The sequence below is a fragment of the Drosophila obscura genome, unplaced genomic scaffold (assembly GCF_018151105.1).
Source record: "Drosophila obscura isolate BZ-5 IFL unplaced genomic scaffold, ASM1815110v1 contig_208, whole genome shotgun sequence".
In the NCBI taxonomy this organism is placed as follows: Eukaryota; Metazoa; Arthropoda; class Insecta; order Diptera; family Drosophilidae; genus Drosophila; species Drosophila obscura.
Window position 1 is genome coordinate 2,414,941 of NW_024542799.1, and position 282,596 is coordinate 2,697,536.

Here is a 282,596-nt window from a genome sequence, read left to right on the forward strand (position 1 = left end):
GGCAGTGGCATCAGCGTTCATGTCTTCCCTAATGGCTTGCACATGGCACTTGAACACTCTTTGGCCGAGCCGTATTTATGGCCTGCACTCGACCATTTTAGCCATTTTCCATTTTCCAGCTGCCTTCAGCGCGCTGGCGGCTGTGGGGGCTTATGCAATGTGTGGCTCATCATTTGGGAGTCTGTCCGAATACATGGCTTAACATTTAACCCTCCCCCATCCGAAATGGTGGCTATTCCTGGCCCACGAGGCCTCCAGATATGACCTTCTTCTTCTTCATCTTCTTGTTCATCTTCTCCTTTGAGATGTTTTCAAATTTGTTGCAGCTAATTGAGAGACACGCCCACAGCCACGAACACAAATGATTGCAGTTAATTAAATTTAGGCAAAGGCGAAAAACAAAAAAGAAAAACCCTGCAGGCCAAGCAGGCACCAATAGCAGCAACAATAACAACCACAAGAGCAGAGCGTTACCAATTCATTGCAGTAATAAATTGACCCACTTTCGAATCTGCAACCTGACCCAACTACTCGCACTCGTCGTACATGGCAAAGGAAAAACAAAACCAACACACAACGACAAAACAAAATCCGAAAAAAAACCGAAAAAAAAAACAAGACCCAAAACAAACTTGGCTTTAAAATCGACAAGCGGCGAACGACAACAAACAGCAAACACCACCAGAGCCACGAAAAAACCAACAAGTCAACAAGCAAGTACCAGAAAGGATGTGTAGTCTTGGGAGATACCCTGAAAGCATCTTCAAAACAAAAATTACAACAGCTACATTAAAATACTTTTGAAAGAGTATCACTAGAGAAGCGGTTGGCTATATGATATATTAATATCTTTGTAGCTTGCAAACACCTTGTACAAAAATGCTCATACCCTTTCTGAAGGGTATATGTACAAGCCAAAGCCAAACCAACGAACATCAACACTTTAGTGAAACAGTTTAGTGTCAGGCAAAAATCGAACGACTTAAGAAACGAACGCAAACTGCTGACGACAGTCGGCCCTCGCTCTGCCTCTCTTTGGACTAGTGCCGCTTTATCTCTCTCTCTCTCTCTCTCTCTGTTGGAGCCTGTCTGCACGTGAGCTTACTTGTGCCTCTGTGTGCGTATGTATGTGTGTACTCAAGTAAATTAGTTTAAGTCGGAATTTAAGTGGCGCGCAGTAGCCAAGAGGGCGGACAAACAGACAGAGACAGAGAGAGAGAGAGAGAGAGAGAGAGAGAGAGAGGCAGACAGAGAGTTGTAGTTGCAGTCAGCGCCAATTCAACTTTAAGTAGCAATTGTTTGCCATCACCGTCCACTGAACACCCCCTCTCTTCGCCCTGCCGCATTCTGATACCAATGGATGGGGGAGGGGGAATTGAGTAATTGACTTCATTGGCCGCCACTGCTGCAGCACGAGTGATGTTGTTGTTGTTGTTGTTGTTATTGTCTTTTAGGCAAATTGCAATACTCGTACTCTGCAGCCGACAAATTGGTTAAGGAAACGGTTCGGATTGGATTGGGCAAGTGTTGGGCAGAATTATGTGGGTGTCTGCTTGGAGAAAGGAAAGGAATGGAAGGAATTATCACGGCGGTAGTGGGTGTAATGGGTGCAAGTGTACTATAAACTGGCAACATCCGCTAAGAGAGAGCAACCAATAAAGCTTATCCCATCCATCCCCGATCACACATCTCAATGGAACACCTTGATAAAACACTCACGAAAGTAATACCCTCTTAAGCTCCACCAGCAATATAACACCTTGATACCGGCACCCAATCCCAAGTAATACCCTCAAAGCGTTCCCTAATCTGCTGGCAGTGCAATCAAATGGCGCCTTGAGCGGGCTCTGATTTGATCTAATACTCTTAGATTTTGTTATTATTACAATCTCTTGGCCACCGGCCAGCACTTGTCTAGTCCGAGCTAAGCTCCAGTCAGGTAGTCATTCGGATTTCATGCTCTAGATAATAATAACCTGCAGTTAGTGCGAGTCCAAGTAATTTTGAATGCAAGCGTTTTGGGCTTTGGCTTGGTAACAGGGCGCTCAATAAAAATACATACATACATACATACTCGCAAGAAATAAATTAAAACTTGATATTTTATTGATTAATACTGAACTGGTGGGACGAGGGTAGGGTCAGGCGAGCGGGCTATTACCCGTAGTATGGCATCTACTCGATTTAATTTACCGAGTGGATTTGAAAAGCAATTCCAAATTTTGTACGGGAAAGGGAACCAGTAATCCAAATCCCAATACAGCACCATAAAAAAAACCGACTTCCATTGTCTGCAAGGTGTTAAATATTTGTTATATAATCCGCTCAAAAAAATAAAATAAAAATAAAGCCAGAGTAAACTGTGTTTTTGGAGGGGGAAAAACGACTTAAAAATCGATTAACATCAGCGTAATTATGGACATAATTTCAGCGATCAAGTGTGGCAACAACAAAAACCCCGAAACGAAAGCGGTAAATGTCAAGAAATTAGCACAAATGCAGGTTGTATGTATTTGTGTATGTATGTATATATACTCAAGAAATATATATTCATTTCAGATGTGAAAAATGTTTAAATACCAGTGACCAGAAAACCTTGAACTTGAAATAATTTAGGGATGACTCTTGCAACTGGCGGTAACTTTCACTTTTTCACTCTGAGAGACTCAGTTCTTGTGAAGGGCTCTCCGACGACTATTGGTTGGGGGGGGAGCAAAACCAGCTGAGAGAGTTAACGCCTCAGAGTTGGCGGCCCAGACATGGCCTGAAACGCGATGCGTGTTGGCCCGTCTGACAAGGTCAACACCTTTCCTTTCCTTTTTGGTTTAGTGCAGTTCGCTGCGGTTCGGTTTTCTGTATGGGAACTTGTGGATGTGGAGCACACTCACACAAGACTTTAATTGACGGAGTGCAGCAGGTAAGCGACATTGCGCATACGCCCTGATAGTGGCCACTTGTTAATTAAAATATTTGAAGTAATTATATAAGCAAAGTGTGCTAATTACACGGCCAGGAAGGCGAGAAGGCAACGCAGACATACTCGTGCATGGAGGCTGAAAGACGCCATAAAAGATAATCAGTCATCTACTGGTTAACCATTTGAATAGTGGCTTAGTTGCTAGATTAGTCCGGTAGTCAATAAGTCAGACAACCAATCAATCAATAGTTCATATATCTACACTGATATTCAGTGAGTGCATTCCATTTGATATTCTTTGAGCTTTGAATCAGAAGTCTATTTATGAGTCATTCCATCCGAAAGTCTAGTCAACGAGTTTAAGTGTCTGTCTATCAGTAGTCACTCAATCAGCAAGCCACTCAGCTATTCAGCCAATAAAAACCTTTATTATGTGTGGCTAATAAAGTTTAAAACATTTCTATTAAGATGCTCCTTGATTATCACTCCTGAAACCCATCATTATTAGTTACAATATCTACCAATATCTCAATCCATTAATCAATCTCTTAGCTACGCTATTGAAACCCTGCCATTCAGTTACCTTAAGGTGAGCATCGATTGGAGATCCATTTGTTGTCCATCAATACATTCATTCGGTTTTTAGCAGTGGCTGCTGTGGCAGCTGAGGCTGCTGCCGTTGCGCCTTTAATTAATCCAGTTTTAATGGCTCCTCTTGTTTAAATTAGTTTGACATTTAAGCCAAAAAGAGTTTCACATTGGCCCGGGCCACTTTTTCGCTGGTTTTTGGTGTCGATCCGTAGCTGGTAATAAATTCGTTGTTCGCGCTCATCATAAATTTGCTTTTTAGAGCCAAAAAGAGCCAACGGCAAACGGGCGATGCCTTTGGCATTCAAATGACCAGATCATAGCCGGTCAGAGCCCAGGCCAGGCCAGGCCCAGGCCAGCAGCTGACTTGCCCAAAAGCCCCCCAGACACCATATACATATGTACATCAGCCCAAAGGCAGACATACAGACGAGAGCACAGAGCCGCAACCAGTCTCAGGCTGGCGGACGGACTCCTAATCAGACGCGTTTGATGAACTTGACGGGGAGTTAACAGCATACCCAAAATAAAAAAAAATAAACACAAATTAAAACCGCACTAAAATTTCCCAAAAATATACAGCCAAATACCAAGCAACCAATGAACTAAAAAAAGAGGATTAAATAAAACTAAAAGTTGTTCTTATGCTAATTTTATTTTATACATTTTGTGGTTTGCTTTTGCTCGCCTTTACTTTTTTAATTATGTTAATTGAAAACGAGAAAGGAAGGACAGCGGCTGTGGGTAAAGTCTATGCCTAGAATACACTTTGTTTTGCTTTAATTGAAGCTTTGATCTCTTGCTGAAATATATTTTGTTGTCTATGATTTTAGTCAACATCTTCTCCCTATCTCTTTAGGCAAACTTCTCCCCCTAACAGCCCTACCTTTAGGAAGAGTATTTGGGGTAATAAAAGAGTAGATTCTGCAGAACTGGTAAGTGAATTCTGACGCATTCGAAGTTAGAACAAGTTCATCGCTATTCGCATTTCAATTAGCCATGAACTCAGCATGACTAAGAAGACCTTAAAGGCTGGCTAAAATTTTGAATGAAACTTGTTCGAACTAAAGAATCCCAGTCCCAGTCGCAGGCAGCAAAACTCTACCGAATAGGCAGCACTGCCACTGGCACACAGCAGGAGAGTAGAGCAGGTTGGCAGCACTCAACACAAAAGTGGAGTCTGCGCATGCGCTCAACCTACCTCAATGGCTCTCCTCTCTTTTGGACCAGAGCTCTTTGGGTAGCTCTTTGGCTCTTTGGCAATTGCGAATGCAATGAATCTCTGAATCTCTGGTCTGGTCTGGTCCGCTCCGCTCAGCTTGGGGCATCCGCGTATAAAACCAATTTGAGCGGCGGCCTGCGAACCAGTTGAGCGCTGACTTTGCAAACGTTTTCACGACGATCGATCGTCTCTCCAGTCCCAGTCCCGTTCCGAATCGCAATCGCAGTCGCAGCCGTACCGTAAGCAAACGAGGCCAAAACGTACAGGCAGACACACAAATGCATTGGCCAAAACCCCGTTGAAAGACACCACAAAAATCAACACGGAGATCCAAAAGCAAAAACCAAACACAAAAATTCAAACCATAAGAAACACTTTTCATTTCGCCTCTGTTTTTGTGGCTTTGTTGTGTTTGAATTTTGTGTTTCCTTTTGGCTTTTTGGTTGGTGTTTTTTATTTTGTTTTTTTTTGCGGCCCCTCCGTCAAGTGTTTGGCTTGGCTCTGGCTCGGCAGTCTTTTGGCCGTTTTATTCGTGCGACGTGTGCCCCAGCGAACGGTTGTTGCTTTGTCTTTGGCTTTGTATCTTTGCATTTGACGGATACGCGATACTCCAGACGGTGCGCGTGTATCTCAGCGATTGTCTGCGTGTGTGTGTGTGTGTGCGTGTGAAGAAAGAGCAAAGCAATATTTATATATAAAATTTATTGTTGCCGTTTGCTTGTGGGGTGGTGAAACAGCCATCGTAATAGAAATAGTTTTTCCAGTGCTCGCCTCCAACTAAAAAGTAGAAACAAAATTTATTACATAAATACAAAAAAAAAGAAGCAGCAGCAGCAGCCGAAAAATAATCCCACAAAATAATACAACAAAAATCTTATGCAAATGCGTTTTCAAAAATAATTAAGCGACCGCCTCGAGATTTGGCACGAAAGTCGTTTTATTGCAGTGCCTTAAACATTTGTGGATTTTTTATCTCGGTTTTTGGATTTACCCCGCAGCCTCCTCCAGTGCAATCTCCAAAAAGGTAGGTAGGCCCTCCCACAGCTGCAAGTTGCAGCCTGCAGCAGCATCATCAGCAGCAGCAGCAGAAACTCTTATACAATGCGTGTGCTCCCATTTTGTGGCGCTTACATAATGCCATCGCCACGCACATAATGATGTATCGCTATCGGCGCCATTAGCATAATTCAATGCCCCGGCTCTGCCACACGGTCCAAATTTGTCACAAATCGGAGCAAATTTGCGTAAGCATCTCGCCCAGGGGGGATCTTCAGACGGGCGCTTTAAGGCCGCTGCCATTCAGCAGCCATGATGACAGCACACCAGCAAGTGGACAGCGCCACATAAATATGCAAAAGAACAAGAAAACAAGTTGCCCCCGCGGCTAGCTCTGTAGATGATCCAAGACCAAGACTGCAATCCACTCACGAAGGTTTTTTCTATACACAATTTTCTATAGACAATTGAGAGGGAAAGGAATTTCGCTTTCAAGCTAAACGGTTTTGTGATTTATTAGATTTCTATGATAGAAGAATCTGTAGAATATAAATTTAACATCTACAGAATCTTCATCAAGCAAATATTTAGCTATTTTCGTGGCAATCTATTGGGAAGCTACGAAATAAATACCGCATCTAAGAATATAAATATCAGCATAAATCTTTTGCGAATATTGTCGAATATTTGTTTTATTCATGAATGGATCACTAATTTTATAAAATATTATAAAATTATCGCCATCATTAATATTAATTATTTGTGAGAATATATAGTTTTGTGTGTCGAAATAATCTCCATCAATAAATAAGGTACAAACGAGGCACGCTCATTCCATAAATCTTTCATGTATTCAACATATTTGTGTTTTGTTTTTGTAGTAGTAAAACATAACGAAAATGTTTAAGAAACTAAAATATTTAGGTAGAAACTTCTGCATCTAGTATCTAATATCCAACAAGCAGTATCGAGATGCTATGTTTCGAAAGGTGGCTAAACAGAAAGATGGATTGGAATGTAACGGAAACGTAGGTGTGTAGGAGTTATATATAAAAATAGAGAGGTAGAATGATGAACAAATTGTGTACACCAATGAAAATAACACCAATGAAACTGGTGTGAAAATGTATAGCTTCAAGTATCATGCCATATTTATTCGTTATAGAAACGAGCATTTTTTTTAGAGATTTTTGCTGTCTTGACCTTCCCAGTAAAAGAAACTTGTTTTGGTAGAAAACGAAACCTAATTGATAATTCCATAGAAAGGAATCTCATGCCGTATTAGTGGGGGGATTTCTGTATATAATTTGCAATCAGAGCTATGGCTTAATATATTTTTTCGCTGAACTCACTATATATAGTATTTTTTGACGCAAAACGGATATGGGCTCTTCTAGTAAATTGCAAGAAAAATTTAAAGCCAGCCAAGTTGCTTAGCTCGAAGCTCACTTGCATTTTCTGTTCGTGCCAGACAAAGCCAAAAGCTGAATGCAATCGATGACTTCGACAAAAACAAAACAGAAATGAAAAAAAAAACTTGTTGTTTAGGATTGTGGTTATTTAAGTGTAAGTTAAATGCAGTAACAGCAGCAGTTACAGGCGGCAGCTGAGAGTGGAGTCTGAGAGTCACAGCAGCAGCAGCAGCAGCAGCAGTAGCAGCAGCCACCCGCTTGCCGCATTCTTGGAAAATCTTTGCAGTGTCTGTGTGTATCTTTCAGTGTGTGCATATCCGTGCGAATCTCTGCGTTCAATTGCACATCAGTATTTACAAAGTATCCGCACCCGCAGCACCAGCACCAGCATCGCCAGCAGAAGCCGTAATTTATTTGCATTGTTTAGCGTCTCGTCTGTACCGTTTTCTTCTTTAGCTGCAATAAAACTTAAGCTACACGAAACGAACAAAAAAAAAGGCAACGCGATTTACATAAAATTTATGGCTGCCACATTACCAGTCGGTTAGTTAATGCTGCCTGCTGGCTCTGGCTGCTGTTTAATTGTGTGAAAAGCGTTTGCCCGAACGTATTGCAACGTGTGCACCGACTCAAGTGCCGGCACATTAAGTATACGACACGTGGCGAGCCTTGAACTCGACCAAAAGGGTTTTTCTCAGCACCGCACCGCAAAGCACAGCCAACCGCTGGATTTGCCAACCGGTTCACATTACTCTGCCAATTGAGAAATCAAACCAGAATTTATTTTTATAAGCAACAACCCAACCAACCCAGATAAACGGCCGCTCTGGCGATTTTATTTTGGCAGCTAACAAAATTCAACATTTATTAACAATTCGAACAGATAAATTATTCAATTTTATGTTAAAATAATTCTGGATGCGTGCGTCACTGAAATCGATGGAATTTTGAACAGATTTTAAGATTGTTATGGAAAGATTTGAATTAAAATTTTGAGAAGAAGTATGAAGGCAATCTTCCAGAACAATCACAGCATGTCTGCTACAAAGAGCATTCAAAAATGTATCTCCAAGGCGACGCGAAAGATCTTGGGAATCTTGAAGAGACCTACCTCTCTATCTACACTCTATCAATTCAGCCTTCCTAACCTTAACCAAAAGTTGAGCTCAATATCACACCTTTTTTTCTATAGATATGTACGATACCAACCAACAAGTTGGACAAGTTTGAAGTTTAAAATTTAATACAAGATTGCAAAATAAAATGTATAAATAAAAAATGCCGTTGCCTGTGCGTCCGTCCAATTTTGGTTTCCGTGGCCGCTGCCGCAACAACAAGATGATTGGTTTGGTTTTTGCCAGTATCTTTGTATCTATGGGATGCAGGCCTAATGCCCACTTCAAAGGCGTCTCGTCATCGCCAGCCACTGGCCACAATTTGCACTAGAAATCACATGAGTTGCCATGAGCTCTGGGCTGCCTGCTATTGAGAGGATGGACAGGGATAGGGTTCGGGCTTGGGCTCGGGCTCGGGGCACGGCAGCAAGGCGATCAATCAATAACAACTTCAATGAGATGTTACCTTAGCGAATCTAAAAATACGAGTATCTGCTCACATATGTATGTACACCATGCCATGAGTATCTCTGCCCAGATAACTGAACAATTTCTTCATCATCATCATTATCATCAGATGTTGGCTATGGCTGTGGTGTGTTGCCCTTGTAACGATTGTTATTTCTGCTGAAGCACAAATGCTGATATGTTAATGACGGATGGACACCAGCGTCTTGCCGTCTTGTCTTGGGATATCTGGCGGGTCAGATAGCCCAAGAGCTAGGCAAACCTGCTGCTGCAGACAGACAGACACAGACACTCGGATCGGTAGCTGATCCGTCTTTTGTGATTGTTTCTTGTTGGTTGTTACTGTTGTCAGCATTATTGCCAGAGGTCGGCATGGGCATCTGCTGCTGATGGCATTTAAATCACTGAATTGGCATTGTGTGATCGATCGATCAATGCTTCTCGGGGATATCTCTCTACGCATTTAATGGAATTTTAATTAATTATTCGCTTTGTGTGTTCCCCGCCTTAACTTCCTATACGTTTAACAACAAAGGGTATTATTAAAGTTAATCGAAAAGTAACTGCTACCAAGGACTGTTCTTCTTTTTGGGTGGAGAACCTTGATAATAATTAAATAAATAAAAACTTAGGCCTAATCAAACCCTCCATATAATCGGAAATTCATAGAGACCTGTTCACATCCCCTTGCATTATCTGTAATTGATAGTTTGTCACTTGGATCTGTTAAAATATGGTTATATAAACCATAAATTATGCTGCATTCGGTAAAGCCATCATAAGTAATTGGATTATATTTTCCACAGTGTCAAACAAGTTATTTCTGAACTTTCCGTGACAATTCATTTCCCACATGTGTGGACGATGGTATTTTCACCTTTTATAGATCAATAAATTAATTTTTTATTGCCTTCGTTTAAGCAGATTACATTTCATTTTGTTGAGCTGGTGAGATTTTAATTAAATAACTTGAATAGGGATTACGGTCTGGGCTTATGGGTAGAGCTTGTGTCAAAAGTGTATCTAATAGATAACTTTTGGTAATTGTATTGTTTGTTGAGGTTTTATCACAAAATGTAACATTTTTAGGTATTAATTAGCTTGCCTTTAAATTATTATTTTTTTCGTATATTTATTTATTTTTTAATTTCTTGTGCTTTTTTTTTGTTTATATATATGTATGTTTTTTTTTGTGGGTGCTTTGGCGTAGCTGTTTCGTTTATAAATCTGCTTTAATCGCTTCGTTTAGTGCGGGTCCGAGTCCGAGCCGGTTTTCGGTTTTTCTGATCAGAGCGATCAACTTTTAACTTTTTATTTTCTTTTTAGTTTCTGTTGATTTGCAGCTGGAATATACCCGTATCGGGGTATGCCAGCGTGTGTGCGCTTGTGTTTTTAGCGATATTGATTTTTCGCATTAAGCGCATTTCTGCGTACCGAAATTTTCAAGGCCAAAAATCGGTCGGAGCGGGCGGAAGCCCCCATATGGCATAGCGGTTTGGGTTGAGCGGGATCGGGCTGGTGCCATCCCCCATGCCGGTCGATCTGGTACCCGTAGCCCCCGGCGCAACAAGTTTTCCCATTTCGCTGTTGGCCGGCTGTTCAATTAAACGGAATCCACTTTGCTTTTTGTTTTGGCCTTTTGTTGTGTCAGTTGTTGGCGTTGAAAAATGTGTGTCTGTGCAAAATGTTGTCCAGTTGTCCAGGTGTCAACGCGTTCGGCCTAATCAATTGCTACTTGGGAGTCGGTTGAGATGATTAGGCCATGTTTTTGCCAGCTGCCTATGGGGCTTATGTAAGTCCATCCGATCCCGCGCCGGATCCCCTTTGGGGCGCGGTGGCAATAAGCCGTCTCAGGTGTCGTCATCGTCATCTCCATCTCCATCGCTTGGTCGTTTCAACATATTTCTTTTGCTTTTCTTTTTATCCATTGTTGTTGTTGCTGTTGCTGTGTGGCAGTTCCGCCAATTAGCGGTGCTTCCGCTGCCACACACACAAACGCACACGCATGCACACACATAAAACGGTGAAATAATTGTCTCAGCTTTTCCTTTTTATTTTTGGTTGACTCTTTACTTTGTTGCATTTTGGCGGTGAAGGAAATTTTGAATAAACTTTTTGCGTTTTTGTTTTGATTTTCTCAGACAGAAAGAAGGGATTTTCGAACCTGTGTTCTTGTCTGCTTCCTATAATCAGGAATCGATTGCATCAAGAGACTTTAGCTTAACATTCTTAGCTTGGGGTATTCCAAAGAGTATTTTCAACTTCGACCTCGAACAAAACTCTTTCCTACTCATCTGCCCAGTGTTTTTGTTGTTTTTGCTTCATTAAGAAATAAAATAATTTGAGAAAATTTGCATAAACTTACTGGGGGTGCCCAAAAACCGCTCATAAAACATTGCGCCTTCGGTTACGCGTCAGAAATTAACAAATTAGTGCGATGTTTCGCAAGACAACGCCAACAAACTTCCGAATTAGCCGCAAATCCAATCAACGAAACGCCAAACAACCGACAAAAGCAACAATCAGCTAAAATGGGACTTTCAAAATGGTTTAAAAAATTAATGTCGCACATGCTTGCGGAATGCAGATGTGTCTGTGCGACAAGGCGCAGAATGTGTGGCTGCACTTGCAACGAGGCCCACGGAATGCTGGTGGCACGAAGGAGGTACCCAAACAACAAGAGTCAACCAGCCACAGCAAATTGATAGACGACCATACCCGATGGCGTCTCTAGAGGGTCTCTTCTCGGTACGAGTGTCTCTCTCTCTCTCGTACTTTTAGCAGTCGCTTCGCTTCTCACGCTTGTCAGAAAATGTCAAAAGTGACGATGCGATGTACATTACAGGGGGATATCCCATCAGCTATCATCATGGGGGAAACTCGTTGGACCCCAAGAACGAAGTTTGAATGCTCTTGAAATGCACTTGAGAAATGGAAAGAATGGAAAGGATTTGGGAAATATGCTTTTAAGAGACAGTAGTGGCAGTGATAGTACATAGAACATGGGTTATAAATCTTTATATTCAAGAGAAAGGCGAAAATAAATCCCTTTTTATGGGTTTTCGAACGGATAAAGCCGTCAATTCTATCAACTTAAAAGCACCCATGAAGAACCAAAAAAATCATATTATAATAATCATTTATTTATCAAGAAAGTCATCCCAAACTACTCACTAAAATGATATTAAATAAACCATTAAATCCGCCACTGATAGCGCCTCAAACAATCGTGTCTAAAATCCGTTAAAATCAATTACCTCTTGGCTCAATGACTGCTAAGGATTTTGTAGGCGTCGGTGATGAAGTGAAGCCGCTTGAAGAGTGTTTTCCCATTAGCCAAAATCCCACAAATACACAAAACAAAAAACCCAACTTGAATTACGTTTGAGACCACTTTACGGAAATATTAAAAAAAAAACACATAAAAAGCAAGGGGTGCTGATGCTCCACCAAAGTGGTGGCAGCGAGGGTGCCTCTCTTTTGGCATTTGTCACAGGCGCCATGGTCAGACAGTCCGTCGAAAAGGTGAAAGACAGAGTAATAGCAGATGGACCAACGGGGGCCCTGGGCAGACGGACAGCTGTTGCTGCTGTGTCATCTTGGAGGCGCCTCTTTGTTCATGCCCCTCTCCCACGTCGCCGTCTCCTTGCCAAACGTTCCATAAAATGTTTTCCAGTTTTGCGTGAAGATGACTTTTTGCTTGGCCCGGGCCCGGGCACTGATGACCTTTTACGTCGCCTTAAGACCTGCCTTCACTTCATCACGGACTCGGCTTAAGAGAGGCAAAAATTTGCATATCATTCATTTTTGTGGCAGGGGGGCAGGCTTGCAGGCCAGACATAGCCGGTTGCAGCAGCAGCCACAGCCACAGCCACAGCACACTGCTCCTCCCCTCCTGAAGCCAGGAGTCAGTGCCAGGAAAATTAGTTGCGCGGGAGGCCAAGACAAAAACAATTTACGATTATTTCGTCTGCGATCTTTCGTGGCATGGCCTTTGTGCGGCAATGGCGATGGCAATCGACGTCATCTACGCATCCAGAGGCCATAAATTCCAGTAAAATGTCAAGGATTTACCTTACCTCAGTCGCAGTCGCAGTCCCAGTCCCATGCCTCATGCCCCGAGTGAAAGATCCCAAATGGAGGTACATACTTACAATAAAAGTTAATCAAGGGAATCGCCAATCGCTCAGCTCCCAGTCCCAGACTTAAGCTCCGATTCTCCTCCAGACCAGACCAATTTGACAATTTAATTGAGGCTGCAAGGCCGCGCAGTCGCCTTCTTGGCCTTCTTTCACATCTTTCAACAATAAAACCATAAAAATACCCAAATAAAATATGAATCAATTCCAAAAAGAAAGAAACGGAAAGCAAAACGCTGAAAATTTTTGCATAAATAGAATCTATTTGCTGATTGGATCTGCCATTGACTGATTGTCTTTTAATGGCGTTTAAAGCATTTCAAATGCTTGGCCATAGTCCAACAACCCCCCTCCATCGCCCTCTCTCATTCATTGGTAATTTGACAGTTTTTGATTGATGTGAAATATTATTATGAAACATTTTTGAATATTTGTCGACGATTAGTCAGCAGAAGTCATAGAATTCTGATTGACACCAAAGTGGGTCACCGCACAAAATTAAGTATATCCTGTTGTATTCCGAAGAAAAGGTGTGTATCTGTTACCCATAGCCGTACTCGTTTTTTGAGTGGCTTTCTTATATCGAAACAAAATCAATTAACGAAGAAGCTGATGCATCCGGCTTGATGAGTCAATCTCTGAGCTTGTTTGGGCGTGGGTTCGGCATGTAAATTGTGTCTAAGCTTTAGCCGTCTGTCTGGCTGGCATCATGTCTGGGCTTTGATTTTGTAATAGGCTGTAAGCCAGCCTTCAATGAAATTAAAAAAAAAAGAAAGGCAAGCTGCTCAGTTCTTTCCCTGATTTATAACTGGCAGAATCTGATGACTATTTATTTAATTTATGTATTTATATAAAATCCACGAAGTATTTCATAGCCGCTCGTGGACTCATCTAAGCGTCCATATTTATCTCTAATCTATGATCTACAAATCGTACATAAGCAACACTAGGAATGTTCCCGAACTTCCCGGATATACTATACTTTCTGCTGCAATTATAACTATTTTTTGCTGTCCCAATTTTCAGTGAATTTACTCAAAACCTGAGTGACTTGTTTTGTAAAAATAACAGACTCACAAACAGTTGGACCTACGGCCATAAAAGATCATTAGGAATAAACAAAATTCATAAGCTTGCAAATGCTTTGATTTGATTTGATTTGTTTTGCTTCCTTTTAAAACGTTGCAAACTTCTTTCTATCTATCTGAAATTCATTCAAAAATTAATTCAACATTTTTCTGGTTTTCTCATTTCAGCCATGTGCCTGCCATAAGCCAAAAGCCATAGACATAGACACCGATTCCTAATTGACAACCGAAGAGCCAACTAAATGGACGCGTAGCAAACGGCCCAAGAGAGCGAGAGAGAGTGAGAGCCGAGAGCGTGATTTGGATTTCCATCGTGATATCGAACAGAGCCAGAGGCGAAACACCTCAAACGAGCCAGAGAAACAAAATTCACGCCAAAATGTCCAACGCCACAAAAATGGTTTACAGTTATAGAATTTTATGGCTTTCCGGCGTTTTACTAGGTGAGTACGAGTACGACGAGTACCTGTCCCCAATAGGAGACTACAAGACGGAGACGTTGAAAGACAGACATAGAGACAGTGAGACAGAGACGGAGACACAAATTAAATGCTAAGTGCGTCGATTAAACCATTCACGTTGAGGTTGGTTAACCGAATGGTATTGGGTTTTGTTTTTGGCCCGCTTTGTTATTGTGTGTTGGGCCATGCGTGAGCCAAATAACTTATGGAATTGGCCATGGCCTGTAGATGGAGAGAAGAAAGAGGCAAAGCAGGCAGGCAACACACAGCTGGCAAAGTGCAAGAATTGGAAGGGAGACACACGACAATTAGCAAAATAAAACTCTTCAAGAAACAAGCAAATGTAGAGAATGTTAATGGAAATATTATGGGTCTTGGAATATAATTAAGTGTATTATATATAAAGCAACTTATCAACCAAGCAACCTGTCAATCCAAGCTAAGAACTATTTATCTATACAATGGAGACCGAAACAGCTACCACTACTGTTATCTCTTATCTTTTAATATTGAGTTATCCTACATTTATCCATATATATTTTGTATGCAGCTCCTATCCTGCTGGCCGCCATTGCGGTACAAGGCCAAGAGCCAGCCAGTCCAGTATTTCAAAATCACAAGACGAAGGAATGGACGAATTTAGATAATATAACATTCTCATTCGATTGCAAGAGGCGATCGGTGGGCTTCTATGCCGATATGGAGTACAATTGCCAGGTGAGAAAGAGACAGAGGGAGGGAAAGCTCAAGTCTGGCTTGGCTTTTCTTTTGATGCCTGAAAGTATGCTAACTTTTATCGTGTCTGCTCTGACAGATCTTCCATATGTGCGACGAGGAGGGCAATCGGATTCCACATCTCTGCGCCAACGAGACGAGCTTCAATCAGGAATACAGAATCTGTGATTGGGACTACAATTTCAATTGCACAGAGTCACCCGTAAGTGATACATCTCTGTCCATATATCTAACTATATCTATAACTAATTGCTACATTGGTTTATATCCGATAGAAATGGTTCTATCTGAATGAACTGACTTATGCCACAGATCCGCCGGATGAAGACGATGAGGACTACTAAAACGATTTGCACTTAACTAAATATTTATTGTCTTTCCAAAAGCAACAAACTAATTAAATTAAAATGCCCTGAATGAATAGAATTCTGTAAAAAATTCCATGAAATGAAATGAGGATGAATTGAATTAATTTAAGCGACTTGTTGACAATTTTGTTGAGTTTCGTTGTGTAATTTTTGTATTTTAGTCTAATTGCGTAAAGATAGAGATAGATATAGAGATATAGAGAGAGAGACCGAGGAAGATGAAGAGTAGGAGTCGTGTTGTGTATATAATGTATATAGAGATGGTCCCGTCCCCCAATCCCCCCCTCCCATTACCCGTTACCATTTCCAATTCCATTTGCATTCCCACAAAAACTTCCGGTACAACTGCGGATTGTATAATTTACAAATAATCTTCGTATTTGTAAGCAAACTTCAAACGAAATAAAAACGAAATCAAATTAGCAGCTACCCCAAAATGCTACTCATAATTAATTGACTAATTTATGGCCAAGAAACAAAGTGTTTTGGATGATTATTTTCCATCCTTTTACGTCACGGGAATCCACCGGGCTGAGCTGGGCTTGGCTGAGCTACAATCCACCCACTGGGTAAACAACCTCACCAACCATCACTGGTTGGTTACTGGCACCGAACGTTACCCGGCGCATGAGTCAAGTTCAATGACGAAATGCTGAGTGCCACCAAAAAAAAGGGGCAGTGCAAAACAAAGTTAATTGAGAAAATTGCCATCCAGCATCAGTGCGTGAAATTGTCACCCCTCGGGGTTTATAAATTGGGAAAGTCAGAGCCCAACATAGTTAGTAGGAAATCACAGCTCCATCATACAAAATGTCACACCAATCCAGCTACAGTTGCTGCCTCTCCTGGCTATTGATTGCCTGCCTACTGGCGGTAAGTGTTCTCTGCCCACAAACGGATTTAAAAACGCGACATCTAACGAATATCTAACTTTTATTTTAGCTGACAACTGCCCAGTACTATACACAGTACAATCCGTACTACACGCCCAGTCCAACATTCTCCAGTTTGAATCAATATTACTACCAGACGACGCCGTATCCCTACTACTACAGCACGTATACGACACCGAGTCCTTATGCCAATACAAATATACGCATTTGGCCCTATGTGATCGGCCAGTATCTGTATCCGGTGTACAACAACAACAACTATAACAATCCATATGCCTCGCTGAGCAATCCCAACTGGCAGAGCTATTATGCTAAGGTCTATCAGGCGAATTGGGGTCGAAAGTAAACCGAAATAAAGGAAGGGGGTCTTTTGTGTTGTTCAGTTAATAAAAATAAATCAGAAAAGTAATGCCATACCATCGTTCTGTAATGTAATTGAATCGCCTAAGATAGCAAATTACTTGGGAACAGTTCTTCAAAGAAGCTCTACGGAAACGATTATGATAAAGACCTTCATCAAAATGCAAATTTTATGGCCGTATCCATATTGATAGCCAGAGCATCAGATCAACCGTCAAAAGGTGTGAGAACCGTTAGGAGTAGAGCGTTCCAATGAATGAAACTCTCTGATAGGTTTTTTTTTGGGCATAGGAAAGTCCCATTAAAGCCAGACCCAGAGCAAAGCGAGCTGAACCCCGAATAACCTGAACCTCCACAGACAGACGACACACAACCTACAGTTGAACCCTGAACGTGAACGTGAACCTGAACTCAGCAGAGAGGTACATCCAGAGGTGCGTTTCATGTACTTAACGGTTTTCACACACCATCGCCAGGTTCCAGTTGGGTGGGGTGCCATTATGTAATGATTTGGACAAACTCAAGCTCTGGGTATTACACTGCATCAGACATCAGACAGAGCAACGAACTTGTCTCTCAACTTGGAACTTATGACCGACAGTGGCCGGCCGCCGGTCTCTCTTTATGTTTATTTATGTAACTGACAAAATGTGGCACAATACTCCACGTATTATTTGATGTAATGACAATAAACTGGCATGATCATAAAATGTCAACCAGCTCGAACACAATCTTTATGTTTCGTTTCTGGAGCAACATTCCGATTAAAAGTTTTGGTTAACTTAACTGTAACTTCCTCATGGAACTGTGACAATTATAAGCCACAAATCAAACCATTTGCATCTGATCAGAAAAGGCTATTAAAGTTCTAAAAGTTCTAACCTATTATTATTGATGTAAAGAAATGCTGCGTGCCTTATCATGCAAATCCACTGGGGAGACGCGAGACGAGACGAGATGAGAAGCGAGACAGATGATCTTCAGTGAATGTGAATGGATCGAATGAATGCCCCCTGGGAGTGTGGCATGCGTAAACGAGTGGAGAGAGAGAGAGTGAGAAACCTGCGTAGTGGGGAAATGGGTCAAGACAATCACGAAAGCCGCAGCCAAGTCTGAGAGCGACGGAGATCGTGTAAAGCGTAGCCGGCAAAAATGTTTGCCATCACTTTACCCCCGCCCATACCTACCATACACACTACGGCCAAAAGCACGAAATGAGAAAGCCCAAGGAGATTTATTTTCAAACACCCTCTAAATGCTCTTTTTGTGACTTATATGACTTTAAAATATTATTTATTTCAGCTACAGCATTTCAGCGGGCTTGCTTGACCTGCAGATCTGAATTTTTAGATTTCACCCTTTGAAAATTAGACTTGCACTGCAATGCTATGCTTCTGCATTCGTTAAACCTTCTGCAAGGCTGCACAAAGAGAAGCAGGGTCATAAACAGAACAGAAATTGAAATCGAAGAGCAAGAGAGCAATTCCTATTCCAAGTGATGATTAAAAGCTGCAAACTGCAGCGCGCTGCTTCGTTTAGCCAGTGCTTAAAAGCAGATGTATGCGAAGGAGCAGCAGAGCAGCTGCAGTGGAAGATCAGTGGAAGAGATAAGCCAACAGCAGAGCCGCAGCAGGCAGCGAGGCAGCAGAGGAGCAGGCAGCGGGAAAGGAAGAGTAAATGAGAGCAGCATTGCAGGGCACTGGGACTGGGACTGGGACTGGGTGTGGGTCCGACTGCAACCGCGACTCGCGTGCGAGTACTCTCAGTTATTTGTGACGTCAGCTGTGCGTTTTGTCACGTTCGTTCATGCTCTGTGCCATTGCACGATAGTTCGTAATACAAAGGCATTAAACATGCACAAAACGAGATGGAGATACTGATACAGGAAGAGAGAAATACAGAGAGATATGGACATGGAGCGGCGACATTGACTTTGCAGTTTTTTTTGACTTTTTTATTTTGGTGGCAACCGGACCGACTCGATGTTGGTTGATCTTCTGCTGCTGCCGCTGCCGTTTAGGGGAAATTGTGAAGAAAGTGTTGAAAACGAAATTGTAACTGGAAGAGCGCGCGCCTCTCTGTCTCTATCACTGTCGCCAGCCAACTGGCTCTGGGAGAGCGTGGGGCCAAAGCAAACAAGCCGAAGAAGCGCTGGCCAAAACAGAGACAGAGACCCGTCCAAACGGAGAGCCGATAGTCGAGACGAAGACGCAGACGCGCGGACCTTACCTGTTGGCTGGGGCCAGCGCCAACTGGCAGTCAGCGGGTACATCTCAAGCATTGCAGTCGCCTCTCTAGCCAACCATCTCTTTCGATACGGATTCAATCATCGTCTTAATCTTGGCCAAATACAGAGCACTCCTTGGCCAAAATACACTTCTTCTATTGGCCACGCTACTGCTGTGCTTCGTGTGTGTTTATTTTTTGGCCATCACGTTGCGTGTTTGCCATAGATTGGCGTGAAAGTGGTTCATTGCCCGGCGCTACAATTGCCAATTGAATCAGAAATAACTAAGGATACTCGGTACCAACCACCTGTGCGAGAGTCAGGCACCAATTAGCCACAGATCACAGAGTCTGAGCCATCATTAAAAAATGGTAAGTCTGAAATTGGGGGAATCCCCCTCGAACACGCGCAACCATAGATACATACGTACTCGTCAGCCATTGGCATGTCAGGCACGCGTTCAGTGTCCGCTTTACCCCAATCCCCAGCTCAAAAGGAGCCACACACAAAAGGCCCAAATGAAGGCCAAAAAGCTAGTGTGACAAATGCCAAATGACAAATTCTTGGCCACAATCTTCGTCTGTTTTGTTGTGTACTTGTTTTGTGTTAGCCAAAAACTTTCTTTTGAGGCGTGTTTTCATTCCGTGGCCAGTTTTCAATTGTTGTTCAAATCTTGGCTGTAACTCCACACCATCTGCCATTTATTTGCCCCTCCACCAAAAGTGGAGCCATATGGCCCGTGTCATGAACTGCGACATTTTATATGGACATTAGATAATGGTCAAGTATTAAAAAAAATGTGGCCTGGCCTCAACCACGTGCCACTCAATTGCATAATGGCTGCAAAACAGCCATAAACAAAGAAAGTCGTGCCTCAGATTCATAATTATAATTATCTTAGATAAACTGAGCTGCGTGTGTTGCTTTTTTTATGTAGGTAATAAAATCTGGTAAATAATGTTTGATACACCCATGCGAAAAGAAAGTCTAGGGAATTTATGCCTACCTACGTATACTAATTTAATTCATTTGCCATTAAACCATAAAACAATAAATATTTTATTGGTTGAATTAGGCTAAAATAAACAAAGTATTGTGTGTGCTATATAATGTTTATGGCTTTTAGCTGTAATTTGGTTAATTTAGGGTATTTTCAGACCCAGACAGACAGAACAAAAACGGCGTCAAATTATTGGCAAATTAGTGGAAATAATATGATAAATGGGAGTTAGAGAATAATTGTCATGGTTTTATTGTGGAGATTTTCCTATTAAACGTGGATCTGGATTTCTCTGTGGCAGAGATCTTCTTTCCACATTTAGCAACAATAATAATCGGCAACTTTTTAACGTCAATTCTCTGGAATTCGCAGCGATATCTCGGCCCAGCAGCAAGTGCAAATATTTGAGGCAGCCGCCAGCCTGTTTTTTTTCGGTTAATATTTACATAAAACGCAGCTTAAATCGAATGAAATTTCACCCAAGAGCTGAGTCAGATTGGATAATACTCTTCACAGCGATGATGAAACAGCCCCAGAAGATGCTAATTAATGGAGTGGGATGGGCTTCGTGTGAGTTTGAAACAAATCAGAAGTGAAACTAAGCTGGAAAAACTGCGGTCAGTCTGTCAATCTGAAATGGAAAATTATGCAAATGTCGATCGGTCACATTATTGTCTATAAATGCATTTCTATGACTGTTGCATCACTGCAGAAGAGAAAGACTTTCTTTCTTTGTTTTCTCTCCAGTTGCATTCGCCTTATCGAATTTTAATTAAATTTTGTGCACCGCATCGCTGTAAACTGAATCAAGGCCATGCCAAAATAGATTTCCATTTACAGTTTTCAACCACAACAAATTGAGCACAATAGCGTTTTGGCCTACTAACAGGCGAATGAGGTGAATTTTTGACAAAGAGGCCTCACAATGGGAGACCTAAAATTAAAGTTTTTTATTAGATAATGCAAAGCGACACACAAATTATGTCGAAGCCGAAACATTTCTCCAGTTCAGTTCTCCGTTTCTCAGTTTTGGCATGCAAATTCTTTTCGTTAATTAAAACATGTCCAACGAAACGATGATTTATCTTTCTGGGGAACGAAGCCAACCGTTAGATCCACATAATTTGTTTACTCTTTTGTTAGGGCTTTTGGGCGAATATCTTTTTGCTTAGCTTAGTTGTATTCCCCCAAATTGGTTACTTCAATTTTATTTTTGTGTGTTGTTCTGCAGGTGAATTGGAAATGGAAAGCTCTAACAATCCAATGACTTTCAGTTTTTTTTGTAAGCATTCTGGGAAAGAAATTTCGGGCTAGGTCATATTTAAATTTCACTTTACGGGGAAGCTGTTTAACCAAAACTAAATGTTGTCCAAGACAAAAAGTTTAAAAGTGGGAATGCTAAATGTTTTACAAATTTATAGTTTTAATGGGTGAAATAAAAAAAATTAGTTTGAAAGTGGAAGGGGGAAGAATTAATGGGTTTTCTATGATATTCTTTTAAAAGTTTCTTTCAAGGTTTCCTTTTAAAGTTATGGACTAAGCATTTTTGACTCTATTTTCCTTTGAAAAAGCAGGATACCCATTGCTGTGTATTTTCCAGATCTGTGGACCTAATAACCGGCTTAAATTTCACTTCAGTTATGTCCGGCAAATGCGTCAAATATAAATCAAAGTCAAATCACATTTTTATACAGTATCCGACAGATATGTATTTTTTGGCAACCTTTTTTAAATTTACATATAAATTGCCAGCGGCATTGGCGTCAAAGGCAAAAGAAGAAATACTCGTATATTATGCAACAGTTCAAAATGGGAAATGCTTTCGCACCCATAGTTGTATGGGAGGGGAGGTGTACCCCAATAAAAGGTTTTACGAGTATGTCCCAGACGGTTGGGCTGTACTCGCATATTGGGCTTGGGTTTTGGTTTAAAGTAGATTCTAAAATGCGTTTAACAGGGCAACACAGACAGGTTCGTTTCCCAAGTCTTTTGTTTACGCAATTTCCGCACCTCTTAAGAGCCAAAGCCCAAGCCCGAACCTGAATCCGAATCCGAACTGGAAATGATGAAATGGCTTTTAAGCGTCTCTTTTTGTTTTGTTTTTGTTTTCGCTTCGCTGTCATTCCTAGACAATGAGAGACACACACTCGAGCGTACTGATATAATTTCTCTCTGGTTCCACTTTCAGTTTCTCACAAAGAGTTCAAGTGCGAGGCACTCACTGTTGATGCTGTTGCTGGCCTTCTGCTGCCTGAGCAGTGCTTTTAGCGCCAAGATAACAAAAAAGGTCGAAAAACCCTCGCCGACTGGTGAAAAAGCAGAGACACCTGCAGTAGAGGAGGCAGCCCCAGCAGCCAACGAGGAGGAGGAAGCTGATGAGGCGGAAACCGACGACGACGACGACAACGACGACGAGGATGATGATGAGGAGGCAGACAAAGAGGCAGCAGTAACAACTAGTGGCAGCAAGAACCCCACTGCCGTACAGGCGGCCACAGACCCCACCGATCTCAGTGTCTGGGGCATGGTGCGCACACTCTGGAGCTGGCTGCGCAGCGATCTGGGCGAAAGCCTGTTCGGCGATGACGATGATGAGAAGAAGCCATCAGCCGGCACTGAAACTTCAGCTGTGGGTGAGTCTCTCCCTCTTCCTCTTTAAGAAATCAAAGCATGAAAACATTTACAACAATTAGTGGAACTATTTGTGTAATCGGCTTCAGTGGCGATGCTCGACTTTGTCTACCATTTCAAAGCTGATTACATCTCTGCCTCTTAAATGATTAGCGGCTCTTCTAATCAAGACCCAGCATTTTCAAGCTCTCCCTACTCTCCCATACTCTTGACTCACTTTCGTTTTCAATGAAACCTGACTCAAGCGAGGGCCAGAAGCGGATAAGCAGCAAACACAGAGACAACAGCAACAAAGCGGCCTAGAGACGCTAAAAGGTGTTAACACCAAAGCATTGGGAGGAAGAGAGAAAAAAAAACAGAGCTGTGATATATGTCTGGTCTGTCTCTGGACCTTTTGTAATTTCACTTTCCGCATCAACTTATTTATTAAATAAATAAGGAAAAAAAACGAACTTCGCTCATCTTCAAAATGATGAGAAAATATTTTTGCCCAGGCATATTTTTTGTGGGTTTGTAGGTTTTTGTTTTTGTTTTTTTTGTTTTTGTTTTGTTTTATTGTTTGCGAATTGTTTTTTATTGGACTTTCGCATAGTCCGAGGCGTTCAGCTCTGTTTATTGATGAAATTATAGTAATAATAGTAGATAAACTGCCAACTGGAATGCCGTTTCTTAGACCTACGGAAATTCCTCACCCGAATTAATGAATGAATTATGATTTTCTCTTTCAGAGGGTCGTACATTTGGCAAGATCCGCCGCCTGCAAATGGCACTGATACCCATCATCTTCAAGTTTGGTGTGCTCTCGGCCATGGTTGCCTTCCTGGTGGCCATTGGCATGAAGTCCCTGTTCCTGCTTAAGGTTCTGGTTCTGATGAATGCCGTGGCCATTTTGGGAAAGTTTATAACGCTGAAATCGACCCTCTTTGGACAGTATGAGCACACGGCGCCTACATTCAACTATCCCGGCTGGAATCCACATGCCAAGGAGTCATGGGGCAGCACTGGCTTGAGTGGACCCGGTGGACCAAATGGACATCCGCCTAGCAAGGAGATCCATCTGCACATCCATGGAAATGCCCAGACCCAAGCACAGCTGGCCGGACAGAGCTACAACTATGAGACACAGGGTGGCTGGGCCAGTCGCTCGGATCCCTATGGCGGCTATGCCCCGACGGGACAGTTCGTAGAGAGCCAGCAGCCCGCTGTGGCCCAGCAGGCTGCTGATGCGATGCCAAAGGATACAGATCCCATGGCCCTGCTGCCGACCAAGTATCGGGCGAGACATCTGATCCTTTGAGAGCTGCGCTGCCCCCTTGGGATCAATCGACGACCACCGCTAAGAACGCACACACACACCTACACACACACACACACTTTTAGTCAGCGGACTTTACGAGAGGACGCAGCTTTACGTACACCTAAAACTAGTTAAAAGCCTAATTTGTAATTAAATTATTCGCCCCCCAAAGTAGCCTTAAATAAATAGCATAAATATACAACAAAATGCAGGCGATATGTTCTGTTGGAGTAGCTGAAACAATTACCAAAGAAAGACTACCCCTGCAGTCTCAGAAGTTCGTGATTGATGTCTGCGTCTGTGCCATGAGCCCCACCAGTCAGAGGCAGAGAAGAAAGTCTATTCAGCCACGTTCGTTTCGGCTCAACTTCTTTTTTTGTTTGGGGTCTTGGGTCTTTGATTAATTGGGCATTTGACGTGTGTGCCACCGCGGAGATTTCTTTGGCTTCCATGGGGCGTGTGCGCAGCGGCTGGCTTTGCCTTTTTGCCGTCTAATCATCAACATTATCGTGAACATTGAAATTGTAGTCCGAGCCGAGTCATGACTTGACATTGTTGAACAGTAGCCCGAAGGCTGATCCCAGACAAAAAAAAAACACAACACCAGAAGAGAGGCCCAAAGTGGAAGCAAAATATATCAAATTTTGGTTCAATAATTATGGACGAAATCTTTGGAGGTTTACCCATTATTAGCAACTTTACTTCTCTGAGTTTTCAATTTCAATCAAATATTTGTATAGAGTGAAAGATGAAAGATTGAGTGACTAAACGAGGGCAACAAATTTAAGTAATCGCCTTACCCTCTTTGACACTCGTTTAGCTGATTGAGAGATTTTGGCGTACGAGTAGGGTGCTGATTGATGGATGGCTTAGCGGTGCGACTGTAAATTGTAGATGATTTTGTACAGAGAGTGTGGACAGGTATAGCTACCCAATATGACACTGGCACTGAGGGAGGGCGCTGGAAATGCGAGTGTTTGGGAGTCTGGGAGTGATTAAGCTTGAAAAAGTTTCACACAAGAATATTTAACCTGCTAAATAGATAAAAATCAATTAGATTCAGGGTAAGAAAAAGTTCTTTTAAATAACACATAATTTTAAACGCTAAACTTTAAAACATTAGTTTTACTGCATTAGTTTTAAAAATTAATAAAAAAACGTTTTAGCCATTTAAATATAATATTAACTAGTATCTCGCAAAAGCTCGACGCCATGAAACTACTTCAGGTTCCATTAATTGCCGCCATTTTCAGCGGCGTTAGTTACATTTTAAAACCACAAAAAATGCAGCTGGATGGCGCCACGCAAGTTATTTAAGTTCCAAAAATAGCCACGGTAATGCTATTTGAATTTGGCGTATCATCTTAAAAATATGCAATATATAAATGATTTATTTAAAAAATAAAATAAAATAAAATACGCGATGGATCTCTACAAATAGTTGTTAGGAACAAAACGAAGTTCGTTTCCTAAGTCCTTTGACATTTCACAGTTCGTTTCCTAAGTCTTTTCAATTTTCAAGGTTTGTGTCCTAAGTCTTTTCAATTTTCGAAGTTCGTTTGCCAAGTCCTTTGACTTTTAATACAAATAAATTATCCAAAAATATATCGTTACCCATGGGGCGTATGAGGATTGTCCTCTAGAAAGTGCCGCCAGAAACAATTAAGCAATTTAATGAACAAAACTTATCCGACAAGTGCAACAAATTAACGACGAACGAACAAGATTGAGTCGATTGCAATGTGGGGTGATCGATAAATATTTATCTGAGGCAATTAGAGGCGTTCGGACAGGCGCTCGAGCATGTAATGGACGTTTACTGGTTTTGTCTCTGATACAAATCGGTTCGCCTCCTCCCTGCCACGACGGAGCAGGGTTGGCCTTATGGAATCTTGACTCGTTGACTGATTTATGGGTGGATACACGGGATTTGGACCTGAACTGGCTTGACAGCACTCAACCACAAGCCATTAGCCGTCGGCCATCATAGGTGTGGGCAGGCAGTTGAGTGAATGTTGTGCCGTGCCCGATGTCACTCTGCTGTGATGTCTTTGTCGGCGCTTGACCATAGAAGAGCGTTTCAATTAATTAGTCGCCGTGCCAAAAAACCAAAAAAAGATCACGCATGAAAAGAGTACGTAAGAGACGATAAGGCCAAAATAAAAACCAACCAACAAGAGAGGAAAAGAAACTACTTACGATTATAATGGAAATAGAAGAGCAACAACAAACAAATATAAATCCAAAATCCATAATGAAAATGAATTTCTCTGTTTGTCTGCTTTCTAACGCACAGCAGAGGCAGAGGCAGAGGCAGCAGCAGCGGCAGCAGCAGCCACTGCACTGGCCATTGCGATTATTGAAATACATGCTTCAAAGGTTTTTTTTTTCTTTCCAATTCAATGGATTTTTTTTTTCATTTGGCCAACGACAAATCATGAGGCCAACTGAACCATCGACAGTGGCAGCAGCATGTGCAGTAGCAGCATCCTTTTGCCTTTTTCTATATAAAATGTGGATAATTGCGTCTAACGGACAGCAGCGACGACACTGGGCCTACAAGATTGCAGTTGTATCTTTTGTGTTGCAGCTCTGGAGTTGGTGTGAGGTTGGAGACCTGCTGTCAGTGGATCTGGCTGCTCTCACTCTCTTTCTAACATGATAATTGGACATGGAAGCCCCTGCATGGACATGCCAAATGGACATGGGAATGGGCATCGAGCATCGTGCAACGGACAGCGGGATGTCACAGGCCATCCCTGGCGACATCTCTGGCAGCCCTATGTCTCCTTAATTGCCCGTTACTGTCCGGCTGGCTGGCCTGTTCGAAAGTGAAATTGATTTATGGAATAAAATGTTCGTTCATCACGAATTCTACGCTAATTCCCTCATTCATTTTGTAATGCTAATCAAAATTCGATCAATGTGCGATGTGCCCATCGAGTGCGTTGACCAAATTGGATTGGGGGATTGTGGGTTGGATTTGGTCACACCCACTTCGCTTCCAACTTCGATCTGACAATATAGTAATATTTTGTGCAAACTTTCTTTTTGTTTGCTGTGAGCGACGACAGGTGTGTACCCGTCCCTGTGCCTGTCCCTGCCAATGTTTGAGAGGTTATCAGGCCTAGACAGGGCTAAGCTTATGACCAACAGACACATCTAGCATTAACTTGCGAATTGTCAGAGTCAATTGTCAATTAGGGATTTGCTTTTCATGGGTAAATAGCTAGAAAACTTTCATTTTTCATATCTCGTATTATAAGTGAAAATTAAGTTTGGTTTGCCGCCCCAGAATTTGTGAATGATGCAACACTGTTGCTGCATAAACTAAATGTTAACTTGATCAACAAACAAATGGACTATGCAATAGGCTAAAAAAAAGGTGCTAAGTATGATGAAAGCTGAGCGAAAGGGAAAGGTAAAAGTGGGCCACATTTGGGGCTTGGGTTTAAATATCTTGGCTGTTTTCCATTCAATGGGAAAACTACCTTGTGAACCCTGGACAGGGATTAGCATCTGCCATACCTGGATTTGCATCTTTCTGTCTCTAGTGGCGGCTGCCACGAACGACTTTCCAAATGACATCCATGGGCGCCCAATGGCAGTCGTCTGCATAATGAAACGAAGAGTTCAATTCGTGTGCTGCTCAATGCCTTGCATACGAGTATGTTGATGGATTAGATGGGGTTTTAAGGGGTCAAACAGCAAAGAAATAAAAAAGATTTAATCCATATCGCAAGCCTTGCCATCTCTTGTCTTAAGCGACACAAAAACTCTTTCTTCCAGTCAATGGAATGACACAATATCCACCAAATAGTTTCTTGGCGTGGCTGAAAATGTTAATTAAAACCCTACCAAAGGTCATGTCACAGTTCATTGGTTTACATATAAATATGCGGTGGGGGGGAACTCGTTAGGGAAACGATATGCGCATAGCGGACAGCTTAATTGATCCGCTTGTTCAGTGCATGCCACACATTTGCCAAAATCCAAGCAACCAGCGAACAGCGAACAGCGAACATCTAACAAGTCAATAGCAAGATCCAGCATTTGGCTTCATAGCCTCTATCGGCATTGGCTCTCTTGACCAGACCAGGTTCCGTGGTGAAACTTTCCAAAGAGCGCTTCGCTTTCACATTGCGCTCTCTTAAGCTAGCGCCGTCCCAGCTGGCAACTGGCAGCTGGTGTTTTTGGTATAAAACTTCTTACGTATGCGCGTCATGGCTTAATCTTACCTTGAACTTGGTCGTGTGCAGATCGCCGATCGCAGATCGCAGTAGCAGTGGCACCCACAAAAGCACAGCCCATCCAGCCATCAGGCGCTGTGGGGGAATTCAATTTAAATATCAACTGAAAAACAAGAGAATAATTTCGTTAAATTTCGGTTTTGGATCGGTTCGTTACGGTTTTTTGGATTCTTTTTCTTCATTCGAAAAATATTATATTAAAAATGGAACGAAGCGCCGTTTGTTCTTGTGCGTGTCGATAAAAAAAAAGTGTTCATAAATCAGTGGTTCCTCCGGCCAGTGGCCAGAGCGAGAGTTGACTTTTGTTTCTTCGGAGTTTTTGATTTATTCTAACGGTGCAAGTGTGTGACGTACCCAACAATCCATCTATCCATCCATCAGCATCCATCCAACAATGGACTGGCGGCCGCCTTCTCTCCATGCAGCCTGCTTGGGCCTGCTGCTCTGTCTGCTCCTCCTGACCACAGCGCATGCCTGGAGCTTGCCGGCACTGGCACCGGCATCGGCCTCCCTCTCCGTGTCAGTGCCAATCAGAGCAGTAGCAGCAGCTGCAGCTGCAGCACCTGTTCCCCGACGCTTAAATGGTAAGAAATCTCTTTAGAGATCGGATCAAATGAGTCAGCGGGCTGGCTAACAATCAGGCTGTCCGTCCTCTTTCGGCCCCCGACCCCCCCAAAATTGCTTTTGTCTGTGTGTTTTGAGGTTTTCTTTAATGTAACGAAAAGCCCCCAAACTAAAAACACAAACAAAAAACCTTCAAATGAAATACTTTTATTGCAGTGAAATTTCGGCTCATTAAGTTGAATGTGAGAGCGCTGGGCAAGGCAAAAATTGTTGTTTTGTTTAGCAATTATATAACGCAGCAGCGGACGAAAGTTTGCCAGCAGAATCAGCCATCAAGTGGCAAAAGATTTATGAGCCATTCGAGTGGTCACGGGAGGACAAGACAGCAGCCGTCTGCCAGGCACAAGTCCAGGCACAGAGTCCATCAATTGCGCGATGATGTCAAAACCCCCAACGGGATTTGCTTTAGCCAGGTGACTTTCATGGGCAATGCAGCAGAACAGCAGAAGAGCAGAACAGCACTGTGGCTTGGTGGTGGCACACATGGTACACATGCCACACATGAGGCATGAGGCTGTGCTTCTTTTGACTCTGTTACGTTATGGAGCGGATGACACTTTTTTGCCTTGCTGTTTTTTTGTTTCTCGTACAATTAGCAAGTGGCAGGCAAGTGCAAGAAGGCATTACCATTTACCAGAAAGAAGTACACCTCGTTATCGTTTAGGGCAACGCTCAGCTGTCTGTGTCTTTAAGTGTGTGCCCTGTAATATGGGTCATAACTAACTAAACCAGTACTAAGGCGGCCAACAGGCGGCAGCGCAGCGAAGGGCGTCCACGGCCAACAACGGGGTGGGTGTGTGCGGCAGCAGGTGGGTTGGAGGGGCAGAGTGTCGAGTCATTAAAGAACACGCAGGCTAAAAAAGCAAATATGATTTAACGGTTATTCGGTTTGTGATTAAGCGAATATCGAATACACTTGCAGTACGAGCACGAGCACGAGTACGAGTGCGAGGCATGCCCCAAAGAATTTTTAATGTACAAAATGAAAGTCTCTTTTGGCCCCCCCTTTGGGGCGGGTGTGGTGTGAGGTTTTAATAAAGTAATATTTTAAATTGTAAATTAAAGAGAGTTTGGTTGGTGGGTGGAAGTATGCGTCAGGCAGTTGGATTACTGTGGGGCCATGGCATTTGATTGTAACTGGAATTCATAGGTCAGAATGATTGTAATGTCACGTTAAGAAAAGTAACTGTTTATCCTTAAAGAAAAAAAAACTATAAAAACTCCACATTAGGTTTAAATTGATTCGCAGACAGAATTCTTTGTGCGCAATTCCTTTCCCTATTAAGTATTTTCCAGCACCTATGAGCAGCAATCACATGAATTATTCATGGAACTCTCTTTCCTCCAAGAGTAGCGCATCTGTGGCAGTGGCAGTGGCAGTGGCAATGGCAACAACCAAGACAGACACCAGCAATAGTACAAGGTTTCCTCTGCTACAACAGCGAAACACAAACAGAGGCGGCAACAGGCAGGCATTACCGGCAAGTCCAAACAAGTTGATGTCTTAGTTGTGATAGTATCTGATTCAGTCGCTGACCACACCAACTCAACCCAAAAGCATGGACAGGGGCAGGGGCAGGGGCAGGGCGAGAGAGCCGCCTCCATTTTGGGGAGTTGTACAATACAAATTGCGACGACACCAAAACAGACAAACACACACAAAAAAACTTGAAAAATGCTCAGTAATTGGGTTATAACCGTCATATTTGTATGTGAGAGTGAGTCGTTGCCTCGGCTCGGACACTATTTAAATATGCCTCTGCCTCTGGTCTGGTCGGATCTGGTGTGGTTCCGATCTGGTCTGGTCTGGAAAAACAAAAGCTAAAACAATGCCACTGGAAATGACTGCAAGCCTGCAAGCCGAATGGAATCCCATGGAATCTCACGCCTAAAACGGAGCGCGGCATTGGCGACATTTTTGGTTGAAGCGCAAAAATGAAAAGTGCCTGCCTGTCTGTCTGCCTGCCTGCCTGCTGCTGCTTCACTGGAATTCATGGAAATCTAATTTCATTTTTTAATTGCCGCTTGAGCATCCAGCGGCCTGCTCTGCCTGCAGTCTCAGGTATTGCCATAGTCATTGCCATTGGCATTGGCATTGGCATCTTTTCCTAGTTGGGCAGACTATTCCGTTTGACTTGGCTTAAAAGATGTACAAAACTGGAGCTACTCCATGAAGCTGTCACAAAAGCTGCATCTGCCGACGAGCTGTTTGTCGAGTGGATTTCTGCGTACGCCACTTTAGGAGCGGATTACAGTTTCAGTTGCAGTCGCCATCCATCGATTTGCGTACCCAAAGTGGGTCTCCCCATTAATATACATACATACATATGCACATATATGTTGTATGATGGTGTGGTGGCTCATGTCGCAGTTGTTGTTTGCTTGCTGTTTGTGCTGTTGTCTGTGGTTGACGGCTTCAATTCAAATTCTGCGCCAGATCGAAAAACCAGTGAAAGTTTATTAACGTTTCGAAGCTCAGCTCAGCTCAGCTGAGCAGAAGAGCTCACAGGTTTGTTTTTGTTGCTCGCTGGGGGTACGGGTACTGTTGCTGGCGGTAACGGTTAAGCTGAGCATATATTATATTGTTCCGACTTCTTTGATTTCTTTAATAGCCCATCAAAATTCTTTTGTAATAGACACCCAATTATACCCACTAGTAGATCAAGAGGCAGACAATGCCCCAAGATGGTTGCCCTAAGTTGGGTTTTCTCTATAGAGATTTAATGAATATTCAATAGAAAAGAATCGATTTGGGGATCTATAGTATGGGTGAAGTATAAGAGATTGGAATGATAGAATCTTATGGATTAATACAGCCAGAGAAAAAAAGACTTGAGTTTTAAATATTTACAGATTTCGATTTATTCCGATATTGGAAAATGTAAAAAGAAAGTGCTTCACTTACATTAATCACAACGATATAAAAATATTTGATTTAAATATATCTCATATTTAAATTAAAAGTATTATTATTATTTTGAAGTGTTTTAGATTTATGTTTAAATATGGGCCATACTTTTGATGTTTAAGGTAAAGTTACCTTCCATAAATTGTCGCATGTTTGTGTTTATTAATTTAAATTTATATTTAATATCTTTAATATCTACTCCGTAATAATATCTACTTCCTCCAAAATATCTACTCTCTCTTTCTTAAGGAAAAGGACCGTTTAAGGCTCCTTTCTCCTTTACTTTTCCTTTCCCTTGGGGAATGAGAAACTTTATGTAGCATTATTTAATGGGCATATTGATTTTTATATCTATATGCAAGTTGGAAATCTATCGAATGTTGAAGTATTCCCTTCACAATTTGATAGATCTATTGACCAAATGGTAGCCAAATATTCAGGTTAATTCTAGCTGCCCCATACTTAGCCACTAACTTACAACGATTCACTTTCCTATGCGGCCACAAATCACGCTCAATAACTTCATCTGGCAACCAAAATATGACTTGGAACGGATTCCGTTCATTGATGATTATGCTAATATTTTATGTGCTACTGTTATGGGAAGCCAGCAGGCAAATGCCGGACACAGTTAGCCTACATGGCCAATAGTCCAGCAGCAACAGCAACAGCAGCAGTTTACAGCTGGTGCTGAAGCTGAACGGAGCAGGCAAATGCGTCACCCGTCATCGAGCTCAGGCCAAGCATTGCCGGCCAATGCCTATAACTACTAAGTATACGAGGAGTACTCGTACCCTATAACCAAAAGCAGGGGGGACCACGCATAAATCTAAATTGCAGTGAAAGTTCATTTAATATTGGCCATCAGCTTGGGCCCCAGACATGCTCTGGGTCTAGGTCTCCGGCAGTGGCACTGGCACTGGCACTTGGTTGACGGTTGGCATTAGCATGCGACGCCCTGCCAAATGCATCAGGAAAAATAAGTGAAAAGACACCCAGCCCCCGGGCTTCGCCCATTGCCATCTGAAATTCCCCCACTAACAAAATGGCAAAGGAAATGGAATGGACATGGTCTTCTAAGGAGCTGCCAAAATAATGTGCCACATTTGCTGTGAAAAACAAAGACACCAGAGACACCCCAACCAAAGTTTGGACAGCTATCGAAGATGCTCGCTCGGCTCGCTCGCCAGGGAGTAGCACGATGCAGGCAGCTAGCTTTCTTTGAACTTCCCCAGAGTCGTTGTCGATTTCCCTCGCCTGCTCCCCCTCTCCCGCTCCCTTCTGCGGCATTCTTTGTGGCATTTTGGATGCAGCGTGGGTCGAACTTAACAGGATGTTTATCTCTGTGTGTTGGATGTCACCACGAATTACAAGAGGAGACAATTTTCCACAGGCCTTTTGGCCAGTGGCTGGTGGCATCCTCTGGCTTTCACCTGGCATTGAATTGTGCAAAAATTATTAGCCAGGCCTTGGGTCAAAGTACCCGCCATCGGGTACAATCGTCTGCCATTGAAAGTAAAATGAAGCCAAATACTCGCAGATTGTGACAAAGAAAACGAAACGAACGAGACAAGAGACTTGCTACCAAGAAAAAACATAACAAAAAGCCCACACGAACTGACATTACATTTTCGCCCCATCACGATACTTGGCGCTCCAGTCCGCTCCAATGTGGCAGCAGCAATTACATACGAGTATACGTGGCATGCCACAGCTAGGTCCTAATGAATTTAATCAGTTAATATAATTGCTCAATTTGCACACAAAAAACTTGACGGAAATATGGAAATTGTGTGTCATTAGTTTGTGGATGGGGGGGGACAAGAAAGTGTGAATGCCTCTCCGGCAGACCTCCATTGTGGCAGTCGCTGCTGAAATGCCACACAATAAAAAATTACAAATAACAAATTCAATTATTCGCAATTAAATGGCGGGTCTGGTCTCCGAATTAAAAAGCTACTTATGCTGTCCGGACGAACAGGCAGCAGTAATTTTAATTACTGTCGATCGGTGGACATTTTCACTCCATGTCTGATTGATCTCTAAGCAGCAACGGTACGGCACGTCGTTAATCGTTAAATGAAACATGGAACGTGCCACAAACAAGCCAAGGTCCGGGGGATGCTTGTTAGCACCAGCAGGAGGCCACCACAGAAGGTGTTGAGATGATTGTTGCAGTGGCAGTGGCAGTGGTCAGTGTCTGACTCTGCCTGCTTCCACCCATACTTTCACTCAATATTTGCAGTTGGAAAAGTCACAGTCACAGGTCTGTGAAGACAGCATGTTAACCAGCTAACCAGCCAGTAAGCCAAATTGGACCACAAATCCCACCGCTGGGACGAGCTATCGTCTCTGGTTTGGCCACATACGAGTCTGAAAGTCAGTCAAGCTGTCAACTGTGGACCATTGGTCGGTTCGTTTGCAGTTTTCCATCAAATATTTGCCCCCCCTTCATGGTGTGTGCCTCATATTTACACTGATCTTCAATGTTGTCTACTTTTTTTGCAGAGGTCTCGCCGTATTTGGATTTAGCCTTGTGCCCCTTACGTTCCGAGCCATGGACCTGTGCCCGCCAGCAGTCGGCCAGGATACTGGATTCCTGGGACGGTGAACTGCATGTCCAGTGGCAGAAGTTAAAGGGTAAGTTTAGAAATCATTTTTCCATGCAAATATTACCTCAAAAGTGGAGATTTGGAAAGGCCAAAAGTTGAATCTTCCATTGAGTTTATTTTCAAATTAAATTTAAAAAAAACAAAATACTTTTTTCCCACACATATGTGAGTGCAAAGAAAAGCTCCCAGCCAAAAAAGAACAGGGGAAAGCAAAATGTGGGTGAGGAGCAAAAAAAAAAAAGAAAGAAAACTCCCCTCTGGACACCATGGCGAGCATTTAGTGATCATTGAGTACCGATAATGCCACATCCTCAGGGGGAGTTTTCCAAACCAATTTCCACGCAATTTCTCAGGCAAAACACTCACAGAAAAAGTACCCACAACATTTACATGAAAAAGCAATTAAAAATAAAAACATTCCACTCATTTTTTTGGGTATTTTATTTGTTGGCTTACAGTCGAGGCCGATCGCCAGATGAATGCAACGATTGAGCGACGCGGCTACAGCACCTCGGAGCTGCCCCTGAAAGAGAAGCCATCGACGATACTAAAGAAAATTGAAATCGGCACGAATTATATGAAGAAATATCTAGCCGAAACCATGGACGGGTAAGTGGCTCAAGCCAAGCAGCGAAAAAACAAGTTGAATGCACGTTTTTCGTCGCTTTTTCGCGCAAGCTTTTCATTTCTTCCTGTTTTTCTACCCTCTTCCTTCCCGCCGCGTGGCCAAAACAGCTTCCTTGGCCGCGAATACGAGTATTTGCAGACCTCGAAAGCAACGCCAGATGATAGTGAAAACGACCAGAGTGGGGAAGACGATGATGATGACGATGAGGCGGATGCAGAGACTGCAGCAGACAGCAGCGACACCGCTGAGGAAGCTGACCAGGAGGACGCCGAAGACGCCGAAGACACAGAAACAGAAGGTGACGGTGATGGCGACGCCGACGACGAGGAAGATGCTGATGATGCTGATGATGATGCCTCAGACAACACAGCGGAGCGGGAGCCCGATGGTGGGGAAGATGAGGCGGACGAGGAGGCGGAGCCAGAAAGTGAAAATAAACCCATTTCGAGTGTGATCAGCGTACAGCCAGCAGAGCTGCAGGGAGAAGACCTCAAGAACACGGTCTTCAGCGAGGACAGCACCTCCACGGGTGCGGAGTTCATAGAGCTGCAGGATGGCGAGGAGACGGCCACGGGAGCAGTGAAGAAACCCAGCGGCAGTGGCAAGCGCAAAAAGGACAAAAAGAAGAACAAGAAGCGCAGAAAGAAGGGCCAAAAGGGACACGGACATGGACAGGACCAAGGACAGACACAGCCAGCCACATTGGTGGTGGTGCAGGCAGCGCCCGAACACCACGAAGTGGACTCTGGCCACGGCCATGGCTCGCATATCGCTAGCCACGGCCATGGACATGGCGGTGGCAGTGTGGAGCACGATGATGCCGGTTCCGGTTCCGTTTCCAGGCCTCACAAGCGAAAGCAGAAGAAACGCGTCAAGGGACAGAAGCGCAAGCGCAAGGGACAACACTCGAACAGCGGGACGGCGGTGGAGCACGAGCAGAACGATCTGAGCCTGGGACTGGGCCTTCTCGATGACCTGACCGAAGCCAATGACGAGCTGCTCGGCGGCGGTGGCAAGCGCAAGCACAGGAATCCAATTAGATATGGTAGAAGTAACGGAGGTGTGTGTTGTTTGCTGCGTGTGGTTTTAAATGACTTTTGCGCACCGTTTTTCAAGCACAACTTAAGTGCCCTTTCTATATCTAAGTTATGTTATACCCGGTGGTGGTGGACCAGAAGAGAAGGGATGGTATAGATAGAATATAATAGTAAACTCTAAACATTTAAATTTAGTTTTATGTACATTGATTTTAAATTCAAATTCAAATTTAAACTTTCGCTCACTGTTGAGAGCTGACTGCTATAAGTACACTGCTTCAAGCAGTGTCAAGCAGTGGAGTGACATAGCATTAGGCTACTGTCACTTTGCACATTTGAATTCGAATTTGAATTTAAAAGTTTTAGGGTTAAGTTTTTTGTTTTGTTCATTTTCGATTTATTGCCTGCTTTTGCTTGCCGTTACCGTTTTTTGTTACCGTTAACGCACTTGACGCGCACTGCAGTTCATACTAACAAACACCACCCTCCCAAGCGACAAATATATCGATATTTATTGTTGTTTTTTCCGTTCCGTTTTGTAGCCAAGTAAGTTGGTTGCTGATTCTACCTGGAGCAACAAAATAAAGCTAACAATTCTCCATTCCTTTCGATCTTTAGTTACCCGTGGCAAGAAGAAGAAGAAGAAGAAGGCCCTGGCCAAATTTATGCTGGTCGGCACCTTCCTGAAGGCCAAAATCGAGCTGCTGCTGAAGATCCTTGGCGCCCATCTGCAAGTCAAGTTCTTTGCCATTGCGCTCATTGGCCTACTGATCAACATTGCTCGCTTCTGGATCGATGTGAAACGCGGCAGTCCGCCGTCCAAGGTGAGTGGGGCGGGGCCAATAAGGGGAGCTAAAGCGCAGCTGTGTGGGCGAGTTAATTTAACCACCACCCCAACCGCTAGCAACGGACACACGACGGTTATGAGACCCAATATATGTATATCCTTGTTCTAAATGGATTTTCTGCACTCTTTCAGTTCTTAAGTCTTATGTTGAACAAGTCTTAAGGTTTTTTTATGTGGCAAAAGGTTTTGAAGCGGCCCCCGCCGCGTCTCCCTCTTAACTCATTTAATCTCTGTGTTTCCTACGCCCTTGTTCTCTGTCTCTATCTGTACCCACCCACACACACACACACACACACACCAGATGTATATAAGGATTTGTAAAATGCGTTTTCCTGCCAACACCCACGACCCGCGTTCTAACTATTCTCTAACTCTTTTTGTGGAGCATCACAGCTTTTGGTTTCCAGTTCCAGAATTTCTACAACAACCACCAAATCGAGTTTCAATCGCAAAACACACACCAAAAATGTGCCCGTATTCCATCCAGTATGCTAACAAATTCAGACCTTTTTGGTTTCAGATATGGTGGTAAAAATTGTTGGACAGCATCTTCCCACCCCCCGAAAACAGAACGTTTTCGGAACGTACAAACTCTAAAAAAATATACATAAGAGTTCACACTAATACCAGTACAGTTTAAGACCCAACCAAAACCATTTCTCCATAGAGTTTTCCTACAAACAAAAATGAAAAGAAAAAGAAATGAAACTGAAAATGTTCCCGTGTAAGTATGGGAGATGCCCAAAGGTGATGCTCAAGCATCCCAAGTTTCCATTTGACTTGGGATATTCCTGAAAAATCCCTGCCCTATATAACAACATACATACATACATACATATAAAAAAATCTCTGACACTGACATACACAGATACTTGATACCCAGACACACACACATACACAAACTCTTGGGCTTCTTTGGTACTTCCTCTGGTGTTTCTCACTTCACGCCACACGCGTTTTGCATATTTTCTAACTAGGTTGTATACGTTGAACATGCCCACCATCAGCACCACTATGAGGACCATGGCGAGGACTGGAGCGAGCCGGGCAGCTACTGGAAGCGCTCCCTGCAAACGGATCCATCCGTTGAGGATGTTGACTCATCCACGGACAGCTATCAGATCCGTACGCAGCATCAGCAGCAGCAGCAACAGCAGCCACAGGATTCCCATTATCTGGCCTATCGCAACCAGCAGCACCAATGGCAGTAGATACCCCCAGCACAGCCCAGCCCCTCCCTACCAACGCCTGCACTCCAATGGAGCCCAGCCACCCCAGAGACCCAGCACACACTGCTGCTTGCTGCCTGCTTAATTTATTGCGTCTGCTTATTTGATTTTATTTTGTATTATGATGCTGATTATTAAATAATCCCCCAGTAAGGTCCTAGCTCAAAATTAATCTTAGCACAAAGAAAAAAATGCCAGTAAGCCAATTTTAGTTGTAACCCTAGATGACCCTTAGTGCAATGCCCTAAATGTAAACTAAATTTTAAATTAATTTAAACTTTTTGATAGATGATTCGATTGAAAGAATATAATTAGTCTTAAGTTATTTATGCAAATTATTTATTATATTTATATGTTACATATACTATGATGCATATTAAACAAAAATCAAGAAAACATTGGCTACATCGAGGGTTTATTCTGCACAAATGGGAAAACCCAAAGTAAAAAGTCCATTCAATCATTTCCTGCCCCATTTTGGTGAGGTTCTCTACAATCAGAATGCGGTCAATTCTTGCGCTGAAATTCCAACAGAAATTTCACCTGTTCGTCCGTCGGTCGCCTTCGTGCATTCGATTCTAATTCTGTGGCCCAGTTCTGGAGCTCCCTGGCACCTGCTCCGTTATACCAAATAGGGGGCGACGTGCGCCCAAAATAGACGCGTCTCTGTGCGGCTCGTTAACGTTTTTTATTTTGTCTGGTTTTTTTTTTTTTTGGTTTGTTCTTCTTGTGGGTGTCGCTGAGCAATTTGCGCATGCGCAGATCGTGTGTCGAATGCTAAATGAATTTTTGACTAAAAGTTTTGACGACTCTGATGATTGTAATAAGCAATTAAATTTGTGTTTGACAAAACTCTGACAAGTGCGCTGCAAATTTATGGCTAATAAATTGTAAATATTTGCACTGTACGGCAAATAAACAATAGATTATAAGCAATTGTTAATTGCATTGTCAGAATTTACATATTGTGGAAACAGCCATGAGATTTTGGGAGTCAAAAAGAAAGTCAAGCTACAGCTTTTCCAATTTAACTTATATACAAGTAAAGTATTTCACCTTCACTGGCATTCTGGCACGTTTGATATTGACCTTGTTTTAATGGAGGGAGGCGCAGGCCCAGACCCAGGCTAATTGAAAAGAAAATCTCCTCCAATTAACATGCAACGTGGAGCAAAGCAAATTGACATGCCGCAACATGCGCGTTATCAAAAGCTGACTATCACCGCCCCCGGGCTGCCCCCTTGCCACTAGTATGATGGAGATTCGTGCAAAGAAATTCTTATCATTAGCAAAATTAAAATCAATGAAATTGCCCATAAAAATTCAATCAGACTTGGCCCTAGGCGTGGGAGCCCAGGGAGACCTATCAACCGATTCGAACTGGAACTGGCGGAGGCGGGCATGGTAGGTGTCTACTTCAAACGTGTGCAACATAATTGATCATCAGAGAAACAGAGAGAATGCTTTTTAGTTTAGTTTTCAGCACTTTCTAAACTCCACTTCGGACTGTGGTTAAATGTTTAATGTGGGCGTTGGGAGAGAGGTGTGGCCCCCGGCGATATATCATGCAGATACGATCTGTTCTCGATATGTTGCCAAAAAAAATTAAACACAGAACCGAACCCTCAATAATCAATTGATATTCCTGTTGCGAATATGTTTGCCTGCCCCGTTGGGGTGGGCGAATAACGGTCAACAACGTGCAGGGTTTGCAAAAAAAAATACAAAAAATATCAATGGTTTTTTTTTTGCGAGTTTTGGCAAAAGGAAGTGTTAGCGTCACGGATCGAGAAACGCGTGGGCGGGGCGGTGCGGGGCGTGTGGATCAATTCGAGAGTGTTTGGCGAACATTTCTAAGCGCGTTCCATTCGGTGCTCCGTTTGGTGGCTGCTCCACTAAGTGACAGGCGACGACGTGCCGCTGTCAATTGAACTGTCATTTTGGGCATTTGATGGCTTGATGTGGCCCCGCAATTGTGCTTAACGAAAACTTAATTAATTTAACTGCCACTAGAAAGTGGTGCCAGTGCCAGTGCACATCACGTATACGCACAGCAGACTCGGACTCTGATCCGTAGCAGCAGCAGCAGCTGCAGAAAAGTAGGCGAGTAGGAGTGGCCAATTCCAACGCCCACGTGTCTTCAGTGGCATTTAATTTAATTTTTTTGTGTGTGTTTTTGAAATTGAAAAGTGTTCATGATTTTCCATTGCAGTGCAATTTGCATTTTAGAAAGTTTACATGTGTTTGTGTTTATTTTATTCGCCTGCACTGCACCACAAATTCGAACGAAAGAAAGAGTCAAAATTAAGAAACATTTTCGCCTGCTGCATTTCTTTTCATCGATTTTTAAATAATGCTCAGGCTCAGGCACAGTCCCAGGCCCAGGCCTGGCTCCTGTGTCCGTCTGCTGTCTATTAATAATATGATTTTTCATAATTCCAGTCATGATTCTGCTGTAGAATTTCTGCGTCAGCCTCAACACGTCGCCCTGTTGTCAACGCGATTATCTTTGCCACGATGCGGTCTGGGTCTGGGTCTGAGGCCCCCTGTCCTCTGTCTTGTGTGTCCCGGGCAAACATTTCATGCAGAATGCATTTAAGCAATACTTTGTTGCCAAGTGCGCAAAAATACATTACATTACATACATATATGTATGTACATGAAGGCATGTTAATGATTATGTCTTAAGGGCTTGACTAAAGAGAGAGGCAACCAACAAGAGACCCCAATTCAATATGTCAATAGAGTTTCTGCCATACCATAACTTCCCATATTCCCCCCACAACTTTCAATGAGAACTATAGGCATTGCTCTTACTGGACATAACGAATTTTCCCAAAATATTCCACATTCAGCATTAGAGAGAACTACCCAGAGAACTTCGTTGGGGATTGCGTTTTATTACCAAGAAATTGTTTGTCCATTAGCATTGCTTCCTGCCTCAAGCACTGTCAAAATGGGTGACACAATGATGACTCTGCCTCTACATGGCATGGCAGAGCAGCCGAGCACAGATTACACTCGAAAGATTGCCCCCAGACGACGTGAGATTGCAATTTTATGTGTACCAAGTGGCATCTGCTCTGCTCTGCTCTGCTCTGCCTTACAGGCGACACACTACAGAACCCATCACAGAAATTCGTTAGGGTTCATTGGCACGGCCCTGGGGGGCTAGCGAGGGCTAACCATCCCAGTGGAGAAGGAGGATTATGCAACAAACGAAATATCATCATGCAGTGACTTTCACACAACCAAAACCCTAAAAAAAATACAACAACAAAAAATAACGCCAGTACCAAAACAAGCGAAGCCTATTAAGGCGCATTAGCAATTTAGAATGGGTTTTGCTACCATTTCGCCCCCAAAGCCCCCAAGTCAGAGCCTCCACTCTCAGCCACACGTAGCTGTGTGCGTGTGTGTGTTTGCGGCATATTACGCGACAATTATGAATTTCTAATTTGATGTTTAGTGCTGTCATTGGGTCCCTGGCTGCCCTCCTCCAAGCTTACCTTTGCCATTGCCTTTTGGGTTGTTCTATCAAAATCACGTACAGCGCACAAACAAAAAGCGAAAGCTGCAGAGGGCATTGCCATCGGAAATAGCTATAAAAATTAAAAAAAAAATAATAATTATTATCGTATTGCTTGATTAATTATGTATTATCTGCCCTGGCGCTAGTTAGTCAGTCCCCCCCACAGGCGGCTCTCATCAAAGTCAGACACAAACGTGTCTTTTTTTTGTTTGGTCTATCTTATGTTGTTCATCTTGTAAGTGGATTTGAGAGCTCCTGGCATATTAATGAGGCAGACATTAAGAGGAACTGATAAATTGTAGTTAAAGCTGCAGCTTTGGGCGGTTATTTGTTGGGATTAGAAGAAATTTATGACTATTACAATCTTAAGAGCTTCTACAATAAGATTTCTTGGAAGATTTATTCTTTGAGAGAATGAAATGAAAGTATCGATTTGTAGACTTTCCAAAGAAATTAGTATTTCGATTCATCTGAAAATATGTAGGGGAGGTTTAAGCACGGCAAAGACTATAGGGACCAAACTGTGGATCCCTGATTCGCTCTCGCCTAGCCTCAACTGATCAAACCTTTCGCTCTGTCATGGCCATGGTCATGACCAATCCTCTTTCTACCTTCATTCTTCGACTATGTCTTAGGTTCCACAACGAATGTGTTCCACACACCCACGTACACTCACACAGAGATACGCACAGGCAGTGGCACACACACCCACAGGGGGCCAAGCACTGTCACGTCTGCGCAGAAGAGCCAACAGTGTCGACGACAATAAGCAATTGCCATTGTAATTTGTATGTAATTGTGGACACACATATTCCGTGGGGTTTCATTGTGTGCGCATGCGCACACGCACCTGAACCTGTACCTGTGCCTCCGCTTCTTTGGCTTGTGTGGCTGTGTGCGTGCCTGTTTGGGGGTTTTCTCTGCTGTGCCTTTTTGCATTCTTAATAAATCAAAGCGAAGAATATATAAATTGGGTGTCGCATGCCCTGGACGGTCGCAGTTAGTATTTTCCACCCAACGGTGCCTCACAGGTGTGCAAAGAGCTCCAGCTCCAGCAATAAGACAGCAGCAGCAGCAGCAGCAGCAGGCAGTGCGAGTGCAAGCTTTTGGCCATAAAGAAATACTTAACGCTTGGATATCAATTTTTTGGATTAAACACAAAACACACAAAACACACACAAATATAAATATAAATAAATATATTTAAAACCTCAGCCCCTTTGGAGGATAAAAGTGCAATAATCAGTGTGTTATATATAGTGAGAAACTGAACTGGAAAATCATGCATAATATCATGTGGAAGACTGTGTGTGTGCTTCTCTGCCTAACGGCCACTTGCAGCGCAGGACCGCTGACCGCCTACCAGGTGAGTGTTCCCCCCGCAGACTTGCAGACAGCTCAACTTGACCATCCCACCCAGTCACTTCCGTTCCGTGTGGTGCTGCCAACGGATATGGGGAGGCAGAACTGTTAATGAAATGCCAAACTAAAGAAAACTTTAATGGGACACGGGACAACTGACTTCACTTGACTTGATGACTCCTCGACTCCACAGTGCGTCGTCTGCTGTTCTGCTGTTTTGCATACACGCATCTCCCATTGAGGGCTCGAACAGTTTTGTCTTTTGGCTTCGGCTTCGGCTATGGCTTATTTGGTATGCCAAGCGTTTAGCCAAAGACTTGGCCAGAGCTACACGTATTTATAGCCTGCAGCTGCAGTGGCCTCAAGCCGGTAAAGATTCGTTCTACCCAGAGAAGTTTGTGGTAGGGTTTCTTCTGCGATGAGTCAATCGATCACAACTATCTGGAACTTTCTGGTTATTATAATTGCAATATTACTGGACTGCCCAAAAGACAGGGAAAGTTTTTTTGTTTGGTTTCGAACTCATTAAAATGCAGCGCCCAAAAATAAATACAAATAAAACAAATCAATACGATTATGGCTTAAAATATGATGTGATAATATTCGAGCGATTCCATTCGAAAGTAACTACACTTCGCCCACCCCCCATAAAAGGGAGTCAGGTGGATTCATTCGTTTGGGTGTTTGGGCAGGGGGTGGCCGAGGGGGCGGTGTTAGGGCTTAAATTTTCACTTACGAAGCGGCGCGTAGACCAAAAACTAGAACACAAGTGAAATTTGAGCGGCTGAGCCCAGGGCCCCCTCGTCACGTGCTGGATCGTTCATTGGTTGATTGCTGATGCCAAGCACGTAACCCGTTAGCTGAATGTCTCTCTCTCTCCCTCTCTTTTTCTTTTGCAGAAGAGAAAAAACACAGCAGCGATAATGGCACGCGAGGATCAGGCACCGGCAGAAGTGCAGGAAGTCCAGGAGTTGCCAAGCGAAATGGAGATGGAGTCCGAGTCGGAGTCCGAGCAGGTGGCAGCCCCGGCAACACCTTTGGGCACTTTGACCCTGCCGAGTAATGCCACCTCCATACGGGCGGACATTACCGACAACTTTTCGTGTGCCAACAAGACCTACGGCTACTATGCGGACGTGGAGAACGATTGCCAGATCTTCCATGTGTGTCTGCCGGTGACCTATGCCGATGGCAGGGAGAATACCTTCCGTTGGAGCTTCATCTGTCCGGAGGAAACCATTTTCAGTCAAGTAGGAACAGTGCCAGCAGATCAGCGATCTCTCCCCCCACCCCTCTCTCTGTATTAGAGATTTATGATATTTATTTCGCAGGAATCATTCACGTGCATGCGTCGCGAGGACATGACCATCGAGTGCGAGGATAGCGCCCGCTACTACGAGTTGAATGGAAACTTTGGAGGAGCACCTGTGCAGGAGGAGGAGAAGCAGCAGGAGCAGGCAGCTGAGCCAGAGGAGCAGCAGCAGTCGGAGAAGGATAAGCAGCCTGTGGAGGCCGCACCCGAACCCGCACCGGCACCCGTTGCCCAGCCCTCCAAGCCCGTCAAGGTGCAGTCCAAGCCCAAGCCCAAGCCGAATCGCCGCAAGCCCCAGCCACAGAGAAAGGCGCCCGTCACAGAAGCTGCACCCGTGGCAGCCGAGACTGAGGCTGTAGCCGAGCCCGTGGCAGAGTCCAAGCCCGGCAGCAGTCCGCAGCGTTTCACCATGCGGCCACACAAGCATCAGGCTGTTGTTGCTGCCCCTGCCCCTGCCCCCGTGCGCAACGAACTCTTTGCCGGCATTCGCAAACGGCCAGCGATCTTTAACAAGCCAACGACCACACCAAAGCCCGTGGAGGAACCTGCCGTCACGGAGGCGGCCGTTGTAGAACTTAGCGAGCCAGCGCCAACTGTGCAGCTGCAAACGATGTTCGAGGATGCCGCACCTGTCCAAACCGTAGAAGAAGTCCGAGAGCCGGAGGTGCAGGCCTCAGAACCAGCGGTGGCCATAGCACAGCCGGAAGAAGCCACACCAGAGGGAGCAGCACCCACAAAGATTGAAACTGAAACCAGGCTGGAGGAAGTGAAGCCCATTGAGGCCATCGAAGAGATTCCCGCTGTTATTTTCGAGAGTTTGGAAGCAACAAAGCCACAGGATACGGAGGTGGAGAAGCAAAAGGAAACGGAGGAAGAAGAGACACAGTATACAGAGGAGAAAAAGCCAAAGGATACTGAGGAGAAGAAGCCAAAGGACACGGAGGAGGAGCAGCCAAAGGAAACGGAGGAGGTGAAGCCAGTAGAGGAGCAAACCAAGGAAGTGCCAGCTGTCGAAGAAGAAAAGGAAACGCCAGCTGCCGAAGAAGAGAAGGAAGTGCCAGCCAAGGTTGAGGAAATCCAAGAGGGAAACCGCAACGAGCCCGCCATTATGGAGTCCGACGAGGAAATCCTCAGCAACATTGAAGCCCTGGAGGCAGCCAAGCCATCGGATGCACCCGAGAGCATCCCAGCCACACCAGAGATGCAAGAGCACAGTCCCCTGGTGGAGCAGTTGCTCCTCGACAATAAGGAGACGCAGGAGTCACTCGGTGGCTTTAAGCCAGTCGATCCAGTGATGGCCGCCGAGGCAGAGCAGCTGATCACAGATTTCCTCAATACTCTGAAGAAAAACGAAGAGAAACCCGAGACTGAGCTGGCCACAGCAGCCATGGACATGGCAGAGATTCTAAACGAGAAGTTGGAGGAGCCCCAGGAGACGGACATTAAACAATCGCCAGATGTTTCCATTGAGGAGGCCAAGCTGCCAGAGCCCGAAATCGTTGACAAGAATGCCTCAATTGAGGAGCAGCTGCTGGAGGAGTCAGAGCTGCAGAAGTCACCGGAAAAGATAATGACCGACTCGCCCATTATAAACATAATGCAGTACAACCATCTGCCAATGGACTATCAGATACCCGTGCAGGTAATCCCATTGGAGCAGCAGATGCAGCCACAAATTGAAACCAACGCCCAGCCAGAGGCTTCACAGGAAGTCAAAGAAACAGCAGCCGTACCAGAGGAAGTCAAGGAAGCCGTACCAGAGGCTCAGACAGTCGAGGAAACCTCTCAGATTCAGCTGGAAACAGAGCCAGAGATCAAACCCGATGAGTCGCCCATCCACAATGATGATGTGGATGCGCCCCAGGAGAGCATAGCCACTGCTGCTTACATGCCCTCAATCAGCATCGATGATATTGTGGAGCTCGTGAAGGAGCGCTTGGATCAGACGCCCAAGAACGAACAGATGGCTCCCATGGAGCTGGTCATAACGCCAGGCGCTGCAGCTCCAATGACACTGATACAGAACCCAAAACCCGAAGCTCAGTCTGAGTCGGAGACGAAGTCTGAGTCTGAACAGGAATCGCAACCAGAACAGGAGTTGATTCTGCCCATTTACAAGCGCATTTCGATGGCCGAGCCCAGCATGTCCAAGGTGCAAACGTTGCCAGTGACTGTCAGCAAGGTGGAAACGGAAACGGAAACAGAAAAGGAATCCCAGCCCGAGGTGCGAGAGCCCAAGTCGCAGTCGCGTGACAAGATGGATGCCCGCAAGCGTAGATTTCTGTTCCGCGCCGATGCCAGTTAGGCATGTCTTCTAGCCAAAAGAATCAGCGAACGAACTGGCGGAGGCGCAGCCCCCTGTTCACGTCCTAGTTCCCTCCCCCCCCCCACCCCTCTCATTTGCACTTTTAGGCAAGTCTTAAATTAATTTAATATTCCTTGATTTCCTAGTTTTATATAGTCATTTCGCGGCACGAGAGTTGAAATTTAAGTTTAGAATTGTTGTTGTTCCAACGAGTTAACGAGAAAACAAATTCCAAAAAAAAGGAGAAAATTTGCAACAAAAAAACCTACAAATAAAAATTATAAAAATTAAAAATTTTCATGTCTATTTTTACTGGTGTAAGATTCAGCAATGTTTATGTCAGAGAGCAGTCAACTCTATCGTGCAATGGTTTGAGTGTCCTGTGTCTTGGCGAATCACATTCAACCTTTGAACGGTAGAGACGGACCAGCTAAAAAGCAACCTAAAGAAAGCCAAAAATAGGAATAGAGGGAAATCGAATTGTGGACTGTTTCACGTAGATTCATATCGTATTCGTAGGCACACGATATATATCTTTTAAAGGGTGCAACAGCCGTGTGGAAAGTCTTCGTCATTTGTTTCCCTACATAAATATCTAAAACGAGGAGGAGAACGATTTATGTTTCAGTGATCAAACTAGCATTTTTATTTATTCACTTAGAAGCATTAAAAGTTAATAAATATTTTTCCAAAGGCTGCTGTGAATAATCAATAAAAGAAAATAAATGCAATAAATACATGCAATAAGTACATAAGAATATATGTACTTATGTAGACAATTCAAAGAAATGTTGCACATCAAGGGACAGATATTTGTCGTTCACATTTGTACCAACCAATCACAATGTTTATTATTATTAATATTTATATTTACTATTTATTATAGAAAATCGTTTACAGTTTGGATTAACACTTATGTAAGCTTTGGGCAATTAGCTGCATGAGGAAACTACTTGTACCATGTGGGAGCGGAGTACTGGTACTGGTACTCGCACTCGAACAATTTACAATTACAGTGAACACTGGACAATAAGTAACTATGACATCACAATGGAACCCAACCAACCCCAGCCGCGAACGGCAATCAGGCACTCCTCCGACTACGCCTCCGTTTCCTGGTCCATTTCGCCAGCCTGTATCTCCTCGGGGGTGCGCAGATCGATGGCAAACTTCTGGCGTGCGGGCGTTATGGTATCGATCTGATCATCGCCGGCCGCCTCCCTGACGCGTCGCGAGTAGTCCTGGAAGGCCGCTGCCAGCGCAAAGGTCAGCCTGCGCGCCATGGCGCGACTGTCGCAGACGAAGGCATGCACATCGTACGGATGCGGACTGGAGTCATCCTTGACCACGATCATGGCAAAGACTCGCGTGTAGACCAGATCCTGCACCCCGTACGAGATCGTGTCGATCGGATAGCTCCAGTTGTTGATGCTCGCCTTGGGCGAAATGATCTCCAGCTGTACGCCCGTCACGGACACCTTCAGGTCGCAACTGGGCAGCACTTTGTTGGGCGGCAGATTCTTGGCCACACCCACCATATGGTCGACCGGCCGGCGAGTGTACTTAATGCCCCACAGGCCGCGCGCCACCTCCGAGCCAATGTACTTGACCTATGGATGAGTGCGACAGAGAGAGAGTGTGAGAGAGAGGAAGGGAAAGGAGAGTTGGAGATTATTCATCGGTGGCATTTGCTTCCGCTGCGCATGCGTTGCCCGTTAGTCAGCCGTCTGCGGGCAAAATGTCGCTTCATTTGCATCCGACCCCTGGAGCCATGGCCGGATGTCAGAGCTCTGCAGCCCACAGCCCACGGCCTACAGCCAAGCCAAAATGTTAGATGCTATGCCCCCGAACCAAGGCGCAGCAGACCGTGACGCATGCGTGTCTGGTTATATTTTGGTTACACTCGCAGAAATAACCACAAGCTCTTGGTTTGTCTCTTGCCTTTGGATAGATTATTCTCTGACTCATTTTTCTGAGTGTATTTTTTGTGCGCGGTTCGCGGGTGGCTCATTGCTTGCGCCACACATTTCACAGCATTTAAATATTCGTTTTGGCCAAACGCAAATCCCAAGCATACATACCTTGAAGGTGATGGGCAAATCCTCCACATTGACCTGACTGTCCAAATCGGTGGTGCTGCTGCTATTGGAGGCCATCTCACACTGCTGCTAGCTAACAGATCTCAGCTGCCTTAGCTGTTTGTTCGATATGTGTCAGGGCGGAAATATGTTGGACTGAGGATCAATCGTTGATAGCATTCACAGAACACAGAATGCCAACTGAAATGGCATCAGAAAAGATGTACATACATAATTAAACACCAAAAACAAACACAGCCGATTCGATTCGATCCGATCCAATAGTTGTAGATACACAGAGACATAGTTCACACACGGCATAGGGCGCATCATTCACAGTTGCATTACCAGTTGCTTCTTCAGAGTAATCGCTCTTACATGCCTGCACTTTGTTACGTTTTTATGCATATGCACGGGTTTATTTATTTATCTTTCGACTAATTGCGGTTATTCTCTCTCTCTGTAGGTTTTTTGTTGTTGCTGTTGCCGGCTACCGAACGCGAGTGAGCAGCCAAAGGTGTCGCGGCCAGAGCTTTGGTCTCACAATCATTCACTCGTTCGCTCTCAGCCACCCTCTCTCTCTCTCTCTCTCACGCAGAGTCACTTCCTCTCTCTCAACACACAACACAAAAGGTTCGCACCGTTAGTTGTTGTTTGCTCTCACGATGCGGGGTGTCATACAGTGACTACAACTACAACAACAACAACAATCAGTCATTAGGAGTCAGTGGCGCGGTACAGAGAACTTTAAAGGAGGGGTAAAAGGAGCTTTGCTCATAAATATGATATACCCAAAAGTACTACCAACAACTGTACCTATGGTATAATTATCTATATTATTTCGTTTCATTCGTTTCGTGCCCCCTTTGTGCAGACGCCACTGTCTAGACCCCAGAGCAACAGGTAGTCCACTGAGTCAGGTATTTGCCACGCCAATTGGCGAGCTAAGGGCATTATCACTGCTTAGACATGCGTTATAAATCGAGCAATAAAATAATTTCGGGGCTAAATATAAATTTACACAAAGAGTAATCACATTTCGGCTACTTAATACCCATTGAGTGGCTGGTGTGGTGTGGCTTTTGCTATTTATTAGAAATGCATGGCATTTATTAATATTTCCACACGCAGCCTCACACATGTTGACCACTGTGGCAGCAGCAGCAACAGCACCGGTGCCACACCGGATATATCAACCAGTAATGCTCGGTACGTACAGCTGCAACAATTGCATGTCTGCAAAGTTAATGACCAACAAGAGAGAAATACTAAATTAAAATCAAAATCAAAACTGAAACGAAACGAAACCAAATGATTTTATTGCATTCGTTGTGACGTCACTACATGGTCAGCAATAGTTTTTCTTGTATACCCATTACTCGTAAAGTATATGGGGACAGGTACAGATAATGCTAGGTACTCCTTAGTCGGTACTCTCAACGTTCCCTCTGACAATACTTAATGGCCAATGACCCATGCTGAGAGCAAGTGACAATGACCAGCCCAGACCAGATACATGGACAACCACCAACCAGCTAATTGCAGGTTAGGCCCAGAGCGTTCTCTTCGCGGTTGTGTAACGGTTATTTACGTTTTAAAGAGGTCCCCCCCGCCTGCTCAATGGGAGTGCCTACCCGATGTAAATAAGGTCCATAGCTATAGCCTAGTGTTTTTTCTCGGATTATACTACCAATTTTATAGCCAGCTGGGGGCTGGCTTTGAACGATTAAGGAAATATTTCAATGCCAAAGATTTTTTCCCTTTCGCTTGCTTCTTACTCTTTAACAAGGCGTCACTGTACTTAGTACCGATATTGGTTTTCCTATATGTTATTGGAATGACTTGAATGGCTATTGTTGTGTTGTTTGTCGATGATTCCCCAAAGTGAAATATTTGTTTTTATGTTTTTACTTCACGCTGACGATCGCGCATTGGTTTCGGTGTCGGAATTGGCCGGCAGTGACTGGAGCTGATTGATCGACCAAGTGCATGCTCACACACACGTACACACACACTCATATTCATTCACGATATTCACGAGTAAGGTGGTATCATAATACAATCAACAATAGAAACAACAAATATCAAAAGCAGGCCGTAGGCTCAATTTATATATAATTTCCCGACTGGACAACAGTTCATTTCTTTTTTTTTTTTTAAATTGCTGCCAAAGCCGGAAGCTGCTCATATGAGCATATCTCCTGTGGAATACATACAGACACGCTTTTTTTTATCATAATTTATTTGCGGTCAATGGTTTCTAATTATTGTCATTTGTTGCACGGCTATTAGAGCTTTCATTATAGTCATTCTTACTATCCCATCGTATATGTACATATATGCACCGATTTAGATATCTTTCAAGAATACAAACGTTATCTGCCCTAAGTTAACATGCTTCCCAGATATCTTTAGGTTCATAGGCACTGACAGAGAGAGGCAGAAAGAAGCCTTGTTGCACGTAGGAGGCACACATGTGCATGTGTAACTACACTGCTACCGGATTAAATGACTAACAATTTAGTTTAATGTACTTTTTTGAGCCCCCTGTAACTGCCCCAACTGTTATCACAAAGCGTCACAGTGTTACCCGCATGTCTAATCTTATCACACACTTTACCAAAACACACACACATACACTCTGCTCCATACACTTTGCTGCGTGGAGGTTCAACTTTTTCTTTTATTTCAGCTAAAATTGGCCCACATTTTTAATGTACTTTTATGTCAAATATATATAAAAAAACGAGACGTGTATTTTGGCTGGTGATTCCCTATTATTAGGGGGAGTAACACCTGAAATTACCGATCTTATCGCAGCGCGAGTCGTCCGTTCGGATACAGCTGTTGCCTGACTAACGCGCGACTAAAAAGTGATCTTTTTGTGGCTCTTTTTTTAATGCGGCGCCTCAAATGCAGCCATAACTTAACGCCTAAATGGTGCCAAGTGTACACCAGAACAGACTCGAGTGATCCTGGAACCTGATAGAGTCCTTTGTCTAAATGGTAGTAATTTAAATAATACTATCAGTAAATGAGGTATCAAAATAGCAAAGCAATGCTCAATTTTGCGCTACATAGATGAGTACTTGCCTGCTGCACACTTTTAGGCATGAGATTTTTTACACGCAAACGCGCTCTAGTGTTCAGGCTACTAGTATGGCGGCTACCTAGTATGACATCATGGAGAGCCACTTGCTATAAAAACCAAGTTTCAGGTGTTTTATTGAATTCCAGGTGGCAAAATCTGATTGCTACCAAAATGCCCCTGTAGATGGCGCCAAGTTTTTAACCCATAAAAACAAAAAAAAACGTTTAGCAAAAAAAGCTAAACGTTTTTTTTTTGTTTTTATGGTGTACGTTTTTTTTGCAGTATTTTTTTTCTGTTTTTCAAGTAAATTTTTTTTAATTTTCATATGGTATTTTTTTAACATTTAATAGGGGAAAAAACAACAAAAATTAAAAGCTCTTCTTAAATTTTTACCAGTTAAATATTTAATTAATGCCAGCTAAATTAAAAAAAAAATCAAAACAATTTTAAAATGTAATTTTTACTGTAAAACTGTGGAAAAAAAAGATTTGTTTAAGAAAAAAAAAAAGGAAAAGCTAATATGTCAAAAAGAAGATAACTTTTATTTATTGTTAAAAATTGGGATGCTAGGCATCTTAACTCTTCCCCACTCTCAAAACCACTCGCGATGCCCAAGCTCGAGCCCAAGTCCAGGTACTGGCCCAGACTTCTGTTAAGTGTTGAGTGTGATTAATTAAATGGCCGCCAGCTGGGCAGGACTTTGGCTCACACCTGAGCGGGTTTTTGGGGGGGCGGTGTCGGCGGTTGTTTGGTCTTGTTTTTGGGGTTAAATAGAGTTCAGTTCAGCGGGAAAGTGTGGCTGGTTTTGGTTGATTAATTTCTCTGCATGGCATATAATTAATTTTGTATTTACACACAGACTTGGCCCTGCTTCACTTCGTATCCGCCTCCATGGCTAAGTCATTAGCTAAATTGTTGAAAATTTTTCGGCGACAGGTGCTGTCACAATGTGTGCGGTCCTGGGGGCCAGGGACTTAAGGCATTGCCGCTTGGGGCAGGACCGTCTGTCTGAATGCGGACTGGAGGCTTGTTGGTGGCTGGAAGCTGTTTGGGAGGGGGAATCGCTGACTAGTCAGTCGGCTGGCTGTCCTTCCGCTTCGTTCTCTCTGTTGGAAAACACTTTGTGCCACTTGATGGCGGCCGCCGCAGTGGGTCATTTAAATTCATTACGACAAAAACAAACTTGAGGCTGGCGAACGGCCGTTAATTGACCACAAAAGTGGAGCCGAACATCTCCATTGGAGTGCGGCGGTGGATAAACTTTCATGAATTTTCATTTTCGTCGCTTTTGTGGTCGCCGTGCCTCCCCGGGAAAACTTGATGCGCAGCCCGTGGGTTTAATGTAATGGACCATCCGTCCCAAGTCGCGTCCCACGGCAGGATAACAGCTGCGGTTTGACATTGAAATCCTTTCAGCGCGGTCGCCTCCCAGGAAGGAAGCGGCCAAGGAATCGTTTTTGCCCCAAAGTAGTTAACAATAGTTGCCCCTCCGCCCCCGGTGGTGTTGGGTGGTAGTGGCAGGGAGTGCTGAGTACTTGCGTCAAGTAAATCATGGCCCCCCTTCCACCCACTGTCTTGTGGAAACTATGACCAAACTCAATTCGAATCTGATAAATGCTCCCCGAAACGCGACTCTGTTGGGGGAATTCCGTTGATGAATTTAGTGTTTAATTACCGTGAGCAACCTGGAAAGGATTATACCAAGATAATATGCACTTCGGCTAGGGGAATACATACTCAATAAACAGAGCTGATTAATAAGATCTTATTTATTTGGTATTCAATAGGAAATGTGCAGGCAACATCACTTTTACCCTCTCTCACTCCACTCCACTTCATTTACCCACCATTCTACTCCAACAAACATTCAAGAGGAGAAATACATGCTCGCGAGGAGTAGGAGAGGGCAGAACAAACCGAGCGAAACCCTCAGGAGAATCCGATTCTGTGGTTAAATCGAAAGAAGAAACCGGATTGTACGTAACAGCGTGGGGAAGTGAGGTAATTGTAATGTGAAAAGTGTATCATATATTTTGTTAGTGCTAGAAAAGTCTCCCAGTCCCGTATACGTTTGGCTCTGTTTGTTTGAAATCGTCACGCACTTACGTAGTGTCTCGGTCGCGTTTCTTCGTCTTACGTAAACGCGGAATCGTCGCCTAAGGTATGAGAGCAAAAAAGAGTTGATCTTTGCTGTTTTTTCTTTACTCTTTTGAAACTGCTTTCTTCTTAATCTTAAGAGCACGCTGTTAAGTTTCTTCTCAGTGTAGGGTTTTTGATTATGGGAATCTTGTGTTGTTCTTATCAATAATCTCTTGTATAGCAAATGTTATCAAAAGTGAAACCCAACACTGGCAGAAATTAAAGCCACTGGGCATGCAGAGTGATGCCTTTTGGAGTGCCGTACCCGGAGTACATTATCAAAAGTTGCTCCTCCGCTTTGGGGACAATTTCAATGGAGAGCAACTCCCGATGGCAGGGCCAGTGACAGCCACTGTTTGCGAATTTTATGCGAATTACGCCTAATTAGCATTCCTGCAATCGCACACCGAGCCGCGACCCCAACCGCCCAATCGTCCCAATCGTCCCACTCGTCCCGACCAGGGATCGAGGCGGCGGCTGACTTCCCGATGTCCCAGCTGATTATGTGCACGATTTCATATGCAAAACATAAGTGCCTTCGGGCACTGGCGGCAGGGATCGCTATGGCATGGCATATGGCATCTGGCATATGGTTGGGCCCATCCGTTCGCTGTTTGCAAATGTTGGGGGACTGTTGGAAAAATGCATGCCATGCCCCCACGCCCTCGGCCATATCTCATTAGAATGGAGAGACGCAGCGCAGGGAGCAGGGAGCAGGGAGCAGGGAGCTGGAGCTGCCGCCGCCTCTGTCGCTGCTGAGGGACTGTTGATTCTGTTTGCTGTCATCGAAGTCAACGAAACGCATCTCATTGCACTGCCAGGCAGGCAGACAAGCAGGCAGGCAGGCAGGGGCCAATAAAATTATGCGGAACCGGAATGTGTGCGACCGAGTGAAGTAAATTGTATTTACTACTGCACTTCCACCATCCGGCCATGTGGCAGGGGCTATGTATGTGGCGTAGAGTGGCGCTGTAGTTGCACAGAGGTCGCAGACAGAGGCCCCGACCTCTGTTGACTCTGTGCGCTTGCAGCAGAAGCTAAAAGAAAAGGAAAAATACTGCTTCCTGAAATTATAAATTTGTATTTTCCAGAAAAAGAAACAGAAACATTGTTTCTACGTTGAGATCTTGGAAACGCTAAAAGCTAAATCCATACAGATTTTATAGCCGGAATGTCGTCTCACTTGTTTTTGGAATTCTTTGCATTTCAGCCATTTCCACGACCCATGGGGGATACCATGGGGTACGTGATCTGGTTGTGTTTTTCACTGTTGCTGCTGGGACCAGGCCTGTAATTGTGGGACTGTGCCGCTTGCTAATTGCGGCTGGAGCCAGAGCCAGTGCCAGCCGCGTACGCGGACATATCAAAGGCACTGTTGGGGCAGAGGGCAATTGCAATTTTGGATTCCGTATGGCGAGGAGGGGCCTGCCGTCTGCTTTAGCTTCCACCCAAGCGTGGCTCCTATTAATGATTAATTAAAAAACTGCATTGAGCGAATAAAAAAAGGGAGATAGCGAGTGGGGCTCCTGGGGCTGGAGTTGGAGGCTGTGGGGATGCTTGTGCATATGACATATGTGGCATTTAATTGGGCAAACAAAACGGACGGGCGGTTTTTATCTAGAGGGCGATATAAAAGAAATGCTGTGGGACATGCGGAAAATTCGCGTTCACTCAACTGGGGGGAGCCACTCTTCCAATGTCACACATTCGGTTGTGCCTTCCAGCCGACGCGTCGGCCTCAAAACTAGTTGCGCTTCTCGCGCGCGGCGGAACGTTTGGCAAATGGAACATGCTGCGCTCTCTTACGCGCTCTCTCTTTCGCTTGCGTGCTCTCTTTGGCCACTGGAGGAGCAGTGGGAGCCCATCGGCTCCCAGGCACGAGGATGGGCCACCGACGGCCACGAAGCGAAAACGATGATTGCCGCTGCTGCTGCTGCTGCTGCTGCGGCTACTCCGAGTGCCTGCCTCAGCCACTGCCAGAACGAAGTTTTTGGCCAACTTGCTGGCCAGCGCCGTGTGGCACAGAATCAGTCGTCAGTTTGTCCTAAGCGAATTTGGTCGACACGTGTGTATATGTGTCTGTGTGTATCTGTGTGGGTGAATCTTTCTACAGGAATCTCGTCCTTAAGCAAAATCCAGAGGCAGAGTCAAGCCAAAAGCAAAGCGCCACAAACTGTGTATGAGGCAAGGTCTCTGAGAACTGAGAAGCAAAGTCAAATCCGAACGGGAATGAACATTGGCGCGTGAATTTAACGCTTGGGCTAGGTCACGTATCGCACGTGTGTTTCTGACAGGAGACAGTGCCCTCCCACACTCGCACACACCTCCTCTTGTCCTGTGTGTGTGTGTGTGTGCTTTTGATTAAGTGTTCTACTTGCATGTGTGTGTGTGCGTCTGTGTGCGGTTGACATTCGATTTACTTTCGCCAGAAAAAACGAACGAAGGAAAGAGGAAAGGAACGGAAAGGAAAGGAAAGGAAAGGAAAGAGGAAGGAGAGACGTAGCACACTTTTTGGCAGCTCCAACGAAGGAAGAGCCTCTTCTCCGCTGACTTCCGGTTTGCATATGTGTGTGCGTTTGTGTATGTTGCGGTCGATATTTGCATAAATTAAAAAAAGAGCATAAAAAGCATAGAGAATAGCACAGACTCAACGACTCACAAGACTCCTGCGACGGTTCGCTTAATGAGTTTTTAATACTCAGCCGCGCTTCCACCTCCTCTGTGGTGTGTGTGTGTGTGTGTGAAAAAAAGGACATCACCCATTGCCACAGGATTTGGGGACTCCTGCTAATTTATTGAGCCAGAGCCGAAAAGAGTTTAGAACGTGACTAAAACAGACAAGCAAAACCAAACCAAAGAAGAAAAAAAAACGAGTGAAAAAAGAAAAAAACCTAAGGAAAAAGCCAAAACTAATTTGCACTTTGAAGTGAGTTCTCGCTGCGTGTGAGTTTCTGCGGCGGATTTGTTGCTCTCCCTCTGTCTCATCGCTGCAGCGAAAGTTTTTCCCGGGTAAGTGACACAGTGATCAAAAAGTAGAAGAACTTGCCACCGTGAAGTTTGTTGGCCAAAAGTAGAGCAGCAACAGTTCAGTCAATCGTTAAGGTGAGAGAGAGAGTGTTCTTCGGTAACTCGATTGAAAGGTTAATCAGTCTGTGATTTAGTTTGGGGCGGGAATGGGTGGTTTTCGTGGAAGGAGAAAATTAACTAGGAAATAATTGAGTTTGCGGTAAGATTGAGAGATAATTTGATGGGTAAATTGAATGAAAATATATATGTAATCAATTTACAAAATGAGACTAGACAGAGCATGGATAAATATGAACATATACATATAAGTAGATGATGTATGCATTAAAATCTATTGATTTTAGGATAGATATCTACCAAACAGGAATAGAAGTTTGAAGAAATATAAAGAATTTAAATATCTATAAATTTTCTATTCGAAAATCTTTTCATTAGAAAGAAACACAAATATAAGTATGCTTTAATAAATAAATTTTTCCACTATTTGATTAAAATCTTAATAAATAATGTGGAAAAATCGTTTTCCTTTAGCATTTTCCCCAAACAAATCAAACAATTTCCGTTTTTCCCTTTGAACCCCATCCCCCGAAAATATTTTATGTACTTTGTTGTGGCAGACAGGACACCCAACGGCAATTTGCGCATTGCATTGTCAAATATTTGCCACAAATTTCCGAAAATGAAACGAAATGAAAATTGAGCAAACAAATGTACTTTTTAGCATCGAATTTTTGGCAAACAAGGAAATTTCTGTGAAATTCGAGAATAGACTCCTGACTCGGGTTCGCAGTTCAGTTCAAAGTTCAGATACAAATGGACTTATCGTTAATTAGTGGGTGACAGACAGGAGGCGGCCGCTGGCTTCATGCAATTTGAATTATTGATGGAAATGATTAGTTTGTATTGCAAACTCCAACAGCGGCAGTGGGGAGAGGGGAAAGTATCTGTAAGATACGAGTGTACCTGAAATATGTAAATGAAGCAAATTTGCAGCTCAGATTCGGCAGAGCAGGAGGGCAGGAGGCAGATGGTAGACTGGTTAAAGGTAGAAATATTAATTTACATTTAAATTTGATCTCTCTCTCTCTCTCTCTCTGTCGTACATCGTGCCACATCGAGTGGCAATTAGAGGAGTGAAGCAGCATGAGAGCAGCAGCCTTGCAATGATTATTTTTGTGTGAAATTAGATTCATTTGATGATGTTGTGGCTTAGATGGGGGATATATGTGGGATTGTTGTGCTTTGTGCTTTGGTTTTGGCCCATATCGTATGACCGTACAAATCCCATGTAACTACAAACAAATTCCAATTAATTTTGCATATTTCCACAACAACACAAATATTTATCTAATGCTAAAAACATTTATAGGCATCTGCAAACAAATCTAGTTTCAAATATTAATTAATTTTGTATTAGCCGGTCGCTCTCTCATCAAAATTACCTCAAACCCTCTCCCTCTCTCTCCACTTCCATCGAACAACCAGCCACAAATGACGACCCACTCTTCTCTTTCGTTTTGATCGCAGTGAAGTCGCAGTTGTCTTATCTCTTGATCTGCTGCTCTCTCTGCAATGTTTTCGGTCGTTTTTTCTACGCTCTCTCAGCACCAACAACCACATTAATGCACCCACATTCGACTCAAAGATCACGCACTATGGAAGCTTTGTATCCTTTTCGTCTTAAAAATCATTCTAGATATAAGGTAGTGATTATTTTTTTTACATAAATTGGCAATACAGGGTATTTTTAGGTATAACTTTTATTGTTGGTAATTATGTGAATTATGCGCAATTTTTTTGTCTATTTTATTATTATTTTATTTATTTTAATTTTATTTTAAATGGTATTTTTTAATACATTTTTTTGAATGGTTCCGTTAGCGCCATTTCCTTTATAGAATTTAGAGCCGGTCAAAGTTCTGGTTTACTGTACATAATTTTTGGGTTATTTATGTCAAATGCAATCTACTCGCATATGGCATTTAAGTTAATTTTAATGTTGTTTTGCTTAATGCATTTTTTATGTGCAATCGCAATCTCACTCGCACTCGCACTTTGCACTCTCCTCGCTGCCCCGCTCAAATAAACTTTTCTTCCTGGCCTGACTTTCGCATGACACATTTCCCTGCCGCATACCGTTGCAACGGTTGCTGCATGCACTTGCATTCGTGTAATTAAATATAATTATTCTCAATTTACGTTGACAACAATTTTCAATTTCGAGTTTTTTTTTTAACTTTGGTTTTATATTTCATTCTGTTGCTGCCGCTTTGCCTCGCTCCCTCTCTCTCTCTTTTTTGTTAGCTGGTGGATCAACGTCAATTTATGCTGTATTTTGGCCCTTTTCAGTGGCTTTTCAATTGATTCTTCGAAGCGGATATCGGATGGTGCAGCTGCTGGCAATTGTTGCCTGACACACACTCCTTTCTGTGTGCATCGGCTAAGCAATTAAAAAGCGCCAAAGGGGCATTGATTGAACCGCATGCCACACCGTACCACACCACACTCATTGCCTTTGCTCTCATTCTCCTTCTGTCTCTCTCTCTTTCTGCTGAAGCATATAATACGGTGAATATCACAGGTTGTTGTCAGCAGTTGTTGAATGGCGTTGAAGCCATTTTAGAATTTCTATGGCTAGTGGAAAAGCACTGATAATTCTCCGTCCGGCTGCTGCTGCCTCTGCTCGGAATGAGATGCAAAATTTGTTGTAATTTATTCCCCTCCGAAAAAAACGGAAATTAAAGGAAAAAGAAGGCACTTATAATCAGCAAGGGAGAGCGAATGGAATGCGAAGTGGAGTGAAGTGGAGTACCTTAATGGATCTCTCAAGAGATCAATATCGGAATGGGCAACCCCGTTGCCACTTGGGGCCCAAAACACTTGACCAACTTGATGACCCAGCTAATGGGCTCATTCCTTTTGCTTTTTTGTCACCTGTTGAGAGGGTCAGAAGAGTTCAGGGTTCACTTTTAATTGAGTTTCCCCAAATGGAAACGGAGAAAAATTAATGCCTTCTCGCTTCTGACTTTTGTGACATTTTCATTGCCACAGATGCCACACACTTTTTGCCCCACAGCAGGGAGTTTTTCCCTCCAAAAAATATTCATTGGCTGCCCAAGCAACCCCCCTCAGCCCCCCTACCACACACTTCTATATGCTTATGCAAATCCCATTTTAATAAACTTGCGTCTGCGTCAATTTTCATTTACATTTAGTCCACTGGGGCGTGATGTCCCCCCACTCACTCTTCCACCCCCAATCCTAAGACTTGAATGAGGAAATACCCAAAAAACAATACCCAAAAAACGAAAAAAAAATAAACCTAAAAAATTCTAATTAAATTTGAATTTACTTTAAACATTCTCAGGGGGATTTTGTTTGCTTTTGTTTTTTCTCCAGGAGTCTATTTTCTGTCTGCGCAGAGGAGTCCTAGGAGCCTCAGAGTCCTGCGTGGGGTTCCATTTACGTTTATTATTTTCCGGTTTTTTTTTTCCTTTTTCCTCTCGTTGATTGCTCATTAAAATTTCGAAATTTCATTTTGGTTCTACATAAAACAAAAATAAAGACACAAATTCGGCTACAACAAAAAAAAGGAACAAAAATTCAATTGAATTTAATAACAGTTTTCTAATGGGCCGTGAATGATGTGTTTGTTGCTTCAAAGATGCTTTTGATCAGTCATATGTGTCAGACTGTACGCTGTACGCTGTGGTTGTGGCATGGGGACATGGTGTGTGGCAGCAGGGTAATCCATGGCGAAAAATATTGCGAAATAAATAAAGCGTAAGAGGAGATAAAACGATGGCTAGAAAATCAATGCTAAATGCGTTAAGTGATTTTTAAAGTACATTTTAACAGCAGCAACAGCAGCAGGAGGGACGTGACTGCCACGCCTACACACACACATATTTGTTAAATATTTTCGTGGGGTTTTTCCGCCTTATTTTATTTTGTGTGGAAGCGGAAAAGGAAGCGCAACACAAATATGCATATGTATACGGAATAAAGGGAGAAAAGCAGGCAGAAGAAAAGAGCGGAAGAAATTGGCAGAAGGGAAGAAAGATACAGTGGAGCGCCAGGGGGCGCAGGGTAGAGTGTAAAGGTGGCAGTGCGGCGGTGTGTTGGGGAACGGTACACATGTTTGTAATTTCCCTGTTGATTGTTTTGGCGGCTGCTGCCTGCCTGCCTTTGGGTGTGACGCTTGTTTTCGGGTCTGTTTACGGTTTACCAGCAAAGGTACGCTCCACAGAACTGAGGGAACTGTTTCAAGTGTGCGTAGAGACATCCCTCAATCATGATTCCATGCGAGTAATGCCCCTTCACCGATTACAGTTCAGTGCAGTTAAACGCATTTTCTTGCAGTGTTTTTCCCTTACATCTACTTGCATTTTCCTTTTGACTGTTTAAACAACTGTAACGTCTGACGATAGATTAAGTATCTGACAAATACTTTGATTTCTTAATCAGGCTCCCAGGCTAAATGGAGAAGCGAAACGAGCGCTTAAATGGGCTTTAAATGTGCCCCTGAGTCAGCAGAAAGCACACGACACACACCCACAGAGAAAGGGACACAAAGAGAGGGTGGTAGAGGCAGCAGGCGCTGCAGTTGCAGCTGCAGCTGCAAGTGTTGCAGGCAATGGAAGTGGCAAACTTAATTGAAATTAAAAGCACTTTTGTGTCCTTTTGCGTTCAAAAGGGGATTCCAGAGAGAGAGAGAGAGAGAGACAGAGAGAGAGAGAGGGGGAATGGCACTACGACTTCGAATGGGAGCTGCTGGAATCAGCTGAAACCTCGTACAAGCTCTGACCGTGGCTCCTTTGGGCTGCTGTTGCATGCAACTAATTTGTGCCACTAATGAATTTATTTGCCACTTGTATGCTGAAGCAGCAGCAGCAGCAGCAATGGGCGTGGCATGCGATCTGCAGGGCGCGGAATAAAGCAAAATAAATGAAAGAAAGCTGAGGCGAGGCGAGGCGAGGCAAGGCGACACTTTTGCCCAAGAAATGTGCCTCAGAATGTGGCACGGGGGTGCAGAAATCGGAAGGCGTCGACAAATGAAATCGTTTGAAAATTAATTTTCCATTTCCCAAGGAAAAGTGTAGTATGGCTGCTGCTGCTGCCGCTGCTGCATGTGGCATTGGCAAGCAGAGCTCGCGTCTCGTGTCGTATTACAATTTATTGGCTGCTAAGTGGCTGCCACAAGGCAGGAGGGCGTGGGGCCCTTGACACTTTTCTTATTGGATACCCTTCCATTTCGCGGGATTAAGGATTTTTCTAAGGGGATTTTGGCGGAAATTAAAAAGGAAATCTATAGGATATCCTTCAGGAAACATTTAGCAGAAAAATGCAAAAATTTGTCTTAATTTTCCAAGCGATTTTCCATAGATTTCCTTAGATTCCTTCGTATGAATTATTTTGATGAGGAATAAAGAGAGTTTCTATAGGCAAAAAATGTAATTTTCTGCCTCACATCGATGCCTATTTTATAAGAGCATCTGGAAAACCTTTTTTCCCCATAGTAAAACACATGAAAAGCGGTAAAGTAGCAGCAACAAAGGCAACAAAGTAAAAAGAGTAAAAACGTAAAACTAGAACAAATTGCATTTTGTTTGCTGCTGCTGTAGCTACATGCCACTGCTGCATGCAGCAGAACTGAAAGCAAACAGAAGCTGCTTTAATTTTTAATTAAACATTTGTGGAAGGAGCAGCAGCAGCAGCAGCAGAAGCACCAGAATTTGTGGCTCCCAGGATCCATTTATGAAATGTTGCCATGATTATAGTACCATTCTTTCATTTTTATTTTTGGTGGCATGTGAGGCATGTGTGTGTGTGGCACATTCCATTTAATTGAATGGAGAGGAAGCGGCTAAACATGAGCTCTCTGCAATTAGGCTTCATTTTTCCTCGAGCTTTGCTTTCCCCTGAAATTTGTTGCAAGCGGCAGCAGAAAACGCGCCGCAACAATGGGCTGTAACCTCTGGGATGCACGGGGCACGGGGCACGGGGCGCGGGGCATTGCGCTTTGTTGCAGGCAGTTGCATGTAGACAGAGGAGCACAATAACTTCTTGTTATTATGCTGCAAGAGTCAGCAGGCAGGCAAGTAAGCAAGGGGCATGCAACACGGTCCAGGGCAATTCATATTTGACTGGCACTCGTAGGGGCAGCAACAGCAACAGCAGTAGGCACAGAACGGACTGTACTGTGTTGTGTGGCAGGACTCTCGACCCGTGTTTTTTTGCAATTTTCATGAGTGGCACTCCGTCTAAAATATACTATTTATTTCGCTACTCTCTCGTGTGCCTCTCGTGTGCCCCTCTGCTGCCGTCTGCTGCCCCTCGCCTGCCACCCCAAATGTACCACATTCCCTGGCCAACTTTTGCGTTGAGCCGGCACAGGGCATGTGGCAGCATTGTTGTTGGTGTTGCACGCTGTACAGTACACTTTTTTTTTTGTTGCCCTGTTATGTAGAAAAGCTCTCGTTGAGTGAAAAATGTCGAGTTTTTAAGTATGAGAAGGGTTAGATGATGCAACAGACAGACGGCTACAGAGTTACAGATACAGATGCAGGCCACACACATCATCCCAGAGCTCACCGCACAAGCAGCAGAAGCAGCAGAAGCAGCAGCAGCAGCAGCTGCAGCAGAGGCAGTTGGAGCGCTCCTCGAGTGGCACTCAACGTGTGCCCCGGACAGGTGCAAAACGAAGGCCCAAGCCCCCAAAACTATGACTATTCAGAAGTCTGCCCTGCCTGCTTGCTGCCACACAGCCTCAGCCTCAGCCTGAACCTCAGCAGTCTCGCAATGCTCATGCCACATCCTCACACTCTCTTCTTCTGCTGTTGCTGCTCCTCCATCTTGTTTCTGCATATAGGTTTTGCTTTTCGTATTCGTATTCGTTTTCGTGTCGTCGCTTAGTGCTTTGTGTGTTGTTTTTAGTTTTAATGAAATGTAAATGTTTAGTTATACACACAGATACACACGCACACACAGACACACACACTTGCATGCATTTCTGAGTGGGCGTGGCAGTGGCAGCCGCCTGCTGCCATTAATAGCATGTACTCCGCCGCTGCATAAAGGTGGCTTTTGTGAGGAGGACATTCGCTGAGCAAATATGCAACACACAAAAATTGTACGGATTTTTTTCAACGGTTTTCACGAGTTTTCCCCCGAAGTGTGTTTCCACTGGCAAGGCAGTGGAAGTCGGATGTGGAAAGTAGAGCCACCAATAGAAGCGGAACACTGAAGAGGAAGCCGAAGAATGTCATTTGCTGGGCTCAATGTTCGATCACCAAGTCATGGGATCTTTGGTTTAGGCAGACTTTTTCTTCCTCATCCAGTGGCTACCCGGGGGGAGTGAGGAAAATATATGACAAACGTTAGTGGAAAGAGATCAGTTCTCTGATTAACACACAATATAGGGAAGTATTTTTTTTATTTCAACTTAAATAAACTAATCAGAAAATGCATACCACAAAGAGAATGGCTTGTGTGCTGCAAGAAATCAGTTCCATTAACTAATTGTTGCACAGTGGAAACGCTTGGCAAATACTCGTAACAAATGACAGAATGACGGCAGGCAACGCGCTGAATGTTTTACCAGGATCCCCTAATGAGGCGGCGGTGCTGTTTCTGCCTGCCTGCGTGAGGCAAGGTTTTCCTCTAGTTTTTCCTTGCTAATTGGTCTTTCAAGCCGGGCACTGGGCCACATCCTATATCCTGGCCAGGGGGTGTTGGCTAATGCATGCTGCAGACCACTGTTGCACTCTGTGCTGTGTGAAATTTTTATATCAAAATATATATATATAGACTGTAAATGTATTTGCTACTGAATTTTCCTTATACATTTTTTGGACTGCAATTTCCGTATTTTCAATCAGGCAAAATGCGCTTCTGTGGTCTCTGCAGAGAATGTTAAAAAAAAAATATTAACTAAAACTAAACATTCCATGTGGGCGTGGTACAGAGGGGAGTGGGCGGGGTTGGACTCTCCAGATCTGTTTTGTGGAATATAAATGCATAAATGGAATACGTTTTTGTGGCTCAAACCCAAAACGAAAATAAACAGCCAGTATTTTGGGGCAATTTGTACACATTTGAGTGCGGGGAGTGCGGTGTTCAGTGTAGGAGGGGGTGCTGTTTGTGGTGCGGGGCGGCTGTTGACTTTAACACGCTCTTGTCAAAGTGCCCCAACACCAACAACAGCAACAACAACCGAAACCCAAAACGACCCCGCTGGGTAAAGCGTCGCAGAGCCGCCAGTAGCATTTCCTTTTGACTTTTGTAAGCGACGAGACGGACGCTTGTCGCTTGTTCCGCATTTTCCGCCGGATTTTGTTTACAAGCCGCGCCGCAGAGCACGAAAACAAATTGAAAATGCAACACGCGCGGCAGTCCACCCAAGGGGCTTGGGCGGGGGGGCAGGCATAGCACACACAAATTGGTGACAACTCTGGATTGTTGGATGTTGGCTATTTGGACATTGGACGTTACGTTTGCTGCCATTTGTTTGTATCCTTTGTTGTGTGCAGGCACCACTGTTGTCAAATTTATTAAGTTACTCATACGCCCCCGTGGATCAACAGATGTGGCAGCAGTGGCAGTGGCAGGGTCAGGGGCAGTGGGAGTGCCAGGAACTCTTTTAATAGCTTTGGGGTAGAACAATGCGAGGGATACCCTACCATATGAGTGTCCACTGTTGTCTATGACAGTTAGGGAAAACCCATGAGCAGACGTTTCTTACAGCTCTCCAGAGCCTGAAAACTGATCTAAAAACTGAGAAAATGTGCAGAAAATATACCCAAAAATAGATTCTATACCCTGAAGCAGCATTCAGCAGAAAATTATTGTTGCCAAATATACTCCAAAATTTTCCTCTCACATTTCTGTAGGGTTTTTGTGTGTTGCTGAGCTGCGGCTGGCATTTGGTTGCCACTTATCAGAAGCCAGAGGCAGCCTCATCTCCCATTTTTTTCCTTGTCTGCTGTTGTCTGCTGCTGCCCCATCAATATGCATTTGGCAATTGAAACTTTTTCTAGCCATGTTCCCCCCCACTCACACGTATGTGTACATACATGTGTTGCCACATGAGCTGTGTTCGTATGGGGCCAACATTCGCGTCACTCTCTGGGCAATAAATATCCGCCTAAATATGCTGGTCAGGCCCGAAGCAGCAGCAGCAGCCGCTCAGATCTTCAGATGTTTGCCCTTTAGGCCAAAATCTCTTTGAATGTGTGTGTGTGTGTACTTGAGTGTGTGTGTCTGTGTGAGTTGGGCGTGTGTGTGGTGGGATTTATGTATGTTTTGGGGCCAAAAATGTAAGCGCCAATGTTTTTTATGTTTGAACTTAAAGACATCGTAAGTACTTCTTCGCCCAGTGCCAGCAGCTCCTCCTCCTCCTACTCCTGCTGCTGCTTCCTGTGTGAAGAGTGTCCTGCCTTCGCCCACGCCACATTGTTCTGCCCTGCGGCTGCTTGTGGCAGTCTCTCTTACTCTGCCCCTTAGGACATTCAACTTGCTCCAAAGACGGAGGGCCGGCCGGGCCCATTCTTTGTTGCTGTGTTGTTCTTGGCAACTGTTTTGCTTGTGTTTTATGGTCAAGTTCTAATGTGATGCTGCCTCTCTGTACCAGAGTGTGTGTGTGTGCTCCTTCTGCTCCGCCGCTGTTGTAGTACTTAGTGCTTAATAAACTTTTATAAATACTTCTCTTTGGACACTTTTAGCACGAAATAAAACTGACAAATAAATCTGATTAATCATTGCACTTTGCGGCACTTTATCGTAGTTTATTTGTGTGGCAAAGCAGTCGTGCCTCAAGTGTGTGTGTGTGTGTGGCAAGTACCTTTGTTGATTTAAGAACTGGAGGTTAGGTCAATCCATCAGATACACTAGCAGCAGATACAAACAACGTTTGAGGGGCAAACATTCATTGGAATATTCGTTCCTTTTGTTTTTTGCTTTTGATTGCTTTCAAATTGAATTTCGATTCATTGGCCTGCCCCTTGTGGACGCAGTTTATTGTATTTTGAAGGCATGGCCATGGTTTTTATTACATCGGAGAAGGGGCATCCAATAGATATAGATACATGTACGATATACAGAGAGAGGGAGAGGGTAGGGCTCTGTTTCAATGGCTATTTGCCAAACAGAAATCTCTGTGCAGTTTCTGTGCTGCGTCGCATCGCGTCGCGTCGCGCCGACTGGCAACGCACTCATCAAATCAAATGCAATGGAAAAAAATCCGCCAAGCTGCGAAGGAACCCCAATTTGAAGTTGCATCCGCGTAACCCCATGCCAGATGCCACATAGAGCCCCCCGCGCCCCAGGCCAGTCCCCCATCCCAGCGAACAATTCTAGGCAAATACAATTTTGAACGCATCACAACACGCAAACACAATCACCAATGGGTGGAAGGATGCAGGCTGCAGGGGGCATGTGGCATGGGGCATGGGGCATGGGGCAACAGCAAATGGAGTGTCGGAGCAGCACTTGGCACGAGTGTCCGTCCCTGTCCCTTGGTTGCTGTTTGCTGGCCATTGATATGCGTGGTGGCTGTTGCGTCATACCCTCTCTAGCAGGCACTTCCAATCTAAGGGGTACGACTAGTTTTGGGGGCAGTTTGTGACTGAAAGAACGGGCAGGGTATTTAATAGTTGAATGAAAGCACAGAGGCTTTCTTTCTTGTTTTTCTCTCAATCCTCCTCCCAATTTCCCCCCTCCAACAACACTGTTCAGCAGCCCCGCGAAGAGGTCACACTTAATTTCCGCTCCAAGTTTTCGCATTGCATACTTTTTGGGGCTCGCTGGTCGCTCTGTTGCTGCTGCCGCTGCTGCTACTGTCATTTGTTGATTCAGCCCCTCTGCCTGGTCCTGTCAGTGGCGCTGAACTTTCAACATCCGCTTTTCACTTACACACACACACACACCTAAGAGTGAGAGAGAGAGAGAGAGAAAAAGGAAAAGAGAGAGGTTCAGATATTTGGCCTTTTGCACTGCTGGACATCCTCATGCTGTTGCTGTTGTTGTTTGTGGGGCAACATCTGTTGATTATTTTTGCTGCTTCTTTTGCTTATATTTTTTTTTGTATGCTTCACATTGCAGTGCATACTGTACTTCCCTACAGTCCCCTCTTCTTCCCTCTGTGTGTATGTGGGTGTGTGTGTGAATGCGTGGGGCAACAGGCACAACATGACGCAAAAGGTGGCTAAAAGTTTTTTGTGTGTGTGCCACTCGGTTCTTCTTTTGTATTCCTCTCTTGTTTTTTACTCTCCTTTTTTGTTTGAATTTCCGCTCTTTCGCTCTCTGCCAAAATTGATTATGAAATGATTTATTGGCTTCAAAAACTGCTTCAATATTGATTAAAGTTGCCTCCGTTTCAGTCCCCCTCTCGCGCCCTCTTGCGTTCTTTTCCTCGCTTTTCCTCTTTTCCTTTATCTCACCTATATTTTTTTTTTTAACCAATTTCCATGCAACATGCTGTGGTATGCGTAACGTTTGTCAATAGCATTTTAATAACCCCGCCCCTTAAATGCATTTTTGTGTAGCTAAAAAATGAAACAAAACAAATAGAGCGAGGAATCTGCCATATTTGTGGTTTAGGGAAATATACAGGAAATGCACGCGAGAAAATTCCATAAAATATATTTTGTTACAGCATTTTGTGTGGAGAAAAAGAATTGTGGCGCAGATGAATGGCACAAAATGAAATTTTTAGTCACAAAAATTTATATTCCGAGTTATTTCGATCTTTGTGGGAGATTTGAATTGAAACTTGAATTTAATTCGCATGTGATTCGATTGATTCGGTATGAATGCTGCTATGACAAAAGTCTATGACTGAATCATTCTGAAGAGTATTCATCGATTCGTCCAGCCAGGGCTGACTCATTCTTTTTATTTTTAATTTAGTTTTAGTTGTGCAACATTTTTTCTGTATGCAAAACATTTCATAGACAGCAGCCACACCGGCTGTCTGCCGTTATGCGTCGTGTCCTGTTGTGGAGGGGAGGCCTGTCAGCAGTTGTCAACGCAGAAAGGTGCCACAGACCCAGGCCCAGACCTGGCAGCAGGTGAATGATGAGAGGGGAAACACTGACACTGAATGTGTCAGTTATGTTTTATTTCAACACATTTGTAGCGCGTTAAATCATTCATGTTGATTTAATTATTTTACGTTGTTGATTTAATAATTTTTTCATTTGATTTATTTATTTATTTACACGTTTGAAGCACGGCGGAGCCGAGCACTTTGTTTCGTTGAGCCCCTTTAAGTGACATCATCGATCAATCAATCACACTTATTACACCATCACACACACACAGCGCAACGAAAAAAAGAGAACTCGAATGCCAAATAAAATTTTATGGAAATTAAAATTTTACATTTCACTGAACCTTTGCTTAGGGACACCAAATCCGCCCCGTGAATTATTATGGCATGCGTGGCTGCGGGGCTGAAAAATGAGTTATGGATTAATAATTATGTGTTTGAATGGTTGAGCATGTGGGCAGGCATTATAGAATAAATCCGAAATGTGAGAATTACCCCATGAATGAGTGGTTATTAAATCGAATGAAACGTGAACTAAATATGCAATCGATTGTTTACTTTATTAAAGTTTAAACAGCCGGAAACTAAAACTCGCTTTTATAGTCCTTTCTTTATCCACTCCGCTTCGCTCCTCTTCTCTTTCCGCTAAACGGCACTGCTTCTTTTTTGTTCTGTTCTCTTTTGGATATTCTCCCAGTGAAAAGTTTGGCGATAGCCAGAAATGGAGCGTATAATGCCCCGAAAAATTGTGCCGGCTGATTAAGAGTGCAGGGGCGTGAAATGCAGCAGCGCACAATGCTCTCTCGTAAATTTAAATGATTTTCGCTCAGGCAGAAGACCAAATGGCACTTGCTTGGGCTGCTTCCCATTATTATACACTTTCGGTGGGCGTTTTGGTTTTGCCAAGATGTTTGCTATGCAAAGGTGAGGGTAACATTTCCAAAATCATTAAATACATTCAACAAATAAAAAGTCAAGGGAATTAAATAGTGGTCGCGGCGAAAAGTCAATTTGAAGATGCAATGCAAATAAAGCAACAAAAAAGTCAAAGAATCATGTTGCTTCTTGCAAGCATTTGCTGATCGCAATTGCTGATAAGCATGACCAGAGACCGAGAACATTTCTTGCTGAGAGAGCAACACAATTGAACGACAGAAAGAATTCCGAGAGAGTGGTTTAGGCATGAGAGCGAAGCTCGATCGAGAGAGAGAGAGAGATACCAACAGGTAAATTGCGACTCAGAAAAGTTAGGTGCCGTTGGTTTTCTTTCGTCATTTACTTATTTGCCGGCGCATTGTTGTGGGTGTTTTGTTATTCAAAGCGAGAGTCGCACTATGGGAACCTTCTATACAAAGGCCGCATAAAAATGGATTTCGTAAAAGTCAATGATTCAAAGACAAAATAATAGAAAGGATAGAATAGGTAAGTTACAATTATTAGAGACAAAAGCGTTCAACAGTACCCATAGTGCGTAGCCTCAGCCCCGAGGTGGTGGTGCATGCTGTTGTTATTGCTGAGAGAGCAATGGACTGGATTTTTATTGCAAGACTAGGGAGAGGCGAAGCTCATGCATGTTTCTCTTCGATGCAGTTACTTTTTCCTATAGTTTGCCTAAAAACAATAAGATATTTAAGCTAATCTAAAATATGCCGGCTGCAACCATAGGGTATGTATCCCTTCGACTTTCATAGTCTCTCTCTCTCTCACTTAGTTGTTGTGGGTGCAGCTGCTGCTGCTGATGGGGTTGGGGATGGGCGGGTGCGCGAGCGCCCTTTCGGATTTATTATTATGATTTGAAAGTGCATAAACCACTTGAGGGCGATTCGGATTCGGAGCAGCGCATTTCGTTGCATAATTGGCACAATCAGCCAAAGGCGAGCGCGATAAAATCAGACCACCCCTCTTGCCACACCCTCTCTCTCTCTCTCTTCAGACCATGCCCTACAATGGTAAAGGAGAGGCGGAGATTTCTTTCCTTTTTTTTCTTGTTGATTTTTCAACGTTTTAATTAAGTGACAGGACGAGGGCAAGGAATCATCAGTCAGGCATTCTAGGTTCTGCTTCAGCTCCAGTTCCAGCTCAAGTTCTCAGCGCCATTATAATGATGGTGGGTGGGTATGGGTCATGGGGCATGGGGCATAGGGCATCGAGACTTGAATCCACAAACAAATCGCTGGCAAAACAAACAAACAAACAGACGACCCCAGACTAAGGGACAGCTGCTGCTGCTGCTGCAGGGTATCTTCAGACGGATAAAGTGGCGGCAGTGTGGCAGGGGGTCAGGGCAGACAGTGATTGAAAGAAGTCTGCACACGTGCGCCCAGGTGCGCCCCATCACCAGACGCTCATTAAAATGCAACTGTGTGTGGCGGTAATGGCCAAAAAGGGAAACGTGCAATAAAAGCAAACCAAAGGAGGAGGCCAGGCAGCAGCAGCAGCAGCAGCAGCAGCATAGAAATACATTTCGCTTTATGCAAATGCATAAAAAAATACCAAGTGGAGGCAAATAAACGGAGAGGCAGCACCCATCCGTGCCCCTCCCAAACAAAGACCCACACAAGAGCAAATGGAGCAAATGCGAGAGGAGAGAGTACATCAAAAATCCATGTTAGAGGTAGCTGCAGCAGCCTCTGTTCCACTCTGTGGCATGGAAATTGCATGAGCTGCTGCTGCTGCTGCTGCTGCTTTCTGCCACAATGGCTTTTGCTCGTGTTATTTCAGCGAAAAAGCGCATAAAAACAAAAGGCAACCGAAAATATAACCAGAAAATAAGTTAAGCTTTGACTGGAATCAGCTTTTAATGCCCCAAAATGGTATTTCTTTGAAGGATTACTTTATATCTGTGAAAGATTCCTAAAAATGGAAAATGTGAATTTTTAAAATGATTTAATTTAAATGAAATATTTAAGCACAATTTCTGTATGGATTTTCCTGTGCTTTTGCTGCCTTTTTTAATCCACTCCCCAAAAAAGAGAATCGAAAACCAATTTAAATTTTGAGACTACTTTGACACGCTTTAAGGAAACTTTATACAGATTTTCCCAGCGCCTGTCTTCTCCCTCTCCCCGTTCACACCCTCTCTGTCACTCATTTGTGTGGCACCCTGAGGCGACAAATGCAAAATACATAATCCAAATATCGCGTACAGGCCGCATCGCCGCGTTTTGCTAATTATCGAAAAAGCCCCCGCTTTGACAGGCTTACGATTGAGGTATGTGGCAGGGAGCCGCAGGAACTGAAAAAGCGGAGATTTTTCTTTACGAATTTTACGCTCAAGAACAGCCAAAACAACTGCCAGAAGCCTGAAAACTAAAAGTGCATTCATGCACGGCAAAACAGAAGGAATGGCAAACAAGTTGCTCGACTAAATGTCGAAATGAATAAATGGATGTGCATTCGTTTCAAGTTTTCAATTATGTTTAATTGGAGAGACGCTTAAAGAACCCAAAAGATGGAGAAGTGCTGCTCCTTCTTTGAGTACTGATGGGGCGCTTGAAGATGTGCTCCTCCTTTGAGATGTGCTGGTTGGGTGCTGTGCAGAGGGGAGGGCTAATCAGTAGAGCAGTAGAGCAGCTGCCGCCTTCTACTCTTGGTTGGGGTGGGGTTGGGGGTCAAAACGCTTTGGGTCAGACAAACATCAATAAATTAGAAAATGAATAAATAAATAAGCTTCGAGCCATGGCCCAAACGCACACACACACACACTGACATACACAGGAAGCTGCTGCTGTGGGGCTTCTGGCAAATAAATCACCACAATAAATCTTTGAAAGCGTCTGCCACCAACCCCCCTACCCCTGCTGTACACTCTTTGGCATACATTTTTCCACTATACATATATTTATGCTCATGCATGACATAAGTTTTGCTCCAAAGTGGATGATGCTTCTAGCAGCATCCAAGCAGCATCCCAGCCTTGCAAAAGCTGCTACTGCTGCAAAACTTTAAGGCAACTTCAGCAAGGGTGGGGCAACCACAGTAGCAGCAGTAGCAGCAACACCGCCACTCAATAAACGACAACTGCTACTGGGAGTGCGGAATCCTATTAATTTTCACAAATTTTGACTGGCAAAAGTTTCACAGACGACGGGAATCGGAGAGGAGGAGGCACTTGATGTTAAATGCCATTTAAAGACAAAAGGGATACACTTGAGGCGTGTCCTTAGCACAGCCTTCTCGATAGCAAAAAAGTTTCCATTGGAAAAGAAAGTTTTCCCCGCCTTCAAGTGTGGCGACGATAATCCTGACTTCCATACACACATCAAAATTTTCACATATTTTCGTTGAATTTTTCCCATTTATTTTCCTTTTGCTTTTATATATATTTATATATATGTATTTCAAAGCATTTTTTTTTTGCCAAAGAAAAGTGCATAAATAATTCCTTTACTTTCAGGAAAAATGTGTTGGGCGAAATTTACGAATTTCTTTTTCTAAATTCGTTTGCTGAAAAAATATAAGATTTACGGAAGCATTTTCTTGAAAAATACAAATATCTACGCTTTCTGTTAAATCATGTTCTTTGGTGGGGGCAAAAACCTTGTTGGATTTTCCCTGGCAACACTTTTTGGCAGCCGTCAAGCCGCAGCAGCCATTAGCTTAATTTGTTTAATTAATGAATTTGCTGTGGAAACTTTTACACAGATTTTGTCCTTTCCTTAGCCTTGGATGGCTGGGGCTGGGGCTGGGGTAGGGACAGTGGCTGCCTTTCCTTTTCAGTTTTCCTGTGTGTGCGTGAAGAGGCGTTTAAAGGCGTTGCAGATGCCTTTCGTTTCGGGTGGGATTTCTGTGCCTCATACACAAAATTAAGCAAATTAATCATACGCACTGGAGTGCCCCCAAAAGAGTGCCAAAGAGGGTGGCAGTGAGGCAGTCAGGCAGTCGACTGCACAGAGTAAATTTTGTATATTTTCCCACATTTAGTCTCTCTCTGCCGAATATGCACTCAATTGGAATTTATGTGATTTGTGTGCTTCAAGGACCTGTTTGGGTTATCAACAACACGGCAGGCGGCTCTGACTTTGGACTTTTGGCTTATACGAGTAGATAGAGAGAGAGCTGCCCGACTGGCTGCCACTGCCACTGCCTCTGCTTTTAGGTTCTTTAATTAGCAAACCTTCGAGAGGCAGAGGCAGAGGTAGCAGCCGTGTGGGTCTGTGTGTGTGTGTGGCAAAGTTTTAGGGCATTTTAATATTGTCATCATCATAATAATTGAAATAAAGCAGCAGCAGAACCTCCTCTAGGCATGGCAACGCTTTCTTTCTACGTCTAGGGGGCGTGTACCCCAAAACTCTCTGTCTCTGTCTCTCTCTCACTCTTTCCTTTTTGTTGGTTTCTCGTTTATAAATTTTGTGTGTGCTACTTTGCCACAACTTGTTGGGTGCTTCTACTTTTATTTTTTCTCTCGCTGGGTTTTCCATTTTTATTCTGCGGCACTTTGTGTGTGCTACTTTTTGGCCCCTGCATTTACCTTTTATAAGCGGCTTTGCCCAATTTGCGTAGGTGCAAGGTGGCGTGCGTTGCGGGGGGTTTATGGTTGGTTCAGTGGGAGCATGCCACACGGCATGCGTTGGTGCGATTCTAGCCTTTCGGCGGCCACTCGCCACACTGCTGTTGCCCCCTGTTATCATTTATGGCTTAAACCTTTGGCTAGACCTTACATTCGTTGTTTGCAGTGATGTTGGCTAATTGTGTCCAGGCCCTAAAGCGCTTTACGCTTAAGCCATCAAGTAATTAACAAGAGCCCTGCATTTGAAGCATACAAGCTAATGGGGATGCTAAGGACTGAGCCCGACAAAAGGCAACTCTGAAAATCCCCAGACTTAATTATTTTTCCCTTGTTTAAACCAAGACTTCTGTCTGATTGATATTCTAGTATATTTTGTGTAACAATAAAATTCTTAAGACGAATACCGAATACAGTTGTGCTTCAATCTTTGATTTCCATCGATCAGCAGGCAAGAGAGGGCGTAGAAAACCGTAAAGTCAAAGAGTACTCATGGACTCTTCGGAACGCGTCTTCGTACTTTTGGAGTAACAATCAAATCATGTCGGGTACGAAGAAAAGCTGAAGCTAAAAAACTGTTAAGCATAACTGATCGCATAAGCCAGATCCGCGTCAAAGCCATGCCCTCGATCATCAGCAAAAGGGAGCGAAAGAGAGAAAGAGCAACGGTTAAAAGCTCTCGCATATACAAATCCCATGTCTTGGCTGGTAGCTACCTTTGTTGCTTTTGCTTTTGTTTCGGTTGTTTATTTGGCCATATGCAGACATAAGGGCGTTGGGCAGCGCTACTCACCTTCTCCTCCGCAACGCTGCTGTTCCTTTTGCTCTTCCTCTGCCGCCCTGCCGCTGCCATAACCATAAATCCAAATGCGCGAAATGTAAGCAAAGAAACTTACAAGTAAATTTCGTTGGCTCTACTGTTGACTTGTTGTCTGTGTTTCTATTCTGTTTTCATTTTGCTGCCTCTCTTTCTCTCTATCTCCCTTTGGTTGTGTGTGGGAGTGCTTAGTCCTGATATATCACTTACTGTTACTACCCCTCACCCACTATGGCTGCTGTTGCTGCTCTTCCTTTTTGGGCAATGCTCGCATTAAAAGTTCATTGCTTGCGCATAAAGTACATCAAAAGCTTTGCGTACGTAAATAACCGCAGTTTGAGTTTTGTCGCTTGTCGTTGCAGCCATTAAACTCACACTCAAATATATACATACACACACATTTAAAGCTGTATCTGTGTGTGTGTGTGTGTATTGGTATATTATGCAAATCCCAAGTTTTGTTTTGGTTGAGCGGCTCGTAAAAACTTTTTTTGGGTTGTCCGCACGTTTGTCCGCTCGGTTTGATAGTGTGATTCCTGTTCCTGTTGTTGTTGTTGTTTTTGTCGGGTCAAATCGAAATTTAACATTTTGTTGCTGTGTGGCAACACATTAGCGTATAAATAATGACATCTACTGGCATTTAAATTCTACTGGAAATTGCTTACTCTGCCGTTAGTTTGTATTCGAAAATTACAACCCATACTTGCATACATATGTATGGGAATAGATAGATAGTATCTGTAATAATAAATCTATTTGTCCAACAGAACTGTTTGAATCAGAAAATGAGGAGGCATCGATGGGATAGGAGTACAAGTGGAATTAGAAGAGACTTTGCAGTGGGTTTATTTTAATTGATTTTGCTGGAGAAAGTGATTAGGAAATTAAATTTGTCATTCACAGGGCAGATGCTATAAGAATTATATATTTTAGAATGCATATACTATGACTAAATCATTATTATAGACAGAATTAACAAACAAAATTGTCGCTCACTTGACTTTTACTTTGTTTTACCTTCAGAAAGAAATTTCCTCTGCAGTTTTGAATTTATAGAATTTTTTTGAATTATTTTAAGCAGCCGAAAATGGTGCCCTGTGTTGGTTTTTTTTGTTTGCCTGGAGGCACTGCGTCAGCCACACACCTGACTTTTCGCTCTTGCCACTTAACTGAGGATCCATTATCGAAGAGCAGGCTAAACCACAGCTAATAGCATCCATTAATTCATAGCCACACCCCTCCTACACTTGACTATGTTTCAAGCTAAAAAAAAAAGAACGTGGTCGCTATAATCAGTGTCTCTTCTTTGAGGCTTCTATGCCGCACACACACACACACACACACATGTGGACCATCCTCCATTTGCATCTGCTGCGGCGAGTGCCTAATTAATTGCCACCGCGCTGAAAATATTATTTTTAATTGTGTGTTTATGCACACACAGAGGGGGAGCAGAGATAGAAAAGGAGTAGAGGCTCAGCTATAGAGTAGCATGCAGCATGTAGCATGTAGCACTTTAGAAGCTGGTGGTGGCTGCCAGCCAAAAAGCCATTCCCAGATCTCTCTCGCTCTCTCTCCCTCTCTTTCTCTCTGCCAACTGATGCGACTGCTGGCTCAGAAATCTAAACACAAACAGATATACAAATACATAATCAACACACACAGACAGATATACACACACACACACACACACACGGCTGGCATATTTATGAAAATTATCCTTTCGCTTGTGGCTTTTTAAGATGCTCATAATTTATATTTAAGTTGAGTTTAGGATGTCGCCAGGCAACGCCGGAGCCAACATTTCGCTGTTTTATGATGCCACACGCACAGATACACTCACAAACACACACACACACACACACACAGATACAACCACATCGCATATATGATGGTTCGTGTTCCGTGTTTAATGGCGGAAGCTGTTTAGTGTCATGGCCTGCATCATAAATCTCTGCTGCCACACTGCCTTTTGCCTCCCTGCTCCTGCTACTGCCACTCCTGCTGCTACTGCTGCTGCTGCTTCCTCCTGTCTCTCTGCTTCTACCTTTGAAAGTGTCAAAGGGTGTTCAGGCGGCATCCGACTGTGATGCTGCTTTTAATTGGTTATCAAAGGCGACCAAATAAACCTGAATCATCGCCCCCCGCCCCGCCCAAAGGCTCTCCTGCTGCCTGCTTCGTGCAGCAGCGATCAAATATTTAACCAACGCCCAGCGAAAAGCGGAAAGATTTTTGGCCAAACGACGAAACTGATGATGGCTGACCAGGCCGAGGCTGTGGCCCAAAGTCAACGGCATTGGATGGGGAGTGGGAGTGGGAGTGGCAGTGGCAGTGGCTGGATCCGAGGCCATTAAATAAACGCAACGCAGCGCAGCGTTTCAAGTGGTTTTCCCCAAAGTAATTTCCACTTTGAGCCACCAGAAGGATGGCGAATGGCGTTTGCATCTTTAGAGGCGCCACGCAAAACACAGAGTGAGAGAGTGGGATGGCTATAGGGAGTGTGAACGGAGTGGAGGGGAGATGAGCGCCTCCTGACAGGATATGAGTATTTAAATTTATCGCAGTTGTCGTCGTGGTCGTCGAGTGTTCGATGTTTGTGCGGGGTTGGGTTTTGTGTGTACATAAATTAAGGCTTCCCATTGGAGGAGGCCCCGTCTTGGCACTAGGAACGGCAGTGGCAAGGAGTGCTCCGAGGCTCTGAGGCATGGCTGTTCTTCCTGGCTGTAATTGAGTGCCATGTGGCACCCAGAATTGCAGTCCAATGCTCAAAAGTTGTTTAAATATTCGCTTGATTCGTTTTATTGATGGTTTAACAGTGCTGGGCAGTGGAGAGGGGGAAGGCTTGAGTCACAGTTACAGTTACAGGCTTCAATGGGTTAATTCCATTTCGGACACATCAAACAAACGGCAGCGACCCAAAGAATGGGAAATCGGAATGGGGAATGTAGAATGTTGAATGGGAAAGGTGGGGTGGAATTGCCCCTTTCTCGTGGGTATATTTGTGTGTGCCTTAAATGAAATTCCAGCAATCAACGCTAAGCGGATCAATTCGTGAATAGTTCGAGTGTGAATGTGTGAGTTTTTTTGTATGAATGAATGTGAGTGTATGAGTGTAAGCATTGAGTGCTGCTGCGCTTTTTGCCTGCTGCTGCTGCTCCTCCTCCTCCTCCTTTGGTTGTATTTGCTTTTTGTCTTTTACTTTGCCTGTCTGTCTCTCTGTCTGTCTGTCTTTGTTTCTCTGTCCCTGTCCCTGTTCCTGTCTCTTGCTGTGTCTTTGTCTGTCTCTGTCGGTGTCCCTTTGTTGTCTTTTTGTTGTTGTTCTGTTATACCTTTTGCGAATGAAGGGTATGATGGAATGAAGCTATAATTGGATATTCTCGTTGCATAGTCGCAATATTTCCTCAACTTTTAAAGATACTTTTATATAGACAGGGTTTTATCTTGCAGTTTTTATAACAGTCTCCTGCCTTAGCTAAGTTGCATATTTTAGGGTATTTTATGATTCGTGTCCCCCAAATCAGAGACGTTTCCTTTTCCTTCCCTTCTTTTGTTTTCTTTTTGCTGTAATTTGCATTTGCACAGCAAAACTTTAGCTTAATGAAATAAGTAGAGTAATCGATGCGATTGTTGTTCCTTTTTGCTGCTGTTGCTGTAACTTAAGCTAAGCGCCCCATGGCCCATGGCCCATGCCACTTGGCCCACTGCCACCCCTTTGCTTCCTCCTGCCTCATGGTTTCTCGTACACGTCCTCGTCCTCGTCTGTTGTGTATTTGTTCAAGTGTCGTATCGGTTGCGGCTCTGCGGCTTGGCCTCCACCAGAATGCCTTCGAATGAGACTATCTCTCTGTCTCTCTGTATGTGTGTGTATCTGCGGTTGGAAAAACGGCAATTCAATTAATTTTCGCTGCTGCTTAAAGCCCGTAATGAGCATTTAAATTGCTTTCCGAATGTGGGTGGTTTCTGCGGTGCTGCAGAGCCCAGCAACTGTCCATAAAAGCGAGGCATTGAAATACCATTTTGAGTCGGCTTCCATTAACCAATGAGATGCACACTCACCGCGCCAAAATATACAAAGAACCAACCTAAAACTCAAATTTTTTATGACTAATTTTTGTATTACTTAAACACTTTTTTCTGTGACAAATCCCTCAATCAAAGAGAAACTACATACCCAGTGATAGATGTGGCCGAACACACCCTTGTTGAATGTAATCCCTTTGCCACAAATCAGACAACCAGTTGACCAATCAAGAGGGAGAGGGAGAGCAACCCATAATTGTCAAAGAGGCAAACTGTTGATCAGCATAATCCCCATCCTCCTGCCCCCTCACCGCATCATGTGACACCTGTCAATGGGTGGCAAAAAAGGAGAAAAAAGTTCCTCTATTGGACTCCAAAGATTTATGTGATGTGCCTTCGATGCGAGGGAATCCATTAAGTCAAAGCTGCTGCGGCTGCTTCGACTGGTCGCTAAAGCAGTGGTGGGTGGTGGTGGGGGGTCTGATTGGGTGGGGAGATGGAGTGGACCTCACGCATACATAACCTTTTAACATTTATTGAAGTTTATTTGGGGTCTGCTGGCATTCTCCTTGAATGCCTGTTGTGGCTTTCATTTGGTATGCGTTGAATGAGGCATTTGCCATTACTCAATAGCCGCACAAGCACCACACAGCTACAGCTACAGATACGGGGGATACAGATACAAATGTATCTGCGCGTGTGTGTGTGTGTGTGTGTGTGTGGTGGGATTGTCAACAAATTAATCAATGTTTATTTGCTAAGTAAGTTCGCCCTTAAGGCGTCGGACAAACCAGTTATCCTACAGAGAGGAGCACAAGAGTCGACTCCCCTCCCCTCGCCCCCTCGCGAGCGTCGATGGTTTGTTTCCTTTTGCCATTTCCTACTTCCGGCCCATGCGTGTGCTCTCTCCCGCTCCCGCTCCCGCTCTCGCTCCCTTCTGCCTTCTGTATGCTTTTGTTGCCTTTGTATTTGTGTAACTAATCGCGTTAATAGAGTGGATAATGTGCCGCCAGGTAGTAGCCGAGGCCGCAGCGCCTTGGAGCCAAAGGCCTTTGGTAGAATCGGAGGCGATGCCAATGCATTGAAAGTGTTTTCCTTTTGTGCCCTGCCGCTGCCCTGTCCCTGCCCAAGCACCAGCACCAGCCCCTCTTTGTGTTTGTATTTGTGTTTGTTCGAGTGGCTGAGTGTGTGTGTGTGTGTGTGTTCGGGTCTGATTAGGCGCTGTTTAACGCTTTTGTTGGCCCTATTGCGTCTCTTGTTGCTGTGGGGGCTTTTAAGTGTCATTTGATTGGTTTAATTGGGGCGTATGCGTAATATTCAATTTAGACAAATTACAGAGCAGGTCGTTCCACACTCTTACGGAGGCGCACTCTTTGTGTGTGGGGGCGTGAATATGTACAAATTATTCACCCTTGAATCAAATGAATAATTAATTAAATAGTTCAAGTTTTTCAGGTCTGTGCATGCAACAAAATGGTCATGAAAATACAGAATAAATGTAAATATTCATGTGCAGGAAACTCCGCTAAAACACAGCACTTTTCCAATGCATTTTCCTTGGATTTTCACGCTCTTTTGGTTTCCACTTCAATTCGAATGCTCATTTGGTTAGCCAAAGTTCTTTGTTTGCAAATCTCAGGGCACTGGAAAATGCAAAATCCGTAATACACGGGGGCAATGGCAATCGATGGCGCGTGTTCGAGTGTGTGTCTCTGCCACAAATGGGCATCCAATGATGCAGCAACATTGTCAAAGCAATCGTAACAAATGAAGTCAACAGTCTGGCTTGTTGTGGTTTACTTTTTTTCTGCTGCTGCTGTTGCTGCTGCTGCTGCAACTTGAAATGCAACACTCCATGGCCGCAAAGGAGGATCGTCCAACACACATTACTAATATGACACGGCTTTCCCACACACACACACACACACACACGGGCTGGTGCTGCTGTCACGACAGCAACAGCAAAAGCGACCGCGACATCCCACAGTTGCTGTTTGCAGCTCGAGTTGCTCGAGCTTCAAGTGCCCCCTACGCCGTGGCATGTGTGAATTTATGGCATGGAACACGGAAATACGAGCCGGATGACGATGACGGGCGTCAATTGCAGTGTATGGCATGGGGGGGGGGCGTCATGCAATGGCGCTGATTATGAAATGCGTCTCATTAAAAGGAGAAAACCTCAGTCTGCAACAGACGCCCTGCTACTGTTACCCTTTTGCCTCTCGTATTCCTCCCGCCTCCCGCCTCCTGCCCTGTCTGTCTGACCCAATTCCCGTTTGGGCCAGAGAGCCTCATAAAGTTTTGCCACTCTCCTGTCCCTGGTGCAGGGACAGGGACAGCTGTCACAGTATCTCCATACCCACAAATATTTTGATATGCAGCAACAGCAGTAGCATCAGCAGCTCATCTGCTGGTGGTTTGCTGTTTAGGAAAAATCCCAAGCACAAATTGACAACATACACTTTTGCCACAATATTTTTACATCTGCCATCAAGAGAAGAGAGCAGGGGGGCGCATGTGGACGTAGCAGGGAATGTGTGGCCAAGAGGACACTCCAAATATTTGGTTGGCCCATATAGTAATTGTGGCCCATGTGGTTTATGGCTAATTTTCGAGGGGTTTTTCCATGTCTGTGTGTGTGTGTGTGTGTCATGAGGGGCAGGTTCTCCAGTGAGTTTTCGCAATTAAAATTCATGGATCCACACAGATTTGTTCTGAGGTTTGTTCTGGTTGGACATTCATTTCAACATTCAAAAACATTCATGGACAGAGTCCTCCACACAAAAGAATTGCTAATGAAAAACATTTTTTTAAATAAATGTACATACATACATATGTATGTATGTGTGTAAATATGTATGTAATCCCCGCCGCCTCTTCCCATCAAAAAGCTTTTGACAGCTGTTGCCATGGCTCTGAAACTGGGGACCTTTTATGTTACCGTACCTGGTTACATGTTGAGTTTTAGGGTATGTTTTGAAGTCGGTGTGGGAGTAAATTTAGCAAGTAGCGTTTGGCAATGAGGGTATGTTTTGCTGAGAGGGGCCCTTAATGCAGTATGCGTTTGCCGCCGAGATGAGTTATGGCGGGTGATGAGAAGCAGGTGAAACGAATCGTGCATTCACACCAAGCAAAGTCTGCACCGAAGACATGATCAGACATGTTCATGAAGTCGAAGCAGCACAGAGAGCGAGAGAGCGAGTTCGCCTATAAGCAGCGCAGCGGCAAAGAACAGACGCAGTAGAAACGCAGATCTCTCATAAAAAAAAAAGCAGTACAGTGTTTGCGCTCAGCAGCAATGGCTGCGTCAGCTTCAGCTTCAGCAGCGGATCTACCATCAGTAACAGGGGTAAGGGATAGGTTTATGGGCCTGCAGTATTCTTTTTGCTATAAATTCTCATAAGAAAGTCTCTCTTTTGTCATTATTGCGCTCTTATTTCTTCCAGCAGGGTATCCGTAAAGTCGAAATGTCCCTCTACTTGTGTTGTAACTTGTTTCTTCTGCTGGTTTTTGCCTGCCCCAAAGACTGCTTTGCATGTTAATCTGCGGCAGGGCCCTGGGCCTGGGAGGGCGCTCTCAGGCAATGACCTAATTCTGTCAACAAAATATCAAAAGACACCAGTCAAAGATACATATGAGCTCACCCCCGTACACACACACACCCAGATATAATCATGGTGGCAGTGTGAGTGTGTGTGTGTGTGTGTGTGTGGGCTTACGAGGGATCCAGGAGCAACAGAACAGAACCAGCAACAGAACCAGTGAAAAAACAACAGTCAGCACGGGCTAGGGGCTAAAAGGCTAGTCACCAGGCAGCACCACAGGACTCCGCTTCCCCTGGCCATTTAACACTTTCATATTTCGTAGTCCTCGGTCTCGTCGTCGTCGCCAGGTTGTTTACCGCCTCCGGGGCCCGACTTTTACTTTGCATAGCAGCTAAGCAGCAGAGGGGCGGATCGGATCCCACCAGAATCCGCACGTTTATACACTTTGCCAGGCTGGTGCCTCTGCCTCAGTCGCTGCCATATTTGTGTCTCCCCGGGTGCCCATTCCTGGGAGCCGCCGGTAGGGTAAGCTGTACCCCCTTCCGCATTTTGTTTCGACTTGGAACGTGGCAAACAATTTATCAAACAAAATATGCACTTGAAATGCACGTAGCTCTCTACAGCATTCCTTGCCTCCCCTTTGCCTCCCTCTCCTTGCACTGCAGTGCATTTTTATTCAATTTTTCGGGAACCTTCCTCCCTATTTCACCAACCCTGGAACCAACCATCCTCCCGCATATCGTGAGTTTTTCGGTGATAAAGTGCGCCACTGAAATGAATTCGTAAGTGCCAGGGGACCGGGTACCGGGAACCGGAGACCTCGTTCCCATTTGGGCCAACAAATTTATGGCCAACGATTCTTCCGGCGGAGGCCTCTGGACTCTGACTGAGAACGAGAACTACATGGTTTTTAAAGTGAAAGGATCATGAGAGAGATGTGATGGGATGTTCTTTTTAACTTCAGGGTGCAACCTACCTCCCTATTTGCGTTGCATTCTATTTTTGGGGCGAGACTTTTTGCTGTTTATTTAGCATATAACAAGAACGTGAACTTTCAGTTTCGCTGCCAATTAAAACTTAAACTATTCTATTTAGATTTTGTCAAATGGTTCGTTGACATGCAACCCCGAGCCACGCCTACGGGCCTAGAACGCCGCCAGGGAGAGAAGAGCTTTCTTTTGTTTTCATACTGTTCTCATCCCACCACAACTATTCCCACTAAAACTGTTCCAACTTTAAATGTCCCTCCTGCTAAGCAGTTCCTATTAAAACTGTTCCCACTTAAAGAATATCTATCTTTTTCGCTGTGCAAAATAAGAGTTCGAGGACTCTCCGCAATATTTTACTCTTCTACAAATAAGAGCCCGCTTTAAGCAATCCCTTAACTGTGTTCCACTTATCCCTTGCCTACTTTCAGTGCTCTCCATTAATCCCAGGCCCCCGCACTTTATCGATTTTCTTTGCCCGACTAATGCAAACCGATAAATCTGCTGAATGAGCCGATTTGTAGGTAGACAACGTTTACGTTTGTCTCCTCGCAGCTGGGACCCCACACACACATATAGGATAGCAGAACCTACCACTCCAATCAACTCCATTCGGCTGACAAAATGGGGCCTAATGTCCCTCCCCCAACCCCCCGCGCACATTCAGTCGGAACCGTAATGAACTGTTGCTATTGTTTGTTATTAGTTTTTATGGCTGTTGCTTCTGGCATTGCTATTGCCGCAAGGTTCCACCCATCAGAAGCGCCCCTCCCAGTGGCATATTTTTCGTGGAGGCAGGGGAAATGTAATTTGTCTCCATTTTTATCATTAAAATAACAATTAAAGCTTTTGTGTGGTGCATGGTTGTGGCATGGCCCCATGTCCTCTGCTGTGAATGTGTGCCGCATTTGCGGTCTATATATCATTATGAGTGCTGCACACACACACACACACACACACACACACACAAACAAACATGTGGCATGTAGTAGTTTTATTGCTTGTAAACATTCGTACTTATTGTTAGATGAAAATTACATGCCTATGGGTCCACTTTTCCGCCTGCTACGGATGCGTGGGCATGGACTGGTGGCATGGATGAGTCAATAGTCAATCAATATTAGTTAATATGATTATGGTGGTGGGGGGGCACACTGGACACACACTATTACTAATGTTAATGAAGTTAATCAACTGCGATGACAACATTATGGGGCTTCCATTCAACTTTATGGCTCTCTAGAGATGGTTCCATTTTACACATACAACTGGCCTTAGCAGCCATTAGTTTTGCATGTTCACAATGCATAAACATACAGATACATATGTATATGTGTATGGATATCTATGCAGCTATTGTATCTACCGCATCCAAAGGGGCTGGGGGATGGGAAGGTGTATCAAAGATTGAGGACAGGCTTTTGACCAACATGAAAATGCTTTATGGCAATTAAAAAGGTAATACATCAAATGAAAAATGCACAATGCAACATGCATGCATGTACTACAACGTTTTTCATTTATTTTTTATTGAAAAATCCCATCTAAAAAGACAGAAAAAAGAGTGAGAAACAATTGGAACTGACATGAGCGGTAATTTTTGGTACAACAATCGACCGGACTATCAACATTAAAGTGTTTGAATTGTCAATTTGCAGGTTAAAGGCAATTGGAATGCCGAATGTCAAACACCTGTACACACAATCCACTGCTTTCCACTTCACTCTTCACCACGCTCTCTCTCCCACTCTCTCTTTCTCTCTCGCTTCAATACAAACAAAACAAAAAATAAAGAGAGTGCCGGATTTTTTTGGGGGTCAGATGACATTTAAATGACATACAAATTTGCAATCGTACAAAATATACAAAAGTATTTGTGTAATACATACGATAAGCTCCCACTCATTGATCCACTTGCAACAGTCCCCCTACTTGCCCCCTACTTGCCCCCTCCTTGCCAGCACTTAACCCTTCGTGTGGGAGGTGGGGCCGCTGTCCAGCGCAATTTTGGCAAACTTTCAGCTATCCGACGCCATGTTGGAAAATATACGATTCGATTTCGATGCATAGACGATTGGACACCGTCTAAACAAATGAAACGCGTGTTCAAGTGTGTGTGTGTGTGTGGCTGTGTATGTGTGTGTTGAGAGTGTGTGCTGAATAAATACGAGGCACAGATAGAGAGAGAGAGTGACAGAGGGACAAAGCGAGGACAGTTAGAGACTGTAGACAGACAGAAATGGAAACATAACAGACACAGGAGTACATATATGTACATTGTACATATCTAAGTACATATGTTTGTACATTCTACATAAATATGTGTATGTTAATTTGAATAATTTGAATAGCAATTAGAAGTACAGTCAGCGACTGATTAGACAAGCAGTGGATTAATGAAGCAGTGGATTAATGAAGCAGTGTCTGAAAGAAGCAATCAATACATGAATAAAGCATGTCCTTACGTATTTCAGTGCTTTTTTAACCTATGTAATATTGTACTACAAAGCCAAACATAATTACCTAAGACTCGAATAAAGATCATCGATTTATTCGGATGTTCATTTCATTCCACTTTCCCTAAGCCAAACCAATTAAAATAAAGGAATATTTCTCTTTACAGATTTGCTTGAAAGACAACACCCAAAGTGCGAAGGTAAGCTTACAAAATTTGTTGCTCATCTATGTATCTCTTATTTTTTGGGCTGGGCTCATTTGTTGGGTTTTGGTTACCATTCCGGAATTGAATTCGAATTTGATTGCAATTTGTGCAATATCAATATGCAATATGCTTTGCAATAAATCACATTCAAGTCCAAGCCGCCTTTGTTCAACAATATCTTCTTTATTTTCATTCTGAATGTCTTTTTTTGAATTTGAATTTTGAATTTGAGAATCTGAACGGTGTGTGTGGGTGTTTGTGTTTGCCTGATGAGTGCTCTGCCAGGATTTGTTCTGCTTGTATTTGCAATTGATTTTAAAAATGCCAAACAAATTTAGTAAACAACAAACCAATCCAAACAGAAACCTAAAACCCAAATAAATCAAAGGATTGCCTGAATCGATTGGAAATGCAATATGATAAGAAAATTGTATCATAAAATGTTTTTCTTCGATAAATTTATGTCTGGCAGCTGAATTCCCCGAACAACCTTTTAACCGAAAGGAGAGCAAAGCTCTTAACAGGCAGAGAGGCTGCTGAGTTTCAAAATGTTTGTTAATTAGTCAACTTGATAAGGGAAAAAACAAGTGAGGGGCGGACAGTGTAGAGTCTTCCCATTAGATACACGTGCGGGGGAGGTCGGGTACGGCAAAAAGTACAACTCTTTGTAATGCAAATCGTTACGCAAATGTTTCCCGAGAAAAATATGAAATGAAGTCATCCCTTCTGCACACCCCGCCTCCCCCGCTGCCGCCGTGCCACTCAGCTGTGTATCCCACACACAGAGAATGAAGAGAAAGGGGTTATGCAAAGTCAAGCAACCTGAAAAAGACACATTTGTGATGCAAATTTGACTCCTGCTCATGCCTCCTTCTCATGGCCCCTTTTTTGGATAGCTCCTCCTCCAATCTGCCTTGCCATGGCAACGTGTAAATCAGGCTAAGTACGTGGTCTTTTGGTCTTTTACCTGCCATCGCGATGGCATCGCCTGGGTGCTGGTGCCACCCGAAAAAATATGCAACAATTTTTTTGCCTCTGCTCCAACGCTATGTTTGCCCAACTTTTGCTAGAGGTTTCTCTATAATTTTAATGTGGATATAATGATTATATCAAGCTTTTTGGAACCGAGAAAGAAAAGTTAAAAGAAAAGTTTCACATCAATGAACGAATACAGTTTTTGTGATGAAAGCTCAACCAAAATGTCAGAAACGTTGTATTAATTTTATCGTTTTATGCTTCTGGTATGTATTGATCAATTTCTAATATTTATATAATTTTAATTCAAAGACCAATGATTTTTTAAAATAATTTTATCGAGGTTTTCTTTTTAATTTTCGATGATTTTCTAGTATTTTCTACCAGAGAAACAAAGAACCTGCAAGGGTATCGTAAGATTCGTTGCTCAAAATATCAATTTGTTGGCCAGTTTTTTAATATAAGCTGATGTTGCAGCCATAGGGCGTGGCAGCAGAGTAGGGGCCAGGAGATGTGTGTGTGTGTGTGGGTGCTAGAGTGGCGCTCTCTCTCAAAGCTTGTTTACACGCGACAAACATTTGCCATGCGAATCGTTTTTCCTCTGCTATGAAATAATTGCATATGCATGACAGACCCCCCCATCCGCTCGGGGCCCTACGTCTCAAAGTGTGGGCGTATTCAATCGGTGGCAATATATACATATCTACTATATATGCTGATATCTATAGAGGAGTAAGAGGTTACTGGCTGTAGGCTATGGCTACTGCAAATTGCGTATACGACGTGTGTCTGCCACGCCACGTAATGACCATGCCATTCGGCCAATTGTTGTTTTAAATTAATTAATTTCGTTTTCATTAGTAACAGTAGACACTGGAGCAGCAGGGTGGTGAGGGGGGCTTTTGTTTTTTAATTTTATGTTTTTATTTGCCATTATTTGTGGGTTATTTGGCAATTTTCCACCATCGAAAGCGATTTTCGCGCCACTAATTATTATTTAAATTTAAATTTTGATATGCCACTGCCACACGCCACTGCCACCGGACACCAAATGGGATTATTTGAATAAATAAATTCATGGCGTGAAAAAATAATCAAGAAGTTAGTCCTCACGGCCCATAACGCACAATGCATGTAAAAGTGCAACGCGATTTCATGCCAATTATCCAGAGACCCCAGAACAATATTCACAAAGCGAGTGGAGAGGGAGACCGAAAGCCCCCAATGAAATGCTGTAAAAAATTGTAAAAAATTGTTTAAATAAATATATTGGTAGATGCATTTTCAATATCTTTTCCACTAGAAAACCAAAAGAATTAAGTCATTTACTGATATTATTATTTGAATTAATATAATATATAAAGTAATATAATATATAATAAATAAATGGTTCTACCTGGAGGCACTTTTTACTCTAGTAGAATATTTCAACTCTTCATAAAAGAAAATACACTTTCAGTTGGGCTTCAACTGTCCAAAAATACCCTTTCTGTTGTTGGGTTTCCCATTGAGTTTCCAGCCAATTGCAATTATTTTTTACGAGTATCTCCATCGGATCCGATCTGCCGCCGCTTGTTTATAAACCCATTTCTGTATTGTAATCCGCCGATTTGGCAGGCAGCACAGGCGACTCTTCTCTCTTTCTCCCTCTGCATGCATGCTTACCAAGCAAAATGCCATGCCCCACACACACACACACACACACACACACACCCACCCGCCAGTGCAAGTGCAATGGTCCGGATCCGAGCATTACATTGTAATTACAGCCAAATGCAACTTTGTCTGTGGGCCAAAAGAGCGAAATTTATGGCGCGGGGGCTGTTGTTCCTGCTCCTGCGGCAGCGCTACCTCCTTTTTGTGGGGGGGTGGCAACAACAAAGTGAAATTTTAATGCAAACTAATGCAAAATCTTTCGATATACAGAGGAGAAGGAAAACACCAACAGCAGCAGCAACAGCAGAAGCGGCGGCGGCGGCAGCAAAAACATAAATTGAATAGCAGAATGCAAAGCACATCCTGGATGGGGGCGGTAGAGGCAGGAGCCTCGTCCTTGGCATCGCAGCAAAAGACAAATGAGTCTGCATCAATCTTAATTAATTATTTAAACGCAACGGGCATGGAAATGGCGGCGTCGTCGTAGTCGTCGCCTGCCATTAAAGAAGCAACAGCAGCAAGAGAGATGCCAGAGAACTGCGAAAACTGCGAGCACTGGATGTGCGACCCCGCACTTTACTGACAACTGACGTTTCCTTTTTGGTTTTGGAATTTGCCTTTTGTCTTGCGCGTAATTAAAACGAAAGCCTTTTGATATTTAAATTATTTTTCATAAATTGCATTCACAGCAGCTGCACGGGGCAGCATCAGGGGAACAACTGAAACGACAACAGCAGTAGCAGCAGCAAAAGCCAACGAGCTGCTGAAACAAAAGCCTGAATACAGGTTGAATGTGCCATACCCTAACTCATCAGAAGTTTATTGATGGTTACCTCATTTCTCATCATACTCGTAGAATGGCAATCAGTGGGCATACCAAAGAGCTAATTTAACAAATATTTAAACAGTCTTAACGCAGCTCGCTTGTTTTATCCACCATGGAAAGAATTATAATTTCGGGATATTTATTTACAAATTATTTTAATTATTTTCAAAGAGGTTTTAGACACTATAGATTCTGTTAACTGTTTTCTGTTAATTTCAGTAGTTCCAGTACTTAATCAAAATCTTCTACTAGAATTAAATTGTTCCATCATGGGTAAATTTATATTGCAAATCAACACCTATTGCCTCATAATTATTTCCCTGTCTTGAGGTTAGGGGACTCTCAGAAACCTTGCGGTACTCAGTTTCCCCGTGTACTCTACAAGGCATGCCACATGCCACTTGATGTTGCCTGCCTGCTATTGCCGCTTCCATTTAATGCAAAAACCCAGAGCCGCAGCGCACTGGTATTAGGTTAATTTGCTGTGTGGCTTCGTGTTTAAATTAACTCTCGGCTGCACTCTCGAAGCAAATATCAAGTGCCGCAGGCGGGCTTACACATGAGGCAGGCGTCGCCACAGGCCGCAGCAGCAGCGGCAGCAAGAGCAGCAGCAGCGAAATGTCAATCAGTGCCAGTGGCAGTTCCATGCCATACCACAGACGCCCAGAGAGGAGGAAAAAATGCCATAAAAAAACAAGTCAAGAATCAAAAGCCACTTGCCACAGAAGGCCCCCACTTACCCACACTCTTTGTCCACTGTCTGTCCACATTCTCTCCTCCCTTTTCGCCTCTCTCCATTCTCCCTTCTCCACCCTGTCTCTCTCTTCTATCTCTTTTGGTTGCGTTGTCTAGTAATTATGATTAATCTCATTTAAATTAAATGCCTTAATTGTGGCGCCGCGCGTCTTGTCATTAAATGATTTTTATCATAGATACAAAATATAATTTGCTGACAGCCAAGAGGCGGCACCTGCCACAGCCACTGCTCCTTGCCACCCGTCCCTTGCTCTTTTCCCTTCTTGCTGTCTAATGTATACAGTCCCGCGTGCAACAAAAGCTTGCAATGTCTGCCACAGGGCTTGCCGCTGCTTAAGTTGTGTCTGTGGAATGACATTTATAGAGATTAAATCCTTGCTTTTAGCGTTTAATCCGTCGTTTTATCGGTGAAACGATGGACGGCACTGCCACACCCATCCACCCACAGCACGGGTTTGTATGGTTTTTGGTTTTTCGGTCGACGCTTGGCACAGTGGCTCCTGCGGTCGTGGGAGTCCTGCTGTCCCTATTCTGTCGAGGGACGTATCCTCTCCTATTCTGTCCTGTGGACTCTCTTGTCCTGTGGGATACGGTACTCCTCTTCCATCAGTGTGTTGGTATTATTGTAAGGGATAAAGCCGCACGAAGCGAGTGCCGGCACGGAATGAATCACAGATTTGAAGCGGTAATTGTCCAAAGCTGTTGCTCTAGTTGCAAGGTTGCTGCTGCAGTGCTGCAGAAGCCATTAGCAGGGTAAATATTATTTTATTCAATTAAAATGCAAGCTGCCCTCTCATTTTATCTTTTACTTTTATCTCTGCCACAGATAGGTGTGCCCAAAAAATCGGTTGTTAATAAACCCATTTTTCCCTCATTCATATGTCTGCGTTTTACCTGATTTTGTTGCCCAAAAGTCTGTTTCTTTACTCTTTATTTAGTGTCAATCGCTTTGTCATTGCCAAACAGACGGTGCAAAAAATGGCCATAGATTTACTCTTTGTAGGTGGGGAAAAAAATGCATATCGATTTCCCTTTTAAAGGTTTTTTTCAAGGGAACAAATTCCTATAAAAAACCCGTGTTGTCAATGGCATATTGATGGTTAATTACATTTTTGCAGATTTAAATAATGAATCACTCGGAAAAGTCAAACAAGAACAATGCTTTTGTGTATGTGTGGTGTTCAAATTGATGCAACTTTTTGTGCCAGTCACTCGGAGTGCGTGGCTTATCTGCTGTAGCGAAAGTAAATCCCTCCATTTCATTGAGTATTCTAGACCCCTAAAAGTTCTCTCTTCCTCACCCCACTTACCCACTAAACTTCTATATTTTCCTTTTAGTATATTCAATGACAATCGATGATTTTATAGTAATTTTATATATATATGTCATTAATAATAAAAACAACAATATTATCAATTCCAAACGATACGTTTTTAGAAGGAGTTAGAATATTTTTAATATTTATTCTCGTTATGTATGGAAGCGAATTTCCTCTATAATTTCTATATTTTCCATCAGTATCCCTCCGCATCGATAGCTCAAAGAAAAGTCCGCTTGTGGCGTAACCTTCTGCCTGCCAAACAGTAGTAATATTTCTATTATGATTACACCCTAGAATGCTATTGCTGCTGATGTTCCTGATGTTGTTGTTTTTGTTGCTGTTGTATGGCAAGTGGCAGTAGCAGTATGGGCACTGTGGCAGTGTTGTATTGTTGGTGTTGGCGTCCAGCGATTGCGTCTAGACGCCGCCCGATTGTTGTTGATGATGATGTTGCCTAAGCGCTGGTCAAATGTGTGGGGACATTCCTGTTGGGCAGGGAGGGGGAGGCAAAATTTATGACCCAACGCAGAGAACTGCACAATGCCACCACTTGGGGCACTGGGGGGTGGGCGGCCAGAGTGGATAATACTCGAATATGTTGGATATTTTTGGTCACGTTTGAATTTATTTGATTGCCGGCACTTTTAGCATTGTTGTGCCTGACGTTTTATTTAATGTCACTGCCAGTGGCAGCAGCAGCAGCAGCAACAGCAGAGGCATGGTTGGCAAGTATAGAAGGAGAGGCAGTGGGCAATAGCCAGTAGCCAGCGCATGGAAATTGCTCAGGAAACGTACAATTTATTTCAGTTCATTTCTTTTTGCCGCCGACGCCGTTATTTGGGGCCCTCTCTGCCCACACAGCTGTACTATATGAGTGGGTATGCCACCCACCACCCCTCTATTGATGTTGTTGGTTGCCTACTTTCGATCTTTTTGGCATGTCGCAACGTGAACGTGAGGTGCCACAGCAATTGCTGTTTGTGTCTGGGTCTGGTTCTGTGTTTTTTGTTTGTCCTCACCAAAATCGTCATTTGGCGGTCGTCGTCCTCGTCCGAGTCCTCATTGGCGTCCGCGTCTGGGTGGTATAATTTGAGCGTTTGAAGAGTTGCCAAGTTATCAGCCAGACAGGGGCAGGGCAGTGGCAGTGCCAGTAGCAGCAATAGGGCTACAGTGGCACCTGGAGCGCAGGCATAACAAACCATTTGATGTTTTCATTTCGAGCCCCCAAGAAGCCTTTTGTTTTTGCCAAAACAAAATGAAGAAAAGTTCCAAACAAAAGCAAAAGGCAAGTTGCCCACAAAATGATGGAAAAGTTCAAGCTACAAATGAAGAAAACCTCGAAGATGAAATATCCTTTTCGGCTAAACAAAATTCAGCCTCAACATGCCAAAGGGTATCCACAAATTGTTAATATTTTTCCCAGTGCCACCGCATGTGGTACGACGACTGGTAGTATCTGTGGCATGACAAAAGCATATAAATTTTTGGGGCTGTATTTGCATAAAGAATGCTGTGGGGGAGTACGGTGCCTGTACGGGCCTGCGAGTGCCTGAGTGACAATGAAATTTAAATATTTATGCCATACGCTTAATATTATTAGACTACCATGAAACTTGTGCCTGCCTCTGTACCCCCACCCCGTTTGGTGGCATGGAATGAAACTTATATTAAAACATATTTTCTGCAGATTTCTCCCTTTTTTTTTGAGTGGTTTGAAGCATAAAATAAGCATAAAAATACCCAAAAAATTGAGTCATAATTTGTCTGGGAATTTCTGCTTGTTTTAAACAACATTTTTGGCATCAAGAAAAGGAAAGCGAAAGCACACACACATACACACACACACACAGAGAATGGCACGCAATGGGAGAAGTAGGAGGAGTAGGTCGGTCGGACAATGTGGCACAGTGGCCACAAGAACAAACTTAAATGAATAGAAGTCAAAGAATCAAAGTAATGAATCACTCGCAGAAGACCATGCAACACACTCCACACTCAACTGCCACTAACTCCTGCTGCTGCTGCTCCTTGCTGCTCTCCTCTTTCGAGTTCTGACCCCCACTTGGCCCCTTGCAAACAAATTCAACTTGAAGTGAACTCAACTTCGAGTTGACTTTTGACCGTCAAACGGCGGCGGCAGCAGCAGCAGGCAGCAAGCAGCAAGCAGTGGCGGTTGCAAGCAGCGAAAACTGTGGAAAGTGTGCGAAAAGTGCATGCAAGCGAAAGTTCGAGCGTAAGACACAAAACTGACCCTCCTCACTGCTTCTCCAATCCTCCACTACATACCCTTGTCTGATGACCCTGGCCGACCCTTTGCCATTCTGTTAGTTTAGGGAAAAGTTTTTGGAAAAGTATTTTACACCGTTCGCAGCCAGCGCGTTGCAGGCGAAACTGATAGTTGCCTCTTAATAAATGGCAGAAGGTTTGCCACAAGGAGTGGCAGCCAGATAGAAGGCAGCGGCAGATGGTTTGGGGCGTGTGTGCCACAGTCGAACAAATGCAAACGAAATGGAATCTGTGCGAAATCTTCACTAGGAAGAACGAAGAATGATAAAAGGATGAAAGTGGAAGCAAAAAAAGCGCAGGAGAAAGAATGGTAGTTGGGGAGGCATGATGTGGCAGGAGGAGGCACGATGTGGCAGGAGGCAACCCGATAGCAGGTAGAGTATGATAGTGCACCAACCAACGCTTTTTCAAGAACATGAAACTCTTTGGCAAAGTAAAGGCGGCCAATGCATGAAAGATGTTTACACTCTGATGAATGGAACAGAGAAGATGGAAGATACGAGAACAGAACCCCTCTAGCAACAGATACCAGCTGGATGCAGAATATATTCCTTCTCTCGTTTCTCCTGTTGTCTTGGTATCAATTAATTTGTTCGGCCTTTAATTGGTGCTGCAATTGCCACACAAGGGGACAGAGGAATATGTTTCTGGTGCCAGCATTGAAATTGGCTTTAAGGCAAAAGTGAATGTACTACAACTCCCTTCAGCACAAGGGTCAGAAGTTACAGCAATCAGTCCATTAATTGAATAAACAAATGCATAAATAATAATCCTATGCATACTTTTTATTGGGTTATTTTAATGCAATTTGTTGCTGCTCCGAATAACCACACGAAAATGAACAATATTCAATTAATTTAACAAACAATTATCATCAATTTTCATTAAATTAAATAACGGGGGCCCCCCCCCGCGGGGGCGGCCCCGGGGGCGGGGCGCGCCCCCCCCCCGGGGCCCGGAAAAAACACGCACCCCCCCACACACAGAAAAATAGAAATACAGACAACAACAACAGAGAAAATTCGATAAAAAAATAGTCCCCTGAAATGCACAATGTTATTGTTGCATTTGTCCGATGGCGGCGCCATTTGCAATTAGTTGTTAATAAAACGATTCATTGTCGAGCGGCGGATTTGTGGCACACCATTTTTTATTCTCAGTACTCAAGGGTAGCCAGAGGTATAGCCCTTACTTACCTACTACTCCCAAAAATCCATCAAAATCCATAGGTAAAAGAAATCCTAAGTTGTAGAATTAGGAATATTTCGCTATATACGTACATATAGGTATAAACTGTTTAGAGGGTATCTTAGTGTCGCTACTCATAGCTGGTTCTTCTTTCTATTGCATTCATAATTAACCGTGGAAATAAATAGCCATTAAATTGGTTTTAATAACTGCACAAAAAATGGCAAAAACAAGAGCGCAAATTTTGTGCTTTCTGTGAAAAATATGCAAAGGAAAGCTGCAGGAAAACTCTGAGCACAGTGAGAGAGTGAGGGCAAAGCGGTCTATTCACACTTACACGCACACACACAAAACACAAATGCTAGGAATCATATACACCTACACACACACTCTCCTACATAAAAATGCTTTTAAAATGTCAAAGCGCGTAAACGAAAGCCTCAAAAAACTGAAAGAGCAACAGAGAGAGAAAGAGAGACTAGCGTGCCAGAAAGAGTAGGAGAGAGAGAGAAATGCCAGAGAGAGAAAGAGTGACAGAGAGAGAGAGAGGTAGGGACCAAAGGTGAGTCAAAGGATTGATGTGGCAGGCGCTTGAAATAAGCCAAAGCAGCGGGAGGTGGCTTGCCTGTGGGCGTGTGTTTTTTTTTCCGTGGGGAGGGATCAAAGAATATACACGTACCCCATACCCCTTGCTTTTCCTTTCGCATTGCGTATACTTATACGTGTGCCCCCGTGTGCCAAAGCCCCGCTTAAAAGCCTCGCTTCAGAGCATCGCCTAATCAAAAATGCCGCTTTGCATGTGCCGCATGCCGTTTGTGGCACATACAACCGCTTTGTGCCGCCCATACAAAAATTTCTACGGTACTTTCAACAGACGAGGAGAAGTTTTTATTTGAGTTTTATTTTTTTATTAATGCTAAACGATTTGCAATCCAGGCAGCAGTCAGGAAGTGCCAGGAAGTGTGTGGGAGCAGAATCCTCATCAGGCCTTGAAGTGAGTGCTTGGAGGTGTCTTTGGGCCAACTAGCTGGCTATTTTCCACAAACGGCAAAGGCATTGTGGTGCCTTCCTCGCTCTCTTTTGGTTTCTTGTGGGGGTCCCCAAGCGAACGCAAGTGTTTAACACTTTTCGTCACAATTGTGGCAGGCTCCTCTGCCACTGACAGCCGCAGTCAAAAGGGGAAACAGAATGAAGAGCAGCAGCCAGGATGCAGCAGCATCCAGAAAAAAGGAGGAAAAAAGAAAGAAGAGACGCAAAGAAAATGAAATAAAATAATTCATGCCACCGCTATGACGACGGCCCCTTCTGAACTGGTTCTTACCCGTGAAAACTCTTTACCACCCTACCCCACCCCCCCGACCCTCAACCCATTACCCATCATCGTCGCCGTCGTTCTCATCATCATCATCATGCCACATCGTGAATAATTTGGGTCACTTGGCGGCAGTTAGTCAGTTGCATTGTTGCTGCTACTGCCACAGCCACTCGTCCTCCTGCTGCTGCTGCTGTGGTCGCCGTTTTTCATTGTCGGCATGCGGCAGTCGCATTTTTCAATGCCCCTTTTGCGCCTTACGGGTGGCATCTTAAACGCCTTTAAACTGGAAAGACGACATAATTAATTAAGTAAGGCCCGCTTGACTGATGTCCTGCGATGTTACCCCTGCTGTTGTATGCCTCCTGCCGCCTCCTCGGCTTTGTAATGCGTGCTGCAAAAGGGCCACAAATTTAGTTTGCGGCCAGAGCTTGAGTGACCCCAAAAGCTCTATGTGTATGTGTGTGAGTGTGTGTCTGTGGCCGCTTGTGGCTCATTTGCAGTCTCTGCGGAAACGGAAATTTATGCGACTCCAGAGGCGCACCAAAAACTAGCCAGAAACCAGTGGGCTTCCAGAGAGCTCATAAACCAGCCTCAACTTTCCAGTCTATGAATATGCTACCATCTCTCCTGCTACTGCTTTCTACTTCTTTCTTTCTCTCTCTCTCTCTCTCTTTCGTTATGTATTTTCGCGTAATAATTTAATAAAACGCTCTCTCTAACAGCAAACGCTTGATGTAAATGTAAAAAGTTTTCAAATGTTTGGGCAGCAGCCCAGGCAACGCAACTCTCGACAGAGCGGAAGTGCCTTCCAGCAAAGCGCAGATTGTGCCACTCACCACTCTCCACTCTCCACTCTCCACTTTCCTCTCCTGTTCTAGCTGTAAAGAGGGGTATGTGTGTGTTGTTATGTGTTAATTTTTAAAAACTGCCCAAAAGCAATGCCCAGAAACATACACAAAAAAAGCAGTAGAAGGAACAACTCAAAACTCTGCAATCTGCATTTTGCATTTTGCACTCTGGACTCCAGACACTGCAGCACCGAATTTAAATACAACAGGAAAACCACCATGGCAGTGATTACTTTGGACTGCTACCAGGAAAAGCGGCAATATTCATACACTTTCGAAACGGGTATTTTAGGGCAGAAAATGAAGAAGGTTCTTTGATCCTTATTCTGGATTGGCATGCAACAGAAAAGACCAAAAAAAAAAAACCTTAACAAATGGGTCTTATCAGATAGATGCTGCAACTTAAATATTTGACTGGACATCCCTTCCATTCTGTTGGAAGCTGAAGCCAAAGCCGAGTAAATTATCGTTTTTAACCGAATGAAGATTACTCGCTGCTGCTCTCACTCTGTTTCTTTTTCTGCACCTTTTAGGGTATCAAACTATTTGGCTACCAACATTTTTGCTCTCTTTCTAGTCCTTACAGCTTTTTTTTCTGTGGTTTCAGAGTAGCCGGCGGTCAAACAGAAATAACTTTTTACCCAAAAACTGTTGCACTTTTAATGCGTTTCGTTTCGGCTGCTTAGATTCCATGAACTTTGCTTCCGCTCTGCGCGGCTCCATTTGTAAGGCTTTTTTCGTTGTTGTTGTTATTTTGAGTGAGTGAAAAATCTCTGTAAATTAAAGCTCTATACATTTGTAGGTTGAAGCCTTCTTGAAGGCTGCTGATGTCTGCCTGATGTTTATTTATGCCAATGCATTATTCTCATTATTGGCTGTTGTTCTTCTGTTGCTGTGTTGCGTTTCGTTCCGTTCTTGTGCTGTCAGCAGCAATATTCTGCCAGTTAATGTTGGATACCATCATCCATGGAATGGAGCTGCTGTGCTGTCTGGTCTGGTCAATGCGATTACGCTGCTGCTGCTGTTGCCGCTGTTTGCATTGATTGCAGGACACAATTCAATGACAGCACAGCAACCCTTTGGCAGGCACCGAGTCCTTCCTGCGTGTATTTATATATGCTTTTCATAATATGTGCTGACAGCTGAAAGGAGTGGCAGGGGCAGGAGACGGAGACGGGGCAACAGGGCATTTGACATGGTCGAGTGTAAATTAATTGCATAAATTAAGTTGGAAAATAAACGTAGTAAAAAGTTCGAGTGCCGCGCCATATACGCGTGGTAGCATGCGGGGGGTGGGGGCGTATGCGTAATGTAATCTTCAGGTGATAATTGATTCGCGCTCTCAACCGCCCATTCTCTCTACCTTTCTCTCCATTCTTTCCTTCATTCTCATTGTTTTACGTGTAAATGTGCAAATAATTATCTAAATAATTTAAAAGGGTTGCCCTGGGCAAAAAAAAGGACTGTCGACAGTAAAGAAGAAGATGACGCCATAGACGCGGCCCCTTTCTGCCCCAAACGGTGCTGTTTCACTTTTAATTTTATAGAAACAACAGCCAGACCACTCCTTCTTGATTTCCTTTACGCTTTTGCAATGCTTTCTTTGCTACAACGCTTTTGCAACGCTTTTTCTTCCATCCTTCTCCCTGTAGCCCTCCCTTATCTTTCCACATCTTTTGCCACGCTTTGCCTTCCATCTTTTACGCTTTTCTTGAGCGCTTTTCTTTTTCTGGAACTTGTGATCTGTGTGGAGGAGGCTGCAGAAGAGCAGAAAACTTTGACTAAGAAGTTTAAAGTGAATAGCGGCGTCTACCTTTCGGCCTCAGTTTCTGTTTCTCAGCCCTTTTAATGCCTGCTTTAGGTTGTGTAAGCCAATTAGTTCTTAATTTGCAATTTGTTTTGCTGCATTCACCCACCCAAAAAGACCCCACACCCAAACCACCATACAAAAAAAAAAAGAAAAGGGAATAAGGAAGGCCAAGAGATGGTAAAACAAAGCGGCCAAAAAGGAGTTTAAAGGCCAAAGCCAACCAGCAGATCAGCAGACGAGAGCATATTTAAAAAGTTTTTGTTTCTGCCAACTTTGGTGCTTGCTACTGCCTGATACCCTGGCCAAAGGGTATTCGGAAAGGGTATTTACATTAAAAAAATAAAAACATGCTTCGCACTATGTGATTTTATTTTAATATATTTTCCAATTTATAGACACTCAATAGTCGAGTAGATAGGCCGCATAGCCAGTTCCAAAATATATGGATATTCTATGTGTATCCTATCCCAGGGTATCTTACCCTTCGAGAGAAGTTTCCTATCTTGCTTTTTTTATAATTTTTTTTTTTATTGTTTTGCGACTTTCTTTTTTCCCATCGCCATTCTGGTTCCTTCCTTTCGAACGGCTTCCTTTGGGTTTTTTGTTGTTGCTTTTAATGTGAAACTTTTAACTGAATTAATTCCTTTCTACTGGAGCGGCCTCCTGCTGCTCCCCCTCCCCCGTCTGCCGCTTATCTATGGGCTAGGAATGCGCAGCCAGGCGTTTAGTTTAATCTTTTAATTTTTCTTTCTTTATTTTTCTTCAAGTTGAAGCTACTCGATGTCGATTAAAGATGGCCATATGTTAAATTGAATTCCAGAGTTTTGCAGGGGCGTTTGTTGCACATTTACGCCCCACCCACCGCGGTGGTGTGGAGTGCAGCCCCTTTGGCCATAAATCATGCAGCGCAACATGCGGCTATAAAAGGAAGAGCTGCAAAAGGGGGAAATTAATATTTCAGCCACAGATACAGCTACAAAAGGGGCACACAGATACGGTTACGGGATATGGGCTATGGGATACGAAAATTCGCATACACAAAATACCTGTCATAAAGGTAAATGTCATAAAACGATGCGTGTATGTGTGTGTGTGCGGTAGCCCCTCGAGCAGATGGCAGATGGAATGCTGATCCTATCCTGCTGAAAGAGAGAGAGAGAGAGAAAGGGAGAGAGAGTTAGATAGGGAATCCAAGGAGTGGGTGCGTGACTGGCGTCGGCTCGTCTGTGTCCTGGCCTCCATTTCATATCGTTTTCTTCCAAGTTTATCAGCGTCCTGGGTGGATGTCAGAGTAAGTGAAATATTTCCAAACAAATAAAATGAAATGTGCCCCAAAAACGCGCAGAAAGCAGAAGCAGCAGCAGCAGCAGCACAGCACACAAAACAATCCCAAAGTGAAATAAAGCGTACAGCGAAAAGGATAGCGAGAGAGAGAGAGATTGCGAGTGGGGGGTACACCCAAGAAAAAGAGTGTGTACGGTTAGGGACGGGCACGGGGATGGGTGTAAAAAAAAGAGACAGCCAGCGAAATGGTAACATGACATAAACATGACATTTGACTTTCGCTGGGAGTCCGTCCTCCACCTTCTCCTCATATATTTTCCGTGACTGTTGTCGGAGGGGGGTTGGGCTCAAGGGGCGGGGCGGGCGGTACACCCATGTCGCACGTGACTGGCCGCGCTTAGCAGTTGAACGAAAATCATATGCACCTTTTGTTAAGAAATTATAAACCCAAACACGCAAATCAAAAATGCACGAAAATGGAATACCTCGAAAGACTGAAAGAAAATGAGTGAGAGTCTCTTAGCTAGGGGCAACGTAACAGAACTTGAGTAGAACAAAATATGTGCGATCACTACGCATAAGAGGTAGCAAAAGTTCGTTGACAATTTTCGCTGAGAAAACTCAATGGTGGAAATTGTTACTTAATACATTATTAATTAATACTACATAATTACAGAACAAAATCATGCTTGATGCCCTTTGTCCCCATGTCTCGTAAAGGTATTCAATTGTCGCCCAACAATCTTTGCATATTGTATCCAAAAAACCGAGTCCTTATTAATTTAAAAGCCTTTAGACCGACAAAACAAAAAAATAAAATGCCAGGGCCAATTTAGCAAATTGTTTTGGCATCTAAGCAAACTGTTACGACCAGAAGCCAGACATGTGGCTGGAAAATTTATGTGCTCGACAATTGTGTGCCACTGCCTGACTGCCCCTCGGGGGAAATGAAAGTAGAAAGTTTTCAATAAATGCAGCAGCAGCAGCAGCCGCCCGAAGGAAGACAAGACGAAAAGGAACAGTCACGACCAAAGTCAAAGCCAATCAAGAGTGAAACCCAGAACTCGAAATCAATGGCCATTCAAGTTGAATGCATTTCAACAGTTGATTCCCCCACCCTCCAAACGAACGAACGAACTTCTTTAGACTTTTGTGGGGCAACTGCCATAATAATTTGCCACATCATTAACATCTCTCGCCGACGATGGACAACCCCCCAGGGTGCGTCGCGGACCGGCGTCGAGCGAGAAAGAGAGAGAGAGATCAAAGCGTAGTCAAAACTTAATAAACTCTGACAGGTCATTCGGCGCGGGCACAACACACAAATTAGAACGGCATTAGGGGAGCTGCTCTGCGACTAGCGGCTAGGCGACGCGCCACTCAAGACATTACCATTTTTAATTTCCAATAAAAATTCACAAAAATCGCCGCACAAGTAGGCGATAAAAAATTAATAAAGCTGCGATTATACAGAGAACAGAGACCAGAGGACCAGAAGAGACAGCGAGACAGTCACGGCTCAATGTCAGTCGACAGGGAGGCGGACGGGAACTGCTCAAGTGGGGGTGGAAGGTGGGTGGTGCCACTAGGCCAGAGAGCTGTGAAAATAATTTGAAATTCAATTTTCGACAATGGCACACAAAGGAATCGCGCCGCATCAGCAGTAGCAGCAGCAGCAGCAGCCGCAGAAGCAAAAGCAGCAACAGACAGCCATGAGGCAGGCTTGGCCCAAAGGGTGGCGAGGATGAATGGGGGGCGGCAGTGGGTTGAATGTGGGATGGGATGCCCTAAAGGAGGGGGTGAGGGGATGTATGCCACGGCTCGTTAGAAGGCAAGCGAGCGTCAGCAGGACGATACCTGTGGCCTGATTCCCGGGTCCAGTCCAGTGGCATGGAGGAGTGCTGCTACCATTCCCCCGGCTTCATTCTCGAATTCCGTCAGCGGATGCGCTTGTTGAATGTCCAACAATTGCACTGCCAACGGAGGACAGAGCGATGCAGAGGGAGTGGCAACTGAAGAGCCGTAGCCGTGGCAGCCGTAACAGGGCTGGAAAATTTACGATTTTATTACTCAATAAATGCAAAAACTCACGCCACTCGTAAAGTAACAAGCAGGGGAAGTCATTGGCAGATATTACGACTAGAATGATACCCTCTCTAATAGTGAGAGAGAGAAAGCGCAGTGTTTCGTTTGGTGAAGTGCTGTTGAATATTCCATTACCTACTATGCCAATATATTGGTACTATATTGATACATATGTATGTATGTATGTACATATGTATGTTCTAAATATGCATGCATATGTGAACGTGCATTTATGAGTGAGAGAAAGTCGTTGCTTTGGTTTTTCTCAGCTCCCTTTTGTTATCTGCAGGGCAGATCACAAATGAATTCGGAATCGAATAGCTGTTCCATCAATTGTAATTATAATAAGGGTCTTCTCATTTTTCGACCCATCCAATTTTGCAATAATATACGTTTCCGCCCCCATGAGTTATTCTTGCTGTATGTCGTGCATGGGAATTCTTTCTCGAATTGATTTATTTACTGTATTTCATTTTTGAATTATTATGCGATCCATTTCAGAATGATAGCTGAACAGTTTTCCTGTAGCAAACATTCTCAGAATATGCTCTCCTCTCAAGTAATTATAGGGTATGAAATATCCATATCACTCTGCTGCACTTGCTCCACGCTACACCCCTCAGCTCATCCCTCTTGCCACTGAAGCTGCGTTGTCTTTAAGTTCGCTTTGGCTTGAATTACATTCAGTTTGCTGAGAGAGCGAGAGAGAGTGAGAGAGAGACAGAAAGGAGGAGGAACTACCAGAAGACACGGACATGGACACCCTCGACTCTTTTTCTGGGTTAATGTTGGCAGGTGGAAATATTCGAAATCCCCAGCGGTTTGTGTACTCCGCTTCGGTTCGGTAGCGCGGAGTCATGCATAATTTAAAATTAATTTCGTTCTATGTTAAATTTTCGCAATGGTTTTAGAGGCGGCGATTTTCAAGGGGGTGCCACCCAGGTGGCAGTGTGGCAAATGGGAGAGAGTGGTCTCTGTGGCCTGGAATAACTGTGAAATATTATATTGGTGGCATTGTGTTTTCGTTTGCTGAATTAATAGGGCAAATTGAAATCTGGATAGCCATCAAACATTTATGGATAGAATCTCGTTTGATATTTGACCTTAACGAAGGGGGCAGGGAAAGAAGAAGGCGGAATACAAATCAAATGTCTGTCTGCCCTTTGATTAAAGCTCTCCAGATACGACTCCTCCCCTCACTCCTCATTCTCCTCAAATAATTGTAAGAGATGGGACCCAAAGTTTTGCTCCAATTGTGCTTTTGCTCTTGGCTAAAAGCAAACTCTGGCCATTCTGGGGGCATAAATTGGGTAAATTCAAATGGCTGCTGCTGCCTCTTGGCTGCTGCTGCTGTCAAGACTTTTAATTGCAACAAAATAATTATGGCGCCCTCGAGGGTAAATTGCAAATTGGAAAACGGCACAAAACTCTACACAGGGCGCCAAAAAAAAAAGAAGTGACTCTCAGACTGCACTCTTTGGAAAATGAAAAGCAAATGAAACAAAAGACAAACAACAGTTGCACGAAACAATAGAAATGCAGCAAACAAAGGTTCAAACCCAAAAAATACCCCGCAAAAAGAGAGGAGAGAGTGTTGGTATCCTTTTTTAGCTGCTCATTGGGTTAAGGGTTAAGGAAACGATAGTTTTGGGATACCCTAAGCATCTTGTCGAAGTCTTTAGGGTGCCTTAGTTTATGAGCCCCCATTTAGGGGGCTGAAATAAAAAAGTCCGCAGCAAACCATTTAGCAGTTTATTTCGGGGTTTTGGCCATTTACTCCGATGCCTTTGACTCCTTACTTTTCGTACTTTTTGGGTAGTTTTATGACTGCAGCAAGTGTGTGTGCCACGAAAGTTTAAGACGTTGCCTACCCCAAAACAATTGGTGGGGCGGGTAGTTGCGGGGAGGAGCTAAAGGCAAGTGTTTGGGTTTCGCCATCAGTGCGTGACGCATTCCGGGGGCTGCACTTGAAACTTGAGACCAGACCCCGCTGTACCGCAGTGTTCTGTATCTGGCCATGCTGCAAAGTGTTAGATAAAGTTTTTTGGGCCAGGCGCCACTTTGTTGACTTGCCAGAGACCAAACCCAACCAGACCAAACCAGGCCAGAGACTCTGCGCCCCTACAGCCCACCACACTGCTTGCCACACACAGAGAACACAGAAAACTTATTGAAATGAAGATCGGTGCCATGAAGTTGCAGTTGTATCGTTGTGTGTTGCAACAACTGTGGCACTTGGATTTCGAGGAGTGCAAGTGCAGCATTTTGATAAAGTTTATTAAACTTTAAAGTGTCTGTAAGTAAACGAAGAAACAATGTTGAATGGGATATAAGGAGCAAGAGAGAGAAAGAGGGAGAGTGGCAGAGGAAGAAGAGCTTCTCCATAAAGACTTGAACTCAATTAGTGGGCAAGAAGTTGCCAAAGGAATGGAATAATTTACACAAAATGGAAAGGAAAGTGCTTACAGGATTGGAATGAATATTACACAGAAAGACCCCTAAATAAGCTAACGGAAAGGATTTTTAGTTTTCTCAGTTCTCTTTGTCGCCATGAAGAGATTGAAATTAAAATTATTGCAAAACTTAAAAAATATTCTAAGTTAAATTTAAAGGAAACAAACCTTTAACGATGGAAATTTACACTTTTACCAAAGAAGATTTCTCCGAAAACCCATCCAAAGCATGCGCCATAAATAGAAGAGTTAAACTTGAGAGTTTTACGTCATAGTTGGTGGAAAAAAAGAGTGAATTAATGGAAATACTCCCTCATTTTGCATATTTCCATAGTCCATTAAAAAAGGTTTTACCCATTTCTCTCAATATTTTTGGTATACCTGCTTGAAATAAAATTCCCCAAAGGTTTGCAGTCCACCATCCTTTCCTAATCCTTTTTCTATCCTCCCACTATCCCCACTCGTAACAACCTCTAATGCCCCATCGATTGATCCCCTTTTTACGCAGCGCAGCAAACCCACATATACCCGCGCACTAACTCGTATAAAAAGTAAATAAAACAACACACACGACACGAAACGACACGACAAGCGGCTCAAATTAAATAAATTACGTGATCTTATTAAAGGAGGAGGGAGAGTCCGGCTCTTGCAGGAGAGGGAAAACAGGATGATGGTGGGTGGATGGAGCGTCGAACCGCTATTCCGAATAGTTCCAAAAGGGGTGGAGGAGAGCCACTCTCTCGGTTGAAGATAGAAAATAGATGCAGAGAGTGCCACCCACAAATGTGAGTTTATTTCCATTCGGAGTAAAACGTAACTAAGATTAACTGTTGCGCGATGGATCCACACCTGCAACACCCAGTGCCAGTGTTTGCCACCAGGTGGCACGTATCTGTGCTGCCTACGCCCCAAAGTGCCAGAGCCAGAGGTGCGCAAGTCAAGGGGAGGGACAAGAAGCGGGGTACAGAGGTGCGCAGATAGAAGTGGGAGAGAGTTGGGCCCGAAGATAGAGTTGAATTTTTGGGACTGCCGGAGAAAATTAAGTGCCTTAGCCTTAGCCAAAGGGAAGTGGAACTGGAAGTTCCACAAGCAGCTGGAAAATTTATTTCAAAAAGTTAACGCAACGCGAAACCGCACCCTTCTCCTCCTCCCCCCACGAAAAATCGTGTTACTAAGGTCCGAGCAGCACTTGGAGCTCGGCTGTGGAGTGGAGTCCATTTGAAAGTTGCCGCATCTCCTGTTTGCCAGACAGAGAATGAGGCAGTAGCAAGGAAGCGAAGCCTTCTGTTTCCTGTTATGTCCTGTAACCCCCCTGCCACACTTTGGCATGGCTGAGGGGGGGTTCTCTTCTCTTTCTTTGGCGCGTGGTATAAATCTTGCGCCGGTTTTATTTGGCTTAATGACCAGACGTGCACGGGGTCTCTATAATTTACCGGGGGAGCAGGACAGGAGCAGGAACAGAAGGGAAGAGGGCTGGCAGCAGCAGCAGTGGCAGTGGCAGCATGTAGATGAGACAAAGTAGGCAGTGTGTCTGGGTGTCTGGATGTCTGTGCCGCCCCATTTGCTTGCTACTTGTGGCAACATGTTGCGCTTTTACTGCTGGTGCTGTTGCTGTTGCTCCTGATGCGGTGTAGGGGAGGGTTGGGTTGGGTTGGGTCTCTACTTTGTCTTACTTTGCCGCTACTTTGTTGCGGCTTTTAATAGAAAATCCTTTTTGGCCAAACACGAAGCCGAAGCCGAAGCTGAAGCTTTTGTTTCACCTGGAACCACCCCACACGCCATTCCACGATTATCTCGCGCTCCCTCCCACTCGGGAAAGGCCAGGAGAAAGCAGGTGAAAGTAGAGGATTTCGCATCTCTTAGAGGATTTCCATTCTCAAAGAAAATCATAAGAAATGTGCCCACTGCCCCGCACCCGCCACCCGGCAACTAAATCTCATAATTTATTTAATTGTATTTTAGTATTTGGCAATAAATTTCTATTAGTGGCAGGACACAGGACACAGGGGTCGCTGGCTCGCACTGGCCCGCATGTGGCAAGCCGCATAACGTAAAGCAGGAGGGGTTGCATGCAACAACAGCGAAATGAGGACACCAAGCGTAACAATATAATAAAAGGAAACGACAGACAGACGGACAGACAGACAGACAGCCCGAAGAGCCCAATAGCCATGTGTGCGTGTGTGTGCCGATTGCGAGTGCGAACAATGCCTGGCCGATGACCAAATATTGACATAACTGTCAAACTCAAATTAGAGCTCAGGGTCAAGGGTCACAACCACCACCAAACACCAGTGCCACACACCAGTCTCTTGGCAGTCTCGAGGGATAGATGCAACCTTTTGGAGCGCTGCCTTTTGCGGGTTCTAATCCTAAGCAAACAGTCGAACACATAACAGTAGAGACACTTTACCCATTATGCAATACAACAAAGAGAAAGAGAGGGGCAGACACACGGCGAGAGAACGAGAGAGGGAGAGCAAGAGTGAGAGAAGATAAAGATCCTTAAACATATTGAAATTGTTTGATAAACAAATGCCAGAAGCAGACCAATGCTGGGATGAGGCAGCATCATCGCGTATTGAATTAACCTTTAAGTACTCCCTGGGAGTGGGTGGAGTGGCCAGAAGCAGTGTGGGGTTGCCAGATAGGCAGTGGGAGGATGCCAGAGCTGGCCGGATAGAGAAAAGGAACAGCCAGGGTGAGTGGGAGGGATTACAGGGGAAGGAGTAGGAGTAGGAGATCTGGCAATCGTAAACTAGCAAAATGAGCAAATTGCACGCTAATGCAAAGCATTATAAGCCCCTCGCTCTACCCTCGCTGTCTCGAGTGGTTTGCCCGTTTCCCCATTTCCCGTTTTGGTGGTGGTTTTGGTTCTTTCGACTGCGTTATTTCACCTTTAATCCGCACTTAGAGCTCACAGATATACAGATACAGATGGCAGTGGGAGAGCACACCCACAACACCCTGCAACACACCACCGCTAAGCAGCAACAGCAGCAGCAACAGCAACAGCAGCAGCAGCTGGAAGCAAATGCATTCATTCATTATGCACAGGGCGGCGGCACTGCTCTGTTTTGCTTTAAGTCGATTCCGCTGCCACATTGCCACCGAATGAGGCAGGAGAACCCTGGCCTGTTGTTGTTGCTGTTTATTTCATGCCATGATGCCTCTTAGCCTCCATGGAGTGGAGTAATATTGATGGCTGAGCCGGAGAACAATGGAAGGTTGCCTTGCCACAGGAATAAGTGGCACAGTGTGAGCGAGGTAGGGGGTAGGATATGCTTAATGGGATATGCTATATATGTATGTACTCCCTGGTATATCGATATCCTAATAATGGGATTTGGCATTGGGATTGGGATTGGGGATGGGTGTAGAATGTAGAATGTTTCTTGTCATTGAAATTCTGGAAAATCCCGAAAAACCAGATGGAATTTCGAAACGAAACGAACAAAAAAAACAACAAAATTCAAGTGAATATTTTATTAACAAAATGCGAGAAATTAAAGAAAATTACAGATTAATCAATAAATAATTATAGTGAAGTGGAAAACCATTCTGCAACTTCCGTTTTGGCAGCCAATGTATGGAAATTCCATGAACCGCAAAGGAAACCATGTCTCCTTCACACACACACACGCACACACACGGCGACAGGTTGACATTATGACTGAGTGAACTGGTTGCAGGACTGAATGACTGCCTGACTGCTTCTTGTGGCTTTTGGGGCAGTCATATTTGTGGCTGGAATATTTAGCTTGAAATAATAGCCATTGCAAATTAATTGAGTTACATTATGCATTAGTGTTTGTGTGCTCTGTGCGTGTGTATTCTCTCTGCGTGCATGTGTATGCAGACAGACCTAACGCAAAACCCAAAATAGTTGTGGGGCAACAAGCTAATGACAACATTGCAACAATAAATGAAAACAACATTTTGGGCACACACAAATATTAGATACCCTTCAAGATCCATCGTAATTCGATGAACTTTCAATGAAGCGATAAAATTTCCATCAAATTTCAATTAAATTATAATTGATTTATAAAGTAAGACCAGTCGCAGCAGCAGCGGCATTAAGATGCATTTTATGTAATAAGTTGATATAAACCATCTATAAATGATCTGGGGCTTGGAACTGCAACGTACAAATGTAGCTTTAAAATTAAATAGTATCGGATATAATATCGGAACCAGATTTTTCATTCCGTTAGATTTTGTCGTTTTTTATGATTCTGCATGAGAAAATTCAAATGTTTTTTTTTGTATTTTATTCTGAAAATTAAATGCACTTTTTTTCGATAATTAATTTCTATGAATTCCTATAATTCCTATAGAACGTCCTATAGTGCTTCCGATATTGGAAATAGCTTTAAGCTTCATCAAAACCAATGTCTTGCAAATTTAATAAATTTAGATACATTTTAGGTACAGAAATGTCTGCCTTTTCTTTCTTACAAGACATATTCCATGACAAAGTCAGTATATCTTTTAGCTTTAAGGATTGATTGATAGGAAGGGGATGTAGGGAAGCGCAGCAATGTGCATCAGTTGGTAAGTGAAACCGAAATATTTCACAGCACAGACTCCATCCATGTCGCACGCCAGAGAACTCTGCTGCTTCAATTGGAAATTACAACGACAGGCCGCAGAAGGGGGGATATGGCACACAGATATAGCTACATCTGAGTTTGCCTGTATGTCTGTGTGTGTGCTTAGCATTGTGTCCGATGTGGCAAATAATTATGGCATTAATATTCCAATGCAAATATATGCAACACATTGCTTTGTTCCGCATCCACCAGTTACCAGATACCAGATACAGGAGTTTAGGAGGAGGGCAAATGGGCAGCTGCCCGTGGTCAGATGTATCTGGCAGTGTTCATTAATATAATTATAACCGCAACAGGCGTGGGGCATTGGGCATATGCCCTCAAAAGCAAATGCAAGCCAGGCCAACCAGGGAGGGGAGAGGTGAAAGGCGCTGAAGCGAGGAACAGGATATAGGGTGGGCTAACGGGCAGAGTGGCAAGAGTGCTTTCGGGAAGAACTTAAATTTTAAACAAATAAATTCCTTGTAGGAACTTTTATTAAATGAAAATCCTGCCATTTGCGAGGACTTTCATTTTAATCGCATCAAATCGTATAAGTATCAGCGTTGGCTGCATGCAACATGCCAAAGGGCTTTACCCCCTCTCGAATGGATCTAATACCTTGCCAGCACTCCTTCAGGCGAAATACTCAGCACAGATTTTGTGTTCACCCTAATGAGCTCGAGCTCGAGCTCTGTCTCTGCTCTCACTCTGCGTGTGGCAGCAGCAGCAGGCTTAAGGGGCAGGCAACTCCATGAAAATTACTTGCTACAGCCACGCCAGCGGCAGATGCAGTTTAATTGGAATACCGAAAAATACTGAATGCAGCAGAACGCGCCAGCAACAACAGACGAAAAGAATGGGAAGAATGCCCCAATTAGAAGCCTATTAGTGGCTAGCCGCAGAATAAACCCCCTGTGCCGCGTGCACCCCTGCCATGTTGCTGCTGTTTTGCAATAATTGCAAAACACGAAATGGCGTCGGCTGCCTGCCCCAAAGCGTGGCAAAGGCAACGAATTATAACAGCAGCGGAATGGCTAATGAATAAATATCTGTGCAGCATACGCTGCCGCCCCCCAACGGGTTCTTTGATTTTTTTAATCATCTGGATAGTCCCATTTTGTGGCAGGGTATTCCCCCGTTCGTTGTGCCTCTTGTTGGGTGCTGAAGTTGCTCTAATAAAAGGGGGCAGCGAAGAGAGCAAAACAAATGCCGAAAAGGGAATGGCATGTGCCATGGGTTTGTATCTCTTTAGTATCTATCTATGTGGCATGCCACTGCTGCATAATATTTTAGAATTGAGCAGCAGCACCCCAGCGCCTCCCATGGAATTGAAGCTTCTTTCTGGATGTGGCAAGTACTCGGATGCTGCTGCTGCTACTGCTGCTGTTGGCTTTTGTATGCAGCGCGCATTAATGCAACGACTCTCATGTTTATTCACACACAAATTTCGCAGCGGCAGTAACCATGGTGATGTCAGATACATTTACAGACACACACACACTGCCACACACTATCCAAGCCACACAGCAACGCTGCAGAGAGAGGCAGAAGCAGAGGCCCAGGCCAGGTCCTTGCCGCTGGGTAGCACACGCTAATACAATTTAATGGTCGCATTAATTTGGCGCATCTGTTGCATTTTAAAACACGCAGCAGACACAAACACACACACACAGATACAGATGCACAGACGCATAGATACAGCGACGAACCGCAGATACTTTGTTGTTGCAAGGGCTACAGGAAGGGGGGTGGGTGGTGCTGTCTCTCTGCTGGTAACTGCAAATAAAGTTCTCTTTCAACTAAATATTAATTCTAAAACTACTTTAATGTCAGCAAAGGGGCGTGGCAGGCAGGCGGATCTCATCTCTCCCCCGCGACAACTGCTTAATTCTTAGCTGCTGCGTGGCATATGGCAATGACTGGGGCGTGGCAGCAGATGCAGCAGCAGCAGCAGGAGCAGCGTCTTAATGCTTAGGTTTAGTGAAAATTGACATACATTTCGCCCTTTTGCCTCCCTTTTCGCAACTCGCATATTCCCCCTCCTTGTTTTTTGATTGGACATTTTAAATGTTGCACTGTCAAATGTGGCAACAGTTAGGATATGCAATCCACGTTTTGTCCCCTCTCCACCAGCCCCCGGCCAGCAACGGGTGACAGCAAGTTTTGTTATTGCCGCCAATTAGGTTGCCATTCTGTTTGTTGCCTAATGTTTGCATATTATTTCTGCCCAATTTGCATTGAATGCAATATTCGTGCCGCATGTGGCACATGTCTCACTATGCACACTCCAATCCACGCCCCATGCCCCTTGCCACGCCTAAAATGCTGAAAATGTTAAAATTTAAATATTGAATGTGACGCGTTGCACAGTCCAGTTGCCATCCAGCCATCCAGCCACACACCCACACACCCACTCCCACTCTCTTTTAGCCCACTCTGATGGCTGTGCCCCAATGTTGCAGCAGGCGTGTTGCACTAAGCGGATAAGCGCTTGTTAAATTTTTAATGCATTGCATAATTTTTAGTTCTCGTCGTGAAAATATATTTTTCACACACACAAAATATTTTAATTCGAATTTTTGTGTGTGGCACACACGCGGCGTCCAATGGAATAGAATATAAGAGTGATGCGATGCTGCCGCTGCTTCTGCTGGCTGCATTTGAAATGAGCTGCATGTGACATGTTGGCATGCATTTGCACATGTATGCATATGCACGCGGCTTAAGTCTGAAGCTTAGAACCCAGAACAGAATCCACTTGCCAGAATATGTATTTCCATTGTGACAATGATCCTCCTATATGCTACCGATGGGGGGGTAGGCAGGCAATAAATTTATTATCTCTCTCTTGTTCAGCAATTATCACCACATAGGCTGGTTCTTTTACTCAATCACAACTAGGCATCTCTTTCCGTCTCAGAGAGCTTTAATGAGCTCGTTATAGGATCTGCATTCCGATTCCGACTGGGGGGCGAAAATATAGAAACTAAGAGTTGATGCCACTCAATCTCTATCTTTAAATCTCTATATATTATTTTTCTCTGGAAAATATCTCTTGTCTTTATTTCCCTTTAAGTTATCCTAATCTTTCTGTCCCCCTCTTTCGCGTAAAAGGAGTGTGCGTGTGGTAGTGGCGACTGCGTTCCCAAAAATGTGACCCATGAAAAGTCCTTAAGATAAACTTTTTTCAATTAATTTTTGTGTGCTGCCAACGACATTTCATTGTGTCGTACACACACAAACGAACAAGCGCACGCATATGTACATATTTATGTGGCCGCCACAACAACAGGAGCTGCAGCCAAACACAAGAGGGAGGGAGAGATAGAGAGAGAGAGAGAGAGATCTTTTATGTGTTTTCACGTATTTTCTTTAACGGATTTCCACTTGTCTCACTTTTTGAGGAGAAAACTTGTCGTAGATCCTGCCACACGCATTGTCAAGCGCACTCACACAGCCAGACACAGACGCAGACAATGAACAGAGACATACAGATTTATAAAGATAACCAGAGGGGAAGAGAGAGAGAGAAAGTAATATGGGGAAAATGGGTGGGTGGGGGATGGCATAGTAGCAACAGCGCGAAAAAATTTGCCCTGAAGGCAGGGTTTTTATTTCTTTGCGTTTTAACGATCAACACTAGGACTATCCTGTAATACATACATTTGAGATAATACTATAAATAATAAAATGTAGACAAAAGAATACTAAACTTTTGAGGAATGAATAAATAAATATCCAGAAAAATGGGGGTAAAAGATGCACTCAGTTTCCATACTCAGTTTATAGGTGAAGCATTTAAAAGAAAGCATTAAAAACATTTTCAAACAGGTGTTCAGAGTGCAAAAAAAAAACCACTTGTGTTCTGTTTATGTTGGCTAAAAAATTGATCCGGCAACAAGCTTTTAAATTCCAATATATACGATCATGCTTCATATTTTTGAGGCTTTCTTGGATTTTCTTATTTATGGCCCAAATATACCCCTGTACTCCTTGGAGTCCTGGGTATAAAAAGAATAAGAAGCAACCGAAATATTTATTAAGAACACACACACACACATACACATACGAGCACGGTGGAGGGATATGCATTTACCATGTTAAGTAATTCCTTAAACAAGACAACAGGTCGCCCGGTTGCTCCCCCCCCCCCCATTCCGGCCCTTGTCCCTATAAGACTCTTCTTCTCCTTCTTCGGGCTGTGTCTGACGCTGAGTGGCAGCCACAAACACACACGCACACACACGAACACTGCCACAAATTGAATTTAATGCTTTTTCTGCTGCAAACAAATCAAGGACACCGAGGACACAGCCAGGGAGGGGAGGAGGCGGCACAAATAAATACGCGAAAAAGTACATAAATTTAAATTATTTTTGCCTTTTTTCTTTTTTTTGGTTTCATTTTTGCTTTTCGTTTTATTATGCAGCCCAATGCCGCATGCCTCCTCAAAGCATTCGCTTTGTCAAGGCATTTGACTATGGCGAGACGCTTTGTGGCACACTTTTGGAACACACTGTAACTGTATCTCTCGTATCAGTATCTGCGGCAGCAACGGGGGCATCTTCAGCTGTCTCTTGGCGAACTATGCGGAAACACAGCAAACAAACACTACACACACACACAGATACACAGATACAGATACAGTTACAGATACAGATACACACTCTTATTCAGAGACAAGAGACGTCCTTGGGTCGCTGAGCGTAAGGCAACGTTAACTGGGATTTGACAGCTCGTAAATAATATTTCGCTTGTTTGTTGCCTGTGAAACGACATAAGAGAAAGAGCGAGAGCGTGAATGGTGGAGGGAGGGGGAGGGGGAGCAACGTCTTAAACAAGGCCAAAAACGGTGAAGACAGTGGGATAAAAAAGAGAAAAAAGAGAATGCAAATTGGTGGGAAGTGGATGAGAGACTGAAAACAAAAACCGAAAATGGAGAATGTTAAAGAATGATCATAGTAGCTACATAACAAGTGTCGTCTTAGCTCTTTGAAAAAATGGCTTTCATATTTTTTTAATTGATTTTAGAAGTCCCTTGGAAGTCGCACCCACTGTGACGCCTCATTCGACTGGCACCCATGTGAAAAGGAGAAACGCATTTTATTTTTAAGCTTTTTCTCCTGCTTTCTCCCGCTTTCTCCCGCTTTCTGCTGCTTTATCCTGCTATCTCCTTATTTTGCTGCTTGTTAAACAAAAATTTACATGACAATTGTATGTATGTATGTATGTATGTATGTGCGTGGGAGTAAAGAAAGAGGAGGAGAAGCAGCAGCAAAAGTCGCTGAAACTGTGGTGTAGTTGCTGTCTCCTCCAACTCCCTGACCTTACACAGATTTTTTGGCACTCTCATTATACGGATATCTCCAATGGAAAGCGACTTCTCCCCTGCCACATATACACATCCTTCATCCTGTTCTGCTGTTGCTGTTGCTGCTACTGCTTCTGCTCCCCCCCTCAGTGCCTATTAAATTTTCATAAGGCGCTTCTCAGAGCCACTCGTACAAATGGCACTCGCTTTGGTCGCTTTTAAGCGGAAAGTGGATTAAAATTAAAGCACTGCCAAAATACATACTTCAAAGGATATTCCGGCCTGGGCTGTAATTAAAGCCAGAAACGAAATGAAATGAATGGCATGTAAACTGTCCCACAATTCGATTGCCAAAAAGTGAATTAAAATCCGGAACTTGGACCCGAAATACAGGAAGCAGTGGATGGAGCAGAATGCTATAGAGAGGCAGAGCAGAAGAGTGGAAAACCGCAGAGGCCAGAAGAAGCAGAATATAGGAGTAGGAGACAGGTGGTAAGAGGTAGGAGGTGGCAGGTGGCAGAAGACAGAAGCCAGAAGGTAGAAGCAATTCGGGGGCACCCGCAGAACGCGCTCAACTGGAAGAAGATGATGGCGCTGACGAGAAAGAAGGATGAACCCTCCCCACAACGACGACGCTGAATGGGAGATAGCGCCACGAAGGTCGCTTCAAACACACACACACATATGGAAAGGTATAGAGCTATAGACATTCCGTAGTGTGTGTGTGTGGGCGTGGCCCCCTGTGGCAGTACTGTGAAATTTGAAGCAGATTGTGTGTGGCGTGGCGCCTACATCGTGCAATGTAAACCAGAAAACGTAGCCGATAAAAATAATACGAGAAGGCAATTTCGATTTATTGACAGGTGCTCGACTTTATTGAAACGTTTAACGTTTGAAAAACCCCACAAACGAAAGCAAAAAGGAGGCGAGAGGAGACTTTGAATTTGTCCCCTTGAATGTGCAGATGTGTGTGTGGAGTGTGTTTGTGTGTCTATGGAAAATGTGTGCAAAACGATAAAAATTATGTGAATTTCGTTTTGATTTATCGTTTGAAAATAAAGTAAATGATGGAAGGAAAGGGAATGGAGGTGTACTAAGATACCCTGTAGCTCGTTTTTCTCGCATTAAATAGTGCTCTAAGGCCAGGTGTTTAAGCAGCCAGACTTCCAACTTGTTTTCGATGCTTTCCGGAGATTTATGAGCTAGAAATTGCAACCCGTATATTGGTCTCAATTTAATTACAATTTCCATTGAGCGAATGAGCAGGGTCAGATGTGGGATCTACTTCGTCTAAGGACACGCACTATTTGGTCATGCCAATGTGCATTTAATTTTGTTCTAGGCCTCACGTACATCCATCAATGCTTTTGGGGCATTATTTAATAATGAAAATTGAATAGTCCTCTAATTCAACCTGATGACAAAGTGGATCCCAAGCAGCAGCTAGCAGGCAGCAGACAGCAGCCAGCAGCCAGCAGGTGCCTCACATATGCGACACGTGCCGCACGGACACACATGGGGGTGGGATGGGCTGATTCGGGGAAAGGGGCAGGTCGGTCACCCTCCACTCAATTGTGGTTTTCCGTTTCCGCATAATTTTTGCAGAGCGGAAGACTGCTGAGAAGAAGCCGCGTCGCTAACAAAACATTTGTTAAAACGGAAGGAAGGAAGGACAAACGACAAAACGCAGGTCACAAAGGCACACAAAGATAGAGAGAGAGCGAAAGCGATGAACGGTTTGTCCATACGCACACACAGGTAGCCTTCCACGAAGGGGCAGGCAGTTACAGATACAGATACACACTCTACTATGAGCGCACCTCTTAAGCTAACATAATTTGGTGGCCCGAAACTCAAATTCCAAGGCAAAGACCAGGCCAATGCGGGCACGTCCGCAGCCACCAAGTTCCACTTCATTTTCAGGAAAGACACGAGGCAGCAGGAGCAAGCAGCAGCAGACGGAAGAAGAAGGGCAGTCAGTGGCACACGGCAGTTGGTGGGTGGGGGAAAAAAGGTTGCATGTGATTTGTGTCAGCGGAGATGGAGGAGCAGTCTCTCTCTCAGCGCAGCTTGCGCTGCTCCCGGACTATATATTATCCCACCAGGCGACAGTTACAACAATAAAACATTTCGGATGTCGCTTGTCCTGCCGCTGATCCTTGGAGCCTGAGGTCCTGCCACAGGACGCACCTGACTACCGACTAAAGGGCTGGCTGTAATGAACGATGCCTGGAGGCATTTTCTTGTTATTTTTTCATGGCATTATCCTTGTAGTTAATGTGGGTGAGTGGGGGTGGAGAGGACACGCACTTCCCCTTCCTGTGAAAGGCACGACCTTTCCCCCAAAGGAACTGTGGAGCAAAGTCTCCGATATATTGGAGTGAAATAAGTAGGCTTTCTCGAATAAGTTTCACTCTGAAAGGGAATACAATTCACATTTCAATATATTCAGACACAACGATGTTTCGACATTGCATCACGAATTTCTCTCTGATTTTTCGCCGTAATATTGCCCTGTCGGCAACAAGGCGCTACAAGGATCCCATCTATGAGATCTTTTTGGAAAAAGTGAGCGAATACCACAAGAAGAGTCCCACAGGCAAGCCCCTCGATGCGGGTCCAGAGTTTGAGCAGGAGCTAAATGAGACCTTGGAGCGTCTGGCACTGAAATTCGGTGGCGGTGATGGCATAGATATGTTGGAGTTTCCCAAATTCAAGGAGCCTGTGGTTACACTGGATCCTCTGTCCATTTTGGTCAAGTAAGTTCTCAAGGGTTCTTGGCCGCAACAATGGTTGGTTTTTATGGCGATATATTCCATTAGGCCGGAAGAAAAGACAGAAAAGAATGGAAATGCAAAGAAGAAACCAAAGGAAATGAAGGCGGCAGCCAAGGAGAATGACAAAAAACAGGAAAAGAAGGCCAAAGATCAGAAGAAGACAAATGAAACAAAGGCCAAAGCAAAGGACACAAAGCCCAAAGATGACAAGAAGAAGAAGTAGAGGAAAATGCGGATTTTTTTAGTGTTTAATTTTCGTTTCTGTGTTTTTTATATCCAAATTTCAATTAAATCGTTCCACTGTGCCCGCTGCCACACACACGGCAAAGATAATGCTTCACGCAATAATGTCTTTTTATCCGTCATCAGCATCCCTCATCTCTCAGCTTTCCGCTCCTTTTGGCTGGGCTTTTGGCTTCGTGGTTGACTTTCAAATATATGCATCACGCATACGCACTGTGGGGGCATGCAGCCTTGCCTTCGCCGCCTGCAGGTGGAAGGAAGCCATCCTGCCCGCGCGCAACTCGTACGGAAGTGACAATGAGAATGCATTTAAAATGCATTAATTGAACGCATTTTCCAGCCTCTCCACTTTGCAGTAATTGTAAGACGTCCTTTGGCTCTTCCTTCAATTCCACTGAGAGGGAGAAAGAGAGAGAGAGAGCCACAGAGAGAGAGGCTTACTCTGCCCCAGAAAACTATACTTCACACTGCATAAATTAATTGAGTCTTCGTGTTCAAACAACAGACTGAAAACTGCCTGCCGCGTCTGCGGCTTGGCTTTTCCCTCCTCTCAGTGCAGTACAAGTCTCAGGCTGTGTGTCCTGTGTGTGTGTTTCGATCGAGTCGTCTCTGTGGTTAGCCGCACTATCAAAAACTTTTGCTTTTGGGCTCCTACTCGAGTCTAATGCATTTTTCAGCCAGGCCGGAGAGCTGTTCCGCGTGGTGCAGCTTCCTCCAGCTGCCGCCCCATCTGCAGCTCGTCTTCTAACTGACGCAATCGAATTAAAATTTATGACAAAACCATTAACAAAGTTGCCAGTTCGTTGCCATGGCCATTGGCAGCCAGTCAGGCGACCAGACCAAATACCAGACGGAAAAGAAAACTGGAAAAGTTTTGCATGTGACCTCCATCGGAGCCGACTCCCGCAAAAGTCAGTGGGCTGTAACAGCTAAAACTTTTCAAATTAATTGATGGCAATTTGGAGGTGAAATACAGGTTAAATACGGGATCAAATTTGTATTGGTGGGAAGCGATAGTTTTTGGATACTTCTGAGACAGATTTTAGAAGAATTTTGGGAGTGAAAGTTTGGGAAAAAATATATGAAGAATTGTATTCAACTGAAGGTTCTTCACTGGTACATTTTGGAAGATAGTTGGCCGGATATCCAATTGAAAAACTTGAGCGCAGGCAGCGTAGGCAGACAGATGGAAACATGAAAACATTTCATTCCAAAACATTCATAAAAGTTTAAATAAATAATTCTAGATACAACATTTTTCGTAATAGTACAGAGAAAATTATTTCATTTTCTTGCAAACATTTTCACATTAATTTTCTGGATAATTCCTACATCAGCATTTTCATAGAACTTTGGAACCATCCGTTGTGGCAAATAAATGTTTAATGGGCGCTTGCACGGAAGCGTCAGCGCCTCCCTATTTTCTTCGTTTCTCCGTCGTTTCCATTCGAGTATTTGCGCATACCACAAATGTCTTTTTGGCCAAGTGGCCAAGCGGCCGGACAATGGCCCCCAGGGCCTTAGACGACGACTGTAGACCAAAGCAAACTGCTACCCAGACATCTTTCGAATCTTGAAAGATGGAGAGGGGGACTCCAAGAGCCGGTAGAGTTGGGGACAGCTGAGGAGAAGAGAGGCTTTCCTTTTGGCCTGTTCGTGGCGATAAAACGCTTCAATGTTCACTTATTGGCTGGGCGTGAGGAATTTTTATATTAATTTATGGGTCTCTGACACCGGTGGAGAGCGGGCCCAAGAAAAGGTGGGAGCGGGTGGGCAGCAATCGGTTGAATTTTAAATTATGAATTGAATTGGATCTGAAGCTGGTGCTGGTACTGGGGGAAACTGTGAAAGAGAAACCACCGAGGCAGCCAGGTTTTCGCACAGGTTTCATTCCTGGAGTATTTCCATTGAAGGCTCAGTTCAGTGCTTTTGCGGCCTGTTTCCTGCGGAAAAGTTGTTTTATTTTTCATTCAATTTCTCTGGTCTTTCTGCCGGATTCGGTTTTAATGGCTTTTTAAATGCCAACTGATAAATGGCCAGGCCAGCAGCATGACAAATGAGATTTCCGACTCGACGCTCCGTTCTGCCATAAAGTGTTCCGCTGCTGCCTGTCGGTGGATCGTATTTCCTTTTATTTTATTTTTTTTTTGTTATTTTAATTTTTTTCTTTTTTGCATTTTTGACGCTACGCAGCGGATTATTAACTTATATGGAAAGCAAGCATCTCTCATTAATAATTTGCTTATAAAGTGAAATGGCAAAAGGGAAAGCGTACAAATACATACTCTGTCCGCTCTCTCTCTCTCTCTCTCTCTCTCTCCCGCTGCGTCAAAGATTAAACAAAAGGTCTTTTATGGCAATATATTTTGTATACACGATACTCAAGGGGTACTCTGGGGTATAATTGGTTTGTGTAGATGTATGGCACAGACAGAAGGAAGCGTTTTCTACACATTATACATTGATTAAGCCATATGGCCTATATATTCTTGATTAGGATAGCGAAATTCATCAAAAATTTGAAAGATTGAGTAAATCCACAAAACCAGAATCACGAACAATTGTCAACTAGACTGCCAAATCTGGAACCGATCGGATGCTTATTACGGCCAAAAAATATAAAACAAATGCCATTTTGGCTATTTAAATATTTAATGCTTCTGGTGTAGAATGAAAGTACATAATTACAGCGTATCTTAGAGTCGCGACCCTTGTTCACAAAACATTTCGACTGGGAATGTTACGCATACGCATAAACGTGCAAGTGGAGGTTCAGGCGAAATTAAATGACAAAAATAACATGTTCCCAGTCATCTTTCAAGGTTTTCCACTGGGGAATGAAATGTGGTGTGTGGATGGATGGATGGTGGCTAAGGGTCTCAGGACATACTCTCTGTTTTGGCAGGACACACAAACAGCAAGCGAAAGAGGAACAGAAAGCAAGACTATATTTTTCGCGTAATTTCACGTATTTTGTGCAAATACACTCGAATATGCCACAACAGCAACAAAAACAACACAGACTGAGAGACACACAAACAAAAACTGTGTTATTTTTTCTTGGCAGGCGTTTTATCTTTCCAAATCGAAATCTGCTTCTCTTTTCTGTTTCTCTTGCCTGTATTTCCTTCTCTGTCTCGCTCTTGCTTGTCTCTCTCTCTGTATCCCCCTGCTTTCTGAGGGGAAATTCTTCCTTCCAACAGCAAATGTTGGGGCATGGGCTGGCTGGTTCTCCTGTTTGTCAGTTTTTTTCCATAAAATTAAATTTTATTTATTCATACATTAAGAATGAATACAATATGAATACAAACGTCTGTCCGGCGATTGCCAGCGGTAAGCAGCAGATCCAAGGCAGGAGGCCTGCTGCCTGCCACATAAATAACGGGGAGAAATCTTTGATGGGTTAGGATGGATGTATCTTTAAGTCATATTTCGAAATACGAAATATTGCGAAATTCAGTTAATCTCAACTAATTGGCCCAAACACTCGAATCACCATTTTACTGCACAGTTTTCCTGCTTGTTTATCTGTAAACAAAATACCAGCAGTAAAAGAAAAGTGCAATATCATTTCTATTTGTTTTGGATGGGGAAAGCAAGCATCATCCTTTGGAATAAACATCCTTGGGAAGTGTACAAACAATGAGACAGCACTTTCAATAAATCAAGGGACGAGGAAGAGGCGCAGTGGATTTTGTGGGGATCTCTCTAAATGGATTAAAAAGCAATGCCGGAAACTAAATTGAATCCTAGACCAAGGAAGAAAGGTTTTTGCCTTCCATTTGGCTCTCCTCCCCACTTAAAATTTTACTATTCATTCGATGACTTCTTTTAAAGACCATCAACAACATTGTTTCGGGTTGTGTATTTCTGTGTATTTTCTGGAGACTCTCTCGAATTGTTTTTCAACGATGTCAAGTCTGAAAAGTGATTTGCCATAACGTGGGGCTCTCTCGCTCTTTATAGTCGTTAAAACACGACAACAAAGCAAAGAACTGTGGCATAAATCGAGGCGCTGTTGGCTGTTGGCTGGAGCTGGGGCTGCTAAACAGATTTTTATATCAGGCAAAGAAACACGAAACGGGGAATGTTCTACGCTCTGTGGAATACACAAACAATAGTGCGTAAAGATGGGCAAATTGTCTATTTAGAGCTACAACAGAAAAAAGGGATATACAACACAAGGTCAGGTCCGGTCCGCCCCCAACCTCCGGGCTTCTTGTTGCTCTTTTTTGCGTGTCTGCTGTGTCCATGTCCTGCCTAGTCCTTTGTCCTCTGTTTAGTCCTGGGCTCAACGAAGCTCAACATTTTATAGACCGATAGACAGAGACTCTGGATAATTTATGCGCCATAAAAATGAAATCGAATTGCAAGCCGTAGAGAGGCGAGGCGGTGGCTCTTCTTGGAAAAGAGAGTCATCAAGTGGCAATTTATGGTCGACTTGACCGCTTCACTGGCAAGCCAAAGGACCAACGAACAGGACCTCTACCTTTACCTGTATCTGTATCTGTGTCTAAACATATGTGTCAGTTAAACAAAACACTTGACGTTCATTTTATGCAAATTAAACAGCAGCGCATAGCACCCAAAAAAGTTCTAGCATAAATTTCCCTAAAATGCTGAAAAATAAATTAAATTAAATGAAGTTGAAAACTGCGACAAAGCAATGTTACCCCCACCCAACCCAAAACCATAAATTTCCTTGTTTTAGAGGGTGTCAGAGCGCGCAGAACCGTGAACGAAAAATATTTGTTTATAGCGCAAAACGGGAGTGGAAAATTTTAACATAAAATATCTGTAGTACCAGAAATTGCAATGAAAATATTTGTGCTGCAGGGACAATTTTTGGTGTAATCAAATTAAGGTGCAACTTTGGCTGGCAGTATGCATCTGTCAGATACTTATTAGCAAAGTTTGGCTATGCTGCAACAAAGGCTCTGGAAAGAGGGTGGCGGGAAATTAGTTTTGGGGCAACGTAAGGAAAACCCCATATTCCACAATTTTGATTGAAATTGAAACGCAGCAGAAAGAGACAGGCAGACAGAATGAGAGATGGAGAGAGAAAGAGAGAGGGAGTGCCATGGGAATATAGGAATTTAATTGAAAGATAGTTCTTCGATATGAAATTGCTAAGAAATCCTCGCACGGAGAGACGTGATCTCGTTTCCCAATGCATTCTGATGCTGCTTTTGCTGCTGCTGCTTCTGCTGTCATTGTCTTCGCGGTGTCTCGCCGCAGTCGAAGGCGAGAGAGGTGACGTGACTTGAACTCGAACGTGCCCCATATTAGCGGCAATGGCATCCAGTTCGGGGTGGCTGCATCCAACGTAAACATAATCATCATCATGCATGCGGCAACCTACATATACACACATACACACACACCCATTCTCTAAAGCAATTCCATTGCCAATCCCATTCGTTGTCGCATGAAAAGTGGAAAATCGGGTTAACAGTGCCAAAAATGCAGACAACAGCAGCAGCAGCAGCAGCTCTGGCTGCGGTTCCCGATAAATCAGCAACAATACATTCCCTAACCTCCAACAGTCGCTTCCCCCTTCTCTTTTCCCCCCAACCCCCTCTCAATGCCATTGCCATTTCTATGGATGGCATAGCAGCGCTCAGGTTAGATCGCAGTTTTGTTCGCGCACAAAAATAGATTTAAAATTTATAAATTATGAGCATTTGTTGCAGCAAATTGAAATGTTACGTCTGCAGCGCGCATGATGATGCCTCCGATGGATGTGTCAGAAGCTTTAAAATGCACCATGCATTTCCCCAGATAAATCTTTAATTTGTCAGGAATTAAATTCGTATTTGAATCGTATGGCAAAAGGAACGGAAGGAGAATGCGTGTCCGCATAAATGAAAAGAAGCTGTGAAAGGATTAAGCAAAAGATAAGCCCATTGGCATCGGGAAGCTATGGTGCATTAATGAGCAAAGAAAGGGAAACAAACAGACAGAGAGAGAGGGAGAAATGTGACAGATCTTGGGTACAGTGGTGGTCAAGTCAACAAACGGACTGTGCACCTATCTTTCTGTCAGGGGGCCTACATGAGGTGGATCGAAGGAACCCCCTCCCCTGTCTGTCCAGCAAACCGCAACACTCGGAATCTCTTCGGTAGATCTTCTTCTTCCACTTTAATTCGATGCATTTCTTTGGGAATTATTCTACGAATTCATTTTGAAATTAAAATTTCTTTAAACTTTAAAACCATTTCAAATGTTAAATGCATTTAGATGGAATATTTGCTAATTGAATTTGAGTTTCTGCCACTCAATTTAGATGTTATGCCATAATTATCATTCAATTAACCAAAGTCCAATAAATTTTATTCAATAATACATACGAGTGTATTTCAAACCATAAATAAAGCAAACAAACGGAAAAACACTTCATTCGAAATTCGATTTTAAGCTAATTGAGTAAATCCATGTCCAAATTAAAATTTTAGGCAAATGTTTGCCATGGTTGCGGCGCTTTTTGCATCTTAAAAAGTATTGACAATTTAATTTAGAATATAGAGAAATGTGTGTTGTTTACTCTCTATCTCTCTTTCTCTGTCTCTCACTCGCTGGCAGCATAAATCATTGGCTTAGTTTATTTCAAGTTCCCAAACACCCACCAACCACACTCTTTTGGGCACCACTGAAAAATACGAAATACCGCACATTCGGCCATTTGGGATGATTTTATGGCAACGAATGGAAACCATTTTCATATTCATGCTCGTATATCAAAAACCATTTTCAGAAATGTCTGTGCATCGGTTGTCGGTGCTTTTGCGGTGGCCAAAAGCATAATAAAATGCAGATAACGGCAATCAAATTTACTGGGCTAACGGGATCTAGATGGAAACCCCCCCCCCCCGCCCACCACACAAATGCTGCAAGCGATAGCTCCACCTCGTTTATGAAGAGAGCAAAAAATCGAATAAAAATATTTCAATAATTTCCCATACAAACAAACGAGCCAATTAATTAAGAAAATATTTATAGCCCCACAAACATCTCGTATATCTTGCAGTTTTTCTATATTCTTCATGTTTTTCTCATTACAGACATTCTCCTCCTGTCGACTGACCACTATAATATTTTTGGAATGTTCCCAGAGCGCCGCATTCTGCTTTAAGCATCAGACTATAAGGTTTGCTGAATTCTTTTTTTTCTAATTAATTTTTAAGACATTTAAAGGGCTAGTAGCAGCAAATCTGCCCCCGTTTTTTTTATTATGCGTTGTATTTATGCTAATCAAACAGAATCCTGACCTCAGGCAAAAGTACGCCTCAAAATCAGTAAAAGACAAACAAATCCAGGGACGACCGACCAACGACTTTTGGGACACTTGGCAGCATGTACCACAGACTTGGGTTGGATTTGTTGTTGTTGCCCCTGGTCCAGTGGCAGCCACTCACCCTGGGGGCCTTAGGCCGTGTTCTCAGACGAAGGCAAGTTCGTTGTCGAACTGAACTGAACTGCTGCTGCCTTCTGCTTGTTTATAAAAATAATTAAGAAATATTTTCATGTTTTATAACTTTTCAGTGCTGTTGCGAAAAACTTTTTAAATAGACAAACTTTTGTTGCCGCCGCCGCCGCTGCCGCCGTTGCTTGTTTACTTACTTACAAAATGTTGCTGCTCGCAAAACTCCTGTCCTGCCCGCTGCCCCCGTTCGCGTATCCGTATCCGTATCTGATGGATACATTTGAAAAATCTCGAAACAGCTAACAACATACTTCATTATAATATTTTCACTTTCAACTTGCGCCAGCCAAGTGTCCGCCGCCGCTCATGCCGCCCATGCCGCCCATGCCACTCTCACTCTCTCTCCGCTCTCTGCTCTGGACAACCACTTTTCGCTCCCCTGTTTCGCTCTGTTTTGCCCTGTTTCTGCCCTTGTTATTGTTCTCGGTCGTGGCTCTGTTTCTGGGCCCCCTAAGGCTATGCCATTGACGTTACCATCTGGGGGGGTGGGGATGAGTGGTTCCCTTGACAAAATGTCTAATTTCCGTGCAGGAAAGCAAGAAATTACTTTATGGTTTGTTAATAGCAGGCGCCATAAAGCGGATCCTCTGCCAAAAGCTTTCTCTGGGCTTAAATGTTGTGACATATTTTGCTTAAGATTCTTTCCGGCCGCCGGCCAAGTTACAGAGCACAGAGCAGAGCCATTTGCCTACGAGAGGATACGAGTCCTGTTTAATGGGAATTTAAACGGTAACAATTACAGTTTTCCAGAGGGTGGGCTAGCCACCCCACCTGTCAAGTCAATGAAACTTTCGGCCACTGCGCTATTGAAATTTTTAGCGAGTACGGTCGAAATGACACCTGGTCCTGCGACAGAGAGAAACAGAGAGAGAGAGAGAGAGAGATAGGTACTGTGCACTGCGGGGAACAAAAGTTTAGCTCAACAGGAGTAGGGCTTCTTGGATACCAATGACACCCTCAAGCATCCATGGAATTTCATCATTTTTTTTTTGCCCTCCCCTGTCCACAGAGTTCTGTTGTCGGAATGGGCGTGAATCCGTGGGTGGTCCCATTTTTATTTCTTCGTTTCTTTTTATTTGCTTTTAGTTTTGTATATATTTATGCATGTAAAAAGCAAAGATAACTTTTGGCTAGACGCAAGTATAACATTTTGTACGAGTGGCGCCCCCCCAGATAGATCCCATAGGCAAGGATTATGTACAACGTTTCCCTAGAACAGAAAGGTAACATTATATTTTGGTTTTGTTTGTTTTTTAAGGGAAAGTTATATTTAAATAGTAAGTACTTTCTGTTGTTGTTGTTGTTTTTTGGGGAAAAGTGGCTTAGTTCTAGTAGCTTTGAAGACCGCTCCAATTCCAATTATCTGTGGGTTCCCGTTCCCCCACACAACCCTCTTATGGCCAGCCTAGCCCTTTGCTGTCAGCGTCTGTCTGTATGTCTGTCTGTCTGTCTGGGCGGCCTGCAAAATATTTCCGCCCTTTTGCGACGATACAAGTTTTTGCATTGCCCACATATTTGTACCCTTACATATGCGGGAGCAGGGTATTGCGATTCTGTTAAAATGTTTGCAGCACATAAAAGGTGGGAGGGGGGAAGCAAAGCAGAGAGACAAATATGCCCAATGACTAGAGTAACTGCAGTACCAGCGATCACTCTAGGCACTGCAGCTCGGTTGTTTTTTGTATTCCTTCATTCCACTCTTCAATCGATCGTCGAACAGGGAGAGAGAGAAAAAGTCAGAGCAAGCTTTTTGCTTGCAGTCGACTAAATTGCCGAGAGCAGGTAGTCGTCCCATCAAGCAAGAACACGCAGAGATCTGCAGATAAGCCGAAGCGAAGCCAGCGACAAATGTAAATAACAGAAATAATTTAGCATTGACTGCAGTGTCTTGCTTGCAGAAAGAGATCTCTCTACTCTTTTTACTTATGCATAAAAATAAGTAAAAACAATCGATCTTTAAGGGTATCTAAAACGTTATATAAAAGTCTTGGGTGTAAGCTAGAATTTTTTCATGTTTTTTGTGCGTTTGTTTGGGGACTGTGGAATTTTTCTGTCTTTTGTTTGTTGGTGCGGGGTGTGCCTTGTGGTGTGCTGTGGTGTGGCCGCCTAAGCTCCGCTTGTAGTACGAGTATTTGCCAATTTTGTGTCTGCTGGCCGCAACAGGAACATCAGAAGCAGCAGCAGCAAAATCTACAAACAAGCAGAACAGAACAGAAAACTGCAGAGGGCCTCGGGGCCAGAGAAGAAACTAATTTCTTGCCGGGATTTTGCCTTCTTTTGTATCGTTTCTCTCTGTGTGTTTGTGCCCCGCGGCAGAGTTAAGTTTGTATCCCCCCCGCATTTACCCATTGTTGTGGAGGGTTTTACTCCAGTTTTTCCTTGTTTGTTGCTTGTTAGCAGCCAACCAGTCGGCCATTTGCCTTGAATGCCATTTCCTGTTGCCCATTTTTTGGCATCGACTAAGGGATACGGACTACAACGGGACTGTGTGTGTGTGTGTGTGTGTGGCCGCCTCGGGGCGAAATATTTAAATTATTATTTCGTCTGCTGCCGAAGAAAAGTAAATTTGATTAGGAAAATAAATGCTGCCCTTGGGAACTCGACAACGGCTACCTGCACAACGTGGATTGGGGGAAAAATGTCATTGGGTCGGGGGGTAGAACAAAAAGATTTCCATCTGCTGATGATGCAGTTTTCTTGTTAATTAGTTGCAGTCGGTTTTATGCTCCGCGTAATTTGTGGCATGTGTTCGAGATCCCATCAGTTGTTCGGGCTCCCCTCCATCTCCTGCTCATTCTCTCTGCTCTACCGTAAAGTTCATGGAGCCATCAGGGAGCAGTGTCTGGCAGGGGTCAGGGCTGGGGCTGTGGCTGGGGCTGTGCGGGGGAATATTCAATATAATTCACATTCAATTTCCATTTCCAATCTGCGGTGCGGGATGTGTGGCATCGCCCGAGGGCATCATCACATGTGTTTGTGCCGCAGTCCAGATGCCATCAAATGCAGCAGGGGCATGCATCACACCACCCACACCCACACGCAGCATGAGGCATGAGGCATATGCCTCGTAATCAACCCCTTGTTGCTGCTGCTGCTGATGATTCTTCTGGTGTTATGTTCTCTCTCTCTCTTTGGCTCTGCTTGTAAACAAAACATTCATCAAAATTTTATACACTCAACATGTGCCACGCCTGGCTGCATGCCCCAACCATACCCCATGCCCCATGCCCAACCAGACAGCCCTCGGGGGCCTGACAATATTTGTTTGTGTTTTCGGTTGTTGTTGCTGTTGCTTCTGGCTTCGATTTTTGAATGTTCTTTGAAAAATCACAACTAATTAACTTTGCCGTTAGCTTCTACTGCTGCCACACCTTCCCCTGCTGATTCCCCTGTTCCACCTTCTGCCTCTGCTGCTGCTGCTACTGCTGCTGTCCAGATGTGGACCGTTCCGGAAAACAGTCTATAAATAGCAAGACGTGCAGCTCGGTGCTAAAGGTAGTTCTGTCGACATCCGGTCGTTTGATAAGATATCTCTCTCTCTCTCTCTCCGTGCTAAATGAGCCTCATCATCCCCAGCCATCACACTGAGGTGAGGCCCCCTTCTCCTACCATCAAACAGAGATGAGATTTAGTGTGGCTCTAGCAGAGGTGTGTGGACTTATGTAAATATCTAACAGAGGGGGAAAAGCAATGAACTTTGGCTTCGGTTTGTAGATGAATATAATGGGGGAAATCCTTATGGATTTATGGGATCTATGAGAAGTTCGTTTCGGTGGGAAAAAGGGGTTCCCATGATTTGTTGAAAATTTAAGGAATTGCAGATCTCATTTCCTTGTGAACTGCTTTTTGCCATTGCCTTTGCCGTCATATAATGTGCTGTAAACTACGAGGAATGTATCAAGGGATGACTGATAAGGAATCTGCCCTAAATCACCGCTAAACGTTCGATGATTGATAAGGAAAACCACGCTAAAAGAGGAGTGATTAATGAGAAATCTAATAAGAAATCTAAATGTGAGCTAATTGATCTGTTAAATGGTCGATGGCTGATAGCAAATCTTACCGAAATGGTGGAGGATATGGCTGCTTAGCCTTTGGGATCCCATATTCGCTTTCTGCATTCGTCCTTCTGCAAAGAAAGCTTCAACATTCGGTTTCTAAGGCCTTCTAAATATAAATTTCCAAGGCTCTCCAGAGATCTATAAAATTTCTTCAATTGTTATGCCTAGAAAAACTTCCAATTGCAGATATTTCTTTGCCCTTCAGTTCCCAAAAAATATCCCTTTTCTTTAGTTTTGTGTTTTTTTAGCAGAAACTTTCCTTTAATGTTGCATACTTCAGAGCTGTTTCTTTTTTCCAATCGACTTTCAGCTTATTTTATGAAGAAAACTTTTGTTTAATTGAAAAAATCGAGAGAGAGATAGAGAGAAGAGGAACAGAGAGACTGAGAGAAGAGAGAGAAGAGAAGATAAAGGGGGAACAAAAGTTTAAAAAAATGGGTTAATTTTTTTGCATTTCTGCGGCTGTGGCTGTCGACTGTCGACTGTGATTGGAGGAGGCTGCTGCCTGGCGCTGCTGATTGTTTCCCGGCGACTGGCTTTCCATTGTGTTGCAACTTCTGCAAGAACTGTCGATGAGCGGGTAAATTGTTGGCAAGTTTTTGCACCACTACCTCTGCAGCTCCGCGAAGCTGTCTCCGGCGGAGACAATGAAGGTATTTATTAAAACAAACTTGGGTCGACGCAGCCGGCCTTGGGGGGCGAAAGTTTAGCCGCAGTTTGGGGCAATTCTCTCAGAGTCGGAGTCGAAGTCGGAGTCGTTGTCTCGGTGCCAGCGGCAGGCGCATAAATGTCACTTACGCGCTTCTTGACACTGCTCCACACCCCCCAATGCGGCAGGCAGCAGCGGCAGCACCAACGCCAAAGCCATTGTGAGGCATCAGCCATTGAGAGAATTGCGAAAGTGACAATTTCGACAGCCACCAGCTGGGTAGGTATCCTGGGTGTCCTGTCCCTCCGTTGGGTGATGCAGAGGCGTCGTCCTCGTCGTCCTCGTCGTCCTCGTCGTCCTCGTCGTCTTCGTCTGGCCAAAGTGTAAGTGCAAATTCAGTTTTGGTTTAATTTCGACAGGCTGTGGTCGGTCGCTCCTTCGGTAGCCCCCCTCACTGCAGCAAGCAGCAGTCGACTGCAGGCAACAGCAAAGTCTTTTTCCATTGACCAAAAGCTGTCAACAGAGTGCTTGCTCCAGTGTCCTGTCTCTGTCTCTGCTGCTCCTGCTGCTCCTGACCTCTCCAGCCTCCTCGTCAGCTGCGATCTTTATTAAGTTTTCGCTTACTTTTCGCCAAGTGCGACGGAAAGTTTCTGGTCGTGTCTCTTTTTCGTTCTTTTTGCCTCACGCCTTCCAAACTGAGTTTTTTCTTGTTTTGCCACATTTCGGCTTTTGTTTTCTGGTTAAGATTGCAAATCTGTCCATTCCATAAAGTCGAACACCCCCTGGGCACCCCTCTCAACCCACTCAGCCCTCTCACCCCTTTATCCCATGCCCCTCAATAGCCATTTTCATTTGTGTGGCAACTTTCTTTCTTGTCTTTCTCTCGTTTGCAAAAATTTGTTGTTTATTTCTTTTTGGTTAAAGAAGTTTTCATTGGTGGCAAATTAATATTTTCGAAAAAGTTTTTGGACTACAAATAATTTAATGCACAGCTACTGTGGGAGAGAGGGAGAGCAGGAGTGCAGAGCCATGGCGGAAGGGAGGGGAACAGAAGTGCACAGACACTGTGGAAGAGAGAAACAAGACTGCAGGGGAACAGTGTGAGAGATTGGAACAAGGGTGCACAGCAACTGCGGATCAGACGATCCCTAATGTACAGGTCCTGCACGACTTCCCCTCCCCCCTAAGAGCTATTGAATATTTTGGTATTTATCTTGTCAGAACAATAAAATACGGCAAATATACACAGGAATGACATGTGTACGAGACATGTGGCGACGGAAGAAAGGAAGGAAGAAGCATGCAGCAGAGTCCTGTGTAATGTGGGTCACTGTGTGTGGAGAGGCCTGGACTGGAGCTGCATGCCAAAGGAATTTACATGCTCGAACATTCCCATTGAAGCATTTTGTAAGCCATTGGAAAATTGACATAAGCTGCTTGTGCTCCTCCTCTCGTTTCTCTGTTCCTCTCGCCTCTGGCACACTTTTCTCCTGCTTCAAATACAAGTATTTGCTCCCGGAGCAAGCGTCTCCTTATCCTGCTATCAATTCTCGAGACGTACGTTCATATATAAAATATATATCGCTGCGTTAAAAAAAAGCGAAAATTATGCTAGAAGCAGAAACAGAGTCAGAGACACAGTCTGAAACAGAGACAGGGACAGAGGAGGAGCAGCTGCGGCTCAACCAGAGCATTGACCGCCATGTGCCACAATTGGTGCAACTGCTGCTGGGAATTCCGGATGAATCGACAGGCAACTCGGCCAACTACGAACAGTTTGTGGCATCTGCCAAACAGACGCTAGCGGTGGCTCATTACTTCGGTGAGCAATCGGCGGATGATGTGAAGGCAAAACTGTCGGAATTTATGCTGCAACTGCATCTCCGGGGGCATGAAAACATTGCCAAAGCCATTGAAAAGCATACCAAAACGGTGCTGACAGACCCCTGGCTGGAAGAACACCCAGTGAAGGAATTCCAGTGTCGTCTGATCGAATTTTATTTATCCATTAGCAACTTGAAGGATGAGCTGTGCCCGGAGGAGGACACAAGGGCACGCGAGAATCTAGTGAATCGGTACATGGAAGCCTCAAGGAATGGGGATCTAGATTTTGAAATAGATTCTGATACAGATTCGAACGTAGCGAACTCCAACCTGTTCGGAAGTGATCTGCGACAGGAAGAAGTGGACGCTGCTGTCGTCAGTCCTCGCTCACTGCCGGAAGTCAATCCTTGCCCGGAGGCGATACTCCAGGAACGTTGCAATTGTGGGGGGGAATTCCTACATCGCTCCTTTGCCACCGACTATGGGGGATATCTCTATGAAAAGCTGCTACTGCTGTATGTGGAGAAGCCCATGGACGAGAAGAAGCTGCTGCTGCGAGAGCTGCTCGTCATGTTCTTTTTGCCCCATAATTGCATTTACTTCGTGATGGTCGATCAGCGCATTCAGCTGCGTATAGATGCACCACAGATCGTACAGATGGTGTCGCTTAAGCCCATACTGGAGTCCCTGTGGCAGATGCAACAGCTGCGGCGGTTCATCGATCGCTGCCTGAACATGCAACGTAGCTGCGATCGCTTGCAGACGTTTATTTGCTTTGCCCAAGGACTGGAGAGGCTGCTGCTGCCCGTGATGCAATTTCTGGTGGACTACGATCGTCGCGTGCGTGAGGACACGGACGTAACCAATGTGCAACACTTTCTGTGTAGCTCAGCGTCGCCCATGGAGCGTATTCAGCTGCTGGCTGACATGCTGCCACGTGACCTAAAACTGGACACGGAACCGCCAGACGTTTGCTGTCTGAAACTTTTGGGGCAGCTCCACGACCTCAGCTCAAAGCCGCAGACGGCGGTGGCTAACATTCCGAGCAATCATGCCGCATTGGCTGCCACATTGTTGCTTCACTCGCTGGAGGGTTATTGCCGCATTCTGGACACTTGGTGGCAGACGGGCGACTTTCGGGACCACAGTGGAGAGCTTCCTTATAGGCAGCAATACCTGGATGGCATGACGAGCTTCATGCCACGTGAATTGGATCGCAAGAGTCGCTCGTGTGTGCGTTTCATCGACCGCCATGTGCGGCAGGCGGCACCGTTTGTGGCCACCCTGTGCGACACGCAACGCAACGAAGATTTTGTCACAACGCACAAATCTCTCTTCAAGGTGAGTCTGTATCACGAGTTCGTGTCGACGTTCCTGTCCGAGTTGTGGGACTACCATGTGCGGTGTTACGTCCATCCGCGTTCCCAATTCGCCCTACCGATGCTGGAGCAGCTTGTCATTGCCTACCACAAGGACATGCAGGGCCATATGGATCATCCTTCGATCCATGATATACTGGAGAGTGTCCTGGCCTGTGCCGCATATGTGCCACTGCCGGAGATTATCCAGCAAACCCTGAAGCAACTGCTGCACAAGCGGCTGCTGCTGGTGCGCTGCTACACGCAGCATCTGCTGCAGAAGGAGCTGCATCTCCAGGACAAGCTACAGTGCCTGGTGGGTGTATGCATGGGGGATGTGGCCAGGCATCAGCAGAAGTACGAGAGATTCTTTGAGCTCCTGGAGGATAATCAACTCCCTGAAGCATCGTGGAAGCTGAAGGATATCTTTGAGGAAATGTATTCACAATTTTCCAGTATGATTTTTGTGGATTTACCAGGCTCCAACCTGGCGGAGATCTCCCTTAAAGTACCCAATGACAAGATCCTGCAGCGTGTGGTGACGCCGCCGCTAATGGAGCTCCTGAACATATCCTTTCGCCTGAATCTGCGCATGCATCAGGCGCAATGGATGCTCGCCGCTTTGCCACAGCTGCCAGAAGCAAAGGCCGAACGACCGATTCAAGTTCTGGTGGCTGTCAAAAACATACTTGCCTTCAACCTCCGGCATCCGGGGAAGCCCGACATGGCGCAGAAGATACACAGCAGCTATCTGAAGGCCTTACAGAAACCCTTCGCAAACCTCGAGGATCTGCGTCTGTCCAGCCACAAGTTTGCACAACGAATGTCGGAACTGCTTTCCCAATCGACCGCCGAGGGCGATCCCGAAGAGATTCTTGCCTGGGCGCAGCTCCTGAAGAAGCTCTGGCTGCGTACGTTGGATTTACTGGACGATGGCAATGCTTTTGTGGCCTGCCCGGCGGCATCTCCATGCTTCCAATTGGACTACAAATTGCTGGATGAGCGCTACTTGCAGACCATTCTGCGCCGCTGCTGTGCCATGACAATGGTGGCAATATTGCAACAAAAATAGATCCAAAATACACTTTTATTGGATACTATAAATAAGCGCGGAAACACGGGCAAATTTGAAGCCTTGTTTTTGGTTTGGACTTTGATTTTGATTGTTGCATGAATGCCCCAAAATGTTGCCCAAAATTGAAACTTAAAGTTGAAATTATAAACACAATTTTGTCTCTTCTTTTCTTTTATTTCACGCTTTTCTGCTGCGTTACTCATTCACTCTTTGTATCCCTCAGATACATTTTCACTTTTGACGCTGATTTGTTGCTTAATCGTTTATTTGTTTCGCCCCTTTCCCACACCGAAACACATTTTTATCAATTTCGAATCGAGAGGGTCGTCCCACCCATGGACGACAAAAACCGCAAATTAAATCGCTTTCGGGTGCTGGCAAAATTTATTTCTAGCGCGTGGTAAAAGCCGCAATCCCCACACGCACTCCGCACAACACACACACACATACATGAGTGAAAAAAATGTGCAAAAAATTAGAGAATGGCAAAGCCAATGCCAAATCACAGCCAAAACGCTGCAGCGTTTGCCAGCAACCGAAATTATTCTGTGGATTTTGCGGCCTCGGCGGTTGGACAAGAGGAGAGAACAGGTCCCCTGCCCACGGGGTAGGCGGGGTGGGCGACAGGCGGTGCACGTTCACACTCTTGGCCATAAATTGCACCAACGCCTTGTTGGCCAATAAATACTAAAGTCTTGATATGCTGCACTGTGGCAAACATCGGTGTTGTGGCGCCAAGTGCCATAAAGTTGTTGTTGTTCCGGGTGGGCAGGGGCAGGGGCAGGCATCGGCTCGGCTAATTAAAGTTTGTGCCGCATTTTCAAATTAAAAATTGTTAATTTGTGTCCAGATTTTCCTCAGCAGAGTTGGCCAGCGACATTTGGATACCCTTTTTTGGACTATGTGAGATTTTTTTTTCATGGGAGCATGGGAACTGATGCGGGTACTATGAGTTTAAGGCATTTTTGAAGAGCTGTAGAGACGTTTTATATTGTTCATATATTCTTGTCAGAAAGTCGAATTTGAAGAGCTAAACCCATTAAGATCAAAGCACTAGAAGCTTGCAAAACCTTTTTGTTTTCTAAAGGTAATCCAAGGTAAAGGTAAAGAAGAGCTGCAATGTGTTTCATTTAGAAATATTAGATTTGTTGAAACAAAACTTATAAAGAATGATTATATTATAATGCAGATTTGCATTCCAATCGGATCATTATTATGGTCAGAAAACTATTCCCAAGTACACCTGTCGATTGGCTCTTTGAACACTTGGGCTTTCGAATATTTATTGCGATTTTGGGATCATAGTTTTAAGCGGCACACAGAGATGCAGGAAACTAATTAATGGGTATCTTAGTGTCGCGTCCAGCGAGTCGCTATTCCAAACGTTTCGAGTGCTTTTTTGCATATATATTTTTTTGTATTCTTTTTATTGCGTGGGTGGTGGACGATGTTTGGCCATGCTTGAGGGATCTCCTGGTTTATGCCCCTGACAGCAGACGACGACGTCGATGACGATGGTGGAGGAGAGAGAGCGGGTCATAAAATCTGTGCTAGGGAAATGTTGGAATGGAACGGCATGGAGTATATATGGCTTGGCTGATTGTGGTCTCCCATGGAACCCATCAGAGGAGACAGGTTTATGTCTCGGAACTAGACATTTTATGTGTTTTGCATTTCCCCATTTTTTTTTCCGTCATTATCAGCCGGCGAACAGGCAACAATTTTTCCACCTTAAAGCGGATTCACATTGGAAGGAAATCTGATGCTGAATGAAAACTTTTTTTGTTTTTTTTTGTTTAGTATGTTTTATAATACTACATACATATATGTACATATATCTTTTTAATTTCCTCTTCATTCATAGACGGAACACAACAGACAGACACACATTTTGGGGCCAAACATTTTTCATTTCGTTTGGGTCAAATATTTTCATTTACTTTGGCGGCCGCTGCCATTAAAACCGCACGCTGCAAAACCGCATTTGGAAAACATTTTAAATACCTTTTTACATTTTTATCAGAGGAAGGAGCACAGAATGGACATTTTTCAGTTTGTTTTTTGTTTGTCCAGAGATTTATTTCATTCGGTTTTTCAATTTCCACCGAAATCTGAAATGAAAATGAAATGAAAGCCGCGTGCGTGTGATTCGGGGATTTAGGTTTTTCGCGGTACTCCTCGATATTAGATATTTTGAAATTTTGTTGCAGTTTTTGTTGTTATTAAATAATTTAAAATTCTAATTAAATTTTGTATTATTTCCCAACAGTTTTTTCCATTCGTTTGAGGGAAATTGATTCGCTTTGGGGGTTGATTGACTGCAAAGGGGTTTGGGCTGTGATTCTCGCTTGATTTAATGATTTTTCTCACAGTCTCGAAAGTAAATATTAAATATTTGCTTGTCGCCACCTGCGGCGCCAGCAAAGAAATGCCGGAACGTGCCACATTTCAATAAAACAATCAACTGTCAAAAACATATAAACACACAAGTGGCAGGGAGGGGCATGAACACGGGGCAACAATCGAATTGAGGGGACGGGTGCTGGCTTGTGTTCCCACTGAGATTCAAGCGGCGGCAGCGACGCGTTTTTGTCACTGGGAAACCCCGGAAAAGCCACGACGACCACCAAAGTTGATTTGCATGTCATTAACAGGGGAGGAATCCAAACAGACGAACCAAATCAAACGGAACTGCAGCTAAAAATAGAGAGAAAAAGAAGGCATGAACAGGGGCAGGGTATGGGGCAAGGGCACTGTGTGGCTTGGGTCTGCAACTGGGGTAGGGTTCTGCTGTGGCTGTGACTGTGTTTCTGTGGCAGAGGCAGGGGATCCTCTGTAAACAAAGCTGCACACTAAAAATATCACATGTCAGTGAGGAGGCACAGACACTAATTAGTGTGCGTCGTGGCAATGAATATTGTATATCCATCCAGCCCATAATGAGGTCTGATCTGAAGATATCGAAATATGAGGCATATCCAAGGAATTACATGAATTTCCCTGGGCTTTTCCCATGGATTCCCATACATATTTTCATATTTGTGCAACTGCATCTGTATCTGTGCTAGGCATTTATCGTACAAAATCAATCAAATACAATCAAAATTAATTTTCCATTTCCATAAATTTCTAGCTGTAAAAATCTTTCACTTTGTATGTTCTCTGTGTTAATCCATTTCATTGGGCATATATTTTGGCCCTAAAACTCTCATGGAAAATCCCTTAGATGGAAAACCTCTCTATCTGTCTCCCTCTAAACATTTTGCAGATTGCCACACAAAAACTTGTACAATTTGCAAGAGGCACCAAAACAACAAAACCAACTCGAGAGTGGCAATCTATCTGAGAAATAGAAATCAAAGGCACCCCCAAACCAACAGGTGCCACATAACGGACAGGTGTGCTTTTCTGTTTTTCCTCCCAGAATTTCGTTCCATGTGCATTTTGTTGTCATTTTTTGTTCATTCGTTTTCGTTTGCATGGGAAATGTGCAAACAAAACTGTGAATAACCAAAATGTGTGGAGAATGGCTGTGGGGGGGGCGCACGTATGTGGGGGGTTGCAAGTGTAACTAAGCTTTAATGGGGAGTCCTGGCAACACAGCCTCACTCCGATTCGATTGCAATCCTGCCACCAGCTGCAGCCTAGACAAGTTGTTGCGGTATCCAGCAGCAGCAGCAGCAGCATCAGAAGGGTCGGAGGCATTGTGCATGGAATGGAGTTGCTGCCGCAGCAGAAGAAGGGCAGTAGCAAGGGCGGCAGCATGGGCCAGGGACTTAAAGCAACAGCATGGGGCATGGCTTGAATGGCAGCAGGAGTTGCAGCAGACGGTAGACAGTTGGTGTAGGCATTGGGCTGAAGTTCAAATCCCAACCAAATTATTAATATGACTTTAGAACCCAAAGCGGCAGCCGCTTCTCCCTGTACTGCTGACTGCTTTCGGCCTCCTGCGGTTGCCAAGACACCCGACAGATGTATCTGCTGGATGCATTTCCAACAGCAGCAGAAGCAGCAGCTCCCAAAAGTCTTCGTGTGTCTTTGTCAGTCTTTTAGGGGGTACAAATTATGCTTAAGCTCTGCTGCACTCTGCTGCTGCTTTGCCTCTCTAAAAATTATCTTATAAAACCCGTGTGTGTGTGTGTGTGTGTGTATCTTTCAGATACAGGCACTAAATTTACAGGCACATTATTTAGTTGTTTGAGTCGGGCACAGGCACAGTGCGGCGGTTAGGTCTTCTGTTATCTGTTTGTGGTTAAGGGATTATATATACAGATATATATATATATATACATATAAGATCTTGAGACCTCTGCCACACACCCACAACAGTGCAAACGAAACCGCCTAAGCCTCAGACACTGCATCAGACTCTGCCCCTGCCTCTGACTCTGCCCATGCCACAGACTCTGTTCTGCCTCAGACTCCGTTGTGTGTGAACTTTGTGTTTGCTTTTGCCTTTCAGCTGCTCCTGCTGCTGCAGCTGGACTTTATTTTGCTGCTGCTTCTGCTGCTGCCAGGAGAGAGAGGTTAAAGAGATGCGAGGTCGTTTCTAGAACATTATCCACACCTTGTTTACGCATTTGTGCTGCGATTTTTTTTCTTCTTTCTCTCTGGTTTGCAGCCTCAACAAGTTTATCGCTGCTGCAACTCTCGCTGGCTCTCGCTCTTGCTCCTGTCTCTAATTTACATAACCACGCAAATTAGTTTTGCGTCTGCTGCAGTTTTTATCTGCTGCACAACTTTGTCACGACTGGAGGCCTCCTGCAGACTGTGGGTCCTGCCCCTGATACTCGCAGTAGTCGTATCCGCTTCTCGTATAACTCCTCGCAGTCCTCGACTTCCTCGTTTCACTCTAAATTTAGTTGCCAAAGTTATTTAAACTTTTTATACCCTAACAATGGGGGTATTACAAATTATGGACAATAGGTAGGCAGTGCAGAAAATACAGACAGGTGTAGGTTGGTATTTGCAAGGCTAAGAATGTCAAAGTTATTGAATTCTAACACTAAACACTCAAGTCTCACGAACAGCAACGACAAACAGCAAGATCTCGTTCCCTTCCCACTTGTTACACATCTTCCGCCGAACAGCTTACGCTCTCGTTCGCTTCTCGTCGCGATCTTATCATTTTGATTATCATAAGGGTATTCCCCCAATCGACTTGGTTTTTTAATATTTTTTTTTTGTTAAAATAAATTTCGTTTTTTTTTTTAACTATTTTTTTTATTCAACTATTTCTCTACATTATTTTTGCAATTTTCGTAAAAATGAATTTTGGAAAACTTTTTTTTTTTGGCCACAGTTTTTATGGAGGGTGCCTCCACCTGTGTGTTAGAGAATGGGTAGGTTAGGGGGGGGGTCTTGTCTCGTAGTTAAGACAACAATTCAGTTAACACTGAGGGAGGCGGGGGAAGTTTCCTCTTCTCTTTCTACTCTGTCGATTTCTCTACTTTCTCTAGCTACGTTTTTTCGGGAGAAAGTTTTTCACCGCACAGTGGTTACAAGTGCTTAAAACTGATCAAAAACGCTCAGGTGAAAAGCATTTAAAGTGCTTTAATAGTAAAAATATTAAGGGAAAAAGTGCAGCTAACAGTTGCCACGACGTTTAACAAAGAGAATGAGAGTGCCACAGTTTCACCTGCACCTCGAAATTCTTTTTTGTTTGGTTCCACTGTACTCTTGGCTGGTGTCCTGTTGCGGGCATTGTAGTTCCATTGTTTCTGCAAGTTTCTGTGGGTTTATTAAAGGCTTCCCTTCGTTATCGCTATCCTTTTGGAGCCCTTGTCTGGGATTCAGCAGCCGCTCAACAACTGATTGGCAGCCGCAGTCGAAAAGAAAGTTTATATTATTAATGTGAAAGTGGGTGGTGGGCGGTGGGTGTGCCTGCCCAATCTTCTGTGGGGCTTCGACTGTTTTCGACAGCCTGCTAATTGAATTTTTCCTCAAATTATAAACAAATAGATACAAAAACTGAGATATCCTTGTGACTGCTGGCTGCTTGCTGCTTGCTGCTGGGTGAGGGATACCGACAGGGACAGTTAATTTCTGGTCTCATTTGCGGTCAGGTGAGCGATCCCCAATGATGGCATGGGGGAAGGGAAGGGGTCGGCCTTTAAATTGAAATGTTTCCTGCAATTTTCGTCGTCGCCAGGAACCCCAGGAAATCAGGCTATGGAGGAAGTTCTATTTTTTATTTTGGTGTGGAACGTGCAACAGAAAATGTTGCAAATTGAAAGAAGAGTCAGACACCCACGCTGCCCACTCCACCCTCTACCCTCCTTTCTATGGGTGTCCCACAACTTTCTCCATATGCTTTTTAGTGTGTGTGTTTTTACTTTTTTTTTTTTGGCGGGGGCCTCTGCATTCTAAGCGATATTCTGCGATTTCTTATAGCAACTTTTTGCCTCGTTCTCTCCGAGACGAGTGTGTGTGAGTTTGCGGGTTGCCTTGTACTTAAAGTTGTCTATTTTTGCTAGTTTTCCTCCATGCTCCATGCCGCCATGGCTCCACTCTGCTGCTGCTGCTGATGTTGTTGCTGTTGCTCTTGTTAATGTTGTCTGACTGTTTTGTTTGTTTGGTTTGTGTGTCGCCCAAGAGCGTAGAGAGCTGCATTGCAAAAGAAAATGTTCGCACAGTTTTCCGCACAGTTGCATTTTCACTATGCTTGCCGCTTGGCGCGGCTCAGTTACTTGATACAGTTTTTGTGGCCCTAAACCCCACCCAGCCAACCTTTTTCAGAACTTCTCTCTAACCCTTGAGCGCTTGTTGTTTTTTTTTTTGTGTATGCCCTTTCAGAGGGTATTATGATTTGGCTTAGAGCTTCGGCTTCATCTTTGGCTTCGACTTGCAACAGAATTATGATATCTCTCTTCCCTTCTGCTGTCATTAATTCTGTTCATCAGAAAAGCAGGCCCAGCCCTGTCTGTTTTCCTCGTTACTCTTATTTTCAGTGGATTCACAAAAATTCTTTCTGCATTCTTTCTGCAGTAACTCTTTAAGTTAGAACCCGCAACGAATGCTATAAAAACAATCACTCGAAGCAAACTACTTTCACAATATCCTTTGACTATCCTTATATCCCTTTGTCAGCCAAACGATCTCTTAGAGTATCTAAAACTAAGGCTTACTTTATTTTTGTCCTGTCTGGTCGGTTGCGGGCCTTCATTTTTTAGCTGGCTGCAGTTTTCTTTTGATTTTTCTCGATTTTGCGCGATTTTTTTTTGTATTTACTTTTTTTTGTGTGTGCATGTGTGTCGCTTTTTGCTCGTTTTTGCTGGGAGTTTTACTTTCCATTCCTACACACATGCCTGCCCACCCTCTTCTGTCCGGCGTCTCTGGTGCTCATCCTTTTCTTCTCTCCTTTTGCTGCTCCTCCTCGTCTGCTTTTCTGCTGTTATGCTCATCAACTCAGTCGTGCGCTTTGTGCTCCCTGCTTTCTCCACTATTTTCTTCTATTTTAAATGCGATATCTGATTTTGTTGTTGCTGTTGTTGTTGTTGTTGCACTCTGACTCTCACATGCAACATTCAGAGGCAGCATTCAGAGGCAGCTTGCGAGAAGAGTTAAAAGTCGAGATTTTGAGATTTCTTTGGGGTACCCAGACCCCTGTCCCCTGTGTGCCCGTTGTGCCCATACGTGACACAGGTTGTTCAAGGGGAGTTGGGGGGCCAAAGGACATCAATTTTCAATGGGCAGCTCTTCCGCTTCAGACAGAGATGAACAGAGGGGAAAGGCAGAGCAGTGGGTGGCAGGAAAAGTGTGAGTGTGGGAGGGGGAGGGGAGAGACAGACACATTTGGCAAATGAATCTTTTCCCTTGCTGGATTGCTGGATAATTATGACAAATAACCTAAGTAAACGGCATAAGTAAGTAATGCGATAAGAATTTTCTGATAAGCTCCTTGACTCTGCTCCATTCCTGCCACTGCCACTGCCACACCGCTGCCTCACCACCCCCCAACCACCGCACTCTGGCAATTAGCACACAAACATGGAGCAGCATCTACTGCTGGCTCTTGGGCTCCATGAATCACATAAAAGCATCCTTGGAGCTAGAGATGCCCCCCATGCGCCCCATTCTCACAGCTGCAGACAAATATCAACAAACAAAAAAAAAAAGAAAGGGAACTGCCATTGAAACTGTGCTTACGGTTCTTCTCTCCTATATAGTAGCTATGCCACGCCCCCATAATCCGCAGCCAAAGCGCATTTGCCAGCGCCATTCATGCAACTAATTTGATTTTTTTCCAAGCGGGGCCCAGGAGTGGCGGGGAGGGGTTGGATTTGAAAAAAAAATATTTTCATTAGACATTTTGTAAATATGAGCAGCTTACTCTGGGGATTTTCAACTTAAAGGCAATGAGAAATCATTCCAAATAGAGAGGAAAGGCAAAGGACTCGCCTTACTTCAAATGGTTGCTCGATACAAAGGAGGCAGTGGAGGCAGAGGAGGAGGAGGAGGAGGAGGAGGAAGGACTAGCTGCAGCTGCTTTCAACGACAACTAGAATGATTCGACGCTTTTCCATGCTGCATGCTGCAAGCTGCAGCTGCAATAATATCATTCAATTATAAAAGAAATATAGAAGAAGTCTGTATGCTCTCCGGATTTTTTCTATCTGGGAATTAGTTAGGTTTTGTAGTGGAGGAGGAAAGTTTGCGCTGCGGATTGAGTTTTGTGGATTAAGAGAACGGCTTGAAGTTATGGGAAAAGAGTGAGAAATATTAAAAATTACGATCATTGGTTAATTTGTGGAGATTTATCCACAATCGTTTGAAATCTGACCACTAAATAATCAGTTAATAACCAATTAATAATTATAAATAATAATATAATGGACTTAAGAGCTCAAATACAATTTTTTTTTATTTTAAATTTAATTCCTGACAACTTGCTTTCCATAGCCAATAAACAAACACTACATATTCGAGTAATACCCTAACTTAATGCTCACCCTTCTTCACACTGTGCACCTCCTACCCTAACCATGATACAGAAATCTAATTTAAGTAAATGCTTTTCCACACATTTTCATTGCAGTGCTCGTTGCTTCAGCTCTAACGACTCCCGGGCGGCATTGTCTGTCGGTTGTGTTCCACAAAAAAGGTCCTGTGTGTGGGCTTTCAGGGTAAGTCTCTTTCTCGACTCTCTCCACTCTGTTGGCAAATAAAGATACATTTTTGATTACCCCCCCCCCCCAGCTGCAATTGTTCCACCCAAAAATCCACCCACCCCACCCATTCATGCACCACACCTTTCACTTTTAATTATCCAAAAGGGGAGTGGAACATCACCCACCACCCTCCACCCTCCAGCCTGCACCGACTACCAACGTTTTTCCTAGGCCGTTAACAGTTCATAATTAAATGAGAAATTTTCCTTCGGTAATATTTCGAGCGTAAATTTTCGAAAATTCGAAAGGCAATTTCTTGCCGCTTTCTTTTGCCGCTTCGTGTGTGTGGGAAATATTCACAGATTTTGCACGTGCCACAGCCACAGCCACAGCCAGAGCACTTGCAACTGCCCCATGGAGTCCTGGACTTCACTCCACTCGACTCTGACTCGTCTGAGACTCGTAAATATTCATTACATTGCCCTGCCGTATGTTCTGCGACTTGCCACTGGAAATATTTGCATAAAGTTGCCGAAAGTGAAATTTGTTTTATTTTTTTTTCTGGTGGTTGGGGTGTGGCTGGGTGTGCTGCATCTGTAATTAGGCCTCGAGCTGACCTTGGGGGTTGGGCTCTACGCTGGGAATGTGGCAGCTGTTTCGGCTTGCAAACTATCTGTCTGACTGGCAGGATGGTGGGTGGTGGTGGTGGCAGGAGGAATCCTTCAGCTCTTTAGCTCTTCAGCTGCTTTGAGGAAAATCTCATAAAAATGACAGCATTATGTGGACATGGACCTCTCATCAATGGATATTAAGCGTACATAATCCTTTTACATGCCTCGTTCCACATGCCTCATTCTGTGCCCGGGCAGGGCTGTATCTGTCCCGCCTCACTTCATTTGCCATGACGACACGATGGAGTGCTTCTCGCTCTGCCTGCACTTGTTGGAGCGCTTTTTGGAGCGCTTGTTGTCGCTCTTTGTGGCGCCTCCAACTGGAGGCCGGATCAGCTGCACACACACACACAAAGAGAGAGTAAGAGTGAGTGAGAGGGCACTCCTGTGTGTGCCTTTGTGTGGCAAAGGGAGGGGAGAGACCACTCATAACTTTGGCGCCGCCTTTGGTGACGCGAATGCGTTTAGAAAAACTTTCTACAACTTTAAGCCGCTTAGCAGCTTTGCACTCTCTCTCTCTCTCTCTCTTTCTCTTTGCCGCAGCAGCAACACCGTCAGTGCCTGAAAGGACCCTTCGACCTCTACCTCTGCGCCTGCCCCTGCCCCTGCCACACTGTGTGTGCCAAGGCGCTAACTGAGTTTCCCTCACTCCCATTGCCCCACTCTGCTGGTCAAACACTACTCTCGAGTAAATTTCTGACACTTTTCCACCCAAGAAGAGGCCTGAAACACTCTGCCATTCACTTTTATTGAATTGTGTGGCAAGTTTGAGACCCAGGGGGGAGACCCAGGGGGGAGCGGAAAAAGTGTGTGAAAATTCAATTATGTAAAGGCGTTCCCCATCATAACTCCACAACTATAATGTGTATGCCGCTTTTAGAGGCTGCAAGGCAAAGGCAATTAATGTGCGAATAATCGGATATATACAAACACAGGCACTGCCAAAAGTTTGCTGCCTCAAACGGGCAGAACAAAAGGCTTTAATAATCCATTGATCTGCACATATATATTTACGGAAAGTTGAGAACTAAATTGCCACCAACAAAAAAGTTGTTCAAGGAAGTCGCAAGCAACCAAGCAACAAACAGCCCCCCACACCCGTATCCCTGTTTGCCACCACACTGTGTGCCACAAGTGTGTGCCTAACAAACACACACACACACACACACACACGAAAACATTGGATGAGTATCTCGTTCTCCAAAACTGGAGGGACAGAGATCTACAGATGCCGCCGACACGCATTGTGTGAGGCGGGACGGGGTAACCTTTTTCCTGGGCAGCATTTGATTTATTGGCATCCCCCCAACGCCTTAAATATTTCTTAGGGGCGTGGAGTGGGTGGGTTGTTGCCTTTGACCAGTCAGGATTCGATTTGCGATTGAATTCAGGCAGCCACGATTCTGTACGGTTCGGTTGGCTATCCAAATCACGCTTATTGAATTTCCTTTCTTTGCTGTTTGCCCCTTTAATGGTCCTGAAACACACACACAGACAAACAGATACAAACCATTTATAGATGGAATGGGAATGTTTTTTGTGAGCTGTCAAAAGAATGATTTTAAATCATTTTTGGGACCACACTCCACCCCGAGATATGCCCAGCCGTGGTGGGTCATATATAATAATTTTGGTCCTGTCTTTAGGTCTGCCCCTGCCACCGGCCACCCGCTTGTGGACCAAAGGGTGGACGCTGCCTTCCCCCTCATTTTTCGCCCACTCTTCTAAGGCTAAGGGTGGCCTCTCTTTCTCTCTCTTTCTCTCTGATGTCCTGCTTCTTCTGGCAGATGTGTTTTATTAAGCATTTTCCGATAAGCAAGCTCCCAATGCATAGGCAGCGATTTGTATATATATTTTAAACCCTGCATCCAGAAATTTCCCTCTTAGGCTTTTCCTTTTCTTTGATGTGTGTGGGTTTTCTTGCCCCCTGCCCCTGGAAAATGTTTTCCATTTGGCTTAAGCCTAAGACATTCCTTTCTTTGGGCAGATTTGGGTCATCTTTCTGTTGTTTGCTGATGGAAAGCCCTGCTCGTGGGAGGTGCTTGTTTTGGAATTAAACGTGGTCTCAAAACGTAGTTGCAACAGGTGCAACATGGCACGCATCACGTAGGCTGCGTGCGTGTTTTATTTATGGCTCTCCTTCCGGTCACCCCTGCCCACCCCTTGATGCTATAGGCAAATGAGCGAACAGCCAACGAACCCGCCCGCCCCACGAGAGAGAGGGGCAACAGCCGCCCCAAAAAAGCCTCAAGAAAACTGATGTTGCACGCACACGACGTTGAAAAGTCATTAAGTACAAATGACGTTGCTGCGAAAAAGCCAAGAGAGAGCTGCAGTAGAGGGGAGGCAGACGCCACGAGGCTCAGGTTGGCAGCAGCTTCAGTACGGAGCGGAGCTCCGTAATTGCAGCACGTTTGAGCGCATCAGCAGCTAACTGCATATTGAGTAATGCCCGCGAGCAAACGACGCGCAGGACGAACAGGACGAGCAGGAGCAGAAGGAGCCAGGAGCCAGACGAGCAGCGGAGGTTTACCCATGGAGTGGGGGAATGGCTGCTCCAATGGGCTAAAGATGGGGCTCAGATTCGCAGAGGGGCCGAGCCGGCGGGATGCTATTCAGTTTGCATTATTTATGACAAAGTTGGCTCCAAATTAAGCCATGGAGAACAGGCAGTGGAGAACAGTGCCAATGGTGGGTGGGTAGGCTGCGCCAAAGGGATGGGGCAGCTGTTGCTTTGGAACTAGTTCCAGAGTGGTTCCAAGTGGAACAAATTAGCGGAGATTTTTTCATTTTTTTTAACTTAAATCTGGATGATAGTCAGAAATTGAAGCCCTTCCGTGTTCATCAGGATTCGATCTATTTAAGAACTTTCCCTATAAATATTCGCAAAGAATTTCCCGTGAAAATTCCATGCTTCAATCGTGAAATCCGCAGCCCTGGTCTCTGGAAATTGTAGTCCTGCGCCTATGGGGGCGGCATGCAACTGTAAGTAATGGAAGGGTTGTCGAGGGATTGTGGGGGAGTTGTAGGGATTTTAGGGGTGGGATATATCCATATGCCACACACCCCCCCACACACACACAAACACACACACAGTGAGGCACAGTCTCAGTGTCACTGAAGCTGCTGCTGCTGCTGTTGTGTACTCGCATTTTGCTTTTATTTACTTCGAATGTAATTTAATATTATACTATGGCAACGTGCCACACATCAACGCAAGCGGCGCGTCGTCGCAACGATGATGGGGCAACGATGACGATGATGTCGTTTCCTGCCTCCTGCTCCTGCAGGAGTGGGGGTGGACCCCACCCCCGTCGCTGTACATAAATAATCTGTTGCATGTTGCATGTGTGTAATGTGTAATGCCTGCATGAGTGGCTGTTGCCTCCATTTGCTTTTTGATAAGCCGCCGCTTAATTAATTTTAAATTTGTGCCAACAACAAGAGTGACGAATGGAAACTCTTTGACGCAAATTCCACACATTTTCCCCCATTGGTTTTCCGTCGGAGAGCTAAGTACTTTACTCCAGAAATCAATTAAGGTCCTGCATATATCAGGCTCTCTCTCTCTCTCGGTCTATCCTTTGGCTAAGAATGACGCCCCAGCGATAGACAGATCAGTGGACAAGGGTTTTCTACCCCAACCCCTTCAGAAAGGTCGATGACAGCTAGCCGAAACAGACGCAAAAAGGACAAATCAGCACGCGACATTTTTCGCGCCTTTTTAGGGGCAGAAGGAGCAGGAGAAAGCGGGGGCGCAGCCGGAGGGCTAATGAAGGACCCCAAATGAGAGAACAAAAGGCACGAAAGTCAACGAAACTGTAGCCAAAGTGTTAAAGTACGATAAAAAGATTAAAGTGCACAAACAAACAAACAGAAACCGAGAGAGAGAGAGAGAGACAGAGACAGACACACAGCCGAAGGCAAATTGAGATAAAACACACACACACAGACAGACAGACAAAGAGCGGCAGACACACATGGAGAAAAGTGAAGGGACTGAGTGAAAGGCTCAGAGAGAGAGAGTGAGAGAGAAAAGCCCATGCTCACAGCAGGAGCTGTGGCAATTGGTAATAGAAAATCGGATCAGATTAGATTTAATGCCGCGCGGCAATGGCTAATTTTTGGGTGATTTCTCATAGGAAAAACGACTCATAGGCTGCAGCAGCCCCTTTGAATCTTGGCGCCATGTAGCCAGAAAGAGAAAGAGGGGTAAAGAGGAAGAGGGAGAGGCAGAGCTGTCAGCGGCAATACGCCGGCAATGACAGCTAAACAAATGACACAAAATGCGGTGGAGATGTCAGTGGAGAGAACGAGGAAGACGGAAGGAGGATGGGAAAAAAGTACGGATGAGTAGCCAGATATGGGTGGGATACACCCACACACAAACACAAACATGAGATATATCTGAGAGAAGTAGCAGCAGCAGCAGCAGCAGCAGCAGCAGCAAACAGCAGAAAGAGCGAAACGCCGAGCGAGCGTCATCAACATTTCCGCTTCCGGCTGTTTATGCTAAAAGTATGGCGACGACAACGGCAACTGCTGCGATGGATGGGCCAAATAACCATCCCCCAACCCCCCCTCCGCCCACCACTTAGGACACCCAAACGGAACGGAATGGGGTGGGGTGTAGCTGGGTAGGAGGCTCAGCTACCCGCTGAGCTGTCAGACGCCTTGGCAGCCGCCGTTTTTTTTTTTCTTTCCCTTTCTGATGAGGAGGCATCTATCATGTCGCCGCCACTTTGTGGAAGGGCCCCACAGAATTTTTGGGCATTTGCTAACTATGGGAAAACTATCGATTAGAGGGGCCCAGCAGGCCATTGATGGAAGGAAGGATAACTGTGATTTAAGCAGCAAAATGGAACGCCAAATGAAGGGAAACTGTGTTGCAGAGGGTTCTTTGTGGATGGAAATTCATGGGAAGTGCCTAGGGAAGAGGGAAAAGCAGTGCTAATGGAGTTGATGCAAGCAGTGCTGGCAGAATTATGAAAGATACGAAAGATATAAGACCAAAAATCATACAATCTTCCTGCTTCAATCTACAAGCAACAGTCTTCAGCGATTAAGTATCTGCTGAAGGAGCTGCCACAATCGCAAAACCTCATACCCATTATTGGGCATTAAGTATTTAAAGTTCGTTGATTGAAACTGAAGTCCGGATGCACATGCTCGTAAATCAAGGAAGTACTTCAAAGATACAAATGTATCTTTTGTTAACCTCAGTGTTGAGAACCTTTGCTCCTGTTGAGAGACAGCTTCCTAAACAGCAAAGGACATGTCCAGCAGGCGCTCTCCCAGCTATCAATCACACTTGAATGTACATCGAGAGTGAAAGAAGGAAAGATATATATATACATAATAAATATATATAGAAGAAAGAGACGTAGAGAGATAGAGAGAGAGAGATGTAAGACAGAGATTTAGTTATAATTATGCGCTGTTTTCTGTGCCATGTTTTAGTCCCCCGTTGTTGCCATGGAAGGAGCTCTCGGGGGGTTCTTCTTCTTCTTAGTTTCATTTACATGATGATGACATCGCAGTCATCGCGGGCGTATAAATAATTACACACAAGCACCGCTGATTTTGATATTTAATTTTTATGTGTTTTTACCAAATAGGTTTTTTTTTTTGGTAAAAGGGGGGGGTGTTAAACAGAAGAGAAAGGTTTCCCCCCCCATTTTTTTTTTTTCCCCCCCCCCCCCCCCCCCCCCCGGCCCCCCCCCCCCCCCCCCCCCCCCCCCTCCCTCCCCTCCCTTTTTTTGGGCGCCCCCCCCCCCCCCCCAAACCCGCGCCCCCCCCCCTTTTTTTCCCCCCCCCCTCCCCCCCCCCCCCTTTCCCCCCCCCCCCCCCCCCCCCCCCCCCCCCCCCCCCCCCCCCCCCCCCGGGAACCAACCCCCCCCCCCCCCCCCCCCCCCCCCCCCCCCCCCCCCCCCCCCCCCCCCCTTTTTTTTTTCCAAAAAAAATTTTTTTTTTTCCTTCCCCCCCCCCCCCCCCCCCCCCCCCCCCCCCCCCCCCCCCCCCCCCCCCCCCCCCCCCCCCCCCCCCCCCCCCCCCGCCCCCCGCCCCCCCCCCCCCGGGGGGGGCCTTTCTTTTTTTTTTTTTTTTTTTTTTTTTTTTTTTTTTTTTTTTTTTTTTTTTTTGTGGGGGGCCCCCTTCTTCTTTTTTTTCGCTTCTGGCAAATTAAAAAAAAAATGGTGAATCGGCGGCTGCCTTTTGAGAGCTCTCTGTTTACTTTTGATATTTTACATATTTATGAGCCATGAGCACCGGCCAAAATTCAGTGGAAACGAAACGAAGCGACTGGCCTCCCTCCCAGGGGGCAGCATTTCTGTACAGAGGAGATGTTGAAGTTGAGCCTCAGGGAACTAATTGAAAACTAAAACGTCAATGGCAATCTCATCATTCAGCCAACCAGCAACCATTCTATTCGACCAGACATGCCACTCACATGTCACGAGGCTTATGAAATCTCCGCTATAAATATGCAGTGGCAGTGTCTGGGAAGGGGGCCAGAGGGCAGGCGGCAGGCGGCAGGACACACACAGAGAACTTGCAAGTTGCCATAAAACGGCTTTTCATTTGTGGAGGGTATTGCCTCGGGCTTTGGCTTTTTCGTTGCTTCATGCCACATCCGCGTTTGATCCTAATGTGCTGCTGTCAGTGCCTGTCGACGTCAGACTCTGGCGTCGGCGGACTCTAGCCGGCTATTTCGGGGATTAATGTCGAATGTGAAAGGATTTTGTGCCATGCATTCAACGAGCCCTCTCCCTTTGCCATTCCCTCCCCCAGTAGCCTGTGCTGAAAACGTTAACCAAATCCCTACAGAAAGCAGCTCCCAAAACGGAGAACACTTCACACTTGAGATCGAAATAAATAGGGCGCACAGCAGCAGCAGCAGACAGCAGACAGCAGACAGCAATATGGCGAAGAAGGAGGAGCCGATTATGGATGGGCCCAAGCGGATGCAGAAGGAGCTCAAACTCATGATCGAGGATACACAGCTGCTGCAGTTTCGCTGCTTGGAGGTCGAACCGGACAACATCTTCAAGTGGTACGGCCTGCTGATGCCCGTCAGTCCGCCCTACGACAAGGGGGCCTACAAGCTGGAGATTGACTTCCCACAGCAGTATCCGTTTAAGCCGCCCCGGCTCCACATCAACACGAAGATCTACCATCCGAATGTGAATGAGCGCGGACAGGTGTGTCTGCCCATACTTGAGATCGAGCACTGGCTGCCCACCTCCCGCATCGAGTCGGTGCTAAACTGCCTCCTGGCCACCATCAACGATCCCCAGCCGGACAATGCCTGGAGCATGGACATGGCCAACGAGTATCGCAACGATCCGAAGAAATATTACAAGATCGCTGATGCCTGGGTGGACAGATACAGCGAGCATCGCCCCACCGATGCCGAGCTCGTGGCATTTGCCCGCAAACGGAAGAAAGCAATGCAGAAAAGTTAGTGGGTGAAATTAGTTGGGGAAAATAGTTCAAAATTCATGTGGGTCTGTAGTTGGTCGAAATAATATAAAGGAAATTCTTAAGCACAAAATTTAGAGCTTAAAGTTATCGATAAAATATCGAATTATCAATTATACATGAAGAAAAGTAAGTTTTTCTCTAATCTGCGATCTATTCCCAGTGGCTGCTCTCCCAGAACTTATCGCTCAACCAACAATCGATGACGTACTATCGGCTTTAAGCAAAATTTATCGATTCATGGCAATCGTTTGGACAGATTAGTGAAACTGCTTGCTGAAGTTTAGTATTCTCCTTCTTTCCCCCATTCCCAGCAAAGTCCACCATCTAATTGGAATTCTCGCCTGTACAGTAAGCCCCCAAGCAGGAAGAACACTTCTGTTCCAGCCCGCTGTGAGATAAATCATTTGGCTACGAAAAGCAGGACTGCCACTGCCCCACGGAGTAGCAGCTGCCCCACGCGGTGTTTGTGTGGCGGCACAGCGAGCGGGCCACACTAGAGATGGAGGCGGGCGTCGTCATTGTCAGTGGCATATCATCATCATTCGCCTCATCATACGCATACGCATCCGCATCCGCAATCGCTATTCGTATTTGGGGCTACGCAGCCAGCATCCACATCATCCCACATCATAGTTTTCTAGCAGTGTGTGTGTGGGGGGAATCGCGCGATGAAAATCTCTTCTGCTGGTCCCGGGGTCATATAAATTTCGGCAATGAATGAATCAACTTTACGAACATCGAGAGAGAGGACACATGTGTGACTGCTTTACGGTCCTGTCCCCTGCTTTGGCCTCATCCTCCTTGGTCTTCGCCCCCTCTTCATTTCTTGAGTGTTTCTCCTGCTATGAGTGTGACTGTCTGTGTGTGTGTTTATCTGTGTGCATTTTATGTGCTCATGTGTGTGTTTTGGGCAGTTCACTTGATATGCTCACTGCCCTGCCTGTGTCCCCCCCAGTGTCCCTCAGCTGTTTGGAGCAACTTGGACTTGTCAATGGCAGGAGACGGAAATGGGAAAATGGGGAGTGGGGAGTGATGAGAATGGCAGTGTGGGATGCTGGGACTATAAGCTGCCACTATAATTACAGCAGAGGCCAAAGGCACGGAGATACTCGTATCAAAGCCAGGGCTAAAGATATTTGTATCTAGTTTCTTTACTGCCGGATTTAGTGCCCAGAGAGAGTGAGAGAAGAGAGCAGGGTGGAGCAGGGACTGTGGATGGATAGATAACTGGTGTCCAAGAGCAACCATTGTGAAGATGGATTACCATGGAGGCAGCGTCGACAGTTTTTTTCTTTTTGGTTTCCATGTGTATATGGGATGGATGGTGTGTGTGTGGCATGTGGCGTGTGGCTGCTGGTGTGGGGGTGTGCGTGGGGCGTGCGTGTGTCTTGTTAAAACTGCCAACTGATTATTATCACCTTCCGAGAGGACTGACTGCCAGACCAGACCCAGTCATTGACACCAATTGCGGCGGGGTGGCGGCTTGGCTCTACTTTCTGTCCTGCTGCTCTGCTGGCTGCCTGAATCTGTGCTCTTCACTCGCCTGCTCCTGCTCCTGCTCCTGCTCCTGTGCTGGTTCTCGGCTCCGTCACGCCCAGCGCCCTATAGTGGCTGTCATTGGCAGAAGTCGTTTGCTCTTTGCTTTCTTTCTTTCTCTTTTGCTTTCTCTGCTTTTGATTCTGATTCTGCTTTAACGCACTTCATCTTCTTGTTCCTCTCGTTTCTGTTTCTGTTTCTGTTGCTTCTTCTGCTTCTTGTACTGCGGCAATGAATCGCAGTTTTTGATTAGCTACAGCCACAGTCCTGACAGCCAACTGAGGTGGGGTGGCAACCCTGGCAACCATTTCTTTGCTTTTCATTTCATTTTTATTTTCTTATTCTTTTTTGGCATATTTCATTCGCGCTTAATTACAGTTGTGTTTTGTGTTTGCGTTTGCCTGTTGGAAATTAGTTTTTCACATTTTCGGAGATTAGATATTTGCTGAAATTACTGGGAACATTTTTAGCAGAATTTAAAACTTAAGGTTTAAGTTTATGTGGATTGATAATAATAATAAAAATATTTAGGGCCACCTAGGAAAATATAACCAATTTTAAAGAATTTATGCATCTGATGAATAATCCTTTGGGTAACAATTTTTAATAATAATTTAATTTGGAAAATATTAAAGAATATTTGAAATTTTTCGTAGACTATTTTGTAGATAATTTTATTGAAATTTACAAACGTTTTACAGGAAGAATTTTCAGGAATTTAAAATATTTTACAGGGAGAAATCACACCGAAATTAAGAGAAATCATTCAGTGGGAAATTTCACTAAAATTAATACTTTAAATTGTTTAAATTTTGTATAGTTTCAATAGAATAATTCAAAAAGTAATCCCATCAAAATAAATTCATGAAAATTCGTTTAATTTTTGATTCAAATTAAATTAAATCGAAAATTTGATTTCCATACCAAAATGTATGCAATAATGCAGTAAAAATTGTCGATCGATTTTTGCAATTATTACGATGGTACGACGCGGGGATAGGGGGCTGTTCGAACAATTTACGACCTACGACCCATAAAATATGCAGCTTATAAATTGCATAATTTATACACGCACACACTCACACACATATAGCGATACAGATGGACAAACAAAGTCAGATTGAGATACGAGGCATAGTTAATTCTGGGTTTTTGGGGATCGTTTGTGGTGGGCAGGGGGCGGTGTATGTATGCCAGAAGTGGCTTACAGTACAAGTAAATAAATTGTGTGCCGCAGGCACAGATGCAGATGCCAGATACAAGATACAAGCAGGCAGAAAGAGAGAGTGCTTAAGAGAGAGAGAGAATGTTGTTGCTGTTTCTGTTTTATTCTGTTGTCTGCCGTGTGCAGTGCTTGTAAAACCAATAAAATCAATTAAAAGGCACTCAACATGCAAACAATTATATGCAAATTTATTTATACACGAATACACGAACACATTTTCCGGTGGGTGTGTGTACAGTGTACACCCAAGCTAGAGACACACGCAGAGTAGAGAAAAACCAGAGAAAAGCATAGAAAACCAGGGAAAACAGGCAAGAAGTTCACATTCTTTGGTCGTATTGGTCGAAGCTTTGGATACCCTTGTAGATCAGTTGTTTCTATGGTAGCTATGCAATAAAAACAACCGATAGCATTAAAGAGTTTTGAGTTTGGATGGAGTATCTTTACAAAATAAAAAGTGTACAAAGATGTGATCTGATTACAGCTACATATTACAGCAAGGCAAGTGACCTTCAACCAGATGGGTTGTAATTGGAGGGACTTATTTCTCATAGAAGTATGTAGATAAAAATATACACTTATAGGATCATAAGTACCTCAGTTCTTCGTTTGTATCAAACATCTAATGAAACCCCTAAAGCTCCCTTTGCAAAGGGTATCAAAGCAGAGCAGAGTCAAAGCAGAATCAAAGTCAGCGTCAAAGCTGTGTACCGAAGTCAAAGTCAAAGCTAGCATAAAACGGTTTTTGTATTTGCATATGCAAGAAACAAGCAAACAGAAAAAAGAACAAGAAACAAAAACAACAACCAGCGACAAGAAAAATCCTGGAAATAAACAACAAACGAGCCGGGGAAAAGGCACAACAAAAAGGGAAATAAAAATAGGCAAAATGGCAGGGACAGGGACAGAGAGTAGTAGCGGCAGAGGCAGCGGCAGCAGCAGAAGCAGCGAAATGAACCTGTTGCGCATACCACAACAAAATCGCATGAAATAAACAGCAACAATCACAGAACAGAAGAAAAGAGAAGAGATTGGTGAGTAAAGAAGAGAACGGGACGGGATAGAAACAGGTCTGAACAGGATAGGACATGCACAATTTATGCCCAAAAGCAGAGCAGGAAACGCTTTAAAAGCAACGGTAAGTGGTAAATGGAACAACAGGCAAGGAAACAAGTTGAAATGAAACGGCAACCATGGACCTGGGACACGAAGAGCAGGTCTCCAGACCAACAAGTAAAACCGAAGAGAGAAGCTAGGTAAATTGAAAGCAAAGTTGAAAGCAAGAGCAGGGACCAACAAGTGCAGTAAAGAGAGCGGATTGAAACCAAAGGCTGAAAGGTTGAAAGTAAATGGAACCATAAATTGGAACATTCATTTAATTTAAGAGAGAGCAATTGAAATCAAAGTTGAAACAAAAATCCAAATGAAGCGCAGCCAAAGAGAGAGTCGCCACACAGCTGCGCCTGCTCCGAACGAAACTAGACCAAGCGGCAGCCGGAAACTGAAAGCGAAACGAGCCGAGCACACAAGCACACAAACACCCCGATTGATTGACGAAGAGAGCGTGTGTGCTAAGAGAGCCGAATGAACAGAACGAATGGGTAATGAAACAGTTGATAGCTCAATTGTCTGTGGGGGTGGTGAGAGGTGGGTGAGAGCAGCGGGATTTCGCCTCGTTAGCAGAGAGGAGCGCCTTGCCTTTCGTTCGAGTTTCGTTTTCCATTCGTTTCTCGACGCTACCACCCGCTACTGCACGGCCCCTGCTGGTGCTGGTGCTGGTGTTCGTGCTCTGCCTTTGCCTCTGCCGTGCCACAGTTATCAGTCGTCGCGTGTGCGTGGCCATCATTAGTCTTCATTCTACTTTCGACGGTCTTTGTGTCAACAACGTGTTGCACGCTCTGCCACGCTCCCGCATTACCGCTATACGTTCAATCGCGCGTCGCCTCCCAAAAGGTGGGTCGTTTATCAAAGGACACCAAGCAGTGCTACGTGTCGCGTGTGTGTCTGTGTGTCGTGCAACAAGTCGCAACTTTAAATTAAATTGCAACAATTTATATCAAACAAATATCACAAAAGTGTGCTACAGTGTGTGTGTGGTGTGGTGTGTGTCACAGTGAAAGAGTGCCCACATTTTGAGCCAAGCAGCCAGCCAGCCCCCAAGTAAGTTTCGTGCAAAACTCAAACAGAAATGAAAGCTTTAGATGCGAGTATTTTTCTGTGCAGCATACTTTCTGCGGCACTTCCTCAAATGTTTTTTTTTTTGGGTCAATGAATGCTCAAACACTGGGGAAATGCTCAAAGAACTCAAAGAAAACTCCTGGGAATAAATGTAGGAAAATGTACGGGGAATAATAAATAAAAGAAAACTAAAAAAAAAATGTGTGTGTATATAAAAATGTATATTTTTTATAATTTGTAGCTAAAAGTGCTCTAAAATGCCATAGCATTTCATAAAAGCCAAAAGCGTGCTGCTTCCATATTCAAAGTTCTTTGAAACGGAAAGCAGACCCCAAATAATTGACAGAAATTTAATTTTATTCCATGTTCAAGATCTCTGAGAGATTTATTAAAATGTGTTGGGTAGTTTGTTAACTTCAAAGATATGGGCTTCTCTTTTTAGCAGCTCTGTCATTTCTTAAGGATCTTATGTTAGATACAAAAATATGAGTAGAAAAGAATCAGTAAAACTGGTGCTATGTATTGCCCTAAATCTCATTCTTTATGCGTTCTAAAACTTCAGAAAAGCTCACAAATCTCTGGGATCATTTTCCTTTTGTAAATTTAATGTTTTGAAATTTGTTCTGTTGTAGATTTTTATTCATACATTGCCCTCCTGCTGCTAAGTGGCACAGAAAAAACTTCTACGACAAACAAACAAATAAAATGCCACCAAACAAAGGCAAAAAAATCTCTGGGACACAATTTTTTTCCTGGAATTTCAATTCAATAGAATGCTCCAGTTCTGAATACTTCTTCTCCTGCTGCTGCTGGGGTGTCCTTTTCCACTTTTGCTTTCTCCAAAGTTGTTTGGTTCTCTAAACTGTCTGCACAAATTAACTTTGGGGGGCCAAAAGGCGAAAGAAAATCCTGCAGCCAAAAAAGCAAAAAGGAAAACTTAAAAGGAAAAGCGGGAACATTGGACAAATCACAAACGTAAATAGATCCTCCTGCAACAAAAACAAAAAAAAAATGGGAGAATTTTTAAATGTAATTTAAGTTTGTGGAACTCTTTTCGGGGTGTCGTGTCTCTATCCGTCTATGGCCTCGGCTTTTCCCTTTCCTCCACTGACAAATGGCATGAACTAAAAGTTGGAAAATTTAAGCATTAACCTTGGTCTGGAGCGAGAGTTTCTCTCTCTCTGTCTAGTTCCACTCTGTCCCTCTTTTGGCCACAGCATAGACCATGTAATAGACTCGGAGCCAAAAACTAAATCACTGTCATTGCGGTTTTGGAGATCCACAAACCCACAAACGACATAGACACACACACACACACGCGTATGGATAAGGGAATGGAGATGCAGATACACAAATGCAGATACAAATACAGTTGTAGAGTGGTTTAGAGGGGTTGAGAAAGGGAACAATTGTTAGGCAATGATTTGCAATTTGTTTGAAAAATCCAACTCACAGCCACAAAAGACAAACAATCGCAGGAGATAGAGAAAAATGAGGGAAAGAGCAGGAGAGAGAGAGAGGGCAAAAGAGGGGGGAGTATCTTGCACAAATAAAAACCATACAAAAATGCACTTAGGCAAAGGTACACACACACACACACTCAGATACAACGAGCAATTTTCATAGATGCAGATACAAAAAATAAAACTCAAAGCTACAGCTATGGCTAGAACTACTCACAGACACAGATACAGATACAATTAGAACTACTGAAAGTTGCAACAGCTATAGCTACAGCAACAATTGCATCTGCGGCTACAGCTTTGTGGATTGTTGGATTTGCTTTCCTTTAGAGATGCAGCTCTCGAAGAAATCTAGGGAGAAGGCCAGGGAAAAGCCAAAGGAAAACTTTAGAAAGCGAAAGGTGAAAGGGAAATGCAGGAGGGAAATGTTGGATAGAAAATTGCATGGCAGTCAATGTGCAACATCGTCAATTGCCGGGCAACCAAATGTACATCCCTCCATACCCGATTGCCACTGCCACTCTGCCCCACACAGCATTTGCATTTGCATCTGCATTTCCATTCCACCCCTCCCAATTCTCAATCCTTCTCTATCCATAAGAAACGAAGCCCCAGTGCCTCCTGCCTCATCAGCAATCCGCGACAATTCTTGGCAAACTACTTTTAGTGGCGCTCCACTTTCTTCCCACTCGAGAGGAGAGTGGAGTAGGGATACTCCATCAACTGCTTAGAAGATGGAAAAATGGCAACAGAGAGCGGGTTGGGGTTGGGGTACCAATTTCATATGCGGAAAAGCTGCTGCTGCTGCTGCAGCCAGAACTGCATACAATTACAAGCAAAAGATGCAAAATGTGCACCAAAGTATCTGACAGATACTTAATAGCTGTAGCTACAGGAAAAGCAGTGAAAAGTGGCGAAAAGCGGGAAGAACGGGAGGGGAAATTGGAACAGGAATGGGCGAAAGTGTAGGAAATGGTTTGGAATGCCAAAAACGAATTCATATTTGATGTATGCGCTGATGTTGCAACTCCCCTCTACTCGCGGATGTTCAAAGGAAATTCCAAATGAGATGTCTAAGCATATTTTGTGCTTGAAAAGAGTTTTTTTTTTATGACTGCCAGAGTACAGTGGGAATCGACTAAAAGCTACGAAAATGAATGCATGAGAGGCAATGAATGTTGTGTGAATAATTTACATGTGAATGAATGATGAGAATTCGTGAATAATGAATATGTGCTTAAAATTATGAAGAAGAAGAGAAATAGTATTAAAGTGTCATAGAAAAATATTCAAAACAGGCTAAGGAGAAAAATTACTACTAAAACAGCCTTAAGAACAATAGAAAATCGAAAAAAATTCCAAATACAGGAAGAGAAAACAGGCTTTAAATTGGGCTTTGTATGTATGTGTGAACAAAGCTTGAGAGTAGATTCTAGTAAGTTAAAAGTCCAAAAACCCGGAGAAGCGGGCTCTTAACAATATTCAACAAGAAAGTGTTCAGGAAATAGACTTAAAAGTTGGAAAAATAAGTGTTCCCAAGCAGAGAATACTCGTAAAAAATCCCCTTAATAGAAAAAAAAACTGGAGCATATAGAAAGAACTTAAAGACAAGCCCAAAAGATGGTTAGAGAAAAACTTATGATTAATTGAAAGCCTTAAAAGCAAGAAAAAGCACAGATGTTGACGAAGAAAATATAGAATAGGAATCATAAAGTATACTCTCCCTTCCTATCTCTCTCTCTCTCTCTCTCAATCTCACACAATCTAGTTTATCGCCTGACTGCCAATTAACATGTCAAGAGTCGTCGCTGGGTGGTGTCGGAAATTGTTGGTTTCTGGCCAGCGAAAGGCTTTTCCTTTTCGAAAGGAGCAGGAAAAGGCACAAGTTTTGCCGCCTCAAGGCGCCGCCACGCGATGGCTCCCACGAAAGGACATGTGTTCTTCTGACAAACTTGGCTTTAAATCAATTAAGCAAGTTAGTAGGGTGGGGTGAGGGAAGAAAGCGGGGGAAAACAAAGTTAGGAATTGACCAAACGACGCCCGCACTTACCCATTCCCCACGATTTCTGTTGTGGAAGGGGAATTTGTGTATCTGGGAATCTCAGTTAGGGATACGAATCCGACGACTCCTGCAAATGAAATGTCACGCAAGCAAATGAAATGTGAGATAAGATGAAGAGAAAGGTGCAGCGAGCTGAGCAGACGGTAGGGGAGAGGCAGCAGCGAACAGGAGGAGTCTCAGGAAGCTATTAAATCTACATAAAATTGTAGAAATGTGTGGCATGTTGAGCAATTACAACTCGAATGTTGGTCTGCAGCGGCAGCGGCAATGGAGGTGCATTTGGCATGTGGGGGGCTGGGGCGAAAAAGGACGCACCTTTTCAGCTGCTGCTGCTGCTGTTGCTGCTCATCTGAATGCAAAGCCCGTGCCCCGTGTTTCTCGTGGTTTCTGCTGCACCTTCTCCTGCCACAACTGCCTCAGCTTAAGAGCCGTTAGGAAATTGCACTTGCCATGCCCCATGCTCCATACCACACACCCCCTGTCCCTCCTTATAGCACTGCTTTGTGGGCGTGTGAAAAAAGAATTAAAGTCAAGTGAGCGCACTGAGACTGAATACATAAAAACGAGGCACCAACAGCAGCAAAAGACCATGGAAAACGAGTGGAAAATGGAGTAGGAGATGGTCCAAAAGGGGGGCAGCTGTGAAAAGGCATTCCAGCCAGTGTTGGGGCGTGGCTGTATGCAGCAACAAGAATCAGGCAAGGAAGGAGGTAACAACCGCCGAAACAACGAAACGAACGAACAAACATCAACGTCAACGCCAAAGAAAAGCCGGAAAAATGCCCAAGCTGTTTGCCTGGCCACACAATGAATTAGGAATTGTACGAGCGAGGGGTTCAGGGTGCAGGGAGTAGAGTTTTCCGCCAGGAGAAAGACCTGTATTTTGGATATTTTTCCGAGCGACAGAAGGTATAATTTTCGGCGCGACATTTGACGCGCGCGCGACCTAAGGCCAAATACCCCGCCAAGTGTCGCCGTGGTTGCCTCTAAAAAATCAAAATGCACAGGACTCAGGGTTTTGCCTGCTCTCTTGACGGCAAAGCGGTCCTTAAGATCCTTATCCTGAAGGGAAGCCTGAACGGGCAATTATTTGGGCATTTATCAGAGATTTTCACTCGCGGATGAGGATGAAGGATGAAGAACGAGAACTAAAACGAGGACAGGGAGTTCAAGGATGAGCAGGATGAGGCGAACAGCCAAAAGGTGAAATTGGATGACAGATTGAATGATTGCAGGGACTCGTATTGCAATTTGCAGGCAAATCTCTGATTTAACCCCTTTAATGCCTCTATTCTCACTTCTTTTCCGTTCTTTTTAAAGTATCTGAAAGATACAAAACTCTAGACCTACTATTTAGATGAAGATATTTTTAGAATACTTCCAGACGATTTTTCTTTGCTTTTCTGGTTTTTTTTTTCGCTATAAAAAATTAATTAACATAAAATACACAGATAAATCAGAGAGAAGGGAGAAGTATAGCGAAGGCCGAAAAGAAGAAGGAACAATGTGTAAAAATAGCCAAAAAAATTATGGAAAATGGAAATAGAAAAATATATCTGATATCCTAAATATAACTAAATGACAGAATTCATTCTATAAAAGAAGAAAATCTCTACCGCTCGACATGTCTACTTAGAGATACTCCTCCTGCCAGACAGAAGGATATAAACAGCTCTATCGGAATGAAATGGCAGTTATTTTATAGCTTCCGTAAGATATCTCTCCACGAAACAGCCACTTTTCTGTACCAGCCTTCCCACATATTTCATCCCAACTATTGAATATAAGGAACCAATAACAAGGAACATATTCCATCTTTTGGTTGCCTTAACATTTCTCCTAAAAATAGTCTCCTACAAACCACACGGAGAGCAGCCTCCTTTAAATAATTTCCAGAAATACTAACCATAAATTGTTTAATCAATCCCAAAGCAAATACTGGAATATACCCATACCCCGCATACCCAGTACCACTACCAATCTCATTCCATCCGCTGTCTGCCTGTCTGCTGCTGCTGCTGCTGCTGCTCCTGTATCTGTCTATACACAGATCAGGATGATTAAAATTTCAATTGGCAGTGTCAGGACAACGCATCTGTAAACCCCTGCCCCTACCACACCGCAACCAAAGCCCACGCCAACGCCTCCTACTTCTACTCGTACTACCACGTAGCCCAAAGGGTCCCGAAAAATCCTTTCAATTTCCGCAGCTCAGAGAAGAACCCACAGAAATGCGAAACGGTTGAGAGAGCGGAAAACATTTCAATAAAGAAGCAAGAGAGGGAGAGAGAAAGAGAGGGAGAGTGAATGAGACAGAGACAGACAGAGAGGGGATAGCTAACCGTTAGTTTAATTTGTTAGATTAGTAAACAAATGAAAATTAATTGAAGCAAACGAAAAACTTAGCCCCGGGCATTCCGAGGGCCGAGTGCGATAGAGCGAGTTGTGGAAAGTGGGAAATCAGGCAGGCAAAACTTTTTCCTCGTAGATAAAACAAGGACCAATTCCCTGCCTCCCCTCTGTGTGTGCGTGTGTATGTGTGTAAGGGGGTGGGGGAGAAGGTTCCCCAACAAAGGTAACAGCAAATTGTTTTCTGCTCTTTAAGGACTTCAAAAGGGGTCCGTCCGTCTATTCCGATGGTTGTTCGTTGGCGAGGGTAGTGGGGGGATTGGGGCGGGAAAGTTGTGCTTGTGGCATGTGCAATGTCTTGATTTTCGGTGGGGAAAATGGATTTGGATTTGATTAAGTTAATTGTTGTTGTTCGCTAGTGGTGGCGCGGCAGGGGGAAGCCCCGTAATCTTCGATTTGCGGGTCGGTAAATGATGATTAACGCTTGTCGCTGAAAGCGATGGCGGAAAGCGGATGCGATGCCTGGAGCCCTCAAGGAACTTCTAAGCTGATTTTAATGGCACACATAAAAAAAACAAAGGCCACGCATGTCCTGCCCCTGCTGCTGCTGCTACAGGTTCTGTTTTGAGGTCCTAGTTCCTGTCATTCGCTTCAAATGCGGGCTCAGCAGACAGTCCGGGAAGGAACAAAAGCGTCAAGTCAGCGAAAAAACAAACAATAATAGGGCTATGTGTTATGGGACGACCTGGGGGATACCCTGTAATTGGATTTAATGATGTTATATTCAGAGATATTTGAGGAGTATTTAAACGATATTTGGCTGCTGTATCTTTTGTAGTTTACGAGATTCATACAATTCATGATGTTTATGCCACTGACACCTCCCTACACTGCAGGGTATCCCAGAAAAGAAGAATATGTTGTGTACAAAAGAGAAAGGGATACCAGGAGGAGTGGTGAGAGAGAGAGTGAGAGTGAGAGTGGGAGAGTGATATATAGAGATGGAAAGTGTACTGTGAAAGCAAAAGGCAACAAAACAAAACAATCGAAAATTATAAAATAACAAAAGCGAAAGCGAGGAGCGAAATCGATTTAAGGAAATCTTTTTATGCCATTGAAAGGATCTTTCTACCCTACCCAACCCTCCTCCTCACCATCACCGCTGAACCCCTTTCGTACCCTCGAACGATTGTCCTTTTTTTTGCATTGTTTCTCTTACGTTGCTGTTGTTGTTTTTGGTGTACGCGTCACGTATTGTCAATAAAAAAATAATAATAAGATACAATAAATTTGTACCTTTAACGAGTGCTCCGTGGGGCAGAGGGATGTGTGGTGTGAAGAGAGAGGCTTAGAGCGGGACATATGCGTGTGTCCGTGTCCGTGTCAGTGTCCCTGTCCCTGTCCCCGTCCCACCACCTTCTGTGCGTAACTGTAACGCGAATGCCACGCACAAAATATAAAAAGAAAATAATCACGAAGAGAGTGTGAGGAAGAGAGTGTGCAAGGCCTCAGCAAGCAGTAACTGGAGGAGGGAGGGAGTGCAAGCAGTTAAAAGCAGGCAGCGGAGAGAGTGGGAGTCACTGAACGGTCGGGAGAGGTGGGACAGCGGCAGCGGCTGGGCATGGGCGCTGGAGCTGCAAAAGCAAACAAAGGCAATGACACGAAACGATGACGACGGTCCTAACAACAACAATAACAACAAGAGCAGAAACAACAAGAACAATAAGCAACAAACAAACAGAAAGAGCAGAGCAGAAGCGTACACAAGGCACATACACAAGCAGGGGGGAGACAGGAGCAGCAGCAGCAGCGCAGGAACAACAGAAGCAGAAAGCAAACAAATAAAAGGCGCAACAATTGCAAAAGGAGCAGGGAATGTGGAACAAGCGGGAGAGCGGCAGCTTTTCCATATGTCCCATAAGCTTTGTGCGTGTGTCTTCAGCCTTTCCCACTCTCCCATCTCTCTCTCTCACTCTCTCCTACTTCTTTGACATTTGCCAAGTGCGTGTGTAATTGAAACTAGGCACCCCCTCGCCACTCCTCACCATTCCTTTGCTCTAGTCGATTCCGCTGGATATGCGTATGCTTATTTGCTCACACGCTGATAGCCTCTCCTTGTGAGGGGGGGGTCACTGATCTAACGGCAATAAGATATCTCGCTCTTTGTGACGTTCGAAGCCAACTGTCGCTCTCTTCCTGTTTGATTCAAGCTGCTCGCTGAACATGCATTTCATTTGTCTCTATTCCACGCATCCCAATCAATAGAGACAGGGCTAGATCTAAGATTACGCTTTCGCTCTCTTCGCTTGAGGATTGAATGATATGAATGGGTTATCTCTTGCAGCTACCTCCCCCGCTCGACCACTTATACTTCCATTCCGTTACGGCTGCTCCTATTCACTTGACCCCCACTGTGCCTGCACTGCTTAGTTTATGTCTCTTGTAGTGCAATAAAAAAGCACAAATGCCGATTGTAGTACAGGTCACTGCACCTGGGGTTCAAAATGATTATTTAACCTGAGGGGCACTCCCACTGCCCCTCCCCCTAGCTCATCACAGCCCCATTAGTCCACCCACAGCCACTGCGAGCCACCCACCACCCACCACTCGACCTCGAGAGCTTAAGCATTTTTAGACGGCTATTTGACTGTTGTTGTGTTTGCATTACCCAATTTCACGACGATGTCTAGACGCGCGCGGGGGCAGGGCTGCAACTTTTCATCCAGTTTGTCTTTTCGCTGCAGAGGATTTCCCTCCCTTCAAGAAGGATGAAGGATGGTGGGCGTGGAGCGAGGGGCTTTCCCGGAGAGAGGATCAGTAGTCAGCAGTCCGAAACAACTTTCGGACCGCTGCAGCGGAAAGCAGCGGAAAAATATGCAAAAGAATGATAAAGAGAGACGCAAGACACTGGAAACAAGAGAGGAGGAGGGCAAAAAGGGAAAGGGGAAATGATGGGAGCCAGCGAGAGCGGAAAAAAGTATTCGCAATATTTGTAAAAAGGACTACAGACAATTTGCCTTTAAATAGAGCGTGCCACTTCAAACAAGTGAAGGGGCCCCAGCCCCAGCCTCTGCTTCTGCCCTTGGAGTAGCAAACAAAACATGAAAAAATACACGGGCAAAAAAAATGAAAGAAAAACATGAAGAGTGAGTGAGCGTGTGGTAGGTAGGACTGCTAGAGTGGGTGAGTTGGTGGGGGGCGGGGAGCAAGTAACACGACGGAGATTCTGCAGAGAGAAAATGAAAATCAAGAAAATGAAAAGAAAATAATATAACGAGCGCATATTAAAGTGGGTTTATTTATTTTGCCCTCGACGACAACGACGACGCTGTTGCCACTTTTGCCAAAGGTACAGTACAGGACAGGACAGGAAACACGGCGACGACGACGCATGCCACGCAATGCGGGTGAGAGTGTCTGCGATGAGCGGTGGGTCCCGTTCCCCCTTTTTGTGTGTCCGTGTCCCGTTTTGTGTGTTGTTGTCGTGTTTATTAAAAAATAATTTCGCTGCCTCTCTGCCTAAGCCGGCACACAAGCCCTGTCACACCCACCTCCGGCTCCGTCTCCGGCTCCTTCTCCTCCTTCACGATGAGGGTGCTATCAACAGTTTGCATTCTCAAGTGTCCCCAAGAAAACATTTGAAACAATAAGCTTTGCGCTCTCCTCTCGTGCTCCTCCTCTCCCCATTCCGATTCAATAATGCGACGACATCGGCAATAACAGCAAGAACAAAAACACTAAATTATTCACGAAGAGAATGGCTTAGCGGGGGAGTAGGGTGGAGGAATGCGTAGGCAGATCGCTAGACATTGGGGAATAGGCGGAATGGAAAGGGATTGATATGGATCAAGTGGAACAGGAGAAGAGAGCTAGCTCTGGTTCGATAGAACAGCAATAGCTGGAGGGGGAAAGGTAGAAAGCATCGGCTATGGGACAGACAGGGGGTGGCAGAACGCACTTCTTGAGAGCTGCGCTTAGAGAGGGTGACAACAGGCTGGACAAGAGACAGTGGAGTGGGAGAGGCAGAATGAAAAAATGTAAATCTGTGATTTTAATGCGTTTGCCAACTGTAAACATAAACCGAAAATATTACAAAACTTGTGCAAACAGGAGAAAAGCAATAAAAAAAAAAAACAGAGCAGAACAGAACAGAACAGGAAGGAGAAACGCGTGAAAAGCGTGGGAGAGCTTTCGAGTGGAAGAACGTTGCCAAAGAGTGGTTGGGGTGGGGGAAAGGGAGAGCGCCAAAAGGGAAATGAATACGAATACGAATGCGCGTATGTCAATTTAATGGGCGGAAACTGTTTTTGCGAGTGGGGGCCGCGGTGTGTGTGTGTGTGTGTGGGGGGGAGGCGTGGCACATGCTGAAGTGGCGGCAGCCAGAAATATGAAATATTTATATGAACATTTTCATTTATTGAGCGTAACAAATGTGCACAAAACAAAAAGCGAGACGGAGAAAAGCAGGGCGAAGAACGAGTAGCCTGAATCACAGGCAAAGGTGAAGGACATACAGTGGAAGGGGGAATGGGTAGGGGTAGGGTGCGGAGGGACGGCGAATGGCAGCTCCACCTGTTCGGCGTTTTGTGTGCGTGCAGGATTGCCATCATCATAATCATTGGCAGCAGAGGCAGAGGCAGAGGCAGCAGAAGCGGCAGCAGATGGCACTACTCCTCCTCCTGCTGCTGCCCGACTCACTCGCGGGTCCTCCAACCAGAGAGACAATCTCATGGCCAACGGAGAGAGGGGTGCCGGTGGCACACCACTCGAAACTTTCGTCATAAATAAAGCGTATACTGTTATGATACCCTGTACGGGGGGAGAAGCATGGGGAATATAAACATATCACCCGGATCTAGTCTGGGTATATGCTTCGGTATGAAAAGATCGAGGCAGAGAGAGAATTATCCTTTTGGATATTGCGGATCTGTTGGCTGGACCTTTTTTTTATAAATTTATTTATAGTATTCTGAGTAGACGATATCCTTTGGTCGGAATATCCACTGTAACACTACATTTTGTGGGTGTATTTTTATGCCCTGGTTTCTTTTGATTTCGCTTTCGCTGCTCCACCTTCCACCTTCTCCCGCTTACTTCTGCCTTTGCTCCTGTTTTCTGTTCTGCTTCTGCCTTCGTTCTTTGTTGGTTTATTTGCTTGTTGCGGTATTCGGGGAAATTATTATTATATTTTAATTACACATGCGTTTCCATGATGCCGCTACTGCTGCCGCTGCTGCCACCACTTGGGGCAAGGCATGGCAGAGCAAATAAACAGATGTGGCGGCACACAAGCGGGACAGAGCGGGACAGAGCGGGACAGAGACAGCGTCACACAGACATAGAAAGTGCAAAAGAGAGGCACCAACAACAACAAAAACAAAAACAAAAAACAACCGCAAAAATGTAAATGAAAATGGCGTGAAAAATCAGTTTCATGGTTTTTATATCCCTGTTTATTTGTTGTAAATGAGAGCACAGTGGGCTAAAGGGCTTGGAAAGGGGTAGTGGGGGTGCCACGAGTAGGGGGGCGTGGCAATGGGTGCGGTGGAATAACGGAAGTTGATTATGCCCATTTAGCATGGCCATACGCTTCGAAACGTGTGTTTGTTCTGCTGTTCTGCTGTTCTGCTGCTGTTTTTGGCCTAATTAATTTTTGTCACTAATGTTTTTATAGTCGGTTAAATGGGAGCGAGAGAAAAAGAAGGAGAGTGGTGGGATAGTGTGGTTACAGCAGGTGCCAAGCAGCTTTATTACCTAATTACATTAGCAGCAGCACCGGGCATCAGGAGCAGGACATGTGGTTGGCAGGACGGGAAGGGAGATATAGGGCAGACAGGAACTAAAGTTCCTGCTAAAGTTACAGATTGTCTGGGTGGAATTTTTGAATTTTTTACTCCTAATTCTTTTCTCGATCTTCTGCTATTTTTTCTGCACGTTTCTTCATGATGTTTTCCCACTTATTTCTGCTGCATTCCCCTATGAAGTACCCTCCACCTATATCATTCACAGGCACTCAATATGAAGAAATAACAACATGCCACACGGACAAATGAGAACAGTCTGCATGGGGAAGGAGTATAAGTCCATGGAGAGGACTTTTAGAAGGGGAATACTAGGTAGAGGGGTTGCCGTGGAAAGAGGGGAGGGGTAGTGACTGGTTAGAGGTTAAGGGGCAAGGCTATCAGGAGGGTATCAGGTAGGATCTGTGTGGCAGAACTTTGCTTTTGGGGTCTTCAATGGTAAACAAGCGAAACAAATATTTAACTACCGGGCGCACGCCCCCTCCCCACACACTCAACAAGCGGCAAGCGGTGTCTCCTCTCCCCTATACCGTGTTGCATGTAAAGGGAATGTGTGTGTGTGTGGAGGCTGCCACAACACACTTGGCTACCCTGGCTGCTTGTAAACTTTTCTCCAAGGAGAGCGGGGAAGGCAGCTTCAGGGGTTCTGCCTGTCGCTTATTTGTCGCAACAGCAGCAGCAGCAGCAGCAAAGCTTTGCTGCTTCCCGAACGCACAAGTGTTTATGTTTGTCTTGTCTAAAGGGCGACGGTGGCAGAGGCGGCGGCGCCTTATAAAGTCCCTAGAAAGCGACAGAGAACACAGGGATCCAAAGGATCCAAAAGGCTCTGTCAAAAGTCACGTCGAGGTCCTGCCATACATGTGATGTTGCTGATGCCCCACTCCGCACTACCCCTCTCTCACTCACTCTCCCTCTCTCTCTCTGTTAACGTGTTTGTGCATGTCTCTGTCATAAACTTCAACTGGAAATTGTGCGTAATTATATTAAATTTTTATTGCCTCACACATGAAATGGAGAAACGTTGCAGCAATTTCCAGAAAGAGTCTTTCCAAGGATTATCCACATGCAAATTGTTGAGAGATGTGATGGAGGGGGGAGTGGGGACAGGAATGTGGCAGAAGGAGAGTGGGGGAGAGTGTAAGAACGTTTAAGTAAATTGATTTTAAACAATTTCAAAAGCGAGTCTTGTTGTATGAGGAATTTGAGTAGGGGAAAACCTTTTACAAGGGGAAATTAAAATTAAAAATGCAGAAAAAAATGTTTTATACTTTATACGCAATGGAAGCTACAATATGCCTGTAGATATAGATACTTTTAAAGTACGAAAAGGCCATAGATACCATTGTTTTCACGAAGAAATATATCAAATTCTGCTGATGCTCGTACTGAAGTTTATAGATATATATCCTTAAAGCCTCCAAAAGTCTGTTATGTGATCAATTCTGTGCCTTAACTTATAGATTTAGATACAGATTACCTTTTACAGCTATACAAATCCAAGCCAAACGCATGAAGATCCTATCAAAGTGGTTCTGAATCACTTTGCTAACCTTTCGGCCCAACAATCAATACCATTTAAGTCAATTTTTCACATGTTTTACATGTATGGAAATGTTATTTGTATTATTTTCTGATTATCTATTTTTCTGTATTTTTCTGGTGGCTTTTTTGTTGAATTGCTTTTCTGAGGTTTCCCTATTTGGGGTTTTCGGTCGACGGTCGACGGTCGACGGTTGCCAGTGGCAGCCGCCGTTTGAACTTTGTTTGACATTCCACCGACAATCAAATTTCAGATTCCAATGATACAGGGAACACACTCTATCCCATCTCTCTCTCTTCCGCTCCCCCACATCAATACCCAGACAATGGCATTTTCTTGTCCGAGTCAGCAATTATTTAATGCTTAATCAGCGGAAAGGCATCGACAGACGCTGAGTATTCAAATAACATAACAAAAAATGTAACCCTCAAACCCACACATGAAGCTTACGAGAGGTAGAGAGAGAGGGAGTGAGAGAGAGTGAGAGACTGGCTGGCTGCAGAATATAATGCGGGCGTAATTACCATTAAATGAGAGGTGGAGTGAGTGGAAAGAAACGAACGTCCACACCGACCCAAGTAGACACTTGGGAAAGCGGGGAATGCGGGGAATGAGCCGAGAAATGGTCAAAGAATGTTCGGAAACGATTATAATTGCAGTAAACAGGCGCTGCCCCGCATCCAGCAGCCCCACACCCCCCTCCCGACTAAACCACTAAAAAGCAGGGGCAAAAAATATATGGAGAATTTGGAAGGGAAATGTCCACTTGCTCGGTGGCCTTTTTTTATGGTTCTCTTCTGCTTAGGCATAGCTAATGCAATTATTTCATGCCACACACACACATACACACTAGACCTCCCCACATGAGTGCGGCTGGAGTGCGGGAGTGGGGCGTGGCACCAAAGGGGAATTGCTGCCATCAGAGAGTGGGCAGCGCTGTCGTCATTGTCGTCATCATCGCAGACCCTGACGATACAGAAACTATTTGAATAACGCGCCAGCCCACACGCCTACCCTACTGGCTAAACGCCCCACCCAAGTCATCATCTGACCCACGCATTCCACACACGCACACACACATATGTACATATGTGGCATGTGGCACCAAGCGGCAGTGTCCCTTTCTACCTTCTTCGTGTTAATAGTTTTTCCTTTTATTTCATGCTATTTTTTTGTTCCTGTTTTTCTGCGTTTTTTTCTGTTTCTGTTATCGCATGTCCTGTGGCGGCAACAATGGGAAACCCTAGGGCCCTGGCCAGGAGGCACAATTACTAGAAAATTAACGCAATTACAGTGGTGGGGGGGAGGGAGCAGGGTTTTTGGATTAGGCCCGGAATTGAAAAGGAATGAACCTTCCGCCCAAGTATATACACATATGTATACATATATCTAATAGATATTTCAACATATAATTTCCATTAACAATTAAAAAGTGAAAAGAAAGAAGAGAGTTCCATAAATAATATATAGAAAAAATGTTCCTCCTTCTTATACAAATATTTTCTGTATTGCGTCTGTACCTTGAACCAAAACATGAAATCCTGGCCCAGGCCAGTTGCCACAATTACTAAAACAATTAAAGCAATCACAGAGGACAGAGGGCCGTATTTTAGGATTAGGTCTAGTATTGAAAAGGAATGAACGTTCCGCCCATGTCTTTACATATGTATGTATATCTAATGAATATTTCAACATATAATTTCCATTAACATTTAAAGAAGAGTGAAAATGCCGAAGGAGGTTCCATAATAAATAATATATCGAAAAAATGTTCCTCCTTCTTATACGAATATTTTATGTATTGCGTCTGTAACTTGAACCAAAACATGACATTAAAATAATTGTAGTCATTTCCCCATAGTATTTCTAGTAATTCGTTTTTCCACCTTCTTTTGCAGAGAGAGCCACAGAGACATTGCATTAGTCAGCAAATAGATTGACGACGCGGTCTGCCCCTGAACGTGACGAGGCCTTTTCCCCCAGCACTCAATCGAAAGGAAAGGTAAGCAAATGCTTCAGCCCAGAAGAGGAACCAAGAGAGTCATGTGTGTGGCTCCATGAGTAGTCCTGGCTGGCTTACCCTCCAGGAATTTCAACTAATTAAGTCTGTCTGTCTGAGAGAAAATCTTTGCTCATCTAAAAGCAGTGCCCAAAATATGACATACGGCACACAGGTGCAGTAGAGAGTAGAGCGAGAGAGAGAGCTAATAGGATATAGAAAACGGATAGAAGTAGAGGCTAACATCCTCCCACTCCCCACTGTCAAATGGCATCTTGGCAATGTTTTATTCAAAAATTTGCTAAAATATTTTTGGCAAGTGAGTTAAAAGTTGTGTCACAGACACAAACTCTCACACTGCTTTGCGCCTCACCTCTACTGCTCCCCCTACACCTACTTCTACTCCTTCGCCAGGACCTCTTCTATGGGTAACTGTCTGTATTTATGTTTGCTCGATGTTTTTGTTTGTTTTTTTTCTCTGTTTGTGTTTGTCTGTTTGTCTTCGTGGAGCATTTTTGCCTAAACTGAAAGAATTTATTATATCCAGACAGCAGACGGACGAGAGTGTGAGCAGAGAAGGAGCATGGGCTTCCCCGTAAGTCCGAGAGAGTCCTGGAGGAAGCAGCGCTGCTTGACAAATTTTCACTTTGCAAAGTTGTTGCAACACACAAACTTGCAACAGCGAAATTAATTCCGCTTCTACTTCGCTTGAAAGTCAAAGCAGAATAAGAAAAACGCGCGACGACTCTTCTACTTATCTGGCAGGACATACGACAGACAGAAGGGGGGCCAGGTGCTGCCAATTTGGGCATTAAGCAGTTGCCAAGGCTTACAGAGAGAGAGAGAGCTGTGACAGGAAGAGGCCAACAAATTGTGGCAGCAAAAAGTTAAAGCCAAAAAATCGCGAATAAAAAGAAATGCATAAAAAGAAAGCAGGAGGCAGGGCTGGCAGGATGTAGGCAGGCGAAACAGCCAAAGTAATGCTGCAGCAGCTAGATCAAGTGCAGTGGGGCGTTGTCTGTCTAGAGGGGGGGCGTGGCAGGCATAAGGAGGCAGCAGCAGAAATATGTGTCAACTTTAGGGTGGCAGCGCAGGCAGCAGGAGACGCCCAGAAATACACAGTGGAAGGAGAGAGACGGGGGATAAAGAGGGAAAGTTTACGTTTTCTGGCAACTAGTTTTTCATTTTATTTTCGGAGGAGGTGACAGGTATGCTAAAAGCTAAAAAACGAATAGGGAAACTCAAAGTAAAAGTATTCGAAAGTGCGACGAGAGTGAGAATCTGAATAATATTTTCCATGTGGAGTGCTGGCAGATTGGCAGGCAGAGGCAGGAGGTGGTAGGTACCCTCCATAAGGACAATATGTGTCAGCTGGCAATGACTGCCAATACCCAAAAAGCCAGCCCCCTACCTAGCATGATAACAGTAATAACAATAAGGAAAAGTAAGGCGGCAAAAAAGGCAGAAAGCAGAGCCAGCAAAAAGGGTTAACAAATGACAGTCGGAAACAGTCGAAGAAAACTTTCGTTGAACAAAATGTGAATCAATTTATGAAATATTTATGAAGTGTGACATGTGCCTGACAATAAATATATATTATTGAAAGGAGTAGGGAGGGATCCCTCCCTGTTCCTGCTGCTACTCCTCCTGCCACTGCCACTGCCACTGCCCGACAGACTCCTTCTGTTGTTGACAGCAATTGTGTGACGCAAAAGACAAATCCCTGAAATACAAATAAAACGTGTGCGGAAGTCGTCATAACTTGGCCAACAGAGAAAACTGTTTGATGGCTGTGTTTTGTATGCCATTTTGGCTTTAGCTTTGCGTCATTTGTCGGCAGAAGAAGAGACCTCCAGGGGTGGGGGTAGGGGCACCGAGAGCCACCCACAGACAGCAACTGCAGTTTGACCAGCAGAGAGAGGAGTTTTTATGGGGCTGCCCTACCCGCTTACCACCTCTCACGCAGTAGTACCCGGCCAAGTCCGTCAGTCAAAGTCAGGCACGTCTCTGAAGCTGCGTTCATGTCAGAGCTTAAAGTTATATTCACATGATAGTTAGGGGGATAAACCTGCAGATGTACACAGATATATACAGGCATATATATATATGTATGTATGCATGTATGTATGTATATGTGTGTGAGGCATGTTGATGATGATGGTTTACTGCCATAAACAACTATGGAGTCTCTTCCGGCATAAAAACTTATTGTTGACACAACCTCATGACACACAGACGGACAGAAAGAGACACAGAGACACTCCTGCCAGAGAGAGAGAGTGAGAGACACACTAGAGACTGCCAACGAGGAAGAGTGTGAGACTCGCTAGAGACTTCCCAGAGGAAGAGTGAGACATGAAGACATGTGGCAGACATATTGTTAAAGTCTCCTCCTAAAGTCTCTCTCTGGTGCAACTTTGTTCTATGCTCGTCTCTGCTGGAATGTTGGCTGCTGGCTGCTGGCTGCTGACTGCTGTTGCTGCCACACAGCGGAAGTGTCACCATTTGTCAAATAATGAAAATTGAAAACAATTTCCACGCGAAGGCAGGCAACAGTGGCAGATTTTCACTGGGTTTCTGCCTCATTGTCTTGATCGGAGACACTGCCCCTGCCCTTCTACTGACGTGGCACCGCTCCGCCACACTTCTGTGTGCTGTGGCACTTCTGCTCCCTCCTCTTGCTGCTGCTGCTGCTTGCATAGACAGCGGGAAGCGTCGATAAGCCAAAGTTTCTTCATCCTCACGGCAGTTGGCAGTCGGGCATGCCAAGGCAGGCCATACACGAGGCGCAGTCTCCTGTAGCGTCTTTTTAAAGCTAAGAAATTTCCATTACAACAAATATTATCTATATATCTATCTGTGTGTGTGTCTGCATCTGCAACTGAGCGTGTGTGTGTGTGTGTGTGTGTTCCAGTGTCTGTGGATATCCCTGGAAAATTGCTTGCGTGGCCTGGCCTGGCCGCCATTGGGAGTCGCCGTTGCCGTCGTAGTGGGGCTGTCAGCCGTCGACTGGCTGCGGCTTTGCTCCAATTTCCTACTGGGTCGTGCTACTCCCCGCTTCCCGCTCACTCTCTGCCGTTCCACTTTGTCCGCCTTGTCAACAGTTTCTGTCACACTTTCACACGCTTCCCTTTTGGGGGCCTCCCTCTCCCCCTAAGCACCCCCTTTAGCTGGCCCCATTGTTTGCACGCACACACACAGACACACTTAAAGATACTCAAACACACAGATACACACTTGAAACATATGCGACGCTCCACAGGACCTGCCCCGAGTCCTGTTTGAGTCCTGTGTGTGCGTTTCTCGCTTCGAAAGTTTAATCGAAATTATAAACAACAAGACAAATTGCTTCTTGTTGCAATTTTCCTTCAGAATTACGAGCGGTAGTGCGCAGAGTGGGGAGGGGGTGGAAAACCAGGCCGATATCCAGGGCCAGACCCGCCCTGCAGGACTCACCACACGGTTGTTGTAGCTCCTACTGGTCCTTGTTGTTGGTGTTGCTTAATGATGTTGCCGGTTATGTACTTGGTGTAGTCCTTGAAGGTGGTGTGGAGGGCGGAAGGGTACAATTACTTTAATCGGATGGTTAAATTCCAAGAAATTAAAGGGATTTCTGACCCCTGATTTTGTTCTTTTAATCAGCAGAAAAGTGAACAAGTCGGAGAACAAACACAAAGTCAAAATGTTTATACTGCCGTTATGAACATTCATACCTTCCTTTGGCTAGCAATTAATTAATTAATTAATCAAGAAACTAATTAATTGCAACCTGTTTGATCTTCTTTTTCGTGGGAGCAGCAACAACGATCGATTCAAGGGTAACCAATAGCTTCGGGTTTTCTGTCTTACTATTCCTATGTTCCTTTGTTGCTACTCTCCCGGTGCTGCTTCTTCCTTTCCAAAAATTCCTTCTGAGGCAATCACTTTCCTGTTAATTGTTTGTGTCTCCAAGGTTGGTCTTGGTGTGCACTGGAATGTTGACCACAGCCTTTGTTTGCGCCCTGAAAGACCTCCTAAGCTGCAGCTAGATCAATTCTGAGCACTTTATTTCTCCCGGCAAGCAATACTCTTGCTCTATTCTGCAGAATGGAAGAACAGACTCCAGTCTAGACATCCTGGCAATCTCTTAGTTACGATTTGGTGTTTTATATAGTAGAAGTTCATCAGGAGATGGATGTCTCTTGGCTGCTCCCTTCTGGTCGAATGCAGGGGGTGGCAGGGAGGGTGTTAGGGAAGGTATAGAAGATTGTATGTCTTTCTCGATTGCTGTTCCGCTTCGTCGCTTTCTGTTTTTGTGATTTTGTGACATGAGTGAAAAGGAAAGAAGCAGCAGGAGGAGCAAAGTTGTGTCTGTCGCTTGATAAATGAGTTATGAGAAGAGAGGCTGAAAGGCAGAGAGAGAGCGAGGGTGATAAAGAGGGGGATACATAGAGGAGAGATATATAGAGCGCGTTGGAATCGCATAAATCTTATGATTTATGCATAATCAACAAATTGATTTTTCATTTGCTTGTAGAAGACAGACACACACACACACACACACTCACTCTATCTGTCTCTTTCTTTGGCTCCTTTCTCACTCGTTCCCTCTCTCTCTCTTGATGCCATGGTCTCTTTTTGAGTAATTGGCTGTCAGCGAGGACGCGTTTGCCGCCTGCATCATATGTGTGCCAATGAATAAAGATGTAAATCCTCCGCCCTAGCTCCCTCTCACCATCTCTCTCTTTCTCTCTCTTTTTCATTTTGAGTGCGTTGAGAATCTAATTACACATACGCACACACACACACACACACACTCATTCAGTGGGGGCGTATGGTTGGGGCAGAGTTGTATTTTTTGATTTGCTGCTTGAAGACACACTCAAAAATTCCAAGAATATTTCAAATATCTCTCAAGAGCTATAAGGCTCTCAGTGCCTTTAGTGTTGCCGCATATCCTGTGGCTCCTGTGGTCCTCTCTCTCTCTCTCTCTCTCTCTCTCCATGTATGTGAGTGTGCGTGTGGGTGTGTGTATCCGTGTGCGTGCGTCAGGACATTTTAGTTTTGACTTTCGCTTTGATATTTAAATTGGAGTCATCAAGGAGTCATCTTCAGATGCTGCTGCTGCTGCTGCTGTCTGCTGCTGCTTCATGCTTCATGCTCTCTGCTGCTGTCTGCCCCAAAAAGTTTTCATGTATATTTTGAGTACTTAATCCTGCGGTGTGATGCCACTTCTAATGCTGCTTGAGCCCCATGAACTTTGCCCTCGCCCCTATGGACCAAAGAGATCAGAGGGAAAGAGAAGAACAAGTGCCAGCGGGGGGTGGGAGCGGGGGCAGCGGAGCCAGGATGACAGATAATCCTGAATAAGCATCCGCAAAAGCACTTATCATCGTTTTATTTAAAATTTATAATCGAAATCAATGTAATGAAGCATGGCGCAAGGCAAGGCAAGGCACGGCAACGGCAACGGCAACGAGAGTCAATAACTCAAATGACTTTCGGCTTCTCCTCTCGGCATCCAACTAATCCTCAACAGAAGCAGGAAGTTGCCCTGCCTCTTTGCCACACTTTTTGCCTCTCTCTCTCTCTCTCTCTCTCTGCCCCATTCCCTGCCTTTCCTGCTGCCTCGATTTCTGGATATTGCGACAATATTTTATGCAAATCACTGGCTCTCCTCACTGACTGCCGATAACGAGGATAACTCACTTGACATCCGACAATAACTTATTTACACTTCATTATGCCATGAAGAAGATGGAGAAGGAGGAACAGAAGGAGGTGGAGCAGCAGCAGCAGCAAAATTAGACACTAAAAATATGCCCAATGTCACAATGTGACTTATTAATTTATTAAAAAATACGAGCATAATTAAAGAGCACTTTGCCCAATGACACTTGAAATGCAAAAAGAAGGCAAGGGGACACAGACAGGGATTCCCCCATTCGAAATGAAGCCGTTTGCCATTGAGCGAACAATCAGCGACAGTGTTGCAGTTATTTATGAGCTCGATAAATTTGTTTATGGGGGTAAAATGGAGAACAGCAGCAGCAGAGCAGAGCAGCCGAATCTGTGGCAGGCAGGGGTTGAAAGCGGCAGCACCAGCAGCAGCAGCAGTCGAGCGTCAAATGAAGCCAACAGTAGGCAGCAGAAAGAGGCCAATTTTCATTTAGGGGGAAAAGTGTGAGAAAAGAGAAAATGAAGGGGAAGAGAGGAAGACAGGCAGGCGTAAGGAATGAGAAATTCACCGCGGAATTCCCAACTGAAATATGAGGCAAAAAGTGAAAAAGTTAACAACATTAATTAGCATTTTTATGGGCAACGAAAGGCAGCAGCAGCAGCAGCACTTGAACACTTTTCAAGCGACAATGAGAGGCAACTTCTGTGATTGCCATTTAAATGTGCCACAAGAAAGGTTAAGAAAGGCGCAGCAAGGGGGAGTTGGGGAGCCAGCAGATGGTTTTCAGTCTCCTGCCTTTGGGGTATCATCAAATCAAAACCATTTCCGCGCAAGACCATGAAAATCGAATTCCTTTTTTTTTTTGGGTGTAATTTCCACCTTCTGCCTGTCCTGGCCCGTTTTATGACAGCAGCACCCAAACGACAGATAAACAAATTTTATTGACCAAGTCATTCCGTATTGTTTGTACCATTCCAGAAGCGCCACCCCACCCATTGAAGCCCGCAACGAAATGTTGCCGCATCATCAGCGCCATAAAATGGCGGCCTCAGCGGCTTCAGTGCTGCTGCTGCTGTTGCTGTGCTGTTGCCTGATGGCGCCGCCAACCGAGGCGCGTTCCAGTGACAAGGAGGGACGCCGCAATCGCAGTCGTCAGCAGGGAGGTAGCAGTAGCAGCAGCGGCTCCGTGGCAGCCTCAACCAGCACTAATGGCGCCTACTATGGCGGCTCATCCTCAGTGGGTGCCTCCTCCTCCTCGTTGACAGCCGCAAGCTCTGGTTCTGGCTATGTCTTCACCAGCAGCTCCTCACTGCCGGGCGGCAGCACTGGCTACACTGGACCCATGGACTCCACCGGTTTCTGCACGCGCAGGCGGGACATGAAGCTGATGTGCTACTGCACGCCCGACGAGAACCATGTGCCGGTGCAGAAGGCCGAGTGTTGGGTGTTCTCCGAGGGACTGCATCAGAATGACACCACATGGACGCGATTCTACCAGCAGAAGCGGCTGCGGGAACTGAAGTTTGTGATTCAGAACAACGCGCGACTCGACTACATTCCCACAATGATCATTGAGCCGCTGAAGAACCTGAGCAGCATCGTCATTGAGTACTCCCAGGTGGAGATCGTGAAGAGCTATGCCTTTGCCAATCTGCCCTTCCTCGAGAGAATTATCCTGAACAACAATCACATTATGGCCCTCGATCAGGACGCCTTTGCCAATCACATCCGCCTGCGTGAACTCAATCTGGAGCACAATCAGATCTTCGAGATGGATCGCTATGCCTTCCGCAATCTGCCGCTCTGCGAGCGTCTCTTTCTCAACAACAACAACATAAGCACCCTCCACGAGGGTCTCTTCGCGGACATGGCGCGTCTCACTTACCTGAATTTGGCCCACAATCAAATCAATGTGCTCACGAGCGAAATCTTTCGCGGCTTGGGCAACCTCAATGTCCTGAAGCTGACGCGTAATAATCTGAACTTTATTGGCGACACGGTCTTTGCAGAGCTGTGGAGCTTGAGTGAACTGGAACTGGATGATAATCGCATTGAGGTGAGTGCTTTTGGTCAAGAAATCAAGAAAGAAACTAAGAAATGGTAGCCACAAATTAAAGTTTTAAATGCAGTTTTTGTGGCATATTTTTAGGGGATACGCTTGAGAAAGAACAAATAAAAAAGCATTAAAGATTGAAGATATTTGGGATGGATGGAGTTAAGGAAAGATTCTTAGTGGAAATGCTACTCAGAAGTCTACTTTAGCTTAAAGTCTGTTAGAAATTTCAATGGCAGATGTTCAATTGAAGACCAAATTGGAAAATAACTATATAAGAGCTGTATATTAGGTATTTTCTTATGGGTATAGATTACTTTTACAGTCGCTCTTGAGCACCTACAGAAACTTGAACAAATTTCGCTTAGATTGAGATTTTAGTAGAGTTTTATTTATAGGCACCGCCAGAGCACGAAACAAATGCAATCTAGCATGGCTAAGGAAACTTCTCAATCAAGTCTAATGCAAGTGGATTAAAGAGATTTTTCTGGTGCCGACACCCCCGCTGCCAGCTGCCAGCCAGCTGCCCCCACTATTCGGTCAGCATTTGGACCAGCAGCTGACTTAAGAGGTCATAAATTGTCGAGTGGCCATAAGAAACAGAGAGAGAGAGAGAAAGAGAGAAAGAGAGAAAGAGGCAGTGACAGTGGGAGTGGGATAGAGGGTCTGGAGCTATAAATGGCATATCCTTGGGGCACACGCACACACAGACACTCAGACACACAGAAGAGAACAACTTTATGCTGGTGTCATAAATTCAATTCGAATGTCTATTCTTGTGGTGATTTAAGTGGTCACTCAGCCATTGGTTGACCCCGTCCAAGGCGAAAATATGATAAATAGATTGGTAAATTATGTTTTCGTCCCTTCTTTTTCGGGGCGAGGAATGGTCTGCTGTTGGATCCTCTGCTTAATTCGCACATTTCGCTTTGGGGCAGACCACACGCTGACAATCGCCTTTCGACGACAACGACGACGACGCTGCTGCTGCTGCTCCTGCTGCTGTGTGGCAAACAAATGTGGCAGTGCCGCAAGTTAATCTACTTACAAAATATTGAATAACAAATCATGGGAATAATGGATTTATGGGGTACTCCACTCCTTTCGTTGCCATCTGATATGCGCAAGCAACGAAGGACGGGAACAGAGACCCTTTTGCTGGCCAACGCAGGAGCCAAGCGAAGCTATAAAAATGGCCACCATTCGGTGTATGGCTGTGTGCGCGTGTGTGCGTGTGTTACTGGTAAATAGAAAAATGTCGCTTAACACTCGAAGCGAAAGGACATGAAGCATACAAAGTTATGTAAGATGAGTGGCAAAAGGCATCCCTCTCTCTCTGTATGAGCGTAAATCCTGAATATCCATATCCATATCCTGGGCCAACATTGTTAGACACTCGCTAGAGCCGTTCGTCCTGCTGCTCCAGCTGCTACTCCAGCTGCTGCTCCTTCAGCTCCTCCTTTCGTGCTTCGTGCCTCGTGCTTCATTTTTCCCATTTTACAAAGTGCTCGCATATCATGTCACACTCAGGCAACTCTCATATGTGTCACAGGACCCACACACTTACACACACACACACACACAGGAAACATAGGACTCTGGGGCCAGTAGGTTACAGGACCATCAAGTGCGACGGCAGCAGCGGCTGCTCGCTCAAGTGGGTTTCGCTTTGGTTCGCTCGACTTCGGACTGGATCCATCTTCTTTGCCGCATTGTCATAGCCATAATGATTGGGCTTGTTATCGCCTACGTTGAGCATTGTTTCCCCCGGATTTGCTTACTCTCGGGCCAGAGCCAGCCCGAAAAAAAAAAGTCTCACCCGTGTCCCCCCGTGTCCTTTGTGTGTGTGTGTTGTGGTGTTGTGGTGTGGTGTAAGGCATTGTTGCCTTCAATAAAAGCAAATTGTGTTGCATGTTTTGCTTAGGTGGCCGTTCGCTCGTTCGTTCGTTGGCCCCGTAGCAGAAGCTGCTTTCGTTTTTTTGCTCACTTCATAAATCATTTGCCGTTAAAAGGTTTAGGCATTGGCACCACATAAAAGCAGATACTTCCTTGTGTGTGTGTGTGTGCGTGTGTAAAACAGGCATAGAGCAGATATAAGTAGATAATCAGGATAAAGGGGATAAGTGAAAGTTCTGAAAACTAAGCAACTAAAAGTTGAAGAGCAATTAAGAGCTTAAGGAAAGTGAAAGAAAAGCTAAGAAAATGAAAGAAGAGTTTAAATAAATTCTGGAAAAATCAATTTCAGGAGAGAGAATTTTCAAGGAATTTCCCGGGGCAATTATTCATGAAAATGTTCAATCAATCCTTAAACCCGCTCCCCCCTTTCACAGCCTGTTTTTGTTCTGGTACAATCCTCACATAAATCGCTCGTAAATTATATGTTTTCGTTTTGTCAGGCTAATAAATGGGATCCGCTCATCAAACTAACAAAATATCGCCATGAAATATACATATATATATTTTATATGTCACTCATCTCAACAAACAAACAGAAGAAAAACATCGTGAACGGGTGGGTGGCGGGCGCGCGGCGGTCTACTACAGGGTAGTAGGATTTGTTGGCGCTTTTACATGTTTTTCGGTTATTTTTCATATGTTTTCCTCCTTGGACGCGTCATATAATATGCATAATTTTTCCATTTCCCCAACTCTTAGCCGAAACGACAAAGCATATTGAATATTAAATAATGTGGGAACATGGTGAAAGAGTGTGGGGAGGGGAACTGTGTTGGCGGTTTCACTTTCATTCGTTCAGAAACACCAAAAAAATAAAATAACAGAAAAAACACCCATACACTTTTTTCCGTATAATAAAATCCAAGACAAACGAATTGGGGCACAATTTCACAAACAAAAACCAGTCGGCGAATGTTTGGAGTAGAGGGCAAACGTGGATCGACATTCAGATACCCATTAAAAGTATGCACTGAAAAGCGGATTGCTCTGGCATTAAATAGTGCTTGAAAGCCACTTGTTGTCTGTTTTTTCTGCCCATAATAAATCCGATTGAAAGCAGATCCGGCTGTTAAGTGTTGATAAACATTATCAATGACTCGGGCTTTAGGTATCTTCAAAATTAATAATTTTATATACCCCTGCGTACCCTTTGAGTAACCGAGAGAAGAGAATATGTGCATACATTTATGTGGGTGACTGTATGTGTACACATAAATAAATACGCAAACAAAAACAATGGAAGACAATGAAAAGCGAAAATTCTTTCTCTCTCCCTCTCTCTCTCTCTATGTGGAGAGGAAAAACATTGAAAATAATATGCAAAAATGCGGAAAAATGCTAGTCAAAAATATATATGTGTATTTTTTTTTCTCGTTCTTATTTGCTCCACCCCACCACCCCACCACACACATCAAAGGCTCAAATATAACCTCCAGTTAAAATTTAACACAAAAAAACGAATCTTAACATGCTATTTTTGTGGTTGTTCACTTTCAGAGAATCTCCGAGCGTGCTTTGGATGGTTTGAATACCTTGAAAACTTTGAATTTGAGAAATAATTTACTCAAGAAAATCGACAATGGCCTTCTGCGTGGCACCCCAGCGCTGCTGTCCATCAATGTGCAGGCGAACAAATTGGAAACGCTGACATTCTACACGTTCCAGCCAATTATGGACAATTTGGTTAACAGCACCAGTGAGCTGTTGGTGTCAGGTAAGGACGTGTCTCCCATCTATTTCTATCTATGCTCCATACTCCATCCTGCAGCTTGTACATACATTTCTCCAAACTTTTGACAGCTCATCGGGACAGAGATGGCGTGAGAAGGGACCAGGGAGGGGTGGGTGGTCTGTAGACATGACAAAAAGCTGACAAATGCACAAATAGGAGGACAACGGACAGAGGGACAGAGCATTGGACATGTGGAGTACCCACCACCCAATGTAATGTCAAAAAAAAGTTCTCTAGTCGTTATAATTACACATACGCCATGTTGGCCTGGCCTGGCCTGTCCCCATCCACTCCGTTTAGAGTTTATATGCAATGAGAGAGAGCCACACAGTCATAAAGTTTTATGCCACTTGTGTGGGCGTAAGGGGCATGCGGGGCAACCACTTTGTATGACTGTGTGGGCTTCATTAAGGAAATGTCGTATTCGCCCATTGCTCAAGTGTTCGCTTCCGCTGACACTTATGGCCATTGCCATTGCCAGAGGTACCACTGTCCCCATGTGCTGTGCCCGTGTGTTGTCCTTTCCTGCCTCATACACACGCAGACAAAATGAAACCTAAATTAGTCATTAAAGTGCAATTTTGAAGCACAGAGCCAGAGCCGGAGCCGAGCCGCACAGAGCCGAAGCCTCATAACAATAAAATATCTGTCGGTGGCGGCCATGGCCTGTCTGGCGGCTAATAGCAGTCAGTGGTAGCTATTAGCGTGTTGATTAGCTTCAATTAAATGTGAAATGAAAATGAAATATCAAGTGCACGAATGGAAAACACTCTCTGGCATACCCACTCCACAAATGGCAGTTCATTTGCTGGCAAAAGAACTTCATTTGGAAAAGTTTGTTGAGGCGAGAGTGCCACAAATGAAACTCAATTCTAATAATTCTAATTTCGAACAAGTTTCAAGGCCTTGAAAGAGCTGCGGTAAAAGCTGTGGCAGGGTAAGGGTACGGGAAGAGGGGATGTGCTGCCATTGCAATTAGACTTTTGGTGCAGCAGCAGAGCAGCAAAGGCAGAAGGCAATCAACAGAACAGCCACCGCATCGACAAAGGGCATGGAATACATTTAAATATTTAACAACAGCCTTCAAAAAATCACACACACGCACACACACATTTCTCTTTCATTTCTCGCTGTAAAATGCCACACACACACACACACAACTTAATTATCACCAACACACACACAAAAACACATATGCATGCATATGCCACACACAGTGGCATTTTGGCTAATGGTTTGCCATTAGCATGACTCATTTGCAAGCTAAAAAAAGAAAAAGAGAAAAAAAATCAGAGGGGGAGAGAGAGAGAGTGGAGGCGAATGTCGGAATGGCTGAAGCGCAAACAAACACTTGCATTTGTCTGTGTGCGAGTGTGTGTGTGAGCTAACTGTAATTGCATTTGCAGACACTCACTCACACACACACACACAACCAGGAGGCAGGCAGACACATTCCGTAAATTGGCTACAAAATGACTTCAAAATTGCTTTAAACTACAACAACAAAAATATATTCCAGCCCAGAAAGAGAGAAAACTTTTTAATTCATATATGCAGTGATTATAGCCAGAAACACACATTCACATACTCACACACACACACACACACACCCAGAAACTCATTCGTATTCATCATATGAGTGTAAAGCATTCACTCTCTGCTGAATGGTTCATTAGAGCTCCAAAGTTGTTGGAACTCCAAACATTTACATATCATACGAGCAGGATTCCCCCAGTGATTCCCTGATTAAATTTTGATCAACTTTCTGCCACTTTTTAGCTGCTAGATAAAAAACTTCTTAATGAGGCAAATACTCTGGTAATTACCCCACCAATAATTCAAACGGAATCTACTTCTCTTCGGGTAAATTGCCATAAAAATGTTACTCAATTTAGCGAGTGACAGCATTTGGTCCTGTCTCTTCCAAGTGTTGATGCGTGGCAGGGAGTGGGATCTGTGGCAGCCACTCAAGTGCATAAAAGCACATATAAAAATTGCAACAAAATGTCGTAGGACATGTGAGAAATGTTCGCCGATGGCTCGAAACAGACGTTTTGAGGCTGTCGTCTAGAGATAAAGTTGAAAGTGGCAGAGTGGTAGACATAAAACGTGCCACATCAGAGGGGGAGTCGCATCTGCAGCAGCAGCACCGAGTGACGGCAGCATTCCCTGGGTGGAAAGTATTTGCTTCTTCAACTAATCGATCAGTCGAAGGAAGGTAGAACTCCTCTGCTGGTTGAGAGAGAAAGGTGTGCCTGCCACACGATGGACACCAGACAGGACACGAACGAAGCTGCGGAGACTGCCAAAATGTTTGTAAAGCAAATGCTGGAGCTGAAGCTGAAGCTGAAGCTGGCATGAGCCCTGGGATTTGTTTTTGGGGGACAAATTATCAGCAGAGCAGCATGAACTCGAAACGAAATTGCAGCACATGCATCACAGAGAGTTGCATCAGTTGCACGTTGCACAACCTGAGGTCGAGATAGTTGACTCCTCATTTCGCGCCGTGATTTGTGAGTGCCATTCGAGCCCTCGAATCCTCGGACGTAATTGCCATTGACAGGTGGCAGGATAGTAGGAAAATCCTCTCTAACATTTCAGGAAATCGAAGGAAAGACAGTGGGACAGACGATGCCGGCCTGCCACCTGCTTTGCATTCAAATGTTGTGTGTCCTGTGTGGCCGGTGGAGCCACTTGCCCCTAAACAATGCCCCAGTTGGTCATTTCATGACTCTTTTGTGTCACGACCACACCCACATTGACCAGTCGAAGGCCCAGTCCCAGTTCCCAGCTCCCAGTTACCATTTTCCCATACACCCATACCACCTTTTCCTTTAACCATTCCCTTGCTGCAAGTTGCAGTTGCAGGCTGCACCTTTTGGCCATGTATTTTGTGGAAAAATTTATAGGCATGCCCCGGTGCAGTGGCATTTGTTTCAATTCCAAAAGCCACCGTCCCCCTAAAAAGGGATGCGGGGCTGGGGTCATGTGTGTGTGGGCTTTTCCGCCTTCTTTATCCTTGTTTATTTGTATGCGAATCACGTTTTGTTTGTGTCGTCGCGCCTGCGGTGTCCTGTCCAGTCTCCAATGCAATGGTCAGTGCCCCCCACCCACACACAGACACACACACAGGCATTTCAAATGTTTTCGCTTTAAAGGGCAAATACACGAGTATTTTTCTCATACGCCACCATAGCAGCAATTGGTAATAAATGCTACTCCCTACCGCTCCCACACTGCTTGCACCCACCCAAAGGGCCGTGTCCCCGTGTCCGTGGCTCTCAATTGGTTCGTTATGTGCCCGCCGTAGCTGTAGCCGTTGCTGCAGCCGTGGCCCCAGTCGTTAGATGGAATTGAATGGTTATTGTTTCGAAATATAAATAGGATTTCTAACAGATTTTTGTTGCTTCTATTTTTTGTTTTTTTTTTTATTTTTCTCCAACATACGAGAACATCAGCATAGGGGCGGCTGCTGCTGCAGCAGGACACTGCCACTGACAGCTGGCAACTGCAATTTGATTATTGGAGGGCCTTCTACCCCATTCCCTCTCTGCTGCTGTTCTGTTTCGGTTAGCGACACTTAATAGAGAACAGGGACATGGTCAAGGGTTCATAAATATCCATAGAGACAGAGAGACATTGAGAGAGGAGTGTATGGAGTACTCTTTGGTGTGTTCTGGCTATTAGGATTTCTGCCACTGCCAGGTACAGCTCTTGCCACAGCTGTAATTTTAAAAAATTTCAGTGAATTTTAGGTATGTTTTTTTATATTTTAGGGATCCAACCTATGTGAGAAGGATACTGCTCCTCCAGTAATTTTAGACATATAAATGCATTCAATTGTAAATACTTCACCACACAAATTCATCGTCTAAATCAAAATTTGCCTTTAAAATTACCCAAAAGATGATTTCCACTTGAAGAGTGGACATGTATGTGCGTTTGTATGTGTATTAGGATATGCAGGAAATGCAACACTGGCCTCTGGCCACATTAATTGCCCATCAAGGCAGCAAATTAAACTTTCAACTTTGAAAGCAGAGCCCAACAAACTCATTTGTAATGCAATGTCAGCAGCCTTGTAAACACTGCAACAATAAACAGGTATTAGGACCCAGGGGAGGAGGCGGAAAGGATATGGAGGAGGGGAAAGGGGAGGGAAGGCGAATGTGGAGGGAAGGCCGGAAGGCGAGAATTTATTGAAACGCATAAAAGGCGTTTGCGCCTCATTGGCAGAAAATGGCCCAAAAAACAAATGATGTTCGGCCATAAACTGGACAAATGAGCGTGTGGCACGCACCCGAAATTGACTTTCAATAGTCGAATGTCAGCAGGACAGCAGGCAGGCAGCCAACAGTTGTTCCATGTCCTGGCTCCACATGTCCGCCGCAGCCACACTTCCTCTTGCCAGGAGAGCAGCAGGCCAGCAGGCCAGCAGGCGGCAAATCCTGATGATTGTTTGTAATAAATCTATGGCTCAAACAGTGTGTAACATGTGTCCAAGCTGAGTAATAAGTGGGGGGGAAGGGTGCGGATGCTTCCCCCGCGATTTGATTGGCAGCCTCTCCCTCGCTCTCTCTCTCTCTCTCTCACACGAGTGGCTGTGGATCTAGGGATCTATTCGTAGTCATGCTCCTGCTTATTGCGTGTGGTGGGGTGGGGTGGGATGGGGGTGTATATTCATGCATAAGTACGAGTTGTAATTCATTCCATTTCGATTCGTTTCATTGCGTTTCATTTGCAATTTGCTGTGGCTGCTGCTGCTTCTGCTGCTGGGAGGCCACTGCATAAATCACTCACTTTTCCTGCTGCCCTGCCTGCCCCGAAAAGTATGCTAAGCTGTTGGCGTTGCTGTAGCGCAGTGGATGAGGGGAGACTAATAAATATTTTAGAATTCAATTTCCGTTTTTGCAAATGTCAACCACCGCGTTTCCTTGGCTGCCGTCACTGGCCCTGGACTCTGTCTCTGTCTTTGGCTAAGACTCTGTTGCTGCCTCAGTTGCTGCTTCAGTTACTGCTTCAGTTCATGCCTCATAGTCTGGGATAGTGCCTGGGACATTCTCTCTTAATCTGGGATATCATTCTCTGGGACATTATTCTCTGTGGCATTATCTTTATGCTATTTTTTCTTGGGAAAGAATTTATTTGTGTACTTTATCTAGTTGATGTATTTGAATTTTTTACTTAAATCTAATAACAAAACATTAATATTTGTATTACATATTTTTTAATATAACATTATTTTGGCTCTTCTTTCGACATTCTTTGTGGTATTATTTTCTGGAAAATCATTATTTGGGACATTATTCCTAAAACAAAATTATTTGTTTCTTTAATCTATTATTATTTTATTTTATGACATTTTTTTTTATATTTTATATATTGATTTGTGTATATTTATTTATTTTTATTATATTTTTGTATATGAATTTATTTGAAATTTTTATTATTTGTACTGTATTTTTTCAAAATTATTTAATTTTATTATAAAATTAAGTTCCCAGCCCTCAGTCTCTAGGAATATTTTTGTGAAAACTTCCATGCGAAATTGCTTGGGGCATTCTCTAATTAAATTTTATTTTACGAAATTTTTTTTTATATTTTATATATTGATTTGTTTATATTTATTATTATTTTTTTTTTTTATATGAATTTATTTAACATTTTAATTGTTTGTACTGTTTTCTTCAAATTTAATTAATTTTATTATAAAATTGAGTTCTCAGTCTTTGGGACATTTTTCTCTGAGATTTTGTGAAAAATCCCATGGGGAAATTGCCTGGGGCATTCTCTGGGAATCTTCTCCGCTTCAATAGCCTGCGCAATCTCTTCCTCTTGCTCTGAACCAACTCTCACCACCAATCTCAAATTTTGAATCCAGCTTTTTCTTTTGCTGCACTTAAATTCACGGATCATAAATTAAAATCATCTTCCATCGCCTGTCCACGTAATTAAACGCAAACTCATCGCTCATTTTTGGCTCCATCCATTGTTCGGTCAGTGTGTGTGTGTCTCTTCCTCTACCTGTCTCTTTCCCTCTCTCTCTCTCTCTTCCTCTCTGTGTGTGGCATGCATTTAATTGCTGTGTGCCTGGGCATCGTTTTAATTACGCACCTTTTTCTATACGAGAGAACAGAGAGAACACAACTGAACAGAACAGAACAGCAGCCGCAGGAAACAATTCAATTGAATGAAAACTGAAACTATGCGATGGTATGAGGGGGATGGCATGAGGATGGGTATGGTATGTGGAATGAGAATGGGGAATACTTTTAAAACAAACAATGGAGGGGAAAGCAATGGCAGGAGGATGGCAAGAGATGGCAGCGGCCATCCAGGAAGCGGGAGAACCGTTGCGAGCACCGGTACTGATGTTAATGGACATCATATTCATACAAATTTCCAACCATTCTTTCCAATATAGGAACCCATAATAGCAGCAGCAACGATTCACCCATCCACCCCATCGTCACCGTAGTGTGGGTGGGTGGGTGGCACTGCCATCGGCCTTCATTAAGTAGTTCAATTATAACTTAAATGCATATTATTAATGAGTTTTTATTGTTTAATGTGCAAAAACTTTTTTGCCTGTCCGAATACCACCCACCCCCGCCACGTCCTGTGTCCGACCGCTCACACATGTGGTTTTGCTGGTTGTAGGGAGGGAAGGAAGGGAGACAATTGTTGGCATATATTTGAAAATGATTTTCCCCCACTCAAACACTTTGGAAAATCGTTTCCAAAGTTTAAGCCCAATTTAGGGAAAAGTACTCCAAATTGAATCGAGTGGAAAAGTCTTTGGGTTTTAGTTTTGGAAACCTATCATTGAGTGGGGGGTTGGGTTTCCTTTTGGCTTTCGAAACTTAATCTAAATGCGGCTTACAACTGGCAACAGAATGGCAATTAAAGGCTTTGCATGTGCCCCAAAGTACAGATACACTGACAGGGGCAGAGCTTAAGAGATGGGAAGCACTCGCCTGTCGAATGACTGCCTCCCCCCTAAACAGTTGGCTGAAGCTGATGGCTGATGGCTGATCATTAGCGCATTTTATTAGCTGAATTTATTATAATTGTCAGGAGTAGGCGAAGGCAACAGCAGCAGCAGCGGTAGCGGCAGGATAGTTGCTGTATCTCAAAGTTTGATGACAACATTTCGGCGGTTGGATAATGAAGCTTGTCTATAATTTATGCGCACTTCAAGGTGCGGTAAGCGTACGTGTACGCCTAATACTGCCACATTAGGCGTGTTAATTTTACCCCACACAAACCTCCGCCACACCGGAAGGATTCGCGTAGAGAGTGGTGGTGGAAATATTTGAAGACGGCTTTGCTTTTAATACAAATTCATGGGGTTGTCATTGGAGCAGCACTTAGCCCAGCGTCTAGGTGGATGTGTGGCAGGCATGTAATCTATCTTAATATATGCACAGGTATGCCATCAGACATCAGTTTGGCCTCTCGGGGGTGATGTTTAACCCTGTGGTTTTTCCGGCATTGGTTTCTCGATTGTAACAGCATTCTCCGCTATGAGTGGAAGTTTATCTAGGAGTACGTATCGGGAGTGGGGGAGTGATAAAGTGGGTTTGTATCTAACCGTAACCATACTTTGGTGTGTCATCAATCCTGCTTTGGCTTTCGACAGTAAACACGCAAACAACAACCTACTAAGGCCGATAGAATCATTAAAAATCTCTGCTGCAAAGCAAAGCCACAGTGGGAGAGAATATCTAGCAGAACTACCGACTGCAGAGTGGTTTATTTATTTGCATTTGCATGGCTTTCCATATTGGTAATAGGCTTAGAACGAACCGGCCCCCGCCTCCGCCCAGACCCACTTAGAGCCAGGCCAAAACTCATTAGGCCCAGTCCCCAGTCCTGCTCGGCAAACATAAATTGTGGCCATGGGACTGTGTGGCATTTAATTGAATATTTTGGGTATAGTCCGTTCGAAAACTTATTGCCGCAGTCAATAGAAATATATGGAGTGTCGCATAACTCTGCAGTTCCAGCAGTTGGACCATAAATAAACAGGGTACAGGCAGCAGGGAGCAGGGCAGAGCTCTCCCACGTTTACAATATGTTATAATTTCAATTTACAATTTATATAAACTCGGACGTTGTTGGGGTTTCGCATCTATGGGATAGCTGTGTGTGTGGCGGATACGATGCCGTTGAAACGATATCTGAAATGACAGACGAGTAGCCGCAGCAGCAGTCGATGCGATGGCCACGGACAGTGGCAGAAAGTGTTGGCATTGATGGATGGCCATATCCTACACCTACACGTTGCACAGTACCCCTACTCCTCCTTGGAGAGAGCTCTCTGCAACGATCAAGCGGACATTTGAGTTTGCAATTTATGTCAGTTTGATGCTTGATATATGGCCTGTACGTATGTCGTTCTCTCTCCTTATAGAATAACCACTATATTCCAATCCAGATGATAATAGGCTCGGTCGGGTATTGTACGCATGCGAGTAGTGAGAGTTTTCCCCTGCTGGACTTTATTTCGCCCACCCCGGGCCCGGGGGAGATGAGCATCCACTTGACTTGGCAAATCACAGAGCAACAATAACAATGCTTTCATTACTTATTTATTTGCGATTTATATGGGGAGACAAGAACCCCCTTTTGGCGTATATTTTATTAAATACAATTCAATTCGTAGCACAAATCGAATGGGGGAGGGAGAGAGAGAGAGAGAGACACCATTGGGATTCTGTTCTGCGATGATGCGTTGGCTATTTTGGCAGACATTAGGCCTGGCAATTGCTAAAGGGATGTGGGGAGATGCGGTAGCGGTAGGGGGGTTGTGTGGGGTGCTTCAATCTATGGGGTGGCTTTGGCATAGGGGTAACAAGTTGTTATTGTTATGGGCATATATATCAATACCCTCTACCCGCTACCCTCTATTTATCTGTCTGTCTGTCTTGTATTTTTTTATGCGATTTACCATATAACAAACACATTAGTTGCATAGACAACGTTTCCCCCTGATGCTTTGCCAACCCCCCCTCTTCAGCTGTGCAAATATTTTTTTTCTTCTTTTTTTTGGCCAAGATGCTCGAGGGCTAATGCCTAACGCGCATTCGTTTTCCTCTCTGTGGCGCGGTTGAGTGGTCATATTTGATCGCCGCCCCTTGATTTTTGTTTATTGCGCCCCTAACCATCCCCCTGCCATGATGAAAAAGTGATTTTCCTTTTGCTCGTTTTTTGCTTTGCCGTCTGTGATTCTCGTCTTTGATTTGTTTATGCGATTTCATAAAATATTTATCCCCGGGCGTAGTTGTTAAATCGCCTGCAATGGGCTTTTTCCCTTTTGACAGTCCCTGCTCTGAGCAGGGGGTGGGTGTGGGCTGTTTGATCTTCCGTACTGGGTCTCGTGTGTGTGTGTGTGTGTATTTATTTGACTTTACGCTCGATTGACGAAAATAATTTGATATGAAAGAAATGAAAGTGTAATTTTTGCGCTGTTTTGGCTGTTTGCTGATTGAAAATCTCTCGACAAAAAAAAAAAAAAATAAACGCATTTGCCAAAGCGGAAGACGAAGAAAAAACATCGAAACCCGGAAATCATTTGAAAATGTTATTAAAATTATAAAACTACAAATACAAAAATTCAATCTCTCTCTCTCCCTCGCTCAGGATTTTTCCTTTTTTTTATATACTTTTCAAGCAGTAAAAGTGCAAAAAAAGAAAACAAGAGAAAACCAGTGGAAAATCCAGGGTCCAGTGGCAGTCGCAGGACAAGTCCCGTGTCCCTTTTCCTCGGTCGGTTGGTATTCATTTTGGCTTAATAAAAAACATTCAATGAGGCAAGCTTTCCATTTGGCCAAATAAAGAAAATTGGGCGAGAAAAGCGACGGCCATTCAAATGGCTCTCAATGGCCAGCCACTCCCCAACTCTCAATGCCTTCCCTCTCGCAGCCCTACATCTATCCACCCGCAGTAACAGGAATGTGGAACCCCCATTTGATTTTGAATGAACTTAGTGAAAATTGCAGGGACCTGGCACTGGCAACAGCAGAAGGGCCCGAAAGAGGAACCAGAACCAAATTAAATACACGCAATGCGAATGAGCCAAAAAAGCCAGCCAAATCACACACACACAGCAATAACAAGCCAGGAAAACAAGCCAACAAGCGGGAAAGAGGGCCAAAAAAAAGGACGTGGAAAAAAACTCTGAAATTGAAGCTCATTAAAAAAGAAGGGAGAAAAGATTGTTGGAAGAAGGTTCCACAATTGGGAAGACTGCTTCCCCTTGACCAGAAAAAAAAATAACTTTTTCTGTAAGGATGAGAATGCGAAGAGGGGGAAAGAGATCCTAGAGACAGAAAGTAGAGAGATTGAACACTCTTTCAACGGGAGGAAGATTCCGTAGTCTAATGGGAAACTAATTCCCTGAACTAAAATAATTGTATTGCTAAATTTTATGCCTTAATACGAGAAGTCTTTCAAATTGTCCTGCAAATTCTATAATTATTCAGTTCTTGTCAGAAACAATTCTCAGAAATTTTTGTTCAAACAAAAACTACCAAGAAAATTAGCAAATAATTTTATTGAAATTCTCAGCTGCATCATCATTATATTTTGTACGACATTTCTTAGCCTACTTTGATGTTCCACTGATTCTTCCTTTAGCAACATTCAACCAGTTCATTCAACTTATTCTAAAATATTTCTCCTTCATTCAATTTCCTTAAAATATATTCAGACTTAAAAGTTAACCATTCCCTGACCTGAACGAAAGAGTATCCAAAGCCAATGGACTCGAAACCCCTCCAAGCCAGCCAATTCACGCCTCTCAACCGGACGGATGCCTCAACCTTCATCATCACTCTCTCACTCACTCACTCCGTCTCTCTCTGGGGCAGCAGCAACAGCAACTAGCTGTGCCACTACCATGGAGCAAGTATATACAAAGCGAAACTTTCGACTTCATTTGCATACATAGCGCTCTCGAGAAATGTAATAAAAAATGATAAAATTCTCTAGAGAACACACCCACCCACACGTAGGAGGCGGCAGCAAGAAGGGACTCCACTCCACTACCCACTACCCACTCTCCACTCTCGACTATCGAGTCTCCTCTTGAAACTTGCTAACTGTGCGTGCTGTCCCCTGATGCCTCTGATGGCGCCGTTGCTGGGTCACACATAGAGCAGCCAAAGGCAGAGCAGGGAAGAGCAGGCCGCAAACGAACCCAGTTCCCAGTTGGCCAGTAGCCACCGTGTTGGCCAGTTGGCTCCTACTCCCTCCCTCCCCTTCTCTTCTGTACTGTCCACCAAAAATGAGCTGATTTCAAACAAAGCTGCCGCTCGCGTTGCGCTGGGCTGCGGCATTCATTGTGACCCCGCACCCCGAACGCAACCCCTTTCCTTTTCCCCTGCTGCAGGAGCGAGGGGGCGTGCTGTGGTTCTGGGGAATTGAAGTCCGGAGTGAAACAAAAGCCAGGAACTAGGCCAGCAGTTGTGGGGGCGCCTGCTGCCTGATTTTGGGGGCGTTTGTGTTGATATTTGAGGAAAAACCTCATGGATGGTAGCTGCGATTTCTTTGCGCTTTTCAATATACGAAAAAAGGGAGACCAGAAAAAAAATACAGCAGTGCCCAGTTTTGGTTAATGTGGCAGGGGAGGCGGGGTCTGCGGCACGGACAACGGCAGCACCTAAAACCAACCAATTAAAGCGTATTTTTACTCTGTTCTGTCGCCCTCTCTCCTTTGTATCTTTTGTGTGTGCAAGTGTATGCGTGTGCGTATCTGTGTGTGTGTTTGTGTTTAGTGTATTAAATTTAAAATAAATGTTTTGCTTTTACCACTGAAGGGAGGCTGCCACTGGACTGCCACGGCACTGCTGGCGGATGGCTAATGAAATGCCATTTAAAAGGTCGAAAGAGGCGGCTAGAAAATTTGCTGTATGACAACCCGCTTGTCCAGGGGCTCATTATGAGCGGGAGGGGAGCAGCAGCAAGAAACTTTGGTAGCAAATTCCTCACCCTAAAAGAATGACCGAGAAAACCCTCAACCAATCAGGCTTCATCTAGCGCTCCCCTTTAAAGTATCTCTGAGTATGTTAAGCTACTCTGTAAAAGAAAGAAAACGAAAATAAACATTCTAAGAGGGTGGCTGGGGGAGGGACTAATTATGAATATGTTTCAACACATGAAAATGCCTCACAGACGATGACGATGACGACGACGACGACGACGACACATTGGCATTAAAACTGGCCAAACAAAGTTCCAGTTCTAATTTGGGGCTGCCACATAGATACACTCCCCCCGCACACACACACACATACAGATATACGTATGCACTTATGAAAATATTGCTGACCAAAAAGTTATGAGGGGAAAGGGAAGGAAGCACGGAGTGTGGTATGGAGAGAGAGAGAGAGAGCTGAGGTCCGTTTCGTTCATGGAAAATGACAATAATAAAATTTAATGTACACACAGACGCATATGCATATGTGCGGGGGAGGAGGGTTCCTCTATTAGAGTGGAGGGGCAGTCTCCCTCTCTCTCTCCCACTGTATGTAAATGTCCTTTGCAAACCGTAAAAACGTTTCCGGCAGTTCCTGCTACGAGTATAACCCAAAAAAGGCGAAGGAAAAGCTACAACCTCATGCTGCAGGAGGCAGGAGGCAGTGGCAGAGTTGAAAGTCATCTAGTTGACTAACAGCCGCATTTCTACACATACATACATACATGTGTGTGTACATAAGTGGTCGTTCCAGGGGGGCGTGGGGGGTTCTCTGGTAAGTTCATTGCATGCCAGAGTGATGGAGGGCGGGGTAGTGCTGTGGAGCAGTGTGTGCAGCAGACCAAAACACTTCCTACCGCTTTTGGCCCAAGTATCATTAAAAATATAAAAGTATTTTATGTCACACAGATACACAGACAGTGTCACAGATACACACACATACACACATATAGATAGTAGAAGGATTGTGTGTGTGTGTGTTTGTGTCGTCCTACTACTTTTTGTCCTTTATTTTCTCTGTGTAATTTCTATTTTTTAAGCACTATTTTTTTCTTTATTTTTTTTTTCTTTGCTGTTTTGTCTGTGTAGAGGGGGCAACGTCATTGTCATTTGGTCAGCTGCATGCAAACAGCTGCCAGTTTTCAGCGCTCTTAACCTCATACCCTCTTACCCCTATGCCCCACTACCCCTCGCTGGAACCATCTCAGCCTCGCCTGCCCATCCCCTTTCTGTTGCACAGTGTGCCACTTCATTATCATGTTAATTTTGTTGTAATTTGCCTGCTAAATGTTGCCAAGTCGTTGGCCATTTTACCCCACCCAACATTTTTCCGGGCTTTGCTTCCAAGAGTCTCAGGCAAGTGTCTCTGTCTCGCACTCTCTTCCTCTTTTCCTCTCTGTCACTCTGTCTGTGTCTGTGTCTGTCTCTGCCTGTATGCATATTTAACTTTATTTATGGTTTTTGCATGCTTTCATATGGAAAATTAGAATTTTTGACTTTGTCTTGCCATTTCCTTGGTCCCTCATCCTCGTCCTCGTTGTCGTTGTCATTGTCTGGGTTTCAGCCCCCTGCACTAATTTGCCAACTATTTTTGTGGGTTGTAAAGGGGGCGTGGGGAAAAGAAAAGTTTTCCTTTTGTCATTTTTGGGCGGCAACTTTTTGGCTTTGCTACAAAAATATGCCACGGATTATTATTGTCATAGTACCCAAAGGAGAAATGGGAGAAAGGGGAACTGGCTCATATGCCAACTCAATTGGCTGACTGAATGTGAAGTAGCTTCACTCTTTTATGTGTCTCCGTCTCCTCATGCCTTTGTGCGTGTGTGTGTGTGTGCATTGATAATGATGTTGCAAGAACCCAAGTCCCTTTCCGTCCCGTCCCATATACATATACATATGTAAGCATCTATGCTAACCCTGTGTTAGTCAATATTTTTCGTAACGTTTATGCTAATTATGCGACATGCTGACATGGTAAACTGTGTCACACACATAGTTGGAGTGTGTTTCGGGGCCTAATTATACCCCAGAGACAGAGAGAGATGGATAATCGGCAGAGAAGGTCAGTAAACCCTCCGACTGGGTTGGGGCTGGCAGCTCATTATCAACCGCTCCTCCCTTAAATAAGGGAAAATGGCAAAACGAGGAAGAAGTTTTGCTTGGGAAAACTCATTGAATCGTAATTTGATTTATTCATTAGAGCATTGTCGGTGATTATTTGCGATCCTACTACCCGGCACTTCGGGCACTCCGGGAACTCTGGCACTTGTTTATCCGCTCAATTTGAGGGGCAAACTCCGCCACTAAACCAAACAGCAAATTGAAAGGGAACGCATGGCCGGCCAGACTACTGCAAAATAATTGACAACAGAGTGTGGGCAGCGAGGCAGCGAGGCAGAAGGCAGTAGCCAGGAGTCCTGAATGACAGACGCAGGCCAATAGACGGGACAAGAGTCGTGTCTGGGCTTGGGTTGGGATTCTGTCTAAATTGGAAATGTCATTGAGGCGTTTAACAGCAGCAGCACCGGTCCCAATGACATCTCCAACTCCAAAACTGCAGCTTCGATTGTCGATTGGCAGGGGAAAAATCATTTAAAACGACTGGCAGGCAGGCAGTCAGGCAGGCAGGGCTCATCGAAGCTGAAGATGGAGAACGGAGTTAGAGCTGGGGAAAATCGCCCATCAAATGACAGCCAATTGTTGCAGTCTTGGCCACTTAACAGCTGCTTCTGCTGCTGGGCCTCGTCTAGGGTGCGCTCTCTCACCTGCCACGCGGCACAGACAAGAGGCAGGGGTGTGGGACGGGACGGGACGGTGACTGACGACAAAAGCAATTTCATGGCAAGCACAAAATGCAGACAGTCAACAGACAGCAGCCAGCAGACAACCGCCAGCAGAAGCTTCGGACAGCAGAGAGCTGGCAATGTGTGTGCCTGCAATATAAATCGAAGCTAACCCCCAAACTCTCTTTCTGCTTCCTTTTTTTTCATCTTGCCTCTGAACAGACAACAAATTCATTTGCGACTGTCGTCTACAATGGATCTTTGAATTGAAAAATCGCACACGTCACCTGCAGCTGCGTGACTCGCTGGATGAGCTGCACTGCTCGCTGCCAGACCCGAAGCTGTCGCATTTCGTGGACCCAGTGCCATCGACAATTCTGGATTTGTTGAACGTTGGCGGCTTCACGGCCATCGGCAGCAATAGCGCCAGCATGGGCGGCATCGGCAACAGCGTGGTGGGCAGCAGCTACAGCAGCCTGGACGACCTGAGCATCGGCGGTGGATCCTCCCGCAAGCATACGACGAGCAAATCCCGTCAGGCATTACGCGGACAGCGACAGTTTGCGGCCGAGAATGTGGTGGAGGGTAAGATGCGACGCAAGAGGCAGCAGGAGCAGCAGCAGCAGGAGAAGGAGCTGGCAAAGGGGCAACTGGCTGCCGTGGCGCCCACCCACAAGCGGTACGACTACTACGACGATGTCAATGGAGGACTGGGACTGGCGCTGGGCCATGACCTCGACGATAATCTGAATCTGCATAAGCAGGGGGGCTCCTTCTACAGCCCGGGCACGGCCACCGGAACGAATCACAACGATGTGGAGGTGCTGATGGGGCCCCATCAGTCGTCAGCCACTGGGGCGGACTCCATCGATGCCCTGGCCAACAAGAACACGATCTATGTGCGACTATTCCTGCTGAAGCCCGAGATGCTGCCCTGCCACGACGAGCTGAGCGATCCCACCGAGCTGCCCCTGTCCCGCGATCTCATGGATGTGCGCAGCAATGTACAGGATTCGCCGTTGAGCGGTGCCCCGCGACAGGATCTGCTCTCGGGACTGATTCTCCTTTGCCTGCTGGCGGTGGCGATCAGTCGGGGTTGATTCGGCTGCGATGAACTGCAATTCTGCTCGTTTGAGAACGCTTCGTCTGTATTCTGCATTCAGTTTGGTTATTTATTGTACATACTCGAGAGCCTTCATCCCACGGCAGCAGCAGCAGCGGCAGCGGCAGCGGCTGACTGCGAACAGAGTGGAAACGGAAACCCTTTGGAAACGAGCTTCATGCAACACGAGCGATATAAGCCTAGAGAGCAAACAAATGTCTTTGTAAATATGTAAAAAAAAAAAACAGAAACAGAAACCGAAACCGAAACGAAAATTCGATTAAAAACCTTCTACTATAATCCTAGCTAATGTTAGCTGTAATGTTACGACTACTCGACTTTCGATCCTAAAACCTAGAACTTCAGAAAACAACAGCAACAGCAACAGCAGAGAATCCCAAAGAAACCAAACAAAAACTTCTACAATACCGAAACTAATTGATTGATTGAACCTCCGAGCAAACTGGCGTTTCATTTAAAGAGAAAAACACTCAAAAACTATAGTAAAAACTAAAGAAAAACCACAGGAGACAAAACAGAAAACCAAAAGATGCATAGATACACTCTACTACATAGATTATAGTTTAACAGAGATATAGCCATACATAATTTCGTTCTACAGTAAAACAAAAAACCAAAAAAAACCAAAAAACAAAAAACAATACAGTCAAAACAAGTACAGTGAAACTTGGAAAGCGCTAAACGTCTTAGGGTAGGAGACAGAGACACAGAGTGGCCGTGGCCACTGCAAACCGAATGAAAAATATGAGGCATGCCTGTAAGATAAACGCAGAAACCGCTGAAAGTTGCATCGATAAAACTGATGGCACAGATTAGCTGTTAGTCGATAGTTGATAACGATAACGATAGCCGATAAGTGTAATGAAAGACCCGACCCTGCTGGCAAAGTGCACTGAAGGGTCGGTCCAGTACTCATTAGAGTTTAAGAGTCTGCTTTTTAGTCTGTAAGTGCTTTGCTTTGCTATCCCCTACAAACAACAACTGTCGCCTGAAATTTCCCCACACTCCCCCCACTGCACCACACCACCCAGAGAAAGAGAAGATGAGATTTCCTGTGGCAACTACACTAAAATATTTTCTGCTTCACTTTTACTTTTGCTTGAACCGAAAATATAAATATGAGTGGAAATAAAATTTTAAAAAATACACACACATTGCGAATTTATATAAAACTCATTTGAATAGATTGAACTTAAAAATAAATAATACAAAAATAAAAACAACAACAACAACATAATAGGATAAACAAAACAACACAGAAGTGAAGAGACCCAGAAAACAGAAATCCAGAAACCCAGAAAAATAAAAAAAATAAAAACTGAAAAACACAACAACAAAAAAAAACAGAAATATGCATAACGATTTTTGTAGCTTAAGACTGAATATATAAAGGTAAATTATGCTAATATATACAACAAAAACAAAACAAAAACCATATATAAAATATATATAACTAAAAAAAAAAAAGGATACTGTACTGTATGTCTAATTGTATTTGTAATTGTATAATGAATGCAAACAGCAGGGGGGGAAGGAAAGGGTAATGCCATTTATATGGGGAAAACACACACACAGTGAAAAAGCAAACATAGAAAACCGTAAAACCGAAATAAGAATGACAGGGTCCGTCGTGCATTCGAATTAATATTGAAATGCATATTAATGCATATTTATTTGACAATTTATTATACATTTATACAATTACTTATGCACAAAACTATGATTTAAACATTTAAATTTAAAAAAAATAACAAACTAAAACCCCAAAAAAATACATCCAACTGTTTTGATTAATGTGTTTAATAATTCATAAACTAAACCAAAAAAAAAAAAACAGATGAAATGTTGCCTACAAAACTCATAGAAAAAAAAAGAGAATAGCAGCTGAAAGGCATAGCAGAGACCAGAGAACAGAAACAAGTAGAACGCAAGGAGCATAAAGGAGCAAGCATAGTTTTAGTGGACAATCAGCAGATAAGTGAAAAGTGGAAAAGAAAAGAAAATAGCAGCCGAAAAGAAAAGCCCAACACACAGACAGTGGAAGAGCAAGGAAAGCAGACAGCGAGAGACATGAGACACTTGTGGCAGAAACGAATTCAAGAAAAATAGATGAGATGACACACTCACACAGAACTATTTTAAGCAAATGGATATAAGGATAAATGTATTTAGTGTTTTGATTAGCTCATAAGAAAAACTAAACACACACAGAACACCCCACAAAAAAATGGTAAATTATAAATGTGCAGAAAAGTAAATAAAATAAAATAAAATAAGAAGACGAAAAAAACCAAGTGAAAGAAAAGTGAAGTGAAAATCTACAAGTAAACTTCTAGTCTAAGCTCACTCATTTCCCTTTTGAAGCTGTCGTATACTCATTTGATCATGATTGATCCGATTGAATGAATTGTGAATGCAGAAGTTTCAGTTGCCTCCCCACAGCGAATGCCTACAGGAGTCGAGCGAATGATTCAAATGATTTAGCCTCACTCTATTCTAATGCATTAAATGCTTGTAATAAAAAAAAAACAAAAACGGAAAAATTTATTTAATATTTAGTGCGTAAGATTTCGTGAAATTTTAAACCAAAGAATTTTGTTGTGTTCCTCTAAGATACATACAGATGTATTGCCTAAGAGATTGCTAGAGATTGTTTCTGTTTGTGTTTTCTTTATGTGTTTGGTTTGAATCTCTTGTACGATTTGTCTTTGTATGACTAAGCGGCGCATGGAAGTCAGCAGCGAGTATAGTAATTTTTAAATATTAAACAACTAAATGTAGCTTACTTAATTATTTTAACTTAAATGTACACAGAACAGAGCGATGCGATGCAGCAGCAGAAGCAAATAATGTATAACCGAAAAATATAAATGTACTTGATGTAAGAAGTTTGCTAAATTGAAAACCCAAACAGAAATGTCACCCTCAAACAACAAAAACAACAAAAAACCACCCAAAATGCGGGATCCCCAAAATGCTATTGCGGTCAGACGCAGCAAGCGTCAAGCGGCTGGCGGAGGAGGAAGAGGAGAAGGAAGTGATGCAGAAACCAGAACACATTCCAACTGCAATATTTTGCTTAACATTTACTTTTACTGGCAATTGCCTGACTATCCCCCCACTGCCATGTACCGTACTGCATGCGTCTGCTTCACCGTTTTGGGGGTCACTCGACAGAAAAACCCAGAAAACAATTTTGAAAAGGAAAAACCATCTAAATATATTTAATGTAAAAAAATAAAAAAATAAAAAAAAAAGAATTGTGTTGTTTTCTCTTGTCTCTCTGTTGTCTCTTTCGTACAGGGGGAATGCAGTGGGCAGGGCCGACTTCTTGCTTGGGTTTGTTTGGCTGCCTTTTGCGTAAAACTCCAAATATTAAAATGCTTCCTGGACCGGAGCCGCCGGTTTATCACTTCCGCAATTTAAGCGCGCACAAAACATTTCGGCACATGGCTGGATGGCTCGGGCGCTGTAAAATATGCAAAGCCGTTGCCGTCAACACAATTCGCCGGGAAAATCCAAAACGCCGCAGGACTCGAACGCGTCTTTTGTGTGCGCTCGAGTATTTCGCTAAATTTCATTATTGACTGCCGCCCAGGACCAAGCCCAGTGGCAGCCAAGAGGCAGCCATGCCATCCATCCATACACTGTTGAGCATACGGTTCTTTCTTTCCATTTACGGTTGGCAAAAGAAATTGCCAGGCCATTAATGCCCCGCGCGCCACATCACTCATACGGCATACGCCACAGCAGCAGCAACAGCCTGAGCCAGAGCCAGAGCAACAGCCACAGCCAGAGCAGCCGTATGGTCCTAATAATAAACTTGTATGCACATCGTTGGAGGAGGATAAGCCGCGCGTCTGTGGGCGTGTCGTTGCACGCAAAAGTGGAACGAGTGGGGAGCATGGAAAATGGAGAAAATGGGTGCCTGCTGCTGCCGCTGCCGCTGCTGCTGCTGCTGTGGCTGCAAAGTGATAAATTGGATTCAAACAGTGGAGCAGATTTATTGATTTCATTGGACCGTGAGGCGAGGCGTGTTGGTTGGCTGCTGAGCATCCGAGCGGCACGTCAAATTGAATAGACGCCATGAGCGACAAAAATCAAAAACAGATATGCAAATAACGCACACACACACACACACATCACCATCTCTCATCTGCCATTCATGTACATGAGCAAAATGGCCCTGGAAAATGGCGCTGTTAGAAGCAGGAGGGGAGGGACCAACGCACGCTTTTTACTCCTGCCAATGTTCGGCGTGTCAAATTTTTGCAACTGATTATGCCAAAGGCGCCGTAAAGAGAAAGAGAGCAGAGAGGGAGAGAGCGAGTTCACAATGCATGCATGAGAGCGAGTGGTTGGGCGGTGTTGAGTGGGTGGACGGTTGAGTGGGGCTTACGTCACACGGGTTGCCAGACACGTTGCTAGACGATGTTATCAAACAAAACGACAACAGCAACAACAACAACAACAACAACGACCACGCTAAGTGCGGCCTGCCAAGTGCCCGCGGCCCAATCTGAAGTGGGTACAAGGTGGGGCTCCGGTCCTGGCAGTGGAAGTAGCAGGAGCGGGAGCCACTGGCAATGGCTGGAGTGAAGCCAGAGGCATAGCTATTATTACGCGATATGCCAAGCAACGACAACCACGCCACGCCATGCCGCCATGCCACCATGACGTTGACTGCGACAATGACAGAGGCAACAGCAGCAGCAGCAGGAGCGGTGGCAGCGGAACCACCCAACACCGCCAGCAAAAAAAAAAAAAATCAATCAAGCGCCAGACTTTGACATTGCAGTATGGAAAAAAATTGACGTACACCGATCGGAAATGCGAAAATGCAAGGCAAACCGAGTGAAGAGCTGGAGTCTCCATCGTTTTGGGGCGGAACGCCAACGCTATAAGGGAATTAGGGTTGGCTGCCAATGGCTGCTCTTCCTTTGCCAGTCGATTGACAGGATCAGGCTCAGCCGCGTTGAGTCGCAACCAGCAGCTGCCCTTGGGAAGTGCATGAAGCCACAACACAGCAGACAGAAGGAAAACCACAGGTTCTGGACTTTTATCAATGCTTTTTTCTAGAATTTGTCTTCGCAAAGGTAAAGCTAATCGTCTGAGATAAGATTTGCCACAGTTGGGAATATGCAAAAATGTTAAAGCTGTTCGAGTGTTGGATTAAATCATGGAAAATATGAAAAGTTGCCTTGAATCCTTTGGGTATTCGTTTAGCGTAATTTGTAAACCAATTGTGGGGCACGCTTAAGGTGTATTTTGTGTTCATTGTTGTTATTGTTGCGCATATGCTGGCGGGCAAAGTGCATTTCACGGCAGCCAAGTCTCAGTCTGTGGCACAGGTGGGCTAATGAAATACATTAGGCTGGCGTATCAATAACGCAAATGAAGCACTTTCCATGGCTGCCTTAGCAAGGAGCAGGAATGGGATAGGGAGCGGGCAGCGGGCAGCGGGCAGCGGGGTACTCTAATAAAGTTAACATGGCAAACAGCTCCGCTTCGGCAATGATGTGAACCTTATGCGCAAGCTAAATGTCGTTTGATGCAGGCGACCCTGGCAGCAGCAGCAGCAACAGCAGCAGCGACAGAGACGACGACGACAACGAAGGCACGCTTCATCGGATGCGTCCAGCTAAAAGCTTTTGGCAAAAAATGCAACAAAAAAATAACAGCGCTCACGAATAGTGGAATAGATGTACAGGTAGTGGGGGCCAGGGGCCATGGGCCATGGGTAGGGGCTATTGGTAAAAGGTTTCCAGCCAAGTGAACCGTGCACTTGGAATAGAAAAAGCGCTGGATGGCGAGGGTTCGACCAAAGAATACCCCGCTAATCATATATAAATTTAAATTCTTTCTCTGGCTATTTCATGGCCTGTGCTTTCTGTGACACAAACCTCTTGAGCAGCACAGGACAACCTTTCTGGCCATCGTGTAATGGGTGTGCAGCACCGAACCCGAACCGATGCAAGACACAGTCTATTTGCACCAAAATGTCAGCTTGAAATTTAGTTTTGCAGCAGCGAGACATTTATTATTCAATTATGCCAAAAAGGAGGAGGGGTCGGGCCATTCTATGCGTACCTCCCCCATTTACGATGTTATGATGCGCTCGCAAGGCTATCAGGTTCGATTGCCGTCGAGAGAGCAAAAATGTCCCTAATTGAAAGGCAATTGAGTTTCTATTGAAAGCAGAGAGCAGTCACATTGCACATAGATCCCCCCCGCCACTGCTTTAAACCTCCTTTAAATCCCTTTTGATGATAATATTTCAGTGCAAAATATTTCTCATATTTATCAGGCGACGGCAACACAAAAACCTGCCACAGGAAAAATACATCTCTAACATCTCAAATTTTAGAAAATGTTTTTGCCTTGTCACCGAAAAACTTTAGAAATGAAAGCATTTTCCTCACCTTCTGATCGGGATTATATTTGCAGACCGAGGCCATAAACCGATTTCTGAATGCGTTTTTATGCTGAAAATAGAGTACAGTTTTTGCCTGAATGGAAACCGCAAGACAGTTTGGCAACAGTCGAGTTCGGGTTTCTCCAATAAACAGAGCAGACACACAACGGAGAGGGAGACAGAAATGCTAGGCCAGAAGAATGGACAAGCTGACCACAATGCCAGTTCGGAATGTGGCCAGACAGGAGCCGCAGCAGTCTTGGCCCCCAATCCATCTGCCAACACAATTTTAACAAAGTGCTTAGGTGGCGTGTAAAAAACAATTCCATTCTTTGGGCAGCTTTTTTGGGTTTGATTCCCATTTTAGCATCGAACCGGGCATTATTAATAACCTCAACCGAACCGAGGCCAAAACCCAATCGAAGGCTGGCTGTCGTCTTAATTAGCCAGCAGCCAATGACAGGACAGCTGTCCTGCGACCACCACATCAGAGACAAGCAGCAGCAGCCAGATCCGAACAGAAAATACAGAGAACAGAACATGAAATGTGTCTAATGAAGTTCTCTGGTGATTTATGGACCAGCATTTCCGGAGGCTCAGCAGGAACAGCAACAGCAGCAGCCTCGTCTCGGCATCGTCTCCAGAGTTGAAATGACTGCCACACGATTAATAGATGTCACTCCATGCGGGGAAGAGAACGCGCCAATTTCCGAAAACTAACAGAACAGGCCGAGCCCAAGGAACACCCAATATGGGAGGTAGGGTGGAGCTGCCGAGGAGGCCAACGCCTTTGCAAGTTTAATGGCCTCGCTTGATGGCCAGTACATGGGCCAAGTTTATTACTTTAAAATCGCTAAATGTGCCATCACATCATAGCGACATGGCCGAGGACAGACGCGGGCGGATAGCAGGGAGGGAGGGTCAAGTGTGTGTAGGAGGTTGCCAGCTCATAAAAGTGCTTTAAAAGGTCATAAATATAAATTGAAATTGCGTTGACAAGCAGCCAGAGAACGAAAAAAAGGAGCCAATAAAACAGACACAAAAAAAGAACTTAATCATTATTCGATAGATATGGCAGAGAGAGAGAGAGAGAGAGAGAGAGGGCTTGTTCCCAGCTGATTTACGGACACTGTGCTACGATTTACTTTGCCACAACTAATTTAAGCACATCACGGGAGACGCTAAGCAGGAGGCTAAGTCAAAAGGATGTCCCAGTCTGCCAGTTATTCATCTGGAATTGTCTTGAACCAGGAGAGATCTGACTGCCTGCCTGCTCCTAAACACATTAAAAATACAGGAAAGGATCTATGGCTACGACTTACTCTCTTACTCTCTCTCTCACACACTGGGAATCCTAGTTTGAGTCGTAAAGTGAGGCAGTGACATTTCTGGCCTTTAAGCCGCCTTTCACGCAATTTCTTTTATTATGTCGTGGCCGGGGCATTGCAGTTTGATTTTATTTTTAGCAAATAAGCAAAGGCAAATAACGGCAGCAGGGCAGGCAGGGCAGGCCCTGCCATGGAAAGGCTTAGTGCGAATCCCCAACGCCTGGCCTGGTCTGGTCTGGCCTGGCCTGTTTCTTGGCTCCCCGCCCACGCATTCAGCCAGTCAACCAATGACCCTTGTTGTTGCCTGGTCTCCGGTTCGGCCCGGCCGTTGCCTGGTTACGCAACTGCCAATGCCACATCAAGGCGCCCAGCCAGCCCCGCCACCCCACGCCCCTGCCAAAGCCCAGGCATTGGCAATCATTTCTACGGTCATTTGGCGTTCGCCGTGCGCGCTACTCAGCCCTAAAATTGGAAAAATGTGCTAGCCAGGAGCCCGGGTTCTGGTTCTGGTACTGGTACCGGTCCTGGTCCTGGTCCCGAGCTGGAGCTAACGCTGAAGCTGAAGCCATTGGCTGGCGTTCCTACTGCTGCTCGTCGGATTTTATGACTGGCGCTAAAAATGTGCAGCGCCCGGGCGGCTCGAGTGCAATAAAAGTAAAACACATTGCCAAAGCAACTTACTGCAATATTTGCGCAATATGGCCGGCTCTTCTCTCTGGGAGTTGGAGAGGGGCGTGGGGGAGAGAGAGAGCTAGGGAGCTTCGTGGGTGCTAGCCCGTATTGGCCATGTCTGGCTGGACGTAGCTCGGACTGGAACTTAAGACTGGGAAATGGGAAATGGGAAAGGGAATGAAACGCAGCTACACTCTGGCTGGCTTTGCTTGGCTTGGCTGCTGCGTTCATTATTTATTTTATTTTATTAGAAATTATTTAGTGCCGCAGTCGAAGGGTAGAATAGAGGGCCCGCCTTCTGGCTGCATTGCACGGCCGGATTCCATTTATTGTTATCTCAGTCATTCAACATTTGCGCTGCTGCTGCTCCGGCTGCTGCTCCGCCTGCTGCTGCTGCAGTCTCAGGCAGAGCAGAGTGCATTAAAGTTGATTAATTTTATTAGTGCCGTGGAACGACAAAAAGTAGAAGGCCTGGGATTTAAGGATCTCCCAATCCCATTCCGGGCATAAGGAATTGCTTCTTTATCAAGCTTACGGCTGCAGCAGCAGCAGCAGCAGCAGCAGCAAATTGCGTACATTGTGCGGGAGAATCGGAGGGATGGGAGGTGGGGCAGGTTGCTGCATTTGCCTTTGAGGCATACTTAAAATGCCTCGAACAGCGGATGCAACGCGCTTTTCACTTAACCACCACAAAATCGGACACCGCATCATAAAAATGCATCAAGGAGAGCGACCACAGGGTCGGATCGGGTCGGGTTGGGTCGGATTGGGTCGGATTGGGTCGTGTCGAGTCGGGTCGAGTCCGGCCAGGATGCATTGTTGCTGTCTGTCCTTTGGCTCTTGGTGGCTGTGCAGTTGGCAGGCCAATTGTCGATTGTCATCGATACAGATACGCATACGGATGTGCATTGTGTAATGGGAACGGAGAACGTGGAACGGGGCACCCGGTCTCGTACCCGCTGCCCATTTGACGGTGTAGCCAACGAGCCGCCGGAAGCTCCAATTGCCAATTGGGCGCCATTTTACTGTTCCGACAATGAGGGGGGGGCGATGGGATTGCTGTTGTAATGCTCCCAGCAGTGGGAGCCAGCCGAAAGCCCTCATCATTTGTTTTAATTCGGTGGATTTTGGCAGGCGGTGGGCAACGTTTATGCGTTTGTTTGCAGCGCATTTACCACCCCCCCAATCGCAGCCCACTCTGCCCGGGTGCGACCTCTCTATCTATCTATGTATCTATCTATCCATATCCGTGCCTCCTTTTCTCTCTGCATCAAATACTGTGGCCGAACAAGAGGATGCAACAGTCATGGGTGAAACGGCGCCGCTTTTGTGTTCATTTGACGACTGCCGCCACAGTCATTCAGACATTTTTCCCAGCCAAAGGACCAGACTGCTGCTCCTGTCTGCTGTCTGCTGTCTGCTGGCTCCTGTGGGCTGTGCACCCGAAAATGACCATAATTAATTGCATGTACCTGTGCCCAGGAGTACCCCAATGGCCCCTCAATTGGAGTTGCACTCATTTTGGCTCTTTTAGCTTATAGCGTATAGATTGATGTGTGTCCGGGGCAGCAAAAGGAACGAGATGATCAGCCCCAACACTGAAATGATTATTCCCTGCCATAACTCTATAGCCCCCTGCCCACCCACCGTGTGGATTTCCCTTTGTTTTACAACTTAATAACACTTGATGGCGACGCACTTCATTTGGCGCCCATTTTCATTTAGTAAGTGGAACTTTTTCACTCCCCACAGGCAAGTTTCCCCCTCGGTTTCTCACTCTCGGCACATCGCTCACAGCCATGGACGGGACTCGCTCTTATCCGACATGGACATCACTTGAGTATTGTTGGCCATTATACACAGTCGACGGACAGGCTGCAGTGTTGGCAGCGGCAGCGGCAGTGGCAGGCAGCAAATCGGTTTCGCATGAAACGCAATTGTCTATAATTACATTATCCAAACTATCAATTAAACCAAATTGTCTGACGGACCGGATCGGGCCGGAACTCTATCAGACACTCACGCATGTCACACAGATACACAGGCACAGGCACAGGCACAGGCACACGCATACATGTACATGTACGCCTCCCTCCGCTCGTGCAGCATTATGGGGAATGGAAAGCTCTCTTGTCTGTTTTTGTGATTGTTTAACAAGGCGCCTGAGCGGGTGTATGTGGTGGCTGCTCTGCTTCTGTTTGTGTGAGCTTGTTTATCTCTCTCTCTCTCTCTCTCTCTCTCTCTCTCTCTCTGTTTCACTCAGTCTCTCCAATGAATTCCCCAATCGCTGCGCCTCCTCCTCCGCGTACTTGTGTAATCTCCCCGCACAGCCAAAGCATTTAAATAATTTCGCATGGTCCTGTCGACGCTGACGCTGATATCGGAGCGGAGTATTTTTCAAGTAATTGTTATTATAACAAACGCAAAAACAACAACAACAATAAGAATCGGGCAATTACATGGCCCCCCCAGACACAGCAGAACAGCACTCGGGGGGGGGGAGCACACAGGGAGCACAGCGGCACGGCACACAGTTGAAATATGGAATTCACAATTACATTTAGGCACACGAGTGAGTACGCTGCGAATAAGCCAGCAGTAGTTGGAGGTTTATGCGAGCGGCCAAAACGCGTATTTGCAGCTGCAGAAAAAAATTGCATAAATTTCACTACGATTTTGGTGGCACTTCTAGGGGCGCAGCCTGCCACTCTCATGCCCCAAAAAATAGACTTTAGTATATGCAACTCCTGGCCACAATTAATATGCCTTTCAAATCATTGCCGTCGCCCTGCTCTTTGTTCCTGAATTCTATACAGCATTTTTACCCACGCATAGGCCTGGCCAACAGCAGAGCATAGGTCGGGGGGGCTCGGGGGTCGCCATGGAGGTCGCCTGGCGCTTGCTTTTGGGTGGGCTCCGTGCGGGCTGCAGAGTGCGCGTAAAGTTAAAATTTGTTTTGCTTTCACATTTAATTGAAATTTACGCCGCTTTGTCGGCGTCTCGCTGTCGCGACAAGCGGCGACTTTTATCATTTTAAAAGCGGCCCAAAAAAAAAAGCAACACCACCCAACCGCCCACTGGGCTAAGGGAGCGCACTATGTGGACGGTGCCGACGCGACTGGAGCCAAGCCCAGTCCAGTGTGGGCCGCCGACTGCTCCGTCCTCCCCATTCTTTCTTCTTGGCCCGGGCCATCAGCCACTTTGCTGCAAATTAAATGCATTTTGCAGCGCACGCACAGCCACTCGTACACATGGCAGTTATTTATGTGTGTTTGTCATTTAATTTTAAAAAGTTTTCCCTGCACGAGATTTACAGGGCGCGCAGCCAAAGGGAGGGGCATCCCAGCCATAGCCCGCACCTTGCCCTGCCCTCACTCTCATTCCATTTAATTGAGAAGTTGACTTCGTCCTTGCCCAAGCGATGGCGCTGGCAGTGGCGGTGCTGTGTGGATGAGTGGGTGCTGTGCATCCCCCTGCAGTTGAATGAAAGTAAATTCGCCCAGGGATCCAAGCGGCGCAATCAATAAGAAATTTGTTTGCCGAATGCCTCGGAACAGGAGGCCAAGGATTAATGCGAGTCACTGTCACGGCGGACATACCGCAAAAAGTGGCCAGCAATATGTTGTATCCAGTGGCCTGGGGCACAGTCACAGTCCCAGTCACACAGGGAGATGGCCAAGGGGTTTAGTTATGGCAGCAGGCAAATATCTCCCATTTCTAGTCACTGAATCGGCATCAGAGTCAACCACAAAGACGCCCCTAAAGCATTCAGCAAAAGTGTAATGTCAGCTGGATACCCGCACGGATGTTAGCAATGGGTGAAAGGCAGTCAGAGGGGATGTGGGAAGGACCTACAGCACACACACAAAATGCAACAAAGAAAAGTGCACTTTTGTTTGTGGTCAAATACAAAAGAGGGCTGACAAAGCTGACAAAGACTGAGGTAAACCACACACACACACACAGCACTCATACACACTCACACACACACACATTCCACAACCCACTGGACTGGATGAAGGAAGAGGCATGCCCCAATACGTTTTCTGGGACTCGCATTTTACGCATTTTGCACGAAAATTTATGAAATTTCAAAGAAGCAGCGGGGCCAATCACTGACCAATCCCAGTCCCTGCCGCAGACCCAGTGCCTGCTACAAGTTCCAGTTCAAACAAAAGGGACGACTGACTGGATCCGGGGGCAAACAAAAATGCCATTTATTTGTTAATTTACGCACACAACATCAAATATGTGAACACTCCAACAAAGGGCAGGGCATTGCAAGGGCAGAAGCAGTGGCAGTGGCAGTGGCAGAGCCCATAGAGCCCTTCTGGCCAGGCACAGGTGTGTGACCAGGAGAGCCAGGAACAGGAACAGAAACAGGCACATGGAAATGGGGAAATGGTAAATGGGGAAATCCATGGCAACCCTCGCACTCGCTGCTGGGTTTTTAAGCTGCTTGTTTGTCGGTTTGTGTAATCCGCTGCGGATGACTGGCCTGGCCATGGTCTGCCCAGGACTCTGCTCTGTCCTGCCTGTCTGCTCTTGTGTGGGTGAATGCTTAGTTTATTAGGCTGGGGCGGACTAATGATGCCTGGCCAAGGCTTTCTTTCCATGGCTGCTGCTGTGTTCATTTGATTTTATGTCTGTTTCTGCACCATCCTTTTGGGGTTAACGCTTGAATGGATCCCCCGAGCCGCCACCATTGCTTTATATCTTTATAATAATTTGCATTTGCATAGAGGGTTGCCACAGGGACAGGCTGCCAGTCTACACTTGCCTCAGCTCATTCGCAGGGTATGCCACAGTGCCATTTGCCGCGCAGCCAATTCCAAGTTATTGTTTTTCCTCTGCGTTCCAACTTGTTGCCCTGCCGCTTTTGTTTCTGTTGTTGTTTCTGTTGTTGTTTCTGTCTGTTTTTTAATTTACATTGGCATTGTATAAATATTTGGACAGGCCATCGGTGGAGAGCAGCATCAGCAGAGGCAGCAGCTGCTGTGGCAGCGCTTCGCGGCCAGTGATTTATGCAGAGGGTTTGCTGCTGGCTCCATTCTAATGTTGATTTTGCGTCTGTTTTACTCCCCGCCGCCACACTCTTTCGCCTTCTTGGCCCTGCCCCCTGCCCCTGTCCCTTCTCGGCAAATGCTTTTTAAACAATTGCATGCCATAAGTCGCCTCGCTCTCGCCTGGCGTCTCCCCAGAGATTAACGTGACTAGCAGGCCGGTACGGGTACAGACAGGGGGACACACTCACGCATATGGGTAGTGATTGCCAGATAATCCAATTAATATGCACACAAAAACGCAGCTAGACAACAATAACAGGGCTCGTGGCTGCCACGAAAAGCAGCCATGAAGCTATCCCCCCACACCCCCCACCAACCAGCTGACGCCATGTTTAATTTACCAAGCCAAGCCGGAAAAGCGAGGCGCATGAAAAGGCGCTGTGCCACAGCCGCAGCTCCCGTGCTGCTCAAACATTCATGAGCTTGGTGCCCATTACTATGTTGCTATGTTGCAGGGGCAGGGGCAGGGGCAGGCAGGCAGGCAGCTGGCAGGCAGGTAGCACGGGCTATTGGCTGCACAAACAAATGCCACACCGGTACGCCAGACTAGAGCAGACCCAGCCAGACCAAAGCAGGCTTTGGCTAAGCCAACTTGGAGTTGTAGTTAATATCCTTGGGGGCCGCATTCGGTGCCAGAGGCAACAGGAAAAGAGAAACAGTAACTGGAGCAGGACTGGAGCCCACCTGTGCCATGGAGCGGCATTGCATAAAACTAATTTGCGGCCTCGCAATTATGCAGCTTGTGGGTGGTAAGACCCTACCCTGCCCTGCCCTGCCCTACCCTGCCCTACACCGGCTAATGTCTTCATTGGCACACACATATGAAGTTGTTCCCAGGGCAAACAGCTGACCAAAAGTACACACAAATATCCGTAAGCTATAATTATCTGCTGCTAACTCTGAAAAATGCGGCTTATGCCACAGAAACCGGGCCAAATGGAGTATTACTCCCCCTCAACCAGCGGATGAGTGCGTAAATAAGCGCTAGGTAATTTCCTTTTTGGGCTTGAATCAAGAGATTACCGCACTCTGATGGCTGATTTTAGCTTTCATTAGCCTTGACATCGGACGCTCAGTTAACCCCAACAGGGGCGCGCCGTTTCAGCGTTGATTATCGCCAGAAACTCCATGCCACTTCAGTCTCCAGTCAGCAGAAAACTTTGCTTATTATAACTATGCGGAAAGTGTCATGGGCGCGGTGGGAGAGGAGCCATATCATCCTCAAGCCTCATTCAGCTGCTCCTTCAAACGGGTGGAGGGGATAGTGGGGAGAATGCCACTGCCCTTGCCACTGCCACGGCTACCGCTCTACCCCCTGCGGGCAATGCAAATCCGCACACGTATTGCCCCTTCGAAACTTTTTATTAGTGTCTAAAAATGATATCTAAAGGATGAGAGAGAGGGAAAGGAGCAAATAGCATGGAGAGTGCAGAGTGGAACGGAACGAAATGAAATGAAATGAATGCGAAGGAAAACGACTGGGGAAAGGAAAAAAAGAAAGAAGAAATCACAGACATGACTCCGGTTAGTACAACGCTGCGTATGATTAATATGCCGCACACGTATCCGAAGCCCGCAAAAATATTGATTTTTAAATAAGATGACGCCACGAAATTGGGCCAAGCAGACAAGTACCCCGCACTCACCCCCGCTCACCCAACCTGATAGAAACCCACCTAATTTTTCTTTTCTCCTCAGAAAGTTTTTCTTTCTGGCCAAAAATCAACAACGAAATTATATAATTTGCAATGTAATCAGGAAACTTTAAATGTGTGAGCCGCACACGGGGGGGGGGGGAAAGGCAGGCGAAAGAGCAAAGGAGGAGCCAGGAGCTAGAGGAGTCAAAGTAGCTCAAAAGGTAGAATAAAAATAAGGGAAACCAGCGTGATTTGAGCGTATGAGTAATGCCCGCCCGCCTATAAGATTACTCATACGTAAAAGCCACAAACAAAAAAAAAAAAACAAAAAGCGGCAGTCATGCTGGAACAGTGAAGCCGCCGAAAAGAAACGCCGCCGAAAGCCGCCAAGCACTTTGACAAATGAAACATGGCGACGCCTACCCCACTACCCCACTTCACCCACTCCACCAACCCCCACGAAAAAGCAAAGGCGGCACCGGGCACATGATGAGTGCTGTAAAAGGGCTATGTCGCCATTGTATGGGGCTGGGGCGGGGGCGTTGGCTGGGGACGTGGGTTTTAATGCCATTGATGGCTTATTTCAGGTTTACGACTTTATTTTTGCTACCTAGTCAATGTCTGTTTGTCTCTTGCCTCTTCCGTTACCCCTGCCCCCACCACACATACCCCATTCGATCCAATCCACGGGCATTCACTCACGGGCGCTCGGCTTGGCTCGCTTTCGTAACTTTTGACTACGGGCCATGCCCACACCATTCCACACAATGGAATGGAACGGCTCTGCTCTCTCTCCTGCACGTGGGGGAGCACCAAAAGTATGCTTGAGTGGTTTTTAGGCGCAGTTGTTTCTATTTTATTGCAATGCCAGCAGCGGATTCCGTGCCTTTTTATTGCAACTTCATTGGAGTCAGGGCCGGACAAGCCAGGACAGGGTAGGCCAGGCCAGGCAGGCATTGAACTGTGTGAGACTTAACTTAACCCATCAATGATCTTGTAAACCAACCAGAGAGAGAGAGTGCTATGGCTGACTCATGTCATACGGCGAATGGATTAATGGCTGTTGGAATTTTGAGGAACAATCAGGCGGAGGCATCTCCCCTATTTACTAGGATTTTTCGTGGATTAAATAAAGCTAAAGGGAACATAGAATAGCTTTTGGTGTGTGTGTCTTAAATAGATTTAAAACCAATGGATGCTTTGGTTACCCTCATCCATAGGCTTCAACTTAAGTCTCTTGATGATTTCCTCGCCTACATGCCTTACCCCTTGGTATTTTTCGCCCTGATTCAGCTGCCATACAACTCAGACTCTCAAAAGAGTATCCCCAGTTCATTGGGTGTCTTTTTTTCCGGCCTCCTGGCGTGCAACAGCATATTGCATGCTACTGAGCCGCTCAGCCGCTTCAGTCGACAACAAATTTTTATTGTCAGCATATTTTTTTTTTTTGTTTTTGTTTTTTTATGTTTTTATGCATACGAGTAGTATGTGGGGCGTGGACACACCTCAGTTACCCCTCCACCGCACGTCGCGGGTCGCGGGTCTCCTGTGGCATGACGAACATGGGCCTGAGCATTGACATTGTCTGGGGGGGCCCAGGACGACGAGCCGCTGTCTGTCTGCCTATCCGTCCGTCCGTCCGTCTGTCTGTCTGTCTGTCTAGCTGCTGGCGTTAAATAAAATATCTGCTATACATATATAAAATACAGGGACAGAGGACAGTGGACAGGGGGGCAGGGGAACAGGCCAGGGCTGTGGCGGCTGCTGCATCGATTAAGCGTGTCTAACGGGAGCTAACAGGCAGGGGGACCGGGACAGGGCTGAAAATCCTTTCTGCTGCTGCTGCACCCAGCCGGTAGTCAACAGGGCAGAATTTTATTTTACATTTCGTTTATTTTCCATATTTTTTTCCCAGTACACCCCCCATGTTTGTGTGTGCTTGCTGCATGCCACACGTGTTGGTAACATATTTTTGGACATTATTACAATGGTTTTTTTTTTGCTGCTACCAAAAGTTCGAACATCCCAGGACCCATCTCCGACTCTCTCTCTCTGTCTCCCTGTGATCCGCTGCTGCCTTTACGAGTGCCACACTGTCAATATGGATTTTATGGGTCTCTCTCTGTATGTGGGGAGTGTGGGGTCGCCTCTTTTATGAACACTTGAGGGTATGCCTCCCGTATTCAAGTATTCAAGTTCGCAGCGTGTTTTGAATGGGTGTGTGTGTGTGTGTTGCAGGGTTGGGGGCGCCACAACAAACGACAAGCGGCATGGACAAGTGGCAAATGCATTTTATTTGCAACATGTTTCCACACAGACACACACACACACACACACTCACAACCATTGCATTGGTCCATCGGTCCATCTCTGCGTATCTCTCCTTCTCGCTTTCTTTTTTTTTTTTGTGCATAGAAATTGCTGGGGTAAAAGGTGAAGTCAAGTGCAATGCGATGCTCTCAACCGACTCTGAAGTGGGTCACCAAAAAAATTTCACAATCTACAGAATAAATATATGTGCAAAAAAAGAAGTGAGGGAATGCTGGGTGGGTGGATTCTGTCTGTCTGTGTGGGTGCTGGGGGCTTAAACTTTGTAGCAACATTTTTCTAGAATAGATATAATAAAGAAATGTGAATGGGAATAAACTACAACGAGCAGAACTGCTAGTTTGACATTGAATCTGGCTACAATTGGGTAAAAGTCCATCGAATGGTTCCAATACTTAAGTGTTATTTAGATGCTACAATTGTTGTGGCATAATTCTCTATAAAGAGGTCCTAGAAAGAGCTTAAAACCCAGATGGAAACTCTCTTTAGAACCTCATTGGGTGCCGAAATACAATACAGTTCTTTATCTTTGGTATTTGTTTTCTCGCCGTGGAAGCTCCTCACTTTCCATAACTGCTTAAGAGCTACCATCTGCTGCACTGAAAGCAGCTTTTGCTTATATCAAAAATGTATTTATATTTATAGACAGCATTTGAAAGCACTCTCTCCCTCTCTCTCTCAGCGCCTGCACCTCTCCGCAAGCCACCTCTCCGCTAGCCACCTCTCTTCGCCCACTCTCTTTTTATATTCGGTTCTGGAACCCCCATTTCCCCAGCCGCAGCATCAGCAGCAGCAGCAGGTAAGCTTCTGCTTCAGAGAAATGAGCTCGTGTTTTGGCAGAGTGCGAGAGCTGCCAATAAAAAAGATTAAAATGCAGCCATAAAATACACAATTTTATACACATTGCCTTAATGAAAAGTTGATGTGGAGAGTGCCAGAGGTGGGAGGCAAAGGAGGCAAGAGCAGGCAAGAGGATACAATCCCCCCGCAGCCCGCTTCAAAACCGAATTTCATGCTTAAGCTCTGTAAAATTAACATTTAATTGAAGCCTACAATTCACTGCTTCCCAGAGGCAGTGGCAAGAACTGAACTGAATGCTGCCGCCTGCCGCAATCCGCCAGGAGAGACAGTGCGAGGGGAGGCACTGCCACTGCCACAGCGATACGCGGCTGCAGGTCTCAGGACACAAAGGACACACAAGTGCAGTGCCTGTAGATGCGCGGGGGGCATTGAAGGGTAGCCCCTGGGACTGGCACTGGCACTGGCACTGGTAGTGCATGTTTTGATAGCGTAAATTATGTTATAAAATTTATTTAATTTCACTTTTCTGCTTTCAGACCCCTGAACGTTTTGTTGCCCTGACACTGGCCTGGACCCCATGGAATGTGTGCGGGGCATGCAGAGGTGCGGGACCCTGCCTCCACATGTTTACATGCAGCACTCCCACACACGGCACAAGGAGGCAGCGGTGGTAGAGGCAGAGGCAGATACCAGTATCCATATCAACCGGCGGCAGTGGAGTGAAAAGTCCCTGGAGTATTGCAAATTGTGCAGGGTCGCACCAGCTCCAGCTCCTGTTCCACACACTCCGTGGTCCAACTGCTCCCCCCACCCCGCGCCCAACATTGCGTGCCCGGTGCGCATATTTATGTAAGCCAGTCCCAAGACCAAGGAACATGCTCACATTTTTGGCAGTCAACTGTCTGAGGCGGGGAGGGGCCCCCGAAAATGAAATGGAAAGCAGCACCCCACACCATCCACCATCCACCAACCACGATGAACAGGTAAGCGCAAATACAATCCTTAACAGCGATATGTGAGTGGAGTGCAGAAGGGCATCCGGAGGGGTGAGACGCACTCCACTCCCCAGTTGCCTGCTGGTGACTCTTAAGCGACCCCCCCGCTGGCTGCTCGCTAAATAATTAAACACCAATGACACTTAAACGTAAATCATGAATTTTGCAGTCAGGCGCTCTCCTCGATGAAACATTAAGCAAATGGGCGACCCGATCCTTTCATATCCAAGGCCAAGAGAGCTGCATGGGGGACAGGACTGCCATTTGTCTGGCCATAAACAGTGTGGCAGAGAGGCAGCAGGGGGGGGCCGAACTGTCAACGCCGGCGGAAACAACACCCAAAAAATTACTGTTGCAAAATGCTGTACAAGTTTCCGTCTCCGAGTCCTGCAGAGCTTCCTGCAACAGCAGCAGCAAAGGAGAACACGGCACTAAAACTAACCCGAACGAACACCAACAAATCCCCAGCTGCTGCTCAGCTCTACTACTGGCATTATATAGCAGGAGCACAAGCAGAGGCAGGACGAGGGATCAGGACCAGGAACAAGTACGACTACAATGGAAAGAACTATGGCCAACAATTTGTTGCAGACAGACAAAAGGCAGCGGCAGCGGCAGAGGCAACAGCGATAGAGCGGGATACAGAGACAGAGGCAAGACAAAGTCAATGTCGAGATGCCGGCAGAGTTGTCAACGCGCTTTAAGTTGCCCTTAATTGCAGTCCTTGTTGTCCTTGTTGCTGGTTGCACTGCACTTTTTATGGCAGCCGTGTCAGAGGCGACAGTCGTCGTCGTCGTCGTCGTTCTCGTCCTCGTCAGTGGCAGAGCCATGCATAAAATATGCTGCATGCTTTCGTGGGGGTAGGGGGGGCTCCAAAGGATCCAACAGCGGAACTGACGACATATTTTCCTTTCAGTTTCAGGCTGTTAATTATTATTATAGACGTGTGAGTGTCCGCTCCGTCTGGGCGGCCGGCACACGACCATCGAACGGTTGGACGGGCGGACAGGCAGGCAGGCAGGCAGACGACCATCCAACCACATGGCAATAAAACAGCACTTAGAAATACACACAGACAGGAAGGACACAGGGCACAGTATTTGGGCGGGGAGACAGTGGCGTCTGGCCGACCGAAAGAGTCGGAGAGTCGAACGGTGCACCGGGGAATACTTTGCCAAATTGCACAATCTACTCGGTCTTCGGTTACCACCCCCCCCCATCCTAGACTATTTGTGGCCAGACTTCCAGTCCATCCAGTCCATTCCCCTATACCTATTTCAGACTCCTTGCCCCAGCCCCAACTCCAGGCTAGACTGGTCTGGGAGCTGCCTGGGCTTGGCCACTCATTTGACTACCCTCTCCTATGTCGCATATCTGTGGGGAGTATCTGGGAATTGCCTGCCCGCTTAGAGCCAGAAAGAGACGAATTCTCGGACCACAGATCTCTAGTGGCAGATACTTTCGGCAATTCGATAGCCAACCGAAATGAATGAGCCAATTATGCGGGAGGGGATTCTATATCAATATTTTTGAATTGGCTGTCAACTTTTATTTCTGTTCATATAATTTTATGGATTATTAGCAGGCTACGTCTCGGAAGGGGAAATCCTCTCTCATACTCACAATCTGCTCCCATAGCCCCATCGTCTTTCAAGCTGTAAATAAGATTACCCCAAGGGAAAGTCCCCTGCGATTAATAGTCCAATATTATTGAAGGACAATTGAAATTATGTTTATTTATTTAAGCTCCTAAACACTCAACCTCATTTGCGTACATACATATGTACATACATACATATACATACATATATGTACATACATATATAACTATTACAAAATAAGAAAACATTGCAAACAGACGCACAGCAAAAGACATTCCCGAGAGCAAACAGCCATTTACATACACTTATTAGTGGGAGAGCAAAATGCCTACACTGATTTCATCTCTTATCCCACTCTTTGATGCCAAACCACTCTCTTTTGGAGTAGGAGAGGGAGAACATAAATAGCAGAACCAACTGTCCAAAGTCCAATGAGAGAGCATAAGAACAAGAGCACGGAAGGTGACTTAGGAGAGCAAGAAAGGTTACAGAAGAGAGCATGGAATGTGCCAGAAACTAAGCCTCCTACGCATTAAAATTTGCACCGCTCTCACAGTTCATTTTTCACCCGGTCAAGGCGCGCGTTCCTAAAGTCAGCTCCGCGTTTCGGGTCGCGAAAGTCGGGAAATGGATTAAAAATCCTACGGGTAAACGGTCGCGCAGTTGTGTAGTGATGTAGTGCAGTGTAGTGCAGTGATTAAAAACGAAAAATGGCTAAAAGAAGTGTTTTATTGCAAGAAAAGTTCCTGATCAAGTGCAGCGGCGTGCCGCCGGCAAATGGCATACCAGAGTCAGAGCGGCGAAGTCAAATTATGGAAAGAAGTGAAAGTGAAGTGTTAAAAGTGTATTATGCATTTGATGTCCAACATATAACCTTTTTTTTTCCATTTCGTTTTTTTTTTCGGTCACGTGATCTCTGGCAATGCCTGTGTGCGTGTGTTTGTCTCCCTTTCCCACTCCAATGCCCACCGTAAAGAAGAGGAGAAAAGCAATAAGGAAGGAGCGAGTGCAGCGTGTCGACGCTCTCTCGTACCAAGTGACTCATTGCTTGGCGCGGTGAGAGTCTTATTGATCTGACTCTCTCGCTAGTGAAATTTTTTGCTTGTTCTGGTGCGTTTTCGTATTCGTTTCGTAAATCGTTCGTTCGAAAATCGTCGCGGGCTTACATATGTACATACAGCTGTGGCATAAATAATAGCACCATGACACTCAATTTTCTGTATTAAAGGATTTTGTTTAAACAGTGGTATTAATGAACGGTTTAAGAACTAATATATATACTTTAGGATGTAATCTAATGTTTCCGAAAGCAATAGTTTGTATTGCAGACTTCAAACGAAAATTATCAAAAAGAAAAGGAATTATTCAAGAATTTAGGCGGCAACAAAAATAGCACTGATTTCCAAAAATTAAAAAAAATACAACTTTAAAAGAAGCTTTCCAAATTTTTCATTAAAGTAGGTTACTTTAGTTGTATTCAAAGGTTAATATTTTGTTATAAAGCCTTTGGAAGCAACCACAGTGTCTCAGCGTCTTGTCATGAAAGTTCACCTCATTTTCGGATCTTTCCTGGGAGATATGGCTCCACCAATAATGCCTGATACCCCAAAGATCAATATTGTTCCTTGGATTCGTATTAGAAACATATTTTTTAGCTTTAGCGCAAAGATTTTTCATTGTGTTCATACCTGGCGACTAAGCAGGCCAATGCATTACATTAAACGCACTGATCTCGAACCACCTTCGAGCTTCCTTGCTGGTCTGTTTTGGATCATTGTCCTGATGGCAGACACAAAACAACGGCATTTCCTATTCCATATAAGGCAGCATCATTGTTTTCTAATATTTTAAAATAGACATGTTGATCCATCATCTATTTGTGCCATGTATTGGACCACCTCAATAATACGAAAAGCATGCCCATGCAATGATACTTATCCCTGAGTGTTTAATGGTTTTATATATTAGCCAGGGGTTTTTATTCTGCATTAGGTGTCGTCATACATAAGATCAAGAGCCTTTCCACAAAAAAAAAAAAATTTGACTTTCTTCGGACCACATGATGTTTCTTTGGGACAACTCCAGTGCTATTTGCATACTGCACTAACTTTGCCCCATGGCTTTCTTTCTCAAGTGGATTTTTCCTCGGACTTTTGGCACTTAATTTATGTTCTTATATGCAAGAACTAACTTTGCTCATCCTTGGCGATTTTTTAAGATCCTTTTTAAGCTCTGTGGACGATTTATAAGGGTCCTTCTTTCTCTCATCAAGCAGTAGTTTGGCCGGAAATGGCGGTATCGCGGCTTTTATTCCATGTGTTTTTTGTTGGTTGCATGTTTTAAAGCATTGCAAGTCATTTTAGTTGATCAACCAACAATTTGCTTCACCTTAAGATAGGTGTCTCCTTCTGAAATAAAAGTTTTGATCCTCTTGCTTTTTTCTTACCTAAAGTGCTTTCTAAGGCCCGAAACTACTTTTATTTTGTTAAGTTCTTGCCACAATCAATCTAAGACACCGACTTTTAATTTATTTAAGATCATAAAATATCAAAAAGCTCGGAAAAGTAAAAGTTTTTATAAAAAACCAATTTTAGTGCTATTTTTGTTGCCGTCCTATTTCGCTTCTTTTTTGGAAAATGGACTTTAGTAATAAGAACCGTTAGGAATTTGAGAGTAAGCACACTTCAATAAGAGAGGAGACATGTAAACCTAATTGATATTATAGTCAAGGGAAAATATGTTGGTTAGAGATCAGGCTTTGAAACAATAAAGTCTGTGGTCAGTGCTATTATTTCTGCCGTAACTGTACATACGTAGCCTCACGCTCCCGTTTATCCATGCAAACATAACCTCGAAAGCGGCGATGCTGGCCAAAAAGGTAAGAGGATTGATGAAACCTTTACCTTGTATATTGTTTTTTCATGATCACCGTGATTTTATTGTAACTCTTTTGATCACCGTGTTAGGTATGGGCGCCGCTACTTACTACTAGCTACGCCACTGATGTCAGATACTCAAATGATTGAGGCAATTATTCTATTCCATACTTTATATAAACGTTTTTCAAATTTATTTTATTTCTATTCATTTATTTATTAATTTATTTCTGCTCATATAATTTTATGGATGTTTTTTAGGCTTACATCTTATATCTTGCAAGTTTCCTCTCATACTTACAATCTATTCCCATCGCTCATCATCTTTCAGTCTGCAAATGAGTTTCCCAAGGGCTTACCCCTGCCCTGCCCTGCTTTGACCAGAAGCTGAACAACGCTGAGAGGTTGACAATTTTATTGAAACTTGTTGAACTTTTCCAAGTAATTGTTTGCCTTTGGGGCTTTTCTTTATTGGGTTGAGGAGGAGGCAAATCCACCTTAAGTAGTTGGCCACCAGCTTATCGCCGGGCGAGTGTCATTTGAAAGACATTATTCTTGGTCTGCTTTTGTCTCTTGTCTCGGTTCCAGGTGCACTAATCGCCGACTGAGCTGGCCAAAAGCTGAGCGGATCGGGTGCCCCGACGGGGGGGAGGACTAAAGACACTGCAGGCCAGTGAGGAAGGAACCGGAACCAGGGGCGGTGTCTTGGCCAAAAGTCAGCTAATTAGCTGGCACTTTGTCTTGAGCCACTTAATTAGCGTGTGCTGGCTCTGGCCTCCTCCTCTGGGCCGGAGCCATAGCCACTGATCCCTCCTCAGTGCAGGGTTCCCCGCACATACAGATTGTTGGCGGGTACAATTGCATTCCAGTTGCGTAGCAGAAACGGTCGCCAATTAAAGTTGGCGGCGGCAGTCTGGGCGGCATTCGCAGTGGCAGAGGCATTGGCGGCATCATCCAAAAGTTCGCCGAGCATATTTAAACTTTTTACGCGCCATTGTTGTTGAGCGTCGGAATGTTATTTGTTGGCGTTTTTCGTTCGTTGGTTGTTGGATTTTATGTATATGATTTTAATTCCATTAAAAATTGCGCTCAGCATGCGAAATAAGTTCAGAAAGAAAGAGAGAGGGAGTACAGGGTTCGAGAGAGCAGCAATGTCACATTTAAAATATTTTTATTGCTAATAAGTTTTTTTTTTGTGCGTTTTTCTTTTTTGTCAGTTGCTGTGTTCTGCGCTAATTAAATGTGTAAATTGTTGGAGTTTTTAATTAAATGCGACAAAATGTCTACAAAAATTAAGCAAAGCAGGCGAAGGACAACAAAGGATTGTCGTTTCCCATTGTCCTTTCCTTTGGGTTCTGTGTTGTGTTGTTCTGTTGGATGCATTTTTGGATGCTTACAACAAAAGTTCTTCAACTTTTTCTAGTTCACTGCAAAAAGAAGCGGCGAGTCAAATCAAATCAGCAAAATGTCCACAAAGAAAAAACAAATCAAAACAAAGTGAGAATTAAAATTAAACACACAAACTTTCGACGGGCTAAGGGTAGGGCACAAACAGTTGCAGGACAAAAGCAGGCTTTGGTGGATGCTGGATGCATATCATAATAAATGTACATATAATAAAATTAAGTAAATTAAGGAAAATTTAAATATAATCGTAGGTAATTAGACAAGGCACATTCGATACTCGTGTGGTGTGGTGGCGTGGTGGACAGGCACAAAACTTAACTATTCCTCTTTGTTCTCCAGGGCTGGCACCTCCCAGTACTGCTCGTCCTGGTGCTGTTCGTCCTTCTGCAGGTTCCGGAAATTAGTGTACTTCAAAACGGTGCCTAGTCATAGGGATAAATATTTAATTTTCACAGATTTTTCTCTCATGTTCATTCCGTGTGTACCTGTCAAAATTCCACCGCCTATGGCAATGAGCAGCGTCAAGGCAATGCCAAACAATTGATAGCCCGCCTGGGAACTGGCATTCCGGCCCAAACCCTGCATAGAGAGAGGGAGAAAGAGAAAGAGATGGTTATCAATGGGTTAAACTGCTATAAACGAATAGCCGAATACTTACGCCCATAATTTTGGTGGCAGTGGCATTGTTGCCAACCATGGCTGGAAAAATGTCCTGCAACTCGGCTTTGTAGTCATCCTGGGTGACCATCGAGGCATAAATAGCTGAGGCAATGGCCGAAATCAGCGCCGGCATTCCATGCAGATTGTGAACGCCACAGGTGTCATGCAGCCGCAGATTCGACGTTAGCCAGGGCTGTAAAATGGAATGCAAAAATGTCACAGCGAAAGCTCGCATTAAAGTTCAGGTAATTTCTGAAATTCGGAATAAAATGAAATTTATTTATGGCTAAAAAGTGGCAGGAGGAGTACGAGTAGGAGTGGGACTACTTCTCGTACTGTCATTAGGGGGATATTTGTAGTTTCTGTGCAAATTTATTTGCCGCTTCAGCTCCGGGGAAAACATCACGGATTTCGGTTGTGCTCCTACGGTTCGGCTGTGGGTCCGACTATGGCTATGGCCATGGCTGGCCACGGCTGGCCAGGCTGGCCAGGCTGGCGGGCAACAAACTTTACTCATTAGCGTCGCATTTTTCGCTAGGCGCACTAATTAAAGTGAAGCCACCGCTGGCCACTCCTCCCTCATCCGCATCTGCATGCCCATGCCCATTGCTATCCGGCGTAACTGGAGGCATTTGAATAGCAGGGCAGGTTATGTTTTGTATGGCACCATCATGGAAGCCAGGAGGCACCCAGCAGCAGCAGCAGCAGCAGTAGCACCCTCTTCGCTTTTAGTTAGTTTTTTTGTCAGTGTTTTTTGTGTGCTCTCAGTTTTTGCTGGTAGGGAGTGGGTGGTGTGGGAAAAGGGAGTTTCGAGTTGAACTTACGGTTAAATAGCGATAGCCGAGCACCGAAACCGTGCCGGCGATAATGCCAATTAAGACAGCGCCGTGTGCGCCGAGCAGCAGGTTGCAAACGGTTCCCACGGCCACGCCGCCGGCGAGAGTCGAGTTCTGCACGTGCACCATATCCAATTTATTCTCATGGCTGACAAGTGCGGACACAACGAAGGTGGTCACTGTGGGGGGCAGGAGAATGAAAGGAGTGAAAAAGAAGTTGGGCTAAAAATGGAACAGTCCAGGGCAGGGGATGAGCGGCATAGAAGGATGCGACGGCACAGGAAGTGCATAGAAGTTTAGGTTCTGCTTCTGGTCTGTTTCTGTTTCTGGCTTTATGGCGAGCGAGTCGAGATTGAATGAAGCGTGAATTGAATGGATGTTAGTACTATATGGGTTCGTTGGCTTAATTACACGATTTTTAATGAATATTTGAATGCAGACAGCTGCGGCTGCAGCTGGAGTTCATTAGGGGAGAGTTCTCTGAGCAGGCTCTGAATTAAGATACAAGCCATTTTATCTTTAGGATTCTAAATCATTCAAGCAGCAGCAACAGCAACAACCCCAACCACAACCACACATTTTTATAATAAACATAAAACTAATAAAAATGTAAGCAGGCCAAGTGCCAAGATCCCCAGAAGTCGCTCCTCCTGGCTGTCCCGGCTGGTCACACCATAACTGGGACTAACCAGGACACAAGGACTTCAGTTTATGTACTTTGGCAAGCATAAATCTCGCCTGAATAACACTAAATACTTAAAAATCTCCATTTTATGGCGGAACATATGTTGCAGCAATAATAATTTGCATAAATTAGTTGGCAAACCAGGCAGCAGCAGCAGCAGCCAGCCGGAGGCTACCACAAAGAGGATGCCACATGGCAAATAAGTAAGCCAAATCACAACCAACAAGGGTGAGCGGGATGGGTGGGAACCGCAACAATTTCAAAACAGCTTTTGACGTTGTCGGTGCTGGACACAAAATTACGAGAACAGCAAATTCTGGCTTAAAAATCAATTAAACAGCTTTTTTACAGCCGGCTCCTGGTCCCTGGTGCGCCACAGATCCACTTGCATCGTACTCTCGGTACTCGGTACTTGGGACTCGTGACTAAACCAAAGCCAAGCCAAAGGCGTCCGAGATTCAGCAGGATGTCAGCAGGGGTGGCTCCTCGAACATTAAACAATTTAAATTAACGCCAATGGTGTCACTTGCGACTGTAAAATGTGTTTGGTGCTTAACGTTGTTGCCCAATGCGGGCAGACTCCGTACGAGACTGACCAGACCCAAACCCAGACCCGAACCCAAATCCAGGACCCACACCCCGCCAGAGAACCGCCACGCCACCCATTCCCGGGCACAAGGCTCGGGCTTGGGCTCTCATTTGGTGGTGCCTTGGTGTGAAAACAACAACTGGGGCGTATTTTTGCTGTTGGCGCCGCATTTGGACACCAAATGGCGTCGTCTGCCGCCCTGTCGTGTGTCCTGTGTCCTGCCCCTGGTCCCTGGTCACCCGCCATGCATGTCGTCCCTCCCGCATGGACAACATGGTGCCACGGACGACGGTCACACCCACCCAGACCGCCTCTAATTTCAGCATTGAACTGAACCCCAGCTTTAGTTTAATTAAGGCAACAACTAGTGAGGCAAGCAGCCGGCTACTGAACGGACAAAGGACGAAGGTGGAGTAGTGGAAGGGGTAGTGTTGGGGGGGGAGGAAGGATACTGCAACGGACGGAGCAACCGGAACGTCGGAGCGACAGCCGCACGTTGACTCAACTAATCGCACATCCTTCCGCATAAAATGCTTTACCCAGACGCCCGCTCTCTCGCACTCCTCGTATCTGTATCTCGGCATCTCTCCCTCTGACCGTAGTTAGCCATTGTAAATACTCTGGATGTGTGTCTTTAGAGCACCCATGGGGTTCAATCATAGGCTATAGGAAGAGAAAACATGAAGGAATAAAACTCTTCCAGAATTCTCCTAAGAAAATCTTCAATCAGAAATAAATAAATAATGATATTCCCACCTACTGATGTTTCATCTATCAAACTTCAAAATATCTGCACATTAGCCGACACCTTCTGTCAGGGCATCCCAACTTCGTTAAGCATTTTCCTATGAAGCTCATGCGGCTTGTGTTAGGTGTTACCTCCGTCGCCGTAACGTGAGGGCTTTAATACCCTCGACCAGGCACAAGCAGAGAGAGAGAGAGGCCCCAAACCGAGACCGAGAGTGAGACTGAGACTGAGGCCACAGCTAGCCAAGTGTCGCCCCGTCCACCTCCTGGTTGCCCCATCTCCATGCGAATCCCTCGACCAAATCCTCGTCCTGCTAGGAGCTTGGCTTATCTCAGCTGCTGCTGTTGCTGCTGCTCCTACTATTATTATGGCTGTTGTTGCTGCTGGCTGCCATGGTTGCTATGCTGCTGGAGGTCCTTTGTATACATTTAATTTGTGTTTTGTTATTTACATTAACCGAGCACCAGACTCTGGGATCCCAGACTCAGACCCCTGCCCGGACACCGACACCCGGCTCTGTGCTTTTAGCACATTTTCCATATAGAGACGCCCCCGACTAAGCACAAATGCTGGACAGGCTGACCAAGCGGCTGGACCTTGTCCGGCTGCTCCTGCCATCCGCCCACCCATTTGGTTCGTTTTTATGTGCTCTACGTGCTCAAAATAAATTTTCAAATGTGTTAACGAAACTATTTGACATTTAATTAGTTTGTGAGGCGCATGCATAAGGATTTGGAGTGGCAGGATCATGGATACTGGACTCGGGGCCTTTTCAATTTCATTTGGCAGCTTGTTAATAGGCCCGCCAACATTATAATTAACAAAGCTGGTCAGACACAGTACAGGATAAGGATGAGGTTGAGGAGGCATGAAGCACGAAGCAAGTAGATGTGTGAGCAAAGACAGCCTCCGGGAGATATGCACACGACAGTATGGATGGGGGTGGGTGGATGGGTGGATGCTGTACCTCCATTTGAGCTACAGCTAATTGCTGGGACTCAGACGCTGTCGCCGACACAGACGCCGTCTGCCTGGTGGCACGTGACTCACCTGTTGCCGCGGCTAATGACAGAAACGTGTTCAAAATGGCCCGCTCGGCGCCAGTGCCCGCGGCCAGAACTGAGTTGAAGCTGGGCCAGTAGACCCACAGGAAGGTGGTGCCGATCATGGCCAGAATGTCGGATGTGTAGTTGGCGCCCTCGTGCTTGCCCGCCTCGTTCTGGTCGCTGGCGGGACGCAGCATCAGGGCCACGGCCAATCCAAAGTAGGCGCCAAAGGCGTGGACGGTGATGGAGCCGCCGCAGTCGCAGATCTGCAAAAGGAAAAACTCACTCAGTCTTGGCTCCACCAGGGTGTGTATCCTTTTCGTTAGTTGGACTTACGCTGAGGACATTGAGGGCCAGATACTCGTTGGCCGCGAACAGAGCCACCTCGAAGATGGACATGCACAGAAGCTGAATGGGTGTGGTGCGACCCAGCAGGGCGCCCATGCTAATTAGGGGCACGGCGGCGGCAATGTCCGCATCGATGATGTTCTCCAGCGAGAGGCTGCAATGGGGGAGGAGGGGGCATCAGTAAAAAAAAAGAGTGTGACAGGTGACACGCCTACGCTCAAGAGCTGTCGCGGATGTTCTGCCTCTGACATGCATACAAAATGGCGCCATCTAAGCAACGGCAAATGGCGGACAAATGAAATGGAATAAAATATATTTTAAAGCATTTTCGTCCCGTCTTTTACGTGGCTCCTCCTGTCTGAGCTCCTTTGGGGAAGCTTCTACTTCGTCCTTTGTTTGCCATTTCACTTAGCATAAGTAGCAGCACCCCCGAACGCCAACTGCCCTTCCCCTTAAGGTTCTACATTGCTCCATTTAAGTAAGTAATTGCTTGAATTCATTTCACCTTCTGAGTGGGTTTTAATGTTTTTTTCTCTCTTAATTTTGCCAACTTATTTGTTTTCTGGTTCTGGGTACCCGGCAAAAGCAATTAATAAATTGATGTCAGAAGCACCCGCACTCTAGCACTCACCTGATCTTGCCGCCCTCCATGTGCAGGAATCCCTTCATTAGGATGGACCACTGAACCACCAGGGCAGCCATGAACAAAGTGAAGCCCGTGGCACTGTAGCCGTACTTGCGCAGGAAGGTCATCAAGAAGCCAAAGCCAATGAAGATCATCACCTGTATGTCCTGGAACTCTGTGTGTGTGTGTGTACGGGAGAGGGAAGAGAGAGCAGGGTAAAGGGTTTCGGGCTTATTTATGGATGTGCGGGAGTGGCGAGGGGTATGTGGGCCAGGCTGGGGGATGCGATGCCAATTAATTGAGTCAAGTCGTTTCAATTAACCGCCCAATTGTCTGCTGCCAAAAGTCAATTGCATTGAGATTGATGTCACCAGGGCACACACCAAGGGAAGATGCCATGCCTCTAAGTTGCACCAAATCCCGCTCCCCAGTGTCCCAAGTGTGCCACCCTCTCTCTCCGTCCCTCTGTCTGTGTGTGTGTGTGTGTTCGCGCGGGTGCAATTAGTGTGAAATACGGTTTAATTTATTTATTATGAATTGCAACAAGTTGTTTACAGACGCATTTGCATAAATTGAAATTAATGACTTTAATTATTCATTTATATATGTGTGTGTGTGTGTGTGTTTACTTGGGTATCTGTGTATTTGAGTATCTGTGGATCTGTGGGTGTTTCGTTCGGCTCCATATTTGGTTTCAGTTCGGTTCGGAAAGGGAGAGAGAGAGAGAGTGGCAAAAGTAATTAATGGAATTGGTGCCACGGGACACCCAAAGACTGCTTGCTACAAGCAGCAACTGTAGGAAAAATAACTTCATTTATTTATGACCCGCCAACACTTGGCAAACACAATGCTGCTGGTTCAGGGTCCTGCCATTAGTCCTTTGCTGCTCCTTTGGCTGACTTCTACCCCCAAAAATGAGACTAGAACAACATATATGTACACTCAGAGAAAACACACACGTAAATGTATTTAAATTAAATATTCCGTGTACAAATAAATATGGGGAAATATGATCTAAATTTAAAACTCTTGAAAATAAATAGTATATATTTCTTTTGTAGTAAAAAATGTAATTTATATATGAAAAATATTTAATTAAAAAAATATATATATGTATTAATTAAGTTAAATATTTTCATTATAATCTTAGTATTAAAACTTCAAGCCTGTTTCTTCTCTGAGTGTATGCATGCAGTAGGGGAACAGAATGGGTAATAGCTCCCACTCTCTCTCTCTCACACTCTCTCTATGTCTACGAGAGTCTGTGTGTGCCCAAAAAGTTGTTGCTTTGATTTAAAGGTTCAACTGTGGCTTATATCGTTGGATACTTTTGGGGGACTTGCCTCTAATTGTTTTTTTTTTTTCACCGTGGAGTGGCACTTGTGGAGCACTCGTAGAGTAATCTCCGCTGTGATTCAACTAATTTAGGCAACAGTTTGAGCGCTATCTATTGACGTAGCACTAGCTACCCCCCATAAATGTGTCCAGAGATACGGTCGGACGAAGACAACATCCACAACCTTCCACCACATCACATGCAGATAAGGAGGTGAGTCTTTGTCAATGTCTTTAGTCAGTTTGGACGATTGAAGCTGTTGCTGACCGCTTCGATTTGGTGACTTTCATTAGCCCAAGACGGCTAATTAACCCCAGTAAGAATTTTGTTGCAAAAAGTAGATCCAAAAGTGAGACCCAAAAGCTGTTAATAGATATTTTCTCACATCTGTGGTTAGGCTATAAATACATAAAATATTCTCCCCAATCCCAATGGGCGGGCACTCAGTGGTGCACTCAGGGTGGGTAGGTGGCAGGCAGGCAGGCAGGCAGGCAGGGTGACATAGTGACAGAGCGGTGTGTGGTATGGGGACATTGGGACACGGGAAATCCTTGCTACTCACGCGGATATTTCGAAACGTGTTCGTTTGCTGATCCAGCGTCTTCAGTACGGAGTGCCGGCGGCAGGGCCGTCTTCTCGTAACGCACGAACAGCCAGAATAGAACCAGGAAAATTATTTGCACAATCATCAGGACAATGTAGCCCGACACTTTGGAAGCCGGCGAATGCATGGTGAAGGCAGGAGCACAGGAGCTGGAATTCCACTAGCAAAAAATAACAAATGAAGAAGAAACCGCTGGCTGGCAGAGGTTGCTTTGCCCCCCTGATTGAGACAGCAATCGAAGCGGAGTCGCAGTCGGAGTTTGTGCTCTCAAATCCACGCCGTAGTCGTTGTATAGGGCGTGTGTATAGGGCGGGCTGGGTTGGGTTGGGTTGGGCTGGGGTTCGGGCGGATTTAGAAGCCGTAAGTGGCCCAGACAGGAAGTCGATGCTGCGGCAGAGTGTCGACTTCTCCCTCCACTGATGTGCGCAAATATTTGTGCGCTTTTCAGTTCTAACTATCTCGCGGCGGAGGCAATGCCACTGGCAGCGAGCAAAAGCGGTGGAGTTGCACCCGGGGACACGGAGACACGGAGTCGGAGACACCACGTTCACATTCACGATCTGCTGCGGCTGAGCACGGAGCGCGTACTGATGCCCAGAGCGATGAGCGTGGCGTGTAAGTAGCTTCTGGGGGTCGGTCTCGGTACCGTACCGGATAGCAGCAGCAGCAGCAGCAGCAGCAGCAGCAGAGGACGGCAGCGCGGTTGCTTTGTGCGGTCAACGGGGCGAATGTGCGATATCCACAGCACAGCGATTTATTCGCATGATATAACTATTTGATTTAATTTGCAACTGCCTCTGCTGCTGCTTCAGTTCTGCTGCCTCTTACTACGAGTACTCGTATTCCACTCTTGCTGAATTATTCACAGAGCCAGAGCCAGTGCCAGAGCCAGAGAGCCGCCCCCGTGTGGAGACGAGTCGTTGTGGTTTCATTTTATTTAAATTGTTCTTATTTTAGTTGCATTGCAATTTCAATTGCAAATCGTTTTACAAACTGTACGGCCTCTCCCACTCCCACTTGCATGAGGCACCCAAAAAGCAGCCTCAGACCTCTTTGCGGTCTTCATCCTCCACTCCACACTTCTCCAGTCTGCAGTCTGGGATTCAGTTTATTTGTTTGTTTCTTTGGTCAATTGATTGGTAATTCGTTACAAATTTATTCCCAGACTGCAGTCTGCACACAGAAAACTGTAGACTGCATTTTGTTGTTGTCTTGGCCAAACGATTTGCATAAATGCCCCAGTGAAAGTGGCTTAAAGTTTAATGCTATTTATCGGCTATTCTCGACTGTTGTTGTTGGTCAGGCTTTAACCATCGTTTAACCCATTTAGATGGAATGCTCTAGAGCCTGATAAGCGCACAACCTCAGTCAGCCGGTCAAGTGCTGGCACACTCGACAATCGAGTAGGGAAGATACTGCACTACTCATATGAATGGAACCGATTTGGATTGGGAATGATACGATACGATTAGACAAGTGCCAGCTGGCGAGAAATTAACGCGCTGTCAGTGAGGCAGTAACAAATGGCCGTAAATTAAACAGCAGTGGAACAGTACAAGTGGGGAAGAGCAGAGCAGAGCAGCTGACTCGATCGCGCGCTCATTGATCCGAGCCCCCCCGGTGCGGCTCTTTGCAAACAATTTCGACTCATTAACAGCCTTTTTTTAGTGGTTTAGTGCGAACCTATTGGGGGTAGGGGATAGCCAATAAAGCGGAATAGTCGCACATTCGTGCCAAAAGCCCACCAAAAGCTACAAAATGTTTGGATCAGCGCCAGAGCACAAAGCACGAAAGGGTGAGGGGCAGGTACAGGGGCAGGGGCAGAAATTTCAATTGTAGATTGCTTGGTGATACGAAAAAGCGATTAAAGATAACCCATAAATGGAAGTGTAAGTGTAAGTGGAACACACAGGGTGTGGGGGGAATGGGGAGATGGGCATTTAACTAATTGTTCAAGCAAATATCATTCAAAAAACGCAACACATTGTACATAAAGCGGCGGCAGGGAGGCCACTGGGGCGTATGATTGATATTTATTTTTTGTGCGCAAATACACGACCGAGCATCAGCACCTGTGTGAAAATTGAAATTCTCATGCCACAACGGAAAGAAAGGCATGCAAGAAAAGTGGGCCCCCAACCAAGCAACACAAGAAAATGTGTGAAGTTTGCGCAAAAACCGCAAATGTTGCCAGGCACGCGCTCACATCTTGGAAAATCCACACACAAAACAGCCAAGAAAAAAAAAAGAAAAACAGGAAAGGAAAGAAAAGTAAAGGAAAAGTAAAGTAAAGAAAGGGAAGAAAGGCATGAAGTGGGAGGGGTGGGCAAAGGGAAGGTAGTGCCGTACATCAGAGCATTTGTACTGTTGTGGCTGTTGCTGATGTTGTTGCTGCTGTTGTTGCTGTGGCTGCTGCCTACTTGGCGGCTGGGCAGGGGATGAGGGAAATTTGCATCCGCAATCACTTTAAATGTTTCCGTTTGAATACGCAAATAAATCGAAAAGGATTTCCATTGAATGCTTATGAGTGTGTCCCCCTCCACTCTCCACTCCGCCTCAATCGTTTGGGAAAACCCTTGTTAATGTTGTTGTTTACAACAAGTGTACATGTCTAAATCCCCCCAGCAAAAGCAGCAGGCAAAGATACAGATACATATGTGTATATATATGTACATACAGAGAGGGGTGCCACAAAAATTTGATAACATTGTGAAGCGGCTGCCAAACTGTCAGCACACAACTCCACACGATGTAGTCATGGCTACTTCCCATCCATCCAAGTTGTGACCAGTCCGAGGTCCGAGGCCAGGGTTATGCAGAAATACTCGTACGGGTAGGGGTACGGGTACGAGTACGGGTCCGGGATGCCCGAGTGTATGCTCTGAGCCGTAAATAAATATGAGCAACTGTTGGCCGACAACGGGACAACAGAACAACAACGTTGACGATATGTTGATAAACTTTAACACCCCTTTTACAGTCTGGCACACTCCCGTGCTCACTCTCTCTCCCTGTCCCTCACTCAAGTTATTTGTGCTGCAATCCCTTGCAAATTCCGCAGCCTAATCCCCACACAGAGACGAGGAACCTTCGCCAGAGTTGACCCATAAAATTGTGGAGAACAGGCGCCATTCAAGGCGAAAATGGTTTCGGGAACAAAACAGATGCTGCTGCTGCTGCTGCCTGCAACTGCCTGGAACTGCATGCAGGAGCAACTCTTTTGTGTGGCTTTGTTATGCCAAACCAAAGTATCCTTCAGCTGGCTGGCTTTTCATGACATTCCGGGATCGGAGTGGGCTCCGTTGCACAAAATTCGTTCGACAGTCTCGCTGCATGTGTGCATGTATGTGTAGGTATGGGGGGCACATTCGTCTCAGCGTTCTTGTCCCCATCCTCGAACTCGATGCCTAAACGATTTGCTTTTTGTCTGTTTTGTGTCAATTTTGGAATCCGCTTTGGTTATGCTGCCGCTTCATGTCGCCTGCCCCATCTTGTGTGTCGCTTTTGCTGGAGCTGAAGCTGAAGCTTTTGCCTGCGGCAATTGTTGGCATTTACAGCTACTTGGCTTCCAGGCTCTTGACTCGTCCTCGCCGCCTCCCGGACTTGTACTTGTACCATCTCTTTGGCTCTAAGTCTTGAGACTCTCAGGACTTTGGCTCAAGTGCCGCGCTGGGGATTTTTCAATTGCGTTTTATAATAAATTTCGATTTGTCAGCGCCAAAGCGAAGCGCCAAGGCCTTCGAGTGCTCCGCCTCCCACTCACAAGTGGCTGCAAAATCAGTCAGCGATATGGCCACTAGACGAGATATAAATACAAAGCAATTTTGGCCAACAATTTTGGAAAACGGCTCAATTGTTGGAGCTGAAAAAAGCGCAGGCCAATGGATAATCAAGTGCAGTTTTTGGTCTTAATCGAAAATACTTACTGGAATGCCTACATTTTCAGGTAACAGTAATGGCTGGCCCCATTCTTTATAGGGAACTACGTAAAGAAAGGGAAAACCATGCCCAGGGTGTCTCTGTCTAAGTCTAGCGGGAAACAAGCCGCGTGGGCATCACTCTCCCTCTGCATTCCGCTCAAAAGTATGCACCACATTGCCACAGTAGCCCAAACGATCGGCAAGCTTCAGCCCCGCTGTAGGCCACTTACAAAAATGGCCAGAAAAACCAGTTTAAACAGAGGCAGCAGCTTGAAGCGTGTCCAGCAGCTAAACTAGATCGGAAACGTGTGCAGAGAGAGAGAGAGAGAGAAGAACGCAGCATATGCCGGATCCGAGCGATGGGTAGCTGGTGCAATAAAATGCCAACACCACCCCGAACAAAATGATCGTTTGACAGACGCTTTAGATGCGGATCTGAACTAGTTTTGGTTGGTTGGCCTTTTAGTTGTAATGATTTTATTATTATTATTATTTTATTCGAAAATGAAGGCAATCAAAGGGCACACAAAGGTAACTTGTGCCGGTTGTGTGCGCTGCTGCGCTTTCTGCTTTATGCAGATTTGATGATAAGAATGCTCTAGTTTATGGCTTGAATTGGATTGAATTGAATTGGATTATGGAGTGGACTATGTGGACTACTTCCGGCTGTGGCTACTTCAGGCAATGGCCGTGGCATGCGTTGGGGGTGGGCTGGGAGTGGCATTAGCCGTCTCATGCGTCTGGGCCGGGGTGTAGGTGGTGGCGGTGGTGGCGGCCGGGGTGTAGGTGGTGGCGGGCGGGGTGTAGGGGGTGGCAGACGGGGCATATGAGGTGGCTGTGTCCTCCGGTTCCTTGTCCAGAATCACCTTCTTCATGATAAAGTACAAAGCTCCGCCCACAATCAGCTCGGCGATGGCCACGCAGATGATCAAGGCCCAGCCGGGTATGGCAAGGCCACCTGCAAGGATAAGGAGAAATAGAGGATAGAGTGTTAGCAATCATCCATCCATCCATCCAACCATTCATCAGAGATCTGTGATGGTGACTCACTGAAGTATCTGCGGGTGAGGGTGCGACGACCGCGATTCACGCGTCGCGTGGCCTCCGTCCCCTCCAAGCAGCAGGCCAGCAAAACTGCAAAGAAAATCAAATCATAAAAAAAATATATTAAAAATTGTTGTACAAGAGGCACTCGACCATGTTAACAATTCAAGTCCAAGTCGCAGAATCGAGTAGTATTTGAATATTTGAAGAACGCGGCGCTGTGTGTGGCCAGCGGAGGCGACCAGCTGTGTGTGTGTGGCTTTGAGGCATCCATCAAATCACGGAACGGAACTCATTGAAAAAACTCAACACCAACAAAGCAACGCAACGCAACGCAGCGCTCACCATTCATCATATAGATCCATAGATCTATGTATCTATTGTTGCTGCCTGCCCGAAGACTTGTTAAGATATTAACAATTAATTATTGAGAAAATGTTTAGCAACAACGCCGCCGAAAACTGTTACTGGCGCGCGCGCCGCATATCGATGATAAATGCGGAATATACGAAATATCTGAGCTCATCCATAGGCAAATAGAAGGGGGGAACATTGGAGCTTAAACGTTGGGCACGTCCCCTTCACCCCTCAACGCCAGTGTTCCATCATTGCGGATGTCAGACTCGATTTCACGTAAAATTATCAAAATGTATTTTTAATTAATATTTTTACGTTTGTTTTTTGTTTATGTTTGCTTTGGCATGAAATTTTAAACGGATTCACATTGTTAGTTGATCTGGAAAATGTTCTGTGTTCTGTTCAGTGCCAGTGTATTGATTTCCATCTGGATTCGATTAGGCCTGGGACTGGTGGCCAGGGTAGGTGCTGCAAAATTGTGGATATGCGAAACCAAAGCTCTTTGGCCAGCCACTAACCAAAATTAATTGTTGCTGTATTTTCTGTACATATTTTTTTTTATTTATGAATTAATTTGCAACATATTCGATTCCATAATTTATATGCGAAATAATTACCGAGCTTTTGCCACTTCCGGTATTAGTATTAGTGCACATTGCACATTGGGGTCGGGCCTAATCAAAATTTAATGAATTCTATGAAAATATTTAAGGAAAATGATTAAATGCCGAAATAAAATGTAAAATTCATTGCAGCAACAATTTTTCCCATTGGATTGGAATTTACTGGATGTGTGTGCCCCGAAATAAGTACAACCGATTCGAGGTGAATGGGTGGGGTGGGGGTATAACAATGAGTAATCTCTGCTGCTTATCAGAAACCCCTACTGATAAGAGCCACACACAAATATTTGTCGAGTTTTCTTGGGCAAAAGTCTCCACGGTCTCCACGGTCGCCACTATGTTGTGCTATGACACACTCCAGTTACTCATCGTTAAAGTCTCCAATGGAGAATGGTCGGAGTTAGGTCATTAAAAACCCCCTCCCAACCCACACTGCACTCCCTTCCTTACACTCTGCTGTTGTGCGGATACACTTGAGTGTAATGCCACACGGAATGCGACTATCTAGCTATTATGATGACAGGGATCGGTTACTGCACACACACACACACACACACACACACAGGGAATTGAGGGGGGAACACATCTTCAAGATAGACATGCGGATGCGATGCAGGGCAGAGAATCTTCGAAAAGTTGAGCCATATGCAGAACTTTACCCAGGCATATCACCAAGTAGGTGGAGCACTTCTTAGACAACTTCATTTTCGTTTTCGTTTCCGTTTTCGTTCGCTCCTAAAAAAAACTTTCTTGCACTCTCTGCTTTTAGCTGTTAGCCAAGTTTGTAACGCGCACGTCTGCAACTCCAAAGTGGAACTAAAAACCTGAGTGCGTGATTGCATTGAGCGGCCAGGCAGGCAGGCAGGCAGGCAAGCAGACAGGCAGGTGCTCGTATCTTATCATCTTATCTTAGCACCTTATCCGACAGCGATAAGATAAGACAAAACTCTCTTTCGCTCTTTCTCTCTCTTCCATTCAGTGCCATTCAAAGGTATAGGAGTGGGCGGAGAGCAGCAGGAATAAGTGCCAGAATATAAGAGACAGAGAAATTTGTTTTTAAAAATGATTTTTATTTTATTTATAATTCGTTTTGTTGTTTGTACTCGGGGATTGTTGTTCATAACCGTTTCGTTTTCTCATATTGACTAATACGCTCGACTTATTTTAGTTAGTTTTCATTATGAGAATTCGGGTAAGGAAGGACATCGCATTCCTGACATTCTCAAATGCTGTGCGGTGGGTGTTCGATGGGCGGCAGCTTAGTGGCGACGGAGCTTCAGGCGACGGACTGTTTTGTAGCGGTATCCATCGTTGGCCAGGATCGTCTGCTCGGCAGGCACATCGATGACGGCCGAAGCGGCCTCCTCCACGGGGGGCAGGTACTCGGCAGAAAGCTCATTGACATCACGACGGCGACGGATCACACGACGAACGGTCTTGTAACGGTAGCCATCATCGGCCAGGGGAGTCTCCACAGCAATAGCCTCAGAGGCCTCCTCCACAGGGGGCAAGTACTCAGCGGTGGGCAGCTCGTTGACGTCACGACGGCGACGGATCACACGACGAACGGTCTTGTAACGGTAGCCATCATCGGCCAAGGGAGTCTCCACTGCAACGGATTCGGATGCTGCTTCAACTGGGGGCAGGTACTCAGCGGTGGGGAGCTCGTTTACGTCACGACGGCGACGGATCACACGACGAACGGTCTTGTAACGGTATCCATCATCGGCCAGGGGAGTCTCCACAGCAATAGCCTCAGAGGCCTCTTCCACAGGGGGCAGGTACTCAGCGGTGGGGAGCTCATTGACATCACGACGGCGACGGATCACACGGCGGACAGTCTTGTAACGGTAGCCATCATCGGCCAGGGGAGTCTCGACAGCAACAGCCTCAGAAGCCTCTTCTACGGGGGGCAGGTACTCGGCGGATAGCTCGTTCACGTCACGACGGCGACGGATCACACGGCGGACAGTCTTGTAGCGGTATCCATCATCAGCAAGGGGAGTCTCAACGGCAACAGCCTCAGAGGCTTCCTCCACAGGGGGCAGGTACTCAGCGGTGGGCAGCTCGTTGACATCACGACGGCGACGGATGACGCGGCGGACGGTCTTGTAGCGGTATCCATCATCAGCCAAAGGAGTCTCGACGGCAACAGCCTCAGAGGCTTCCTCCACAGGGGGCAGGTACTCAGCGGTGGGGAGCTCGTTGACGTCACGACGGCGGCGGATCACACGACGAACGGTCTTGTAGCGGTATCCATCATCGGCCAGGGGAGTCTCCACTGCAACGGATTCGGAAGCCTCCTCCACGGGGGGCAGATATTCGGCGGTGGGCAGCTCGTTGACGTCACGACGGTGGCGCAGCTTGAGGCGGCGGACGGTCTTGTAGCGGTATCCATCATCGGCGAGAAGACCCTGCTCGGCGGCGGGCAGCTCGACCAGCTCGGAGGCGGCTTCGAGGTTGTTGTCCACTGGGGGCAGGTAATCCGTGGCAATGGAGGCCGCCGAAGCAGCTGCGATCACAGCAAAGGCAATGACAAAGAATTTCTGCAAGAAAACAAAAGAAGGAGGATAGAGTGATGCTGAGGCTTAGTCCTGCAAACGGGAGTTGGGGAGCGGAGGATGTTGGGTGTACTAACCATTTTCCTAGAAGATGTCCAAGACGATGTATGTTAGATTAATCCAAAGTTGATTCTGTTTCCAAACCAGACCTAACGACACTATTTATACACAAAATTCGATTCGAGATCCGCCAAAAAGTTCTCGGCTGCCGGCCAATGTCCATTCACTTTGGACAGAGATGCGCAGAGCAGAGCAAAGCAGAGATCGAGCAGAAGCGGAAACCGGTTACCGATCGACGATCACCGCCGAATCAACTACCGCATCGCTGCCACTTCTATCGGTTGGTGAGGAGGCGGGGGGAGCTTAGTGGATTCGGATTGTCTAGTTGCCTATTGCCTATTGTCAAAAAGTGTCTCAAGCACCAATTGAACTCCACTCCAGCACATGGTTATCAATAAAAAATTTAAAAATTTAAAAAATGATTATGCCAGAAGACAAAAACGAAAGCAAACAGAGCAGAGCAGAGGAGCAGCAGCAGCAGCAGCTCCAAAATGGAATAAATCCAAGAGACGAGGCGTAGGATGAATCTCTAACAATAGTCGAGGGCTCTTTGGCATTCATTCTCGATTGTCTCGATTCGATTTGCATCGGCTTATGCTGATGTCTGGCTCTATGTCTGGCTCTAACTCTGACTCTAAGGGGGTATTGTGTGTGGCATGAATAGAACTGATAGATTTGTGTCAATTCAATGGATCCATTGGATCAATGGTAATTACAAGCGGAAGTCGCCGCTTCTTCATTTTGTCCGGTGAATGCTTCATAGCCGACAGAATGGATGGATGGATGGATGGATGGATGGATATGGATGTGTGTATTTTTGGAGGCTCTCGATCAGTGAGTGCTTAAGGCCATGCACGGTGGAGAGTGTTTGCCATCAGCACGATATGATTATGATTATGATGGACTGGACTGGACTGGACTGGACTGGACGGACTGGAAGGTTGGAGCCGAGAGCTCTCGAGTGTTGCTATTTTTGGCGGCGCTTGACTACGGCTACGGTTACGCTACATGCGGCGGCTATTAATAGAGGAATGATTTAAGAGTTTTAACAGATGAGATCGCTTCGCCTCTTCGCCTCTTTGCCACATTTCAATATTTTTTCTATAAAATTTAAATTGTGTTTATTTTTGCTCCAATTGAGCCACGAACGCATGCCATAAATCTTTTTGATATGCTAAATTGCTGTTGCTGTTGCCTTTGCCCACTCACAGCCGTGAGATCCATCAAGCTCGTGGGGGGGGGGGGAGAATGATGGAGCACCTTTCGACAATGGCCAAGAACTTCGAGTGGTTTTTCGTTTGTCTGCCCGAAAAGGTATTACGATATGGCGATTGGACAAGAATAGAATGGAATTTGGTTTTATTTTTATATTTTGGCATTTGTGTAGGTTTTACATTTACTCGCAACCCTCCCCCTAGCCCCACGCATGGGCAGTACATCCTGTTGGCTTTAATCAGAATTACAGTTTGGCCCTAAAGTTAATTAAATGAAAGTGCCCTCGACTTTATTGTTAACATTTCCTAGGCTCCATTTCCAATGGTATTCGTTGATGGTTGGGGGGTGTTATTCAGTCGTTTATTCATTTGTAAATGGCGCATATAAAAAATATATATGTATCCACCCCTCCCCACCCCACCCTCCACAACCCACCATTGCTGCATATTTAATTTATATCTGGCAATCAGCATCATCATCATCATCATTTCGCAGCGCCCTCAGAACTGCCCCATGTGCCTGTCTCCATGTCCCTATGCCCATGCCCCGTGGCCCAGATCCAGTTGCCAGTTGCCAGTTGTCGGATGTGGAAAGCACGGGGCAACTGAATAAACAAGACTCCATTCTACTCTCTCCTCTCTCCTACTGCTCTCTTTTTGGGGGAGACTTCCTGGGTGGATTATTGGGAATGGATAAATAACAAAAAAAAAAAACGAAACAAAAATCCACACAAAAATATATCTGCATATAGATGGGGTATCCAGGTTCAGGTACAGGCCGGACGACAGTCGCAAACCCCCAACCTCAGTCCATTCTCTGTCCAAGAATCGCGCCAGGGTGCCAAGGATCACAACCTGTACGTGGCATCCGGCCCAGTCCCAATACCAATATCAATCCCAAGCCCAGTCCCCCGTCTCCAACGCCCAGTTAATCATCCAACTGGCAGAGGCAGGCCGTGCCCCTGTTAATCCAATGCATTTGTGTCCGGGAGCACTTCAGCTGCAGGTACATCACGAAATTGGTGGAATGGCCAGTGGTGGAGAGGATGCCTCGCCGTTCGCTGGTCTTGTACACGGGACAGTCGTAGATGGTGTCGCCACCTTCGGCCCCGCCAGTGGCGCGGGGTATATCATCCAGGGCCTTGAGCACAGGACGCAGATAGATGACGGGCAGAGTGTCGAATAAAATCTTTGAGAAGGATTCATCTATCTCCTTGGTCTTGCGATTCCAGCGAGCGCCCTCGATGAAGATGCCCTTACAGAGGAGGCAGAAAAGAAGAAGCAAATATTAATGAAGGAATAGCAAATGTTGCAGTGCAAATATATCCAAGGATATCTGAGGAATGTGTGTGCCCAAAAGGAGGTATTAACAGTCTTTCTAGTCTTACTTGTATGAACTTGGTCTCATCATTGACCGCTTTTTGTTCCTGCAGCATTTTTCAAAGCTCAATGTTCATTTAGTGTTTGATTTAAAGTTTAAAATGAGATAAATTAGTGGCTTGAGAACTTACCCGAATGTAGGCCCCCACCTCGGGTGTCTGATTGACTTGCACTTCGAACTTGGTGACCGCAAACTCGATGAATATCATGTCGATTTGGAAACGATTCTTTCGCGAATAGTTCTGCAAGACGCCCGTGATGAAGGACTGGGTAAAGTAGAAGCCCGATATCCAGTATACTGTGGGTTCACCCTTATCAATCCAATCCTGGAAGAAGGCCAAGCTGCGGGTCAGACGGTGGTCAGAGATGGAGTTATCTTATTTTTCAATTTATTAATAAATATTAAACATGCGACAACAATAAAAGGGAATGCACACACAAAAGCAAGGCAGAGGAGCGCATACAAACAGCAGGAGCAGCAGCAGCAGCAGCAGTAGCAGCGTCCTTTGATGTCAAAAGCAAATAAGATTTTTGCCATGAATGGCAGCAGCAGGAGCCCCCAGAGGCAGTGGCAGTGGCAAGGGTAGGAACAGGGACAGGGAAGGATGGGAAGTGTGTGTGCCGTATACATTTATTATATTTGCACAATTGAGGCAAAGAACGAAAAGAACTCGAAGCAGAGCAAAGGAGAGCTCAGCGCTCAATACAATGCCATTGATGGCTGTCCAAATGTCTAGGATCCCATGCTCCACATATATCCTCCATAGAAGTAGAGAATATATATAAAGAGAGCACGAGAGAGTGGGAGAGGGAAAGACAGAAAGAACTGCTTACCGTGCGAGTAGGTCGCTCACGTAGCTGCCCAATGGCTTGAGCGATGGATAGCTCTTCTTGAGCCAATCTGCCGGCAGCTTGCCAATGACCATCGAGGCATGGGTGCGCTCCAGCTCCGGTATCATCGCAATCTGCCCCACCACCGCCTTGCTGACGTTCACCAAACTCTTGCGGATGTACGATAGCAGCCGATTGAAGCGTATCAGCTCCTGGCGCAGCACAGTGTTCATCGAATTGGTGTAGATCACGGGATATGTCTTGGACACCTCATCAATATCATACTCCAATGGCAGCTGACTCAACAGCTGCTTGCAAATGGCAATGGCTGGATCCTCCTTGGCACCACCCGCCGAACTGGCCTTCACGGAGGCCATCAGATCGGTCTGGGTGAGCAGCACGCCGCTAATGAGCTGGGGGAAAGAAAAAGAAGAGCATAGAGAATGGTTCAAGGCAGCCCAGTGGCACTGTGTATCCTACTGCATTGGTTTCCTTGACATTCCTATTGATATCGGCATTCTCATGCAACCCATAGACCTCCGGCTGGGGACTGAGCGGAAAACTGGACACATATTCAATCGAGTTGAGACGCGTGGGACTCAAGGGCACACGATAGTTGCCAGACTGGGACAGGGCATAGCTGTAAAAGAAGTCAATTAAAGATATACCAAAAGATAATGCTGATGCTTAGCCACGCACTTATCCTCCTCAATGGTTGTGGGATTGTAGATCATATTTAACAGCGACAGGATCAGGCGTCGATCCTTGTCATCGGTGACCCTGCCGCCGTAGTTGCACTCCCCCGTCAGATAGACATGGCCGCGGAAGGGAATGCTCTGGCTCTGTGTGATGAACATCTTCAATTGCAGCAGGGAGATCCTAAAAAGGGAGTGGGAATAGGCTATAGCTATGGACACATCACTCATGGGATGGCATTGACTCACTTTAAATCGGATTCATTGAACTCGTAGGGAATATTCCAGCCCAAGGGACCAAATTCACGTCGCTCCTGCACCACAGCGTGGAAGAAGACCAATGCAAAGACGCCACGGAGCCAGCATTTGTTGGCCGAGTCCGAGAAGAGGAAGGCATTCGTGAAAAACTTGTCACGCATGAGGGGATCCGAGGTGAAGGAGCGATGCATGTTCGCCCGCAGACCCTTGGGCGGTTCGTTTGTCATCTTCACGGAGTTCTGCAGCACCGAAACGGGAAACACAGAGCTGGGATACGAGGTGCACCACAGCCGATAGTCGGTGTGTGCGCCCTCCGTCAGGGTCGTATCATTGCAGATGCGCTCCAAGTCGCCCATCCAGCTGAAGGCGACGTGACAGTTCTGCAGGACAACCCACTGGCCGTGACGGGCCGCCTCCATAATCATCTTTTCAGCACGCGGTCCCTGGCCCTGACCCAGAGAGATGGTTTTCAATCTGTGCGGAGCAGAGCGGAGCACGGAGAATGGAGAACGGATGTGCTTAGCATAAAAATGTATCTTTAAAGTTGTGACAAGCAGGAGGAGGAGGAGGAGGAGGAGAAGCAACGGACAGCAGTAGCTGTTCTGCCCCAACCCCCCACACGTATAGACAAGGCGGCGCACATGTCGCGCTTAATCGAAAACATCACCAGCCACCTCTCTCTATCCTGGCATCCCATGGAATCATCCTCTTTCCATGCAGCGGCGAACATGGAAATATGAGGAGCCCCCCACCCCCACCCCCACCCGCACCACCACGCCCCGCCACCATACACTCGTTAATTAACTTACTTGTCGTACATGTTGCGTTGTTTGGCGAACATGAAGAGGCTGGCCATGGGATCCGATCCGGGCGAGAGCAGGAACACCAGCGGTATTTTTGGCGAGCTATCCGCAAACGAGGCACCCAAATCGAACGGAGGCGGCTCCACGAACGACCTGTCCAGGTTGCGCGTAATAAATGCCTGCAACACGAGTTATACGAGTCAAGGGTGCAGGCAGGAGGGAGGCAGGTGTGGTAACATACCCTTACAGCTGGCACCAGCTTATCCGGACGCAAGGCCTTGAGTACGATCAGATACAGCATCTCATTCACTGTATTGTGTGGCGCTGGCAGGGGCAGTTGGTCGGGACTGGCTGCATCGTAATACGTCTTCCAGGCCTCCGAGCTGCTTTGCAGTTTCTCCGGCAGATTCTTAAGGCTGCCCACCAAAGTGGAATTTGTTCAGTTGGGGATAATCTACTTGTGAAAATATCCAGACTTACTCTGGCAGATCCGTGGCACGAACTGCGCCCGTCCAGGCTTTGTCTGGCAGCCAAGAACTCAAAGGATTTGGTGGAATGCTCTTAAAGCCAATGCCTCCGGTGAGGAAGAACAGCAGATCGTTCTTCGCCAGACGACCCTGCGACACCAGAATGCCCAGGCACATGACCAGCGAGATCACCAGCTTGTCCTTCTCAAAGAGCGAGCGACAGACATTCGTGTAGATGGATTTGGTGAAGTAATCGTTGAGATTTTTCAGCCGATCCCCCAGATTGTCCGACTTGGGCGCCTTCAGGATGGTGTTGACGAACAGATTGAGGAACCAGGAGAGCGAATACTGGTACATGGGATCCACATTGGCCAGTTCGCTGATGCAGAAGAACAGAATGGCCGAGTGCTTGGCCACGGGAATATACTGCTGACGGGCAGCATCTATTTCTATTTCGGTGGCCACGGCAATAACCTGCTTCTCCTGGATATCCTCGGACAGGATTTTACTCGAAGATAGAATGTTGATGGCATTCTCATCCTCCAGGACATTGCCCTCCGAGGTAGATAGAACCTACAAGAAAGAAATGTGGACTAAGTTTTAACAGATTTAAGCGATGCTTTGGTTTTGTTTGGTTTGCTTTCCAGTTAATTGAATTGTCATTGGCCAGGCACAAAAGCATAAATTTCTGTGTTCGGCCCGGACTCTAATTGAATTTGGGTGCAAGAATCTGCAGACTGCAAAGCAAACCAAATGGAAAGCAAGCGACAGCAAGCGATGGCTCAAAGGAATGAAAATATTTATTATGCCAGGAACAGGAGCAGCAAAAGAGGGGAAAGGGAATGGTGATGGGAATGGGAATGAAGACTTACCTCTAATATCTTCGATTCGATGGTGTACAATGCATCACGATTCCTTGCGGATTCAATAATCAATTGCTCCTTCTTCTCTTGCAAATCGGGACGCTCGTGTGCCACCACAATCGCCAGCAATTGTTCGCGTAATCCTTGTTCCGTTATCATGAAATTTAATACTGTTACCTAAACAGGGAACACAAGACAGGACACACAGGATCAGTGCTGTGGCATAGAGTGGTAGTGGAAGTGGAAGCGGCAGCGGCAGCTTCAGCATCCGAGTGTGGCACGTAAAATGGAAAGAAAACTCAAAATAAACACACAATGTGCCACAAAAAAAAAAAAAAAGGGGAAGGGGAAGGAAAAGCACACAGACACAAAGAGTGAGAGAATCAGAAAAAGGGGGAGTAGCAGTCGGGGGGAGTGGTGAAAATAGAGATGGTTAAAAGGAAAACTGCTGACAACAGTTGCAGCACATAAAAAGCGATGGCAAAAACGGCAGCAGCAGCGAGCGAAATGCTGGAAAAATTTTATAAACACCCCACGACAACCCCCATCAGTCCACTAGGACTAGTACAAGGACTAGGACTAGGGATAGATGTCCCCTCGTCGCCTGAGAGAGTGTGCTAGTTATGCAGCCATGTCGCACGTACATCAGCGTCCCCGTACCAGTCCCCAGTCCCAATCCGTGTCCTGCCCCCGAACATCATCGTCAATGCCAACGAAAATTTGCATATTCTCAGCGATTGCCGCCTGCTGATCTGCTGCCTGCCTGGCTGCCCGGCTGCCCGCCTGCACATTTTCCAAATATCAATTTAAGTTGGTCGTTTTATTACACAACTAACGTCATCATTGCCCCCAGAGGGCTGCACAGCCACAGACTCGATCTAAAGGCGGTCGGTCGGGAGGACTTACCATAACCATCACTTCCGGTGGATAATGCGGATTGCGTAGACAGGTCGTTATGTATAGACGAAAGTCGGGATTGTATTCAATCATTGTGTCGCCGCTCTTGATGAACAGCCCGCCCTTGTGCTTGATGATGTTCTTCTCCAAAATGGGCGTCAGATTCGAGTCGAGTTTTTGCCCTGTCGCCACAAAAGCAAAACAAAAAAGAAAAGAAAGCAAAAGGAGCTCAGCAAACGACTGAGGATCAAGCCAGAATTAATCAGTGAACTTACCCACATTCTCGATGAGCACAGGCTGGCCATAGGAAATGGCCAATTCCAGAACCTGCATATAGTTGGAGTCGCTCTGCTTGACCACCTTTAGGTTGTTGTTCTTCTCCATATTCTTGATCCATTTGTTGGCTTGAACTGAAGGGAATATTCAAGAGTATTAAGGGGGAAGGGAAATCCATAGGGAAACCACTACGCACCTTGCGGATCAATGAGCAGCGAATAGCGACTGGAATTGGTCACAATGATGCCATTCTCCACGGAAAAGTTATCTGCGGGCAGTCCGGCCAGCGACCAGGCACGTATCGTCATCGGATGTCCCAGTGTGCTGGCCAGCGAGAAGGTTTCGCTGCACGGTATGTGCCGCTTCAGGCACAGGGCATTCCATTCATTCAGTATATTTACACGGTACTGCAAAATGGGATTTAATTTCGAGGATAGAACATTTTTAGCTAAATATTAGCATGTCAGCATTTGTGCATACGGAATCGTGCATATACACAGAGAATGTAGAAAAAAATATGGCACAGAGAGAGAGAGAGAGAAGGAGAGGGAGAGAGAAGTAAATGTCGCGTCAGCCATCTAAGAGCGGGGGAAAATTGAAAAGGCAGCGCACAGAAAGAAAAATCAATGCAACGTGCTCATGCATATTAAAAACCTTTATGGCTAAAATCTCCCAGACAGCTGAGAAGTGCTGAGAAAATGGCCATTAGCGGGGGGGCACTAGAATGACAATGGGAATGGGGAATGGAGCTCCTCCACAATGGAGTGCCACATACGCCCCGTACAACTCACCTCCGTGGTAAAGAATCCCAGGTAAGCGGTGCAGCCGCCAGCTAGGAGTACGTCGCCCACAATGTTGCTGATGGATTCGTGCAGATTCTTGGCCGCCTCCGACCAGCGTGTCTTCTCACCGCCCAGGCCACCCAACAGCTTCTCCGCCCTGTGAATGGTGAAGAGAATATATATAGAGAAGAGATGGGGATATTTGGACCCCAGACCTGTTCAATTTCTTCTCGCAATTGTCTATTTCATCCTCCAGTCGCTTCTTTTCGCGCGACTTTTCCGCAAAGAAATCATTGAGCTTCTGCAGCTTGTCCAAAATGACTTGGAGCTCTGCTCGCTTGCCATTCAGCTTCTCCATTTGCTGTGACAGTTCACCCTCAGCCTCGGCCAAAGCGGCCTTCTTGGGCATCACAATTCGGGCCACTTTGTCGTAGACATCCATGGCACGGACCCAACGGCAGATGCCCTCGCAGGCCATCGAAGCGGCCTTGATTTTCTCGGGCACAAAATCACGATCAGCAATGTATCTGAAAGAGAGAGAGAGAGAGAGAGAGGAGAGTAAGCCCAGGGATTGTATTTGTGGATTTGCTGGTATACAAACTTCTCTCGGACTTTCTTGATGATGGGCGGTGGAATGTTATCCTTGTCGAATGTCTTCAGCGAATCCAGGAACTTCATGTCGCTGAGCATGCGCATGGACGGGCCCCAGTAATCCTCCACCATGTGGCCACTCGGATCTGGCTTGCGATCGGGCTTGATGCCCTTGAGCACACAAACCGCCTCCATGGTGAGCTTCACGCCATACGGAGGATTCTTCATGGACTTGACAATAAAAACGTCGGCTGGCTTGAGGGTGTTGAGCGCCTCGAGGGCCGCCTCCATGGCGGGTATGGCCTCGGCCAGGTCCGTTTCGCAGTCATCCTTAATGGCCTGTGCAGCGGCGGCTGCTTCATTGGCCGCCGCCTCATCGGCGCCCACCACCTCCTTCTTTTTCTCGGCCTCGGCCGTCTCCCGCTCAATGTTCACCATGATGCGGTCCGTCTCCTCGGAGAGAACCTTCAGCTTGGGCTGCAAATCGTAGAGATTGGCCTGCATCTCGCCCACCTGGCCGGCGGCGAAGTCAAGCTTCTCCAGACCCGTCGTATAGCGATCCCGCAGCCGCGTGATCTCGTCCAGCTTGCGGCTGTAGAAGGTGCGGAAGGCCTTGAGCAGCTCCAAATAGGCGGAGGGCGTTACATAGTTGCGGCGTCCCAGCTCCAGGTAGCACTTCTCGCTGGCATCCACCACCGACTGATGGAAGAACATGACACAGTCGACCAGATCGTTCTCCAGCTGCGTCATCTCTCGCTCCTCCTCGACACTCTCACGATGCGCCTCTCCGCTCTGGGCGGACTCATCGGAGACACGCGGTGGCTGTGCCTGCTCTGCCTGCTCGGGCTCGTCATGGGGCCGATTCAGCTTCATGGAGCTGACAAAGTAGATGCCCACACGGGCCAGTGCCTCCTCCGGCCAGGGCATGTACCAGTCGATGGTGCAGCAGTTGATCAGCGACGGATACACCCGAATGCGCTCCTTGAAGGAGTCACCGATGGGCGAGAAGGCCAAGGCAATGTGCAGCTGCTCCCGTATACGGTCGATATAGTAGGCATACACCTCGCTGGGCAGTGTATCCAGATTACGGCCCTAAAAGAGGGGAGTTGAGTTCAATTTTTGGTTTATTTAACACTAAAAGTTGGGGATGGGGAATGGGTACCAGCAGAGGGAGAGCCAGAAGCATGGATATAGCCTGAAATGTATTTACCACTCTCGCTCGGTATCCGTATCCCCATCCCCATGCTCCTGAGCAGTCCCAGAATAAATTCTGCACTCACCAGTTGCTTGGCAACATTCGCCATGTTCTCCATGATGGCTGCCTTGTCCTCCAACTGGTAGAGATTTGGCAAATCACCGGTATTAAGTATGCCATTGATATCCTCCACATAGCCTTCATCCGTTGCCTGCACCAGAGAACAGAGAACCCGTAGAGACAGCAATTCACAATTGTGCAATGCAAAACGAAGTTGTGCATTAGGCATTGGGTTTTTGGAGTGGAGTGTGGAGTACTTGGAGGTGTATGAGCTGCAGCTGCATCTGCAGCTATGTGTGTGTGCTCTGGCTCTGGCCAAATGCATTTTTATGTAAGCCTGAGCCTGAGCCTGAGCCTCTTTTTGGTTTTGGCCCTGTGCCTGTTCCGGTTCCTGTGCCTCTCTGCCTGAACATGCATTCTGCATTCACCTAAGTGCCCCTTGGCTTCACCGCATGCAGGCCGACTCCAGTCTACAGTCTCCAGTCTGGGTTGGCCATTTGGGGTGTAATTGTTAATTAATATCTCCATGCGGTGTTTGCTTTGTTTGCTGCCAAACAGAGACCAGCCCAGAGGTAGAGAACCAAGAGATAAATCATTGATGGCGATACAGCCCGAAAAACAATCTATGTAATTCCTTGGCAACGATTTCTTGGCCCCAGAGGCCGAGCAGCCAATGAATGTCTACAGTAGTCACGATACTCGATACTCGATTCTCGATTGATTATTGTTTTGTGTGTGTGTGTGAGGGCTTAGTAGTGGAAAAAACACAACAACAAACACACATAATTACGGGGGCAGTTTTAATCCGGCCCAATGGCTTCCTATGCGGCTTTCGGTCACGCTTCACGGTCAAATGGTGTGGCATGCAGAAACACACACAAAGGACCGATCCGATCCGATTCGAAACGAAATTGAACTGATTAAAATGTATAACAATAAATGTGTGTAAGCACCTGCATATTGTTTGGCATATTGGTATTTGGTATTTTTGGCCATGCTAATTTATTGGCCAACATTTAATTTGGATTTAAGCCTCCGAACTGTGCACCGCCGCCGCTGCTGCTGCTGCTGCTGTTGAGCCTACTCATTGGGCTGTTGATTTGCCATAATTTGGTTTGTCTGTTGGTTGGTATTTGGTGCTGCCTGCCTGCCTATGCAAATTACTGAGCAATAATCAAGTTAGTTGAACAATTAACCTAATTATAAATGCAAATGCTGGCCAAAACAATGAGTGCTGCTGCTGCTGCTGCTCTGCTCTGCTGTGAAGCTTCCGTATTGAAAACGGATTCTAGTCGACATTCAATTGTTGATTTATTCCACATGCAAGACAGTCCATCTCCATCTCCGACTCCACTCCACTCCGTTCTTTGTGTGTCTGTGTGTGTGTGTAAAGTCTGTTTTATTTCCAAGAATATTCAAATTAATTTCAGTTTAATTTATCAATTTACATACACTCAGAGAAAAAAGGGATAATAATCGAATATTTACACTTGAATTAAAACATGTATACCAATCGAATAGAATTCCTTCAAGCGTGAAAATTTTACAATGCAAATTTGCATTTAAATATTATTTATATTTAAACTAAAGTAATGTAATATATAATAATATATTTCCTATATATTTTTAAAGGTTTTTTTATACTTCCTATATTCCTATACATATTTTTTATTTCCTACCTTTATGTTTAAAATTAATACCATTTTATTTCCCTACATTTTTTTTTAATAACCGAATACTTAAATTAAATGCGCGTATATTTCTTTTAACTTTGCCATTTTTCTCTGAGTGTAGTACAACAGTCGGAGGTAGCGCAGAGGCTGAGGGTTTATGGGTTTGTTGTTCCCTCTGCCCTGGTGGTTTTGATTAAAGCTCTCTACGGCTTACAGCCATGTTAAATAATAGCCATTCCGCAGGCGGATTAGCATAACAACACGGCGAACACATTAACCAAGCGCGCAGATCTCTATCTGTCACTCACCTGAGCATCGGAGAAGAGGAAAACGGTGTGATTCAGATTAAAGCTGGCCGACATCAGTATCTTCTTGAGATCGTCCCGCCAGTCGGTAATCGTATAGCTCTTGGACACCTGCACTGTCATCAGGCGGCAGTCGGCTATGTAGGCGGACAATCGACACGAGCTGCGACGTCCCGAACCACCCATGCCCACCATTAGAATGTTGCCACGCGGCATTTGCAGCACTCGGGAAACCCTAAAGAGACAAAGAGAGAGAGAGATTTCAGTGGGAGAACTACATAAATCGTAGGACCATTCCCTTTTACCTGCTCACATGCTCAATGGCAAAGCGGAACATAACCAGATCCATTGGTGTACTCGAGAAGGAGTTATACTCCCTCAGATAGTACTTCATGAGCTTCTCCAGCTTTTCGTAGCTCTCTCCCTCATCGTAGAACTTGGGCTCGGCGTCCGGTTCCATGTAGTTGCCGTAGAACAGATTCCGTATATCATTGTCGCTCAGCTTCTCCCCGGGTTCGATGCGTTCCGCAAAGGCCTGCTCCAGGGGGAAGCGCAGACAGGTCTTGCAGGCATCAATGGCCATGATAAGCAGCCGATCCCGATCCCGCTGGTCCACCAAACTGCAACCAGATATACATACATATACGTAGATACATATGTGTAATGACAGCCAGACAGACAGAGTTCGCACTCACCGGTCATAAAATACGCGATAAGTTTCATGGGCCCACAGGCGTCCGAGCTTTTCGGGGTCGGGCATCCGCTTGGCTGGGACCATCACGATGCCTTGGAAGACGCGGGTGATGTCGCGCAGGGAGAACGAGTAGTGGGACTTGGCCGGTGTCGGCAGTAGGGTGCGTATGGCCTCGCGATATACGCTGACCATTGCCTCGGCCAAACCCTGCAACAAACACCAACAGAAAACAGAAATAAAATGGTACACACATATCCTCAATAAAAATAAAAGCTACAGCAACAACAGCCACAGATATAGAGAGACACACAGAAACCGAGTCCAGGGTACAGAGTTCTTTTCTGGGGGGGGATATGAAGCCATAAAATACGCCATTTTAATTTTATTATGCGCCCATCGCTTGGATGCGAGCCAAACACGAACTCCATTGACTCCAGTGACCAGACCAAACCAGACAATCACCATCCGCCGCCTCCTTGCCATCCTGTCTCCATTTCTGTGCGCTGTGTGTGGATTTTTGTGGGTGTGTTTGGGGGACAGGGCGATACATACCCGGGATAGCAGAGACACCTTGTCGGGATAACCCTTGGCGAAATGCCAATCACCAATTGCCGTGAATATGCGAACGATGGTCGAGTCCTCAAAGGAATCGACGGCCACCACAAACATGTGGCGATAGAGACGCGGAAAAATGAAGTTGCTGCCACCCAGAGTGCCCATGGCGCACATCAGAGTCTGTGAACGGAACGAGAGAGGAAGCAGCCAAATGAAGGATGAACTGATGATTTCACAGATAACTTATGGACAGTTTATGCACACTGCACTCACCATGTCCACCAGTTCGATTTTTGTGGTATCCACCAGATCCGACCAATAGCCATGGTCCATCCAAGTGCGCAGCAGCTCCAGCGGCGGCTGTGAGCCATATGTATCCTTCGAGGGCATGGCCACATCATCACAGAAAACAGTGCACTTAATACACAGAGATTTAAAGGGTTAAGTACATTCGATTGGGAGATCTTGTAGCTACCTTCTTGCCCAGCGATGGCCCATAGACGCCCTTGCGCCGTCTGTCCAGCTTGCTCATGATAGTCTCCTGCACCATCTGTGCCGATGTGCGGGCCGAGAAGTTGATGATGTTCACTAGATTGGCGAATTTGGGCAGGGCCAGCAGGTTGCTGGTGATGATGGCGCTCTTGCCCGTGCCCGTGGGTCCGACGACCATCATGCCGTAGGACTTGGAAATGCAAAAGTCCTGCCAGTAGGAGATGTAGCCCGTCTCCTTGGTGGGGACGATCAGTTCGCTGATTTGCGCCTCATCGGGGAAGTTGGTAATCGCAGACGAGGGATCGTCCGAGGACTTTTGCCACGTCCACCAGTTCTCGGCCTCGTCGAAGCGGTAATCGAGGAACAGCAGCTTCTCAGGGAACATCTGACCGCGATTCAGTGAAAAGTACTTTGGCTTGGGGTAGTCCTCGCTCGAGCCATAGATCACCTTGCGAAGCAGCGCGTCAAAGGTGCGCTGGCCGGCGCCCGTCAGGGCCGAACAGTAGGCCCAGGCATAGCAGAAGAGGAACATCTGCTGGAACCACACCTGCGTGAACACCTTGTGCTTGTCGAGGAAGTGCAGTAAGAAGCGCGAGAATGTCTGGTACTGATACATCGGCGACAGTTCCAGCATCTGCTTGCACTGCGGCAGAAATTCCAGGGCGGCAGGTATCAGCCACTCGACCATGTCCTCAAACAGCGTCATGTAGATTTCGCTGAGGCCCACAGTCTTCACCAGGATATTGGTGAAGCTCTTGTGGAAGGCGCGCCAGCCCAGCTGCGAGGGCTCCATGTATATCATGCCGCAGCGGGAGACCGTGGCTGGGGAGGCCTGCTCCAGATCGGCGGGCTCGAACATCATGTTCATTAGCTTTGTCATCTGCATTATCTCGCCGGACATGAGGCAGAGCTTCTTGTTGTCGTCCAGCACCGTGTTGAGATTCTCAATCCACACCGCATCCACGGGACCATCGAACATGACCCAGGCACGCTCGCTGCGCGGCCCCTGCACCTGCTCGCGGAACGTCTTGGCCAGCACACCGTCGGACCATTCGTGGGAGATGGGATCGAAGCGGCCGTACAGCTGGCCCATGGTGATGGCCTTTGGGTTGATGATGCGAAACACGACCGGATATTCCCGCAGTGTTGCCTCCTCGTCCGTCGACACATTTTTCAGCGTCAGGGCCAGCATCTAGAGAGGGAGAGCGGCAGCAAGAGAAAAAGGAGGAGGTGTAGCAGTAGCTGTAGCCGAGATTGAGTCGTTTGTTGACTCATTAATTCCAGGCCATTTAATTGGCTGCCCGGCGAAATTAATAAACGTACGGCTGAAATATTTTCAGCCATGTTCCATGGACCATCCATGGTCGCAGCTCTTACCTGGTAGGCGGTGGTCTTGCCACCCATCGAGCCGCCGACAATCATCAGGCCGTGCCGCACCAGCAGCATCTCGTATATCTGCAGAATTTTCTCCAAATACCACGGTGTCGCCTGCAGATTTCTCGCCTCCAGGTTGATGTGCAGCCACTTGAGTATATCGTCGCGTTGCGGCTATCCCGGCGATGGCAAGAATGGATAAATAAAATATGAAAAAAACTTTGAAATAAAATAAAATAAAATATGAAGTGTAATTTCTTCGGCAGCAGTTGGTAAATTGGTTTTAGCTTTTTTGAAACGTGCTGCTGGCCTCCGCATGATATTATTGGGAATAACATAGTTTAAGGGTAACGCACATACATTTCAATGGTACATGATTTTTTCAGCTAACATCTATCTACATATTAGATCAGCTAGAAATAATTATGTCTACTTTCTATTGCTACCAAGCATTACGAAAATCTACTATTTCCATAGCCATTATTTCTTCAATTCCTAAAATGCTAAGCTTAAACTTTTCTTATTACTTTCAGAATCCTTTACGGGAGATGTTCTTCATAGAGCCCTTGGTACTTTTTGCCTGTCTACACATACTGAGACACAGACACAAAACCCACCCACTCCCTCTCAAGCGTATTTAACTTTCGTTCATCCGCATTCGGGTACATACAGGTAGGTGTACGAGTATTACATACATATATCATATACCCTTCTTTACTCTATATATATAAATATATTTGTATAATTAATTACCGCTTATCGCATTAATTGGCATCGCTTGCAGCTCATTAAACCTGAAATATGATTCGAGCAGCGCTTACCATGGGCAGAGTGACGCCTGGAAAGAGATCCATGTAGATGCCAATGAAGAGGGAAATGTCCTGCTCGAGGAATTTCGGCAAATTGACATCAACAATGGCACGCAAAACAATCTCCGGCTCCGGCAGGTCCACGTAGAGGCGTCGCAGCGATGCGGAGGCCAGCAGCACGGACTTGACGGCGCGCATACCTGTGTCGATGGATAGATGGACATGGACATGAACAGGGAGGAAGGAATTATAGTTTGAGAATGTAAGTACTAACACTACACAGAGGGAGGGGTGGGAGAGTGGGCGGTAGGGTCGTGGGCATTAGCTTGGCATTTATGCGAGCGCATAACTCAGCTCCGTCTCGGCTATGTTTCAGGTATTTGATGGCGTTGGATGGCGTCGAGGAGCCTGGCTCCCGTCCTGCCTGTGGCCAGAGCTTCATTATAGCGCCAGGGAAATGCTAAACTTTTGCAACGTTGCAAAAACAGCTGGACAGGACAGCAGAGAGGAGGAGGTGGTGGACTTCCAGGGTAAGTGTACAAATAGTTTTTATTATTACTGTTGGAGAAGAAAGGGCCAACAAACATGTGTGTGTGTCTGTATGTGTCCATGTCTCTATGTCTGTATGCCACATTTGTCTCTCACACACGATGCACAAAAGCGCAGCAGCAAACTTGCAAGAAAGTTTTTCAATTTAAACTCAAAATAAGATACTGATCAAATGTACTTTGCACATAAACTTGCACACAGCTGCACAGAGAGAGGGAGAGGTAAGCCTTGCTGCCTGCCTGCCTGACTGCTGCAATTGCTGCAGCTAGCGGCTGGACAAAGATGCGCATAGATACGGATACGGACGGAGTCGTAGACTACCAGACAACAGACGGAGACACACACACACACACAGAGAGACGGACATGTTGTAATGTCATATGACATGTTACGTCGTAAAAGGAGCAATATATTTTGCCTTGAAACAAGCAAAAAGAATAGCTACAGCCCATGCTCAAGCCAGAACCAGAGCCAGAGCCAGAGAAAAAACACGCACCGAGCAGGACATGAGACAACCGGAAAGTTGTTGGCCTCCTTCTCCCGCCTGGGAACGGAAAAGAAAACTTCTCTGCTGTGCTTTGGAGAGATGGAAAGGAACACGTGTTGTTGACTACTTTTGCGCGTTATTAGCCAGGTGGAGGCGGCATCCCCGGATGCCGTCAGTTCTAAAATAATTGCATCGCATTCGTACTCACCGTAATCGTAGTGGGACTGCGAGGATAGCTGCTCCGAGCAGAGCTTGTAGGCCTGGACGATCTTCTGCGATAGATTGCGGGCCATATCGAAGCCGTTGGAGTACAGGGTGATCTCTCCGATCATGGCATAGTCGGGCACCATCATGGCCACTGTGCGGAACAGCACTTTCAGATTGTCTGGCAGCTCTGTGCGACCGGCATAGCTGTGTGTGTGTCCAGGACAGGACAGGACAGGGAAAAACAACAGAGCAGGATTAGAACGGTGCATTGGGCAATCAAATTCATCAAAGTGCAAGTGCTAATGGCATAAATACTAAACACAGGAGGGAGCACATGGGAGCCCGAGTACCCAGTACTTACCCATTCCCAGTGCCCGTCCTGCCAATAACCAATATGAGTGACTGCTCTTAAGAACGTCTGGTTGCGTGACAAATTGGCAGACAGGCAGCAAGCAAAAAAAAGCAAACCCAAAGAGTGGGACCAAAAAAAGAGGATGCCTGCCTGCTGGCAATGGCAAAGGCAAAAGCAAAAGCGACGTCCAATCGAAATGAAGACCTTCGCTGAATGGCACAATCAGTTATGGATAGAGAGCAGGAGGTGCAGAAGCAGGAGGAGGAGTAGCTGGAACTGAAACTGGAACTCGAGGGCTAATATGCATGTTTGTCGCAGCTGTTCCGCATGCATGCCAAAGCAATAAATATCCCGATGGGAAAATCTCCAATAACGCAATAACTACCAATATCGGAACGCACAGAGACAGGCAGGCCTTCCCACCTTCCATACGCTCCACTTTCCACCGGGGAGGCCCAGTGGCGGCTGGCTAATAGCCCTGTCCACGTCAGAGAACTGCTACCAGATCCGGCTATGGCTTGTACGCTCCTTTCTGTGTCCTCTGTCCTTCTGTGTAGGCCGTATACGGGGAGTGGGTAGGTTGGAAGGGGCTTACAAAGTAACTAAATGCATTTTCAAATGCACACACCCAAAACGAAGGAGAATGTGTGGAAAAAATGCGATGCGTGAAACCGCAGCTGGTGTTCCCACTCGACGGACACAACATGCCCCATGCCACATGCCTGCACACTCTCGCCCCCATCCGTTGGGGCAGCACTCACCCGGGATTCATGGTTATGAATATGGAACAAGTCGGATCCAGTTTGAGCATTGTATCCTCGAAAAAGAATTTCACAACCTTGCGTCCGATGGCCCGCTGTATGGTTAGGATCTGTTGCGCCACCACCGACAGCACTTCCAGCTCGATGCGATTGAACTCGTCGAAGCAGGCCCAGGCGCCCGATTGTGCCAGTCCCTGCAACGAAACAAACGCCATAGATGAGGATACAGAATCAGAATCAGAACCAGAACCAGAACCAGAACAGCGCTGGCAAAAAAAAAAATAAAAACACAAATAGAAACAGAAATTCCTGGACAGAAGTGCAAGGGATACCACGGCCGCACACACACAAACACACACACAACGTCGAAACAGTCGTGGAAAAAGCAAATAGCAGCATAAACATTATTTTCTCTTTCTCATGGCTCTCGGTTTCTGGTTTCAGTGTTCTCTCCCCGGGTACGGGTGGCGGGTCTGTGTCCGAGGGCCAGGGCCAGAGGTCGATATGGGTTGGACCCTTTGATATGCCTTCGTTTTTGCATGTTGCAATAAATATGCTGTTTTATCCCGAGCCCTTACTTCAGCACAAAATAGCAGAGAACTGACCTGACTGCAAGTGGCATATGCTGGAGCTGAATCGACATCAGCGCGGGGACTGGTTAAGGGGGAAAGGAATGGCTGGGCTGGGCTGGGTCTGGACTGGGTCTGGTCCGGGTCTGGTCCAACTGTATCGATGAAACTGCATGTGATATGTCCCTTTGAGTTGCCTTCGGCCAGGCCAGAACCAGGCCACTGATATTGCATGGTTAATTGAAGAAAAGGTTTGAGTTTCACTTAATTAGGGAAATCTATGTATGGTGCCAGCAACGGGCCGCGCCCCTGCCCCGTACCGGGAGAATGAAAATGGAAGGGAGAAACAATATGCTTGTATGTATGTAATGCGAGTATCAAATGTACAACATTGTACAATAGTTATTTGCAGCACTAACAACTGGAATATTGTGTACGGTTGTTTTCTCTCATGGTTTCTATTGAATTCAACATTTACTGCAACATGCCAATAGCTTAAACAATTACTAGAAATTACTGAATTTTGTGCATGTAGTAAATATGCGTAGCTACGTATATCCCTACGTATACCCCTTCAAATATGGGAACTTTTGAGAAACAATAACCCACTGAAACACACCTCTGGATACAGATGTTGTGTTGAATGCCCGGAAGGAAGGGAAGGGCCTGCTCTATTGGCCTTCCGCCTCCTTGGTAGCCACACAGCTAGTTTACATTCTATTGCGAGTTCGCACGCTTTTTCCAGTCACTGTGTTGTCGCTCTGCTCTGCCACTCGTCGTTGCTTGTCCTGGATGCTTGGCATGCGGCTATTGTACAATTAGCGCCTCTGCATTGGCCACCAGTGCCACGCTGGCACTGGCGCTGTCGCTGGTGAGGGTGTTGGAGGAGCTGTTGTTTTGTTAGCACTTTGTTTGTCCAGAGGAACAAACGGAGGATGGCGGAGCGCGAGTGGATGCCGTGGAATGGAAACCCCGGCAAAGAGCAAAGAAACAAAACAAAACAAAAAAAAAGTGGCACAGCGCACACTTTGAACTCCATTCAGAGTGGTTTGGCGGCATCGGCAACTAACCCAACGTCCTGTCCTGCTCCCTATACTGCTCCTGGCTGTGCCTTCTGCAGCTGCCGCTGCCGCTGCGATAACTTTTTGCAATCCATTGGATGCGCCTTTTGTTTGGTGCGTGGCATTGTGGATGCCGCATGCCACACAGCCCGGACTCTCCCCGGACAACAGTTCTCTGCCATTGTTGTGGCCATTTTATTTGCATTTAATTTATTTACGATTACTTCGCTCTCTCTCCTCCTCTTCTCTCTCTCTGTGATGCAGAAATTGCTTTGGCATATTTCGAATATTCTGTCAATTGCAAATTATTTTATTGTCGCAACATTGTTTCCCCTTCGCCCAGAGACATGGCCCAGAATGAAACGGAATGGCATGGCATGGCAACAAAGCAAAAGTCTGTCTGTCTGGCTGTTCGGCAGAGAGTGGGAGCGTGGCAGTAGTATACGGATATTCTTCCTATAGATTATTAGAACAGAATAATGACAATCATCATCCAGTTGTTGGTGACACACGCCACACACCAGAGAACACACAGAGAACGACTTTCTAAAACTAGACTACGAGATGGAGAGGGGCAATCATTATCATCATTCGAGTCGTCTTCGATCTTGGTCTTTGGATGAGCCGCAAACCAAATTAAGCAATAAAATAGAATAAACAAATGTTAAACACTCCACTCCAGTCCAAGTGGTCGCCAATCGCATAAATTCATTAATTAAAATTGAGAATTGAGAACCGAGCCAATTAATGGGTTCCCCGTTCCCCATTCCCATTTGCGACACACAAAAACTACACAAAATGTTGCCTGGTGGTTGGCCCCAAAAAGTAGATGCTCCTCAGCTCTGCTCTGCTCTGTTCTCCTCTCTCCTCTCCACTCCTCTCTATATATAATAGAAATCGCATGCAAATGAGGCTGAAGCTTGCTTGATCTATGGTGTCTCTCCCCCACATACCCCTCTCCAAAGAACGTGGCTTAAAACTATTATGCAATTAGCCGCGTGAGAGCGTATTAAGCGATTATAGCCTATATATAAAATTTACGACAAGATTTCAGCACCCACTTAAGATGTGCGTGAGGGCATATGGGAGGGGGCAGGGGCAGGGGCAGGGGGGTCTCTGCTCTCGGTTAACGACCTGTAAATAAAAATTTGCATAAACCTTAAGTGGGACCTGCACGAAAGCCCGGCAGGCAGGCAGGCAGGGCAGACAGAGGGCAGGCCGCCTCCGCGGCCCATTACTTTCACAAACTGACTAATTAGTCAACGGTCCGGGCAAATGCGATTATCCCGAATGCTGCATAAATTTCAATAAACACACAAATGCACACACATACTGGGACACACTCTGCTTTGTGTGTGTGTGTGAGAAGGGGAAAGGCAGGGCAGAGCAGGCTCCACTGTGTCTGACATGAAGAACTCAGCGTGTGGCAAATTAAACCGACTGGCCCACACATTCACATTCCCATCTATGAGTGGTGCTCATGATTGTTGCGTGTGTGCCGCCGCATCCAGACGAGTTCTTTGCCTGATTAATGCTCTTGACTCTTGATTCTCTTTTCGGCCATCAATTAGAAAGCCAAGCTGTGGAGCAGAGCAGCCGCAGCCCCCGCCGCAGACCGTCGCAGACAGTGCGACGCTTTTGTTAATAGAAAAATGTTGTTGCTGCTGTTGTTGCTGTTGTGTGGGAGCTTCACTCACCTTGAAGAACTTGCCAAGCGCCTTGTAGTCCAGACCATCGGAGCAATTGAAGACCACACACTTCTTGGCCACGGCCTTGGCCAGATCCTTGCAGGTCTCTGTCTTGCCAGTGCCGGCGGGTCCTTCGGGCGCACCGCCCAGGCACAGCTTGAGGGCGCCCATCAAAGTACTGCCACACAAAACAGAGAATTAGAAAATAGTCAAGGTTTTAGTATAAGAGCAGCCATAAAAACTATGTAGATGGGGCTAGTGCAGAGGGTAAGGGGGTTGGTTGGCTGGCCTGGCTGCATGCTTTTAATATCTATTTTGCATTTTTTCACATTTCTCACGGGCAGCAGCTTAAAAAATTGTCATTTATGGCTATTTTTTCTCCCATGTTGTCCCTCTCATAGCTTTGTCCAGCTAGCAGCAATCGTTGAGAATTATGGCTCAATAAGGGGTATACGGACTGGGCCATTATGTTTGCTTGTAGGTAGAATATTGGCAGGGGGAAAAAAGTGGAGAAATGTTGATAGGCAAAGCATTCTATTCTTTAATTTAGTCTAATGGTCTTCTTTGTGAATTTGTTTTTCAACTATAATTTAAATGAATCTACTAACAATGGATTGATGTTTAATATTACTGACTAAATTTTATATTTATCTGAGGTTTTGTGTGTATTTTCAGATATGTTTTTGTCTTATCTGGAATGCTCCTCTTACCTTTAATCTACCAGTAAGTCAACTACATATCTATGCACTATTCACCCCTTATTCATTTATATTTCTCTCTATAAAATATCTATCTATCCCTACCCTATTCCTTCATGGATCATTGGCAAATCTATCTATTGAATTTCAGATCTATTCACTGAAAGACTAATACTTTTGCACCTTATATTCTGAATATTAATCTTGAATCATAAACTTGTTAATTTCGCTTCCCCTCGCCCCACCAAATCTACACAATGTTTAGCTTGCTTTGACACATTTTCTAGGGCATTCCTTGGCTCGAGACCCATTCCCATGGATAACATGTACACATATTTTCATACATTTCAGCTGCTGTTTTCTACTGCTTGTTTTGCTTTTATTTTTCAGTTCATATTTTTATCATATTGGCAGGGAGTCCACTTCCCACTTTGGTGGGTTTGGTTGGGCCGCCTGCGCATATATTTTTTAGCTTTTTCCGGCCATAGCCATACGAAATATCTATATACTCGGTTTCAATTTTTTTGTTTTTCTGTTTTCCTCCCTCATTCGTTTTTTAACTATCGATACATGTGTGTGTATATGTATGTGTTGTTGTGTTTGTGTGAAAAACTGTCCAACATTGATTTATTTGTTTAATATAAAAGTTTTATCGGAAACCCCATTAAAATGTCCTTTCTGCCAGCTTGCCAGCAACGGCACGGCACGGCACAGCACGGCCTGGCCTGGCCTGCAGCCTGCCATCTAGTCAGCCCGGCAGTCAGCCTGTGTGTCCTGCTGGAGCCCAGATCCTCTGGTCTCTCTTCCAGGTCCCCGCCTGGTTATTGTTGGTATTATTTTGTGTGTGTTTGTCGTATACGGTAGCCAGCTTAAACATCAAAAAGGTTTTCAGCTCCATTTTTTTTTTGGCGTATTTTGTTTGCAAAAATGAAAATAAATTTAAAATGCAGCAAAATAAAATAAATATTTTTCCAATAAACGTTCCTGACTTTTAGAGCGAGAGCTAGGGGGGGTAAGCGAGCACACAGCTGCTTTTCCAACGGTTTGTCAATTAATATTTTGAATATTCCCATAAAGAAAGAGAGTGAGGAATAGGAACAGGGACAGAGACAGGGCAAGGAAGAGGAGTACCCACCGGTAGCAGCGATCTGTTAGTGGAGTGACCACCAGTCGGGGCAGATTCCCCAGATATTCCATGCCATATTTGACATCTGTGACCACCATGCTAACGCATACCCAATCGTCGTTTTCTATGCAAAAGAATATGATTTATGGGAGGACCAACTCAATGCGAAGGTGGAATGCGACTCACTGTCATCGACCTTCCAGTAGTAGCGCAGCTGGGAGATCCAATCAAAGTCCTGTATGTTGGCCACCTTCGTATCCGTCAGATATTTGACCGTATCGCGTGCTGCAACAACGGATTGCACATAGATTTAGCCACTGAGAATGGCTAATCACTCGCCCAAGTCCCGCACTTACCATGAACATCCAGCACAATCAACGCCTCCACTGCAATCCGTACGCCCGCCTGCAGATCCGTGCGCACCAGCTGCACCAGGTCGGCAATCTGTCCATTGGACTTCTCCAAATAAGCCAGCAGCGTCTTCGTCTCAATGGCCTCCTCCACCTGGTCGAAACAGGGGGTGGGAAAAGTAGAGGTATAAAGTGTATGAGAAACTGCAGCCAAGGCAAATAAAAAGCAAAATATGATTTTAAATTTCACTGCCGGTGCGTAGCGCGCGAGAAAACTTCTCTCAAAGTCAAAGCCCATAAGTCGGAAGGTCTGGGACCTGGGACCTGGGACCATGGGCTAATCTCACTGTCAGAGCCACTGAGAGACGGCTCTCTCTCTCTCTCTCCTTCTCTCGTCTGACAGCCAACTGATGGACATTTGTTTGGTAGCCGAGATGAGGCCCTTGTGGTTTTCGCGGTTTTTGCAGCAAAAAGAAATCATCCTGCTGCTGCTGCTGCTCTTGCTCACCTCATAGGTCCAGGCCATGCAGGAAATGCCTTGCACCACCTGTCCGGGCCACGCCACCACCCAGGCAATGCGCTCCACCATCGAGTAGTCCTCCCACGCCTCGCGCATTTGCTCCTTGACGCTTTCGAGCATCACCATCTCCACCTCCTTCAGCCAGATCTCGACCAGGCCCTGCAAATGCATCAGTCATCAGTACAGGTCAAAGGGAAAATCATCAGCGAAACATCCTGTGCAGGACGCCAGGAAGTCAGGCAGGAGGTGTCTTACATTGGCCGCCTGGGGATTGATTTTGCGCACAAGAGAGACGCGTTCATCCTCGTCGCTAATCATCTCCGTGATCTCCATTTGTTCGTCAAAGGTGAGAGTGCCAATCTGTGGAGCACCAGCAAGGAGAAGCATAAAGAAGGAAAGCAAAAAGGAAATGGAAAAATCTCACCCCCTCGAAGCACTTCCTCAGATGCGGCTGGACACGCATGGGATCCTTCGTCTCGGATAGGATTTCCAGCAGTTCATCGTTGGACAGGAAGAAGAAACGGGCAAAGAACAAACGCTTCTGCTCCAGATACGTGTTCAGGCCCTTCTGGACCGTCTCCAGATCCTCGATGGCCTTGGTGAAGATCTCCAGCATCTCTGGGTACTCGGTGGCCGCCATCACATGGCGATCCTTCAGCGTATACTTCATGATGCGCCGCCAGGTCTTGTCCACCGCCTTGAAGTTGCGTCCCTCGAGCGGCATCTGCCGCATGATATCCTCAGAGCTAAATATGGGCTCCAGATACATCCACGTCACCTGCACCTGTGTCCAGGCATCGATGATGTTCTGGATGAGCAGCAGACGGGCCTCCCAGTCGTCCGCCTTGGAGCCCAGGGCCACAATGAACGGCGAACGTTTCATGGCCTGCGTTCGCATAATGTGATCGTCCAGCAGCGTCTGTATATCGTCGATGCTCGCGAGTATGTGCGTGTCCGAGTCGCGGTACTGCAGCACATCGAACATCACATCGCGCCAGTCGGCCTGCATGTTCTTCAGACCCATATTCAGGTCGTACTCCTTGCCCGCCGCATTCGCAATCTCCTCCAGCTGCGGCAGTATGCTCATAATATCGACATCGATCATGTCCTTAAGCGACGGGAACAGCTTCGGATTGACCTTGCGTCCCAGTATCTTTGATATCTGCTCCCAGTGCCGCTTCTCCAGTCCATGGCGACAAATCGAATCCAGAACGGGCAAATAGACGCGAAACTTTTCAATTTTCATGCGCATCTGTTCGGCGGCCCGTTTGGCCACGGGATTGTAGGCCAACTGGCGGGACAACTTGTACATAATCTGTAGGAGGGCATACCGGACAGGATGTGAATAAGTAGATAATGGATGGATGGCTATATCAGGACATGTATCTGCAGCCAAAAGAAAGAGGTTGCCTTTAAAGAGGTTTTCAATTAGGGGAATGTGAGGCTTTGCTTTCTTTGCTTTTTATATCATTTTTTTTTTTAAGGGGTCTCTGGTGTCCCCCACTTTGCCGCTTCAACTGTGCCGAAAAATTCAATTCAACTGACTTTCCTTTTGCGCCTTTGTGGCAGCTTTTTTTCAGCCCGGCTGCTTGCTGCTGACCCCAGAGGGACACATGGACAACACGACACAACCCAAGCAATCCTCATGCCCGTCGAGACTTGGCTTCCCAAGCAGCCGCCAAATATGTTGGGCATTTTTTCCTTGCATACTTTTCGGCTGCCAAGTGGAACTTTCTTTTTTCTTTTTTTTTTCTGCCTGCTGTTGGATGGCTGGCTGGCTGGCTAGTTCATAGTACTATTGCTGCTGTCGCCCGAGGTGGCCTGAGGTTTTTAGTTGCATTTTAGTTGCTACATTGGCTTACATACAGACAGACAGACAGAGAAAGAGACGAGACAGACACACACAAAGGGAGACGGAAGCTACACGGATTTGGGGTGGTGGGCTCAGAGGCAGAAGGCCCTGCATGGCTGGCCATTGGAGGAGCAGCAACAGAAATCCGACAACAGCTCAAACTTTGTCGGTCACTGCTCGTTTTTATTTCCGCCAGCTTCTGGCGATGACTCTCTGTCATGGCATGACAACTTCCGACTTGCAACTACTTACCTTGTGCATATTCTCCACTTGCTCCCGCACGCCATCCGCATTAAGGCATTCGAAGCGCTCGAACATCCTGCAAGGACACCCAAAGAGATGTAAATAGAAGTACAACAACAACAAAAATAGAAGAATACAAGTAGCAGTAGGAATAGGAGTAGGAGCTTCAGCTGTAGCTGGAGCAGATGAGTGGAGTGGGGAGCATCATAAGCTGCAGCTGCAGCTGTGGCCCTTTGGCTACTCGTCGTAGCTCAAAATCGGACTATTTTTACGCCGCACTTGAACTCAACTTTTCTGCTGGCATTTTCCATAGGAATGGGAATAGAAATAGGAATTGGAATAGGGATTGTAACTGTGATGGTGTCTGGGAACAACCATTGGGTATTGGGATTTGCGTGCTGCAGAGCAATGCCAATGGAAATGAGTGCTCGGATCGGAGAACTGGGGGACACTTCTATATCAAATATTTCCTGCTTCTGTTGCTGCTCCTGCTCCTACTCCTCCCCGTTGCTGATGTCCAAGGCATAATTGCAATGGGCTTAAATGTCGCCAGTGCTTACCAAATGAGATAATCCTTTTCGAATTCGTACGACGTCTTCCACAGCTTCTCGATTGGTTCCATTTTCTCAATGATCTCCGCCAGCAGGGGGAAGGCGGACACATCGATTTGCAGCAGCGTCTCCTCCACATTGATGGCCTTTGCCTCGCGGCTTAGATTCTATTTTTTTGAGTACAAGGATAAGCAAGGCTCATGCTTGATGATAGTTTCATCCGTTTTGGACTCACCTCAATGGTCGTGAAGAGCATATCGACCGTATCCACCCGCTCCTTGAGCTCCTCCAGCGTGAGAACATCGCGTATTTCCCGTATGCGGAATCCATCCATCGTGCGCTTCTCCTGGGCCAGCAGCTTCTCGAACTCTGCCCGCCGCTCGCTACATGGGAATGTCAGTCAGTCAGTCAGTGGCAGCTTAGCATCGGGGGGAGGTGGGAGGGTGTGGGATCTGTATATAATCTGCATTTCACTTACCGCAAGGCCGCCTCCAGATTATCACGGACCACTGCCAGACGGGCGGCACTGAGATCCAGCACCTCCTCCAGTTCACCGGGCAGAATAAATGTGCGTGTATTCAGATGGATTTCATCGCCTGTAAAAAGAGGACGATACAGATACAGATGACAAGACCATGACTAGACTGGAGTGGATGACTGGAGGCTTCTCTCTCCGCTGTCTCGCTCTTCCGAATTGTTACACATTGCTAATTTACTGCGCTTAACTCTTAATTAATTGGCACTGCGCGAGTGCTGCTTCTTTTTCGGTACAAACTAATTAATTATATACACAAGAAGAAGAGAGCGAGTGAGTCCTGTATCTTTGGCCCGTGACAAGTGCTATCCGTATCCGTATCTACATCTACTTACAGTCGTATATTTGGTGTGACAAAGCCACACACATACACAGAGAGATAGAGATGTACAGACAGGAATATACTTATGCCGGACGGATAGAGAGACAGACACGGGACATACACAGACATTGTAGCTATCCGAAAGATACACACGACGACACTTGACGATAAACTCGCAATTGTCTGCCAGCCCCCCTCTCGTGAGAGTGAGAGTCTGCGAGTCAGGGAAGAGTTTTTGGCTGAGGCTGAGGCTGGGGTGTGGGGGGGTTTTTGTCTGCATTTGTCGGTTGTCAAGGCAACTTTCACACATTCATGAATTTGTTAAGCTCATTATTTAACTATATGTTGCATTTTCGGGGGGCTTAAAACGGAGCTCAATGTTTGGTGTGTCTCACCGCAAGTAATTATAAAACCAATTAGTAGACTCCTCCGCTGCTTGTTAGTTGAGGTTAATTATGTTAAGCGAGAGGCTGCTGCATTCTACTCCCACCCACCCATGGACAAACACTGTCTAAAGCAAACAAAACTAACAGAGAGAGAGAGGTAGACCAGAACCAGAACCAGGACCAGGACCAGTGCAGGACTCGCTTGGGCAGCTGCACAAACAGCAAAAGCAGAGGCAGAAGTAAAGGCAGCGGCAGAGACTCCTCCGAGGGTTTGGATTGCATGGAACCACTCACTGGTCAGGTATGTGTGTGTCAGCAGGAAGACGACGCGCTTCAACACGTTCTTGATTTCATCCTTTATGGCAAATATGCGCATCTCCCGACACTCGTTGATGTAGTTCTGCAGGGCCACCACCTCTGGCGTCTCCTCCGGCCGCTCGCCGGCCTTCATGGACATCTCCTCCAGCTCCTCGCAGATGCTAAAGTGGCAGAGAAAAAAAAACATAAAACACACATATGGAAAAGTTATCTATTAAGTGGCATTCGAGGGAGGGGTGGAATGTGGCATGGGGGATGGGGGGCAGTCAGTAGAGAAGAGAGAGTCAGCATAAAAGTTAAGTGAAAGAGCACTTGCACTTCATTTAGCTGATGCACAATCTGCCCCTCAACCCCTCCCCCAACGGTTATATAACACGGCGGTACTTACGCTCGATTCTCGTTCCAATTGAGGGCTTTATAAAAATCAATTATGAAATCGTAGATATTCTGCACATACATCCGCAGCGATAGCTTCACATGCCGGTTATCCAGCATGAACAGGTTCAGCGGAATGAAATCGCGCAGATAATAGGTCGTATCGATCACGGCACGCAGTTTTTTCAATAGCTCTTGGACAACCTGTTGGGGATACAGATGCAGACAGGGGCGTGTGGCAGACGGGGGTTTTAGTTTATATATTAAATGTTAATGAGTGCGCTTTAAAGAGCGAGTGCTTAGGTGTAGCATTAGTATAAGTAGCTTGGATTATTTAAATGTGCAACTTTAATGCACTTTTATCTGTGATTTCCAATCTATTTTGTTCAATGGGGGCTTAGTTAGGGCCAGCCGAAAACTTGTTAATTTTAATTGTAAATGTTACAATCGAATGACAGCAATCAGTATGCAGGACATGCCACCGCACATGGCCCCCTGCTGATGCGTGCACCACTGATCCACGCCATTCGTGTGTGGACCGAGACGCACTCGCATTACACGCATGAACAGGCACGGGCACTGCTGCTGCTGCTGCTGCTGCTGCTGCTGCATTCGCAGTCGGAAGTAATTTTTATTTTATATAAATTGCACACAAAAAAATACACACACACACACACACAAACCCAAACCAGAACCGACGAATCGAGAGATGAGAGGAAATTGTCGGTCGTTTCATAAAACTTAATGAATGCAAACAGCAAACTGTAGTGGCACATTGGCAGTGGCAGTGACTGCCTGGGGGCCATCGACAGGAAGGGTTTAATTGGGCGGATGAAGGACGACTGAGCGCAGAGCCTGTGAATCTGTGAATCTGTGAGCCTGTCACTGGCATCATCGGGAATGCACTGATTTTCTAAGTACAGACAGATGCCCAAATTTTGTGTCCAAATCAACAGTCGGCTAGCTGGGGGAACTCCAATTGGAGGCAGAGTCGTAATTAAACAATGCATGGTGCATGCCGGAAAATCACAAATCAAATGGAAGGAGCAGTGGCAGAGGCCTGCGGACAAGGTGGAAGGAACGGAACTCTTGTCAAATTACACAAATTGCCAGGCACTTTTGCCAGGCACAGCCACCCACTGCCACTACACCCCCACATCTATACCCTTCTCCCACATTGGCTGGCTGGCTGTCTGTCTGTCTGTCTGTCTGGCTGTCAGTTGGCTTGTCTGTCGTCTGTCAGCAGTCTATTAATATTGCATAATGAAATTTTATGTTAATTCTACGCATCATTGCGTATAATCAAATCGAAATAAATAATTAAATCCATTGCTAGACACGAGACACGCCACACACACACACACACACACACACAGCCCTGAGGCGGCACTGCACAAGCAGTAGAGGAAAGGGAGGGGAGAAGGTACAGGAGAGGGCTAAGTACTCACCAGCAAATCGGGCAAAACATTATCCGTCCAAGTCTTCTCCACCATGGGCATAATCAGATTTTGAAAGAGTCCGTAATAATACTTGTAGATGGGCATCAGATAGACATGAACACCGCGCCAATTGACTCTGACAATCTCCTCGACCTTTTGGCATAGCTCCAGGAAATCGTCGTGATCCTCATCGATGAAGTGAAGGAAACCCTCCGTATCGGGATCTATAAAGCAATCAAATCAGTAAATTCTAATCAAATGGTAGAGCCCACAACTCACCTCCTCCAGACATGAGAAATTCGAGGCGTGGTATTTCATAGCCCACGGCCAGTATGGACTTGAAGTGATCCGTAAAGATGCGCGGCAGCTCATTCATGTACGGATAAATGTACAGCTTGTGGCTGTGGTCCATCTCGAATTGGGCCACATCGTCTACCTCGGGCGACATGTCCACAAAGACATTGACCAGCGGCAGCTGGAACGGATCGGCATCGTCCTCATCGAAGACATAGATGTTCGCATTCGGCCGAATGCCGGGACCCATCTCAATGGGATCGTTATCGAAGTGGGCGCCCACAACGGAGGCAATGAGCGTCATCAGGGGTGTGCGACGGAGATTGGGATCGAACATGGAGTACTTGTCGATGCTGTTGCCATCCTTGAAGGCGCACAGCACCTTGAACAGATAGTTGATGCTCTTGCTGATCAGGCCGTTCAGGTGACGCGACATCAGGCCGTGTATGCAGCGAAAGAGAATGGCCGCCCTGCCCCCGTACTTGCCGTACATGGGCACCATATCCTTCCACGTGACACGCATGTCGTTCATCAGATCCGCACAGCGAGGCAGCCAGTCATTGATGAGCAGCTAAAGCAGGGAAAGGGTGAATCATCAATCATGCATGTATCAATCATGGCGGCGCAGCATCCATCCCGCTTACATCTCTGACTTCGGCACAGCTCCTCTGGATAAAATCATTGACGGTGTCGGCATCCAGGGGTCGTTGGGCCAGCAGCAGCTGCGCCAGATCCACCACCACCAGGTCATCGTACAGATCATACCAGAGTCGGTTCACAGCCTGCACCGCCGGATGGGATATCATAAGCAGCTCGCTTATGCGACTCTTGCCCATCAGCAGATTGGAACGCCAGGGCACGGGCGGGACGATCGTGAGCATGGGATAGTCGGGCGGATCTATTTCCAGCTGCAGGCGTCGTCGCTCCATGGTGGATCTGCACAGCAAGGGAGTATGTAATGGGAGGTGATGTGCGGTGGCATTCGATTGCGACTCACTGCAGCAGGTAGCGGAGGAACGTGCGCTTGACGTGGTAGCGAAAGTCCTCCTGCAGATCAATCAGGCACACAATGATGAGAATGGCCACGTCCTGGCGCACGCCGCGGTCTCCCACGAACAGATAATCCATTAATATAACTTCTGGCGGCAGTTTGGGCCAATGTTGCTGTAAATGAGTTGATTAGACATTCTGATTCGGCGGAGGCAACTAATTCGAAACTTTTCTCCTGGCGTTTTTCTCGGTTACGGATTAAGATGGAATGGGATGAGATGAGATACCTTCCGACAGCTGGGTGTGTGTGTGTGTGTGTGTGTGTGTGTGTGTGTGTGTGTGTGTGTGTGTGTGTGTATCTGGCTGCTCATTAAGCCGCCTCGCACTCGGCACTGATTTGCCGTTTGGGATGGCAAGTGCTTCGCTGGGTGCTGCCAAACTTTGCTTGGCGCTCACGTCAAAACATCAACACGCGCCCCGTCACTTGTCATCTCATCTCATTCCCATTCCTTCCCCTGCTACTACTCCTGCTCCTGAGGAGCGTGTTTAATATGCTCTCGCATTGCCAGGATGAAACTTTTTCGGCAAAAAGTTCTCTCGAGCGCGAGCGCCAGTTAAGTTTTGCTAATAATGTTGACGCTGCCAGAGACTTCCACTCTGGAACACTCTGAAACTCTGCAGCGATTCAGCTGCTGTGTGTGTTGGTGGGTGTGTGTGTGTTGACATGGGCACTCACCTCTTCGTTGAGTATAAATCTCCAGGCATCTCGTAGCAGCGGGGACCGGGCATCGATGAATCTCAGTGCCTTGCGTATAAGTCTCGATGGATACGTCTCCAGCTGCAGTATAGACATCTGCAAGAGACGACAGTAAATGTAAGAGATTCATAAACAGATTCAGATCTTAGCCCCACTCCACTCCAGTCGAAATCTTAAGAGGCCTCTCCATCAAATTGGGTGTGTGATTCACGCCCCTCCCTACCACACCCACACCCACACCCACACACGGTATTCGCTTACTGTTTGGTTTCTTTTTTTTTAACAACTAATCACGTTATTCATAACTCTCCGACCACCATAATATTTACGAGGTATGAATTATATAATTTTTATAAGCACGTTTCCCGGAAACAGGGAGGCTGGGGGGGATGAGCTTAATTTACTCGCACGCTCACGCACACATATTTACTTTGTATTAAGTTTATTATTATCATTTTTTATGTACGCGGCGGCGACTCCGCCTTCGGACACGGACACAGGGAATGGACATGGATTTGGCCTGCGAGTCACAACAGTCAGAGTCCATGGAGTCAACGATAAAAATTTATTTATGTCCATGGCTGGTGCTCACTTTTGATGGGTTTTTTATGGGTCTTATGGTCAGGGAGTCTCATTGCGGGCTCGGTATTTGGGCTTTCAATTTTTGGTGCCTCTTTCTTTTCCATTTTTTGTTTGGCATATGTTTTGGGGGATGCTCTGCATAATTCAGAATTTGTTTGCGACACGTGGACCCAGCCACACCCCAGAACTATCAGCTCCACATCTAGATCTACGTATCAGCTGCTCCCTTTTACTCACACTCTTCATCAGACATTTGTAGCGCTTTTCTATCTTCAAAGTGAACTTTGCTGCGGCCTTGTCCGAAGATTTTTTATATTTGGCCAGCATGGAACGCTTCTGCTCCTCGGGATCCACGGGCAGCAGGGGCGACATGTAGGCAAAGCGGCTGCAGGATATTAAAGAAGTTACAGAACTGTGTCCAAGCGGTGGGGGGATGGCGACACACTCACGTGGCTTCCATTTTCTTGAGGCAAAAGAGAAACTCCTCGTTGGTCATGAAATCCTCGCGACAAATTAGCTTCTTGCCCACTTTGCAGGGTAGTTTTTTCTGCAAAAAGGAATATATTAATTAATTATAAGAAAAAAGTCAAAGGGCAAAGCGGCAAACACACTCTCTCTGGATCTTTTCTGTGCTTCTCCATGCAGCTGGGCGGATCGGGATACTGCAGCAGATCATGGCCAATGTTGTGCTTGGCCTCTTTAACCACGGGCTCAATCAGCTCGTCTATGATCTTGCCCATTCGTATCAGTTCGTTGCGGCACTCTACAAGATACACAGAATCATCGTAGAGAGGAGAGGCATATATCAGGGTGGGGTGTCTCTGGACCTACCCTGTGGTGTGCGCAGTGCATAATGATCGCCAGCCTTGAACTTCTCCTTCTTGGGCTTCTTCTGGAGCGACGTGATGCGCAGATGTCTGGCGGCAGGCGATCGGTAGGCAGCAATCAGGTCCGAGGGCGAGCCATGCTGCCGTCTCAGCTGATTCGTCCACAGGGAGGACTTGGTGCCGCTATCAAAGTAGAAGATTCTTACACGCCGCTCACAGTAGATGTCCAGCAGTTGGCTGGTCATTTCATAGATTTCCTGCTCACTCGGCCGCACTGGGGGGGAGGATTGCATTACAAGGTGGGTGTGGGGGGGGGGGGGAGTGTCAAATTTTTAATAATGCACCGTTATGTAAATATCAACGATTATTTATTACCGCCAGTCATCCATTTGTCAATCCAGGGAAATTGATTGCAGGCTGCAGCCAGCGGGGAAAAAACAAACAAACAAAAAATGATATAAATAAAAAAAGTTTTAAAATGAAATGAAAATTGAAAATGTCATTTAATATTTGACCAGCGTGTGCAATATATGTGGAAGGATATACCAATACACATATACATACATACATATGTGTGCATTCAGGAGTCTGTCTGGACTTTTCAAATTTGATTTCTCCCCCCTCCACCGTGCCATCGATAGTCCCTTGTTTTGTGTGGGGCATTCCCGCCTCAAAGGCTGTGGAAATAAACTTGTTTGTGCAGCATGGAAATTTGTTTTAAATAAAAGTCACGGCAGCCAAAGTTCGATTTTAAAATGATTAAACTCAAAATTAATTTTCGTTTCGGACACACAAACACACACACACACACAAAGAGACCTACACCCCTGGGGAATGGGTAGAATGATACTCTTTGCCGTCCAGGGGATAAGCATCCTCTTTGCTGTGGCTATCGGTTTGGCCCTGTCACATTTTTATGCTAATGTCCTCTCTATCGAAAACAAGCTTTTATGGCATTGTGCAACATGCTCCCCTATTAGTACCGCCCCGTCTGGCCAACGGGGATGCAGAGGAGCATCCATTCCGACATTAAATATTAAAAAACTAGACACAAAAATGAAACATTTTTATTACAAACTAGCGACAAAAGTCGCTCCCTGAATCCAGCGACAGGGGACACTGAACGGGGGAGATACTAATAAAACAGTGTGGAGGCGACTGGGGGATGCCCTTTACTGGGGAAAGATATTGATGGTTCAGAGGGTCTGTATGTGTAGAGTTCACTGTATTCGAATCCTGCAAATTTTCATTAAACAGGAATGAGATATTGCAATACTTTGGAGACTCCTATCTAAATTGTTGCCGTTTTCCGTTTATCCCAAGACCCATGTCACCCCATTCCTAGAAGAGTATCCTCCAGTAGCAACAAACACGAAAGAGAGACATAAAAATTGTCCATGTAAATGCTAAATAAAACACTATGATAAACATGTTGTAGAGTCACTCGATCCCGCGCCCTGCGCCCTGCTCCCGCACCTAGCACCCCCGTGGTGTCCCCGCGGCAATCCCTCCACCGGATGCCGTCATCCTGCACTCCCAAAGGATATTCAAATAAATGTCATACGCATTTGTTTTTCGGTTTTACCTTTTTTTTTCTTCTCACATTTTGGTTATAAAATTTTATGTTAAAAGGATAATGTTTGGAATTTTTATGTTTACAGGTGAACAATTTTCCAACGAACAGCAGCGGCAGCAGCAGCAGCAGGTGGGGAAAATGAGGAAAAATGTGGAGGGAAAAACAGAAGGAGGATGCTACTGATGCTGATGCTGCTGCTGGCTTTCGGGGCATGTTTTTCGCATTTAATAAAGTATTAAGTGTTATGCTTTTGCGGTAAAGTTCTCACTCATTGAATAACGCAAAATGTCTGGCAATTTGTCGGTTAAGCCCCCTCCCGTGCACACCAAACCAACCAAACGCCTGAGATAATGCGCAAATGTTGTTCAATTTAATTGGTCCGCCCCCAGACCCCCTCATACCCGTACCATAACCATTTCCTGCTCTGTCCTATGTCCTGTGTCTGTCTGCCACACTCACCCATCTGATTGAAGTTGTATGAATGATCCTTGGCATCGCGCAGCATCTCAAACTGTTCGGGCATGATAATGTCCTCCAGTTGCAGCTCCTGTAGGCTGTCGTCGTCGCACTCCTCGTACTGATCCTTCACATATTCGAGGTTGTACGAATGAAAATCGAACTCCCGGTTGCAGCGACCCACAATGTTGTCATTCTGCATGTGTGCTGCAAAGTGGAACTCGAATTAGGTCTCGGTTTGGCTTTATATTTGTATGTGCAGATACCTACATATCTTCTCTTTTAGGAACTCCTTTACCGGATCTAGGGGCAGCTCATCGAAGCCATAGGTCATGCTGTAGAAGGGGCAATCGTTGAGGGGTCGCTTGGCGGTCTTCTTATGCGCCTGCGAGACGTGCACCAGGTGCATGGTGCGGCCCCTTCGCACGCGGTCATCCTGCAGCCGCTTGTCGCAGTATGGACGCCGCTCGGGCGCAATCTTCTTCTGCATGACGATGCTGGGGATCGGTCAGGGTCCCAGAATGTGATGTGGTGTGTGGATCCTGCTGCTGGTATTCAAATCAAACACAACACAACAGCGAAACACGATTTCTAGTCTGGCAGTTATTTGTTTTAATTTACATGAAAGGCAGAGCACACACTTTTCTCTGACATTGTTTGGCAAAATATCAAATAAAAATCATCCTCTCTTCTCCGATAGTAAAAGTTTTTGCCGGGAACTGTAGCTGTAGCTGGGAGTATTTGTGGGGAATACAGCTGAACGTGAAATGTTTATAAACAAAGTTGGTTTCTCTCCCAGGAGTCCCAGGACCACAGGGACTATGGCAACAAGGGGCAGGGTGTGGGGACAGAGGTTGCTCTGGCAACCGGCAAACCGCCTGCCGAGTGCTGTTATTGGAGGCCAGGCAGCGGCATGGAATGGTGTCTTTGGTCTACTCCCCGACACTCCATCAATGGTTCACCTTTCAGCGCGTCCTGCTCGACTCAATAATATTTGATATTTGTGTCTGGCTTCGGCATCGACGGCATCCGACGGCAGCCCAGGACCACCATGGCTGCATTTCTCGAATTGTGCACACATTTTTCAATAAAGAGCCAGAACTGCATAAAGGCTGCCGCCTGCTGGCTTTGCCTTTTCTCCTACTTCTACTGCTGCTGCTGCTGCTCCTCCTGGCATTCACTGTATTTATTATCCCATCGTGGGTGTCTGTCTGGCCAAAGGAGCAACAGGAGCGAGCTGCACTCGTCATTGAACCTGATTATATGTCGACAATGATGGAAAATAATAATGATAAGCCTGGCGCATGTTCCCTCCTGGCTGCCAGGCTGACAGGCTGCCTGGCTGCCTTTCCTGCTAATAGGGTTTGCTCTCCCGACTCCCGACTCTCGACTCCAGGCGGTGCAAATCCTTAAAGCTCCATCATATTTACGAGCCAAAATCAAATTGCATTTCGCCAGCCAGCTCATATCGAGTATCCGCAAATAGAGATGATGATTTTTGATGCGTTCAGGCTGAAGGGAGGGTAAGGGGAATCCTCCAATTATCACTACAATTAATTGTGGCAAATTAATTGGAGATTTGATTAATGGCTGGCAAAATGTGGCTGCCGCTCTTTTGTCGCCTGGCTGCCCTTTGTGGTATTCCATTTGGGCATTCAGGAGGCATTCAACTTTGACCAACATTGAGGGCCACACACCGACTACTGCGGTTTCTGCATGTCTCTCTTGGAGCGTGCAGTGTGTGTGTGTGTGTGTGTGTGTGTGTGTGTGTGTGTGTGTGTGTGTGTGTGCGAAAGGTGACAAGTCGTGGGAATAGTACACATCCTGGCGAACCCAACGAGGTCACCCAGCTCATGGCTGTCACGTGCCTAAGCTGCTATGCCCTGCTCTGCTCTGCTATGCCCTGCACTGCTCTGCTCTCTGCTCTGCTCTGTCCGGTTCCAATTCCAACGCAATGCAGGTGCCAGAGACAGGTCCTGCCTGCCTGCCTGCCTGCCTAGCTGCCTGCCGCCTGCCGCCTGCTTGGGGAGATGCAGAAGGAGAAGGCGATATGTCGCTGCACTGCACCCAAAGCCATGCGTGACAAATATTTATTAACTGCCACAACTGCCACTGGGAGCAGCTTAGGGTGCCGCTCAGCCGGGGTTGATCCCTGGCTCAGCTCTAATAAAAAAATTGATTTCGTTCATCAATTGTCACAAATAATGATTACCACGCATTTTCGCCCCCCTACCCGTGGCATGGGGGGTGGGGTGGCGTCAGGCATGACACGCATCAAATTGCATTTAGTTTGTCATTGGCCTTTCGAGAGGGAGAGGGAGTGGGCGTGGGCTTGGGGCGGGGCAGATTTGGGGTCTGTCAAACAAAGGGTGTATAATGCGACGGCTGTCAGTCACGTGACCTCATTGCTAAAAATACGCCAAAAGCAGCGCGGGGGTGTTGGTGAGCAGTGACGGGGGTGTGGTGGTGTGCAACAGAAACAGCAACATCATTATTAACAAAGTCAACGAGCAGCAGCAGCAGAAGCCGAGGAAGGAGTCCCCCCCCAAAGCAGGCGGCATCCAGGCGGCAGGCATCAACTTCCGCCACCGTCTCCGTCTGCGGAGAGTATGCAACACTTTTCTCGCCGACCGGAAATAAGTCGAATCTGATCATACCCTAAGGCGCTTAACAGGGATTATGCGCTGAAAGGGTGCATGAAATTGGATACTATTCAATGGGCAGAAATATCGTATGAAATAAATCAAAAAGAAGTTCAATTTTCCATCTAAATCAATTCCAAATCCTCAGATAGCGAGCAGAAATAGTTTTAGTCATAGTTCTAGGTAGTTTGGTGAGAAGTGAATGAAATTGAATTTTTAATCGGTAATAAGTTTCATCTTTCAAGCAATCGATTCCCCCAAAGCAATCGCACTCACTAATTGCTTCATCTATTCATGAATTCCTGGAATGAAGATTTGAAATCTACATCGTTGAGTCGTCCCTCCCAACAGAGCAACCTTCCTTTGGGGCAGAGTATAATTAAATAACTGCCTCGTCAAGGCAAAGTTTGCTCTGCTCTGCTCTCTCTTTTTTTTCTCTCACTTTTCTTTATTTTCTCCCCCATTGTTTATTTGCCTTCTTTATTTTTTTTTTTTTTTTTTTTTTTCCTCATCGCTATGGTAGAATCGCATTTTGTCCGCGTGATTAATGGGCCAAGGCTGAAAGAAAGACTGTCGAGCGACTTGAAAAATTACATTCAAAATAAACGACGAAGGCGTCGTGGTCGGCGTTTTAAAACGGCCTGTCAAATGGGCGTATGAGGGTGGTGATACCTGTGGTGGTGGGGGGGTGAAAGTTCCTTGATATCAAGGCATCAGCAGTAGCAGTGGCTGTGGCACAACAAACCTGACGCACGTAAAAGATGCAACAGGAGAGTGAGAAAGAGCAAACACCGTGTGATTTACACGCAACAAACGAGAGGATAGCGAGAGGGTTGGGGGTTGGAGGTTGGGCTGATACGGGGTGGGTCATAGTGCAAATTAGGGGTTGACTCCCCGGGGCAAGTCCCCGAGACGCACTCTTTCCGTTGTCAATTGAAAACGTGCCAACAATTTGCAACGACGATTAATCGTGCGACCAAACTCAGAGTTACAATTGGCAGTGCTGCTATACTCCACCTTTTCCTTCTCCTCCCGCTCCTGCTCCTGCTGCTGCTGCTGCTGCTACTGTTGCAAGGAGATCCGACATACTGCTCCGACTCCTCCCAGAGCCATGTGCATGTTGTGTGCGCATTTCCAGCTCTGTTTACGACGTCACGGCGGGCTTTAGCTGGGTTTTGGACTAATTTGTGTGTTGGCTGGCTCTATTATGCAGTGATGGGATTGGGATTGGCATTCGGATTGGGCATGGGGCTTAAGCTCCTGGCGGACAGGCAGGACGCACTGATGAGCACTTAATTCCCAGTCGCTAATTGCTGGGCCAGAAATGCCAGAAAGTAGTCGCAACGATGGCGAAACTATTTGGTGAACATTTGAAATGTTTTTGCCCAAGATTACATGTACATACATACATGTATGTATGTATATGTATATTTATGGCTGGGTTAATTATGAGTTTCCGCTTTAAATTCGCTTAAATTTAATCAACTTTTATTGTTAATAATTCTTGCGTTATATTTTGTATTTTTTTTGTTATCATTAATAATGAATATAATTATGGAATGTCAAAATGCGGCAGAAGGGCAACACACAATTCCAATCACCATATAGATACAATTGCAGATACAGATACATCTATAGTACCATAGCTATGGCTCCAGAGAGAACCCATCATTAAAGGCTTTTGTATGCAATTACATGCCGCATTGAGCAATCATAAATTAGCTTTTGAAAAGTGCAGTAAAAAAATAATAAGCGAAAATTCAATTAAATTATAAAATGCACAAAACTTTAATGCCCATCATGAAAAGTTCGCCCCCGGCTTCGGCCCCAGCTCCGGCTTCGGGTTCGTGTTCAGATTAATCATGATAATTTTCAACTGGTTTTTTTTTCCTTTTACCATTTCCCTTGTTACAGCAATAAAAAAAAAAGTTGTAGAGTGGAAATTGGAAAATGAAATCTGCAAATTGCAAACCGTTATTATTCACACATATTTGTTTTTAATGTCAACAATCATCAATGGAAATTCCCCTCAAATACGAGTGTAGAGTCATTCACTCATTCACTCGGTCACGCATTCATCAACGAACCACTGGGCCGGGCCCTTCGAGTGCAAATGAGTGGCATCTGATGGCAGGAATGTCAAACCAAATGGAAATATATGCCACTGATGTGTGAATGGTATTTGATATGATGATAGCCTGAACATTATATGAAATCTAAAAGAAAAAGAAGCCTATTAGACCTCTGTGTCTAAGGATCAAAGCATCCACAGATATGACTTAAAATCTCTGTATTTTTTGCAAATATCTTTATTCCCATAATCTACATCCATCCAAATCTTATCAGTTTTTGCCTAGCTATCCGCTAAAAATTAAATTTGCTATAAAATTATTCAAAAACTGCACAAAATAAAAGTTCTAGAAACCACCCAGGCGAAGGCAATGACATCTTTGCTAGAAATTGTTAAAGTTTGGACCATAGAAAGGGTTGCAGCACTTAAGGTTGCTGGGCACAACTTTGGGATGCAACATGTTGCATGAAAAAATTTAATTGAATTCATATGCAATGTAATTTGATTTTGCTGTAACTTTTTGTGACAAATTTGAGCTCAAGTTTTTGCCTTTGAAGAACTTTTGGGCTAAGAAGAAATGAATATGTCTTCGTTCTGTTGCCGTTCGTTGGACAGCAGCAGAAGGACAGCAATGACCCAAGCTGGAGCAACATTCGGCCTAGCTAAGCACATTCTGCATATTGAGATAAAATGTTCGACCCGGTAAATATTTGTGCGAATATCTGCCAAATACACACACAGAACCTTCACCATCAGGGATTATGTATCTGTGTGTGTGTGTGTGTGTGTGGCTGTATGGATAAATTTTGCAATGCGTAGCTCGAAAATTTCCAACACTAAATTGTTATGGTTTTTAGTCTTAAAGATAAATGTACTTATCCAAGGAGCAGCAGCAGCAGCATCAACAGCATCAACAGCATCCCAGAGCCAACTTCATTGTAAAGTTTTGCATCTGGCTGGATGGCAAAATATGCCGGAAAATATTTACTCATGAGAAGATTGTTTAGTTAAACCATAAAAAGCGATGGCATGTCCGGGTCCGGGTCGACAGAGGCAGTCGCCAGTCGCTAGTCGGGCAGTGCTGTATGTCCGTTTGTCGTTTTTCGTTGTCGTTGCCAGAGACAATGTAACATTTAAGAAAATTTAAGCCGCAAGCGACTTAAAAACCGAAACGAGACGAGACTGGAGACTGGTGGTTTGTCCTTTTCGTGTGTGTGGGTCTATGCCCCTTTATGCTTTTTGGAGCAGAGGAAAGGCAT

General features: G+C 45.3%; 13 protein-coding genes and 1 long non-coding RNA gene across 22 annotated transcripts; 9 read left to right on the forward strand and 5 right to left on the reverse strand.

The window, feature by feature from the left end:
* The first annotated feature begins 4,878 nt into the window (after window positions 1–4,878).
* On the forward strand, window positions 4,879–15,594 carry LOC111064870 (U-scoloptoxin(01)-Er1a). 2 transcript variants are annotated; one of them, XM_022352696.2, is made up of 6 exons: window positions 4,904–4,966; window positions 5,465–5,751; window positions 14,114–14,388; window positions 14,957–15,123; window positions 15,221–15,343; window positions 15,417–15,594. In XM_022352696.2, the coding sequence occupies exons 3-6, from the start codon at window positions 14,325–14,327 to the stop codon at window positions 15,483–15,485; spliced, it is 423 nt and encodes a 140-aa protein (XP_022208388.1). In that variant the 5' UTR covers window positions 4,904–4,966; window positions 5,465–5,751; window positions 14,114–14,324; the 3' UTR covers window positions 15,486–15,594. The 2 variants fall into 2 exon arrangements, with proteins under 2 accessions (XP_022208389.1, XP_022208388.1); XM_022352697.2 differs by lacking the exon at window positions 5,465–5,751 and having other exon boundaries at window positions 4,879–4,966.
* Window positions 15,595–15,682: 88 nt separating this feature from the next.
* Window positions 15,683–17,402, forward strand: LOC111064871. The gene is made up of 2 exons (XM_022352698.2): window positions 15,683–16,382; window positions 16,452–17,402. Exons 1-2 carry the CDS (start codon window positions 16,320–16,322, stop codon window positions 16,746–16,748), a joined length of 360 nt encoding a protein of 119 aa, XP_022208390.1. The 5' UTR covers window positions 15,683–16,319; the 3' UTR covers window positions 16,749–17,402.
* A 1,569-nt stretch (window positions 17,403–18,971) lies between these two features.
* Window positions 18,972–24,049, forward strand: LOC111064850. The gene is made up of 3 exons (XM_022352663.2): window positions 18,972–19,360; window positions 22,178–22,622; window positions 23,349–24,049. Exons 1-3 carry the CDS (start codon window positions 19,358–19,360, stop codon window positions 23,915–23,917), a joined length of 1,017 nt encoding a protein of 338 aa, XP_022208355.2. The 5' UTR covers window positions 18,972–19,357; the 3' UTR covers window positions 23,918–24,049.
* A 4,129-nt stretch (window positions 24,050–28,178) lies between these two features.
* LOC111064869 (titin-like) lies at window positions 28,179–46,827 on the forward strand. Of its 5 annotated transcripts, XM_022352688.2 has the most exons (7): window positions 28,204–28,751; window positions 34,208–34,339; window positions 34,770–34,920; window positions 35,047–35,999; window positions 36,595–36,800; window positions 43,846–44,196; window positions 44,278–46,827. In XM_022352688.2, the coding sequence occupies exons 1-7, from the start codon at window positions 28,562–28,564 to the stop codon at window positions 46,561–46,563; spliced, it is 4,269 nt and encodes a 1,422-aa protein (XP_022208380.2). In that variant the 5' UTR covers window positions 28,204–28,561; the 3' UTR covers window positions 46,564–46,827. The 5 variants fall into 5 exon arrangements, with proteins under 5 accessions (XP_022208385.2, XP_022208386.2, XP_022208380.2 ...); XM_022352693.2 differs by lacking the exons at window positions 43,846–44,196; window positions 44,278–46,827 and adding an exon at window positions 37,801–38,102 and having other exon boundaries at window positions 28,179–28,751; XM_022352694.2 differs by lacking the exons at window positions 43,846–44,196; window positions 44,278–46,827 and adding an exon at window positions 37,831–38,102 and having other exon boundaries at window positions 28,180–28,751.
* A 591-nt stretch (window positions 46,828–47,418) lies between these two features.
* On the reverse strand, window positions 47,419–51,599 carry LOC111064814. Its single transcript, XM_022352602.2, has 3 exons — window positions 51,448–51,599; window positions 48,645–48,842; window positions 47,419–48,173 (listed from the first exon to the last, which is right to left on the reverse strand). Exons 2-3 carry the CDS (start codon window positions 48,717–48,719, stop codon window positions 47,664–47,666), a joined length of 585 nt encoding a protein of 194 aa, XP_022208294.2. The 5' UTR covers window positions 48,720–48,842; window positions 51,448–51,599; the 3' UTR covers window positions 47,419–47,663.
* Window positions 51,600–56,601: 5,002 nt separating this feature from the next.
* LOC111064836 (connectin) lies at window positions 56,602–199,728 on the forward strand. Of its 2 annotated transcripts, XM_041594061.1 has the most exons (8): window positions 56,602–56,880; window positions 86,445–86,477; window positions 125,281–125,366; window positions 143,707–143,794; window positions 171,985–172,088; window positions 178,723–179,800; window positions 183,251–183,467; window positions 198,471–199,728. In XM_041594061.1, exons 6-8 carry the CDS (start codon window positions 178,757–178,759, stop codon window positions 199,346–199,348), a joined length of 2,139 nt encoding a protein of 712 aa, XP_041449995.1. In that variant the 5' UTR covers window positions 56,602–56,880; window positions 86,445–86,477; window positions 125,281–125,366; window positions 143,707–143,794; window positions 171,985–172,088; window positions 178,723–178,756; the 3' UTR covers window positions 199,349–199,728. The 2 variants fall into 2 exon arrangements, with proteins under 2 accessions (XP_041449995.1, XP_022208331.2); XM_022352639.2 differs by lacking the exons at window positions 56,602–56,880; window positions 86,445–86,477; window positions 125,281–125,366; window positions 143,707–143,794 and adding an exon at window positions 156,536–156,853.
* Window positions 117,600–118,308, forward strand: LOC111064838. The gene is made up of 2 exons (XM_022352641.2): window positions 117,600–117,958; window positions 118,022–118,308. Exons 1-2 carry the CDS (start codon window positions 117,660–117,662, stop codon window positions 118,197–118,199), a joined length of 477 nt encoding a protein of 158 aa, XP_022208333.1. The 5' UTR covers window positions 117,600–117,659; the 3' UTR covers window positions 118,200–118,308.
* LOC111064835 lies at window positions 132,006–134,708 on the forward strand. The gene has a single exon (XM_022352638.2). The coding sequence runs from the start codon at window positions 132,021–132,023 to the stop codon at window positions 134,664–134,666; it is 2,646 nt and encodes an 881-aa protein (XP_022208330.2). The 5' UTR covers window positions 132,006–132,020; the 3' UTR covers window positions 134,667–134,708.
* LOC111064837 (ubiquitin-conjugating enzyme E2 L5) lies at window positions 151,363–152,074 on the forward strand. Its single transcript, XM_022352640.2, has one exon. The coding sequence runs from the start codon at window positions 151,371–151,373 to the stop codon at window positions 151,911–151,913; it is 543 nt and encodes a 180-aa protein (XP_022208332.1). The 5' UTR covers window positions 151,363–151,370; the 3' UTR covers window positions 151,914–152,074.
* Window positions 199,729–224,312: 24,584 nt separating the features above from the next.
* Window positions 224,313–232,258, reverse strand: LOC111079698 (ammonium transporter Rh type B). 2 transcript variants are annotated; one of them, XM_022374961.2, is made up of 9 exons: window positions 231,933–232,258; window positions 230,041–230,209; window positions 229,398–229,563; window positions 229,066–229,327; window positions 225,982–226,172; window positions 225,156–225,350; window positions 224,983–225,076; window positions 224,817–224,919; window positions 224,313–224,517 (listed from the first exon to the last, which is right to left on the reverse strand). In XM_022374961.2, exons 1-9 carry the CDS (start codon window positions 232,099–232,101, stop codon window positions 224,484–224,486), a joined length of 1,383 nt encoding a protein of 460 aa, XP_022230653.2. In that variant the 5' UTR covers window positions 232,102–232,258; the 3' UTR covers window positions 224,313–224,483. The 2 variants fall into 2 exon arrangements, with proteins under 2 accessions (XP_022230653.2, XP_022230654.2); XM_022374962.2 differs by lacking the exon at window positions 224,313–224,517 and having other exon boundaries at window positions 224,595–224,919.
* Window positions 232,259–236,337: 4,079 nt separating this feature from the next.
* LOC111079700 lies at window positions 236,338–238,745 on the reverse strand. The gene is made up of 3 exons (XM_022374964.2): window positions 238,578–238,745; window positions 236,945–237,028; window positions 236,338–236,852 (listed from the first exon to the last, which is right to left on the reverse strand). The coding sequence occupies exons 1-3, from the start codon at window positions 238,621–238,623 to the stop codon at window positions 236,572–236,574; spliced, it is 411 nt and encodes a 136-aa protein (XP_022230656.2). The 5' UTR covers window positions 238,624–238,745; the 3' UTR covers window positions 236,338–236,571.
* A 260-nt stretch (window positions 238,746–239,005) lies between these two features.
* On the reverse strand, window positions 239,006–240,605 carry LOC111079699. 2 transcript variants are annotated; one of them, XM_041594125.1, is made up of 3 exons: window positions 240,557–240,605; window positions 240,189–240,464; window positions 239,006–240,053 (listed from the first exon to the last, which is right to left on the reverse strand). In XM_041594125.1, exons 1-3 carry the CDS (start codon window positions 240,557–240,559, stop codon window positions 239,178–239,180), a joined length of 1,155 nt encoding a protein of 384 aa, XP_041450059.1. In that variant the 5' UTR covers window positions 240,560–240,605; the 3' UTR covers window positions 239,006–239,177. The 2 variants fall into 2 exon arrangements, with proteins under 2 accessions (XP_041450059.1, XP_022230655.2); XM_022374963.2 differs by having other exon boundaries at window positions 239,006–240,464.
* A 1,583-nt stretch (window positions 240,606–242,188) lies between these two features.
* On the reverse strand, window positions 242,189–277,296 carry LOC111079697 (dynein heavy chain 3, axonemal). Its single transcript, XM_022374960.2, has 52 exons — window positions 276,895–277,296; window positions 276,628–276,831; window positions 274,968–275,009; window positions 274,597–274,866; window positions 274,377–274,528; window positions 274,215–274,312; window positions 274,003–274,150; window positions 273,163–273,279; window positions 272,434–272,600; window positions 272,081–272,372; window positions 271,422–272,007; window positions 271,152–271,366; window positions 269,717–269,907; window positions 269,305–269,489; window positions 268,246–268,363; window positions 268,003–268,150; window positions 267,777–267,934; window positions 267,226–267,292; window positions 265,546–266,436; window positions 265,377–265,481; window positions 265,110–265,280; window positions 264,608–264,755; window positions 264,438–264,536; window positions 264,261–264,375; window positions 262,437–262,605; window positions 259,110–259,303; window positions 257,998–258,200; window positions 256,766–256,953; window positions 255,948–256,118; window positions 254,554–255,762; window positions 254,352–254,495; window positions 254,076–254,258; window positions 253,525–253,730; window positions 253,135–253,449; window positions 252,833–253,064; window positions 250,877–251,002; window positions 249,607–250,688; window positions 249,221–249,532; window positions 249,015–249,162; window positions 248,420–248,630; window positions 248,223–248,357; window positions 247,957–248,129; window positions 247,060–247,227; window positions 246,201–246,760; window positions 245,962–246,136; window positions 245,727–245,899; window positions 244,909–245,391; window positions 244,664–244,843; window positions 244,445–244,604; window positions 243,968–244,377; window positions 243,265–243,475; window positions 242,189–243,008 (listed from the first exon to the last, which is right to left on the reverse strand). The coding sequence occupies exons 1-52, from the start codon at window positions 277,112–277,114 to the stop codon at window positions 242,682–242,684; spliced, it is 13,155 nt and encodes a 4,384-aa protein (XP_022230652.2). The 5' UTR covers window positions 277,115–277,296; the 3' UTR covers window positions 242,189–242,681.
* LOC111079702 lies at window positions 256,493–263,138 on the forward strand. The gene is made up of 4 exons (XR_002608389.2): window positions 256,493–256,616; window positions 256,729–257,015; window positions 257,130–257,283; window positions 263,103–263,138. It is a non-coding gene; the product is annotated as an uncharacterized LOC111079702 (long non-coding RNA).
* Window positions 277,297–282,596: the final 5,300 nt, after the last annotated feature.

What these genes read in the sequence shown, in the direction of transcription:
- LOC111064869 (XM_022352688.2), top strand. Translation starts at nt 28,562, where the DNA reads ATGGACTGGCGGCCGCCTTCTCTCCATGCAGCCTGCTTGGGCCTGCTG. An exon ending in CCAGTGGCAGAAGTTAAAGG is followed by an intron (nt 34,340 to 34,769) that starts GTAAGTTTAGAA and finishes GTTGGCTTACAG; the next exon opens with TCGAGGCCGATCGCCAGATG. An exon ending in GCGGCAGTCCGCCGTCCAAG is followed by an intron (nt 36,801 to 43,845) that starts GTGAGTGGGGCG and finishes TTTCTTTTGCAG; the next exon opens with AAGAGAAAAAACACAGCAGC.
- LOC111064850 (XM_022352663.2), top strand. An exon ending in CACTGAAACTTCAGCTGTGG is followed by an intron (nt 22,623 to 23,348) that starts GTGAGTCTCTCC and finishes TTTCTCTTTCAG; the next exon opens with AGGGTCGTACATTTGGCAAG.
- LOC111064871 (XM_022352698.2), top strand. Translation starts at nt 16,320, where the DNA reads ATGTCACACCAATCCAGCTACAGTTGCTGCCTCTCCTGGCTATTGATT. An exon ending in TGATTGCCTGCCTACTGGCG is followed by an intron (nt 16,383 to 16,451) that starts GTAAGTGTTCTC and finishes CTTTTATTTTAG; the next exon opens with CTGACAACTGCCCAGTACTA.
- LOC111064870 (XM_022352697.2), top strand. Translation starts at nt 14,325, where the DNA reads ATGTCCAACGCCACAAAAATGGTTTACAGTTATAGAATTTTATGGCTT. An exon ending in GCTTTCCGGCGTTTTACTAG is followed by an intron (nt 14,389 to 14,956) that starts GTGAGTACGAGT and finishes TTTTGTATGCAG; the next exon opens with CTCCTATCCTGCTGGCCGCC. An exon ending in ATATGGAGTACAATTGCCAG is followed by an intron (nt 15,124 to 15,220) that starts GTGAGAAAGAGA and finishes CTGCTCTGACAG; the next exon opens with ATCTTCCATATGTGCGACGA.
- LOC111079700 (XM_022374964.2), bottom strand. Translation starts at nt 238,623, where the DNA reads ATGAAGTTGTCTAAGAAGTGCTCCACCTACTTGGTGATATGCCTGG. An exon ending in CTACTTGGTGATATGCCTGG is followed by an intron (nt 237,029 to 238,577) that starts GTAAAGTTCTGC and finishes TTTTCTTTGCAG; the next exon opens with TTTTGCTGGCCTGCTGCTTG. An exon ending in CCTCACCCGCAGATACTTCA is followed by an intron (nt 236,853 to 236,944) that starts GTGAGTCACCAT and finishes TTATCCTTGCAG; the next exon opens with GTGGCCTTGCCATACCCGGC.
- LOC111079698 (XM_022374961.2), bottom strand. Translation starts at nt 232,101, where the DNA reads ATGCATTCGCCGGCTTCCAAAGTGTCGGGCTACATTGTCCTGATGATT. An exon ending in GTCATTAGCCGCGGCAACAG is followed by an intron (nt 226,173 to 229,065) that starts GTGAGTCACGTG and finishes TGCCCCCCACAG; the next exon opens with TGACCACCTTCGTTGTGTCC. An exon ending in CTGCCACCAAAATTATGGGC is followed by an intron (nt 225,077 to 225,155) that starts GTAAGTATTCGG and finishes CTCTCTATGCAG; the next exon opens with GGTTTGGGCCGGAATGCCAG.
- LOC111064814 (XM_022352602.2), bottom strand. Translation starts at nt 48,719, where the DNA reads ATGGCCTCCAATAGCAGCAGCACCACCGATTTGGACAGTCAGGTCAAT. An exon ending in ATTTGCCCATCACCTTCAAG is followed by an intron (nt 48,174 to 48,644) that starts GTATGTATGCTT and finishes ACTCATCCATAG; the next exon opens with GTCAAGTACATTGGCTCGGA.
- LOC111064837 (XM_022352640.2), top strand. Translation starts at nt 151,371, where the DNA reads ATGGCGAAGAAGGAGGAGCCGATTATGGATGGGCCCAAGCGGATGCAG.
- LOC111064838 (XM_022352641.2), top strand. Translation starts at nt 117,660, where the DNA reads ATGTTTCGACATTGCATCACGAATTTCTCTCTGATTTTTCGCCGTAAT. An exon ending in CCTCTGTCCATTTTGGTCAA is followed by an intron (nt 117,959 to 118,021) that starts GTAAGTTCTCAA and finishes ATATTCCATTAG; the next exon opens with GCCGGAAGAAAAGACAGAAA.
- LOC111079697 (XM_022374960.2), bottom strand. Translation starts at nt 277,114, where the DNA reads ATGCAGAAGAAGATTGCGCCCGAGCGGCGTCCATACTGCGACAAGCGG. An exon ending in GAAAAGGATTATCTCATTTG is followed by an intron (nt 267,293 to 267,776) that starts GTAAGCACTGGC and finishes GTGTCCTTGCAG; the next exon opens with GATGTTCGAGCGCTTCGAAT. An exon ending in CGAATGTTGCCAAGCAACTG is followed by an intron (nt 250,689 to 250,876) that starts GTGAGTGCAGAA and finishes CCCCTCTTTTAG; the next exon opens with GGCCGTAATCTGGATACACT.
- LOC111064836 (XM_041594061.1), top strand. Translation starts at nt 178,757, where the DNA reads ATGTTGCCGCATCATCAGCGCCATAAAATGGCGGCCTCAGCGGCTTCA. An exon ending in TGGATGATAATCGCATTGAG is followed by an intron (nt 179,801 to 183,250) that starts GTGAGTGCTTTT and finishes GTTCACTTTCAG; the next exon opens with AGAATCTCCGAGCGTGCTTT. An exon ending in CAGTGAGCTGTTGGTGTCAG is followed by an intron (nt 183,468 to 198,470) that starts GTAAGGACGTGT and finishes GCCTCTGAACAG; the next exon opens with ACAACAAATTCATTTGCGAC.
- LOC111064835 (XM_022352638.2), top strand. Translation starts at nt 132,021, where the DNA reads ATGCTAGAAGCAGAAACAGAGTCAGAGACACAGTCTGAAACAGAGACA.